At 42.8% G+C, this 203,406-nt stretch overlaps 1 protein-coding gene across 5 annotated transcripts; it reads right to left on the bottom strand.

Moving 5' to 3' along the window:
• Nucleotides 1-1,473: 1,473 nt before the first annotated feature.
• CHCHD6 (coiled-coil-helix-coiled-coil-helix domain containing 6) lies at nt 1,474-201,347 on the bottom strand. 5 transcript variants are annotated; one of them, XM_028719201.2, is made up of 9 exons: nt 201,132-201,344; nt 196,651-196,774; nt 194,553-194,622; nt 193,837-193,981; nt 140,843-140,863; nt 135,250-135,333; nt 95,345-95,415; nt 70,772-70,907; nt 1,901-2,053 (listed from the first exon to the last, which is right to left on the bottom strand). In XM_028719201.2, the coding sequence occupies exons 1-9, from the start codon at nt 201,219-201,221 to the stop codon at nt 2,030-2,032; spliced, it is 765 nt and encodes a 254-aa protein (XP_028575034.2). In that variant the 5' UTR covers nt 201,222-201,344; the 3' UTR covers nt 1,901-2,029. The 5 variants fall into 5 exon arrangements, with proteins under 5 accessions (XP_028575032.2, XP_028575033.2, XP_028575035.2 ...); XM_028719199.2 differs by lacking the exon at nt 70,772-70,907 and having other exon boundaries at nt 1,474-2,053; nt 201,132-201,347; XM_028719200.2 differs by lacking the exons at nt 70,772-70,907; nt 140,843-140,863 and having other exon boundaries at nt 1,474-2,053; nt 201,132-201,345.
• Nucleotides 201,348-203,406: the final 2,059 nt, after the last annotated feature.

Below are 203,406 nucleotides of genomic sequence, written 5' to 3'. Positions count from 1 at the left end.
CTCGGCTTAATTGAACATGGGCCACAAGGAGGGCTAAACGAGGGGAAAGGAAGTACCAGAAAGAGAGAGAGAGAAATAAAGAGAGACGGCATCTTTCTGTTTCCAGGGCAAGAGTGAGCAGTCGTCAGTGTGTGTGTGTGTGTGTGTGTGTGTGTGTGTGTGTGTGTGTGTGTGTGTATATATATATATATATATATATATATATATATATATATATATATGGGGTGGCTAGTATTCATAAGCAAGTCACGCCAAGAATGGAGGCAAGTTTATTTGCACCCACTGTGCCAGAATACCTGTTGCATTATTTTTAGTGCTTTAACAATGCAACCATATTCCTGTTTACTCTGGAGCATTTCCTACTTTGTTCCATAGGGATTGCTCTCTAGTCAGGGTGTTTGGGGTGCAGCCCTAGGATTCTACTGCACTTGTACGTCTCCTTCTGGTAACTGCTGCAGGCAAGCTAGTGCCAAACGTATTGCTCTGCTTTCCTTTGGGCCACATCAGCAAGGCTGGGCAGCCCAGAACCAGGGATGGAGGGAGGGGGGTGCGGTGGGTGCAGGCTGCCCTGGGTGCCACCACTGAGGGGTGTGTGTGACAAAATGCCGGGTGGCACTCAACGCAGGGCCTGCAGCGCACCCACGTAGTGGCTTGGGCATGCGCAGGCTCCGCGCTGCCCAAACAATCTGCCCGCTCCCCCACTCCCCAGCTGTAGGGTGGCTGAGTGGGAGGAGGCAGGCAGACTCTGGAGGCCCCACGGTGCGCCCTGCCCCGGGGCGCGCAGCCCCAGGCACCCGAGTGGCTTCCTCCACCACTGCCCAGGACCTCCATACACATTGCCCCAGGAAGGTCACTTTGGCTTGACTTCTCCCCTAGAGGTACACTCCACTGTTTCTCGAGACAGGCAAAATGCCAGCTGCTACCACCAATGTATTAGCTAGTTTAAAGCCACCAGAAACAGGTATTACAGGCTAGAAAAGGTGGTTACAAAGCAAACGCAGTGGCATTAGTAAGAGCTGTCTAGCTATGCCTGGTTGGATTAGAGATACTCACTGCCAAACTGTTGGGAATGTCTTGGTTCCTGCGAAGGAAAGTTGCTTTACTCCAGCGATTTCTGAACTTCTTACAGGCAGCATGGAGGGGAAAGGAAGCAGCACAGAGAAAGTTGCTGCAAGGGGTACAGAGTTCTGCTGCATTAAACAGGGTCGAGCCTTTCTGCTGTTTGACTTGCCACACCTAGCTCTCTCTTCCAGCCAGGACGTCTGCACTTCTCCAACTAATCCAGAGCTATCCATCCAGCTCCTGGCATGAAACAAATGAGATTTTTAATTTACCAACAGCGTCTGGAAGAGTTTCAGATCTCGACAATGACTGGAAGGCGGTCAAGTCTGACAGTTGGGGCAGCAGAAAGGAGGGAAGAGAAGGGGGTTACTCTCAAACTTTTGGATCAGAAAACAACTGTCAGCACACAGCGGCCATTAAACACATTTTTATTGTTCTTAGGAGGAAGCTTGAGAGGGGAAGGCAGGAATGTCTCTGTTAGTGTCAAACATACAATCACACCTGCTTGAGTCATTATTAACTCAATATACACAGGCTCTGGCATTTCCTTAGATTCCTTGTTCTGAAGGACAAAGGCAATGTCTTATGAAATACAGAGTAACAGTGAAACAAAAAACTTAACAGGCTTTTTTTAAATAAAAAAATGGAGGCTTATCACTCATGTCCCCCATCGGAAACGAGATCTATTCATGGGAATTCTTCTCTGAGTGGAAGAGAGATAATGATGGTGGCGACATACATTACGCAGAGCATAGCATTCCCTCCAAACGCAGGGTCCTTCCCCCTCAAGTCCAAATCCATCAATTAAGACTGATACATGCAGGCATCTGGATATGGATTCATGGTGATTTTGTGGACCACCATGGACAGAAGGCACTCATTTGCATCAGCATGACTCCAAAAGAATGCTGGGCTTCTAAGAGCTTCTGTGGTCCCCTGCTTTCTGCACTTTGCCAGCAGCTGGGCTTTAATCGAAGTGGACCAACAGTTCCTGAGAAAAGAGAAATGAAGAAGAGGAGGTGCATCATTACTTATTCAGCTGCTGAGTGAACCATGTAGCAAGAAATGACTTCCAAAAAGATTATGGAAGAGCAATCTCAAAATCTGTTGGTTTTCCTTTTAAGAAAACATGTTGTCCTTTAAATTTGTGACAACAATTGGGATTTTTGCATATTTAGAGATTTCAGGCAAAAAGAATATCAACTGGCACATCTCAAATAATTTTTTTCTGACTTAAAACTGCCTGTATAGATCTAGTGATGAGATATGTTGAAGTTTACATGCAATTCGGTGAAAAACAAACCACAACTCCATCACAGAATTATCAGACAACAAGTACCAGTCCCTAAAGATGAATGAAAACAAGGTCAACCCCTGGCTTCCTAATCTGTAGCTCATATCCCAAAAGGTTTCTGTGTACAAAAGCTTCAGTTCATGGCACTATCAATCAGTAGAAGCTGCTCCCGATGGAAGCTTGATAAAATTACTTCTAAGCACAACATGTTGTGGATGGAAGGAATAATTGCTACTTTCCCTCTCCCTAAAAATGCATGTTGAGCTCCTGAAGGTTATGAGACCGGCGCTGCTTGGAAGCTGAAATGCTTTCAGTTCAAGGCGTGTTACAAACTACAAGGTCTACTGAAGTGAGGTTGACTGCAGCTGCATGGCATGAAGACTTTGTCCAAACTTTTTGCCTTGATTTCACCAATCCTGAGAAGATTGGGTCAAGAATCCACCCTACAAACAACTCCTTTCCTTGATTTCAACAGCAATGAAGACCTCTTTCTTCAATAGTATAACAAAACCTACCAGGATTCCAAAGAGCTATGTTACACAATATTCCCAACCTGCTTTGCCCTGAAAGAGGCAACAATTCAGACATACATAATATTAAACCCCAGATTAGCATTACATGTGCAAGCATGTCCCCTTCCCCTTTTGTGGCACTTACTTTATAGTCCTTCCATGCCAGTCAAAAACCATTTTAAAAAATCCCAAGCTTTTTAGAAGCAAATTTAATTCTGCTGTTTTATGCTGCTTTTATGATTTTGTGGCTTTTAGCTTATATTATTTTTGTTTCTGTATTTTAATTTATAATCATTTTGTAAACTGCCCTGGGAATGTAATATAATAATAAAAACCAATCAAGAAAAATGCAGGCCATTTTTCCAGCAGCTTTATTGGAGAAGGTGTAATTTGCTTTTTTGCTATTTCTCCTGCGCATAACAGATGCAAATGGACACCTTGTCAAGCTGGCCATTGTGACAATTTCAACTGCTGTCCCTTGCTTGCTACTAAAATGCGTTAAGCAGCGAAGCCTCCATACAAATCCTTCAACTCAATGGAGTACTGCTGCTTTCAGAACAGTATTATGTAAAATCGTCCCAGGGTTAGGCACATTATACATGTAGAAGGGCATAATAAGATGACATGCCACTTGTCACAACACTGCCAAGTTCTCTGCTATTTCTCCAGCATTTGTGGACTATGTGATGCCCACCTTCACCCCCCACACTGTTCAGATGAGCATTAGCGATGCTGCTGTCAGGAGGGTAGCCTCATGGCACCATGGCCAAACATGCTAGTGGTTAAGGATTGCCCTTGGCAGAAGACTATTTCATGGCACAGCCGCATGAACTAGAGATGCTTGCCTACATTTTGATGAAAAACAGTAGCCACAAAATCCATGATTAAGACTGGCGAACAGCTACCTTAACAGTCAAGGGCTTAAGAGGCTCTGGCCATGGAGCCATCTTGCCTCTTAAGTGGGCAGGATTGATGCTACTTTTTAAAGAAGAATTTCCCTAGGCTATACTTGATCTGTAGAACAATTACTTTTCCTTCTCCAGTGCTGCTAACCTTTCTTCTCCAAGCCAACAGACACACTCGCAAGCAATTACAAATCCGCCCCCCTTGATAGCTGCTAATCGTAAGCTGAATAACCCCTGCTTTCTTCGGAGGGTATGTCCCCTGCAAAAAAGGAAATGCTATTTAATGAATTGGGGTGTGTGCATGTGAATTATAAGCTCATATTTGAATAGGAGGCAAGGGAGGGTTTTTTCCTTCTTCTTTTCAAGGAGGGAAGCTAGCCAGGGTTGGCACAACCTATCCTGCAGTATCCCCTGGAGAGTAGGCAGAGACTGGAGCATGGGGCTTTGGGGATAAGAAAGTCAAGACTGGCTTCCTGCGAGGAGGGATTAAAGGAGACAAAGCAGGAAAAGGGGAGGGGGGCCTACGGGACAGGAGGGGATACTAAAACAGGAGACTGGTATGCTAAACCAGTGTTTCCCAACCTTGGGCCTCCAGCTGTTTTTGGACTACAACTCCCATCATCCCTAGCTAGCAAGACCAGTGGTCAGGGATGATGGGAATTGTAGTTCAAAAACAGCTGGAGGCCCAAGGTTGGGAAACACTGTGCTAAACAACCAGAGGCATGATGATACAGAATTCCTGCCACAGGATTGATAGGGCAGTCATAGGGAGTAAAAGTGAGCACTGCGAGCCAATTCACACAGCCACCCTAAGTCCAGACTGCAAGGTGCCAGTGGGGATTTCTTAAGAGCTATCCTCAAGAGCTGAAACAACTGTTGGAAGGGGCACCTTTGTTCTTGCCAGAGCAAAATTAATGGCCAAAGAGAAGTGCATGCTTGCACTGGTGATTGCCAAATAGATCTGGGGCATAACCAGGCATTAGCACACACCCTGATCTTCTGCTCCTCCTAAACTACAAGGGTAAGTTTGTCTGTTAAAGAAGACAGCTGAGGTATGCCAAGGTGTGTGTGTCGCCGTCTTGTTTCCTACAGTCACCTGCAGAGCAAAGCCAAAGGAGTTAAGGGTCATGTGCAGGGTGCCCACCAGAGCAGACTCCTGATAACCCACTTCTATTCAAAGATACCAGCAGCATGAGACACCAGAGCAACACTATACAGCGGTAGCTTGGCCCAACTCTGATGGGCTGTGAGCACCATGTGTGGAGGTAGAAAGTGGAGCCAGCAGGAAAGTATTCCACCACTGCACCAAGTTTCTCCTTATGACCTCTGATCAACGGTATGGCTGTGGTCTTCTCTCTAGTATCAAGTTTCATATGTGCTGCGAAAGGTTTTCTATGGAGGGGTGCTCCATAGTCTATATCTCTAGCTGCAATCTGAAGTGGTCTGTAGTCTGGCTACATGTTTAATACCTCAAGTGAGGGCTAAACTATCCATAATGTGCAGTTCTGTGCAAAATTCCACTCACACATAAAAATAAATAAAATTAAAGCAGCCACAGGAAGAAGAATCTTGAACACTCTGTGAAACAGAGAGATCCTGATTATTTTCCTTCCCACTATTGCCCCTCAGCTGCTTTTCCCTCTACAAGGGAAAAATATACAGTTCTTCCTATCATTTTACCCCCAAAAGAAAAGCAGTTCTGGGGTGATTTTTAGCTAGAAAACACCCTTCCTCACCCTACTGGTCCTCTATTTAAGATTACAGGCTGCCTCAGCCAATTTTTACTTCTAAAAAAGCATGTAGAAATCTGTAAGGCAAGGCAGTTTGGGCCCAAGAACCAGCCCAGAGAGGCCTACAGTTAAAAAAAAACAAAAACCACTTGGATCACAGAACTGAATCCAAGCAGACATGCAATATGCAAAAGGTCTTGGCTTTGTCTTGTCAAGCATGGATTGCCCTAAATGCATGAATGTTGTTTTGCCTGAGGTTGTGGTGATTTGGACGCCTGGAGGCATTCTTAAGTGAAAGAATCAACATACCTTATAGCTGTTATTTCAGCACATGGCGTGCATGTTCACCACAGAATGATTTCCACCTCCCTCTCATCCCAGCGCAAAGATGCAATTCTATTGCTCTGAAGTCTGGGAGCTGACTTTCACTCTTACTGTAACTTCTCAGCACAAGGCAACCTCTAGTACATCAGGCCACAAATGGGAGCTCAAGCAAATTAGATGGAGAACGCCAGCCGGACTATTGGTTCTTTTGGTTCTTTGTGTTCCGAATGGCATAGAGGCCACCAGTTATAAGAGATGAGTCAGGATGCACTGTGACTTAACAAGGGGGGGGTGTCTCCCCATCCTACTGCTTTCACTTGCTCTGGGGCATAAAAAGACTAGAGCAATACCGTTTCCTTGTCACCTGTACTTTACAGAATAATTCACATCATCTGCTAATCTTTAGCTATTCTGAGCCTCACCTGTTTGTTCATGCATTATAACATATTGATTTACCTGGGACAATTGCTCTGATCACCGTTATCACCCAGAGTGAGCCTAAATCATTAGCCCATTCATAGGAAGTGTTTTTCACCAATTGCGAGCCTCCGCAATTCTGGAAAACTGTTAAAGAAAGACACCCAAGCCTGGACCCCAGTTCTCTCCCAAAGTGGCCTCTTCCAATGACTCATTGTAATGAACAAAACCTCTATTATGGACGCAAGCTGGAAAGCACTGGGGAAGAAAAGAATGAACATAATTCTGCAAAGGGTCACCACTGAGAAGATGACTGCTAATTAACATTGGCATCAATACTAAGGCTGTTTTTTGCTAAATTAATGTTAATTGCATTTAATCTTGCTTTCACCATTAAATGAAAGAACCAGGCTACAATAGCATGAAGATCTCACCTATGTCGAGCAGTGGATTTTATTATTATTATTTACAAAAAAATAAAATAGTGAAACTGTTTCTCTCACAAATCCATATTCCATATGTTCCCACTTTTAAAGAGCAGCAAGGGATTCTTTAGCATTTTCAATGTACAAACTACTTAGACAACCCTATGTGGTAGGACATCAATGTTTTTATTTTACAATTGTAATAAAAGCCCAAGGTCCACCCATGAGCCCAGAGCCAAACAAGAATAGGCACTGAAATCTCCTCCTCTTGTCCACACCAGTTGCAAAGAACTTTACTGGAAGAATTCAAGGGCACATTTTTCTCACTGATCTGTCAGCACAAGCATTTTTGCTTCCCGGGCAGAATTACCTCCTCTCTCCTCCTCCTGTTCACTGTTCTGGGGGTTATCTTGACCCTCCAGAGTGGATTTGGGGGAGGTTTGGGGGTCTGTGGGAGGAGGCGCAAAAAGCCTCATTGTGTTAGTGGGAGCCCTTGCACTGATTTCTGCTGGCGTGGCAGGTTAGTTGGTTTGTGCAATTAAAGTGGGTTACTGGGTTCAGCCTTGCTAGTATAACAAATTATTTATTTATTTATTTAATTTAATATTTCAATTTTATACTGCCCTTTAGCAAAAATCTCAGGGCGGGTGTACAACAATAGAATCACATTACAAAGCATTAATGATAAAAACATAGTAAAAAGCATACTTACAGGCAGCTCAATAGTAAAATAATCTTAATAATAACAGTCTTCTCTCCCCCCCCCCCACTTTATTCCTCTTTATCCGCCATAGGCATGGGTAAAGAGGAATGCTTTTGCCTGATGTCTAAAGACATGTAATCATGGTGCCAGGTAAGCACCACCCACTAGCATAGGAGCCACCACTGAAAAGGCCCATTCTCACTTCTGGGTTAGCGCGATCGGGTAATGGCGGATTCCCTCCGAGCTCCGGAGGGAATCGGCTCTACTGAAGACGGGTCCTGCCGCGGCAGCGACGCGGGGACCCTCAGAAACCGCAAGCGCGGAAGCCTGCGGACTTGGTGACTCGGTGGGCACCTTAAGCGCCCCCCGACCCACGAAGAGCCATTTTAAAGGCTTCGGAGAGGGTACGGAGAGTGGCGTGGTGCTGTGAGTAGACCGCTACTTCAGTGGAGTGAAGCCGTGAGCCATTGGCCGAAGAGCGCTGACTTTCTTCCTTGAACATTTGGACTGAAAAAGAAATAACCCGTGAGTAGTACGGAATTTGGACTTAAAAATTTCCTTTTCTTTGAATTCGGAACGATCGGGGGAGTGCTAAAAGGAAGTCCGCCCCCCCTTTCTGCAGACACTTAAAGCAAGAATTGGATAACTAAGGTGGAGAGACTATTTTTTCTCTGTGTGAGACAAAAGTTATTAATTTCACGATTGGCATTAGAAGTTTTGTGCTGGAGGATAAGAACTGAATTTCAGAAGCTGATGCGTAATATTGTAAAGATAAGAGATAAGAACTTGCTGAATTAACTATTGGAACTAGGATGCATGAAGGGGAGGTGCGGGGAAGTCAGAGAATGTGGTTATGAAAGTAAGAATTTGAAATTGTACATGTTTGTCTGTGTTTTTGTGTGTTTGTTATGTCTATATAAAATGTGAAAACTTAATAAAAATTTTATTAAAAAAAATAATAATAATGAAAAGGCCCATTCTCTTGTTGCCACCCTCTGGATCTCTCTGAGAGGGGAGACATAGAGAAGGGCGTCAGATGACAAGCACAGGGTCTGGGTCAGTTTCTATGGGGAGAGGCGGTCCTTAAGGTACTGAGGTTGTGAGCTGTGTAAGGCTTTATAGGTTAGCACCAGCACTTTGAACTGGGCCTGGAAACTAATCGGCAGCCAGTGCAGTTGTGCCAGGATTGGTGTTTAAGCTCAAACCGTTTTGTTCTAGTGAGCAATCTGGCCATTGCATTTTGCATCAAATGTACAGGATCGTTTCTGAACCATCTTCAGAGGCAGCCCCATGTATAATGCACAGCAGTAATCTAACCTAGAGATTACAGAAATTAGGCTATCGCTGTCCAGATAGGGGAGTAGCTAGACCACCAGCCGAAGCTGGCAGAAGGCACTCTGGGCCAACAAGGCCACCTGGGCCTCAAGTGACAGGAGTGTATCCAGGAGCACTCTCAAGCTACGTGATGTTGGTTTCTGCTTTCCTTCACTGTGCAGCGAAAGGGCTTGTCACGAGACAGGTGTTTACATTCCACAGTCTGTACTGTTGGAGTTTCTCACGGGAAAGGGAGACTGGATGTGACGTACACTGGTTTCCTGTTTTTCACTGTGTGATTCTCTCCAAGCTGTCGAGGAGAGAGGATGCATTATCTGCTCCTGCAGAGGCAAGATGTCTTTCTGTAATATATCGGCTTTGAACTGTAAATAAAGCAATATAGAGTATGTAGTACGTACTCCTCATCCTTCCGCTGGGCACGGAACTCTGCTTTACATCAACACGTGGTTATGGGCCCAGAAGTCGAATCGGAGTGCCGGCAAAGGATCGGAATGCAGAGGGACGGATCGGATCGGAATCTGCTCTGCGCGTAAACATGATTGATGAGGTATGTGCTACTGCTCCGGGCAGCCTGCCAGCTTCTAGTTAATGGCTTTATGGCTGGACTTTGAACTTTTAAAGCCGTTTTGCCGGGAATACGCAAAAGGCTCCCAGGCACAAGTTACTATGCTGGGGAAATCGAAAGTAACTTTTAAAAGCGCCTTTGGAATAAGGCAGCTGCAGCAGTGACGCAGCAAGATTTAAAGCAGCATATATAACGCTGAAGGCTAATGCCAGAGTCATGATGGCCCTTCAGGATGCTTGTGGGATTCCTAAGCTCAACAAGAAAAATTATGTGGACTGGGTTTTGTATGCAGAGGCAGTTCTGCGGAAAGAGGGTTTGTTTGAGGTGATTACAGAAACCCCCCCAGCTCCAGTTACAGATGCATGGAAAGCTAAGGATTCCAAAGCACGGGGAACACTTACATTGATAGTATCCCCAGAAGAGCTCTGTCTATTGCGTGATAAGACCTCAGCCAGAGAAATTTGGGAATCTTTGAGAGAGGCTCACTTAAGGACAGAAGCTGGATCTACTATGTTTTACTTTAACAAGCTGCATAATATGGCTCTTGCTGAAGGTGGAGATGTGCGTTTACATCTGATGGAGATGCAAAATCTGAGACATGAGCTGCAACAGAGAGGACTCAACTTTCCAGAGGCTGTGTATTCTTTCATGATACTACAATCTTTGGGTTCAGGTTGGGAGTCTGTTGCAACCCAGATTGCTGTGCAGCCAACAGCTCAGCTGACAGTGGACTTTGTTACTGCCGTGATTCAGAATGAAGCAGATCGCCGGGGTGCTAGCTGCATGGGCAAGGGGGAGTCTTCACAGACGTCATCCCATAGTGCAGTGGAACCACCAGATGGCGCCAAAGCTTTGAAGGCAGTGAAATGCTACTCGTGTGGACGTCTAGGCCATATGAAGAGGGAATGCAGATATCCCAAGGCCAAGACAGAGCAGCGCAGCGAAAGCTCATCGCGTGGAAAAGGCCGAGGCAAAGGCAAAGGTCCGGTGTCTAGGACAACGCAGCACAAGGCTATGGTTTCACGCTTCACTCCAAAGGTTGCAGAGATCCAGAAGAAGTCTAGATCTTTCTTCGTTGTTGATTCGGCGGCGACCCACCACATGTGCAATGATAAGAGACTGTTTGTGTCTTTTACACCGCAGGAAGGTGCGATTCACCAGGCGGATGACCACACTATTCCCAGTAAAGGCTACGGAACTGTTGTTCTTCACAGTTTGGACTTATCGATACAGAATGTCCTTTACGTGCCAGACGCCAAACATAATCTTCTCAGCGTTGGACAGCTGAATGAGCGGAACATTGACGTGTCCTTCAAGAACAAGAAGTGCATCATCACAAAGAAAAATGACTATGTATTGTATGCTGAATATGTTGATCGTTTGTTTGTTTTGTATTATGATGATGTTGTGCAGGATGACACTTGTTGTATTGCAGGTTCTAACAAAAGTTTGCATGCAGGATGTATTCATGATTATCATCGAAAATTTGGTCATTTGCATTTTGAGGCAGTATCTAAAATGCCTGCCTTGGTTGAAGGTATGACTATTAAACCCTGCAGGTACCACATGAAGTGCAAAGCATGCGCAGCAAACAAGGTGAAAATGGCTGCGAAAGGTAAGGTGTCTAGTAGGCAAGCTACGGAACCATACCAGGTTGTTCATGCTGATTTGGTTGGACCACTATCGCCCTCTTTGGGTGAAAATAGGTACTTCATGGTTCTCATTGATGCATTTTCTAGATATATTTTTGTGTACAATCTCAAGCAGAAATCAGAGGCTTTTCCTAGGTTCAAGGAATTCTGTGCTTGGTTGGAAAATGTGCATGGTAAGAAGGTAAAGACTCTTTTCAGTGATCGCGGGGGAGAATTCACTTCTCAGCAGTTTGAAGCTTTTCTGACTGAGAAAGGAATTCAACACGATTTGTCTAGTCCTCACTCGCCATGGCAGAATGGACTTGCGGAACGGGCAAATCAGACATTGCTTCAAGGGTTAAAAACCTTGCTGCATGATGCCAATCTTCCAGAGAGTTATTGGGCCGAATCTCTCTCGTGTTTTGTTTACAGTTACAATCGCAGGTTATCTTCAGCGATTGGTTGTACCCCCTATGAAAAGATGTTTGGCAAGAAGCCATACATCAAACACATGAAAATATTTGGTTCTGACATGTGGGTTCATTCACCACAAAACTCCAAGTTAGACAAGCGTGGATTGCATGGTATCTTTCTAGGTTATCAGAAAGGGTCTTACAGAATAATGATGACTGACTCTAAGACAATTAAGCTCACGAGAAGTGTTGAGTACAATGCAAAGTGGGGGGAGAATGTGGGAATTTTCCAATGTTATCCTGATGACAGTGATGAGACTGAGGATAGTCAAAAGCAACCACAACAACCCACACCCACTGATGAAGGTTCTGAGTCTGAATCTGAAACTGAATCGGGTGATTCAGAGGATTTCAAGAGTGCGAAAGCCTCTATGCGACCCTCTGAAAGCTCTGATCAAGAATTGGAGGAACCATTGTTCACAATAGGTCGTTTTTCTCCTAAGAAGGAAGAGGAGAGTGTTGAAGACTTAAGGCTAATTCGTAGGTCACAGAGAGCCACAAAAGGCAGACCTCCAAAGAGATTTGCTGATGAGTTTGCTACGATAGCAGTGACAGCTGTTAAAAGCTCCAAGAAGGTATTTGAACCTTCAAGTTTCCAAGAAATCCAGGGTTTGGATTCAAAGGAAGCTGAGCCATGGTTAAATGCCATGAAGGCTGAGCTTGATTCCTTAGAAAGGAACAAAACATGGGAGCTAGTTCCAGTAGTTCCAGGAATGAAACTGCTTGGAAGCAAATGGGTCTTCAAAGCGAAGACTGATCAAAATGGCAAGATAGTCAGACACAAAGCCAGATTGGTAGCCAGAGGTTTTGCACAGGTACCAGGTGAAGACTATCACGAGACCTACTCACCCACAGTGAGGTATGAAAGCATTAGGCTTATGCTCAAGCTAGCTGCAGAGGAAAATCTACACATTAGTCACCATGATATTAATACAGCTTTTCTGTACGGATCTCTGGATGAATCACTTTATATGCTTCCACCTGATGGCGTACAGGTAAAACAGGGATTTGTTTGTGCTCTGAAGAAATCCCTTTATGGTCTCAAACAAAGTGCACGGTGTTGGCACACAAAACTCACTGAAGTATTGTTTTCTCTAGGTTTTCAACAAGGGAAAGCTGATCCATGTGTATTTGTCAAAGAGGAGGGGCAAAAGAAACTGTACTGTTTGTTTTATGTTGATGATTTATTATTCTTTTGGAAAGATGTCGCAATGTACAATAACGCCCTAGCTCAACTGAAAGAGCACTTTGACATGAAAGATCTTGGTGAGGTAAGCAACTACCTATCTCTGGAAATAGAGAGAGATCAAGATGGTAACATTCTAGTACACCAGTCACGGAAAATTGCTGATGTGTTAAGCAAACTAAACCTGATGGATGCTAACCCTGTAGACACACCGATGACAACAGGTTATCAGGTAGATGACACTGAAGAAGCATTTTCTGACACTACACTGTACAGAAGTGTGATAGGCAAGCTAAACTTCATTGCCAGATGTTCAAGACCAGACATTGCTGTTAGCTGTAATTTGCTAAGCAGACAAGTCAACAATCCTAGTGTCAAGGATTGGAAAGCTCTGAAACGCATAGCGCGGTATTTGAAAGGCACTATGCATTACAGACTGAGATTTAACAATCAGAAGTCTGGTGGTCTTGAAATATTTGCAGATGCAAGTTTTGGAAGTGACACTACAGACAGGAAAAGTACGTCTGGAGTTTGCTACATGTACAATCAGGGTCTGTTTGATTGGTCATGCAAGAAGCAAACAACAGTTAGCTTAAGTACTTGTGAAGCTGAACTGAATGCACTGTCTTATTCACTTAAGGATTGTGAATGGTTGTTACAATTGTGCAAAGACATGAAAATTCCTGTCAAATGTCCAATCCAGGTTTACCAGGACAACAAAGCATGTTTGGCTTTGCTGAAGTCTGAAGGTTGTAAGCAAAGCACGAAGCACTTGCAATTAAAGTTGCAGCATGCTAGGGAATGTATTCAGAAGGGACTCGTAATGGTGTCCTATATGCCAGGTAATGAAATTCCTGCTGATGTATTGTCCAAGATTGTATCAAGGGATCAACACTGTACCTATGTGCAGAAGTTGGGTTTGTACTGATATTGTACGAACACGCTGCCCAGTGATGTTCACAGAAAGGGGGAGGATGTTGGTTTCTGCTTTCCTTCACTGTGCAGCGAAAGGGCTTGTCACGAGACAGGTGTTTACATTCCACAGTCTGTACTGTTGGAGTTTCTCACGGGAAAGGGAGACTGGATGTGACGTACACTGGTTTCCTGTTTTTCACTGGGTGATTCTCTCCAAGCTGTCGAGGAGAGAGGATGCAGAGGCAAGATGTCTTTCTGTAATATATCTGCTTTGAACTGTAAATAAAGCAATACTGAGTATGTAGTACGTACTCCTCATCCTTCCGCTGGGCACGGAACTCTGCTTTACACCAACACGTACCTGCTCCTTAAGAGGGTGTGTAACCCCATCGAGAGCAGGCAATCTTCCACCTATCCGGTCTAGGGAACCACCCACTAACAGTGCCTCATGTCTTATCTGGATGGAGCTTCAGTTTATTGGCTCTCATCCAATCCATTACCGAGGCAAGACACTGGTCCAGCTCATCCACTACTACTGCACTTAAAAAAAAAAGAATTTGGAATTTCTGTGGTTTGGAAAGGAAAGAGGAAACACAATGAAAACTGTAGGATGCATAAATGACATGTAAACACCCTGCAAGCAAATCAGGGTGCAGGATGAATGCTCACTGTCATATTAACGCTCTGCAAACAAATCAGAATCAATGTTCAATAATGGCAGGATCTAAGCTCTGTAAGCTTTGTGCAAGCAAATCAGGCTGAATTCTCAATAAATAAGTTGCCTGAACTATTCCGCATTCTTCTACAAATGCACAACATAAACACCACCACCACCTAGCTCACTGGAATAGAAATAGTTTATAAAGCAGAAGAGAAAACTTTGACTATACCTTCCTGGTGCAACTGGATTAACCTCTACTCTTTTGCGAGTCCTCCTGGACCCCAGGAGGGATAAAGGAATCCAGTTGGTACATGATGTTTTCTAAAGTGGAATAATGAAAACCTGCACAGATTCCACTCTAGTTTTAAGGGGATTAAAATGGGCTTTAGTAGTGTTTATGACTAAGAACTCTGCTAGCAGCAACAATGAAAGAATACCCTCCTTTCCAAAAGTGAAAACCAACAGAAATTCAACCAGCAGCACAACAGAACCCCATTTATACAAAATGTAACCTAAAATAAGTTACAGAGAAAAGGGCAAGCAGAAATAGTGGGTGTGCAAAATACTACACATGCCACCTCTCTCTGTGTCTGTTCACACAGGTGTTTGCAGCTTCAGAAAATGGAGACTGGAAGATGGTGGCCTTCCAAAGACCTAGAAGCATTCAAGTTGTCTGTCTGAAGTGGGGAGTGCTTCCTTAACCAATGAAGGGTAACAAAGCCAGTGCACTCATCCTCGCTGCCTACCTGGAATAGAATTTAGAGAATGATGGCCATAATGAATCCCTGTATTTGTCCTCTGGGGTGTGCGCCGATATCCAGAAGGTTCTGTTTGGAAGGGAAGGCAATGTGTGTCTCCATCTGAATGTTGTATATCAAGGGCCTTCTCCTGCTCATCTTCCTGAGTAGGAGCAGGGCTACAGTCTTGAACTGGCTTCCCCTTTTCTCCCATGCCCTCATTTACATGAAAGTGAGGGGGCCCATGTAAAAATAAATGGAAATGGGACCCCCACAAATTCTAGATCCCAAGTCCTGAATTCATTATATAGTAGCAACAGTGGAAGAAAATATTAGAATCACTTTAAATAGTCCCTTAAAAACTCCTTCCCTATTACATTTGAGTTACCCTGTTACATTTGCTAGTCTGCTCAGTTAGTCTCTGTGTAAACATATTTTAAAGTCTCATGTGTTTCGTTTCTTGGCTCTTGCTTCATTTAAATTTCTGAACCTTGAAGCAAGACCAGCCATTTTTGCTCTTCAAACTCATCTAGTGAATGCACTGGCTCTGGCAGCGGGGGTGGGGGGTGGGGAAGAGATAGTCTCGAAGAGGAATATCCTTGGAAGATGTTCCTAATTCTATTTCTGCTCCGTGATATAGTGAAATTTCACCCAGAAGTATTATGAGCTCGACTGCCTTTATTTGTTTAACAGTTCACATTTTCATTAAGCTGTTGCCATTCGGCAGCCAGTAATTTTATTTGTATGATAGCCGTATTCATCTCGTGCCTACAGGTGCTGATGTTGCTCTCTCTCTCCTCCTTGGCAGAAAGGGAGCGTGCCGGCAAATGTGGAAGCAATATGAATCTGAGAGAGAGCATCCATCTGTAGGTACCCAAGAAAGAGGACCGTCAATATGAGCAAGATGGCAGCCCCAGGCTCTGCCCTTTGGGTGAATTTACATATTGTATGAAGAAAACTAATTTTTACTGTGCAAGCGAAGCCACCAGAACAAATGTTTTCTCTAAGTGGACTTAAACTACATCAGGCCACTGTTGAAATCTTCATTCAGCTCCACAGGCCTAGCAATTGAACTGCTTAAGCACATTTCTCCCTCCCAATCTGACATACCCCAAACACAGAAGAACAGCATAAAAATAGAAAGGGAATGTGAGTCAAACGGCCCTGCCTCAACTTCCTGCCTGACGTGCCCTGAGAGAGGAGAGCCAGCCTAGGACAGGAGTGCAGCAGACTGATGCTGTCAGGATTACAATGTGAGCAAGATGACAAACTGGGTTAGTGCTAAGATTAAACACCCTCTCTTTATGAAGAAACGCACAAGCTACACTTCTGAAACAAATGTCTCTCAGTAAAGATTTTGACATGTAGAGTTTCTTTTTAAAGATACGGGTGCACTACGGCAAGTCACACCAAATGTCTGGAGATACGTGAGTTATGACATGGATACGTCTTTGAAAGAAGCCTTTTGAACTTTGAAGCTGTTCCTGGAGTTCTTTTACTGGCCTTCTCTCATCATCATCATCATCATCATCATCATCACATTTGCATGTACTTTTCAAATCAGGCATGATTGAAAAATGCCCAATATCTCTTAAAAGTAAGTAGGTACAGTTTTCACCTTCTGAATAAGGCAATTTATTCTACAGTGGTACCTCGGGTTACATATGCTTCAGGTTACATACGCTTCATGTTACGGACTCTGCTAACCCAGAAATAGTACCTGAGGTTAAGAACTTTGCTTCAGGATGAGAACAGAAATCGTGCTTCAGCGGCGCGGCAGCAGCAGGAAGCCCCATTAGCTAAAGTGGTGCTTCAGGTTAAGAACAGTTTCAGGTTAAGAACGGACCTCCGGAACGAATTAAGTACTTAACCCGAGGTACCACTGTAATGCCAAAGAGCAATGACAGACAAGGAGGAACCGACAGGTTTAAGTCAGAGCCAGGCCAGAGGCTCAGGAGGCCAGCCCCTGCATCTGACACCAAAGTGCAAAACGACAATTTTAATGGCTTACTATGAAGGACGAACAAGAAGGATTGTAAAGTACCTAACGCAAGAAGAGAACCATCTAAATGAAAATGAACAGTAAGCAGCCGCTTCTACAGTGCAGGAAGATGGGAAGAAACATATTCACAATCCACAATATAATCACACAGTCCTCTCACAAAGACCCTAGCCATTGCAGAGAACAACTAGTTTCCACTCCTCGATACAGGTGCAAATTTCTTTTCTGTGGTGAATAACGAACCACTTACGTGCAATCATATGCAATACAACTAAAAATAATAATGGAGACAGAAAGAGAAGGGGAGGCAGGGAGGCAGCCTTGAATAAAATGCTAAGCAAATGGGAGAGAATGCAGTGCCAAACCTACAGCAAGATAACCAGTTCTCTGTTTTCTCAAAACATACAAGGACCCCCAAGCTTCTTCCCAGCGCTAACACCTCTTATTCCACTTGCAGTTATTCCATCCTCTCATGCCCAGCCTAGACCTGGACACTGACTCCTTGAAGGATGAACTGGACCTTCCACTGACTGAAGACCTGGGGGGCAGGTAGAGTCCATGTCACCAGCCCAATCCAGGGAGGAAGAGTCTCCCCAGGGCTGCTTTAGGGGACCACTGGGATGGAGTTTGAGTCCAAGTGTAAGACAAAAAGCCCCTGGGGCAGTCAATGGATAGGTTAGGCCATCCCCTGGCTCTTCAGACCATACTGTGCATAGAGTGTTGCGTAGTGGTCAGAGTGTTGGGCTAGGAACTGGCAAACCAAGGTTCAAATCCTTACTTGGCCAAGAAACTCACTTGAGCGAAAGGCTCAAGCTTGGGTTGCTGGCCCACAACAAAGTATGGACCTAAGAGCCCAAAGTTGCCATGCAACTGAGCAAAAGACTCCTTATGAGGAAGGTCTCTCAGATCATCCTTAAACATCAGCAGCTGGGATTATGTGTGGCTTGGGATGACAGGCTATGTCAGTCCTTACTTTGAGCTTGCCAGTTGCTGCAACTACACAGCTCCCTTACTCACTTCACCTCCATTGCTAACCCCTAGATCCTCAGCTGCTACCCTTGGATCACGTTTTGGACTCCGACCAGATACTCATGCCTGACCCTGCACAAGAGAGGGTCTTCACTTCCTTGTGTGCGGTCTTCGCTTCCTTGGACCCTACCGTCTTGGGCAGACCCACTGAATACACCTGATGGAGCAGGAGACATCCCTAGTTTTGTAGCGTATTACCTTCCCCAACTGCTTGGATCAACCATGCAGGTAAGTAATCACTCATAGTCATCTCCTCTTTTCCTTGATTTCAAGCCACTAATTAGAGAAGCATGACTTGGTAGAAACTGTCAGCCATTAGTCTAGGAACAGTCTTTTAGAAACAAGACCGGAGGTTAGTTGCTTAGTTTGAACAGTTTAAAATACACAAAGAAAGACTTCTTTAAAAACAACAACCCACAGTTTTTATAAATGTGCTGCATTTGTATCTTCTGGACTTGGCTTGGAAAGATTTTTCTTCCTCCTTTTTTGACAAATGGTACTAGTTGCTTCTTGTAATTTCCTTCACTATGCAGCATATGTCTGTTTGTGATAGATACCAGCACAACTGCTTGGGTGTCCAGTTATCTGCCAGAAAAGTATTGTTTCTTTGGAACCAAGTCATACTGAAGCAAGAGCCCCAGAGGCAGAGAGAAGGAAGGGAGGCAAGGAAGTTGTCAGCTGGGAATATATCAATGCTACTGATTGAAAGTCTCTACCAAAAAACAGGCCCCACAGTCAGTTTTCGATTCATCCTTTCTGCATCCCTGCCATTCCTAAAGCACTGCTTACCTAGAATGCTTAATATTTCCTCACTCAGTTTTCTAGAAAGTATTTAACAACTTAAAACTACTGAAAAAGACCTTTCTCAGGCAGTATGGGAGCCATGTCCCAATGGTGCAATCCCATGTGGCTGTGGTGCACATTGGAACAATGCCTTAACAATGGGGGGAGGGGAAAGCTCATCTTCCTTCCCAGGTAAATTACAATTGGATGAGGAATGGCATTGTGACTGGGCCTGCTAATGAGTTTCTGGCACTCACACATGTAGTCTAGGGGGATCTAGGGGGTCTCTGTCACCGCTTGAATGCCATTTACTATTTTGAATCAAGATGGCTGACTGACTATAGCCAGTCAATGGAAATCTTGCTAATCTCCCTCAGCTGATTATTGGATTTGGTACAGTCTGGGATGTAGCTCTCATTGAACGTCTCTCACATCAAAGACAAGTAACTAGGGGAGAATCTAAATCAGATCATTTTTATGCTATTTGGTGTAAATTTTTGATATACGTCAATACAAGAGAAACGGAACGTAGGCCCCCAGTGGTTCAATTAAGCTTGTGGAAGGGATATATTTTAGAAGATTAGAATGAAGTGATTTCTCAATGCCTTGGATTGTGATTTATTTATTTAAAAAAGATGCATCACATGAATTAATGTAGGGTTTTATCTTCCCTCTCCTTCCCCTCCCTTCTATCCCTGGTAGTTTTCCTTTCCCCCCTTTTGTATCAGTATGTTTGATGTTGTTTGCATTTTGTCTTTATTTTAAAAATTAATAAAGTTTATTTTTTATGAAAAGAGAGATGGCTAACTAAAATGTGACTTTGGCATGGTTTCACTCAGTATTTTGCATAGATTTGAATGCCACTCAATATATTGTTGCCAAACTCAGCACAAGGGGTTTTTTTTGGGGGGGGGGGTTCGTCATTGATAACTGAATCAAGATAGCAGACTAAAGGTGACTTTGGTGTGATTTCACTTGATTTTTGGTGTGAGAGATCCAAACTCACAAATTACACTATCCGTGTGTAAGCAACCATATATCCTAAAAGGCATCACAGTCTCTGCTGTCCCTCATTCCAAGGAAACCAAACCCTGGGTAAGTGCCTGGAACCTTACAATGCTCAAAGATTGGGGTGGCGCACAACACATGGGGGGCAACAGCACTGGAAAGAGTGAACAGACCAATATCATATGCATAGGCAAACTTGCATTAAGCAAAACAGAATCAAATTCAACTTGTACAACTGGGCGAGTTCAGCAAGGCAGCATCAGCATCAACACCACATGAAAGCGATCAGCAGTGATCACATTTCATTTCCAAGTATACAGGAGTGCAACCTTCTCTTCTGGCCCCGCAGTTTCATCTTGAGCTGTGTTGTCTGCTGTTCATATCACAAGCTGACAAGATATGCCTGCTTCATTTCTGTCCTTGACTACATACTTGTGGGTGAAGACTTTTCTTTCAGCAAGATACAGGGACAATCAGAACAAGTGATAAGATTAAATGAGAACAAATGAAAAATGCAATCCACCCACCCACTCTGGAAAATGTCTCAGAAGTGAAATGCAAGCAAATTTAGACTGTTTAGGAGGAGCTGAAATTCCTCCTTTAGATCAAGTATTTTCCCAGCCCTGGGCAGGACAAGGAGAATCAGCACAAAAATGATGTTGATGTAGTTATTTTGTGGCCTTGCCCCTATTTTTAAATCTGTGTTTTAAAACACCTTTTAAAAATATGTAATTGTTTCAACCAGCTGATATTGACCTTGAACCACTGGAAAGAGGAAAGCAGACATTTAGATATTTTAATAACCTCACAAGTTCTGATGGATAAAATGAAGGCAGGATAATGAAGCCCAATGAGTCTCAGCCAAGGGCAGAAAGCACTGACTCCCCGCCCCCTCTCATCTAAATAATCTTCCACTCCTGTGCCTAAATACCTACATTAACTTATATAACTACTGCCTTCATCAAGGAGAATAGGCACCTGGAAATTCCTGCTTCTTTTTAAAAGACTAATGATAGTGCTAGTTACACTCCCAAACTTAAACAAGATGAGGCATTCAGAATCTTGTGTTTCTGTTCGCTGCTACTAAAAGTGGAATAGAGTGTCTGAATGGAAACTTCCACAGACGGTTTTCCATTCAGTCTTGTGACATGACATGGGGAATGTTAACTCCCACGCTGAAGAATAAAGCAAGCAAGCATGTGGCTTCAAAATACTTATTGTTTTGAAAGATCTAATTTTGTGTTAATTCAAGAGTACATTAATCATTAAATGAGGCAAAAATTACCCTTGTTAACTAATGCAACTCCCTCCCCCCCCCCCTTACTTCAAGTCAATTAGCTTCTATCGCTGGAAGTCTCAGCATTCTCCTGCATTCTTACCCAGTCTTTGGATCACACCACAATAGTAGTGTTGACAACTGATACTGAAATACCCTTCTGAAGTGTGTGCATGCATGTCACTTACGGACTCATTGTTAAAATCCGTGTTTATGGAAGACAATCTTACTCGGCTACAAGTGATCGCCAAAGAAGATGATCTATAGTTGCAAAGAGATCTCTTCCCGTCATTCCTCGTGTCGTTATGATAGGCGTTTTAGAGGAAAAGCTTGAGAAGAACCTAAAATGGATCCAAATCCAACGGAAAACTCGGCATTTGTGATTCAGCAAACTGCAACAGTGCTAGAATCAATCTAAGCTTTGCCTTGAACTCACTGGGAAATAAGTTACTTTGCCATAGCTTCTCATCTGTAAAATGGGAATAAAAAGGACACAGGGAGTGTCAGTGCTGCAGATAAATTCAGAATATTGAGTGAGTGAGTATTTACAACAGATCTCTATAAATGTACCAGAAATCACTGTGAGAAGGGAAGAGAAGAGAAGAGAAGAAGGATGTTACACTATTTGGCAAAGTCCGAAGCTCCGTTCCCACCACCTGCTTGTAAAGGCAAGTTCAAGGATGGCCTTGAATGGATCTCCTTGGTTTCCAAACCCACTATGCCAAGGGTGTTACTAACTGGGGGCTCTCAGCAGGAGGCCTTGAATTACAGCAATCAAGGCTGACGGCATTGGAATAAGCAAGTCTCTGCTTTTTCATTGGTCTGCAAAGAAAATAATCAGAACACTGCCACCCTCCCTGCAAAGCAACCTACCCAACACAAAGAGGACAAGGCAGCTATTTGATTCAGAAAGCCTTTTTCATTTGTCCCACTCCACTTACTGTGGCGTTGGTCCAGACAACTTGCTCCCCCTTTCATGTGCGCCGCGGTGGCCGTTTCTCTAGAGCTGCCCGTCATTTCCTTATCAAGCAGGAAGAATGAAGGATCACTAGAGACACGGCTCAGCCACACTGAGATTTCGCTCTCTCAGTGGGCTGTAAATGCCCCTATAATGTTGGCTTTTTAAATATTGTGCTATTATTACCCGCAGCTGCCATTCAGTCTGCAGAGAATAAAGCACAGGGGCTTTCAAGGCCCACACAATAACACTGTGCATTTGCCAGCAATTGGGCCACCGTGTATCAGCTATATTGGAAACCTTTATGTTGTGGGAGTCTGGCTGCGTATGTTCATGTGTGTGCGTGCAATACAGGCAGGTGAGTAATAGCGCCTATGAATGTGGGAGTTATTTTAGGAATGTGTGCCTAGGTATCTGGCTATGCGAATATGCGTTCTAATGAATACTTGCAAATACATCTCGGTGTGAACACATGCATGTGTGTACACCCACAGCTCTGGAACTTTTCAAAAGGGTATTCAGTGAAGTAGACGTCACTGAATCTACCTATCTAGTTGCTAGTATCATGGTGTACTCAACAGTGGTGCAGCTGTTACAGAGATCAGGTGCCCAGGAAGTGCCTTCCCTTAGTATGAATATTGGCAGGATGATGCTTGCTGCCTCTTTGGGCTCCAACCCAAGTGCAGATATCGGCAGCATATGTTTTGTAACCACAGACTTTGATTCAGATCGTGTTTTGCTCCAGCACCAGATTAAAGCACTCTAGTGGAGTACTCGGGAATCCCAGGGATAGAGGAAGGCGTTGAAAAGTCTATATGAGTAATCATGACTGGAGGCCAAATCATCACATGCGGTGCAGCATGGGAAAGATATATCCAGGGACTTCAGGTGTCTCTCAAGATTCATTTCTGCAGAAGAGAAAGATTTAATCTATGCTTGGTAGCTATCTGTGAGCTTGGTCAAGGAAGTGATTTTGGTGGGATACAGAGCCCAATGCCCTTCTGCCAGAGAATGTATGATGAAGTTAGGGTATGGCACAATCTTTCACAAGTGTGAAAGAGAAGGGAATGGGTAAGCTGCATTTATTTACAGCCATTGGCTAGTGTAGCACCACCTCAAGAGTCTTCCTACCATATATAATGAAAGAAACCAATGTCACCTTAGCTGGTTTCCCCATTACTATATTCACTCACTATGTCAAAGTCATCCTCTGCTCTGTAGTCTATCTCAGAGAAATGGATTCTTTAGCCCCAAGCAGCAGCAGCAGCAGCTGCACCTCCGTAGGAAAAGGTAAACAAAAATGCCACATTAGTTTTCCTGATGACTTAAATATATTCACAGAGCAATATACTCCTAATCCATCAAGCTTCCTAAGCGCTGACCATTTAAAAAGAACTCTTTAATTGCTTTTACAAAACATGAACAAACGTATCCTCTCAATCCTCTAGTGAGCTACTGGAGCTCAGATATAGCAACACATGCATAAGATGCCAAGCTAGAAATTAATGCACCACTTTAGAAATGGAAAAACGAAGTCAGAGGTGAACTAATTTTCCCAGGATCAAACAATAAATCAGAGACCTAGTAAATGCTTCAGCCAAGGTCTCCTGACATCTAGGTTTGTGCCTCAACCACAAAGACCATCTTCTCCTTTTCAATTGTTCTTCCTTCCTTGCCTGCATTTACACATTCCGGTTGCAAACTCCCTTCTGCTCCCAATACACATCAAATAGCACCTCTTCCTTTCTATAGTGTTCAAAGCTTTCACTGTGAAAGCTTCCACAGTGTCAATTAATTAACAAACAGATGTGACACTGTGCATCTACACCTCATTAGCAGCCACACTTTCTGGGCACCCTGAGACCTCTTTCTCTCACCAACCCACCAGTCTCCCTGGCCTGTCCATCAGTTTATTATGTGCCTTATGTCACCCTCTCCTTCCTCAGACAATGAAGCTACAGAGATTTTTAAGAAGTGAAAAGCAACTGTGAGGACCGCTCTTTACACAGCGCTGTTACTTAACATCAAAACATGGTCTTGGTCCGTCAGGCCATGAGGGCTGGTAATGCAAAACATTCAGCACATTTTCAGAGATAATACCAAAGAACTTTCAGATATTTATTAGAATTCTGTCTTTGCCTTCACATATGCAGTAGACTTGGTACATAGGAATATGTGGGATAATGGCTGCAATATACACAGTATACAAGTGCCTCTTGCACAGATGTGGAAGAATCACTCTGAACCCACGTTCACCAGGCTAATATTATGTTCAATCCCATTCGCTGTTAAAAAAAAATGTTTCAGTCACAGATCTACAATAAAGTACTCAACGTGATGCATGAAACAATAAAGAAACAATCTGGGGCATCACACAGTCCATAAAAACAGACAAACTAGCAGCAGGTCATTTTAAAACAAGACCATGCAGTAATATCAGCACTGTCCTACAAAAAGCCTGGGTAAATGGAAAAGGTTTGCAGATGGCAACAGAAGGCATATATGGTGTGGGGATACATGTGTCTCCCATACAGGGACGTTCAGGAGACAGAAGCTAGGGCTGGAAAAGGCCTACTCTGCATCTCTACAGACTTCACTGCTGGAAGGCAGAGCCGAGCCTAGTTAGTTTACCTAAATGAGCAGGAACGAAGGGAGACATGGAAGAAATCATCCCCTTAGGTAGCAGGTCCCAGGGAGAACAAGCACATCTAAATTCAGGTCCCAAACTAGGCTGATAGTGAGTGCAAATGAATCAAAATGAGGGTGAATACTCTTTTTTATTTGCATTTGCCAGCAGAAAGGTTGCTGTTTTCTCTGCAAGTTGAAACTTCTGAACCACTTTCAAGGTTATTTATTTATTATTTACATTTATATACCATCTTCCAAGGCTCTCAAGGCGGTGTGAATGGTTCTCCTCCTCCCGATTTCATTTCATCCTCACAACAACCCTGTGAGGTAGGCTAGGCTATGAGATGGTAACTGGCCCAAGGTCACCCAGTGAGCTTCATGACTGAGTGAAGATACTAACCTTGCTCTCCCAGGTCCCAGCCCAACACTCTGACCATTAGCTTCAAGGGCATTACATTATAAAGCCCTCTCTGTAACCTTCTAGCCATTTGACTGGGTTCCAACAACAACTCCCATCATTCCTAGCCATTGGCCATGCGTGTTAGGGCTGATGGAAGCTGTAGTACAGCAACATTTGGAGAACTGAAGGCTCTCAAATGCATGGATTATGGGAGCAAATAAGAGTCAAGGGGCAAAGGTTGACCCTTGTTTGCATTTAAGGGGAAAGCGGTGCAAATACCAATTCCCATGACACTTCCTACTGGGCTGTAGCAGCCACAAGTCCCTGCAATGTAATATTTTCATTTAGACGGATAAAGGCGGAAGGCAGAAGTTAAACAACTTGTTCAAGGTCACCAGGCAAGCATGTAGCAGAGTCAGAAATCTCTAAACAGCCAGATAACTCTCTCCCCTTGAAACACAGACACAGAAGTTTAAACTGCTTATCCAGGTGTGCAGAGCTGCTGAATTCCACACAGCTCCAGTGAGCAGCAATTATTCTCGCTGGTGGCTCATTTGTGCTAAAAGGTATAAAAACCAAAAGCCTTTCACAGTGCAAATGCTTTCAACGAGATGCAAATAGGAACAGGGATTTCACATCTGGGTTAAGTCGCCACCTTCCACACATCCCATTTTGTCTGTCGACTTCCAAATTACCCACGATCCATTGACAATTTTAGTCTCTTCCCCCAAGAGGCAGAGATTAAGTAGGAATCGCTATGCAGAAATGCTGTCTTGTCTGAGTATGCTTGCTCTCCAGCAAGAGGAGCTTCCAGACTGCCTCCCTCCCCCATCTCTTTAAGAACCAAGGTGGGTTTTGAAAGTGGCTTTTACTGAAAGCAAGGTGGGGGGGGGGAGAAGAGGATGAGCTGGGGAGGATGTGGCAAAGGAAGGAACAGGAGCGATGGAGAGAGAAAGCAGGAGCATGTCAAGCGTGTAGGTACTGCAAGGCAGGAAGCTTATCTAGAATGGCTTTCAAATCCATACCGCAAACCATGCTGTGTCTTTTATCAAACTAATTTTGTGCCTGGAGAATGGAGACTTGCACTTTGGGTCCATGCACTAATGCAAATGAGATTTGAAGGGAGGAGAAAAATACACGCACACAGACACACACCGAAGCTAGTATGTAAATATTAATTTAACAATCTACTTGACAATGCCTCAGCTGATTCTATAAATAGCTGCTTTATTAAAAAGGTGATGCTCAAGGCAGCTAAACCTGATTCCCGTTCCCACAATTCCCTGTGCCATCGTGTTCCCATTGTTCCTGGAGACACAGTCTCTCACTGCATGCTGTTTTCTCCCCCTCCCAGCACCTGCAGAGTCGAGAGCTCATACCTACAGTACAATGCATATTTATAGAGCCCCTTTGCAAAGCAAGAACCCTGAGGTGCTATGCAGACAATGGCTCACAGAACTCAATTACAGGAGTAAGACAACAATTGGGGTGGAGGAGAAGCAAGTCCACCACTTAATCTGGTTTAAACACAACTAGCAAGGGAGCTGGCTGGTCTGATGTCAATACAGGTTCGACAATTTGGGGAGCTACTCACTTCAAGGCTACATTTGCAAAGTGTGCCTTAGCAAGGTACAATGAGAAATCACCATCAAGGAAAACGGTTCCAAAAACATGGTGGGTGAAGTGAGGCAAAATAGCCAGAAGCTTGCTCACGGGATCATATTACAGACAACTCCCCATTTATGCAGGGATTACGTTCCAAGGCATCACACGTTTAAGTGAAATCACATATACTGAAAACACCACTGAAGCAGCCTGCAAATACCCTCTAAACCAGGGGTCAGCAAACTTTTTCAGCAGGGGGCTGGTACACTGTCCCTCAAACCTTGTGGGGGGGCTGGACTATATTTTAGGGGGGAAATGATGCAAGAGCACCACAAGCCCCAGTGGCTGCTTACCTGTGTCTTGCGAGCGGCAGGGGGTGGTGGCGGCGGGGGGATGATGAGCAGTGCACCAAAGGGCTCCGGAGAGGGGCTGTTTAAAATGCTGGCCGCTCAAGCGCTGCAGCTGCTGGCACCAACAAAGCCCAGCCCCCTTCCTCCTCTAGGCAGGGCGGGGAGAAGCCAGGAGGGAGGGAGGGAGGGAGGGAGGAGGCGCCACCAGCGCTGCCGTGTGAAGGAGAGGGAAAGAACGCATTCGCTAGCAAACCACGCGGCGATTCCCGGACCGTCCGCAGGCCGGATCCAGAAGGCAATTGGGCCTGATCCGGCCCACGGGCCTTAGTTTGTCTACCCATGCTCTAAACCTCTAGAAACCTTGGAAAACCCTTGCAAAAAAACCAAACTCCACCAAACTCCACCACTATCACTCCCTCCAAACCTCCTTGCTCAAACTCCAGCTCTCTACAGGCCTCAAAGGTCGGTGCAAAGGCTCCTGGGATTTGTAGACACTATTTTCATTTTCAGATACATTTTTGCCATTTTCACACTCTTTTAGGGCTGTTTTTGCCCCTTTTTGTGCCACTTCTGGGTCCGCGGCAATGCGGTTGAATACGCACAAATGGGGTGTACTAGTCTGGTACCAACGCTGTCAAAAATATCAGCATTCAATTAGTTGTCCAAAATGGAAGCTGCAGCTTCACATACTAGTTATTTTAACACGATGACAATACATTAAGTGTACTGGACAAAAATAAATACCTGAATGCTGACAACAGACAGAGTTTACCAGTGTCCCTAGCATGTGGAAATGAACATGGGATGACAGGCTCATCGTAGGGAAGGCCTGTAGCTCCATGGTAGAGCATTTGCTTTACTTGCAAAAGGTTCCAGGTTCAGTCCCCATTAGTTCCAAGCAGGGCTGGGGGAAAACTGCCTGTCTGAAACAATGGAGAGGTGTTACGCCTGGCTCAATATGAGGCAGCTTCTTGTGTTCCTGAACAGAGAAAGGTGGAGCCTGATGTGATTGCACAGTAGAAGAGGGTAATCTGTCCAACAGGTGAAGTAGGGCAAAACTTAATGAAAGCTTGGAATCGTCAGGGTGCATGAAAAACAAAGACTGCTGGAAAGTAATGTTGGGACTAAGGAAGGCAGATCCAACAGCAAAGTGAATTTTATAGGCAAAGCAGGAAACCAAGGTGCTAAAACGAGAAAATCGAAAAAGCCAGATCACAAGAATTTTACAGCTACCTATTGATTGGAAAAATAGAAAGAGCTGACACATAGAAACAATCTCCAGAGAAACAGGGATAGCTTTGCACAGGATAATTCCAAGACAGGTATCTATCCTTTGGGGTACTGTCCCATGAATATAACTGGTTAGAGTGTATGTGTAGCTTGGGTCATTTGAATACAGGCATCGTACACTTAAGATGTATCTAGTCCCAGAAATCTACCTTGTGCAGATGCATCCGTAATATGTGGCTGGGGTGAGCCAGAACCTAAAAACAATTGGGAGTGAAGAGAAGATGCCTCTGTTATGTTCTGGCTCCCATTTATCTTGGAGCCATGCTCACTCCAAAACTTGCCAATATATTTTTTAAAAATGAAAAAGTATTACTCATTATATTTCTAAACATCATGCATTATTTAGTTAATACAATAATTGATTCAGATATAGCCTTAACATTACGTGATTGTGATGCCTGTAACTACTTAACAAAAAATATCTTCAGTATTACTTGATGCATTAAGAATATGTAAAAAATATTTTATTTGGACAGGGAAGGGGGGGGATAGAAAGACTCTGCAATGATAAGCTATAGTGTAAACACAAATGTAACTATCTGTCCCAAAGAGTTTTGAGCTTTCAAAATTTAAAAGGTAAGAAGCAAGGGGGGGGGGGGATAACTTGCAATGCTGTATGTTGAAAGCCTAGAGAGCACAACAGATAGAATAAAAAATGGTTCAGAAAATGCCATTTATTATACCAGAGGAGACTGAAGGGTGGCAAGCTTTTAAGAAGAAGAAGAAGAAGAAGAAGAAGAAGAAGAAGAAGAAGAAGAAGAAGAAGAACAATAACAATAACAATAACAACAACAACAATAATAAATAATAATAAAAAATAATAATTTATTATTTGTACCCCACCCATCTGGCTGGGTTTCCCCAGCCACTCTAACTTAACAGAGTTCCTCATCAGGATTAAGCTCACAGGCACTGTCCAACTAGGATGATCAGACTCCAGCAAAATGGCTAGGAGGACTCCTAGTGACATTATAGGATGTGATGTAGTATGTAAATGGAAGCAAAAGCTGAGCAGTTGAGTAGGCAAATCAGTATCTGCAAATGACCTTGCTTGTGTTTTGCATTATTTATGCAATGGGAACTGGAGTTTTGCCAAGCAAGATAAAAACCAAAAGCTGCATAGTGAGAAATTCTCAGGACTTTAAGGGGCAAGGAAATCCTGCAGGCATCCGAGGCAGGTCTACAGTTTTTATCGCATTAAAGTAAAAGAGATCAATTATTCTCCATAGTCGACACGAACATAAACACGAAGTAATGCACTTCGCCGTTGCATTTGCTATGCTATTTATTCCAATAAAAGCCTCCATAAAGCGAACAGCAAAAGACTGTCGCCACAGCAAGGAAACCTCCATAGGAGCTCCGCAATTAAGGACAGCGCAGGTGATTGAACAAGCTGCCAAGAGAATGGCTTTCCCTAGGAAGACTCAAGAAATAAGTTAACAGAGCAACCCTATGCACTTTTACTAGGAAGTCAGCTAAATTGTTGGGATCATTCCCAGGTTTTTCATGCAAAGGACTGTAGTCTAATGCTCTTCCACAAATGGCACGATATTGGGGATAAGCCTGTGCAAATTTTAACCCTAACAATTTCAGAATGGTTCTTACCAATCATTACATGCAGCACTGCATATCATCCCTTCCTCCTCCCCTCCCCCCCTTTATAATACTGCTTATTCTGAACATGTTCATCCAACTATATATCCAGTAACTTTAAATTTGGACAGTAGCACAAAAAAGTCAGGAAAAAGCTTGCATCTTCCAAGTTCCCGGAATGTAGTCGGACCCAATTTTGCTTGCTGAGGCAGAATAAATCCTTTATCCTGCAGGTTTCTTTCTACCCGGACAGCCAGCCATCCTCGTGGCTTGCAGACTCCGCTGTGCTACACGGAACAAGTTCAAGAAAGGCCCACATCATATGGGAGCAGAGACAAGGCTGAAATCCTTCAGCTCAGGTATGGAAAGATCAAAGTACTGGATGGGCTTTCTTCCCTCAATGGATGCGCTGACTTTTTTTTTTTATCAATGGAAAAACCAATTAAAGTTGATAAAGACACATTCACTGCTGATTTTCCTTACTGCCCACTACTCTGTGCTAGAATAATGGATAGTATTCTGCCTATGGGTGTATTTTTCTAAGATCCGTCAGTTCTGACAGCATTTTGGCACCTGAATAACTCAAGATTTATGCCAAGGGTCTAGGAACACACCATTTCTCAGTAGATGATGGGTACATTTTTCAGCAGGGCTTCCCTAATTAAAGAAATAGAGAGAGATAGGGATCAGATTGATAGGTTTTGCAGTCAGATATTTCACGCTCAATTTGATGAAATATAAATCACTCACAGAACGTCTCTTAACATGCACAAGTGGAAGAAAAGCCGTACTGTGAGGGGAAGAGGGTGCCGGAATATAGCAATGGGGTCCAAACAATCTGTCACAGCAACTTGTTTCCAACTTTTATCTACAGAAAGCTCCGGGCAAGAGATGCTTGGGCAGCTTGTTTGTCACAACAGCGAAAAGGAAGGCAGCAACTAGAAATGTTGGGTTGCAGGTAGCCTGGCCCAAGCAGCTTACTTGGCTTGTTCAACACAGGCCAGGAAATGGCAAAAATGCTGAAAAGAGCAGAATACTGTTGCGTCTTAGAATTCTTTTGGCAGATTAAGGCGCATATTTAGGCAATATGGGATTGCACAACAGAACATGGGTGCTGTATTCAGAGCTATAAGCATTTTAGATTTTAGAAGGACTTAAACAGCTCAGGACCGCAAAACCTCAAGGACTGCCTCTCTCCACATGAACCTCCCCGGACCCTGAGTTCATCCTCTGAAGCCCTTTTTCATATGCCTCCTCAACGAGGAGTCTGGAGGGTAGCAAACCAGACGGGGCCTTTTCTGCAGTGGCTCCCCTTTTGTGGAATGCTCTCTCCAGGGAGGCTCGCCTGGTGTCTTCGTTATACACTTTTAGGCACCAGGCAAAACCGTTCCTCTTCAGACCTTAGGCTGATTAACAGCCTATACCCTTTTAAATGTGTTTGTGGGAGGGGGTGGACGAAAGGCGGGTTATTATAGAATCATAGAATCATAGAGTTTGAATAGACCACAAGGTCCAACTCCCTGCCAAGCAGGAAACACCATCAGAGCACTCCTGACATATGGTTGTCAAGCCTCTGCTTAAAGACCTCCAAAGAAGGAGACTCCACCACACTCCTTGGCAGCAAATTCCACTATCGAACAGCTCTTACTGTCAGGAAGTTCTTCCTAATGTTTAGGTGGAATCTTCTTTCTTGTAGTTTGGATTACATTGCTCCGTGTCCGCTTCTCTTGTTTTGGCCTTGTTCTCATTATGTATTCTGTGTTTTTATCTTGTATTTTTATGTTGTAAACCGCTCTCAAATCTACGGATGAAGGCTGGTATAGAAATAATAATAACGACAATAATAACAATAGCTCTTCATTTTGAATACAGTGGGACCTCAGGTTAAGTACGTAATTTGTTCCAGAGGTCCACACTTAACCTGAAACTGTTCTTAACCTGAAGCACCACTTTAGCTAATGGGGCCTCCTGCTGCTGCCGCGCCGCCAGAGCATGATTTCTGTTCTCATCCTGAAGCAAAGTTCTTAACCTGAGGTAATATTTCAGGGTTAGCGGAGTCTGTAACCTGAAGCGTATGTAACCTGAAGCATATGTAACCCGAGGTACCACTGTACAATGCTATACAGTATGCTCTTAACCTGTTGGCTTTGTCTGATATAGAACTGATATGAAGCCAGCTCCACCTTCCTCCATCCATTACATAGGGTAATACACAGAAGCATGGTGACCCATCTTTTCCGCAAGGCCAAGAAGGCTACCAGCATGTTCCTGAGCTTGAGATTTGGGACAGTGTGTCTGCGTTACCTGATAAGGCACCAGTCATTATGACTGGATCTGAAGTATCTCCCCCCCCCCCAACTCTGGCAGCAAGCCAGTATTGAGAAAAGGATGGCTATACTCTCTACCGATTGTTACGCAGCAGGGATTTCAAATTATTAGGGCCCTACACTGAAGTGTAATTAGCATAAAAGTTAATTCAACCCTGGGGTAGATGTATACATTAGTCGTTTTTGTCACTAATTAGCTACCTCTTTAATTGTGCAGGGAAGGTAGGTCAAGACCTGTCCTAAATGCTGACTGTTAGAATAAGTAGACAGTAATACAGGATGTGCTGCAAACTATGGCAAAGCTGAGTGCCAAAACCCCAAGTGCTGTTTAAATTCCTCAGAAAACACCTAAGCAGTATAGTCTATTTTTATTTATAGATGTGCAACATATACATATCCCGCTGGTCACGTATGTTACCAAGGAACTTGGCCAGACTGTCGTATTATGTATGCCCCTAGCACCTTGATTCTGAAACTTCCAGAATTTGGCCCAGGAAAATACTTAAACATACATGAAAAGAAATGTGCTAATTTGATTTATACTTTTGCACTCCCAAAAGTGCAAAAACTTAGATCCCAATTGTATGCAAACTTTAGGAAACTTAGGTCCCAATGAGTTTCATTCCTAGCCCAGATTGTTCCAATACTAGTCAGCTTCTCCTTTCCCAATCTTCATATTTGTCTTTCTACTTTTATACTCTGATTAGTAGGGCCTGAGAGGCGCAAAGGACATGTACCATCCATGATTGCATGAATAGTTCCCTGCAATATTATTTATTTATTGCATTTACATCCCACCTTTCTCTCCAAGGAGCTGAAGGTGGCGTCCATGATTCTCCCCCTCCTTATTTAATCTCCACAACAACCTTGCGAGGTAGGTTAGAATGAGAGATAGTGACATGCTGAGGGTCAACCAGTAAGCTTCACTGGATTTGAACTCTGGTCTCCATGATCCTAGTCCGACACTCTAACCACTGCATCACACTGGCTCTCCAAAGACAGATGTGGGTGACTGGCAAATGTTATCAGCATACATGCTTTTTCCCTTATATATGGAAGCAATGCAGGCAATTCCTCACTTGCATGGGAGTTGCATTCCTGGCACCTGCGAGTGTCAGTGGGACATGCATAAGTCTGCCCTGCCCCATTCCATTCCCGCTCTGCCCCCTTACAGTGCTGAAACAGGCACACCAATCGCATATGAGTGTGGAGTTGCTTGTATTCATGTAGGAAAATACCATATTTTTTGCTCCATAAGGCGCACCGGACCATAGGGCGCACCTAGTTTTTAGAGGGGGAAATCAAGAAAAAAAAATCTTATTTCCCCCCCAGCCCCAAAGAGCAGCAATCTCTCCCTGCCGGGGGGGGGCGGGGTTTGCACGCGACTATGGCACAAGCCAAGACAGCGAGCGGGATCCCTGCTGGAAGGGCTGCATGCGGCTATCCCTGAAGCCTTCGGAGCGCAGCTTGAGTTCCCACTGCGTTCTGGAGGCTTCAGGTTCCTTTTGCTGAAGCCAGGAGAGCAAGACTCTCCTGGCTTCAGCGAAAGGAACCTGAAGCCCCCAGAACGCAGTGGGAACTCAAGCTGCGCTCCGAAGGCTTCAGGCGGCTATCCCTGAAGCCTGGAGAGCGAGAGGGGTCGGTGCGCACCGATGCCTCTCGCTCTCCAGGTTTCAGCGAAAGCAACGCGAAGCCTCCGGAACTTCGGAGGCTTCGCGTTGCTATCGCTGAAGCCAAGGAGTCTGCATTCGCTCCATAGGACGCACACACATTTCCCCTTAATTTTTGGAGGGGGGGAAAGTGCGTCCTATATAGCGAAAAATACAGTAACTGTGAAATGGCAATCATAGAATCATAGAGTTGGAATAGACCACAAGGGCCATCGAGTCCAACCCCCTGCCAAGCAGGAAACACCATCAGAGCACTCCTGACATATGGTTGTCAAGCCTCTGCTTAAAGACCTCCAAAGACGGAGACTCCACCACACTCCTTGGCAGCAAATTCCACTGTCGAACAGCTCTTACTGTCAGGAAGTTCTTCCTAATGTTTAGGTGGAATCTTCTTTCTTGTAGTTTGGATCCATTGCTCCGTGTCCGCTTCTCTGGAGCAGCAGAAAACAACCTTTCTCCCTCCTCTATATGACATCCTTTTATATATCTTTTGCACCACAACTGGGGAAGGGCTGTATCTCAGTGGGAGAACATCTACATCACAAGCAAAAGGTGCCAGGTTCAATCCCTGTCATCTCCAGGTAGGGCTGGGAGAGATCCCGGTCCAAAATCCTGGATTGCTGCCGCCAGTCATTATGAACAATTCTAAGCTAGAATTCTGGCTCAGTAGACAGCAGATTCCTATGTTATGTTAACTGCAGGGGCAACTTCTGGTGGCAAGGGCTAGCCTTAATTTCTGTGCACACACACTCACCCCCTGTCCACAATTCATCAAGTGGATTTCACGTTTTAATTGATGGAATTATTTTTAAACTTGTTACCTGACCTAAAGATTTCAGATCCAGGAAAGCCAGGAACAGAAATAAATCTACAAATAAGTAAGTTAATATCTTTTAGGCCGAGGTCAGAATTACCAGCACCCCAGTCTGTGTTCAGACCACCCGATAATCTCAGAGGCAGAGAGAGAAATTCACAGCACAATTTGCTTGGGAAGAGGGATGGGGTAGGGTGGGGGGAAGCTAGCCTCAAGAGCTATAAAAATGAAATGGAACAATTACAATGCAGACCGATGGGGATGCAAAAAGCACCAAGCTTTCAGGCACGGAGAGGTTAAAACAATTATTTGAACAGCTGGGAAAATTAAAATGGTAAAATAATAGCTACCCTTCAAAAATGCTACAGATGCAAAGAGACTCTTCAATGAATAACTGATAAAGAGGAAAAAACATTTTACAGGAAAACCATTTCATGCATGAAGGTCGAACAAGTAACAGCTTCTCTGATGTACCTGGGTTTTCAGACTTTCTACATGATATGCAGGATCTGGAGGTGCTAATACCATCACCTTCAACCTCTCCAGGTCAATCGCAGGAGGTCTACAGTACACTAAAAACTAGATATTCCAGTAGGAGCTGGAAACCTTTACTTTTTATGAGGCAGATTCAACATGCATGCTCACTTTCCCACACCAACCCTTGCACACTAATCTGGATGCATGATAAGAGGCTGTTTAATTACTTTTAATGGAGCAAGGAGGGGCCCATTATTTAAACACACACACACACACACACTTCGCATGCAAGCAATGGAAACGGAATGGATACACTTCAAAGGGACAAATTCAATCTGATAAAATCTGGACAGCCAATACTATACATTTCTGTATGTGTGTGGGGTGAATCAAAAGAGGTTTCCATATACAATAGCAATAACATGCAACTTGCCTGCTATTTCAAGGGATCTGGGCCTGGGAGAACTAAAAAGGGCACTGACCACATGCCATTCTATTCATACAGAGAACGGCTCCTATTTCAAAACTGCTCGGTGAGGATGTTATTTTATTTATTTAAATCCACAACTGTACTAGAGAGGAACATGGGAAGCTGCTTTAAACCAAGCTATACCCCTTGTCCACCTATCTCAGTACTGTCTATGCTGACTGACAGTGGCTCTCCAGGGTTTCAGGCAAGAGGCTTTCCCCCTCCTTCCTGGAGACACCGGGGCTGAATATGGAGTTGTTTGCATGGATGGCATGTTGTAGCAGTGAGCTACAGCCCATCCTCTGTGGTGGCAGCAGAGACTGGCACAATATATTAGCAGCACTAACAGATGTTTATAGAAACTTCAGAGCGGTCAAAGCATCTCAACTACATCATCTCACTAATCAACCTTACAACTGCCTTGTAAGATGGGTCAATACTATCACCTCCATATGGATGCCATCCTTTGCCTCCTCTGACAGGAATAATTAAATCTTGGCTTGTCGGTGAGTTAATTCAGATTCCCACCCAAAAGGATACAAGCTGCCAGTTCCAGATTCAAAGCATGAAACTCCACCTCCATAGAATCATAGAGTTGGAAGGGACCCAAGGGTCATCTAGTCCAGTGTTTCCCAACCTTTTTTGGGCAAAGGCACACTTGTTTCATGAAAAAAATATCGAGGCACACCACCATGCCAGATGGGGAAAGGTCACTTTTTACTTATGTAAAAAAAAATAAAAAAATAGTAACAGCATAGAAGGTAATGGTTAGGCTAGCATCCCTCTTCCAAATATGCTAGGTTTTTATTTGCAGGGACTGTTCTACATGGGAAAGCATTCAGCACTGTCATTCTCCCATCTGCCATCTGAATTGGTACTATTCTGGGTCAACTTACTCTGCTGCATGTGTAGATGAAAATGGCACCAAGTGTGGGGGAGGGGGCAGAACAGGTTTCAGATACATAGACAGAAGCTGGCTCTAAGATCTGCCTGCCATTGCACTCTGAGGTGTGAATCCTATGGAACGAAGCAAATCCACTTATATTCTTACATACGGTCCTTTTAATGCACAAGGTAACAAAATATGTTAACTTGCTCCAGCAGTTTTATGTTGTAACATACTGAAAAGACTGTCGAAGTCTCGTGCTCCCCCAGCCTTCGCCAGCCCTGCGCCCTCCGGATGTTTCGGGCTACCAGCCACGCTCCCCTCAGTCTCAACCTAATATCCCCAAGTGTTTCATATTTACTAGGAAATAACTCCCGCTGGTACAACGGAACTTCCTCCCAGGCAAGTCCATCTCTCGGTTTACATCCACGAGCTCGGGGCTGCGGCATCCAGGAGGCGACAGCCCCGCCCAATGGCCCCGAGGGGACCCCGGAAGGGAGGCTTCGGCGCGGCGGCGGCCCCTGCGCGTTTCGCCTCAGGCTCCGCGGGGGTGGCAGCGACAGGCTGCGCGGCTCCTCCTCGGGCCGCTAGGCGGAGCCAGAGCAGCGCGGGAGGGCAGCGGAAAGGGCGGATCCGTCGCTATAGAGACGCCCGCTTGGGTGGCGCTCGAGGTGGCTCCGCCTGGCCCGCGAGTCCTGCGAAGCGCTCTTCCCCGGGGCCTGTGGCGCAGGCGCAGAGCGGCGCAGCAGAGGGCCGCTTCCCTCCCCCGCCCGGAGCGGCATTTAAAGGGGAAGTGGCCCCTTTCCCGCGGCCGGCCTCCTCCGTCGTCGGCGCCCGGCTCTCCTATGGCCTGGCCCAGGGCGCGGAGGGCGCGGAGAGTGGCAGTCGGGGCCGGGGGGCCATGGCTGCTCCCGGGGCGTTGCGCTTCCTCTACGAGCTGCCCGCCGCCCCGCCTCTCGCCGCCCGACTCGCCCGCCTCCCTCCAGGCAACATCTCGCGGCACACCAGGCAACGTCTCGCGGCACACTAGTGTGCCGCGGAACACCGGTTGGGAAACACTGATCTAGTCCAACCCCCTGCAATGCAGGAATCTCAACTATGGCCATACATCCTATGCATGAAATCCAAGAAGTTTCCCCTCAGACTCCAGAGCATTCAGCTAGTATAAACCTTGTGGGCTGCCAATTTTTTATTTCCAAAAGTTTTAGATCATTTTCTTTAATATTTCTCCTCTTGGGGTGGCTAACAAGAAGAAGAAGAAGAAGAAGAAGAAGAAGAAGAAGAAGAAGAAGAAGAAGAAGAAGAAGAAGAAGAAGTGGTGTTGCCGCCGCTGTTGTTATTACCCCCACCCATCTGGCTGAGTTTCCCCAGCCACTCTGGGCAGCAGTCATAGTTAAAATGACAGATTATAATATTAAAACTGTATACACACACATAGTAGAAACAGTCAAAGCTTAGCAGTGAAAGTATAGCTATACAGGATAGAAATTATTCAGAATTTCTTTTTCTTTTTAAAATATCTTTTCCAGGAGAACTAAAGAGGAAAGAACTCCAAAATGGCGCTCTCTCCAGTGGCCGCCCACCTCGCACCCCAAGTGACAAGGGCAGGTGGAAGGGTATCCAAAGATTAACTTAGTATATGAAAAGGTTTGTGTGGGGAAAAGTCATTCCTTCACCTACCTGGCTCCCAAACTGTATAGAGCTTTAAAGGCAAGACTTTGAATTGTGCCTGAAAACCCAACATCCCAGAGTTCATCTTTCCTTGTAATTTTATATCTACAAATTACAGAGCAGACTGAGAAAGCAAGTGAACTAGAGATTCCTTTGTATTTAGGCTATTTTTGTGGAACAATTTCTCTTTCTGCCTGCAAACTCTTATCTCTAATCAAAGCACCTTCTGCCCAAGTTTTGTTACAGTGTAAGGTTCTTAGGTAAGCTGGTGGAAAATAGGCCATATAGCTGTGGATTTTGCTCTAGTTTTGGAAAGAAACTGCTTAAAAAGGGCACCAGTGTGGAGTAAAGGCTAAAGTATTGGACTAGGACCTGGAAGATTGGGATTCAAATCCTCACTCTCCACAAAGCTCCCTGGGTGACCTTGGGCCAGTCACTATCTCTCAGCCTAACCTACCTCACAGGGTTGTTGTGAGGATAAAATGGGAAGAGGAGAACCATGCACACCACTTTGAGCTCCTTGGAAGAAATGGTGGTATATAATTGTAATAAATAATAATAACTAAGACTGTGAATATTATGTGTTGGTATGAAATCTGTGTCAAACAAACCCAAATTCTGTTAGCTGTCCTTTCTCCACCACTGAAGATTTCATCTAGCATTGTCTTGAAATCTGCTTAAAGACTGCATGTTAATAGTAATTCTGCACATTAATTCTGCAAATATACGTAATTTCTGTGCTTGCATGGTACTGTGATGGAATGCACATAGTCTTGCAAAAAGGTCTCGCAGCACGGTCTGAATGCAACTAACGTTGCAATGCAAAGCTGGTCTGGTCAGTGTCTGTATGGGAGACGGCCTGAGAACTCTATTCCATCAAGTTCCATGATGAAAGAAATGTGAGATATAAAGGGTTCTGTCAAATGTTAATCATACTCAAAGAAGACCCACTGAAATTCATGGACAGAAATGGCTTAAGTAAATTAATTTCAGTGATTCTACATCAAATATAACTTAGTTGGAAACAACTCAAAGGATTTAAAATAGAATATTACAGCAATATCTCTCTCTGATCAAAGAATGATAGCCTAATGAGAACAGATCACTGGGAATTTCATAGCAAGTTTCTCTAAGTCTGCTCTAAAAGCATGCAGAACAAGCATAGTATTTCTGCTGTCCCCAAATCCATAGAAGGCATCTCAAATGGTCTGAGTTAAGGCTTTGCCATATTTTGCAGGATTCAAAACATTGGAATCTTCCTAAATTACAATTTGTATATTTACATTCAGCCAAACTGAAACCTATTCTGCATGTTAATGCAATTTATTCATGACATTATATCCCACCTTTCCTCCAAAGAGCTCAAGCTGTACACAGTACTCCCCCTTCCCATTTAATACGCACAACAACCCTATGAGGTAGGTTAGGCTAATGCAGTAAGGATACTTTTCTTACGCGTTGTAAAATGTTGCACAGATCCATCATGCAGCACTGAACAAGGGCCCTGCCGCTGGGGAATAAACACATGGTTTCTGGAGTTGCCAACCCAGATTTGGTCATCTGATCAAACTGTATATGACAAATGGATGATTATTATTTAATCTTAGTTGCACGGTACACAATCAGCCCAATAACTAGGGAACACAACTGTGTTACTACTAGCCATCTTTAGTGCACACAGCCCTTTTCTTTGCATTAACTAGGAGGACAACAAAGGCGTAACAGGTGTTTTACTGCTTCCAACCATGGCACACATTTTAAAGTTTTACAATTTATTCACCAGGACTAGAAACTTAATGTCGAAAAGACTGATTTGCATCCAGTGTAGTGCTAAGAAACTGCCCCATCAGCACCAGGATTTACTCGTATGATGATGCTTCTCCCCCTCTTCAACCCTAAATTTGTTCTGGGGTTTTCCCAATTATCCAAAGCAGATCTGGGGAAGGCATGGCAGGGGGTCGTATCGCACAAACATTAATCCTTGCGCTAATGGGATGGTTACTTAGAGCTACGCTGGATACAAGCGATTATCTCCCCATCCAACATGCCCATAATTCCAATCATAATTTTTATGAACAGGGTGCACAGGAGAATGGAAGGCAACCTTAACACACAGGAATGCAAATAAAAACTTCTGCCGTTGTAAGCGACCCAGTGCCTCTGTTCTTATGGATTTCTTGATATAAAGATGGGCAATCTATTCACCCCGCGGATATTATATTTATGGGTATAAAGAGGATGAAGGCTCAATAAGGCAAGTGGCCAATTTGGTTACTGTGTTGCAAAACAGAACACTCTGAACAACAACAACAAGCAACACGTTGGCTAATGATATACTGACAATATTTTTATAACACTATACTGTATCAGAATTCATAAACAGAAGACATATAATATGTGCATGGAGTCACAAACTAATAAGAATCAGATAAATGTTCCATAACCAGGAATGGTGGGATTGGTAAATCACTGTCAAGGATCACTGAAATAGAGGCAGAATGCCTTTCCACAGTCAATATCCTATCCAAAATGTAGTTGGAAGTAAGTTGGAGCATGGTGGTGCTATGGGCACAACACTACAAATGTGAGATGATGGGTGCTCCAAACGTTGCAATAGGGTGCTTGGAGCACAGCAGCAGACAGAACAGTTCTTCCAGGATAATGAACTGTTTCAATGATAAACCAGCAAATTAATAGTCCCCAAAGGTACATCAAATGGCCATGGATCAGCCATCACTCAAAAGTGCAGTAAGCTGACTACACTTACTACACACCTCTGTTTATGAATTTTGATACAGTATAGTGTTATAAAAATATTGGCAGTATATTATTAGCCGACGTGTTGCTTGTTGTTCAGAGTGTTCATTTTTATATATATAATATTTTTATTGGTTTTTACACATATTTTCTAGCATAACATTTCATAAACATCAAATCAAATATTTGGCTATCACAACCTAAGACTTCCTTCAACCTCGTCTATTGGTTTTCTATAATCATTTCTAATTCTGCATTTTATTACTATAATTATTGCTATAAATCCAAATCCTAAATAAACTCCTACTTAATCCCTTTTGCCGTAATCTATATATGGTTGGATAGCGTCTTTGAGGTTACCAGCATGAGTTTGACCAAACTGCGGGAGGTAGTGGAGGACAGAGGTGCCTGGCGTGCTCTGGTCCATGGGGTCACGAAGAGTCGGACACGACTAAACGACTAAACAACAACAACAACAACATATAATTCTCCTCACAAAACTTCTTGTAACCCTACAAGTGATGTCAATTGATTACAATTGTCTTTCAGATACATCATGCACTTCTTCCAGTCCTTCAGGAAAGTCTGGTCCCACTGGTTCCGAATTTCCCCCGTTAATCTCGCCAACTCGGCATAGTCCATCAATTTTGTTTGCCACTCTTCTTTCATCGGTATTTCTTCCTGTTTCCATTGTTGGGCTAAAAGTATTATTGCTGCAGTGGTTGCATATAAAAACAGTTTTTTTATCATTCTTGGGAATTTCTGTAACCACGATGCCAAGTAGAAGAGTTTCTCGGGGGTTTTTGCAAATGTATATTTCAACATTTTTAAAATTTCATTATAAATCATTTCCCATAAGCCTTTTACTTTTTTACATTCCCACCACATGTGATAAAACATGTGCTCAATTTGGTTACTGAGCATGAGGATGAGGAAATCCTGCTGCAAAAAGGACTATAAAGAGCTACAGTGGCAATGGAGAAGGAGACCAGAACAAGGTGAAAGCTACCCATGGAAACATGCCTGGAGAAGGTGAGTTCTGCTCTCAGTCCTCACATATAAAAAGCCACTCTCTCTCAGCCTTAGTCCCTCCTGCCCAGAGTGGCTGGGACAACCCAGTCAGATGGGCATCATGTAAATATAATGATGACAACTACAGCTACTTAACACTACTACTACCACCACCGACTACTAATGCAACAACTACTACTAATTATTGTTAACAAGCATTGCTTCTTTTTGTGTGCTCGTTTACATAAGGCATAGGAGGGATGAAAAATTATACACGGTGTTCTCCTGATCCAGAGTTCAGAAATTTCTTTGCAGGGAGGTTCTCCTCAGCCCCTAAGGAAACAGAAGCCTCCTCCTCTTTCCAAACTGCCAGCGATGTGTCAGTTCTAATGTCAGCCTCCACACAGATATATCAACGAAAGGCAGAAAAGGAAAAAGGAGCAGAAAGGGCAGGAGAGGGAGAGAGGAGATATAGAAAGAGGAGGATGGCAGGTGAAATGCAAAGGACAGCAGAGGCGTAAACAAACAGAGGGGGAAACAGTGCACTGTGCTTGAAAATAAGTTGAAAAATCTGCAATGCAGAATGCAAATCAGTGACCCGGGGGGGGGGGGGGGAGTGGCCCATTTCAGTGCTCTGGCAAAATGCTGCAACATCAAGGTAGAGGGAAGTGATAGAATTATGATGCCTGGTATATCATTCTAGAGTTTTCAGCACATTTTTGATGTTTTATGGAGTCATGGTGTTCTCTATGCAACATACTAGGGTTGCAATCTCTAAGGGATGTATGGTGACCCCAATTACCATCCATCAATGTATTTTAAGGATACTGACTAAATGACTCTTCTTCACTGGAAAGGACAATTTGGGATATTTATACTGCTAGAGAATAAACCAAAATACTTTCCGTTCCATGTGTTCAGCTATCATCACAAGGATTTGGGTTTATGAATATTCTCCTCCTCCCTCTCTGCACACCCCCCGTCATGGATTGTCTCAGTTAAGACAACATGTCTCAACAACAAGCTACCAAGAAACTGACATTTAGCTGACAGCTAGCTGTGAATCGTGCTGATCAGCAGGAAAAGGTGCTCTGCCCTGCTACAATCAGCAACTACACTGGTTTTTGCTGGTTCCAAATGCATACATCACCCGAGCATGAAATAATGAGGCCGGACACCCTATGAAGGGCATAAGGAGCAACATCAAAGGCCGCTTTCAACCCATCAACATCTTTCCTCTTAACACAAGGAACACTGACAGGGTGGCTCATATTTAATTTAAAAAAAAAAGCTCCCAATGTCTGGTTTTGGAAAGATCAGCAACAGTTTACACCAGGCATCCCCAAAGTCGGCCCTCCAGATGTTTTGGGACTACAGTTCCCATCATCCCTGACCACTGGTCCTGTTAGCTAGGGATGATGGGAGTTGTAGTCCCAAAACATTTGGAGGGCCAAGTTTGGGGATGCCTGGTTTACACAGAAGGAAACGGCTGGTCATAAACAGTCATTAAAAACAAACAAACCAGGATCTGGAAAAGAAGAACAATGAATTGCCATATTTTTAAAAGAAGAGCGAGGCAAGAAGATGTTTGAGTCCTCTCTCCTCCCCTCTCCCATGCACACCAGGATCTATATTTTCTACAGCTCCATTGATCTTAGTTTATTTGGTGGGAACAAAGATTTATCTTGGTCAAAGCTACAACAGATGAGTAGAAAAAGTGGTAGTGATAACAGAGCAGAAACCCAGGCTTTTTGCTCTGCTATCACTACCTCTTTTTTCTATCCATCTATAGAAGTGACCAAATTGTCTGCTCATCCCAAATCTGGGAAAACCTCCAGTGATGATACTGTGACTTGCATGCCTTCAGATAAACTAGCATCTTTAGGTGGGAAGATCACCTGCTGGCCCACTCTATCTCCTTCCAACCCGTTCAGCCAGGGATTTACTGCCACGCAAAGGGAGAGCCAGCTAAAATTCTACAGGGAAATTACAGCTCTTCAAGCATCTAGTATAACCAAACTACCATAAAAACCAATCAGCACTAGAAGAATAAAATAATTGATCATAAATTCAGGTGAAATGCTGGGCATAAACTTGCAGTGTTATTATATCTATTATAGACAAATGGATAATTCATTTTTCTTGATATCCATGCCCTCTTCCACGTACCTGGATGAAGAGAATGTAGTGGCTATATTGAAACTTCAAAGAATCCCTACTGGATTCTATTCTTATGGCAACTTCAGAGATTAACTATTTCATTTCTGCAGCACGCACATATTTCCTTTTGAGATGAGAGTAAGCGACTCCTGCATGCTCCCACAAGGATAAAAAATATATTGTAACTATCACATACTCCCACGATTACCGGGGAACACAAAAGATGCTGCCTTTGAAAATTCAAAAGTGGCACCCAACCAATTATTATTTTTATATGTCTGGGAGAACACAAGCAGTCACTCCGAATCCTGGAACCACCTGCACCGGCTATTTAATGATTGCTTTGGGATGCTGGAAAAACACACACATTACCACTCAAAATTCAAGTAGTACGCCAATGCAGTTTAACAATAAACTACAACCGGTGGAAAGCAGATCCTAAACTGGTCGGGACATACCGTAAGTGGTATTAGTTATAGTAGTTCTGTTACACTTGTGCAGGCTGCTTAGAACTTTTTGCTGACTCAGGGACATCTGTGTGAGACTTTGGCATCTTGGAAAAAATCATAACATTAGAATAACAACAACATCGCAAAGGATGTGAAGTTATAGGTAGTGCTGGAATCAGGGGACCATCTAGGGAGGCTGAGGGGCCAAGCCCCTCCCCGTCCTCAAGGACGGGGCCAGTCCCCTCAATATTCCATGGCGGTGTGTTCCTTTGGCGATCTTTGCTCTGGTGTGTCCCTTTGATGGCAGTGAACAGATGCAAGGTGGCAGACAATAAGGGGGTGAAGGATGCTGAGCCGAGGTAGCCTGGGAGGTGGCACAAAAAAATGTGGGGCGCAACTTGGTTCCTCTGGCTGGAATGTTTCAAAGGAAGGGGTTAAAATGTGTTAGGGTGCACAAAACCTTAGTGAATAATTTCCAGATAAGCAGTTGTGACGCTTCCCCCCACCCCTGAGATATTACGGATATCCATGGTCTATATCTGACATAGGTTTGTCTATGTAAATAGTGAAATTGATTCAAAAGGTGGAATATTCAATGTAGCATAGCTAACTCTTCTTCACATGGATTCATCTGGCTGAAGGACACAGGATCCTGGCCAACAGCTCTTAGCTGATAAGCCATGAACTTTTTTCCAAAATGACAGGATGCCAGGACACTCAGAAGTTAGATCATGCTAGGGAACTCAGAAATGCTGTTTAGCAATTAGATGAGGATATGAAATAATAAACTGTTACTGACTGCTTTGTCAATGCAATCACTATGATATTCTTATGCCATTTTCAATCTATATTATTTCCTAGGTACTATATTACTATCTTACATTACTTTACCTTTCAGTATGTTGATTCAAGCTTCAGAATATCATTAGCTTTTGTATGAAGAGAATAATATGCCTTACTTTAAGTACTGTACACCTACAAACGGTCTGGTTTGTGTCTCTTACAGTCCTGAGTTTGTGGCCTTTCATCACTGGTTATGCTTTACTTCCAGTCTCATTGGGCTGCTAAATTAGGAAATCTGAACCCAGATTAGATGACTGAATTAACACCACAGAAGTACATATGTAAAGTATAGTGTGGAGGTGTATAACTAAGAGATCCAACAAATAGTTCCAGGCATAATAACAAAGTAAGGGCTTATTTTGTGGAATGCTCAACATGAGGGCTCCAACCCACTGAAAAACACACACACACACAAACACCGCAGGCCAAATTGATATGCAAGCTCTCTATGAGCCCCTTCTATGCAACTTGGCACTGTGGCTCTGTTTACACTAGAGCCGTGTTAACTACTGCTATGCCAGCCACAGAGCTGTTTATGGGACTTTTTAGTTTAGAGAAAAGGCAAATAAGAAGCAACACGATAGAAGTTTATAAAATTATGCATGACATGGCGTGGGCATCCAGTGAAGCTGAATGCTGGAAGATTCAAGGCAGACAAAAGAAAGTACTTCATGCTGCACATAGTCAAACTATGGAACTTGCTTCCCCATGAGGCAGTGACGGCCACCAACTGAGATGGCTTTAAAAGAGGATTAGACAAATTCATGGAGGGCTATCCATGGCTACTAGCCAGGATTGCTATGCTCTACCATCACAGTAAAGATAAAGGTAAAGGACCTCTGACGGTTAAGTCTAGTCGCAGACGACTCTGGGGTTGCGGCGCTCATCTTGCTTTACAGGCCGAGGGAGCCGGCGTTTGTTCACAGAGTTTTTCCGGGTCATGTGGCCAGCATGACTAAGCAGCGCACAGAAACACCATTTACCTTCCTGCCAGAGCGCTACCTATTAATCTACTTGCACTTTTGGGTGTGCTTTCGAACTGCTAGGCTGACAGGAGCTGGGACTGAGCAACGGGAGCTCACCCCGTTGTGGGGGTTTGAACCGCCGACATTCTGATTGGCAAGCCCAAGAGGCCCAGTGGTTTAGACCACAGTGCCACCAGCGTCCCGCCACCATCACAGTAGGAGGCAGTTGCTGGTATTCCAACAAGTACCAGTTGCTGGAAACCATGGGAGGGGAGAGGGCTCTTGTGCCACAGGCATCTGGTTCTCCACTTTGAGGACAGGAAGCTGAACTAGATGGGCCATTGGCCTGATCCAGCAGGCTATTCTTAAGTTCTTATGTTATTGCATGGTGCAAAATGGATGCAAGTGCCATCATTATGTTAGCTGTAAAATTAAAATTATTGTCCAAAGCTGAGACCATGAAACCCTTGTACCAATTCTCCTATGGCTGCTAAATGCCATTAAAAAGCACACTGGTTTTTTTTTATGTGAGCAGGTTTTAACCTACCTAGGTGATAGGTACTATCACAATGCTACTTACCCGCATTAAGGCCTGCTGATAAGTTCACTGTATTTTCAAAACTGGGTCAAAAAGTGGAACATGCTTCTGTAAGTGTGGGATGTGGCAATACCAGAGCCATACATCCCTATGTGAAATACAAAAGTTTGTTCTAGGGCAGCTGCATGTATCCCTAGCAGCCTGTGAAGTTGTAAAATGAGAGCAAATAAAATAAAGATGACACTGCCATGGGTAGGAAACAATGTGAAGGGAATTAAGCAGAATTAAAACACACCACCAGCGAGGCTATTTTGAATTAAGAAAGCACAGCATGTCAGAGGCAGTTAACATCTTGCTATTTTTGAACTTCAATTTTGTTCAGTTTGCTTATATTTTTCCACAGAGAACATTCAAATCCCTAGAAAGGGAAATGGGAGGCTCAGCAGGCTGCAAGGATGCAAGCATCTGAAGCCCATCAATTCACTGGAAGAAATCTGGCTGGAGATCATTTATTTTTTGACAGCTATGGACACGTTCTCAGAGAAGTTAATAGTAAACCCCAGCTTGGAAATCTGGTTGGAAGTGGCACATGGCATAATAACTGAATGGGCAATAGAGAAGAAATCTCCTATTTTCTAGAGTCAGTCAGTCCTCCAAGCCAAGTCAGTCCTCCAAGGACATGCTGTGCATTGTGGGGAGCAAAGGAAACTGAAAACCCAGCGATTGTGTTTTATACTCTAATGGATCACCTTCCATCAGAATTAAATTCAGTCTTTTAAGAGATGTGGCAGTCAAGTTCTTTTAATTAAAACAGTTGCAGGAACATCCACCGTAGATGAATGTTCTGAAAGATACTGAATCACCTGCTAGCTCAGAAAGTCTCCTCAGTAAGAAAAATAACAAAAACCTAAGAAAAACAAAAATCAATTTCTCTGTTTTGGTCAGGGTTTGCCCAGTATGGCCTTTTTGTCCTGGTTATGTGACCCAGTAGATGATCTGCTTGATGAACTAAACTGACTGGCTCCTTGGGGATGATGGAATGGACTGATAGTCTGAGTGGAAAAATTCAGAGCCAGATGGGTAGAAGGTAATTTTAGTGACAGAAAGATAAGCTTGGAGAGAAAAAGGAAAAGCTTAAAGGACAGAAGCAATGGAGCTGAGGTTTTATAGGGATAAACATGATGTTTAATTGAGGAAAATAGAAGGTAACAAAGTCTTCAATGCATAATTTTTAGCCATTGTCTAAGAAGCCACCCTGCATAGCATCTTGCTGGCAATTTGCTACACCACTCTCTTCAAATTAGTCTATGATCTTAAAAAGAACATCACTTTACATAGTGATTTGCACATTGCACAAATATAACACCTTATTTTAAAATATTTACTTTATTTACATTCCTTTGCACTCCAAATCAATCACCACACAGATAAACCAATCCTTTGCAAAGACGTCAATGCATATTACAGCATTACACCAGAAGTTTGGTTTCTTTTCTGAAAGGTATTAAGTTCACATCCTAGCATGTGGGCAGAATTGCAAGTAAAGTATCAGAACACTTTGCATTCATTATGGTTCTTTCACAGGTCCTAAAAGCACTCTAGAAAGTGCCCTGCTGAAGGTCACAGAAAGGCAACAGAGCCAACTCAAAGGTTGTACATACCAGCCCTTAGGAGCTTATCACCCGCCTCAAATCTTTGTATACCTGCATCTGAAGAATTTTAACATTAACTTAGAGGAATGTTACTTGAGGGTAGTCCAAGAGGATGCAGCTAAGAGTAACAGCATGAAGCTACTTAGGGAAATGTCAGAGGACTGTTAGAAAATACCTCCTAGACAGAAGTTCATTTGGGTGGTTCAACAGTGTCATAAAGTGCTGGAGGACTCCACTACAGAGATGCAGTCAGAGAAACACAGATGTGTATCTTCTAACTAGAGGAGGGAGAGCCACCAAGAGAACGTCATCACAGATTCTCCAGGAAAACACAAATGTTTGGGCTATGCTATGGTTTAAAGTGCCTGGGAGGAAAGGAGGGCTGACGAGCTGACATTGCCATACGGGAAACTTAGAACATGACTACCAGTCTCCCTGGATTTCCAATAGGCACCTGGTCATCCACTGTGAGAACAGGATGCTGGACTAGATGGGTCACTAGCCTGATCCTGCAGGCTTTTCTTACGTTCTTAAGACAGGCCACCCAATTGCTAGTGGGCTACCCCAATGGCTGGTCCTGGAGCAGAGTGTTGTTATCTGTTCCAGGGTGGTGCTCTCTAAGTGACTGAAGAATGCCCATGCTTAGTGAAATCAAGATCAACTCAGAAATGGATGTAGTTCTTCTGCAACAGTGAAGAAAAGTTACAATTAATACAATCTAATGGGATAATGATGGAAATGAACATTTTTGGAATGGCTTAAGAACAGCTAGCCATTTCCTAAACAGTACCCCAAAGAGAAATTGATATGAATCAATAACCAAAGAGTTTAAAGCCTTTTTCTAATCCCTTAACACAAGCTGGCCTATCTGCTTGGAAAGCTGAAGCTTTCAGATGTGAGAGAAAGGGGAAGACAGATATTCCAGCAAACAATTTTGCAGAGGCCTCTCAAGAGGTGAACTATGAATTCAGCATATTTCCAATTTCTATTTCTTGTGTTACAGGGACTTAAGAAGCTTGGATGCTGCTTTCTGGAGTTATAGCAGAATTTAGCTTCATTTTACAAGAGCAGTAATAACAATAGGCTGAACACTGCAGGGCTATGTTCAAATATCAAGGAAAGGTAATGCCATTTCGGCACTGAACTTGTGCTTCTAAAAGTATAGTTGATACCAGCAAAAAAAAAACCCGCCCTGGAATCTGGGGTTATTTAAAATATATAAAGACAACAAGAGGCCTGCAATGTTCAGGATGGACTAAAAGCTGTTTCTGGGGAGAAGCAGGAGAAACTGCCAGGTAACCACTACTATGACTTCTCCAATTCTGCCCTTAACTAACTGTGTAGGAGAATTGACATTTCTTCTGGTGGGTGGGTGGTGAAGCTGGGGGGGGGGGGGCAACAGGCATGTACAGCAGAGATGAATATTTGGGTTCTTCTTGCCATGAAAAGCACTGTAGCAATAAATACAACAAATAAAAAAAAGGCTCTGTGAGCAGGCAATCTATTGTTTCCTGCCTGTAGCAACATAATAAACTATCTGCTGAAGGCTGAACTTCATAGCAAAGGAATTGTGAACCTGTGGCCTGACTCCACATACTTAGGGATATGAATGGTTTCCAGATAGCTTTGGGATATTTTTTTAACTGATTGTCCTGTTGAAAAGCTTGCTGACTCCTGGAATAGGGAATCCAAGTGGTTGGAATCAACTGAATCTGAGGGCTGGCAGAAGCCTGGTAGGCTTGTACAGACTAAAGCCTGGTAGGGACTAAAGCCCCTGCTAGATACAAGAATTCCTGAGCTAGACCATCTCCAGATTAGACAAATTCTTGGAGGATAAGGCTATCAGTGGCTGCTACTCACAATGACTATGCTCTGATTCCATGGCTGGAGGCAGTATGCTGCTGAATACCAGTTTGCTGGAAACTAGGAGGGGGGAAGAGTGCTCTTGTGTATGGGTCCTGCTTGTGGGATTCCCCCAGGCATCTGGCTGCCCACTGTGAGAACAGGAGGCTGGACTAGATGGGCCGTTGGCCTGATCCAGCAGGCTCTTCTTATGTTTTTAATTGTTTCACTTGTTGAACTGCCCTTAATAAATTTCTCCTAAAGTTAAATCAAAATATACTCTTATGTAACTTAAAGCCCACTAGATCTAGTCCTGGGGACAGTTGAAAACAAGTCCTGCCCTTCTCTATACAAAAGCTCATCAGATACTGGAAATGTGCTGTCATGTTTTCCCTCGGTTTACTCTTCTCCAGGCTAAACATTCCTTTACCCATTTCTCATGGGAATGGTTTCCCATATCCCTGACCTGAGCTCCTAGGCATTCTTTCCCCTGTGGCTTCACAAGGGGTTGAGGGCAATGAGGCAGCAGGGATGACAACAGGGAAAGGAATGCAGATTTGCCTAAACTGGAACCAGGCTTGGATCTTGCAGCTGGTTAGGGTGGGGAGTGGGAGGCATGTTTCACTTCCTTTTGACTATCAGGAAAAAAAGGGAGAAAATTTTCCTTTTGAAGGCTGGCTGCAGGTGAGGGCAGGTCAACTAAACAGCCTGCCTCCAAACATGTTTCTTCCCCCGCCCCCATCACTTGCTCCAAGAAGCAGGCAGGAAGAGAGCCCTCACTTCCATCTCACTGGCGCTGCCCCAGTGGACTGGCAGGTGTGGACCGGAAGAACAGTCACAGCTCAAAGCAAGGCTCACAGGAGCAGAGTTAGCAGAGAGAATGGGGTGCTGGCAGGTCTTTCAAGGGCTCAAGCCAGTGGCGGAGCTTCATGCTCTGGCCCGGGGGGGGGGGCGGAGAGCAGGGGGTGTGTGGCGTGCCGCCTGTGGGGGCGTGGTGCCCAGCGTGGGGGGGGGGCATGAGCCACGATGGCACCCCACTGGGATCATGGTGCTGGGGGTGGTGCGCTCCCCCCGTCCGCCTCTTCCTCCACCAGTGGCTCAAACCCTCCCATCTGGAATGTGCCTGCAGCTATGACCTGAGTGGAGGTGCTGGAAACTCATGGTCAATCTGATCAGATATGGCTTAGGTTTATGCCACAGCAGAGAGCTCAGCAAAGAAATCTTACTTCTCTGCCACCATGGCATCTGCACAATATCATCATCCAGCTGATCTTTTTGCGGGTGGTCGAGATCAAGGGTCTCCCTCAGGGGAGTGACCCCAAGCAGTCTTTATGGCGGTCTTTGCTTGCAAAAACCAGCATAAGAAAATGAATTATCTGTGCTCCACATGGATTGTGCAATGCATTTGCAGAGCATTTGTTTGGACAGGTTAATAATATTGCTATGCTGGGTTATGGAAACACTAGGCCTCTGCAAAGCTTAGCAATAGAGAAGAAAATGAAGAACTCATGCCTCCAGCTTCATGAATGCAGCAGCCATTTCCATTTTAAGTAGGCCAGCATTTTACTCTTGGACATGCCTCATATATTAAGATGGCAGTTTATGTCCTTCCAGGCAGCTCCATATTTTTCGTTTATCCATCGATGAACATCAGGGCATATAAAAAGCTTTTGCGTATGGACTGATCGGAGATGCTTAGGACCTAGGAGTCTCTGCCTTCAAGAATTAAACACTAACCCATCCCCAGCTCTCCATCCTTTAGAATTAGAAGCACAATGTGGATTATTTTCACCTCTGCAAATAAACAGGCCAGGAGAACGCCTGGGTACAGTTAATCCAGTAATGCTCTCCTCAGTGTTTATGACTAAATAAACAGCAGCTGCTTGCTGCTTGCGGCCTCTTCACTCATTCCCTTGTGGGGGGGCCATTTATTGAGTCATAAACTCCTCCAATAGTGTTATCACCACAACGTTTGCCCAAATATAGGGCGGAAGGAGGAGAGGGGGGGAAACTCAACAACTTAAGAATCCACAGAAAGCTGATAGCAAAGTTCATCTAAATAATCATATTGCAGTACCTACCCAGAAGCAATAAGGTCAAACCTATGGGTAGATGATGACCCAAAACAAATTGCCCTAGGAAAGGAGGACCATTTTTTAATGTATCGTGTTTTGCTTACTTTTTTATATGATCCTCTTAACAAACACATGCAAACAGGGTATGCCAAAATTCATTATCTACAAGCAAACTTCCGAAAGCCAGCGTGTGAGGAGCAAATAGTATGCTGGAAACTTCCCAAAGTAACCTTTCCATACTGAAGGATCCAGGTTCAATTCCCAGCATCTCAAGGTAAAAGGACCCCAAATAGCAGATGATGTGAGACTCCCTCTGTCTGACGTGCCACTGCCAGTCAGAGGGCTAGAAGGACAAACAGCATGACTATGACCTGGCATAGCCAGCTCCCAGAGTTGATTTATAACCAACAGGCCAGACTTGCTGTTTCCTTATTGACCCAAAATCTTCTAAAAACCTTCCCAACTCATGAAACTTCTCAGATCCTTTATGGCAGAGCTGGGGAATCTGTGGCCCTCCAGAGGTTGTTTGCTTCTAATTGTGTCCCATCAGCCCAAGCCAGCATGGCCAATGGTTAGCGATGATAATAGTTGTCGTCCAACAACATCTGGAGGGCCACAGAACTTTAAGAGATCCACTGTGTTTTTGTTAGAGACCAGGTGCTTCAGCTGTGGTATTTTCTATGAGGAAACCACTCTAATTGTAAGAAAACTGAGCAAAGTATCACATTTGATGATGACACATGCATGTAGTCTATTTCAACGCACAGAATTACACAACGAAGCTTCACTGAAATATACCCTTCCAGAGCTTGTGTACAAAACACACATGCACTGAAAGAGACACACAAGCAATCAAACATCATGAGCTAAACTAGGTTATCATGCCTTTTCCTACCCTGTAATGTTTTCTCCATATAGCAAAATCTACAGTGCAATTAAAATCAAAAGTGCGATCAGTAGCCGAGATGAACTTAAAAATCTTATATGGCAGGCATCAAGAACAAGCAATAGCCAAGGTAAGAAATGTGCAAGATCTGAAGGAGAGTCAAAGTTGCCAGAGTGTGTTGACATTATACAGTAAGAAATGTCTGTGAGTTGTTCTACTGTACTAACCAGCTATTTAACAGTTGCTATTTTTGAGTTTTACTAGATTCGTCTTGAGGAATGTGATTTCAGAGCGAAAATTCATAACATTGGTTGGAATAGTCATTTCCTCAGAGAGTGAAATAGATGGTTGGGTGGTCAGGCTCTGATGTTGACAATTTAGTCCCTGTGACTCAGCCCAGACAGGTGGCTTTGGATTCCGATTATAAACTTATATAAATCTTATGTGGGGACAATAGTGATAGCAACTTGCTACTTCTATCTACTTGCTCATATCTCCTTATCTCGTTGGAGGAAAACGTGGCACATAAATATAACATATTAATAAATATTTTTTTCAGTGCTAACCAAGTAGTTGGCAGTTTCTATTTAGTGAGCATTGGGATTTTACTTGAGAGATGGCATGCACACAAGCATACTTTTGCATGGTTCTTGCTGTTACATTTGTTACAGTCAGAGAAAGGAGGAAGGGCGTTGGTGGAATGATGGTCTTTGATAGACAGCTTCAGGTCAAAGAGGTAGAGTAATGCTCTTATTTTAAACCACTTCCAGAGAGATTTATTCTGCAGAGTCTTCCTTAGTCTGACAGAACAGAAAGTCACAAAATTTTAAAACAAAACTGCAGCTGTGCAAATTATGCAAGCATACAAATTGCAACAAAATCTATTCAAGACTGCCCAATTTGCATAATTCAATAGAAAGCCTATTTGGGGCTTTGGTTACAGAATTTGCGATTTTCAGAGCAGAACTCCAAGAGCTTTTATCAACAATCTGGGCTTATTACTCTGAAATTAACTATCTTTTTTGCACAGTGTGGGTGTTTCTCATGTATGGCTTTAAAAAGGTTGTATTTAAATATTACATATTACAAGCACTAAATTAGCTATATGCATTCTGGTCAACACAGGGAGAAATCCAAACAAGATAAAAGTGACTGCCAATGAAGTCATATTACAAACCTTATTGACTCTTTCCTCGTTACAAAAGATGGAACACAGAGGGGTAGGGATTGAGCCCTTAAATGGATCCATATTTACATAGATGGACTTGGGACCATATGCTAAAGGAGTAGTATTCTAAACCACACACCTGCCCCATCCACACTTGTAAGGTACTACCCCAAATCCTGTGATAATACTGTATGATGTTCTACTCACAAGTGGTAGATTCAAGAGAAGGGGTGGCGGCTTTTCACTCCTGTTAAATAAAAGCTAGTGAGGTGTGCATCGTATCTCAGGAGAGGAAGAATGCACAGCATCCAAAAGGTATGAGCACTGAGGGTGTTGAAAATACAGACAAGAGAGTAACAGCAAGAGGGAACAGTGTTTGGAGAGGTGCTTTCTCTGTGTCATCTTATTTTAAGAGGACCTGCTTAACGCATGGCAACACTGGCAGAGGATGTTTCCAGGAGCCTCAGGGCACCAATAGAGACAAACAGAAAATTGTGAGCAGAATTTCCCAATGTGGTTTTCTTTACATTAAAAGCAGCTGTGGATGTCTGTGGCTCTCACCTGTGGCTCCTAGAAGCTATCAGCACGGAACAGCGGCCAAGCCAGGTGAGGGTAGCCACTGGGTCTCAAACCCTCAGTGAGTTATGGACTTCCCCTGCCTGCAAAGACAGGCTCCGACAAGATTGAGCGGACAAGAAGAAGTGGGTCAAATGGTTAAGAAGGTAGTTTGTGCATGTCCTGTAGAGGAAAGTGAGGGGCAGATGGGGCTCGTCACCCTAGGAAGGTAACCCATGTAGGAGAAGGAAAACTCTAATCCGGGCATAGGCAAACTCGGCCCTCCAAATATTTTGGGACTACAACTCCCATCATCCCTAGCTAACAGGACCAGTGGTCAGGGATGATGGGAGTTGTAGTCCCAAAACATCTGTAGTGCCAAGTTTGCCTATGCCTGCTCTAATCCCAAACCTCTCCTGCCTTGCAGTTATACTCATTCATGAGAAAGGCTTTGGGTGTAAAACCTGAGGAAAAATCTGTACCTGCTGGCTTATGGGACATCCTTGGGAGAAGAAAAGGCTAAGGAGTAAACCCTACACAAATCAAGAGTCCCTAAAATGGTTGGATTGCATCCTGTGCACCTCCTTTCAGCACCTCCGGCAGCCAAGCTGATGTCACATGTATTGCTCTGCTTTCCTTTGGTCCACATCAGAAAGGCTATCTTGTTCTCTGGGCAAGCCAGAGCGTCCATACACACTGCCCAGGCTTGCGCCCCAGGAAGGTCGCTTTGGTGCTGCTAACACAGCAAAAGCAATGCAGGAGGCAACAGCTAAACGTTACTCGTCTCTGCAGCCACAGCAGGCGCTGTGATTGTCCAGCAGTTTGACTTCATACCCGGAGGTGCACTCAGTTGTCTTCTGAGGCAGACGGATGCCAACAATGCTTGAGGGAGAAAGAGATACTTGGATCCACACTGGGAGTGGTAGATCTGCATCGTGCCTATGTGAGGAAATGCGTATTTTCCCTGTGAGGTAAACACACTGGCAACTTTAATGGACAAAAAGAGCTGATGAAGAAATTTCATCTGCAAAAATGCTAACATGAAGGCCCTAACAGCAACTTACTGGCAATGATCAAAAAGCTTGACCAAGTGATACATACTAGTATACCTTTGGCTGCTTGTGAAGACTTTTACGGCTTTGGCTATCCAGTTCTCTATTATTAAGAGTTTATTCACATGTTGGCTATTGAGAGCTCTACTTTTAATTACTTCAACTTTATAAACAAGAGGAAAGTTGTCTAAGAATAGGAACACAGATAAAAATCCTGTTCCTTTTAACATCAGGACAGGGAATGCAGGATGAGAGAAGAACAGTGGATGATGGGGTAAATGTGTATGAGTGTGTATATATAAAATCTTACACACCATATCTACTTTTTCTTAACATTTTAATATTTTAAATCCCCTTCCATGTGTCAATATTATTTTCTATTAGAATAATTTGTATTCACATCATTTGATGGGCTTCGATATATAATTGCAATTAATCCCAGCTAGCTGATTCTTTATTATGATTTATATCCCAACCTATACCAAGATTGAGGGGACGTACTAATTACAGCATCTTAAAAAGCAGAGACATCACCTTACCAACAAAGGTCCGTATAGTTACAGCCATGGTCTTCCTGGTAGTGATGTATGGAAGTGAGAGCTGGACCATAAAGAAGGCTGATCGCCGAAGAATTGATGCTTTTGAGTTATGGTGCTGGAGGAGACTCTTGAGAGTCCCATGGACTGCAAGAAGATCAAACCTATCCATTCTTAAGGAAATCAGCCCTGAGTGCTCACTGGAAGGACAAATCGTGAAGCTGAGGCTCCAATACTTTGGCCATCTCATGAGAAGAGAAGACTCCCTGGAAAAGACCCTGATGCTGGGAAAGATGGAGGGCACAAGGAGAAGGGGATGACAGAGGACGAGATGGTTGGACAGTGTTCTCGAAGCTACAAACATGAGTCTGACCAAACTGCGGGAGGCAGTGGAAGACAGGAGTGCCTGGCGTGCTCTGGTCCATGGGGTCACGAAGAGTCGGACACGACTAAACGACTAAACAACAACAACACTAATTGCTAGTTAAAGTGAGATGAATCTCTCGCCCCAAAATGTACACAATCTAAATTAGATGGGTATGTGGGGATTTATAAATTGTATGTAAAATCCATATTATTTTCCCTTATTCACTGGCTTCCAGTTGCCACATCTAGCTCACATCACTGTTTTGGGGATGGGGAGAGGAGGAAGTGTATACTTATTATTTATCTTAGACACACATATTTCCCTTTTTGGTATCCAAGGAACACATTAAGTGAAATTCTGATGCCCCCCGTTGGCAGGAAAGAAAATACTGGGGGGAAGATTGTAGCATCAACTTTCTATCCTAATTGCCGACAAGCTGTGGTACACTCCTGATAAATCTTGCAGTCAATAAACTACAGATAATTTGAAAAGCTACAAAAGAAGCAGCACCTCCTACAGCAGCACTATTATCCTAGCTTTTATTTAGACCTAAGAGCAGCAATTTTTGTGCTTGTGTTTGAAATCCGGCAGATATGAAACCAAACCCCAAAGACAACAAAGAAACCCCCCAAACAACAAAGAAACCCCAAACAAAAGAGTGAAGTTAGTAGAGATAGTTAGAGAATCATAGAATTGTAGAGTTGGAAGGGACTCCGAGGGCTATTTAGTCCAACCCCCTGCAATTGTATTCAGCAAGATAACTGCAAACTCATATTCTTGGCAATGTTCTTAGAAGTAGTAGTAGATGGAAATGGGCAATATGAGCCTGATTCACATGAACCTCCATGTACATTAAGGACCATCTTGCCTCCCATCTTGCCTCCAAGCCTACATCACATCCATGTCTCGAACTGTGATCATCTCCCAACATTGGATGGATGGATGAAGAAATGATAGACTCGTGGATAGGGTCTAGGGATGTGGCACTCCTTGCATCTAACCTCCATCCAATATTAAATCCAATGCATGTACACAAAGCCAGTCTGGAGGTAAGAAGTATATCCAGGGGTTGAGAAGGGGCACAAAACTTCTGCATTACATACAGAACCTACAACATGGATGGCAAAACTGCAGCACTCCAAATGTTCCTGAATTCCAACTCCTTTCATCCCTGACTGCTGGCCATGCTTGCTGGAATTGATGGGAGTGGGAATCCAACAATATTTGGAGGGTCAGATGTTTCCTATTCCCTACTCTATATACTTTGTTCTGCTTAAATAAAGTGGTTAGTTTTAAAGTTACTGGATTACCGGTAAATGGAACTTTGAATTTGACTCTCTACATGAAAGTAATTTGTCTGTCTTTGGGCAAGAGGCAATATTCACACTCACAAATTTGGATTCCTTAAGAAACAGCCAAATGAAACATAGACTTCAGATTTCATTACATATTTCTGTCCTATCTGATTTCATTACCACTCTCCACCCTAAGGTCAAACCAGCTTACTATGACATCTACAGGAACCATACATCACCCTGTCAAAACTGATACAGCAAGTCCTTTCAAACATAGTGTTGTAGTTGAGCCAGACTCTCCCACACTTATAATGCCAAACAGGATTTGTAAGAAACATCCTTGTCCCAAGACATAGACTCATGCATGTCCACCTATGGACACTGCCAGATCCTAAAGGCCCATGATTTGCAGCGAACAGTAGAGTAGTCGTGATGGACCGAAATGAATTTTGAGAATTCGAAGTCATTGCCATCTTTGCCTTCAAGGAAATAAATTCCTTAGTTGGGACACCACTACAGATAAGCCTCTACACAAAAAGATACACACATTGGTGGGACCACATGTATGACCCTCTGCTGATCTTATGGCTGAGGTTGGCTGGCATGGAGAGAGGTGCTTCATCAAATACTTAGGCCCTAAATTGTTTCAGATTGTGAGCATCCTGGACAATATACTTCAGGTAAGATCTAATCAAAGAGTAATACCATTACATATCATAATCTGGACAACATATTTCTGTTACTGTAATTTAGAATTGCCTTAGTTTCTCTCTCTCTCTCTCTCTCTCTCTCTCTCTCTCTCTCTCTTTTGCTGCCGACTCATGCTTAGCTTGTGATTTACAAAGCCTCTTTTTACATGTACTGTGATCATGTCAAGGGTCATTTAATATTTATTTGTGCATCTGATCCTTCCTAGACAAATGTAGAATTTTACAATTATCTCTGTTGAAATTCAGGTTGTTAGTTTTGATGCAGTTCTTTATCCAGGCAAGACAACCCTGGATAATTTTTCTGCCTAATGTGTTAGCTGCTCCACACACATTAGTGTCATTTGTAAATCTGTTGAGCATCCCTTCAAGCCCTTTGTCTAAGTCATTTATAGAGATGTTAAACATACAGGGCCCAGGACATTATCTAATAATAATAATAATAATAATAATAATAATAATAATAATAATAATAAATTTTATTTATACCCCGCCCTCCCCAGCCAAGATCGGGCTCAGGGCGGCTAACATCAGGTATAAAAACAATTGATTAACTTAAAATGCAGCTGCATTTCAGTGGAAGCCCAGGTGAAAAACGGTTTGGGGGGAGAAAACGTCAAATCTTCACCAAGGCCAAGTATCCAGACTGGTCCTATATGGGCCAGAAAAAAGCCAGGGAAGGCCCCAAATAGGGGTTCCATCACAGAAGGAAAAAGAAAGAGGAGGAGGGTATCAGGCTGATTCCAAGCCTAAGGCCAGGCAGTACAATTCTGTCTTACAGGCTGTGAAGAAAGAAATCAGATCCCGCAGGGCCCTGGTCTCATGAGAGAGCATTCCACCAGGCCGGAGCCAGTGTTGAAAAGGCCCTGGCCTGGTTGAGGCTAATCTGACTTCCTTAGGGCCCGGGACCTCTGTTGCTATTTATGGACCTTAAGGTCCTCCGCGGGGCATACCAGGAGAGACGGTCATATCTCTGTAATTTTCTGAAAAGCCTTGATTAGCACTGTTTGGGTACTGTCTACCTACCAGCTACAAATCCACCTAACAGTAGCATCATATTTTTAACAACTTGTCACAAAGAGTATCACTGGGGACCTTGTTGAAAGCTGTGCTAAAATCAAGATATACTATATCCAGAGCATTCCCCTGCTCTACTAGGCAATAAATCAATCAAAAAAGGAGTTAAAGTAATCTTGCATGAATTAAAAAAAACATTCTTTTTCATAAATTTACACAAATTGCTTAATGATCTGTTCTAGAAACTTTCCAAGTATCACTGTCAAACTGAACAGTTGGTGGTTGTCTGGATTTTGTTTTCCCCTTTTTGGAAATCAGGAACATTTGCTTCCCTCCAGCTGCATGGCATGTTGATGTAAAGCAGAGTTCCGTGCCCAGCGGAAGGATGAGGAGTACGTACTACATACTCTATATTGCTTTATTTACAGTTCAAAGCCGATATATTACAGAAAGACATCTTGCCTCTGCAGGAGCAGATAATGCATCCTCTCTCCTCGACAGCTTGGAGAGAATCACACAGTGAAAAACAGGAAACCAGTGTACGTCACATCCAGTCTCCCTTTCCCGTGAGAAACTCCAACAGTACAGACTGTGGAATGTAAACACCTGTCTCGTGACAAGCCCTTTCGCTGCACAGTGAAGGAAAGCAGAAACCAACATCCTCCCCCTTTCTGTGAACATCACTGGGCAGCGTGTTCGTACAATATCAGTACAAACCCAACTTCTGCACATAGGTACAGTGTTGATCCCTTGATACAATCTTGGACAATACATCAGCAGGAATTTCATTACCTGGCATATAGGACACCGTTACGAGTCCCTTCTGAATACATTCCCTAGCATGCTGCAACTTTAATTGCAAGTGCTTCGTGCTTTGCTTACAACCTTCAGACTTCAGCAAAGTCAAACATGCTTTGTTGTCCTGGTAAACCTGGATTGGACATTTGACAGGAATTTTCATATCTTTGCACAATTGTATCAACCATTCACAATCCTTAAGTGAATAAGACAGTGCATTCAGTTCGGCTTCACAAGTACTTAAGCTAACTGTTGTTTGCTTCTTGCATGACCAATCAAACAGACCCTGATTGTACATGTAGCAAACTCCAGACGTACTTTTCCTGTCTGTAGTGTCACTTCCAAAACTTGCATCTGCAAATATTTCAAGACCACCAGACTTCTGATTGTTAAATCTCAGTCTGTAATGCATAGTGCCTTTCAAATACCGCGCTATGCGTTTCAGAGCTTTCCAATCCTTGACACTAGGATTGTTGACTTGTCTGCTTAGCAAATTACAGCTAACAGCAATGTCTGGTCTTGAACATCTAGCAATGAAGTTTAGCTTGCCTAGCACACTTCTGTACAGTGTAGTGTCAGAAAATGCTTCTTCAGTGTCATCTACCTGATAACCTGTTGTCATCGGTGTGTCTACAGGGTTAGCATCTATCAGGTTTAGTTTGCTTAACACATCAGCAATTTTCCGTGACTGGTGTACTAGAATGTTACCATCTTGATCTCTCTCTATTTCCAGAGATAGGTAGTTGTTTACCTCACCAAGATCTTTCATGTCAAAGTGCTCTTTCAGTTGAGCTAGGGCGTTATTGTACATTGCGACATCTTTCCAAAAGAATAATAAATCATCAACATAAAACAAACAGTACAGTTTCTTTTGCCCCTCCTCTTTGACAAATACACATGGATCAGCTTTCCCTTGCTGAAAACCTAGAGAAAACAATACTTCAGTGAGTTTTGTGTGCCAACACCGTGCACTTTGTTTGAGACCATAAAGGGATTTCTTCAGAGCACAAACAAATCCCTGTTTTACCTGTACGCCATCAGGTGGAAGCATATAAAGTGATTCATCTAGAGATCCGTACAGAAAAGCTGTATTAATATCATGGTGACTAATGTGTAGATTTTCCTCTGCAGCTAGCTTGAGCATAAGCCTAATGCTTTCATACCTCACTGTGGGTGAGTAGGTCTCGTGATAGTCTTCACCTGGTACCTGTGCAAAACCTCTGGCTACCAATCTTGCTTTGTGTCTGACTATCTTGCCATTTTGATCTGTCTTCGCTTTGAAGACCCATTTGCTTCCAAGCAGTTTCATTCCTGGAACTACTGGAACAAGCTCCCATGTTTTGTTCCTTTCCAAGGAATCAAGCTCAGCCTTCATGGCATTTAACCATGGCTCAGCTTCCTTTGAATCCAAACCCTGGATGTCTTGGAAACTTGAAGGTTCAAATACCTTCTTGGAGCTTTTAACAGCTGTTACTGCTATCGTAGCAAACTCATCAGCAAATCTCTTTGGAGGTCTGCCTTTTGTGGCTCTCTGTGACCTACGAATTAGCCTTAAGTCTTCAACACTCTCCTCTTCCTTCTTGGGAGAAAAACGTCCTATTGTGAACAATGGTTCCTCCAATTCTTCTCGATCAGAGCTTTCAGAGGGTCGCATAGAGGCTTTCGCACTCTTGAAATCCTCTGAATCACCTGATTCAGTTTCAGATTCAGACTCAGAACCTTCATCAGTGGGTGTGGGTTGTTGTGGTTGCTTTTGACTATCCTCAGTCTCATCACCGTCATCAGGATAACATTGGAAAATTCCCACATTCTCCCCCCACTTTGCATTGTACTCAACACTTCTCGTGAGCTTAATTGTCTTAGAGTCAGTCATCATTATTCTGTAAGACCCTTTCTGATAACCTAGAAAGATACCATGCAATCCACGCTTGTCTAACTTGGAGTTTTGTGGTGAATGAATCCACATGTCAGAACCAAATATTTTCATGTGTTTGATGTATGGCTTCTTGCCAAACATCTTCTCATAGGGGGTACAACCAATCGCTGAAGATAACCTGCGATTGTAACTGTAAACAAAACACGAGAGAGATTCGGCCCAATAACTCTCTGGAAGATTGGCATCATGCAGCAAGGTTTTTAACCCTTGAAGCAATGTCTGATTTGCCCGTTCCGCAAGTCCATTCTGCCATGGCGAGCGAGGACTAGACAAATCGTGTTGAATTCCTTTCTCAGTCAGAAAAGCTTCAAACTGCTGAGAAGTGAATTCTCCCCCGCGATCACTGAAAAGAGTCTTTATCTTCTTACCATGCACATTTTCCAACCAAGCACAGAATTCCTTGAACCTAGGAAAAGCCTCTGATTTCTGCTTGAGATTGTACACAAAAATATATCTAGAAAATGCGTCAATGAGAACCATGAAGTACCTATTTCCACCCAAAGAGGGCGCTAGTGGACCAACCAAATCAGCATGAACAACCTGGTATGGTTCCGTAGCTTGCCTACTAGACACCTTACCTTTCGCAGCCATTTTCACCTTGTTTGCTGCGCATGCTTTGCACTTCATGTGGTACTTGCAGGGTTTAATAGTCATACCTTCAACCAAGGCAGGCATTTTAGATACTGCCTCAAAATGCAAATGTCCAAATTTTCGATGAAAATCATGAATACATCCTGCATGCAAACTTTTGTTAGAACCTGCAATGCAACAAGTGTCATCCTGCACAACATCATCATAATACAAAACAAACAAACGATCAACATATTCAGCATGCAATACATAGTCATTTTTCTTTGTGATGATGCACTTCTTGTTCTTGAAGGACACGTCAATGTTCCGCTCATTCAGCTGTCCAACGCTGAGAAGATTATGTTTGGCGTCTGGCACGTAAAGGACATTCTGTATCGATAAGTCCAAACTGTGAAGAACAACAGTTCCGTAGCCTTTACTGGGAATAGTGTGGCCATCCGCCTGGTGAATCGCACCTTCCTGCGGCGTAAAAGACACAAACAGTCTCTTATCATTGCACATGTGGTGGGTTGCCGCTGAATCAACAACGAAGAAAGATCTAGACGTCTTCTGGACCTCTGCAACCTTTGGAGTGAAGCGTGAAACCATAGCCTTGTGCTGCGTTGTCCTAGACACCGGACCTTTGCCTTTGCCTCGGCCTTTTCCACGCGATGAGCTTTCGCTGCGCTGCTCTGTCTTGGCCTTGGGATATCTGCATTCCCTCTTCATATGGCCTAGACGTCCACACGAGTAGCATTTCACTGCCTTCAAAGCTTTGGCGCCATCTGGTGGTTCCACTGCACTATGGGATGACGTCTGTGAAGACTCCCCCTTGCCCATGCAGCTAGCACCCCGGCGATCTGCTTCATTTAAAACCACGGCAGTAACAAAGTCCACTGTCAGCTGAGCTGTTGGCTGCACAGCAATCTGGGTTGCAACAGACTCCCAACCTGAACCCAAAGATTGTAGTATCATGAAAGAATACACAGCCTCTGGAAAGTTGAGTCCTCTCTGTTGCAGCTCATGTCTCAGATTTTGCATCTCCATCAGATGTAAACGCACATCTCCACCTTCAGCAAGAGCCATATCATGCAGCTTGTTAAAATAAAACATAGTAGATCCAGCTTCTGTCCTTAAGTGAGCCTCTCTCAAAGAGTCCCAAATTTCTCTGGCTGAGGTCTTATCACGCAATAGACAGAGCTCTTCTGGGGACACTATCAATGTAAGAGTTCCCCTTGCTTTAGAATCTTTAGCTTCCCATGCATCTGTAACTGGAACTGGGGGGGTGTCTGTAATCACTGTAAACAGACCCTCTTTCCGCAGAATTGCCTCTGCATACTGAACCCAGTCCGCATAGTTTTTCTTGTTGAGCTTAGGAATCCCACAAGCATCCTGAAGGGCCATCATGACTCTGGCATTTGCCTTCAGCGTCATATATGCTGCTCTAAATCTTGCTGCGTCACTGCTGCAGCTGCTTTATTCCAAAAGCGCACTTAAACGTTACTTTCGATTTCCCCAGCATAGTAACTTGAGCCTGGGAGCCTTTTGCCTATTCCCGGCAAAACGGCTTTAAAAGTTCAAAGTCCAGCCATAAAGCCATTAACTAGAAGCTGGCAGGCTGCCCGGAGCAGTAGCACATACCTCATCAATCATGTTTACGCGCAGAGCAGATTCCGATCCGATCCGTCCCTCTGCATTCCGATCCTTTGCCGGCACTCCGATTCGACTTCTGGGCCCATAACCACGTGTTGATGTAAAGCAGAGTTCCGTGCCCAGCGGAAGGATGAGGAGTACGTACTACATACTCTATATTGCTTTATTTACAGTTCAAAGCCGATATATTACAGAAAGACATCTTGCCTCTGCAGGAGCAGATAATGCATCCTCTCTCCTCGACAGCTTGGAGAGAATCACACAGTGAAAAACAGGAAACCAGTGTACGTCACATCCAGTCTCCCTTTCCCGTGAGAAACTCCAACAGTACAGACTGTGGAATGTAAACACCTGTCTCGTGACAAGCCCTTTCGCTGCACAGTGAAGGAAAGCAGAAACCAACATGGCACTCCACTGTCCTCAAATAATTTTCAAGAATTATAGACAAAGGCTCTGAGATTACAGATGCCAGTTCCTTTACATCCTAGAATACAATTTTTCAGGCCCTGAAGAATTAGGATTCATTTTGAGAGGACATGCACTCTTGTACCAACTCTGTCTGTCATCACTACAACTCCTTCCCTTCACCATCTGATTTATTTATTTTTGCCAGATTAAGAACAGTTTCCCTCATGAGAGAAAACTGAGACATAGTAGGAGCTCAATAGTTCTATCTTGTCATCACCCTGTAACATTTCTCCACCATCTCCTCTCCTGACCAGACTGTCACCTGGCCTATACATCTGGAACACTCCCAATGTGCTCAGATTCCTTTAGATCAGGGGTCAGCAAACTTTTTCAGCAAGGGGCCAGTCCACTGTCCCTCAGACTTAGTGGGGGGCCGGACTATATTTTTGGGGGGAAATGAACAAATTCCTATGCCCCACAAATAACCCAGAGATGCATTTTAAATAAAAGCACACATTCTACTCATGTAAAAACACATTGATTCCCGGACTGACCGCGGGCCGGATTTAGAAGGCGATTGGGCCAAATTCGGCCCCCGGGCCTTAGTTTGCCTACCCATGCTATAGATAAACTCACTTAAACCAGATTTACATTATCCAACATAGAACAGACAGACATTTCATTAACATATTCTATTTTTCCACCACTAATATGATATTCAAACAATATTATTTGAATCCACAACAGTAGGAGATGCCACAAAACACTCAGGATTTTTGAGCTCCATTTGAATTAAATCAAAACGAGGGAAAAATTGTCTTCTTGATGACACTGATTAAGTCTCCGTTCCTACTGAAATCCACCCACTCACAGCAGAGATTGCTAACGCCGGTTTAAAGGTGAGTGTGTGAAAGTGGGGAGGGAGAGGAACTAGAATAGGACTGTTGCCTTTACTTCTCCTTCCCTCTCCCTTCTGCCATCTTGACAGATTTTGCTTCCCACAAACCTATCATCGCAGATGGTAGGATGGCCCAGGAAACCTGCCACAAGTTTTTGAATAGTAGGAGAAAAGAAAGAATTCATGGCATATTTTTGGCTCCTTGAAATGGCAGGTTGTGTGTTCATCTCTGAATTTTGTGGTCTTTTGTGGCATCCCTGCAAAGAATGCATCGGATCTCACCCAGTTACCTGCTCAATAGTAGCCACTAAGGGAGGAAAAACAGAATCCAAAACAACAAAAGATTTTCCTGCCATCTTGCTGTCCCCCACAGTAAATCAGTATGAAATGCCCATCAATATAACATCCTTCTACTAGTTTTGTTGGAGGTGGGGTGGGGAGGGCTCCAGCAGGGTTTATGGTACATGAACTAGCCTAGCCTAGGAGTTGAAGTGTGTGTGTGTGTGTGTGTGTGTGTGTGTGTGTGTGTGTATCCCCTTCAAGTTAATAGGATATTTCAGTGCCCTCTGCTGTTACCAGTCACTCAGCTTCCAATTTACTCTATAATAATGTCAGGTTGGGGCTTCAGGCTGGCTGGCAGCTTCCCAGCCCCCTTTCTCAAATGGGTTGGAGCGGCAGCCTGCGAATATGCAGAAGTTTAATGCAATCTGTCTTCTTTGGTAATCACATTCCTCCTGTACTGTGTGCTATAAAGATGTATTGGTAAATGCATTTGCTAAAGATATACTTCCAAAAGGGAAAGTGGGGGGGGGGCGGGAGGCTACAAGCCTGATTTACAGGAGCGAAGGCTTGCATATCGGAGGTTTGGCAAGGGATGAGGCGAGTTCTGCTTGGGGGGAAAGGATTGTTCAACAGCAATGCAGAGCCTGCTTTACTTTAAAGTCATGGAAGAAAGAGAAAAGCACACGTTTGGGGAGCTGGGGACTTCAGAAGATACCAGAGAAAAGCCCTTTCCCTGGCAGCCTTAACCTTGCTGATTTGCAGACATACAAAGACCTTCTTTGTAAACAGGAAGGGGGGAAATCCACCAGGACTTGCAACAGCATTTGAGCTAATATATCCTGACAATTTCCCCATCTCCTTCTGTCGGGGCTTCTTCGGGGAGCTGGTTGGCAGTTTGCTTCATGTTATACTTAAATCAGGCATACAGCTCCCCCCACCTCTCACAAATTTAATGGAAAGGAAAAAGGTTCTCTTCAGACACCCTGAGCCTCTCTCCCTGTCACGTGACTGCCCCCACCCCAACGAAATCACCTGAACCTGCCTGCAAGTACATGTCTCTCCTTTGTAAAGCTGAAGTCCCATGATCCATGACAGGATCCAAGGAAATGCTTGGTCAGCCTGCCATCATACACCGAATCAGATTATGCTCTAAACCTTTCTTCTCCTGCACACTGGAAACTTCACAGAATATTTTAAATCCTTCACCAGCCTGAGATTATTGTAATGCTTATGGGAGATACATTCTGTGCTCCTGGTCTATGCAAGCCAAAGTGCCCCAAATAAGGTCGATTTCAGGCTAATCCATCCCAGGCTTTTACTATGACTATTTGATATGGGAATATGAATTAAGATTGCTTTGGCTGTGTCTCTGCACTGGAACTGAGACACTGAATCCTCCAGTCTAATTTTGAAACATCTACTCTCAGGATCACATCATATGCATTTTTTTTCTGACTGAGAAATTAATCTTTGCATTGGGAAAACACATGCACCTTTCAGTATGTGCATAGCACTGCAAGCATCTTTCAGCTGTGCTGGAGTGGAGGATATGAGATCAGGACACCTACCTCGTTGTTTGTGGATACAAAACCAAAAGACACTTATACCACCATGCATAGGAAACAAAGTTCATGTATCACCAGAATGCTAGCAAAGGCAATCAGTTTCCCAAAAGATAAGGAGTATATCTGAAAATAACTAAGCTTATTACCAAGGCTCCCAGAATTCTGGGACCCAATGCCCATCTTTGCATGTCATGTTAGTAACTGGGCCTCAATGAACTGAAGCACAAATTGGACTAGAATCGCCTCCCCTCTTCTCTTCCTGTACAGCTGGGAGGACTTCTGCCAAGTTTAGTTTTCACTTTTAAAGAATTTTGGCTTGGTGTTACATGTGAACCATGAACCTTAGTCCAGAACAAACTCTGGCTAGCTTAACAAAGCAGCTCTTTATAACAATAGCTTAAGCATACCTTATATCAGGAATGGCCAAACTCCAGCTGTTTTGGGACTACAATTCCCATCATCCCTGACCACTGGTCATGTTAGCTAGGGATGATGGGAGTTGTAGTCCCAAAACATCTGGAGGGCCAGGTTTGGCCATGCCTGCCATATATGATAAATAGTCCTCCTGTTCACAGTGTAATATCACAGTGTACCGTAATTGCTATGTTTCTCCACCCCGCTCCACATCATTTGATTATGGGAGCAGTGAAGCACACATCATCAGGGCAAACACAGGGTGATATTGTGCATGTGGGGAGCGAGGGGAGCTCATGACATGGGACATGGTGGTTAAAAATCAATAACTTAAAATTTTTAAATTATTCTTTTCTTTTAAATTTCAGCTTTCATATGTTTCTTTAAAATTAAATGGTTTAATATGAAATTCAAACTTAGGGCCAACATATAAGTCCCAGTTTTGTGTTTTAAAACTGTGGCTAATAAAAACTAGAAGCAAACTGTGATATGATATCCTGATTCTTTAATTAATGATTTATATTATAGCTTGATACTGCAAGTCAGAAGCTAGCAAGCCATAGCAGGTACTAGAATTGGTGTGATTCCTCCTTGTACCCATTGCATTCCAATTTTACATCCGAATACCAGAGATTCAGAAGGTGTTGAGTTCTGAAAAATTAATATTTGTGACTTACCAAACAGCATAGACATTCCACCTCATGGAAAAACACTATTTTGCTCAATATCCTTGCTTCTAGACCACAGGTAGATCTCAGTGTTGTGCATGTTTACTTGAAAGCAAGTTTCATTTTATTCAGCGAGATGTATTTTCAATAAGGGTGCATAGAATTGAAAGCATAGACTTCAAGTATGTGATCTCCTTGGAAGTGTACAATGCCTCATCTATAAACAGATACAATTTAGGCATGTGGCTTCATGGCTTTATGTTACTAGTTCCATTTGGTTGCCGTGTGTATTAATTGTTAAAAACCCCAGTTAAAAATGCATGAGTTTCAAAATGGGAAATTTGATTTAAACTGATAATTTAAATTGGTCTTTTTTCTTGGTAGTTTAAGCCATGATTTAAAGCTGGATTTAAAATCAATCCCCCATGACAATGGGCTGTTTTTTTCAGCGTAAGTCCATGCCTAATATAATGTCCAGTTCCCTCATAAAACCAGAAGGTTGTTGGCTCTGTGGGTAAAGTTGCATAAGAAGCGAACCATTTGGTGTTTATTAAAGGATATCCTATTATCTCAGCAACAGCAAAAAGACCCATTCCCTTTGGAGACACAGAGACAATTATGGAGTACCAAAGCTGATGCAGAAAACAATGCTGTGTTCTAATTAGATAGATAGATAGATAGATAGATAGATAGATAGATAGATAGGAAACTGTGTGTTTGGAAGATAAAGGGCATGTTGAAGAATGCACAAGTCCAAGCAAAACCCAATAGCAGCTGGTTTAATAATATCAAATGTTGGCCAATTTGCCAAAACCATTCAAAGTAGAAATTATCAAATGAACAGGTCATAACTTTAAGCAGCAAATGAAGTACTGATTTTGGTTCCAGGCCAAAATTAAAGACCAAATGTGAAGCTCACTGAGTAGCCTCGAGTAAGACTGTACCTTCTTGGCTTAATTTACTTCAAAGGGCTGCTGTAAGGATGGACAAAACATGACTTATTAAGTTTCAGAGTGGTACAGAAGCTATTAATAATACAAGCTTGCTATTCAGCAGCTTATTTCATGAATGAAAGCAGTTCTCTGTGACAGCCAATACTTTCAGTGCCTCAAGCTTTCATGTGATTGTCAAGACTACAGTGACCCAGTAGTCTGTATGAAACGCTTAAACTGGTTTATTTTAAACTATGGTTTAATGTGCACAAGTGCTTTGCTCCTCTCCTACTTCTGATTGCACCACACAAGGGAGGAAACGAGAGCAAAACAAACCACATACTAACCCGGGCTTGTGGTTTACTTCGTCCAAACAGAAGAAGTGACTCAGGGTTTACTACCCCACCCCCACCGGGCAAAGGCAGGAATAGGGGGAAAGCAAAGCACACCTGTATATTAAACAATAATTTATTCTAAATTATGGTTTAATTTGTATGTAACCATATCCAGTATGTAAATCAACCCTCCAATTATCAGTGCTTGGAGCTGCAGGAAGATTTGGCTCGGCGAAAGGCCTTCTGATTGATCCTGCCCACACCAGTAATGAGAAAAGAATATTCACCTGGAGTAAAAGTGAATCTGGCAGGGAAAATGTACTTACCTTTTGTGCTAGCCTAACACAACGCTGATACTCCTTGACCAACTCTGAACAGTTGAGGACTTGGTGTTTGTTTTCACCATAGCATGTCAGGATTGCTGCCTGAAGGTTTGCACATATAGGTTGTGTGTTTCTCCGCCTGTAGGAACAAAGAAAGAAAGAGAGCCTTGTGACTGTCCCAGCTCATCAGTGCAACCCAAAATATGGTGCTGGTGATGCAAGTGCCATTGGTTCAGCCTCACTCTGGACAATCCAGAGTTCCCTCTTTTTAACCTGCAGCAGGCTCACTGGCTGGGTCCTAGCTTCAGAACTGGAGATCCCTGCTTCAAGCTCTGGAGTGCCTATGTCCATAGCAGTGATGAGCAACATATCTCTTCCTCCTCCTCCATATACATACCAGGTTACCGAAAGGCCATAGCTCAGTGGCAGAGCACATACTTTGCAGCAGAGAAGGACCCAGGTTCAGTCCCTGACATCTCCAGTTTAAAAGAATTTTCTGGAACTGGGAAGGCTTCTGCCAGAGACCTTAGGCTAGAGAGAAGCAGCAGGCAGAACAGACCTGCTACCAAGCTAGAAAGGACCGGTAGTCCAACTCAGTATAAGGCAGCTTCATATGTTCACATACACTTACACTGCTAATCCCTTCCCCTTGATAAATAAGAAAGTCCCCTAAAAAAGATTCTGTCATACAAATGGGTGTCAGATTCTTGAGTGGACATGCTACTGTCCCAATGCGACATCATAAGCAGCAGAGAGAACTCAAAGCTGAAATTGTTGATCTAACAAAAACAGGCAACTTGTCCCTCAGGTAAGCCTCCATACCTGAGGCCTAGATGGTAGCCAATGTTTTTTTTAAAAGGGATCGGAGGGGCAGGGTGGGGATTCGGGAAATTGCAGGTCAGTTAGTTTAATGCCTGTCCCAGGAAAAACTAGTGGAAAGATTGGTCAAATATAAAACAAACACGCATACAGAAGAACAAGTCTTACTGTTCCTATTTTATCTGTAAGCTGACTTGAGTCCCTGTCAGGGAAAAAGGTGGGGTATAAATAACTATATAATAATATATTTTTAAAAAAACAAAACAAAGCAGAGCCAGCAAGGCTTTTGCAATGGCAAGTCCTGTCTCGTTGACATATTACAGCTCTTTTGAGACCGTAAACAAGCATATAGATGGAGGTGATCGAGTTGATATTAGTGTACAGTGGTACCTTGGATTACAAACGCTTCAGGTTACAGACTCCACTAACCCAGAAGTAGTACCTCCGGTTAAGAACTTTACTTCAGGATGAGAAGAGAAATCATGTGGCGGTGGTGCAACGGCAGCAGGAGGCCCCATTAGCTAAAGTAGTACCTCAGGTTAAGAACAGTTTCAGGTTAAGAACGGACCTCTGGAACGAATTAAGTTCTTAACCAGACGTACCACTGTATCTCAAATGGAGGGATAAAAGGTGGACCCACCCAAGCATCAATATTAGGACATGTGCTTTTAAACCTATTCACAAACTATCTAGAGTTAGGGGTGAGCAGTAAAGTAGCCAAGATTGCAGTAGACACCAGATTATTCAGGGTTGTTAACACAGAAAGAGATTGCAAAGAGCTCCAAAGGACCTTTCCAAACTGGTGGCTCGTCCACACTTCACTTGTCCCGCACCTAGAAAGCATGGATCCTGCCACATTCCCTGGGAAAACCCACTCTTTAATGCTGAATGTTTGCTCTGATTCAGTGGTAGAAAGCAGGTTTTCCTTGGGGGAAGCAGCAGGACAAGCTGAGGTGTAGACGTACCCTGAATGAATGGGCAGCAAAATGGTAAATGTAATTCAGTGGAAACAAGTGTAAAGCGAGACATGGTGGCGCAAAACAAATCTTAATTTTACATATACGCTCATGGGGTCTGAGCTGGTGGTGACTGACCAGGAATGAAACCTTGGGATTACAGTAGATAGCTTGATGAATACGTCAACCCAGAGTGTGGCAGCTGCGAAAAATGTGAATTCCATTGTAGGAATCATTAGGAAAGGAACAGTAACAAACTTATAACTGTAAGGTGGGTGGGAGGTCACCCCTAAGCAGCAGCCCCCCAAAACTGGAGGGAGCTCATCTTTTTCCACAGGGATAAAATACTATGAAATACCTTCCAGAACCTTGGAACAGGAAAGAACTTAACAAGGAGCTTCAGAAACTCATAAGGTTGGCATTTTGTTCTGTCGCTGAAATTTTAATATCGTTCTAATCATCCGAATGAGCCCCCTGGAAACAATACCAAACAGAACTAGGTCAGGAAATACCACAAAATCCCTCAATTCATTGGGAAAGTTAAGACTCTTAAAATTAGGTTTTTAACTCAGAAAGTTTGTTTTAAAAATCTAGCAGAACATTTTATAACTTCAATAGAAGCTGGGAATGTGATGTTTAATGTCAAGGTCAATGATACTGCCCCTATTCTATAACCATCTGATTTGTGATCTAGCCTGATAATCTGTAAGACGCAAATGGTTCTTTTTTTGCTCTTAGCCTGGACTTCACCCACCTGTTATCCAAGAGAGATAAGCTTCAACTAGAAGTAAATTTCTCTCTCCTACCCTCCCTCTCTCCTTCTGAGAGCTCTTTCACCCAAAGTATTCAGTCCTCTGACATTTTGTGCTTGGAAACTTAAGACCAGGAGTCAGCAAACTTGTTCAGCACGGGGCTGGTCCACCATCCCTCAGACCATGTGGTGAGCCGGACTATTTTTTTTGGGGGGGGGGGTGTGAACGAATTCCTATGTCCCACAAGTAACCCAGAGATGCATTTTAAATACAGGACACATTCTACTCATGTAAAAACACGCTGGTTCCCGGACTGTCCACGGGCCGGATTTAGAAGGCGTTTGGGCCAGATCCAGCCCCTAGTTTGCCTACCCATGCTTAAGACAGTAGTTAAAAGCTGGAATGTCTTCTTTAAAGCTTACCTAGCTTACTATGACTTTTGTGTGGCAGAGACTTTGGATTGTATCCAACACTACATGCGCTGAGTTCCATTTGTGCAACAGGATTTCTCCCTTCTCTTCCAAGGCACCCTCAACATCTATTCCAGAGTGTCCTCCAAACTTCTGGAGGAGATTTTGAGGGTGTGCAGGGGGTTGCAGGGAGAGGAGAGGGCTTTCAGCTGCGCTAGCAGAAGTTGCAGTGGAAGAAGGGCAGCACTGGAATGCAAGCTCTTGCTTCAGTCATCATGTGCTTCTGCAGCCTTAAGGGTTACTACTGCAACATGCAGCAGTGGGACATCTATGGGGAAGTTATATTTTATCTGTAATGCTGATAACTTTACATCTGTTGCAGTCACGAAGGGAGTTTCTGCTTTGCAAGTTTCTAGTTTGTCCTTTCTGGTCTCCTGTAGAGTCTTGCGGACTCCGTATAGAACATGGCAGTTAAGGTTGTTGAGAGAGACTCCTAGTCTTCCTACATTCAACGTATTACAACATCTAAGCCACTTCACAGTAATAAGGGCAGTGATGGCAAAAGGATGAAGGACTGTTCCAGTTCCTGAGCTTGACATCTCCCTGCTGTAGTGCCTCCACCTTCTGATCGCAACTCATCAGAGAATCAAGCAAACATTCACCTGGAAGACATATGTAAACTCGTGGCTTCATTCTGTCCTCCGTAGGCATGGAAGCTACTAACCCATTTTTCTTTTGGTTGCAAACAGGCCTTGTCATTGTTATGTAGTAATGAAGGACCATGAGCTCCTTTTGACTAAAGTATTGTGTGGTTTTAATAAAATCAGAGTTGGGAGGTGCCCAGTGAACCACCTAATCCAATATCCTGCCCAACGAGCCACCTAATCTATTCTGATGCTAGTTGTGCAGATGTGCTATACTGCTTTGTGCCTTAACAGGAGCCGGTAAAACACCTGCCAAGGTTGAGTTATACACATCCTTTCATTTTGTATAACTCAGATCTGTCAACAGACCACTCTTTCTCAAGCTCCCATCTTGCCTGGTTGGAGGCCATCTTGGCAGCAGCATCCATGTGTTGGTCATAAGTGATGCTGACATCCTAAACATCAGTTTTGGATGGAATACCTTTTTGCCCCCCACACCATGGCTCTCAAGGGAAAGGGCTTTTGGCAGGATTTTCCTTCCACCCAGTGACTGACCACCCATTTAGCATTTCCTCATGAAAAAGTAAAACATCCATGTCAGACCAGGCACATTCTGTTCATCCCAATCCTCGTTACAAAGCTTCAGAAGTAGAAGTGCAGGTCACCTGAGTTTCTGCTGGTGATGCTTTTGTTTCTTCTCTGCTATCAAGCAGAAAGGAAGATTGAGATCCTAAATGGTAAAATCTTCCCTTCCTCCTGTTACCAAGTCAGCTAAATCAGGATTTTGCTTTTATTTTATTCAATGCTATTCTATAAACAGATATTAAGTCTTCATTTAGTAATTGCTTTATATTGCCCTTAAGGAATATAGGATCATGAGCCACTGTGGCCACTCAGAATGGCTTGGGCAACCCAGTCAGATGGATGGGGTATAAGTAAAGAACAACAACAATGTAGATTTAGAGCTACATAGTTCAAATCCCTATTTAGCAATGAAGTTCACTGTGGGACCTGAGGTAAATCACTTTTTCTCTGCTTAATCTGGCTCTTTCGGCTGTTGCAAGAATAAAAAAGTGGCAACCACATGCATGCTACATTGATATCCTTGGCAGAAGAGCAGGATGCAAAGGTGACAAAATATAAGGAAGAGGTTGTGCCTTCATGGATCTACAGGTTTCTTACTGTCAGCCACCCCTTGAGATAAGCACAGAGCAAAAAAGTGGTCTCACTGCATTTTGATACACCGAGTTACCAAATCCTGAAATCCTCCCTCCCTCTCTCCACGCATTCCCTTTATTTAATAAACGAAATCTCATCAACTTATCCTTCTTCTATTATCACTGCTGACATCAATCTGATAATATTGGCTTGGCGTGGAATCATGCTATTATATGTCCTCCTGATATTTAATTTAAGAGAAACGTCTGCAGTGGGGTGAATATGTGAAGCAAGCTTTTTATTACTGGCAGCAGTAAGGACGGTGGGAGTGAATTAGACATTCATCTTAGTCAGGGCCAATGTAGTTTTTTTCTCTTTTTTAACCCTCTCCTGAATGCTTAGTGGGGACAGGTAATGGCGAGTCTAGCAAAGGGCTGCATTCATTTTTCTCAGATGATTTGTCTTGCTGCATAGATTTAAAATGCGGGGAGGTAGCACAAAGCACCTTGGAAGTGAAAGCAAGAATCTTCACAATCAATTCCCAACTACTGCATATTTGGAAGTGCTAGTCAGATGGTTCTATCAATCAAGAACATGTCGCTTCATCCCAACATACACAGAGGCAGCCTGTATTTGCAATTTCTGGCTAAAACTAATTTGTGGCAACCACGTTTTACAAGAAGAGGAGCCAAGATGCAGCCACAAGACAGAGCAACAGTTGCTTGCCAGAAATTCTGCCAATTGTGCTTGGCTGGTTGCCTGCTATGGAAAAGAAATCTTGGATTTGGGCATAGGAGACAGGGTGGGGAGGGGGAGGAGAGAAGTGCCAGCTCCAGGAGGAATAAAAGCCCAAGGGTGTTCAGCACAAAGGAGGGCTAGACTGAAAGAACACTTAGCAAGGGTTTTTTTTTAATTTAGAGTTGTAGAGGACAGCCTACAGAAGTGCTGTTAATTGTGGCTGAAGGATGCAGCGTTTTGACACATCTCCAAGGAAGGGAACTCCTGTGATGAGCACAAGCCATGGGGTGGCAAACATTATGGGTGGGATTGCTCATCACTGGGAGGTTATGCTCTGTGGTATGCAAAAGGGAGTCTTACACAGGCAGGGATTTAATAATGCCTTAGTGCATGCCCTTGTTGTACATACTCTTGCCACACAGTCAGAGCTCTCCCTTCTGTAAACTGCAATAACTGTATACCTGATAAATGGAGCTCAATCTCCATTGACCTGAATACCATAACTTGCACTCGTAAGAAAAGAGGCTGGAAACTTGGTTTTCATATGTAGTGTCACATACTTTTTTTCTACTTGCAGCATTTGTTGTTGTTGTTGTTGTTGCTGTTTAGTCGTTTAGTCATGTCCGACTCTCTGTGACCCCATAGACCAGAGCATGCCAGGCACTCCTGTCTTCCACTGCTTCCCGCAGTTTGGTCAGACTCATGTTTGTAGCTTCGAGAACACTGTCCAACCATCTCGTCCTCTGTCATCCCCTTCTCCTTGTGCCCTCCATCTTTCCCAACATCAGGGTCTTTTCCAGGGAGTCTTCTCATGAGGTGGCCAAAGTATTGGAGCCTCAGCTTCAGGATCTGCCCTTCCAGTGAGCACTCAGGGCTGATTTCCTTAAGAATGGATAGGTTTGATCTTCTTGCAGTCCATGGGACTCTCAAGAGTCTCCTCCAGCACCATAACTCAAAAGCATCAATTCTTCGGGGATCAGCCTTCTTTATGGTCCAGCTCTCACTTCCATACATCACTACTGGGAAAACAATGGCTTTAACTATACGGACCTTTGTTGGCAAGGTGATGTCTCTGCTTTTTAAGATGCTGTCTAGGTTTGCCATTGCCTTTCTCCCAAGGAGCAGATGTCTTTTAATTTCGTGACTGCTGTCACCATCTGCAGTGATCACGGAGCCCAAGAAAGTAAAACCTCTCACTGCCTCCATTTCTTCCCCTTCTATTTGCCAGGAGGTGATGGGATCAGTGATGGGACTTGCAGCATAACTAATCATAAATTAGAACTGCATGTGCTGCAGTTAAGCAGGGCTCTGAAAGGAAAGCATTGTACCCATGACAAAAGCACCCACATCTCTCAGTCTTTCAGCACAGCAGGAACTGCATCAAGTGTTGTTCATACATATGGGTGAGGAGAGAAGTAGCCAATTACAAACGATCAATAAATCAGTGCCTGTTTTCTGAACTGTTTCCAAAGCCAATATTTTTCCAAAGGCATTTTTGTTGTTCAGAAAAGATGTCAGAAGTTCTGTATGAATTTCAAAATATGTAGGTGCCAGCTCTAGAATGTAGGTCTAGATGTCCCTTGGGAGACACTGGGCTTTGAAACTGGACAAGGGCTTCACGGTGTTCTTCAAGTAAAGCAAAATAATCAACTGAGGGACCTAAAGGTTAATGGATTTTCAGGGGCCCAGTCATTCAATTCCTTGATTCTATACTAAGATATAAACACTCAGAGTGAAGGACAACTAAGGACATCATATGCAGGAACAAGGAAACCCCATGAACGAAAAACCAGGTTCTGGTTAACAAATTATGTATTAAGTAACGAGATCGTGCACAAGATAGGGGTGATGCCTTTGGAAGTCTGTGGGAACAATCAACTGAGAAAAGTCTCCTTCACCATTTGAGTGCATTTAGATGGAAGCTTTCTGGTATTTCCAACTAGGCAATGTTGGGGAAGGGGGCAACCTTCTCTCCATCCCCATCCCTTTGTTCAATCACTGGTCCCCTGCTGGTCCATAGCGTTTCTTACACAATACCTTTTTGAGGTAGGAAAAAAAGTGTCAACTGTCAATGCATGACAAATGCCAATGAGTCTAGTTTGTCATTTGGTGAAACTAGTGTGATTATTGGTCAAATTCTGCCACACACACGTGACAAAATAGACAGATGCATTTGTTGCATACTACAAGTGAAGCTGGCAAACTGTTTCCCAGCACATGGCAGAAGTGTTATCAGTGTGATGCTGCCTTAAGTGGTAAAAAAAGATGAGGGGGCTTTCTTTCATTATGACTACATAAGTGTTCTAGGGCTGAGTCTAATACTTAAATCAGGTTGCAGGTGAAGCCCAATAAACAAGGCTCATAAAATATTTAGCTGGATGCAAGACAAGATAGAAGACAATCCAAACTGTTTCCATGAACTGCTAATCACTGGCAATTCTGACAGCAAAACAGTGAATGCTCCGTGCTAGTGTTTTTCAACTTGGGTCCCCACATGTTATTGAACCACAACTCCCATCATTCCTGACCATTGGCTAAGCTAACTTACATGGTGGGCTTGTAGTCCAAAAACATTGGGGGACCCAAGGTTGACGAACACTGCATAGTATATAGCATCTCAGAGTCACTTTGATGTTCCATGGTAGAGATAACTCTGCAGGTAAACTCTGTTTAGAAATGTGCTCTTTTCATATCTTCCCAAGAGACTGCATCACCTGGAAACTAAGTGTAAATGGGGATGTAAAAAATTCAGCAGCTGTTGCAAAAAGAAAGCCTCAAAGAGAAACTTGATTCACAGCTCTTCTTGATTCAGCACTAATTTAATGTAGAGACTGCAATGGACCTTGTCATAATACTTGACAAAGGCTATAGAGCAGACGAACCTTTTGTTCCTCATTATGCAAAGTTAAAGATAGAAGCGTGTCAGCACCCTTCTTCCCAAGAGTCTCCCAACTGGGCAAAAAGAGTCCATTAGCAATCACTGTTGGTATAAAAGCAAAGCTGAATGCTACAAGGAAGTCTTTATTTTCATTCTGACACAGAATTAAAATTCCTATCTGTAGACATTCACGCAGCAGTTCAAAACTGGCAGGGTTCCTACATTCTTATATTCTTAAGAGGAAAAGAAAACTGAAGCTTATTTATTTCTATGCCATAACAGCATTAACAGAATCTCTCTACAGGTCTACAAGCATCACATATTATTAAAGCCAAAAACAGTAAGTTCCTAAGGCTGACTAGCAAAGATGAGAGACCTAAAGTTAGCAACAATATGGACTCAAACTACGTTGGAAGTCAAATAGGAATGAGTCAGAAACTTGTTGTTTGAGAGAACAGTCTGAATCACAGAAGGAAGTTGGCTAAAATTCCACAAAGCAGAGAAGAAAAACAATATAGCAAGCAAGGAGACAAATGGCAGAGACATCCTGAAGACTAACTGTTTGGTTGAGGCTTAAGCTTTCATTGCCAATAGCCTACTTTGGCACATGTGTCTGGGAAGGCACACATGACAGAGGCTGAGGTACACTGGATGATGCATCAAGTTAACACGCCACAAACTAAAGGGAACAACACCACATCTTTTGGACAAAGTACTAAATAGGAACATGATGCACATGTTTGTAAGGAGGAATGGAGTGAGCAGTCACATCAGTGCTATTATTCTAGAAAAAAGATGCTCATCATGTTCTCTTATAATGGCAATGGCGCCCACCTGAGAGGTGGCAGAATTGAGTACCAGTGAGTTGTGGCTGAAAAAAAGCCCTGCAGTCACTGTGGATGAAACTGAACATTAGTCCTATAAATGCCATTGGCAAAGCATAGACCACCTCCTCACCTCAGCAAGATACATTAAACAATTAAAAATGCATACTTAAGGGTGGATGCTCTCTTCACTGCATGGTTTTCATGTGTATCTGGATACTCATCTCCAGAAGAGGGATGGTCACTGGGATATACATGCAACACCATGTTGGTGGTCTGCATCTGTAGGTGATGCACATTTCAATGTGGATCCTGTTTAAGCTGTGGTTCCTGATCTGGTAAATTAAAGTTATATAGAAGCTTGCTTCTGTGAAATGAACTAGCCCTTAGCTGAACTAGCATGCTTGTATTGTTGCACTGCGCTGGTCGTTTCATTTCCTACCAGCAAAGCATGATAAAACAAGAGCATCTGCTGCGCTGCCTTGGAAGGGGACCTATGCATTTGTGGGCAACTTACACCCATCAGGAGAGACGCCTTCCACATGTGCTGCGTCAGGAAGATTCTGGACATCACATGACAGGACAGAGACTCAAACAAAGATGTGCTCTCCCAAGCCCACTTTCCCAGCAAGTTCACACTTCTATCTCAGCGACGTCTACTCTGGCTTGGTCATGTACACAGAATGGAAGATGGGAGGATCCCCAAGGATGTGCTTTATGGGGAGCTTAAGGCACCGGGCCTGTTGGCGTACCAACTCTGTGTTACAAAGATGCCTGCAAACTTGGCGTGAAGGCTGGCAACATTGATCCCTGCTTCATGGGAATCCCTGGCAGACGACCGCAGCATCTGGAGACAAGACAGACAAGACACATGCACAGCCGTGACCAGAGGAAGAATGACCACGGAAAGAAGAAACCTCATGGTGCACCTGTAGCAGCTAAGCCCCAGACGTAACTAAAATATGCCTCTTGCGTATTGGTTTTTACAGCCACCCCAGGTGGTGTATTTCTCCAATGGTTTGACTTTACCCCCCGAAGGCACACTCTTCCATTGTTTCTGGAGACAGACAGATGCCAGTTGGTTTGTTGTTGTTTAGTCGTTTAGTCGTGTCCGACTCTTCGTGACCCCATGGACCAGAGCACGCCAGGCACCTCTGTCCTCCACTACTTCCCGCAGTTTGGTCAAACTCATGCTGGTAACCTCGAAAACACTATCCAACCATCTCGTCCTCTGTCGCCCCCTTCTCCCTGTGCCCTCCATCTTTCCCAGCATCAGTGTCTTCTCCAGGGAGTCTTCTCTTCTCATGAGGTGGCCAAAGTACTGGAGCCTCAGCTTCACGATCTGTCCTTCCAGTGAGCACTCAGGGCTGATTTCCTTAAGAATGGATGCGTTTGATCTTCTTGCAGTCCATGGGACTCTCAAGAGTCTTTTTAGCTTCTCCTCAGAAACCCCTATTCCCCCCCCAAAAAAAAAACTTTACTCCTGACCATTCAGCAAAGTTCTAGGGAAGAGGTATCATGGTGGCAAAACTGTATTTTGGGATTGCAGGCTGCTAGTACTGCGGGCTGTGTACTTGTTTCTATTTAGCCTCCTCCAACACTCTCCTCTCAAAAGGAAGCTGGCATTGAAAAAGGGCCATCGGTTTGGGAAGGAGAGGAATGAAAACATATTCAAAAAGAGAAAATATACATTTAAAAACAGACTTAGAATGTAATTGTTTAATTTAACAAACGGTACCTGCACCCAGGTAAGTCCAAGGATTTTTCTCCTGTTGTCACTGACTTTGGCAACCAGACCCAGCCCATACAGGAAGATAACTCTTTCAACGGGAAAAGAAACTATGTAATATCACAGTGGGTTACACTTCTGGACTTTTAGAAATGCCTCTCACGTTTCAGTTTTGCCAGTCTAGACCAGGATCTAGAGCACGAGTATTCTCCACAAAATAAATAGCATTTTCACAAGTCAGCACAGGGCTCAAGAGATGAACACAGAAGACTAATCCAAATGCAAGTCTTGGCATGCTGAGATCAGACTGAAGATTACCATTTGGGGTGGGGAATCAAGAGCTTTCAAAAACTATACTCACACATTATTTTACCTAGCAGCAGGCAGCCAGAATCCCAGATCTTACTTGCCAACACTCCTAGAAGCTTACTAATGACATTTAGATATATTTTTTTGTGGCGGGGGTGAGGCAGTGGCAAATAGCAGTGCTAAATCTGAGCTGGATCCCCCAAAATGAATAATTGGTACTTCTGATTATATACTTCTTGGCTAGCCTGAAAGGCTTTATTTGTTGACCGAAAGAAATAGTCGATCACAGAACCAAGATACTATTTTCCTCGAGAAGAAATGATAGGTTCTAATTCAGCCAATTACACAGCACCTGCACAGTTCCATAGGGATAGCTACTCAAGAAAGTCATGTCATCTTGACAAGGAAATCTTCAGGGATACTGTACAGGAAGTCATAATTTTTCTAGCAAAATTTCTCTGTTAAAAGCCTCATGACTTACCTTTGATCTTCCATCCGCTTTAACCCTACCCCTTGTGGGGGGGAAAAATCACCCTCTGTAACAGAAGCTGTACCCATGCAAACAGAGGGTATAATTGAAAAGCATAAATACCATTACTGTTCAAAACAGCAAACAATGCCCTTGAAACCAGTTATTGCTGAATTAATGACCAAATTGTTAAGAATGTTACCTCAGCTTTGCCTTGGGCTGCTAATTAACCAACAGTCCATTAATTCCCTGGTAACAAGAGGTTTCTCAGGCCTTATTGCTTTTGACATCTTTAATTTTGCCATTCCTTTTGGAAAGCATTCCCACGATGATTCCAGCTTCAACATCAACCTTCAGCATCGCCACAACTACACCCCATCTGTAAAATACATCCACTGGGGGACGAAAGCTGTGCAGGAAAGCGAAGGGCTAGCATACAAGGGTGGTTTTAAAACACAGCTTACTAAACAGTCCTGAAAGGAAGAATTCCCAACATAAACTACTTTTCTGCTGCATAACTTCCAATCCTGTACATTCTACAGGGACCAGGGCGGGGTCTGATTTTTTTTTTTAGTTTACATGAGCCACAGTAAACTTCCACTTCTCCTTAGTGGTTTTCACAATTTTCGATGCCTTTTTTCAGTGCAAAATATATTTACTTTACACAGTGTCTATCTCTAACTCAGAAGGTCTACCAAGCCATGTTCACGGTGGCTTCATCAGGCGCCGTAAGAGTGACCTGTTTGTACAATGCACCCTCTTTGTCACTTGTAATCTACAGCAGCAACCTTCAACTCAAATCACACCAATGGTATAAACACAGGGTGCAGGCGTTATTTGATAAACTGGGATGGTATTCAGAATAGTAGCAGGTGTTAGGGCATGTAGCACAGGCAGAAATTGCAGCAGTTTAGCAGGAGCATGCTTTCTAGAAATACTTCACTGGGGCAATACCTGTGTATGGATGGAGAAGCATTCCCCAGAAGAGTGACTGGGTTATGTTTAGGCACTTGCACGCCTAAAAATGTGCAGATTCCAAAGCTCTCACTCATGCATTTGTATCCCAACATGCAACGTTAGGGGAGAGACTTATTCCTATTGCGGCACGGGCTGGGTGTTTGAGAAGCACTTTAGTTCTGCAAGGCTCAAGGGACGCTGAAGCCAAATATAGAGACTGCAGGGCTTGAAGTGCTGCACAACTGCATACTTTGTTTTAATATGGCTTGCAATGTTTTGAGGACTGAGGCTGAAAATAGGTAAGCAATAAAACATGTAAATCATCCAATTGCTTTGCTGCCTTGGGGACTGGTTCAATGTAGTCCATCTGTGACTGGAAAACACCACGCTAGTCCACCTCACTATCCCCAAAATTGTTATCTATCACATCTAAGGTGCAAAAATACTCTTTGTTTTTGAGCATTTCAAACAGAAATATGTTCTTGGTGGTGCAATAGTAGCCCCCCTTTTCAGTGTTTTGTTTCCTGTTGTGGCCTTCTATAATAACCCTTGGTTGGGTTGGACCAGGAAGAGCTACTTCATTCCTAAATGGCCATTAAAGGTAAAGGTAAAGGTACCCCTGCCCGTACGGGCCAGTCTTGCCAGACTCTGGGGTTGTGCGCCCATCTCACTCAAGAGGCCGGGGGCCAGCGCTGTCCAAAGACACTTCCGGGTCACGTGGCCAGCGCGACATCGCTGCTCTGGCGAGCCAGAGCCGCACACGGAAACGCTGTTTACCTTCCCGCTAGAAAGCGGTCCCTATTTATCTACTTGCACCCGGGGGTGCTTTCGAACTGCTAGGTTGGCAGGCGCTGGGACTGAGCAATGGGAGCGCACCCCGCCGCGGGGATTCGAACCGCCGACCTTTCGATCGGCAAGTCCTAGGCGCTGAGGCTTTTACCCACAGCGCCACCTGCGTCCCAAATGGCCATTACTTAAGTATAAAAGTAAAGCTCAAAATGCACAGGCAGATATTTTTCTCTTTGTGAACTGAAGTCTTATTTCCCTATCAGACATTTCCCAGATATTTCACTCCCCTTACAGTCTTGTTGGATACATGATGTACATCCAGCCTAGTATTTAAGAACTCACCTGGCAGTCACAGGCAAGAAGGAACTGCCTGCAGGTAAGTAAGCAGGTTGGCAGAGGAGGGGCAGAATATTTGATTTCCCCCCCCCCCCGCCGCTCTGCCCAGCACAGAGAGCAAGGAGGCTGGCAGAGGAGGGAGGAAGCCCCTTTGTCTGCACCCAACACAGAAATGCAGTAAGCTCCACTCCTCCCAGAAGACAAGGGTTTTGCCTTTTGGGCAGGAGAGTAAGTTATGTAGGCTTATTAACAAGACACTTTCCCAAGACACACTTTGGTTAATGCTACTGAGGTGTTGTTGTTGTTTTTTCTTTTTTCTTTTAAGACTCTTAGGCTTCTCTACTTCTTGAGGCTCCTTTTCAGTTGTGACATTCCAGCTGCAGGATGGTGGCAACCATCAAATGAATTCCCATAGAACAATTTTTTGTTTGATTGTTTAAGATCATTTTTATATAGATCACTAATACATAAAGTTTCAGAGTTGTAAACAACGTAATAGAAAAGGATATAACGTAACAGAAATAAAACCTACAAATGTCTCTACGAAATCAAATAAAAAGGCAGCATTGATATTCCTAGGTTTGTCTGAATAAAAACATGCAATGGAAAAAGCCAATTTGCTGGCACATGTCAAACATCAATGTCCAGTTCATGTTACTTAAAAAAAATATCAATCCACTAGTTAGTCTAAAAATATGATTTTATCAACTACCTGCTCTACCTCCTCCTGCCAGTGCCATGTATTGTGTATCAGAATACTGCTCACCTCCTCAAAATACACTATGAGAAGAATCCATTTTACATTTCTTGTAAGTAACCTCCAGTAGGAGCTATTTTCCTGGAGCAATGAAGGCCATAATATTTGAGGCTTCATGAGACAGATGGAAAAGAAATCTCTTTTTACATACATCCAAGCAATTTTTTCATAAGTGACATTTTTGGATACTCTCAGATCCCAAAGAACAAAATTCTTCTTTTACTCTCTCTCTCTTTCAACCATCCACGGCAGGGTTAGTAGTACACAAGGGTACTTTTTTCAGTAGTAGAAATCAGCCATAATTCACTTTTTCAGCTTCATAACCTATCAAGGAGCCTTTTACCTTATGCCTGTGTGTTAAAAGTCTGTGCAATTTTCCTTTCTGTAAAAAGCCCATGGGGATACATACCACATGCCAGTTTCTCCAACATAATAATTTTAAATACTCACGCCTATTAAGTTTAAGGATCCTACAATCATTAAATGGAACTCAGAGATATGGGGTCCCATATGGAGTAAATCTCTCTGGCAGCCTATTCACTGGAACGCTGCCTTGGATTCAAGGCTGATCTCTAGTGGGACAATAAGATAAAGGGCATTCTTTAAATGAACATTGATAAAAAGTGCACAGAGTAAGTAACACCCTCAGCCAGGCGTGCAAACAACAGAGCTCTTGGTAAACAGCTTCAGAAGCTCATAAAAAGGAGTCAGGTCTCCCAGGAAAGTTATCTTTTAACAACTTTCTAATCCTCCAAACACCATCATGCTTGTGTAGCTTTACGCTTTAGAGAAAGTGTCATATCCCAACACCACACTCATTCTTGGTGCTTCCATTAATAATAATGATGATGATGATGACAATAGTGTCAAATTTCACAAAAGAAAGTTTAAAACCAGCCTTTAGAGGATACATCAGGAACACCTGCACTAAGCCTCAGCATCTTCACTGATTTTCCCTTCACTCCCGCCCTGCCACCCCTTAACAGATTCAGAGACTGTAAAAACATTTAATCCTCAGACACTAATCTAAATGTAACACTCAAAAGAAGACAAAGACGATGCAGAAGGAGGAAAAAATTGGCCACTGCCTTTTGGGAGTCTCGCTTTATCCCAGGAGCGAGCGCATTAATAGAGCTTGGAATGAAATGCCATTTTATTCCCTGTAGCGGGGAGGGGATTAACAAGTTGTCTTCTCTAAACCTAGTCTGCGTCATGGCTCTCTGAGCAGCGAGAAAAGGACAGGGAGTGAAGTAAAAGGTGGGGAGCACTGGCCTTTTATTTACACGCATCTCCTTTTGTGGATGATCACTGATGTGAAGAGTTTGCTAAACAGTGGAATGTGTGCAAGCGTGCGGTGTGCGTCTAGATCTAAGTCCCCAGCCTTTAATTCCACTGGCTGACACGTACACATACAAAATAACGCAGCCTTTGTAATAAAATAAAGCAGGCAATGCATTTTGTGGCGGTACTCCAAGCCAACACAACATGCGCAGAACGAGGGCACAACAAGGAAGGTGGCAAAAGAGCTGCTAGTTTTCCGAGCTCTGATCAGTAAGGCTCCTGTTGCTAGGCGGCTCTTTGCTGGGAAAGACAGAGGGCTGGGTAATATCCAGCACAGAATGAAAGAGGAAATGTAGCAGGGAGGATATTTCTTAATGTGCTGCCGGCAGTTCAGATGTGAGAACGAACAGTCAAGTCACAGTGGATTGACCACCTCTGGGTCAATACTGATACCCTCCCTCCAGGTGAGGCCACAGGATGAAACACCTACCACTGCTTTGCTATGTCGCTTGGCACAAACCAGTTCATCCCCTTTCCTGTACAGATTTCCTCTCTTCTGAGAGAAAAAGAGCCAGACTTGTCCACTAACCTCAAAGGAACATTTTTTTATTGTGTGGCCTTGTTAGTGAAGTTCCGCACAACACTCTGAAATGTTGAAGTGCTGTCATAAATACCAGTTAGCATTATTCATTCAGAGGAAATAAAAAGCCCTTTAATGCACTAGGCCACTTGTGCCAGAGCTGCAGATGGTCGAGAGGACGAGAAAATGAATGGAAAGGGATGCAACAGAAGCTTAGCAATGCCAAGGAAACAGCCTCCATAATTCGTGCTTCTTCTACTCATGCTGCCATTTGGTTTCTGAAAAGCAGGAGCTGCTGCTCACAGCAGAGAAAATTCTGTGTCTCCGGCTTATCCAAATACAGCAAATGACACGCATAAAAGATGGTGTCTGGCAGAAGGTGACAAAAACCGGAAACACCTTCAATGTATATATGTAAGGGAAGGAATGAGGGTCTCGTTCTAGTAATTCACCATGAGTAATGGCAAGTGGGTGGTAACACTAGAACTGGAGAGAGAGGAAATCAATTTCCTATCACACTTTTTGTAAAAACAGCTGTGTTTATGTGAACTGAGCATAAGGCTGAGAGATAGCTCCAACTTTTCCACGGAACAAGAGACACACAGAGGGCAATTCGTTGAGCCCTTTACACTAGTACAATCTTGGAAAAACCAGTGGGATACACTATTTTAATGAGTCAACTATAGACCTCTAAGAGCCGGGTTACACTATGAGTTATCCTGAGACAGCAGCTCCTGAACGGCACTTGCTGTTTACACTTTGAAGAAGTGACTCATAAGCTGAAGAAAATTTAAAGACAGAGTCAACAAGACCAGAGGGTTTTGACTCAAATCAAGTTAATCAAAGTGTAAAGTGATGATGTAAACAGCAGCCAAGTTACGATCTGTGGTAGGTGCAGGGTGGAGTTCTCTATGACCCATCAGCAACTCTACGCAGTTAGTAAAAGCACCCAGGAACTCCTTGGCTACCAAAGAAGAGCACATAACAGAATTAATCAAGCCTGACATTTGCTATTCTCAGTCTGAATAAGTCAGACAATGGTGAAGCAATACTTAAGCATGGCCACTTCCGTAAAGTGCTCTCCAGTCCAAACAGTATTATCAGATGGTTAAGACAGGGTTTAATATTGTGCCTTGTGCCAGATTACTACTTTCCATATTTGAAGGTGTGTGTCAAAAGGTAAGAAAATGTGCATGCTGACAGCGCTTCACAAGTAATGAGCAATAACAAGATGTGCCTGTTAAGTCCTACGGATTTGCATCTCAATAATTCACTTAAGGATGGGGAGGAGAAAGCTGCTTGCTCACTTGACCCTGCCTAAATTGTGCACAGAAGTCAGGATACACTCAAGGATGCCAAACTAGGATTCCCAACCCTGGCATTGTTTAACGACAATAAGCATTGATACGGCTCTTTTTGAATGTTCAAAGTACTTTACAAACATATGCTTTATTAATCTTTACAACAAATCTGCAAGGTAGACCAGTATTACCACTGCTGTATTCACACGGGGAGTGGAGGCAAAAGAGAGTGACTTGCCTAAGGGCAACCACCTACCGAGTCCATAGCAGAGCATGAGACTTTTAATCACAGGGTTGTGGGTTCGACCTCCACATTGGTCAAAAATTCCTGCATTGAAGGGGGTTGGACTAGATCACCCTTGGGGTCCTTTCCAACTCTGTGAGTCAATTCTGTGAATTCCTGACTCATGGGTCTCTCAGAGCTCATACTCTTGGTCACCACTCCATCTTAAATTAGAATTTCCCTCTCCCTCAAATGTAAAACTCACCTGTTCATAACAATGAAAAAACCATTCCGCATAGAATATAAAAAGAGCCTGCTGGAACAGATGTCTGTGGGAAACCCACAACCAGGACCCAATCACAAGAGGCTTCTCTCCTCCTATGGCTCCTAGTCACTGGTCTTCAGAAGCGCTACTGCCCCTGACCGTGGAGGCAGAGCACAGCAATCATGGCCAGTAGCCACTGATAGCCATAGCCCTCCATGGATTTGTCTAATCTTCTTTTGAAGTCATCCAAGTTGATGGCCATCACTGAGCGAGTGCCACACTTTAACTATATGGTGTGTGAAGAAGTCCTTTCTTTTATCCGTTCCAAATCTTCCAACATTCAGCTTCATTGGGTTGTCCACAAATTTTAGTGTTATGGGAGAAGGAGGAAAACATTCCTCTCTCCACCTTTTCCATGGCATGCATAATTTTATATAAACATACTTCTATCTTAGCACCTCTTATTCACCTTTTATCTAAACTCCACTCCCCGTATCATTTTGGTTGCCCTTTTCTGAAACTTCTCCAACTCTACCATATCTTTTTCGAGGTGAGATAACCAGAACTGAGGACAGTATTTTAAATGTGGTCACAATACAGATTTGTATAACCGCATTATGAACGATCCACCTGCTGCTGCACACTGGGTCACCGTCTTCGTCAAGCTATCCACTATGACCCCGAGGTCTCATTTCTGATCAGTCACCCCCAGTTCAGGCCCTTTAGGAGTATATGTGTAATTAAGTGGAGGAGGGGACCTCTTTGGCACCAAATCTCTTTCACCTGCAGCTTCTTTCTTTGTAGGAGAAAGATGTGCAAAGTAACAGCTATCTTCGGTAAGTCAACTGCCAAAACCCCACACAAAGGCCTCAGTGGGGCACCATCTGGAAATATAATGATGGAATTAAAGAATGAGTTGGCAGTGCAAAACAATGAAGTGAGAATAATTACAATGTGGTATTAAGTGAAATGGAAAGCATTGTTCAGGGGCACGTAGTAGAGAAGGAGCATGTAACAACTTCAGCCAAAAACAAATAGAGCAGGGTGCAGCGGAGGATGCTTCCTAAAACCTTGCTTGAAATATTCTGGCTAAAACAACCAGGATGGAATTAACAACAGTCTTGACTTTTTGAAGAATGCCTCATAATACAAGAGGCGAATGTGTGCCGCTGGTCCCTATCCAGTAAAAAATTGTGGAGGGATAGGATGAAACCCCAAAAGGAATGCACTGAAGATAAAGGAAATATTGGCACAACTAAAAACAAGAAATATAGGACACAACCACTGATCTTAATCTCTTCCTGCAGGAAATCCCAAAGAACCTGCATATTTCTAATTATTGCTTTCTTGCCAACTAGAAACATAGTTCTGGAAACATATTTGGCTTTGATATCATCTTCCTGTGTTCTAAGACAGTGTTTCCCAACCGGTGTTCCGCGGCACACTAGTGTGCCGCCGGACGTTGCCTAGTGTGCCGTGGGAGTAGTGGCGTAGCGTGGGGGGTGCCAGGGGTGCCAGTCGCACCGGGCGCAACATCTGCGGGGGGCGCGAGTCCAGAGGGAAGGGACAAGTTCCTTCCTCCGCCGGGCTCCCCACCGCCACCGCCAGCCTTGCGCCCTAGCGCGCGCGCCCCCCGCCGCCGCTGCGGCTGCGCTCCACTCACTGCTCGCAGGAGGAGCAGCCACTGCAGCAGCGCTGACACCGCCACCGACGCCTGGCCGGGCACGGGCAGCCTCCGCACCCCGACGCCGACGCCATCCCCTTCCCCCTTTTTTTCCAGAGCTGGGGGAGGGGGAGGTTTTAAAAGGGGGTCTTGCATTGGCGATCCTGCAGCACTTTGGGCCGCACGACGCGAGCGCGCAGCACGGATCAGCCACGACCCCACCCCGTGCATTTCCCGGGGAAAAGTGCTCCACGTGGGAGGCGCGTTTCCCCTTCATTCCCTCTCGTGCAAATCCTCCTTGGGTTCCCTCCCCCGTCTTTCCTCTCCCTACCTCACAAAAGCCTCACCTCGTCGCCTCCTCGCTGCCTCTCGCCTCCGCAGGAGCGTTTCCCTCCGCGGAAGAAGGAGCAGGGCGCTTTTGCAACTTTGCCTTCCCCGCCCCACCACGGAGCACATTTTCCTCGCCCCCCCAACCCCCGCATGTAGAATAGAAGCCCTCCAGCCTCCACGGTGCACAAACTCTCCCCTCTGCAACGAAGCGCTTTGTTGCATATCTTTGGTGAGGTTTTTAGGCAGTCTTGGTGCACCTTAAATCAGCGCTAATTGCGCCTGGACGCAGTATTTACTTCTGAGTAGGCCTCCTTCTCCCCCCCCCCCCCCCGTAGCACCTGACGTTGCTATTCGTATCATCAGGTTTGTTTGTTGATAATTTAATTGTTTTAAAAGCATCATGCTAGCTAAAGAGCTCTCTCCCACCCCCAGACCCTTGGGCAAAACAGAAACACACACATACACAAACACAGAGATTGAGCCCTGCAGGTTTTATGAAATGAATGGATTCTGAATGCCTGTTTCAGTGGCTTGTCCGCCTTAGGCTGCTGGGCCAGACACCTGTTACACGGTGCAGTCCGTAAGCTGTGAGCGCTGCTACCTGCCGCCAAGATCACGTAACGACAGTCTTGAAAGACCTACATTGGCTCCCAGTACCTTTCCGAGCACAATTCAAAGTGTTGGTGCTGACCTTTAAAGCCCTAAGCGGTTTCGGTCCAGTATACCTGAAGTAGCGTCTCCGCCACCATCGTTCAGCCCAGACACTGAGATCCAGTGCCAAGGGCCTTCTGGCAATTCCCTCACTGTGAAAAGTGAGGTTACAGGGAACCAGGCAGAGGGCCTTCTCGGTAGTGGCGCCCGCCCTGTGGAATGCCCTCCCATCAGACATCAAAGAGATAACCATTACCTTCTATGCTGTTACTATTTTTTTATTTTTTTTTACATAAGTAAAAAGTGACTTTTCCCCATCTGGCATGGTGGTGTGCCTCGAGATTTTTTTCATGAAACAAGTGTGCCTTTGCCCAAAAAAGGTTGGGAAACACTGTTCTAAGACAACTGAAGAAAAGGCTGTCATAACTTAATTACTGCTTTCCAACTTTTGAAATATTTATTCCAACAGCAACTTATTTTTAAGAGAATGTACTCTACAAATATATGCAGCATGTTGGCAACTCTGTTTTTGTTGTTGTTTGCTTGGTTTGGTTTGGTGTTATTTTTTTTAATGGAACAGCAACATGCCCATGCCTGTTGACAGTTGTTGCAGCAAACTCAAAAGTGAGACTTTTAAGAAGTCAGCACCAATAAGCAGCAAATGCAGTACAAGTAGTAGACATATACCACGCTGCAACCATCCACATTATTGTTTGTCTGTATGGGAAACCTGTCCATCTCTGCTTTATGAGACATATTGCCCAAAGTGTCCCAGGTTCCATATATATATATATATGGGATAGCTCCGCCAGTAGACTTGTAATCTCATGGTCATGGGTTCGGGCCTCATGTTGGGCAAAAAAATTCCAGCGTGATTGAGGGTTAGGCAAGGTGACCCTCAGAGTCCCTTCCAATTCTACCATTCTATGATTCTAAATGTATAAAACAAAGCATGCCATTACGCCATATAAGAATAGAGTGCTCCGTTATAGATCCCATTTAGTTATCCAGCATCGAGATCCAATGCATTCCGAGAAGAACAGATCAATAACAAAATGTTCTGCCTTCTACTTATTGTTCCAAATAAAAGTGTACTGCAGTGGCATTAGCATACCAGTGTCTTTCTTATCAGCAAAAGAACAAAATCATGTCATACTGCATAAAAATAATCAATTTGTGACTGGCCTCTAAGAATTCAAAACTGATGTGTTACCTTTTCCATTACTACAACATAGCATAGCTTTCCCCCTACCAATTACCCATTTTTAAGGCAGGCATGTTTCCAATGCTGGGATGTGGTGAGCCATGCTGCCACAAGCACAAACTAAACTACCTCTTGGGGGGAGAATCTGAGTTTACATCGGAAAACAAAGAGAACAACCGTAATATTGGACCCACTGCTGCTATGTGCTTTGTAATGTTACAAAGCACATAGCAGCAGTGCTTCTCTTTTAGGAAGTCTTTCCAAAACCCTTCTACCACTGGGTAGAAGTTGCCAATATGTTCCTTTTGACCTGTCAACTCTCCAACTATCTGCTGATCCCTTCCCCATCATTCTTGCTGGTTGAACCAGAATGTATCATCACTTTTGTAGTATTTTTTTTTTAAGTTATCACTTGTATGAGCAGATAATGCCCCCCCCCAAAAAAAGGGGCTCTTGTGTATCATTTCGCCTATATCTGTCTTTTCCATGGATTTGATATTTCTTAATCTGATCATAGTAACATCTATCTAGAGGTAGTTTATTTTTGAGACCATGCCATTGAAGCTTTTCTTAACAGCCAGGTAAACCTTTCAAATGGTATTACTGTCCTGGTGGCCTGCTTTTTAGTAAGATGCCTTTGGGATTTATAGAGGTATTTAATAGATGTTTTTGTGATAAAATGTCAAGCATCATGCAGTTCTAGCCAATCTGCTGGTGTATCTTGTAATTTGTGCCTCATTTTGTCTTCTGACAGGGGTCTTCCTTACAAAATAATAATAATCTCCTAATCAATATAGTTCCTGCACCTTCCATCTTGCAAAGCATTTTTCTTTTTATCTTAGCTACATTCCCAAATAAATTCCAACTTAGAACGGATAAACAGCTAACTCCTAAACTACAGAGGTCAACTCATCTTTGTTAATTGGTCTTCAGCGCCCATTATTTTCTGATCTTTCCTGGGAGGAAATCATCAAAGCCCTCTCAATGCAAGGAGCTGAGAAGGCAGCTCCCTAAGCATCATCTCTTACACCTTGGAGATTCAAAGTCTTCTCTAGACTGCTCTGCAACACCCATACTCACATGTAACCTGTGGAAAACCCAGCAGAAGCCTTCTGTGCCAAATTTTAAATGCCTGCTGAAAACTATCTGACTTTTGTCATCACTCCCCCTGGGTATCCCATCGTAGTATTCGGTTGCTTATTAGTGTGGATTATTATATCTGCTCTAGCATTGTCAACAAAAAAGAATCCTCGAAAGGAAGAATTCATTTGTTTATTAAAACATGGGGAATACTATGCTAGACATCTCCATCCTATAAATGGATTTAGAATATGAAACATGTATTAAAGTGACAAAAAGGAGGCATAAAATATCATATACATATTGGCTTCAAGATAAAAATACTATTTTAAGAAATGTAGCACATGCTCCGTTAATTAACACCTAACGTCTAATTTGTCATCATTTATTTGCCTGTTGCACAAAAAAGCAACTCTTAATCATCTAATTGATATATTTGCTTCAAGGGCCATTGCACACAATATGGCCCAATTATACATATTTTCTAATGCAGGTACATTTTGCAGGTTGCCTCAGCCAACTGGGAGCGCCTCGCAACGTGTCAGAAGCATGTTAAAATGCACGTTTCTTTCAAGCACTATATATTATTGACTTTTGTGTATATGCTAAACATGTACAATGTACTGCAATTCTTATGCATTGTCCTTTAAATTTCACGGAATGTATTAACTTAACCCTTCCGTTTACGAAAGAAGAAGAAGAGGAGGAGTTTGGATTTGATATCCCGCCTTTCACTCCCTTTAAGGAGTCTCAAAGCGGCTAACATTCTCCTTCCTCCCCCACAACAAACACTCTGTGAGGTGAGTGGGGCTGAGAGACTTCAAAGAAGTGTGACTGGCCCAAGGTCACCCAGCAGCTGCATGTGGAGGAGCGGAGACGCGAACGGGAGCTCACCCCATCGCGGGGATTCGAACCGCCGGCCTTCTGATCAGCAAGCCCTAGGCTCTGTGGTTTAACCCACAGCGCCACCCGCGTCCCATACACACACACACACACACACACACACACACACACACACCAATAGCTATTTGGCTTATAGTGAAAATGTAGATTTCAATGCTTCAGGGCTTCCTATAGCTCAGGTCATGTTCATATACTCCTCCTTAACTCTAAGAGAAATGCCTCCCTGACTGAAGCAACATACTTTCCCCATATGGCAACCACAAAAATATTTGTATTTCCGGTCTGTCAGACTTGGCTCCTATCAGGTTTGGGACAGGGTAGAAAGCAAAGTTGAGGAAGGAGCTAAAGCCAGGCAATGGACAGAGCTGCACAATCCTGGCCTAAGATGGAGCAGAACCCCTTTCCTTCTACTCTGCTCTTCTTGGCTGGTTTCCATGTAATTCCCTGCTTTGGCCAAAACTGGGTGGAAGAATGCAAAGTGAATCCCCCTCAGGACCACATTGAGCCAGCTCCTTCTGGAAAAATAATATTGTTTTTAATCTGTCAATGGGATAACAATTGCATTCTTACCTGATCTGATCTTCTGCATTGGTAACTGCCTCATTGTATTGATCCAAGGTCATCTTGTAGATTTCAGAATTCTGAAAGTTTAAAAAGGCATCACCCAGCATTACAAATTAATGTTTGTTAAGCAGCATAGTCCAGTACAAAGGCTCTTAAACTGATAAAGGCAAGTGGGACATATGCTATACATTAAAGCACCAAAAGGGAGGGGTAACAGGGATGAAAATGCTTGCAAAAATAAAGGATTCTGAAGCTCATCATCATCACTTATACCCTACAGATAAAATAATAGCTAAAAACAACCCAGTGAGCTTCACCATGTATCATTTCATACATGAGTGAGAATATTGCACTGAGTGAGAATGAGCAAATTAGCAGCACACCTCCAATCCAAAGAAAATATACTCAAGAATTGGGCTTTCAGGTATATGGGAAAAGTTCTCCTAGCAACTGCTGGTGCCTTTCTGAGAGATAAGCTTCAAGCTTGGAGATCCACAGGTCTGGCAAGGGCAACATCAACCAGTCATTATTGTAAAGGTATAAATAACAATATCAGAAACAGAAAAGGCAGGTTAATTGAAAAGCAAGTATCCAAACTTTAGCCTTTTTATAAGTCAGGGTTGGGGAAAAGGATCCAGTCCATAGGATGGATTGATGGGTGGAGCTGCCCATTAATTGCCTGACATCACAATAGTATCAGGTGACCCAAAGTAAAAATGTTCCTGTGTGGTACAGCTCAAATTTAATCAGACAACACAAAGAAATATTTGCACTTACATCAAGCCATACTCTGAGGGTTTGCCGGGAGTGAAACATACCTGCTCTGGACAGCAATCACACCAGAACTTGCTGTCAATGTCGATCAGCTGATCAGCGTTGACAGCAAGCCTCACTCACAAAAAATAGTTGGGATCACACTTTAAGGTTCCCAATTGTTCCTTTGGAGCAGGAGGGTGTGGTTTGTGAAAACAGCCTCATGGGCCAAATTTGACCCAAAAGCCAAAGATTTTACACCCCTGTTATAAACAATCTCTTGACAGCATCCTACATTTACTTTGATTAAACTCCACCTGAACTCAGACACCACAGCAACTTTTCAAATATAGTAACTTCACTTCGTGAAGTAAAGCAATGTATGAAATTTTATCCAATTCAGGAGAAAGCTGATCTTCCCTAGCCTTCATAAATAAGTCTTAAGACTGCAAATAATGCACAAGATATTCATTGCTTTATACTTCAGTTGTAAACTGGGACTAAAGTTGTATGCTCCAGGCACTATGCAACCTAAACAACTTTGAACAATTATTTCATTCCACCAACCCACTGGGGAAAGGAATTATTTCCCAACTATATTGTCTACCCTTCCCCTTATTTCTTTAATACTAAAATGGGGGGGGGGGAGAGATTTTGGAGAAGAACTAGAGGAACAACTTTGGAATTGTTTTTTGGAAGAGACTACTGTTTGGATCTATCTCAAATAGGAATTGAGAAAATGCTCTAAACATACACCGCTGGTATATGTGCCCAACAAGATTGAATAAAATTAACAGCAATACATCCAAACTCCGCTGGTGGGAATGCACTTTGAGGTGTTTTTGAGGAGACCCAAGGGCATTTTATGCTGTCTAGTGAGGAGCAATGAGTGTAAAATAAATTCTCTCACCTGGTGGCAGTGAGAGGTTTAACAGGAAGGAAGAGCAGACAGTACACTCTTGGCTGGAACTCCCTTCCTCACCGCATCGTAAGATGCAGAGAAGATGGGGTGCCATAACACCATCATACTCAATGGGCTGGTAATGTTCTTTACAAGGCTCTTGTGAGGAGAAAAATGGAAAGAAAACAAATCATGTACACCACCCTAGCTTCTTGAAGGAAAGGTGCAAGACAAATGTGAGAATGAAGTCCTATTAAAGAACAGTTCCACACATACAGCAAATTGTGCTTGTTATGGATTATCTGCAGCAAATATACAGTGTACATGACAGGCGCACATCCCAAAATATCCAGATATAAACACTGATGAACCTTGGCCCAAACATGATTGTCACATAAAGCATGGAACGATTCCTAGCCCTTTCATCTATGCAACATAAGCAAATGGCATATGGACACATTTCCTCTGTAAACTTGCTGATTAACAGTGAGAGGCTAAATAGATAAACACAAATCTAAATAATCAATTCAAATAAAACAGTGTGTGACAGAAATTTTTTACTGTATAATTCCCTTTCTGGAGGATCCTTGCCTTTTTCAGATTGTATAATGATTCTCTCTGGTGTTATTTTCCTTCCATTTCCTCAGGACAGCAGCTGAAACAAAGTTTTATTCCTGCATTTACTTTTATCCTCCAGCAATGTCTAGCCACAAAGCTTAGGGAAAATGGAACTTAAACAGAAAAAAGACCACTCGTTATGCTTACAATCTTGCCCCTTCTCAGATAGATTTGTATTTCTGTGCACTTCCCTACCACTTTCCTTGCAGAGTTCATAAATTAACAGGTTCATATAAGCATGCTTTGATATTCCTTTCAAATTTGCTATATGAAAGCATCATTGTTAGATGTATCTTTATGCATGACACAAAGAAGCCCAGCAGGGAATTGTTTTCACAGGTTTGCAATAAAAAAAACTCTTTCAGGAACTGACAAGTTGCAGATGAGGCTTCACCTCAAAATGTACTTTGGCAGCAAAAGCTATCTGTCAGTCTGTCTGTCTATCAATGTGTGTTACATAATGGTTAATTTTATTTCACTTTAGAACTTTAAAACACTCTGTCCTCGCCCTCTCTCAGGTCACCAGCCTGGAATGCAGATTTTAATAGCACCTTCCCTCCCACCTGCACTGCACAGCCCTGCAACTCCCTGCTGTTCCTCACTTGCCTCTGAAAAACCCAAAGACCCGTGCCTCCATTAATTAAAATTGCCATTAAAAATTAAATATTGTGAATAAGTAGGTGTGAGCATTATCTCCGTGGGTTTCATAAATCTCACTGTTTCTCCAATTACTTCTCAAGCAATTTTCATATTTCATACTGTCTGATTTCTCACAGGACCTGGATTTGCAAGATCAAAACGATGACAAAAAGTAGAAAAAAAGCAAGCAAGAGCGGAAGGTAGCAAAATGAAACATTTTGCAGGCAACAGGAAGGAGCCCCATCAAATTCTATTAGCCAGCAGTGATCTGCAACGAAGGAGCAGCAGGAATGGAAAATAGGAACAAATATGTTGTACATAAGGCTCAGCATGAAGCTGGGATTTAACCCTAACCCTAAGACTGAAAACATAAAAAGAAATTGATTATCAGGGATGTTTTCCAGGTGTAAGTGTTTTATAAAATGATTACAGAAGAATCTTTGGCTATAGTAAACACATCAACAAGAGGGCAGTACTTTAGTGACAAGTTTGTAAAAAACACACCATGCACACAAGGCTATCACCATGTATTTATCCTGCACAAGTCTCAGTTAACGTTCCATCAGCTACTCAAAGCAACATGATAAAATCAAAGTTCACTATCAAAACCCCAATACAATGCAATACAGTAAAAAGCTACAACTTAAAAGTCAGAAGTAATTAAACTTCTGACTTTCAGCAATAAAAAGAAATACAGGCTAGAGTGACTTACAAAAACTGATTAGAGTCTAGTGGAACAAAAGTAGTTGTAATGGCTGGCAAGTCTGTTTTGGGAGTGTGTTTCCACTCCCTACCAAGAATGTCCTACTCTATGGCATTAGCAGATTGTGCCCTCCCTTCAAGTAACTTGAAGAGAATGTTTTCATCCTTGGTTCTAAGAACACAGGATACAATTTCTCCACGAAGACCTTCTTTGTGCACTTTCCTGTTGCTCCTCAAAGCTGTGGAACAGCTTTGCCCTCTCTAAACACCAAGCCAGGCTTCTCTGTCAAACAGCTCCACTTCTACAAAACTTCTACTTGAAGAAGGAAACTGAACTTCACCTTTCCTTCACCATTACCAGTTAAGCTTTTTTTTTTTATATAATAATATTTTATTAGAGTTTTCCAGAAAATTAACATCAACAAAAATCAACAAAAATCACAAAAAACAAACAACAAACATCAAAAATCCGAACAGAAAAACAGAAAAAAGAGAAATACAAAGGAAAAAATTTAGCATAAAAAAGAACGCTCTTTCATATTATAACTTTCAAAACCTTATTCTCTTTGCTTCCACCCGCCTTCCCTTCTTGTATTCTACTTTAAAAATTAGTTCAGCAAGATCGTTCGTTATTCATTTTAAACCATTGTCCCTCCCTTTATAATCTTATTTATCTTAATCGCTAGAACCCCTTCATTTCATTTTCAGAGCCTTCAACATTCATAAATTTTACAATATTTTTGTAGATAAACTTTAAACTTCTTCCAGTCCTCTTCCATCTGCTCCTCTCCTTGATCTCGGATTCTACCAGTCATTTCTGCCAGTTCCATATAGTCTATTACTTGCATCTGCCATTCTTCCAAGGTGGGTAGATCTTGCGTCTTCCAATGCTTTGCAATAAGTATTCTTGCTGCTGCTGTAGCATACATGAAAAAAGTTCTATCCTTCTTTGGCACCAATTGGCCGACTATGCCCAGGAGGAAGGCCTCTGGTTTCTTCATAAAAGTATACTTAAATACCTTTTTCAGTTCATTATAGATCATTTCCCAGAATGCCTTAATCCTTGGGCACGTCCACCAAAGGTGAAAGAATGTTCCTTCAGTTTGTTTACATTTCCAACACTTGTTATCAGGCAAATGATAAATCTTTGCAAGCTTGACTGGTGTCATGTACCACCTATAAATCATTTTCATAATATTTTCTCTTAAGGCATTACATGCCGTAAATTTCATACCGTTCCCAGTCAGCAAACATAATATTATGACCAATGTCTTGTGCCCATTTTATCATAGCCGATTTAACCGTTTCATCCTCAGTATTCCATTTCAACAGCAAATCATACATTCTCGACAATATCTTAGCATTGGGTTCTAACAATTCTGTTTCCAACTTTGATTTTTCCACCTGGAAACCATTTTTCCTGTCCAAATTGTAGGCCTCTCTTACTTGAAAGTAATGTAACCAATCCTGCACCTCAGTTAAGCTTCCCTTTAAGACCAGGAGCTTCCTAGACACCATACTGGCCACAGTAGTCCTTCCTCGAAACTTGTAGTCCATCAGAGGAACCAGTTAGGAAGAGGATGCCTCAGTAAGTCTTTAGTTGGATTTTAATCATTTATCTTAAGTGTGTCTATGCAATTTCCCTTCAGACTTGGGACTACAGATTTCAAGCATGGTTAGCTGCTCGTCAACTTTGCTAATAACTTCCAGCAGATAAGTCTGAAATAAACTGAGAGATCTAAGGACCAGCCAGTTGATTACAAGTGTCAGATATTGAATACAAGGCCTGAAATCTGAGATTATAGGCATGTGCCTAATTTTATGTTTTTTTCTAAGCAAACTCTTATTAGCATAAATTTACAGGAGCAGAAGGAAAAGGATTTGATGTCCAGGATTTTATAGCAATTCATATGCTGCCATTTTAATGAACGCTGGAGCGGCTCCGAAGTCTGAATACACAGCAAAAATGCAATGTGTGAAGTAGCAATGCAGTGATTGCACCTACTGAGAGACACGAATGCTGTATTCTTCCTGTAGGCAGCTGCTGGAGCAAATTTTCCATCTGCAAAAAAGCTGCACTTAACATCAGGCACTTTTAAAAAGTGTTATGAAAATAGTGAGTAACTGCAGCGTTTCATATAAGGTGGGAAAGCTGTGACTATTCCTGCATTATGCTGTGCAGATATGTGCCCCCCCCCAAAGAAATATACCGTATTTTTCGCTCCATTGGACGCACCGGACCATAGGACGCACCAGACCATAGGAGGGGGAGAACAGGGAAAAAAAAATTTTCTTGTTCTTCCCCTCTAAAACAAGGTGCGTTCAAGGTACATTCACCAGAGCTTGTGGGGCTGGCGGTGGGGGGAAGCGCTGCTTTCCCCCACCGCCAGCCTCAAAGATCTCTGAAGCCTTTGGAGCGCAGCGCCCCGCTGCCCTGCAGAGGTTTGCGCGCAGCCGTCCCCAAGCTAGAGCAGTGAGACGGAGCCCTCCGTTTAGCTGTTCTGGCTTGGGAACAGCCTTGCTAGCTTCTGCAGGACAGCGGGGTGAAGGCACCCCGCTGTCCTGCAGAGGTTTGTGCGCAGCCGTCCCCAAGCTAGAGCAGCGAGACGGAGCCCTCCGTCTCGCTGTTCTGGCTTGGGAACAGCCTTGCTAGCCTCTGCAGGACAGCGGGGTGCCTTCACCCCGCTGCCATGCAGAGGTTTGCGCGCAGCCGTCCCCAAGCTAGAGCAGCGAGACGGAGCCCTCCGTCTCGCTGTTCTGGCTTGGGAACAGCCTTGCTAGCCTCTGCAGGACAGCGGGGTGAAGGCACCCCGCTGTCCTGCAGAGGTTTGTGCGCAGCCGTCCCCAAGCTAGAGCAGCGAGACGGAGCCCTCCGTCTCGCTGTTCTGGCTTGGGAACAGCCTTGCTAGCCTCTGCAGGACAGCGGGGTGAAGGCACCCCGCTGTCCTGCAGAGGTTTGTGCGCAGCCGTCCCCAAGCTAGAGCAGCGAGACGGAGCCCTCCGTCTCGCTGTTCTGGCTTGGGAACAGCCTTGCTAGCCTCTGCAGGACAGCGGGGTGCCTTCACCCCGCTGCCCTGGAGAGGTTTGCGCGCAGCCGTCCCCAAGCTAGAGCAGCGAGACGGAGCCCTCCGTCTCGCTGTTCTGGCTTGGGAACAGCCTTGCTAGCCTCTGCAGGACAGCGGGGTGAAGGCACCCCGCTGTCCTGCAGAGGTTTGTGCGCAGCCGTCCCCAAGCTAGAGCAGCGAGACGGAGCCCTCCGTCTCGCTGTTCTGGCTTGGGAACAGCCTTGCTAGCCTCTGCAGGACAGCGGGGTGAAGGCACCCCGCTGTCCTGCAGAGGTTTGTGCGCAGCCGTCCCCAAGCTAGAGCAGCGAGACGGAGCCCTCCGTCTCGCTGTTCTGGCTTGGGAACAGCCTTGCTAGCCTCTGCAGGACAGCGGGGTGAAGGCACCCCGCTGTCCTGCAGAGGTTTGTGCGCAGCCGTCCCCAAGCTAGAGCAGCGAGACGGAGCCCTCCGTCTCGCTGTTCTGGCTTGGGAACAGCCTTGCTAGCCTCTGCAGGACAGCGGGGTGCCTTCACCCCGCTGCCCTGGAGAGGTTTGCGCGCAGCCGTCCCCAAGCTAGAGCAGCGAGACGGAGCCCTCTGTCTCGCTGTTCTGGCTTGGGAACAGCCTTGCTAGCCTCTGCAGGACAGCGGGGTGAAGGCACCCCGCTGCCCTGGAGAGGTTTGCGCGCAGCCGTCCCCAAGCTAGAGCAGCGAGACGGAGCCCTCCATCTCGCTGTTCTGGCTTGGGAACAGCCTTGCTAGCCTCTGCAGGACAGCGGGGTGAAGGCACCCCGCTGCCCTGGAGAGGTTTGCGCGCAGCCGTCCCCAAGCTAGAGCAGCGAGACGGAGCCCTCCGCAGTGCTCCGTCTTCCTGTTCTGCCTTTGGGCTTAGCGGCGCAGCCTGCATTCGCTCTATAGGACGCACACACATTTCCCCTTAATTTTTGGAGGGGAAAATGTGCGTCCTATAGAACGAAAAATACGGTAACTGATATTTTTGATGGGGAATGCCAAAAATACACAAGCTATGTAGGACATGTGCCTGTTCAGTTCTGTAACATGCATGAATTATAGGAGAAACTGTATAGGGGGTGGGTGGGGGGCTGGATTAAATCCTCAAACCCCACCTCCAGCTCTCCTCAGCTTTAGGCAAAGTATGCAATTCAAGGATCATTTAATCATCATTGCAGGGGGCTGGACTTTAGGTACCTTACAATTTTGTAGAATCTGTGATTCTATGGAACAGGAGATATGTGGAACTGCTTTTCCAGCTCATCACAAAGGCTGCTTCATTTCACTTGCCTAAACTACACATTGGTCTAGGTGAGATATAAGACACCTGACTGAAAAACACGGAAGAGAAAGACAAAAACCAGAAATTAGTCATTTTTGGAAAGGTCCTTTCCCGGTGTTAAAACAGCAGCAAGGGGGGTGGAGGTGAAAATACCTCAACAACCATATTAGGCTGAGAACTGGGTCAATGGATCAAAAGCTGCTTTCTTGTTTGTTTTTTAAAGGAAAAACAGAACAATCACAAGTTATATTGAGGTATGTTGACATGGCGGTACCTAGAACCTTGTCAGTGGTCATAGCGCTGAAAGATACAAAGAGGATTAATGGCTGTTGAAACATTGCCAGCCTAGGTGAATGCTAGCGATCCCCGTGATGAAACAGAGCAGACCAACAGAGGAGGCCTTGACAAATGCTGCAGATGACAGCTGCAGGATTACATGGTGCAATCTGCCTAGCACCTGACAGGAGCATCACTTAGAATCCCTCCTCCCTTGTTGCTGCGAGTTCTCTCTTGCGTTCAGAACGGGAGCCCATCTCCTGCTGGAAGGAATGTGCATCCCACAATGCATGTAAAAAGGCAATAACACCACATTTTTCACACCATGCGACAAAACAAAAGGGAAAAGGCAGCAAAAGGAAAGGGAATTGAGCACCGGCTACCTCTGTTGCAAGACTCTCCTGTAAGGGTTTTTTGGGCCGCCCGGTACTAACCAGGGCTATTTAAATTGGAAATTAAGAGCCCTTATGACCTTGTACAGCTGTCGCTCTCTTCCACTTTGACACGAAAAACTAGTGGGATAAATACAGCAGTATTTCAGGAAACACAAATATCATTCATTGAAAAACAAAGCTAGGACAAAGCCGCAGCAGCAACAAATGCAGAATGCAGCTGCCATTATCCTTTTGGGGTGCCTACTGCAAGGAGGATTTGTGTTCAAATTCCAGAGGACTAACTAGGCTTACCCATTTGTTATTTCAATGTGCTGTTTGCCTCTTGCAGTCATATAAAGTTTATTTAAAAAAAATTAAAAAAACACCCACAGCAACATGGGAACCTGCGTATGCATCCTAAACCTCCTTGACGATTTTCAGTTAATCGGTTAAGATGTGCAAGATGACGAACCTCTACAATGTAGCTTTCTGGACAAATTACATGTTGGAATCACTCTCCGCGTTCACTAATGTTTTAGAACACAATCCCGTGCCTTGAGTATCCTGAACACAAGGGAGTTTCTACCCATTTATAATACATTGATGATTCTGTTGATTTTATATCAAAAGTGTGTGTAAATAAACATTTCAAAGCTGTGAAATAAGGCTCTCAAGGCAGTTATTATTGGTATTAAATGTAATTTATACCAAGTCTCTCAATGTAGCTATTATTAACAACAGTAATTCATCTAGAATTGTTAAAATGCAGTATGCTTTACAATCGCTAACTCCCATAAGAATCTGGGGTGTGTGTTATTACTACTCACTTGCAGCTGAGGAACTTGGCCAAGATCATGACTTGACCAAGAAGGCTTGGTTCAACATTCAAGCACAGGCCTGACAAACTTGACCTCTGAAGCCAAGCATGGCCCAGCAGCTGTAGGTGCTTAACAGCTTCCCTCTCCACTTTTTCAGGCTCACAGATGCAAAGTCAGGAGGTTTATCAAGCCCTTCATGGGCCCCCACACCAAGCTGGCTGGGCTGAGATCAGCTTGATGGGTCATAAGTTGTGCAAGCCTGCAATCTGTGCTTCTACAACCGTGGTTCCCAACATGGGGCACATGCCCCACAGGGGGGCAATTTCATTTTTAAGGGGGGCAATTTGAGAATGAGTTATTAACAGTGAATTTTTCTGCATTTCTTATAGTTCTAGGGGCCTCATATATAGTATATAAATATATATTGTGACATACACATTTTTAAAGTTAAAATCAGCTTGTTTAGACCAAGTTAATGGCCTTTTAGGCTTCTTCCATGTGAATAGGAGTTCACTTTTTGAATAATAAGAATTATATGTCACGGGGGGGGGGGGAGACACACCAGGATTTTAGAGATGCCAAAAAAAGGATGTTCAGGGATGGGCTTACCCATCCCCTCACTCCTTCAATGCATGCAGTGAAGCCAAGTGTGGAATGTGACCATTCTGCTCATTCCCTCATCAATAAACTGCAAAACCATAAATGCTGAATTAGAATTCACTTCAGGATCAGAGAAGAGAGAGATAGCTGCAATGCTAGGGAAAAAATGTGAAAAATCTTTTCACATTTCCTGGTTCATGAAAGGGGACAGCAGCAGAATAAGAGCCCCTTCAATCAGAATTGGCATTTGGTACTAGCAGGAGGATAAGAACAATATCCACAATGGATGAGTAGCAAAAGTAGTAAAAGGCAAAGGGACCCCTGACCATTATGTCCAGTCGTGACCGACTCTGGGGTTGCACGCTCATCTTGCTCTATAGGCCGAGGGAGCCAGCGTTTGTCCGCAAACAACTTCCGGGTCATGTGGCCAGCATGACTAAGCCGCTTCTGGTGAACCAAAGCAGCACACGGAAATGTGGTTTACCTTCCCGCCGGAGCGGTACCTATTTATCTTTGCACTTTGATGTGCTTTCAAACTGCTAGGTTGGCAGGAGCAGGGACCGAACAAAGGGAGCTCACCCCGTCGCGGGGATTGGGTGCATGGTGGTGGTGAATACTCATCAGGAGCAGAGAAAACCAAGGTCTACATTACAGGCATCCAGATAAGCGAAAAAACCTGTGACCAACTGCTTTCCATGATGGGCTGTGAGCAGAAGTAGAATACAAAAGTTCCCAGACTGTGGCATGCCCCTTCCTGCTGTAGAATCCAGGGAAATCCAACCTCTTTCCAGCACCCCACGCAATTCTCCAGCAGATATACTGAATAAACTACTGACCTTTCTGACTGCACAGGTGGACAGCAGAAAAGTGTTTACCATTTTACTGTCAGCTGTGCAAGCCACCAACACCATCAAAAGTGAAATTACATCCAGTTGCTCCAAATATAACCGGTTATAATTGACTTCTTGATCTGAGAATGTTGTAACTGGAATTTTTTCATTCCTGTCTAGCAAAAATGAACCCAATAATGATATCTAACATATTGACAGCAGCAAAATTGATTGTTGCTAAAAACCTGAGGGGGCGGGGTTTGAAATAAAAGTACACAGAAGTGCACAGCCCAATGATAAAAATTAATAATGTCATGAGGTTGAGAGACAGTATACCAGGATCCAAAATTTGTGAAAGAGTCCTTTTACTAAATATTAGAGAATAGATTAATAGGTATTCATGCTTTAGTATTCTTAATAATTTAACTACTTTAGCTTTAATAATTCTGAATATACTATATATGAAGTTCTGATGTGAAATATATAGAATATTTACTATCCTGCTGATCTTGTATTTAAACAACATCCATATTCCTGCTCCTTCCTCACTTTGTACAAATGCGGCTTAAAACCTTTAGGGGGTGAGGAACTTGAAACATTACTGTTGCAATAAGAATTGTTTTACAACTGTCCGTTAATTTTTTTGTACATTTTAAATGCAGCTTTTAAAACATTTAGACTTATTTATTTTTATGAACATGGTGCCTTCAAGGACACAGAAACACAAAGCTGTACAATATACAATAGTTGACAGAGGATCGACACTTGAAATGTTAAAAATCCAGCTCCACCCCCAACATGCCTACAAAAGCCAGCAATGTTTTGTGAACAATGGCAATTCATGATGGATCAAGGAAGAAAAGGAGCTGTATGTCATTCTATTAATTATTCTGAAGTCAGGCACACACCGTTTGTCAATGCCTGCATTAAAGAAGGGTAGGTAACATCTCAAACAGGGGTGGGGAATCTGTGGTCCTCCATATGTTGTTGAACTTATATCTCCCATCCCCATTGACTATGCTATCTAAGGCTGGTGGGAGTTGGACAGCAAGAACATCTAGACTAGAGCTTTTCAAACTGTGTGTCGCAGTATGTAGGTGTGTTGCGTGAACGCTCTCCATGCTGGAAAGGGGTTAGTTTAACGTCCAGTTTGCTAGCAAAACTGAATTACTGTGTCGCGAAATGATGTATGTCTAAAAAGTGTGTCACCAACATGGACAATTTGGAAAGCTCTGATCTAGAGAGCCATGGTTTCCCCCATCCTTGATCTTAGAAAGTGGAAACAAAGGGAATGAAAGATAACTCAAATGTGTGAGGAATACACGAAGAGACAGCTGAGCACAAGGCCAGCTAACATTAGGAAAGAGAATAAGAAGGAAACTATTTAAAGTGATTGTTAAAAAGTAAACCATGGCTCAAAGTGCCATCCACCCCGCTTCATTTTTATTATCCAGACGACTGCAAATTACTCAGTTGTGCAGCACCCAGCCAGTCAAGCTTTGCTAAATAACCCTGGTAAGGGCAGGGCTGACTGAGAAACAGCCAAACAAACAATTATGAGATGTCCCAGACAAGATCAAGGGAAATGTGGCAAACCTCCCAGGTTATACATGCAGCCTGTTACAGTTTCCCCTCAGCACACCGGCAAAGCGGCAAGCACTGCTTCTAAAACTTCTGATATTCAAAGGCTCATTTGGTTGACAGGAAGCCTGTGGATTTGTGGACAGATTGTCACACAAACTGTCAAGTTTTTAGAGAAATGATCAGACCTTCTTTTGCCTGCGTTACGGAGCACATCAAAGGCACATAAGACAAACCAGACGCAGACTGCATGGATCTAACTGGGAGGTGGGTGTACATATTCAGAACAGGGTGGTGTGCAACGGAGGAGGAGTAAGACAAAGAGTTTTGAGGGGGCTCTATAGAAACATGAGTAATAAGGGCTGAAAGTTCCAGAAACTTGACAGATTCAGGCAGCCACTTCCATATCTCTCTCTCTCTCTCTCTCTCTCTCTCTCTCTCTCTCTTACACACACACACCAAGGGCAAAGAAAAGAAAATTATAAATGAAGCAATTTATTTTTTTCACTACTTCTTGATTCCTTTCAACTATGTGGGAAGATAACTTCTCTGTCAAGAAAAAGTGTTCCCCCCCCCTCTCTCTCTCTCTCTCTCACACACACACACACACACAAAACCTGCAGGTGCTTTTTTCCCATTCACTCTGCTGTGGGGGGGAAACATGGCCTAGAACAGTGATTTCACTGGCGAGCTCAGCTTGGATGTTGGGTCAACAGAACATGAGGTGTTCAAAAGAGTCTCATTAGAAGGATGGGCGGAATTGAAATCCTGCCTCGGATCAGGAAGTATTCTGTCAGCTGGACTCCTTACTCAAATACTTGGGGATGGCTAGATAACTGGTCACTTCTAGGATGCGAGAGCCAAAATTCATGGGATGCTCCCCATACGCACTGGAGCATTGGCTATTATACATAAAACAGCTGCTATGCAGAAGCCATTTTAAAATGGCCTGCTGTGAAAATTGCTGTGATCCAGCCAAGCCATTCATGTGCAGCAGACGGCCATGCGACTGGGCAATTTTCTTTACATTACTGCAAAGCTGTAAGAGATTGGAGGGGTGGGGATAGGGAGCTGCAACACAGAGAGAGAAAGAAAGCTTGCTGCATAGGAGGGAGCTGCCATAGGGGGCAATTTAAAATTAGCCTCCATGGGGCATTACATTGTATGTGCTATGTGAGCGGAGAAATCATTTGGAACCAGTGGGTTCCAAAACTCCCTGGCATACTTTGGGATAAATGCTAGGAGGAATTTGGGCTCTGCCTCCTGGCCCTTGGAAATTCTAACCAGGCAAAATGGAAATCCAGCATTCCCTTGAACAAAACTCCTGTCTCAAACAGAAAGGTACTTCATCCACAGAAGCAAGGGACTCATTTAAACAAAAGAAATATAGCAACACCTTCATATTGACCACTCTCAGTAAATTTCTGGTTTCTGCAACAAGTTGGAAGGATGGAGGAACAAATACTGCCTATTTCTAATGTAAAGGGATAAATAAATAAATACTGCCCTTAATTGTGCACTATTAAAGACTATGCAGTGGGATATCAAAGCTGTGAGAATGGACTATATTTATTTTAAGACATTTATATGTTGTCTCTCTGAGTAATACCCACCAAGGCAGATTACATATTTAAAAAGAAAATCAAAAATACATTATCAACAATACAGTGGTACCTTGGTTCTCAAACGCCTTGGTTCCCAAATGCTGAAAACCCGGAAGTAAGTTTTCAAACGTTTTTCGGAAACCAAACGTCTGGTGCGCCTGTTGGCTACTGTTTCCAGGGCACCTGCACCAATCAGAAGCTGCGCCTTGGATTCTGAACATTTCGGAAGTCAAACGGACTTTCGGAACAGATTAAGTTTGGCACTTCTGTTTTTGCTATTTATTTTGCATTTTTGTTTTTGAGATTTTTTAGGTTAATTTATTTTTGTGACTGTGTGGAACCCAGTTCAGCTACTGATTGATTGATTGATTGTGTGACTGTGGAAATGGATAAAAGCCCACATTCAAACAATGACTATCATCAGTGTGGGTAAGAAAAAAAAGTAATTTTAATTTTTATCATCTACAATACTGTCTTCTTTATTTTATAGTACGGTACATTGATAATTGCATTCATTCTATGGATCCATCAGATAGTAAAATTCCTGTTAAACTGCTGTTTCAGGGATTGTTTTTAAAAGTCTGGAACGGATTAATCTGTTTTGCATTACTTTCTATGGGAAAGCACACCCTGGTTTTGGAACACTTTGGTTTTGGAACGGACTTCCAGAACTGTAAAAAACTCCCTGAAAAAACTCCCATAGACAGTAATCATAACATATTCGATTTATAATGTATGTATTCTTTTTGTAAACTGCTTTGAGGTTTTATAACCATCAAGAAGTATATAAATGTTGTAAAATAAATATTGCAAAACCATAATTCCACAGAAGCAGCTATTTACAGTGGTGCCTCGCAAGACGAAATTAATTCGTTCTGCGAGTTTTGTCGTCTTGCGATATTTTTCGTCTTGCAAAGTCGGGAAAGTTTTGGAAAAGCTTCAAAAATCACCAAAGTCTTTAAAAACCTCAAAAAAGGCTACCAGACCGCGTTCTATGAGTTGCTCCTCGAAGTCAAGTCGCAACTGTATTAACGGTGTTAAGAAAAAGGAAACAAACTTGCAAGACGTTTCTGTCTTGCGAAGCAAGCCCATAGGGAAAATCGTCTTGCGAAGCAGCTCAAAAAACAAAAAACCCTTTCGTCTTGCGAGTTTTTTGTCTTGCGAGGCATTCGTCTTGCGAGGTCCCACTGTATAAAAAAAAGAGGTGGAAAAAGTTCTCAAAAGTAAAGTTGGCTACCTGAAATAAACAATTATTTGGGGCTACGAGGGGGGGGGGGACCGGGTGCCGTAGATTTCAGAAAGTTAACTGGTAGAATGTTCCAGGGGCCCCCTCCCATGTGCCTGCCAATTTTCCAGTCTAAACGGCTGGCAAGTGAGGAGGGCTTCCATTGTTGATCTTAAGAGTGTGGGCAGGTTGTCCTTCAAGTCCTTGGGCCCAAGTTTAGCCATTTAAGGGTTTAAACCACCACTTTAAATAGGCCTTGGAAACTCTCTGGGGCCCAGAACAGTAAGAATTGTGCTGCATTGGTCTTTTAGGAGTTCTATGAAGAAGGTCACAGAGCTGCTACAAACATTCCATCTTAAGGAGCAGGTGGGTGGTTTGTGAATGAGGGAGTAGGAACAGCAGAGGTCTGACAAAGCAAACTGCTCTGCCTGGTAAATACCAGAGGTGTCCCTGGGTGCTTGAAGTACTTTGGGTACAGGGCTGTGAGACAAATTTGCATATGCAAACATATGTAGAGATCCCCCAGGGGAAATTAAGATAGTGGGTGGCTTGAGGTCTTGTCAGCACCTACACTTTGCAGTGCACCCAGCCAATTTATAAATGCCCTTCCCCCTCAAGGATGCTCACTCCAGATTACAATGTCAGGAAGGTGGGGAGGGGAGCAGGAAGACCGGCCTGTTTCTTCACAGGGGTCCCTCCTCCCTGCCATGCAACTTAAGAGCTACCAGACAGGCGTGTCTGTTGGCTGCCAACCACATGCTTTCCCAGACATATTGTGTAATGAGACATAAAAAAGGTAAAGGTACCCCTGCCCGTACGGGCCAGTCTTGCCAGACTCTAGGGTTGTGCACTCATCTCACTCTATAGGCCGGGAGCCAGCGCTGTCCGCAGACACTTCCGGGTCACGTGGCCAGCGTGACAAGCTGCATCTGGCGAGCCAGCGCAGCACACGGAACGCCGTTTACGTTCCTGCTAGTAAGCGGTCCCTATTTATCTACTTGCACCCAAGGGTGCTTTCAAACTGCTAGGTTGGCAGGCGCTGGGACCGAGCAACGGGAGCGCACCCCGCCGCGGGGATTCGAACCGCCGACCATGCGATCGGCAAGTCCTAGGCGCTGAGGTTTTACCCACAGCGCCACCCGCGTCCCATAGTGAGACATATAGAAACTCAATATTAATTGAAGCCAGGATGGGAATTTGCTTTTTGTTTGTGGGTGAAATTCAACATAGCACTAAGTGGGGTGTGCGTGTGAGTGCAGGGAACAAGGACTCTTTGAATAACAATACTTTTCTCCCCTCTCCTTCTCCTGCACGCCTCCTAAACCCATTCTGGAGGTTCCCAAGGATGTGTGTATAATGTTGTGTGAGTGGACCTTGTTCCATGCATTCAACTGAATCCTGCCCACTGCATCAAGGAGGCAGAAATCACAATCTTTAGCCCATATAAATTTTCTCCTGAAAGTTTTGCTCTCAGACTTTGAATGCCAAACTCTGTGAATGCACCAAAAGCCTTCTCCTGGATTGGCTCGTACAATAATTTCCCAGACCCTTAAAACTGAGATGTAAAATAAAATAAATGTGAAGAATATTTTTACATTGACAAATTAACAAAGCCTCAAATTCTGATACTGGCTATTAGACAAACAAAACAGTCATTCTTGAACAGCAGGCACCATTCCATTTATTGATTCTACTATGCATTTTGTTTCGACTGAAGTATGTGAAAAGCAAATTGACAAGAAACTAGTTAAAAGAAAATTGCATGCAAGCTAGCTCTTTTTAGAACTTTACCCCCATCCTCTCTCAGTCATTCCTCCAACATGGCAATTATGAATACACTTGGATTCAAAATAATTAGCGCTTTCTAAGCTCTGGGGTTCAGCACTGAATTAGGCAAAAATATCCCAATATCCTCTTCCACTACCTGAAAGGCATGTCTTCAGCTGTAACAATACCATATGACTTCTCAATTCTGTTTCATGCTGCTGTACTTGCATTCCTTATAGTGCACTTACAGTGGTACCTCAGTTTACGAACTTAATCCGTTCCGGTAGTCCGTTCTTAAACTGAAACCTTTCTTAAACTGAGGTGTGCTTTCCGTAATGAGGCCTCCCGCCACCGGTGCCCTTCCACCGTTCGGATTCCGTTCTTAGACTGAGGTAAAGTTTGCAAACCAGGACACTATTTCTGGTTTTGAGGAGTTCTTAAACCGAATCGTTTGTAAACAGGACTGTTCTTAAACCGAGGTACCACTGTACTTGGCATCATCTGCTTTTGCAATGCCTCTTTATCTAACACATATTAGCTTTCTTCTTGTGTCATTACCTGCTAGGTTACCTCAAGACAGCACTGTTGATCCTTAGAATGTGTACATGAGGTTTTCATGTTCATTCCCCTTTTGATAATCTTTTTAAATTGAGTAAGTTTCATTGAACTCAATGGGATTTACTTACAAGGATTTACTTACACATAAGGTTGTGCTGAACTAAATATTTTCCTACTGAAGTGACAAAATAACATGATATGCGTGTGTATTATCCCCATCTTGCTGGGGTGGGTAAAGGAATTCAAACCAGGCAAGGAAAGAGTTGGGCAAAAGAGGCATGAGGAGACAATGAGCTCTGGCCACATGATGCAACAAACCCATCTATGGACAGAGTTATAGGGTTCACAGAAGAATGGGATCCATATTGTGCTGCCACCTGATTCCTTTTCATCCTGGGATAGTTAGCATTGGGATTTGAGAAAGTGCTGAAGATTAGCTGCATGTTGAAAATTCATATAAAAAATTAGGTTGACATGAAGGCAAAAATCCAGACAAAGCCTGTAGGATGCATTCTTTTGGGGACAGAACTTGTCTTGTGAATCTAACATTGCAGAAAAAATGAAAGTGTGATCAGGGCAACCCCATTATAATAAATGTGTTATAAATAATGGCAAAAGGTGAACTATTTTATATTTTTATCTGACAGCTATTTTTGGAAAGTTAAGTGGAAACAGAACCATCAGAATTAAATGATTTAAAATAGTATTTTCTGTGTCTGACCACCAAATCTTTCTCTGTATCACAGGTATTCCCTCTTCTTTGATTCAATGTTTAGATTCTAACTAACTTACTCTAATAGCAATGAGACAAAGAGATTTTTTGCTGCTAGCACAAGCATGAAAATTTCCATTCAAAAAGCCAAGAGCACAGAAATTACAGCAGCCTATCAGATCAAGGAGAAACACACACATGCATATATATACACACACAAGGAATAGTGTTATTGAGATGTAACCACAGAGTGATTATGCAAATCAGACACCCACAGCTGGAGTTCAGACAATTGCATAACTGAGGAGGAAATCCGCAATCATGCAGTCAAGCTGAGACAGTTCCATCACTGAACATTGTTATTGCAATCTCATTGCAAAAGAATATTGTTATTGCAGGACATCATCAGTGGTCATGGATCCTTTTGATTCACCACATATTCTGTTTTACACAGAGAAAAAATGCAGAGCAAACTGAAAAAGTCTTCTAAGGAGACTAAATGCAAATAGTTTAACTGTACTTTATATTTTAATACATTTAAACAGAAAATTCCTATAGAATTTAAAAACAAACAAACAAACTCATTTCCCAAGGACATCCTAAGAGCATGAACAGAAGACGACAGCAAGACAAACAGTCATAGCAGAGACACAAATTCAAGCTAAACACACCACCCTATGAAGAATGTAATTCTCCCTCTACACTCAGAAGTCTCATCTCCCATAGCAAAGGATACTTTATACAGGAAGCGGCTGAACTCAGCCCTAGGGTGAAACAAGGAAGGTGTGAAGCTATTAAAAGCACTTACTATTGTTGCTTTAAAAAATATACGTACACGAAGCTTCAGATGATAAATAATTTGAAAAGGAAGGCAATGCATTTTTTGTGTTTTTAAATCTAATAGTGCAAAGCAAATGGTGTCAACCTGCCAAGGTTCTTAAACATGAAACTGTCCATGCATAGAAGAGGAAGGAAGTGCAGCCTTGACAAACCCTTGCCCATTGTTCCATTGGTCCCTTGGACACCTTCCTTTCCTGCTTGAGCTGGGGTGAGAAGGATTCTATTTTGGCCCTGCAACAGGTGATGCAGCACCCACTTGCAACCTGTCACTGTGCCCCAGAACAATTCAAAGGTACAGTGGTGCCCCGCAAGACGAATGCCTCGCAAGACGGAAAACCCGCTAGACGAAAATGTCTTGTGAGTTCCTGCAGGTTTTTTTCCCTCCCCCCCACTTTTCCCAAGCCGCTAAGCCGCTTATCAGCTGATCCGCTAAGCCGCTAAACAGCTGATCCGCTAAGCCGCTTATCAGCTGATCCGCTAAGCCGCTTATCAGCTGATCCGCTAAGCCCGCTAATCCGCTAATGGGCTTGCTTCGCAAGACGAAAAAACCGCAAGACGAAGAGACTCGCGGAACGGATTCTTTTCGTCTTGCGAGGCACCACTGTATAGCCACTGCCTCCATTAGAAGGGCACATATGAAGGTATTCCTGAGCACTGTTCTAAAGTTTGGAAACCCCTCCGTTTAGAAACTAACCAAAGCTTAAACATGTAAGCACTTGCCCATTGACATTGGCTTTTGATGGTAAGAGGATGGTGCTAGTATGATGTGGAGAGGAGGGGGTAGTTGCTGGAGTTCATAATCTTACACATTTTATTTATTTCACAAAATTTATATACTGCTTTATCGTAAAAAACAACCCAACAACCTCTAAGCATTTACAAAAATATAAAATATTAAAATGATCAGCTAAAACAATTGCAAGCAGGTACTTAAAAATGTTCAAAGATGTTTAAAATCAAGAGTAGCTAAAAATAAATTTTACGTCCTGCAGAATCTGACTTTAGCCTTCAGGCTTTTTATTTCATATATTTACAGAATTTTTCTCTCACCTCTTCTCACTTCCAACAGCAATGAAGGCTAAACTTCCGAGTTCACTTATCCCCCTGATAAGCTTATAAAACTGTCATTGACCCCGGCCCAAATTCTTAGGAATGTAAATGAAATAAAGTCAGTAACTATCAATATATAATCAACATTTATTAAACATGGATCACCATCACTAAAAATAATAAAATGTGAAAAGGAAGTAAAATAAGTGAGAATAATAATAATACCATGTGACCTGACTTGGAAATGGGCATGGTTTGGGGGAAATTGCTTTGTGGGCCAAGACTTGCCTATGGCCCCTGGTCTTGCTGGAAGGATAGATTGTATGTCATAGGAGCCCTGCTGGATGAGGACAAAGGCCCAACTAGTCTAGCATCTTGTCCCCACAGTGGCCAACCAGATGGATATGGGAAGCCTACAAGTGGGACCTGTCTTCTTCTATTTCCACATTCCTCTTTAATGGCTCTCAGTCCATTCTCTTTGTTGGGAAACTACCAAGTACTCAATGCTCAGCTGTATTTTGGTATACCTGTATCTACCCAGTGAACCATATTATTTCCTCTGCAAGTACATATATGTGTGCTCACACATCTAGAATGACTGGGGTCTGTTTGTTTCACACTATCCCTGCTATGATTAGAGCAGCCAGTATGTTCTGCACACAAGGCAAGTGATTGATATTCAAAGTTTCCCAATAGCAGGACACATGGTGGTGGTTCTGCCATCTGAAAATCTTGTTCTATACAACTGAAGACTTTTAGATGTAGGACAAGCGGGGCCAGAGGGGAGAGGCAAGCAATTAATCTGTCCCCATTTTTTAAAATTCACATGCCAGTTTGTCTTGTTCAGAAGCGGTTTCACAGAATCTCATCCCTTCTGCTTCTTTCACAAAATTATGGGAAAACCTCGAAATCCCAGATATCAACTGGAAGTCAGCCAACCTACACTGCAGAAATGCAACCTGAAAGAGAGGCGAAGAGTACTGCGGCTTCAATAATGCTCCAATTTTGTACCCTGTTATTTGCTGTGGTAAAGCCCAGTTTTCATAGCAGACTTTGTCAAGCCATAATGTACAAATGGAAAGAAAGTTGGGAGATTATTTTTCAAGCAGCATATTTCTTTAGGTTTTTCTATAGTACAATACATATCAAACTATTGGACTGACAGCCAAAAACAGTGTGAGATTCCAAGAAACAAGGTGGCACTAATGCTGTCACATTAGAGCCTGAAGCTGTTGATACTCATGTTGAAGAAGTGATGATGATATATATAATCACTTTCATACAACATATTTAGCACTTCTTCTCAGTGTGGCTTACAGCCAAATAACCTTCTGGTATACAAATTTCAAGACAGTTCAACAAACAACCTTTTCAAAATGCTAAGAGCCCATCTTCTGCGAGTTTCAGGAGTGTTGCTTTTTGAAATTAGGTCCTCGTTCTAAATTGAAAATACTTTGATGGCATGTTTTATTCTTACTTTTGTATTTCTAGTATGTTACAGTACTCTAGCCTGGGGGCAGGTGATCCCTCAGATAACTTGGATCTGAATTGTTTAGGGTTTTAAAGGTCAAAATTTACACTTCTAATTTAGTCCAGAAACAAGCATGTAGACAATGCAATTGGCACACGATATGTACAAAATGATTGAAACACATGAGCATCTGGTTGCATTCTGCACTGGCTGAAGTTTCTAGACTGTTTTTAAAGGCTGCCCCGTTATAGCATTATAGTAGTTTGGATGTAACTAGGGTGTGTATAACCAAATCATGGTTCACTTTCTCCAGAGGGTTGGAGCTGGTGAATCAGTCAAGGATAAAGAAATTACTGAATGCAGCCCTGTTCAAAACCAGTTGCAAGCCTTGATCTAGATCAGCAATCTTCCCAGTCACTAGTACTTCCATTTTATCTGGTGTAAGTTTCAGCCTCCAGACAGTGATACAGAATCTCCACCACATTCCTATGATTAGTAAATAGAGATGAGAGGTAGAGCTGTCTGTCAACCACATGTTGATGACTTCAGACCAATCCTTCTGGATGCTAAAGATCATGGGGGATAATGCCAATTGGAGTGGAGAAATTCCCCATGAAGACCTTTTGAGACCTGATCCTCCATGAAGCATTAGAGATATCGCAACCCTGTGCCTTCAAGCCCCACTTCAGAAATGGGCTTAGAGGAATGCCATCGTTGATGAAACGAAAAGCCTGCTTTCCTTTTGGGTGAAGACAGAGGATAAGCAGGTGTTGAGCAGTTCCACCATCTCTCTGTCACCCAATAGCATTTCTCCATCTTCTCCATGTAGAGAACCTACTACTTGCTTGTTCTTCCTCTTGCTCCGAGCATAGCCAAATAAACCTTTATTATTATTTTAAACCTCTCTTGCAAGCTCAAGCTCATTCTGAGCTTTGGCCTGCCTGACCTTCTCCTTGCAACTGTTGGCTACTGGTGTATACTTTTCCTTTATGATTTCACATTTCTTCCATTTCTTATACATGTGCTTCTTACATCTCAGCTCATCTGTCAGTTCCTTATGCAGCCACACTGGTTTCTTTAGATGTCTCCCACTTTTCTTTCTTGTTAGAATTGGCTGAATTTCACCGAATTTCAATACTTCACTTTTAAGAAACTCCCATTCATCTTGGACTCCTTCTCTTTGAGTATTTCCAACCATGGAATCTCACCCAGTAGTTCCTTTAGCTTTCTGAAATCAGCCTTCTTAAAGTGTGAATCAGATTACAGTGGTACCTCGGGTTAAGTATTTAATTTGTTCCGGAGGTCTGTTCTTAACCTGAAACTGTTCTTAACCTGAAGCACCACTTTAGCTAATGGGGCCTCCTGCTGATTCTGCACTGCCACTGCACGATTTCTGTTCTCATCCTGAAGCAAAGTTCTTAACCCGAGGTAATATTTCTGGGTTAGCGGAGTCTGTAAACTGAAGCGTATGTAACCTGAAGCGTATGTAACCCGAGGTACCACTGTATACTCCACTTTCCCTTGCCTCTGTATAACAAAACTCAAGAGCATAATCACTTCATCCCAAGGTACCCAGTACTTCCACTTTGTTGATCAACTCCTCCCGGTTGGTGAGGAACAGGTCCAACAGAGATGATCCTCTTGTTGCTTTTTCCACCTTCTGACAAATGAAATTGTCAGCAAGGCAACTAAGGAATTTGTTGGACCTTAACATTTTTGGAAGTTTGCATTCCAACAAATATTGGGGTAGTTGAAATCTCCCATGACTCCCATTTCTGAAGGTTTGGTAATCTGCTCTAGGAAGGCATCATCCATGTCTTCAGTCTGGCTTGAAGGTCTATAGCAGACACAGTAAGGTCATTGTTGTTTCCCTCTCCTACAATCCCCCCCCCCAATACTCTCAATCTGCCTTCCATGGCCAAGTCATTGATCTCTTCACAAGTGTACACATTCTTCACATATAATGCTACTCTTCTGCCTTTCCTGTCTGGAGAAAAGCAAGCATGAAGTCAGGCTGGATCTGCTTATTTTCCAGCTGAAAATGTCAAGATTAAAATACTTCACTCACTCCTCCAGGAATTATTTGCCTCCGTAAAACTGCCACTCCAACAAAGACTGGATATCAAGGGAGAACAACAAAGACACAGCTCATACTAGGATATCCAAGAAGGCTCATTTACATGAAAGACAAGGGGCTAACAATTAAAGGCTGAAGGAGGCAAAACCCCAAAGTGATTCTGGAGAATTCAGAGACAGGAGAGGAGATTAGAAAGCATAAAAACAAAGTAAATCATGGGACATCAGAGTGAAGAATTAAAAGGCCACCATCCTTCAAACCTTTGTAGCAAAGGAGCTACAACATACAATCCTACCCAAAGAGATAAACAAATAATATTGTAAGCCATGAAAGTTATATCCCTTACTTCTTCCCCACCTTGTTAAAAACTGGCCAGCTGTAAATAGCTCAATTTGCCTAATCAAAGACCACACATACTGTATAAAAGCCCATTAGTTGACAACCACACAAGACACCTTCTGTGAAGGCAACAGGGCCACCTTTTTTCAGATCTGAAGCACCTTTGGCATGATGACATGATGTTCTACTAAGTCTTTTTAATCATTAGAATTGTAACTAATTAGGAAATATCTGATCCAAAATGTTAAGTTTCATTCATTTTGTGGTTGTCAGAACAATCTGTACCAGTTGCAAAAGGACAGGGAAGTTATGGCATTCCCCTTTGCAGCACCTGGGCAGCCCTGTAAAGAGAAGAATTTGGAAGGGCCACATAGCAATGCCCATGATGATGGAACAAGGGTAACCCTATGCTCCCAAAAGTCATATATAGAGGTGTAGATAGGATAAACTCTTATCCCTTACTCCATGATTGGAACTTAACATGGGAATACAGATGAAGGACCCATCTCATTTAGGTCCTGATTGTTTCCATTTCCTCAATAAAGAGTCAAGGACATGGCCTGTAGGCTACTAAGTGGCATGTCCAAACAGACAGACCTTTAGACAAGAGTAGGAGCATACAGAGAAGATGAAAACGCTGTGCCATGTTAAACCTGTCGTTTTCTTACAGCACTAAGCAAGAGAATGGGGAGAATGTACGGGGGAACAGAGGACAAGGGAAGTCCCCAGCTGAGTTAAAAGCATCACCTGACAACTGATGAGGCAAGGTTCACCATTTAGCAGACCATGAGCTTCATTTTGATGATCCAAGGTAAAAAGAGAGCAAACACTGACACTCATCTGGAGGCCACAGCTAATTACAAGAGACAGGAGCTTTGTGAGGAGTTTATACAAGACTGTACAAATCATCCAGCGTGGGGAGCCCGTACAAATCTTACTTGTTTTTAGATTTGATTCTTCCCACAACTAATACTGTAGAATTAAGCTATTTGTAGCACTATCATTTGGAACAGGAACAACAACAATGTTCAGATGCCACTGGGTCTGACTTTGTGTGGTGACAGGCATGCTTGCAGGAAGTAAGTGCTTGGCTGGTTAGCTGCCCAAGTTGCAGCTATCATACTGCAGACTTGTCGCCACTGATGTGCCTCCTGTTGCTTTCACAGGCTTTATTTATAGAAAACCGGAGGGAAAAGGGGGGGGGTGGAAGTGTTGAGGACTATAGCCCTTACAGATGTTCAAACAGGGCTCAATGAATGCATGTGGGTGGGTGGGTGGAGGACAACCTGCCATTGCAATGCTGCTCCCTGCTCCCACACTTTCATTGAGTACTGTTTGAACATCTGAAAGGCATTCCAGAATCTCAAACCACACATCCCGGAAAGGAATGTGGAGGGAGGATGGAATGTGGGAGTTGCATTGCTCATGCCACTAAACTCCAAGGCACCTGCACCTAATCCATCCACACAGGTAAAATGGAAAGCAGCTGAGTTCATGGCTCAAATGAGTTGTAAGCAAAGCAGAGATCGGCCTGTCCATTTTGTTGCTACATGAATAATGGTCCTAAACAATCAAGTCATGGGTTGCCCTGCTTTGATGAAACATGTTTAGAGTGACATTTGTGGCTCTTTCTGTTTGAATTGGGGGGAGGGGAAATTGCATGCTTTTGCCTCCCATCCCACTCCTCCGATTATCCAGCTCTAACCTATAGGTTACATTGCTGTTGCTTACTGTCCTTTGCCTGCTGCCAGCCTTGCACAGATTTTGTGTGACTACCAGGGTAGTGAGCTTCACTGCCAATTCTGCTTTCAGGTTCCATACACGGGCCTAAACCATTTTACTAGACGCCAATGCTTTATTCCGGATGCAGTATCACCTCCTCAAAAAGGTGATGAAAGTGGGAGAGCATCCTTACGTCAAGTTAACAATAGCATTCTGTGTGTGAATTTCTCCTTCCCTCATCACGTTTAGAAGCTGTAATATTATCTGCTGTTGTGCTCTCAAACCAGTGTTGTCAGATACATCTTGCTCCTTAGCCACTACTGTCATTTCTCTACTTCTTGTGGAGTAGTGGTGTGTCATCATGTCTATTTATATAAACTGAGGTTTGCTCTATACAGTTTACTTCAATAGCTGTCATTATAATGTTATGTGGGAAATACCATGACATACTCAATTGGAAGTGGTAAAACACAGTAAATTCTGGAATCATCTGCAGTTTTAAACAATCTGAAGCTCTGCTTAACACCATCTATATATTGCTAGGGGAAAAGAGGGAGCAAGAATTCTTCAGCTTGGCTTACTTGTAAAGGCCAAGGATCATGATCAGCTGTGGCCCAATTCGCTGAGCTGGTAACACCATAGTTTTATATCACCTGTTTTACAGATATAACAGACGTCCTAGTTGACCTTCTTTAATTTCTTTAATGTGATGGAGTAACTCTCCCTAATCTTCTCATGTGAATAAAGACACAAGTGATGTTGCCAAAGTTCTTAGTTACCTGGTTCAACATATGACTTGGCCTTGCCATAATGCTCAGCTGTACGGCTTGCTTCCCTTGCCCTTGCACGGAAGAACACCCTTTTCCAGCGGCCAGTTACCTGGGATTGCAAAGCCAAAGAGATGCACACTCAGGCCTCTTCCACCAACTTGGTGACCTATATCCACTTGGAGGCTGCATCCCTGCCTCCCAGGAAGAAGATAGTGTGAAGGGAGAGGCACGTGACCCCACCAATCACTGGAACAGCTCCTCCAGTGATAGTTCTCTTCTTCCCTCCCCATTCCTTTTCCTTTCTTTATTATGCATGTCAGATTGTGGGCCTGGTAAGCAGGAGTGGGAAGAGAAAGGGGACTTATTCCCTTTTCCTTCCACCCTGGGTTTCCAAACAGCAAGAAGGAAGAAGTGTGTCGCTGTCATGTTCTTCAATACTTTTTATTAGAGGTTGTCAGGCTCCAGCATGTTGAGCAACCTCTGTAAAAAAAAAAACCACGCTGAAAGCAACAGGGACCTAATCCTTTCATCCCACCTTTGAGCAACCTGGTTGGTCTTCCCCCATATCAGGTGATGCAAATCAATACAATGTCTTTCCTTTTTAAAAAGGAAAAAAGGGGGAGAGGGGGCACACTGCGTCAGGAGTCCTATATGGGGCACAGCATTCTAGGAAACAAAGATTGTTAAGTGTTTGCAACTTTCCTTCACACCCACCCTGTTGAAAAGAACAAAAAGGAAAGTCATTGTGGGTGAATGTAACTGACAAGGGTGTTTGATGGAGTGGGGGCCTGCCCCATTTCTTCAGTGGCACCTCTGTAAACACCCAAGCACGGAGCTACCACACCACACCACTTTGCAACAATGCTAAGTTCATTCCACAAACAAATCTACGATTATTTCATTCATGAGAGACACACTCCAAGTACTATTCCTGCTTTGCACTAAGGTGTCTAAACCAGGAGAATGAATATGCTATGAAACTCAGGCAATTTTCCCTTCAGTATATAAGCACCAAATGCTTCTTCGCACTAATCACGCAGACCAAAAGGGAAGCAAACACTTTAGTTGCTGTTTGCATAGAAGCTGTTTGTAATTTGATGTAATACACTGTACATCAGTCAACACAGTACTTAATACTGAGCATACACACACAGGCAACAAGAGGCAGGCAGCAATGACATCTAGCGCATTTTATTTACCCTAATATAAATGTTCTTTGAGTTCATCAAATTACCAATCAATTTCACTCATCTTTGAAAGCAGGTGCAGTGAGGTATATTAACAACGAAACTTTACAAGCTTTTAGTGAAACAGCCATTAATGGGGAAATCAAGCAGAGAGCTTTGAAAGCCACAGCAAAAGCCAAGCCAATGTTAGAACACAGCAGTCTTTCCCAGCAGACATGGTGACTAAGTGGAGGGGGCAGGGGGAGAACTAAAATTGCTTAATACAGCTGCTCCTGGACACTGACACAACTTTTGAAACTAACGCAAGAGAGATTGTCATGCATGGCAATAGAAAAATATTGGCAAAAGCAAAGCCGAGAAAGCAATATTGAGCTGTGGGAGCAACTCTACAATTAAGATGTGTCACATACTGTTAAAAACATGAAAATTCTATCCCTTATCGATTGGTCCTATACTATCATTTTTAAAAAACGGAGGATAAATGGCCAAGTGATACCAGCTTAAAAACTGCAGGCAGTATTTCTTATTTGTTCTTTACCCAATGGTTACGGAAGCAGACCACCACCAGCACGGCCAATCCTTTGCCCCCCAAGACCCTCTCTATAAAGAGTTGGAGGGCCTTAACAGCATGGAGTAATTTCTCAAAATTGAGCTGAGTTACCTTGAACAAGCTTTTGTAACCTGAAAAATATAGCTGCCAGTGCTCTGGCTGTAACTCACTGACTAAGACCATCTGCAGGAGTGTCCTTGGTCATTCCCTGAGCTGGCGAGGCTCACTGGGCAACAACAAGAAACCAAGCCCATAATGTCATTGGCAAGTACCATGGAAGATTCTGCTGATAAGAGAGTCAGCAGGCACCATCTTTTTCAACACCCAAGGAAAACTTTTGTTCCTTCAAGCTTATTCAGGTATCTATCTATTTATTTAAATTTTTATATGACCCTTCATCCAACGATCACAGGGTGGTCAACAACATAATAATACAAAATGAAAAACACAAAATACATAATGAAACAAAAGCAAAAGTGAAACAAACCAATAACCCACCCCCCAACATATTTAAAAGGCCATAGAATGTTACTCAGCCAATGCCTGGTTGACAAGAAATGTATGTAATGAAGGTGAGCCTCTTGGGGAGAGCATCCCACAAATGGGGAGCCACTGCAAAAAAGGCCCATTCTCAGGTTGCCACCTTCTGGACCTCTCACGGAGGAGGCACACAAAGAAGGGCCCTCAGATGATGGTCTCAGGGTCTGTTCATATGGGGGAGGCAGTCCTAGAGGTATTGTGGTCCTGAGCCATTTAAGGCTTTTATAGGTCAAAGCCAGCACTTTTAATAGGGCCCAGAAACTATTCAGCGGTCAGGCCAGGATTGGTGTAATATGTTCAAACCTATTGTCCTAGTGAGAAAGCATCCTTCCATAATATAGTTAGTTGTCTTCAGATTTTAACTTTTCATATGGTTTGTGTGTGCTTGTAAGTATAGTAGTAGTAATAACAAAATTTATTACCCACCCTTCACCCTAAGGTCCCAGGCAGGTTACAAGATTAAAACACAAAGTTACAAAACAATATTAAAACAATTCAAAATTTTAGAAATAAGGTGGGTCCTAAAAATATACATCTCAAGGGTCAAAACCAAGGGCAAATCACCGTTATTTTATGGTATAGAAATATATATTTTTTAAAATGAATAAATAAACCTGTCCTGATGTGCAATGAGTACACTGAAATTTACCGTAGAACAGGGATTGCGGTTCTGCTAGAAAATGTTTTAAACCAAAATAGGTCTTTCATCCAAAAAGAACAAGCAATCATTTTATACACCATACCTCATTGATGGACTCAAGATATCATAGCCTATTTTATGGAGACAAGTAATCAGAAGCTCTACTATTGTGCATAAAAATAAGAAAAAGCTGAATTGAAAATCTCAAGTATATGATCACAGACCTTAGTAAAGATAGAATCCTGCAGAACTCCCAAAGTCCATGGCACTAAACAGCACTCCCCCAACTCTACCTCCTAGGACCTACTTTCTTAAGACTGGCACCACCAGGGATCAATTTAATCAGTATCAGCAAAAAAAGCAGAGAACCTACAAATAGCGAACAGTGGATGCTTACCATGTACCAGATGAACCTGTGACTGGTCTGGGAACTCCACAGCCCAGGGAAGTTCTAATTGTTCATTGAAATACATGTTCATTGACAATAAGGTTTTGATCAATGATACAATATAGAAAGATTTTTTTTTTCCATTGCTCCTCTTGTACTCATCTTAGAATTACCAAGAACTTCCTCTTTTTCAAGACAAAATGTCCCCTTTCGCCAAAAGAAGAATGCTCAGACCATCTTTCCTAGGAACTTCTTGTGATTAAATGTTTCACTTTTTTTACCACCTCTAAGGTGCTAATTTAGTTTTGCTTTCCAGATAAATTTCCCTTCTGCTCCTTTATACTGCAAAGCATGACTCTGCAAGGATTTCACAGGTAGAACCAGAATGACATCTCACAAGTAGGGTAGGACCCTGTGTGAGTATATTATGAAATGAAAGAGCCCATAAGCTACTGACTAATTAAGATTGAAATTCAGCAGTCTCATTAAACTGGATAGAACTTACATTTGAGCTTACATGCATAGGACTGAGCTTTTAGCAACCAGCACATCCCCTGTAGCCATATCTGGTACATCCACAAATTATACTGTACAATACCTAAAAAACTTTTCTCAGTGCATTGAAACAGTGTTGTTGGTAAATGGTATTAACTGCACTCTAATTCTTAGTAGCCTTAAGCCTTGGGGGTCCTCTCTCAGCATAAATGATCTGCTGTTTCATCTGTGCAGCATGCTCAAATTTGAAAAATATTTTGAATGGAAGTCTTTGTGCATTACAAGGCTGATACAGCAGATGGTCTCAATATTTTCCTACAACAAGTATCAGCATCTGCTTACCTTCAGGCCCAACCTCCATCTTTCATTCTAGGAGAAGTGAGAAAGGGGTTACCCAATTTCAGGAGATGAATTTGTGTTCAAAAGTCAAAATGGGCGCAGTCAGGCACCAAGAATTACATGGCCTGACATCTGGGGATTCCTTGCAAGCTTCCCTAGACCTCAAGCATCCTGAATCCCTTGTGAACTATTTATTTTGTACCGCTCTTAAGGCATAACTACCTCCCATGGCAGTTTATGAACACTTTAAAACAAACAAGAAATAAATCCATACACAATAAAATCAAACCATTAATCACTCCTTTGGGCCTACCATAGATTTGATTGTTTTATATTCTGTCTCCTCCACAGTCAAGTGGAATTTGTATGATGAGTAAGCCACCAAAACTCAGACAAATTTGCCCTAAATACTCTTTTTCTACCTTAGTGGGCCCCAACCAAGGAAGATTGTCAGGTTGAACATGGGACACTTCAAGGCCATATTTCATTTGCTTAGGTGGCTATTAGAAGGAAAACAGGAAAGTAATATATCCCTTGGTGCCCAGCTGCTAACAGGGCTGCCAACCCCTCTCCTGCCCTGTCTCCACATTAGAGTCCCTATACATGACAGGCAGGAAAGCAGCAGCTGAAGGTTTCCCCCTCATCAATACATGTCCATAGTGGGCAAATGTTCAGCTACTGAACTTCTTCCTATTATGCTGCAGCTAAAGAGACAAGCACCCTGACAGAAATAAAGAGAGTTAGCAATCCTAGTCACCATAAATTAATTGCATCACTAAATCAAGCTATAGGTACAGGCAGCACAAATAGCCAGATGGTTCTGTGCCTAAAGAGGGGCTCAGCATTCCCATTAAAAAGCCCTTTTAATTATTTTCTGCCTACTACCCAGATTCTAGAAAGACAGTAGGCATTTTACAATACAAAGAGAAATATGAACCTTCATCACTGAAAGTCCCTTCTTGCGATGAAATATTATAAGCTTTTTTAAACAACAACATTGTGTAAGAAAGGTAAAACTGCAAAGAGTGTTTTTTGGAACTGCTCTGCTTGCCTTGCTTGCCCAGAATGGTCTATACCTGCTTGTCTAGACCCTATAAAATCGGCAGCCACTCCAGTATTTGTTCTGAAAAAAAGAAAATCTGTGTATTTTTTAAAAGAAACATCTAAGTGCAGATTTGCCTTCATAAATTACAGTATTTGTAAATAAGAGAGTAAGTTTGAAGCATTGTTGTTTTTTATTTTAAAAATACACATATCTAGAGGGAGTCAACAGCTGCAGGCCTTAATTTACATCTATATTCAGATTCAGAACCTTTCCCCCAACACATTAAAATAGATGAAGTATCTATATTGAAAACTGCCTCTGAGCATGTGCCAAGTACCCTTCCCTCGTTATTAAATAATTACAGCTTGCTCCAACACATGCAGCATTAAGGAGCAGTGTGCACTGCATAGCTTCCTGGGATACCTTAGCCCTGGGGCTCATCTTTTTCTTCAGAAATGAAGCACCGTCACCAAGTAGCTAGCAGTATGATTCAGAAGCATTTGCAACCACAAAATCATTCACAAAAGATCATTCTACCCACAGAATAGGTAGAAGAATCAAATGTTTTCCTAAGGAAGCGAAAGCATTTCCCAAGTGCTATCAGTTAGATCAGACATGCACAAATTTGCCCAAATTTAGTGGGGGGGGGATCCCCCAGAAAATTAGAGCCCCTTTAGGTAGTGTTTACTAGATTTGTTTGAACAAGCCTTAATACAGAAGCATTAATTTTCAAGGGAATGCTAAACCCCTAAATGCACTCAACTCTACTTGCTATGCTATCTCTGCAGATTATCTAACTCCTCAAGAGATACTGCTTTTAACCTATAAACTGTGTGATTTTTCCCTCTCCGCAGATTAATTAGTTGCTTTTAATGTATATCCTTTTTTCATCTCAACATGAAAAATGTACCTGCTTTTAGGCAATATACTTTTATTATGTGATGATTAGGGTTTCCTGGTCCTAATTAGCATGTTAACAATGTCACCTTGGCATTTGCTAATTCAATTTAGGTTTACCTAATATCCCACCCTTCAGCACTTTCACATTAGCAACTTTTGGTCTTGACAGCTCCAAAACAAGAGCAAAGGAATAGCACTGGTAACTCTCCCTCTCCAATCGCACTCAAATATACACACTTCCAGAGAAATAAATCAGGGAGTACAGAACGCCGTCTGACACATAATAGGAACGTTACTCCATAAGTATATTCGTTTTTATCTTATTTAAAGCTTTTTTTATGCTGCCCTTCATAAATATATGTCCCAGGAAGATTAAGTACACCAACCAGTGGCAATAATAGGCAGCTGTTATTCCACCTCCATCCTTTACAGGAATTAATTCCAGGGATGGTATATATTCCAGTGGTAATTGTTTATATGTGTGTGTTGCTTTATGTAGCAAGATTCATAGGTTGTTTAATTTTTTTAAAAAAAATCTGAGGTTTATGTAAAATGGTATAAAAATATTCTTTAAAATAATGATTAAAACACACTTTTAGAACAGGAGACATACAAGTTACCAAAATATCTATGAAATCAACCATAACAATATATACATAGTAACATTAAATGTTTTTTTCTAAATAAGTATATATGGTGCTATTTCTTTAACCACCAGTGAGAAGTCAGCGTCCTTTTTAGTTATGGCAACACCTTTACAGATATGGAAAGTCCAGCTATGACTACTACAGCCAATCACTTACTGCAGTGCATGATTGGGAATATACTTTACTTCCAAGAGAAATGAATACTGGCCATGTGCCACCAGAGTTAATGCCACTGTCAAAAGCAACATAACAGGAGGCCTTTGGATGGTACCAAACAGCAAGGTTAACTGGAGTGTGTAACCAATTGGAAGAGATTTTTGATCTATTGAAAATACACCACAGGACCCTCTTGTAACATTAAGAAGCAACTGATACAACAACAAAGTATTTTTTAATCCACCAACTTTGGAAATGCAAGCTTACTTTCTGTGAACAACTGAAAAGAGGTTCTCTCCATGGGCATGCAACTGTTCAGTTATTTGTAGCAGGCTATGCCTCCAAATAAATATTTCCACTGACAAAATGAGACAAGATCAGCCTCTCTGCAATACATCTTTTCTTTTGGCACACTGTGACCAGGGTAGATAACTAAATGGTATAGCCGTATCTTAAAACTCTGATGACATAAGGACTGTTTGGGACCTCCAGAAAAGATACCGTACCTCTGCTAGCAACCAATGTTCTCATCCCTGACACAGAGGCAGGTGGATCACATAAATGAGGCATTATAGGCTCAAACTGTGATCCAAGTCCACTGAAGAAGAAATTCCAAGAAGCAAACATCCCACTGACCAATCAACATTATGGGTAAGCTAAATAAACAAGGACCACATGCACAGTGACTGAGCAGGACAGCAGACTGCATTGTAGGCCAATCATGAGACATAAAGCTAGACTGGAATAGTAAAGGTAAAGGGCCCCTGGATGGTTAAGTCCAGTCATATTTGTCTATGTGATGTGGCACTCACTTCCGCTTTCAGACCGAGGGAGCAGGCGTTTGTCCACAGACAGCTTCCCGGGTCATGTGGCCAGCATGACTAAACCGCTTCTGGCGCAAAGAGACACCGTGACGGAAACCAGAGCACACAGAAACGCCATTCACCTTCCCACCACAGCAGTACCTATTTATCTACTTGCACTGGCATGCTTTCGAACTGCTAGGTTGGCAGGAGCTGGGACAGAGCAACAGGAGCTCAAACCATCATGTGGAATCAAACCGCAAACCTTCCGATCAGCAAGCCCAAGAGGCTCAGTGGTTTAGACCAGGAATAGTAGGTAGGGAGGAAATGGTACTTCACCTCTCCTCTATCTTACACTTTGAGAACTGTGGCACTAGGTGCACCCACTGGGATGATTTCTGAATGGCATTTTCTAAATGGACCTATGAAACCAATGTCCTCTGGCCAGGAGAACACAAGAACCCCCCTTTTGGATCAAGCCCAAGGCCCATTTGGTCCAGCACTCTCTTCTCACTGTGACCAACAAGATGACCACGGGAAGCCAGCAAGCAGTGATCTCAATGTCCTAATGGCCTCCTGAAAAAACAGCTAAGTCTTTATCGGTAAACAGGCAACAGGCATCATGTGTGTATTAAGAGAGTTAAGAAAGTTGGGAGGGGGTGTAGTTGAGGCCTCAGTCTCATAGGCAGCAATTTATGTGAAAACAACATCCTCTGAAACGAATAAGCTTGCATATTATAACTGGAGGACAACCTTGATAATCCACGTGGACAGGGTCAGAGCCAAATCAGTGCCTTAGAAACAGCACAAATGGGGTAAGGGGAAGACTGTTCTTGCAGAGGTTGATCTGGGCCTCTCATTTTCACATTGAATCACCACCTTGCTTTTCGCCCCCCATCCAACTTTCCCCAAACGCCCTGAAGAGTCTAACTTTGTAATTCCAGAACATCCATCCGTGACAATCCAGCCAAACAACAGCTGTGCAGAAGTTTCCCCCTCAACTTGTCTCCCACTAAATCTCATTTAAAAAAAAAAAGATTTTAAAAGTTCTAAAGCAATGACTACAGAAGGGAAAAAAGTCAAGGTCTGTGTGTATTCAAGAAATGAAAGCAGAATTATATAAAAGCAGCAGCTAATATAAAAGATTGTTCGGTGCTGCGTTTTCCATCTTTCCAACCATTATAGGAATAAAATTATCCATGGAGAAGATCGAAAATCTTTTTCAAAACTAATACAATTAAGCTTTATTACACTGTTTCAAGTACATTTCTCTCCTCTGCCAGCCCCCTCCATCTCCGACTCTAATCTAAGCTCATTCTACGACAGTTGGAAGCATTCTTCTATTTTATTACCAGCAAAATGTTGGTGTTTAAGGGTCAGAAAACTATCTAGTGCCATAAAATGAGGAAACAAAACCTGCCCTTAATATTGACTTCCTATCGTGCACAGGCGACTGGGAGAAAGGGAGAAAATATCTTTCAACAACATGCAATGGAGCTGAGGGTTTAAAATACCAGCTCCTGCAGCTAGAACATCCATTAATCTTGTTTTAAAAGCCTAATTACAGCCCAATTCCAGGTATGTTTCCTTAGAAATAAGCCACACCGAATTCAGTGGGATTTACTCTCAAATTAAACGTGTGTAAGGATTGCAGCTTTCGATTTGCAGAGAAAACACAACTGGGAAGGGGGAAAGTAAGATATTTAAAAATAAACAAGCAACAATTCTGTATACATTCTCTCTGTAGCCAATAAACAACGGATACATACATAAATATTACCAGTCATTTCCACTTTAAGAAATACAAATCTAGAGAGAGAAGCACATTTAGAGGAGGAGAAATTTTATATATATATATATATATATATATATATATATATATATATATATATCCCTTGCTTGTGAACATATGGACAACTGCGATAATTAGAGTGGATGACTGGTGGATTGTTTGAGATTTCATTGCACAATCCCCATGAAACATAAATGGAATTTAAACGCAAGCAGCAGCGTTGGGCAGTAGCTTAAATCGTTCTTTTTTAAAATTAATTACACAGATTAGATGTAGCTAAGTGTGCAAAGGCAACTTGCTATGAATATGTTTTGCCGAAAAGAAAATGGAAATGGTGGCACTGGGAAAGAGGTCTGCCTTTTTTCTACAGACTAAAATTGCATGGTACTCTGAGCTATTGCCAACCAGATTTATTTCTCCATCTAGCCCAGGATTGTCTATGCTGACTGGTAGTGGCTCTACTGGGTCCTTGGCAGAGGTCTTTCCTATCACAGACTACTTGAGATCTTTCTTATTGGAGATGCGAAGGGCTAAATCTGTGATCATCATCTGCACAACATTCAAAATGTGCTCTATGGTCCTTCTGCTAACGCTATGGTTGTCAAAGTAACACAACATACCAATGCACAAAACCCACTGTTCTTGGGACATTTCAGAAGCATGTAGCACATGTAATGAACGTCTGCGGCACTCCTGAGTCTCTAACACTATCCTGCTGTATAATCACTGTAAACTGAAATTTAAACCAGAACAAAGCAGGAGGGGGAGGCCTCTGGTAGTAGAGCAACATTGTTTTATACTTTGGACAGAGTAGCTAGGGAAACCCAGACAGATGGGTGGGGTATAAATAATAAAATTGCTATTATTAGTAGTAGCATCCGCCCTTGCCAAAAAAAGTCCACCTACCACTGACTCCAGCCCATCATCAAACTGACTAAATCAATCTGGGACTGGGGCTAAGAAAGCCATACAACTAAAACACTTGGTGGAAGTTATTAAGTATGACAGCATTTGCAAGTTAAAAGACCATGTTGCACAAGTACAGTGGTACCTTGGTTTATGAACTTCATCCGTTCCGGAAGTCTGTTCTTAAACCAAAGTGTTCTTAAACCAAAGTGTGCTTTCCCATAGCAGCAGGGGACTCAATTTACAAATGGAACACACTCAACAGGAAGCGAAACATGTTCTGCTTCCAAGGCAAAGTTCACAAACCAAAACACCTACTTCTGGGTTGGCAGGGTTCTTAATCCAAGTTGTTCATCAACTAAGCTGTTCTTAAACCAAGGTACCACTGTATTGAATTGAAATAATCATGAGTTGTGAATTACCTGTAACAACAAACCTCACAGATCTTGCAACCATATCACACTCTACTCAAGCAGGCTATGCACATTATCACATTTCACAGCTGTTTGAGTAAGGCAGACAAAAAGGTTACATGAATGAAGCACATGGTTGGTGTGATTCTTTGTCACTGCATCAACAACAGAGATGATGCCTTCCCCTTCTCTTGGTAAAAGCAGTGGCTGCCCCTACCAGTTCTGAGGCTGCCTTTCTTGAAGTCCCAGGTAAACTGGCTATATGTCTAGATCATGGATTCTCAAACTTTCTACCCCCACCCCCAGGGCGCAGTTGAGATTGCTGAAAATTGCTGAGGCCCACCAGTCACAAATCTGTGGTGCAGGGGCAGAACCAGTCACAAAATGTGCCTTGGCTAAACCCCATGTTTTAGCAGAACAGTGTAACTTGTTGCTAGTTTCTTAACCACAGTCTGGTCTTCTTTTTGAGCTTCTTGGGCTCCTCCCTCCTCTTTTTCATTTATGCCTGTGTCATAAACATATGACATTTTGGATTCAGAACACAACCAGAGTTGTATGCCATACTTTGTGGGTTTGGATACTGCCTCATTTGACAACTTCCTCTGGATGGCAATAACAGTTCATCAGTTGAAACCTTCTCATATGGCACAAAGCATTGTGGGACAGTCTTGGTAAGCATATCCTAAAGGTCATGTACAGAGGCAGGCTTGTCTCCAGCACTAGTGGTTCAGGATGGAAGCAGATCATCAAGTCTGAGGGCTTTATTAATTCTTCTGAAAGTGGCCAGTGACATTGGCACTGTGCTCTGGAAAGTGTTGAGGGCAACCCTCAACAAGACATTATGTGAAGCTCTTTCCATGAACAGAGGAAAGTGGTCAACTAAAACATCTTTGCCTGAGAGTAGTTATTAAGTCTGGCCACTTGCTGGGGTAAGAGTGCAGGTTGCTTGCAAGCATTTGCAGATGCAATTGGGCTCACAGTGACCACAAAAGCTGAATTAGTCAGCTTTCTGCAAAATGCTAGCTATGGTGGAAAAAAGTTCCAATTCAATTTTTCTGGTTCTAACTGGAAAAAAAGTTTGAGAAATCAGGTTTGTAAAGGTGTTTTGTATACCTATGGAGGTACCATTGACCTCTAATGCAGTTTGCAGTGATATTAAAGAAAGTGTAATTTGTCTATTATGAAAATAGACATAATATTGTTTTTCACCCTCTACTCTCCTTTTCTCACAATAAATGGAAAGAACAGACTGGCTAAGCTTCTGCAGACATGATGAGAAACAAATAAATTTAAACATTGTGGCTGGGGAAACTCAGCCAGATGGGCGGGGTATAAATAATAAATTATTATTATTATTATTATTATTATTACTATTAACAGCATTCGCTAGGCTGAGGACACTTCTCTTAGCACCTTGTGTACCTGGTTTCTGAGTTGTGTCAGTCAGTTTAATAGGGGTAGAATAGAACTGAAAAGCCATTCAGAATAAAAACATCAAAATGTCATTAAATTAAGAAAGGGTGCCTCTAAACCACCACACAGCAAATCACACCTCGCCATACTGAGAACTACCTGGAGCGTAGGGTTGCGGAAGACTGATATCAATATTTTATTTTAAAAAATCAGTGTTGTTTGGGTACATTTCACCCCACCTTTATAAACATTAAGTATCCACTTTCAAAAAACAGAAACAACACCACCACCACCCCAAATTCAGAGGTACCAAGCCTGTCAAGAGATTTAATTGCTTTAAAATTATGGAATATTATTCTTCACACATTTTTTAAGCTATTGTGAGCATTGCTTCATTTAGCTAGGAATTGAAAAGAACACATTAGTTCCTAAGGAATAATGTGGTTGCTCCAATTCTTATGCCATCAATTTTTAAAACTCATCCTGGTAAACAATTAAACAGAAATGCAAACCACACATTCAGGGGAGAGATTCAAATCCCTAAATGGATTTCCAAAGGTCATTTTAGGCTGAAAAGATGCTTGATGGTATCTCTTTAAATCATGTTCATTTCAAAGGCTTATCTAGCAAAGGAGCAGACAACATTTTGCAGCAACACACTTTGATCTGTTGGTTTCCCAAGAGATAAATTAATAATAACAACTTTAATTCATATGTATGGAATGATCTGAGGTTATTTTCACAGGGGTTTTTTTTAAAATCCACAGATTTTTGTTAACAAAGGGAATTTTTAAAAGGTGACATAGCTTTCAACCAAACCCATAGTATGGTGTCGGGGTGGGGGACTATGAATTATAAACGAGGTGGCTTTTTTTAATAATAATAATAAAAAAGAAAACCATCCAGTTAAAAACCAATTATCCTTTAAAATGTGAGTTGCTTAAAAGGTTCAGCTTGTGAAGCAGTTTAACTGTGTGTGATGAGGAGGAGGCCCCAGCAGATACATAATAGGGGCTGGCAGTCCCAGGTTTCAGCACAATGGTTCTCATTTCTCTTCTCTGCTGATCCACTCAGATAGATGTCTGATCTTGTTAGCATTCAGCCACTGCAAATAAAAGACAACACTGCCTCACCTTCTTCTCAATGTGGGCCAACTGCTCCTTATAGAAGGTGCCTCTCCTCTTCAGTTCTTCATCCTTCCACTGCAGTTCCTGGGACTGCAAGGAAATACAAAACAAGGTGTTCACAAAAGAGAAGGAAGGAAGGAAGGAAGGAAGGAAGGAAGGAAGGAAGGAAGGAGATAGCCATGGTTGGGAGAAGGCTTGGGATAGGGCAGGGGTCTGCAACCTTTAAGACAAAAAGAGCCACTTGGACCCGTTTCCGAAGGAAAAAAACCCGGGAGCCGCAAAACTCGTCATTATAAAAATAACTTTTTTGTCACTTTTTTTTATTATTTCTTTGTTTGACCCCTCAGAATTACTCCTCCTCATAGAAATAAACCTTAAATTAACAAGTTACCTTTTTTGTGTGTGTGTGTTCTTCACTCCCCTTCAAAACAGTGACCAGCGTACATGCCCCTTACAATGTAGCGGGCGGGCGGGCGGGAAGGTGACGTCGGGATGGTGCGTGACTAACACACGCACCGCCCCCATGCAACGTCACAGCCAGTACAGCGCCCGCCACAGTGGGGAGTGTTGGGGCGCACAATGCGCCTCCTCCCCTCGCTAGTATCCGCCCCGGAGCCGCGGCAAAGGTGTAAAAGAGCCAAATGCGGCTCCAGAGCCGCGGGTTGCAGACCCCTGGGATAGGGTATAGATTGAAAGCAATTCCAATATGCCACACCACACCAGAATGCTTGCAAGGCAAATGCCGTTTATCTCAGAATGAATTATTTCAGCTTGACATACTATTTAATGCTTTCATTTTCTGTGCCTCATAATGAAAAGGTTGCCAAGATAAATGGAGGTCTTTAAGCAGAGGTTTGACAACCATATGTCAGGAGTGCTCTGATGGTGTTTCCTGCTTGGCAGGGGGTTGGACTCGATGGCCCTTGTGGTCTATTCCAACTCTATGATTCTATGAAAAATACTCTTGAGGTACTTCAACCTGGAGTGACCAGATGTCTCTACCATGCTTACAGCAAGTAGAACTGCTAGAGCACAATGAAGTTTTAGAGTCTTGGACTAGTACAGGGTATGTACCATCTCAGACTGCAGGTTGGAGGCTTCCATGTCTGAATGCTTTCTACATTTTAAGAAAGAAACCAGGACCTAGATAGGTGATGAGATGCATACCCACTTAGCTTCAAACCCTAGATCACTGGGGGCTCCCAAATCATTGTCAGGAACCAAAGATGCACCGATGAGCTTCCAACTAAGAATCCTGCAGGTGCCAGATATCACTTTGAACTTCACAGGGCACCTTCTAGGCTTTCCTCCTGTTCACCACCCCACGATTCCTTAGCTGCATAATAATCAGGAGGTTCAGAGCGAAATTGAGAATAGTGATAAGGGCCCCAGAACTCAGATTGCACTGTCACAACAGGACACATGAATCATTGCCTAAAGCATGTAGGCCAACGATAAGGGAGGGGGCTATGACAGATGTAACATAAAATGAATTGCTATCCCTCCCCCTCTCCAGAACTGGCTCTGATTAAGCAGCCCCGTCAGAAGTGTTCCCTGTGGGCTCAGAGCTGTCATTTTATGGCCAGCTGCCATCCCAAGGAAAAGAAATAACAGAGAATAATAGAAATCTGAAAATGCAAGTTGTCAGTCTTTTCCTTCTCCATTTTTCTCTGGTGGAAGACAAACCATGGGGTCACAGAGAGTTGGCATTTGACCAGTCAACAATTTTGCCTAGCCAAATCCCTATAAACAGAGAGGATGTTGAACATGCTAAGAGAAGGATGCTTCACAGGTAAGTAAATCCTGTTCTTATCAACACCAGAACCCAGCAACCTCACTTCAATTGCCATGCACACATGATGCCATCAAGGATACAGCTAGCAGTTAATTCAAATAAAGCACCAGGCACATGTATAGCTTTAGAGCACAGGTAGGTCGCATGGAGCCCCTAGCCCAATTTAATGTGAGTGGAAAGGAGGAGAAAACAAAGGAAAAGGTGGTAGCAGAAATGAGTAATAAAGGATGGCAGAAAAGGAACACTGGAGAGATAGAAAGTGGGGTAACCCATCTGTCTTTGGCTCTGTCTTTGCCCACTTCTGACCCCGGTCCCACTGGCATGCTGCCCCTGGCAGATATCCCCTGAGGCAATGGGGCCCTACATAGTAAGAAGGTTGTCTACCCCTACTTTAGACCATGTTTGTTTGACTAACATGTCCAATGAGGCTTTTCAAAACCAATTAAAATTAGGCTGGCAAATTCTTCTTTCTACTTCCCACTTCCTCCCAGATCAGGAGAATTAAAAGGTACATCCCCAGGCCGTAGCAAATAGGGAAAGCAGAAACTTTTTTTTTTTATATAAAAAAATTTTATTGCATTTTTTAGGAAAAGAAAATCACCAAACATATAACAAATAACGAAAGTATACAGAAATAGAAATAGAAAATCACGGCCTTTCATACATTTTTTCATAGCCCTCTGGACTTCCTCACGTCTCCCTTTCCTGCGTTCTCCGGACAAAAGTTATATTCCGCAATTTATTACCTTATTTCAAATCTTATGTTCTAGTTCTAATGTGTTATGCCTATAATTTTAAATGTTTCCATCAAATATTAAGCTACTTAGTTTAGGCATAACATTACTTCAAATCTCATTCCTATAGTTCAACTTATTCTCATACATTTCTCATCTAAGCTACTGATGCCAAGTTCCTTCCTTTCAAGCACCTTCTTAACATTCAAACAATTTATAAAGTCTTTGTAGGTAGTCTTTAAACTTCTTCCAGTCCTCTTCCACCTCCTCTTTTCCCAGGTCTCGAATTCTGCCAGTCATCTCGGCCAGCTCCATGTAGTCTATCAGTTGCGTTTGCCATTCTTCCAGTGTGGGCAGATCTTGTGTCTTCCAATGCTTTGCGATAAGAATTCTTGCTGCTGTTGTTGCATACATAAAAAAGGTTCTATCCTTCTTTAGCACCTTCTGGTCGACAATACCCAGAAGAAAGGCCTCTGGTTTCTTGGGAAAGGTATACTTAAATACCTTTTTTAGCTCATTATAGATCATTTCCCAGAAGGCCTTCACTCTCGGGCAGGTCCACCACAGGTGAAAGAATGTTCCTTCAGGGGAAAGCAGAAGCTTTCTGCTTCTGATTCCCATCCTGAGCAACATACTTTGATTCTTCCAGCTACTATGGGAGAGACAGAAGTACATCCTCACATGCCTTCCTTTGGTGTGAGAAAGAGTTGCTATGAAAGATGAATATCCTTAACTTTAATACATACTAATCACAGCTTTTCCTCAGGATTTAATGAAGCAACAAGAGACTAACATCGTATGCAAAGCTTCCATTCCTGACCGATGAAGATCTAAAACAGAGAACCTGAAATGGTTGGAGTATTGACAAAGCAATGCCAGAATATTGCTGCTCAGTCTTCCCACTAGCCCAATAGTATGACTTCCATTATAGATTAGAGGTGGTAGAGGGAGGGAGGGAAAAGTTCTTGCAACTTTAAGACTTGTTCTCAATAACATGTTCATTTCAAAATGATACTCATGAGAGAGCTAAGGCAGAAAGGAAAATGAACCTCAAAACATTCTGCTCAGCTTAAAAAGATGCTTTTGGTTTTTAACTTCACCTCCAGCTGTTATTACTGCGAACTGAAATACGCATTGTTGTTATGCTTGAAATATGTATTGGTAAACCCAGAGAGGGTGTCATTTGAAATATCACCATATCAAACATTACAAAACTGGGTTAGGCAATCAGGGACATTTTGTATGAATACAGGGTATTTATTAAGAGCTCACTTTATCCTGCTACTTATTCCCCACCTGAAGTCAGAAGCCCTGTGATGTCCCAAAGCAAGCTGGCTTCTGTGAAAATTACAATTTCAGAGAGTATGGACACCACAGGTAGCCAACAAAGTTTCAGACACTGTGAGTAAAATGCTTATACCAGCAGAAAAAAATGAGAATGTGATAGGGAAATGTTACATACCAATTCTAATTAGAAAGTTTCCAGTCTCCTTCTACAGCTTCCTGTGTACTCCCCACCCTTTCCAAAAAGAGCTGAATCCTGCCCCTAACAGGGCTGGCCCACCCATGAGGCAAGGTGAGGTGATTGCTTCAGGGGGGTGTATGGGGGTGGCAGATCCATTGTTCCTGATGTAGATCTTCACATACCCCTTCTTCTCTGACAGGGAGGAGGGTGCCATTTTGTGGTTCGCCTCAGGTGCCAAAATGCCTCGGGCTGGCCTTAGGTCCTGGACAATATGGGGTAGGCTGTGGGTATGTGTGTAAGAGAAAGGAGCGGATTGGAAACTTCTGTGAATTTCCTTAAGTTATCTACCTCTAGGACTCAATTCTGATTTGGGGTAATTTCCCCTTATCCCAGCACCCTCCTACACTCCATCCCATATTCTTCAGGAACAGGCTCTGAACCCTCCAGAGAAGGTTGGTTGGTTTGTTTGTTTGTTTGTTTGTTTGTTTGTTTTTTTGAAGGGGGGGCACAAGTAGCTGCAGGAGGAAAGAGGTGATGGAAAATATTCCTGCTGTTAAGTTATCTTAAGATCCAAGTCAACAGAGCTTGTTGGATGATCAAAGACAAAGCCACCAGTATATTATAGAATGGGATTTGCTCACAGGGTAAATCAATTAAATTACGATGAAACTATAGTCTTGATTTATTTATTTATTTATTTATTTTTATACTGAGCATGTACAGAATATCTCTTCATCACTACTGAGTACTCACAACAGACAGCACCCATTTGATTAGTTCCATCTGTTCTTCTATTTCTTAAATCTTCCCTTGGCAATAATGCTTGTCAGTAGTATATTGTGCTACGTCTGGCCCATTTAGAAAATAATGACTAGCTAGCAGTACAAAACTAGACCCAGTCTGTAGACCAGTCTGCTGGGTTACCAGACTGTCCTCTGCATCAGGAGAGCTAGAAATCTGTCTTTTAAAAAGGATGCTAAATAAATTCCAAACTTGCAAGGTACACAAAGTGAATATGGTTCTTGGCACACAAAGCTGAAAGAAGGCAGAGGACTACAAATAAGGATTACACTCCATTAGTTTGCTTTCTGCCCTTCAGAAGTATTTGATAGACTTCTCACTTATTACACCAGGCTTCTCAGGCCTGCCAAGTCTTTCTAAAGTTCTTTGTCTTCTCTATTTCCCATCAGCATAATTCATTTAGGTCTCCAAACCATTTTGAAAGAAAGAAGAAAAAGGAAGATTTTACTACAGGGTAAGGGAGCACCAAATGAGTTCCGAACAACCAGCCACCAAGACAACTTTATATTCCATCCATTCAGTTACCTGAAGGTTTGGCTGGTCAACCCATCCTATCAAGTTTGGTACCAGCAGCTGCAAGTATCACTATACCCCTCAAAACCTACAAAAAATATTTTATGAATAAAATGTGATTTTCTGGCTTAACATCTTTTTAAATTGTAATGACAAAAAATAAAGCCCTGCATCAGCAATGACAATTGTATATGTGTAGTAACGACGTGATACTCTGTTATTTCTTTACTTTATCTCGCAGCTAATTCAAAGGGGAAGATTATATGCATGCAGGGGAGAACAGGAGCTTACCCAGGCATCCAAATCCACAGGCTGAGTGACAAAGTGAAGGAAGAGAGAACAAGTCAGTGATTTATGGAGAACACCTATTGCTATACAATAAAGCTCTTAATAGGACCCCCCACACGAGAGGAAAGTGTATTTTTAAAATGACAAGCATTTTAAACAATGATGTCAAGTCTCCCTGTTGCTACTGTCCTGTAAGTGAATGCCAAAAAAATACGACTGAGATGGGTGGGTGGGAATGCAATCTCAAGGAATGATTCTTCATATCCCAGTAGAGCACACTCTAAGCAAAGATAGGTACCTTGGAGTCATGCAAGGCACTGCACACTCTTACAGAGACCAACAATGGCATCTGAAACTGGGGGTCATGATATGTATACTAAAAGAAAATAGGCACAGCATGGGGGGCAGGGGGGAGAGAGTACCAGGGTGATTTCCCTGGGTGCAAAAAAAATTAGGGGGACGTCTCTGCAGCTGCCTCCCCGACCAGAGGTGCTTCCCATCCCACCCACCCGCCTCACTTGAGCAGCATACCGAGGAGCTGGGAGAGTCGAGTCCCTTGCATCCCTTAGCTGCGTGGCGTCCCTTGGCCGGACAGCAAGTCTTAGGGGGATGGCAGTGCCCCAGCCTGAGGAGGCATGCACATATGTCCTGCTGCTCTGCAGCTCTGTACGGCAGCAGCAGCAGCAGTGCCACATAGAGGCACCAGTAAGGGGACACAATACTTGCCTTACCCTGGGTGCTGGCAACCTATGCTACACCACTGGCCAGAAGGTGTGATGCTTCCAATTTCCCCAAGACAACTTGTTTTTCCCCTGCCCAAGGATGGCTTTACAATGATAATTGAAATATATGAGGAGGGCGAGGTGGAAGAGGAGGAAGGTAAAAGGACAAACCTAAAGCTGGAAGGAACCCTGAAATTGTCCCCTCCAGCTACTTGCAATTCCAGGACACCCTGGGCTTGTAAGCCTCCTCAGAAAGAAGTGATTGTCTACTAGGAAGGAGAGTCCATAGCCTCTTTTGACTACCCTGCTCAACTAACTTCTGCAGGTAGAAAAACATTTCTGGATAATCCATCTAAGGGTACAATCCTATGCACACTTACCTGGAAGAAAGTCCCATTGAACCCAATGGTGCTTGCTTCTGAGCAGACATGTATTACACTACTGTATAAGTATGTATAGCTGCAAATTGAAGCCATCAGTCCTTGCTCTGTCCTCGTAAGCAGCTGCTTTCCTACTTCTCTACCACAGCCTTTTGCTGAAAATGGGACATGTCTGCCCATTCATTCTCTGCAAAAAAAACCTTCTCCCTAAAAGGCCAGTTCACACTAGCAAACTCTTCCACAAGACTGTGCAATTACACCAGCACACAGTGTAAGGTTGGTGTAAACCAAGCACACGGTTTCCAGCAAATGCGATCATGGAAATGGCAGCCAGCTCCCCACAGTTCACAGCAGCCTTTCTCCACACAGCTAGTCAAGGAGGAGTGTGTGTGTGTGTGTGTGTGTGTGTGTGTGTGTGTGTGTGTGTGAAGTAGCTTCAAGGTGAAGACCCAGTTGTTTCACTAGTATGATTCCTTCTGGAGGTGTGCTGGAGGTTTTTTTTTACTTAATAGGGTGATCCTTGTTCTAGCTAGACGTATATTATACAGCCAGACCAATGCCAAGCTGTTTTCCTCTCCCCCTTTTCTTAGCAAGCAGATTATTTGAGGACTTCACAGTGAAGCCACACAGACTGCAGGGAGCTCAGTCTGCTCACAAAAATAAACTGCAACACACACACACACACACACACACACACACACACACACACTTTTTATTATTATTATTTTGACTTAAGCAATAACCCAGCAGCAGCAGAGTAAGTACAAGACAATAAACATCTCTCATACCCATAAACTTCCTGGCTTCAGACTGAGGTGTTTATGAGGAAGCCAGCGCACTCATTTGTTGTCAAGGGCCGCTGAGTCTCCCATACTTCTTGGGGCTACACTGGCTTGGCAGCCTATTCTTTAAGTGGTAACTTCTTCTGAGGTCTGGCCTTTATTATCGTGATTATTTATCTGAAGGGGGTCCGGTGAGGTGGGACGAATGTTCTTGTTGGCCACAGTTCAGAGCTGAAGCTGACAGAGAGACAGAAAACGGCTCCCCATTTATATGAGTTGCTGTCATTTTAAACAGCACAGATAAGTTACCCAAGGAGGTGGAAGGATTATGTGAAATTGGCTGCACATTGCCTGCCTAACCTCCTGCCCCCCTCTTGCCACTGCCCTGGATGGAATTAAATGTCTACAGGTCAGGCAGGTGAGCCAATTTCCTCCCTCCTCTAGGAGAACAAGGATAAGACTGTCATTAGCCCCCAACAGCACACCACACATGCAGCATGTTCGCTGGCAATCAATAACTTGATCATGACAACAGTCTGGTTCAAGCAATGCTTTCTCTCTGCAGTAGACTGCAAATACAGGTAGAGAGAGAAAGCATTGTTTGAACCAGACACACACTATATATACCTTAAATGCACTATATTTATTCACAGCCAAAATGTGTGTGTGTGTGTGTGTGTGTGTTTGTGTACAGTCAGATGTCAGCATGACAGGCGATAAAGTCAGAAAGTACTATGGATGGCATATTTACAAAGGAAATGCTCTCTCTCCAGTGCATCATCGATCTCAGGCTAGGATGACTATAGGCAACACTTTACCAAATGGTAATCTACTAGTGTTCATATATTGGCCTTTCGGCAAGCTGGTTCTACCGAACAATGAGGAAAATTCTACCAGACTTTCCTGCAGCTGTTCAGAAATCCAGGGGAGTGGTAATACTCTCCACAGCATTGGGAAAGGTGTTATATTAAAATGGCTTACTGTGTAGTAGCAGATGGCTGGCATCTGTCTGTCTCAGGGACAATGGAGTGTGCCTTTGTGGGTGAAGTCAAACCATTGGGGAATAGTAAGTAACTACTTGGGAAGTGGTAACTATATTCACCCTTAGCCTGCCACATACAGTGGTACCTCAGGTTACATACGCTTCAGGTTACAGACTCCGCTAACCCAGAAATAGTGCTTCAGGTTAAGAACTTTGCTTCAGGATAAGAACAGAAATCGTGCTGTGGCGGCGCGGCAGCAGGAGGCCCCATTAGCTAAAGTGGTGCTTCAGGTTAACAGTTTCAGGTTAAGAACGGACCTCCGGAACGAATTAAGTACTTAACCTGAGGTACCACTGTACAGCTGTTATTATGCTTGAACTACACCACCCGTTCTTCCATCCACACAAATTTGTTTTGTGTAAATACTGATTCTTTAAATCACAGTGCTCATAGCTGGCTCAGAAAATGGGACATTTGAACTCTTTTTTAAAAAGAAGAAGAATGGGATCTCTCTAGATTATTCATAAAACGAAACAGTTCATGATTCTTCATTTGTTATAGTTATTACATAAATACTAAAGCCTCATTTTCTAAAGCTATAGGTTCACACCTTCCACAGAGAATAAAATTAGAGGGCAATAAAAATGGAAGAACCTTATTAAAGAGATTAGGTGTAAAAGAACACAATATATTGCTAGAAAAAGCCAAAGGATACTGATTAAAGGACAATATAAGGAGGCAAACATTACAGAGGGGTTTCATTGCCATTATCATTCAGAAGGCACAATGTCCAAGCTGCATTAACTAATATTGACTGATAACACATTCAGAGAAGCAAGTGTTGGTTTTCAAGCTTAAGTTGCTTGGGTAAGAGTAAAACACCATTTTCTTTTTTTATTCTCTGCCCAAACAGGCATGGCTTTCAACTCTGCCAGTACTTGAGCCATATAATAACTCCTGGCCAAACAGTGCTAAAGCAAATAGTACAAAATCAACTTTTCAACAAGCATTGTAGGGAGACATTACAGCAAACCATACTAAGGGAGACTTATTCCTGCATGGTCTGTGGAAGGGAGGGGGGCAGCAACCCAAGAACAGCTTGATTTTAGCTGCAAAAGGTCACTAATACCATAATATTTTTTGAAATTGGGTGTGACTTTAAAAATGATTTTGAAGGGCTGTAACTCAGTGGTAGAGCACATGTTTGGTATGCCAAACTGCCCAGGTTCAATCACCAGCATCTCCAAATAGGGCTAGGAGAGACCCCTGCCTGACATCTTGGAAGGTCACTGCCAGTCAGTGTAGACAATATTGAGCTAGATTGACCAGTGGTCCAACTCTATATAAGGCAGCTTCCTGTGTCTCTTTATAGTTAACAATCATTTCCCAAAGGATAAAATGATGGAACAAATGCCTTATACTTCAATGTCCACTTGAAGCAAACTCTTAACACATGTGGGATGCGGTCAGAAATGTGTGCACATGGCAGCTTCCTAGTCCTGAGCCTGAGGGTTATTTTCAGCATTATGCAGAGGTAAACTCAAGTTTGCCACTAAGTGTGTACTAAATGGAGTGGCAGCCAATCACACATTCCTGTCAAGCATACCGGTATAATATATGAGTTTTGCAAGCACATTTATCACAGTTACTCTTCCCACTTTTTCAGAGGTACACTTAAAAGTATCTTCAGTTTACCAACCAAAAAAAGGAGATGTCACCATTGATAGACCAAAGAAACGAAGGGAGAGCAGCAGGAGGAGAACAAGAAGAAACAACAACTCTAGGTGAATTTTGGAGTCACTATAAAGTAACTTGTATTAGACAATTGCTGCTAGAGGAGTGTCCCAAAGGAAGAATTTCTGCCAAAACTGTGCTGGGTCTGGCATAAACCATCTTTCTAGCACCTAGACATTTTTCTTCTTTATTTGTCTGATCTGTAGGTTCCCACATTAAAAAATGTGATGCATGAAGTCACATGTGAAAAGGCAGAATAGATGTTTAACAAAATTCTATTGGTAAACTGACATTTTTGCATTAGGTTGGCATTGTTATCCCAAGCAATAGTATCTCCATTCCTCCCAATATGGAAGCTGTTCAATAATCCTAATAAATTTTGCTTAACTATCCCAAGTTCAATTGCAATGTATCAGAGATGGGATGATCAAATATTGCACAGAATCCGTCTGATCCAGTATAGGGATATGAGAGTGTTTTACACATAAAATGTTAGCGTGCCTGCCTTCAGGTTGAACAGGAGCTGGTCATGATGGCTGGGGCTCGTAGGAAGGGAGAACTTCATTTTCACAAATGAAATTTAAGCTAGTTTAGTCATGCAGGACTTTTGAAACCATCTACAACATTTTCCTCTTCACAGCACACACCAGTGACCTGATCTATACTATACGCTAATCCCTTTGGCAGAAGTGATGAAGTGCTCCTACCCCTTACTGAGAAGCAGTACCCCCAGGGTGAGCAGGGGGTCAGTGATTAGTGCTTCTCTCACCCCCATTTCAGCTTGATGGCAGCAGCTGGTAGGGGACCTGAAATGTGCTATATGATTACCTTTATTCAGACAGCAGCTTCCGCTTCTTGTTCCAGCCAGGCTTGTGTGCTGGAGAACAGAACCTTACCATAGAGGGGCTAATCCCACAGCCAAGGAAACACACAGACCACAGCTCCATGGGACACAGGGCGGTGCTCTCTTCCACACAGAGAAAGGGTCAGCAGAAGACAACACACTGAAGGCTGGCATAGTACAAATTTAGAAGAATGGAGGGGAAGTTCACAGTATCCCTGAGTAGCTCCCAAAACTTCTAAGCGAAAGCATCAGAAGTATCTGTGTCACACCAGACTACCTGTGGGTCAGACCTCATTTCCTAGATAAGGGAAGATTGGGGTGTTTTCTTTTCTTCATTAAAAATTTACATAGCCCAAGGTGTTTCTATGGTGATGTGTATTAGAGAACTTCAAAGCTGCAACTAGGTCCTTATTTCCTAGGTCTCTTTCCTTTTCCCCTTCACTGTCAAACACTTTTTCTGTAATGGGAGACTGAAGCCAGCATCAGTATTAAATGTAACAGGAGGCAGAGATGCAGCCACTTCAGCTGACAAGAGGAAGAAGCAGGGAGAGAAGGAGCCGACAGCAGTAGGATCAATTTTGGAGAACGGCTCTGGTGAAAATTGCCCATTCCAATGTATCCCCAATGTATACATTTTTATAAACACTGTAGATGAAAAGCTGCAGTAAAGATCTGTTCTCCTTTGTGATTCAAGGGCAACAACACTCCTAATACTTCTGTAGTGCCTGCAAATAGGCTTGCTTTGCCCAAAGCTGATACTGTTACTTTTGTGGTGAATGAAGTGAAATGCCTTACAAAACACCAGAATAAACCTCATGGTTTTCTTTAAACATTTAACCCCCATTAAAGGGGTCTCCCTTTCCCTTCTTCCAACCCTTGAAAACAAACGCCTGTCAACAAGAGAAATACTAAAGGCCTTAAAAGAGAGAGAGAGAGAGGGAGAGAGAGGGAGAGAGAGAGAGAGAGAGACCAAGCAATGCAGAATATTGCCTAAGGCCTTCAGGTGCCAACAGCTGCTACACTGAAAAATTCAGGCAAGTCACTCTCATTCCAGAATTTTGTACTTTTCCTATACATACTGTTCCTATTACAGTCAGTTCCACAGACCCATGAGGTTGCCTTCCACTTTAAAACAAAGGCCCTCTGAAAATATATATTCCCACCCCACACAGAAACGTGCCCCAGATTGTACCTATGAATTGAGCATGGAAGCCCAAGTTCATATACACAGTCCTTTCCTGGCCTTCCAAGCTGTATGGCCAAACCAGGAGATACCCATGATTAATTGCTGGACTTCCCTGACCATGAGAGATAAATCACTTGCTCGATCAGGAAAAATCTCCATAGGATTTCTCCATTCAATAATTAAATATCTCCCTACAATAAGTGGAAGAGAAAAGTGAACAAATGAGCATGAGGCCTATTCTTTGTTTTTTGTTTTGTTTTTCTTCCTGGTGATGAGATCTTTTGAACAGGGATCATCTTGTTACTGTTAATATTAATCATTACTACTAGCAGTCATGGGGAAAGTTGGTGAAAACTTCCAACTAGTTGAAGTTAAAAGTTAGCAGTCCTTTAACTTTGTTGTTGTTGTTTAGTTGTGTCCAACTCTTCGTGACCCCATGGACCAGAACTTAGCTCAAGTTAATTTTAAAGTTAAATATATCCCGTCTCAAGTAGTTTAAAACTCAAGATAACAAAAGGGTGGCTAGATAAAAGCTGATTTGTGAAAACAGTGTAAAACACAGTGAGTTGCCTAGTAGGATCATTATTCATTTCCAAATGGAGTGAGTAGGTTTCTTTGCCATATGCCCACAGAAGCACAATAACCTACTTGAACTTGCCTGGTTCACCTGAAAACATTATACGTGCACAAAGAAAGTTAGCATGTCAGAGAGATGGGTTCTGCTCCTATTTCTCCCTACACCACATTAATAAATTGTTGTTGTTGTTATTGTTGTTATCATTTATACCCCGCCCATCTAGCTGGGTTTCCCCAGCCACTCCGGGTGGTTTCCAACAAAATACTAAAATACAATAGTCTGTTAAACATTAAAAGCTTCCCTAAACAGGGCTGCCTTCAGATGTCTTCTAAAAGTCTGGTAGTTGTTTTTCTCTTTGACATCTGGTGGGAGAGCGTTCCACGGGGCAGGTGCCACTACCGAGAAGGCCCTCTGCCTGGTTCCCTGTAACATGATAGAACTCTCCTACATGGAAGCACAATTTACTCTTACACTTCTTAAAATATTGAGTTTAGGTACAGCATAATAATTAGTAAAATAGAAAGCTGCTTTATACCATCCAACTCTAACTTGCCTACACTAACTGGCAGTAGCTCTCCGGGATTCAGGCAAGGGTCTTTCCCAGCCCTAGATGAAGATGCTGGGGACTAAACCTGGGACCTTCTCCATGCACTCTATTGCAGAGCTAAGGCCTCTCCTCTAGTTATTATATTAATGGTGCAAACACTATTAAAATGGTATATTATGACTATACTGGCACAATAGGAAGAATGAATCTCAATCTCTCTCCCTCTCCCTCACCCTCTCCCTCTCTGACACCCCTCCTTCCAATGCAACATTATATACGTAATTGCTGTTTTCCTGTTCTGATACTTCAGGTACTAGCAATTCCCAAGCCCAAGACTCTAGAGAAGGAAGCCCGGTGGTATAATCCACTACAACAAATCCTCGGTTTCTGCCAAACTAGCTATCATAAGATTAGAAATCTAATTTCTCTTCATTTATGAGGCTTCTCACAAGCACTCTTGGGGTCTGAAGAGAACGCACTCAGCTTTGGGGCTACAGTTTAATAAAGGGCAATATGGTTTTATTATCTGCAGTGCCTGGGTAAGGAAATCCTATGAAATCTTCAGAGATCATGGCTCTGCATTACTTCTTGTTCTCTGGAGTTGTAGTTATCTCCTCTCCTGCTGCAAGGTCACACTGCAGACTGAAACCTGTCCTTTAAACAATCACCACCACCACCACACATACAAATCTGAGCTCTACTGCCTATTGCCTCAAGGAATCCTATTGTTTTACTACTGGTTTTCTGAATGCCTTTAACTGCATGGATATAGACACAACCATTATTGTCTAGAAGTCAGAATTCTGAAATTCAGTTATTGGCACTTCTAGTCTGCCAATCCTTTCCAGCTGGCCTTCAGAGAGTGTCTACTTTCTCCCTCCATGACCTCCACATCATTTTCTGCTGCTCACTGTGGCTTTTGACACCTCAGCCCTGCCCTGACTGCTACGCTCTGTTACAATACTGCGTACATACCTGTACTGCGCTTAGATGTTCCTGAGAAGCCTGATTCAGCTGCAACTCTGCACGTGCCCTGAAACTATGTGTCTGTTTAGCTGCGCTTTGAGCAAAAGTGTGATTCAATTACAATCTAACAGAAAAAGCAACACTGGTTTAAGTAGAATACTCTATGGTAGAAGCAGTTATGGTATGGGACAGAATGTAAGTGCCAACCTAATTAGTCCCCAGAACCTTTGCAGTGTCCTGTGAAAGAATACACTCCTATTAACTCTCAAGGGCTTCCACGGGCAAACATCCTCCACCAGTAATTGGATTAAGTCTACATTTGCATTTCCTTGGAAACCCCCTCACAATGGACAACTGAGTTTTGATTAGCCAGAGACCCCCTGTGACCTCCTGGCCACTCTGTAATGGAAGACTTCTATTAATGTCTGGTAACAATTCAGTATCTGAATTACTTAGCGTTCAGTGACCCTTTTCATCTAGTCCCATAATCCTTGTATAGAATACCACTCTTCAGGAAGTATCTTTCCTGTAACTGGACATTGTGTTAATACCCAAACTGTTGAGCATTTTCAAATTCTCTAGAAGTCTGTGCCATACCTCTCTTTTCTTCAAGCCTACTCTAACTCGGTGGATGCCTGCAGCAGCAAGCCTTTTCTCAGCAGTGTTTGTTATTCTCTTCAGGATTTGTCAGGAACCTTGCAGAAAGCCTGTGTTAACCCAAAAGGAAAGCCTTTTCTATTTTGGGACTCTAGTAGAAGGGTTCTAAGGAACCCAGGATGAGCACTGTGCTTTGGCTCAAAAGCCACCTTATCGCTCATACTGCCCTGCCCTGATCCTGTCAGGTACATTTTGAGTAAGCAGAGGTAGATAGCTGTATCTGCAAACTGTAAGGGACCCACCACTCACTCACTGAAAAGCTGCCAGGAACTCTAAGCTCACTGCCAGTATGCGGCAGCTAGACTGGTGACTGGGAGTGGCCGCTGGGACCACATAACACCAGTTCTGAGAGATCTGCATTGGCTCCCAGTACGTTTCCGAGCACAATTCAAAGTGTTGGTGCTGACCTTTAAAGCCCTAAACGGCCTCGGTCCTGTATACCTGAAGGAGCGTCTCCACCCCATCGTTTAGCCCGGAGCGCCGAGGGCCTTCTGGCGGTTCCCTCATTGCGAGAAGTAAGGTTACAGGGAACCAGGCAGAGGGCCTTCTCGGTAGTGGCGCCTGCCCTATGGAACGCCCTCCCAGCAGATGTCAAAGCAATAAACAACTATTTTACTTTTAAAAGAAAACTGAAGGCAGCCCTCTTTAGGGAAGTTTTTAATGTTTGATGCTGTATTGTTTTTAATATTCAGTTGGAAGCCGCCCAGAGTGGCTGGGGAAACCCAGCCAGATGGGCGAGGTATGTATAAATAAATAAATAAATAAATAAATAAATAAATAAATAAATAAATAAATACTACTAATGATGGGCCATCACAGGTCACTCAGGAAAGTGCTTCTCTTACTCTAACTTCCTTGGACAGGTAATTATTAGCATCTTGCTTCACCCTCCTACTTTTAGTTTCCTATTTCCCTAATCTCACTTTCTTTCAACCCGCCCATTATTCAAACCTCAGGTAATTTGCATTACTGCTTTTCCCCCTGACGGGTTTAGGCTGGTGTGACAACTCTGCTGGTTCCCTGGTTCCCACTCCATTTAAAGCCACTCCTGAGTTTGGATAGCCTGTGTAAATTGTGGCTACTAACCATTTTCTTATTTTATATTTCTGTACTGTGGCTTCAAGCAGCAAAGCCATTTTACTCAGTGTACACACCATGTTATGTAAACAAACACTATATATTCATTGACATTAACCGTTGTTGGTTCTTGCTAATTCTCCCAAGGAAGCAAGACAGTACTGGCATTTCTAGGTTCAAAATGGGCCCCTTTGATAACAGGGGCAAGACGCATGTTTACATTTACAGTGGTGCCCCGCAAGACGAATGCCTCGCAAGACGAAAAACTCGCTAGACGAAAGGGTTTTCCGTTTTTTGAGTCGTTCCGCAAGACGAATTTCCCTATGGGCTTGCTTCGCAAGACGAAATGTCTTGCGAGTTCTTGCGAGTTTGTTTCCTTTTTCTTAAAGCCGCTAAGCCGTTAATAGCCGCTAAGCCGCTAATAGCTGCTAAGAGCCGTGCTTCGCAAGACGAAAAAACCGCAAGACGAAGAGACTCGTGGAACGGATTAATTTCGTCTTGCGAGGCACCACTGTACATGAGAACAAAGTCCCAAGGAGATCTCTTAGCACAGATTAAAATGCAGAAGGTACAACTGCGTTGACATTTACCTTGCTTAAAACTGGTGAAAGTGTTGCTTCACATGGCCTAGACTGCAGCTCTATTTGGTCCTCTTTTCCTGTTTCTAATGTGCATTATCTTCTCAGAATGTTCACACAACTTTTGAGCCCCTTAATACTTCATTTAATAATAATAATAATAATAATAATAATAATAATAATATCACTCAAAATGCATCAGTGAAGGGGCTGTTCCTTTTCTGCCCTCTTAAGACCAAGTGTTTCTGGTTCTGTTACTGTGCACTTGTTCAAATAAACAAAGAATGTAAGAAGAGAGAGACAGAAAACTGGCCACTGGGGTCCTACACAATCCACTCTACCCACAGGTAACATTATTTCCAGCCACACACATTTCTGTAATATAATAAATATGCCACTCTTCAAATACTAACAGCCTGAAGACTACACATTGCATTTCTTTTCACTGCAGAGCTTCAAATCTACTCAGCCGCACCGTGAACACTTCAGGGAAGGTCTGTGACTTCACTGCTAATGCCATTTACCTCTTGTATGGTCGAGCTGAGCCCAAACATGCAATTTGGCAACCTTTATTTCTACATTTGCTCCCCAGTCCTGACTTTTAGCATTTCAAAATAGTCCTTAGTGTTTGCTACCAACACAGTGTGGTTCTTACAGGGACTGTTCACTAGGGACTTGGATTCTTGCACCTGGGGTCTTGCTTCCAACTGTGCATTTTCAGACAGCCAGTGCCTTAGTTCTTGGCTGAGTGCATTATCAACTCCCCGCTAACCTCTGATCATAAGGAAATGCTGCAAGGAAACATCTTTTAATGAAGCTAAATGTATCCTAATGAAGTCACAATGAGTGTAGATTCAGCAAGGAGCGGATTGCAGGCAGCTGTAGAGCCACAATCTTATTTTTACAATGTGTTCTCCAGGGCATGCTTGTATCAAGTGAAACTTGCAAATCTATGTCACTGCCAGCAAAATTTTGATTTCCATTTGATAGCACAATTTGCAAACAGCAGTTTTCCATGTTATGCGAGTGCTTAACATTTTTAACAGCTACAAGAATTCGATGCCAATTTATGTTTGCTGGGAGATGTACAATTTCTCTTGTACACAGTAGCACAGATTAGGGTCTGAGGAAAGTGGTTTGGGATGACTGCAAAGCAGAACTGTTCCAAGATCACCGTCAACTATGGCAACACATAATTAAACAGCAGCAGCAGCCGCAAAAAAAACCCAAAAAACAAAACCTCACCCCATCCAATTCTTAGCTTGGTTAAGAAGAAACGTTACTACAGTAGTTAGCTTCAAATCACTCGGTGGGTTAACTCCACAAGTCCACGGAAAAACCCTAAAGAGCAAAAAAAGCACACCAAAAAACAAAACCTCACCCCATCCAATTCTTAGCTTCAAGTAGTTAGCTTCAAATCACTCAGTGGGTTAACTCCACAAGTCCACGCAAAAACCCTAAAGAGTAAAAAATATATACAGATCCTTAACATGGGTCAATGATAAACACACCTGGGATGAAAAAAATTATTTGAAAACATAAATAGGGTATTTCTTTTAAAATCTGATAGAGGAAGGCCTCTTGATTGCAGCTTTTCTTTTTCAGTGAATATATCTGGATCTAAACATGGCATGAAAGCTCAAATTAAACCCCTACATTTATTATAGTGGGCACTATTTATAACATAGCTACATAATTTCCCTCTAATTACGGTTGGGGCTCATAGGTATACACTCACTGCACACAGACACAGTTCTCTTCCCATGAGCTGCTTTTGTTCCTTGCAACTCTCACACAGTCAGTAACAGCCACTGCAGGTACGTTCCAATTGATGTATTGTTGAAAGACGTTTACCGAAGGGACAAATACAAGGATCCTGCCTACATACGTGTTCCTTTGGGTTCCTGTTTGTAAGAGGTACAAGGAAGTCCTTATGCCGTGATCGGCATAACCTGCTAACTCTGATATAAGGCAGCATTCTTGACCACGGGGGGGGGGATTCTAAGTGTGTTCAGTTGAGCACACTTAGAATTCCCCTTCAGACCTTTCCTCTCAATGTAAGAAGGTCTGAAGTGGGTGTATCCTCCACACTTTTTGGCCTACATGAATTCAGGAGAACAGCTGAAATATGGCAAGCATAATGCCTAAATCTGAATTAAGCTCCAGCGTGATCATCCAGGAAGTGTTGGTGCTGACCTTTAAAGCCCTAACTGGCCTCAACTCAGTATACCTGAAGGAGCGTCTCCACCCCCATCGTTCAGCCCGGACACTGAGGTCCAGCTCCGGGGGCAACCCAGTAAGATGGGCTGGGTACAAATAATAAAATTAAAATTATTATTATCTAGGTCTATGGTTTAAAAAGGCAGCAAAAGAAACAAAACATTTGATGGAATTTGGGAGTGAATTGAAGCAAGGGGGGACGGGACCCTGAGGTGGCACAGGATGTGTAACATTAGCAAAACAGTCTCTCTTATTTTTGGCTTCAACCATTTCATAAATTACACTCATCTACTAAATAAGCAATTCAAAAGAGGGGCTCCTCTATGAAAGGTGCCCACCTTTTCCTGAAAAGAGTGAGGACAACAACAGAACCTGCAGAGAGTAGGCCTAGACATTAACAGATTCAGTGGAAGGAAGTTTTAAAAAATCATGAGTTGAGATGATGTTATAAGCAAAAGAACTTTAAAGGACTGAAGTAGCACAAGAATTAAGAGAATAACAAATACATCAAAATAAAGCTATCACGTCTCAGAAAATGCACTAAGTTGTTCAGTGGTCAGTGTACAATACTTATTATTGAGGGCAAGAGAAAGACTTCCTCATAGATACAAATGACAATAGTACACTGGTCACAATAACTCCACAAACCTTCTTTCAGTCACCCTGAGTGTGACATTACATTTGTCTCAAAATGACAGCATCATGAGAAAATACATGAAAGACTAATTAGTTAGTTTAGCCTCAGGTCATTAGTGACTGAATTGTTGCCATATGATAAATGTTGTGTGGCCTGTTCAAAGTAAGTAGGAAGATGTATTTCCTTTTGTTATGAACAGGTGCCCACATCAAAACAACCATTACCACATCAGAAATCTTCGCTAAAAGCCCTGTGGAACTCACACTCGCTGGAAAAATTGTTTCAACTCAACTTTCAACTAATGAAAGACCACAGTTCTGCTCTCAAAAGCGGAGGGCAGCCTGCCCTTGGTCACTGAGCCATACAGCCCATACAGTTTGGGTACATGCTGTATCATCCAACCACAAACTGTTAAAAGTTTAGTTTAAGAAAGGCTTTTAAATACACGGACAACCTCAGTTTGCGAGCTTTTGTGGTATGTTTAGTTCGCCAAGAGATCACACTGACCTTTCTAATGGAAAAGAATGAAAAGACTCTACTAACCTAGTTTCTGGACAGGTAGCTCCTAGAACTATTAATCATTGCTCTTCTGCTGTATGTTTGCAAGTAGAATTGTAATTGTCTTTGCACACAAACGGGGATAGTGCCCTTTTTCTGTATGTTCATCCCACCAGTTGGTGTGACATTAGCTGGAAAGATCCAACTCAGCTCAGCACACACATTCAAGATAAGCTTTACACTGAGCACCATTGCTCTGCTTAAGGCCTTACTACTCACTTCTTATTCTGTTTAATTTTTAAGATCAATTTTTTATTTAGTGCTAAAATGCTTTCCTGGCTGTAATATTTTCAAGATGCTAAAAATATTACTTAAATACAACTTAGGTTAAAAGAATGCTGTGGTTCTAAAGTTCTAATTAAAGGGGGAATTAAAACGGTGCCTACTGCAACCATTATAGCAAATTTGGACCAAGCTACAATACATTCATCCACCTGATACATTGCCTGCCTCTGTCACACCCTTGTAAAAGGATTAAATAGTAGCACTAAGGGCATCTATGCCTGAGACGACTGTGCTACCCATCTGGAAAAAGGCAAGACTTGCTGTGAGCTGAGAAAAGATGGAAGGCAGGGCAGGAAAACAATGTTCTGATAATAATGCCAAGTGGGTGCCTCACAAAGAGTGAATGAATGAACCAGAGCAATTCCACACTTTGTTTGGTATGGTAGCACCCTGAGGAGGGGCAAGAAATGCTGGATTTAAAACTCCCTTAAAAAAAAACGCCAGTACTACCCTTACCTCTGAACAGTTTGTTCATCTGAATTTTACTAGGGTAGTGTGTATTCTCACCAAAAAGAGCAATTTAGAGGTTATTTATGGAGGTGTGCCTCATTTCTGTTCACACCTTCTTTATGTACATTTCCTACTTCCCTCACAATGATTAGTAAAGTGTTTCCCACTTTCAAGAGAGACAAAATACAAGAATGAGCAGACGTTCTTTCCTTTTTTAAAAGCTTTTTTTTTTTTTAGTTTCTGCATACGAAAACAAACAAACAGAAACAATATTCAAGACGACGAGTCAGGGTAATTTACATTATCATTGTGCAAGCTTGATGCAGAGAAGAGTAGGGCTACAGCAGCCATGACTGGCAGACAGAGATGATCATAAGCAGACATGGAGATGGAGTATGCCCTCTTTTGGCAATGTTCCCATGAGCAGACGTACACATCAACACATTTGCTTCTCTCCACTTAACCTTTCTCTTCATAAGAATAGTACAGGAGTCTTCTAAAGCGTGTTAAAAGTTTGTTAAATTGAAACAGCTATTAAAACGAGTGTGGTCAGAGACAACGAGAGAATGAAGTTCGCAGCGCTAATACTGCTAACTCTATAGGAGCATTATTGTTGTTTAGTCGTTTAGTTGTGTCCGACTCTTTGTGACCCCATGGACCAGAGCACGCCAGGCACTCCTGTCTTCCACTGCCTCCCAGAGTTTCGTCAAATTCATGTTGGTAGCTTCTATAACACTGTCCAACCATCTCATCCTCTGTCGTCCCCTTCTCCTTGTGCCCTCAATCTTACCTAACATCAGGGTCTTTTCCAGGGAGTCTTCTCTTCTCATGAGGTGGCCAAAGTATTGGAGCCTCAGCTTCAGGATCTGTCCTTCCAGTGAGCACTTAGGGCTCTGATTTCCTTCAGAATGGATAGGTTTGATCTTTTTGCAGTCAATGGGACTCTCCAGAGTCTCCTCCAGAACCACAATTGAAAAGAATCAATTCTCTGGCGATCAGCTTTCTCTGTGGTCCAGCTCTCACTTCCATACATCACTACTGGGAAGACCACAGCTTTAACTATACGGATCTTTGTTGACAAGGTAATGTCTCTGCTTTTTGAGATGCTGTCTAGGTTTGTCATTGCTTTTCTCCCAAGAAGCAGGCGTCTTTTAATTTTGTGACTGCTGTCACCATCTGCTGTGATCATGGAGCCCTCTAAGAAGATAAAATCTGTCGCTGCTTCCATTTCTTCCCCTTCTGTTTGCTAGGAGGTGATGGGACCAATGGCCATGATTTTAGTTTCATTGATGTTGAGCTTCAGACCATATTTTGTGCTCTCCTCTTTCACCCTCATTAAGAGGTTCTTTAATTCCTCCTCCCTATAGGAGCAAACATACAGCTAAACTGGAATGTATAAAAGCATGCATGCATGTTGCTAAACTGGAAACAAGAACATGGGAAACTGTCTTATACAGAGACAGACCACTGTCTATCTGACCCATCGTTGCTAACACATACTAGCAACAGTTTTCCAGGTCTCCATGCCCTATCTAGAGATGCCAAGGATTGATCCTGGGATGTTCTGGGTGTAAAGTATGTGTGCTATCACTGAGCCACAGTCCTTCCCTGTACTGGATAGTGGTCCTTTCATGGGTGGGGGTACGAAGTCTGCGTCAGAACAACAAAGATAATAGATATAAGGAGGTGAAGGCGGGGGACGGGACCTGTGTGGTTGTACACAATAAATGTGGAGCATGAAAGACTGCTTTTGAAGACTAACATTCACAGTTTGCTAATTAATAAAGAGCCATATTTTACTACACAGCTCCTCCGAGACTCTGATGAGAGAATGCCTGACATATCAAAACTACCTTAAAATTAAAAGGCTTTGAAGGCTCACCTTCTTCACTCTCTAAATATACATGATCAAAAGCAGACCCACTTAAAGAATTAACACTCTTTATTTTCCATTTTCTGCTAGTGCTGGAACATCCTCCCCACATAAACAACTTAACTCTTTGTCTTGAGATATTAAAGCTTTGCCTTATCTTTACCAACCACCTCATGTTGCCCTGATCTGTGGCTGTATCAGCCTTCTGCCCCAATACGTTCTTTTGAATCAATCTCCCCAGGCAACTTCTGGCACAGCTCTAAGCTCTCTCCCTTCCCATCTCGCTCTTCTTTCCCTCACTAATTTTGTGTGTTCAGAACTGTGAAGCACAAAATTAGACATTTCAAATTAAGAGGTGGGGGTGGCAGAAGGAGAAAGGAAAAAGAAAGTGAGGGAACCTTATTAAATCAACATTAGCACCAATAGAAAGCCTTCAATAGTGAAACTTAAATTGCAAAATATTACTTGCTTCTGCAATGCCCTTTTCATGCTGGCACAAAGGAAAGGAAACAAACCCAAGCAATGATTATTAGCAAGAGCCTTTCCCATTACAGCAAAGCTTGTCTTGAACCTAGAAAATTAGGAATTGCTAGGTCTGCTCCAAACTGGTTTGTTGTCCTTTTAGCAAGTCTCTTTCTTCAGTGTAATGGAACTTTTATTTCTGAAGGGCTTACTAAAGGTAGCTTAAAGGTTCTCTAGATTTTTTAAAAAAGGTTCTAGATATAGCTCCTGCGACTGCAAAAAACACACACCATGAGGATGCTATGATAACTGCTCAGAATTCTATCACCATTCTTTGCCTTTATATGATGCTACATAGAAAATATCAGTGGATATCTATTGTATCTGTCATTATATGCATATGTGAATGGATGCAATTAAGAGAAATTATAATTTCTAATCTTTGAAGTGATTCGCCATGCGATTTCTGTTCTCATCCTTAAGCAAAGTTCTTAACCCAAGGTACTATTTCTGGGTTAGCGGACTCTGTAACCTGAAGCGTCTGCAACCTGAAGCGCCTGTAACCCAAGGTACCACTGTATAGGGAAATGCAAGGAAGAATTAGGGGAATGAGGGTACACTCAGCACACATCTACTACCATTTTAAGCAGTTTAGACAAGTATTTTAAAAAGGCTTTCTTCTGACTTGCTTCCTGTATTATCATTCTGGGGGGGAAGTTGTCATTCTTCCCCAACATAGAAGCCCTGTTCCTTCAGGCAAATGGTGCACCTAAGACGACATCCCGTTTGCAACAGTGACCAGTCAGATGCCTCCAAGAAACCCAGAAGAAGGGCACAAAGACAGAAGCCCTCCTTTGTCTCCTGTGATTGGTACTCAGAACTATACTGCCTCTGGGCCATGGAAGTTCCACTTAGTTGTTATGGCTAATAGCCACTGACAGACCTGTTCTCATTGAATTTGTCTACTGCAGTTAATGGCCCTCACCACACTGGGTGGCAGGGAATTCCACAGCGTGACTCAATCCGACTGTCAAAAATGTTACCTTGAAAGTGCTCTCACATGTAAAGATGAGGTAAAAAATGAAAAGACGCAGGTTCTATTACTGACAAAAAGAGCGCCATTACGCTTCATCAACAGTAATTAAAGCACAAAAACTCTTTAATTAAGCTCTACCAGAAAGAAAGAACAGCGTATTTTGATGGGGGGCGGGGAATGTTACAGCAAGCCTCCTTGAATACAGCAGCTAAACTAAAAAGCATCATGCAAGAAAACCTTGTGTTCCTCCCCAAAAATTTCATTCTTACAGTGGATGGTGGCTTAACTTGGTCAGGGCAGCTAGACTGTTGCCCTCCAAATCTTACTAAACTCCACCTCCCACCCTCTCTGACCACTGGACATGTTGGGTTGGGGTTGGTGGACGTTGAGGTCTTGCATATCACTCAGCTTAGGAAGCTCTGCTTTGAAGAATGAGGATCCAAATGTCTTGACATTTTGCCACCCATCTGCCAGAGGAAAGCAGACATATCAGGGTCTAGGGAATGAGATCCCACAAACATGTTGAATTACAGGATCTGGATACAACAAAACATCAGGCATTTCCCTATTTTGCTATTAAAATGGATGCTCCCTTGGCACATGTGCTTTGGTGTATGAAGGAATGGCAATATTACTGCCAAATCCTCTGTCTACTCACCTCAGAATGCCAAAGTCTGGTAGGGTCCTGACTGCATTAAAGTCTTGATCAAAGGTCAAAATCTGTTATCAAATTAAAGGCCACTTCTGCACCTGCCCAGCAAACAAACAGGCAATCTTGCCTCTAACCTAGGGTTTGAGCTCAGGTCATCTTAAAATGCCTGCTGTTAGCTTGATTTACACACTGCACAGTCATGTAAATCATTTTGCCTGATCCGGAGCATACAAATTTGCCAACAGTAGCATGAAGAACATCCAGTGATGCCTTTTAAATGCATTGAACTGGTTTAATTAAATACAGAGTGTTGAGTCTATAGAATGGTGCGTGGGTGAGAGACAGAGTGAATAAGCCACATTCTCTGTGTGAAAAAAACTCTGGTGACTTTTCACAGGTTTCCACTTGTGTTGAGCTTATTTGCCAAGCTCCTGCATTCAGACAACTCAATACTCATGATAAACAGGCACTAAGCTTATGTAAACAGCCTTACCTAGAAATGGCCAGTGCGCCTCTGAATGTCTGACATAGTACTGAATGCAAGGGTTTGGAGTAGGAACAATTTGTCATTGAGCTAATAAGGCTGAAATGTCAGGCAGACAAAAGAACTGGACTGTTCACCTAATAAAGAACTACATTTTCAGCCTTAATGCAGCCCTCAGACCTCTTTTAAACCAAGTCAGAAGGTCTGAAACCATAATTAATTTAGAAGTCATAAAATGGACTACGTATCAGTGTTCCTTGAGAACATCAATCTAAACTAAAAACTAAACTTGTCGTCTTCTCTCATTCAGCAAACACTGCCTTCATTTAGATCCAAAAGTTCCCTTCGGGCTGGAAGATTAAAATGTTTTCCTGATATTTGCTAACTTCACATCACATTCAGTTGTTCTAAAGGGGGAATCACTAACAAAGAAGAGTAACTAGTATTTACCAATGTAATTATCACTTTCTTGTGGATGAGTAGGACACACAATAATAGATTTAGTTTCCACAGTAACTGAGACAACACACATTTTGGGAGGGTATTTCAGTATAGATTGACTTTTTTGGTTAACCCAATCTAAACGGATAAGGAGCCATATCAGGTGGCCAAAGCACCAGCCCTCCTGCCAGTATCTTTATGTAATTTTCATGTACGATCATCCATAACGGTACTGGCAAACTGAATGCATGGGAAACCTTTGCAGGTGACCTGTCAATGTGGCCTAATTCAACTGTACTGGGGAGGGAACCTAAAAACCATCCCACATATACACAAAGGCTGTGTGAATTAGTCCACATACTCTCCTGTCCTGTTTCTGAAAACTCTCTGAATCCTCAATAGTGCATGAATCACACATAGACTTGTTGGCACAAGCCAAATGGACATGTGAATGAAACCCCCCCCTAACCCAGCATGCTGGTTACATAGGAAACACATACTTCATGGACATGACACAGGCATAATTCTAAAGCTTTCCTGGCTGAAGCTGATGGGAGTTGTAGTCCAACAACCTCTGGACGACTCTAGCTTGGCAAAGGCAGGCCTGGAGAGATTAAACTGTCAAGGAAAGGGTTAACTACTTGCTGTTGAAGATGTTAATAAGCTACAAAATGTCCCTCAACTTTCCAGAACACCTGTTTAAAAGTTTCCAGAAGTGGTAGCTACACAACTCAACAATTCACCAGGCTAAGTACTTCCAGAGAGCTGTCAATGTTTCCTGTGATAACCAGTATTCACAAAGCGCTGACCATATATACAAACTGAATTGATTCATTCTTAAGAAAGGAGGAGCACAAGACTTTCTGCAACCAATTCATAAGGTTGTATTGTATATTGTATATTTCCGTGTCTGAGTAAGCTGGAGAACAAAAGTTTTACAAAGCTGAGTAAGCTGGAGAAAAATAGTTTGACAAAACAAAGTTTCATTAACTCTAGAAATATTTTGCAATGGGGGGGGGGGGAGAGAAGAAGGCAGTTTATCAATCTATGCCCTAGCAGGTGTTAGACAAAGTCACCACCACAAAAATAAAATGAAGTGCACCACTGAGTTTGCTGCAAAAACTAGAAATCGCTTTTCTTTTCAAACATCACCCAGTCCTGCTTTTTGCATGCCATCTGCCAGTTCCTTACAATTGTTGTCCTTCCATAATGTGCCTGGCTTCATTCTCATATATACATCTGCCCAAGGGATGAAGGGATTAAGCAGCCATAGAAGAGAACATACCACAATGCAGCCTTGAAAAATACACATATCATTTATTTCTAAAGCCATCCATATTTGATCTACATGAAAGCATTTTTAAAAATATTGAATAGTTGAGGGGGAGATATAACAATATTAGAAAAGTTCGTACATTACACACCCTATTTTTTGTACTTTATACTATGAGACAGCATTGCCATTGCTGATTTAAACAGACTATAGCCCAATCAAAGAAAGAAATAACCCCCACACCCCAACTTCAATACTAAAATCCATGGCTCAGGAGGTCTATGATCCAACTGCTCAAATCACAAAGCCAAAATTTAACACCAACCTTTTAAACAATCACAATAAATCAATTATTCATATGCTACACTCAGCTATACTAGGATGCAACTGCTGATTGCAATGGGAGTTCTAAAATGATGGGTGCATCATCTTAAATTTCATAGCCCTACCCTTTATGCCAGGAGTGGGTAGCCTTTCTTTTGCTGTTGAGGGCCTCATTCTTCCAAGGGTAATCTCTTAGGGGACACATATTAGCAGCAGGCAGGACTACCCCAAAATTAGTTGGCGTCACACCTTTTTCTTTCTTTCTGCCTTCCTTCCCGTTTTTCAAATTTCTCTTTCCTTGCCACCCGCATGAAAACAGTCTGTCTTATATTATGCTAATATATTAAGCCCTTCATAAGCGGTAAGGCTAGAAAAAGGGAAGATGATGCTCCACGGTATTTTAGAAGGACCATGGCTATCAGGAGATGCATTTCAATAAATATCTAAGAGATTAGACAATAAAGCCAGAAATCATAAGAAGGAGGTGGGATTCTTTTAAGGTAGCAGGTGTTGTAAACAGGGAAAGCTATCCACTCTTTTAGGCAGCTTTTCAGATTTTGGCAGCAGAGTCCATGAAGAAACTTTAAGTTGGGGGAGGAAAAAAGGGCTCTTGAGAAGGATACATATAACATAAAGAAGACTATATATCTATATATCTATATATCTATATCATCTATCTATCTATCTATCTATATTTTAAGAGTGGGTAGCTAGTTTGAGAAGAATTCAATTCATCATGCTAAGGCTTTATTTCATTTTGCTGGTATCCCTGAAGTGGGGCAAGCCCAGCAGTCTAACAGCCCCTCATTCTGTTTAGTTCTTCAGGCAGCAAATCGGGAATTAATGTTCACGAGTTCTGATGAGTGACATAATTGCAATTTAAAAAGGGCAATTAATCATCAGCCATGCTGCTGGCTGCCTTGTCAGGCTGTGATATTCTCTCATTCTGTGAACGTCCACACACACATGCAAACACACACACACACACACACACACACACACACACACACACACGGAGCAAACAAAAGACCTGCTTTCTCTCTGTGTCTGCACAGTACGGTCCCCTTGCCACAATTTAGAACTTTCTACAAAAAGGCAAAGCGTGCCTGCCTGCCTGCCTTTTCCTCCATCTGCTGCCCTTGGCCCTCTAAAGTGCAAACCATTAGCACTGGTGAATGAGTGGCAGAGAATTCACAGAAGTTACTGGCTCACACAAATATTTTACTAGCCTGCTACTGCACACATATGTGTTAGCCATTTGTGAAACAGTGATAGCTCCCCACTGCACCCCCAGCCAAATCTTGTAATTTATAAAAAGGCTTTCCTGTTTGGATGCCTACAATAAATTCTTACTCCACTAGGGTGACCAGGAAGGTGGCTATCTACAAGCTAGGACTAACATGTTGTATGGGATCAATTCCAATCTGTTACCTCCGAGGATGTGGACAGGGTGCTGGGACGAGTGAAACCGACCACTTGCCTCCTGGCCCATCCTGGCTTATAAAAGTGAGCCAGGAAGGGCTGGGCAATGGGCTCCGCGGGGTGGCGAATTCTCATCATTTCACTCAATACACTTCACAACATCCCTTCCCCTGAAACTACTTTCTCCTGATGCTCTAGATATGCCTATCCCTACTTTGGATTATAGCATTTTTGGGAAACTACTACTTTTTGGCCCCTCACTACTACTTACAAGCCTGCACACAACAAGTATCCCCCCCCCCAAGGTCCCCACAGTGGCAAAAAGTATACTGAGGCTACCCACCCAACACATCAACTTATTTTCTCCATGAACTATTTATTATTATTATTATTATTATTATTAGTTTACAAAGCTATGCACAATGTCTCTTTTTTCAAGTTACATTTTCGACAGGTGAGTTTCATTTGTTGGGACATTAGGGTTACATTAGGAAGACTATGCAAAAGCCTTTGACTGTGTCGACCACAGCAAACTATGGCAAGTTCTTAAAGAAATGGGATTTCTATGGTTTTCCCAGTAGTGATGTATGGAAGCGAGAGCTGGACCATAAAGAAGGCTGATCGCCGAAGAATTTATGCTTTTGAATTATGGTGCTGGAGGAGACTCTTGAGAGTCCCATGGACTGCAAGAAGAACAAACCGATCCATTCTTAAGGAAATCAGCCCTGAGTGCTCACTGGAAGGACAGATCCTGAAGCTGAGGCTCCAATACTTTGGCCACCTCATGAGAAGAGAAGACTCCCTGAAGAAGACCCTGATGTTGGGAAAGATGGAGGGCACAAGGAGAAGGGGACGACAGAGGACAAGATGGTTGGATAGTGTCTTCGAAGCTACAAACATGAGTCTGACCAAACTGTGGGAGGCAGTGGAAGACAGAAGTGCCTGGCGTGCCTCTGGTCCATGGAGTCACGAAGAGTCGGACACGACTAAACGACTAAACAACAACAACAGGAAGAAAAGAGGTGGAGGGGGCCATGGTGGGTGGGGGTGGGGTCGGGAGGCGATGTTTCTATTTTACTTAATGCATGTGTGGGGTTTTATGTCAGCGTCACCTGTGCGGGTTCTCTTTACTATTCGCTTGTGTTCCTTTGGTGGTGAGAGGTTGCGGTTGGCCTAGGGTGTGGTTGTTTGTTTGTGAATGGCTGTGGTGAACTTTGTTTTCGTGTGTGAGTGGGGTGGGTGGGTGTTTTGGATCAGGTTAGCCATATTGATTCGTATGCTGCTGGTGGATTCTTGTCGTTGTCTTGTTGGGCTGTGTATGTGATAAAGGGGAGCCATATTGGGGTGAAGGCATCTTCTTCTATTTGTCCCCATGTCAGTTTCAGTTTATTGGTTAATTTTTCTAGTAGGGCTGTTTCCCATACTATTGCTATTCTTAAGCAGCAGCAAAAAGTTACCAGGAGGAAACAAAGAGAAAGGCTCGTTCTGCTACAGTAGCAGATGTTGCCATGTATCTTCTTTGTGGACATTCAATTTTTAAAAATGTCTGAAGCCACAAGTGCAGAGTATTTGTGGAGGGAATCACAAGGAACACCTTACCATTAAGTAGCCTGTCATTTTAATGATAGTTCTGTACTGCATTAACCTGGTATTTTTTATGTCTTTGTATTTTTACACCACCCTGATACCTTATGAGGAGTTTCTTTGCTCAAGCCAATAACTTCTTAACAAACAGGACAGACAGAGGAAGGAGATGAGGTGTTTGTGTTGCCGGGAAGGGAACGGGAGGCACACACAAATCAGACAGAATAAGCTATGCACATTTTTCCACCCAAACTCTCTGGCTGTCCTTTGGAGGCTTCTACTTCCTCTCAGATGATATACTGGTCTGAGGTTGTGGTCTAAAGCATGGAAAGGAAACCTGTGGTCTTCCAGTTGTTGCTAAACCACAACTCCCACCATCCCTGACTATTGGGCATGTTGATTGGGGCTAATGGGAGCAGGAGTTCAACAACATCTGGAGGGTCACAGGTTTCCCATCCATGATCTAAAAGCACATGAGACTACCACTTTACTGAAGCTAAGCAGATCTGGGTCTGCTTCCCTGGTAAGTGTACATATGTGGTGCCAGAGGTCAGATTGTACACTCTGGTGAATACTTAGGAGTGCAGCATGCCCCCATTTTGTGAAAATATGTACATAAAAGGAGATAAAAGATTAGCAGAGGGAAGCTCATCATAGTATTCTTTAAGTTCTATCCCACAAAGATTTGGAAACTAGTCTCCATCGTGAGCCTCCTGGGTTTTCGAAGCAATCACAGAGATGCTGCACCCAGATGGAGTGACTCAAGCCGACAGCTGTGCTAAATGTCAAGGTTAGCTGTTGGCCAACCAGTCTGGGAGCTTTTAAAGAACAAAAAAAATATGCCTCCCATTCCTCCAAAATAAGAAAAGAAGTGGCAGCAACAGATTCATACCTGACGGGCACTCTTCACATTCATTCTCTTCAACAATTGTGGTAGAACAGGGAGGTAAAGAGGCTTTATCTGTACTCCTCAGCTTTCTATAAACACTTAGAAATATATAATCACTTCCATTTGTCAATCTAAATCTGCTTTATAACAGATTAAAGGAGTCGGAAGCTCCTGAAGCTTCCCTGTTCTACAGACAGATACACACAAAATCAGAATGAACTGTGTCTCTTAAGCTATAACCATATCCAGAGGGAAAAGGGGGGGAAACCATGGTTATTGAGTCTGTGTTAATACAGGAAGTACAAGACTTTCTTCTATGATTCCTCCCTAGATTAAGACATTCACAAAAATTAAACTTCTTCATTCTCTACTCTTTAGATTCACTACAGCAGAGACCACAACATTTCCTCTTAACCTGAACATTTCATTAGCCTGAACAAAAAAATTACTTAATGGAACCTTGTAGGGTTTGTTTCAAAACAACTCTTTATTGCAACTCTGTGCAGATGGTTAGATGAAGGAGCTTATCAACACATGGAAGGGGATTATGCCTACTAGTTCCAACCCTGACCTCCGTATGTTAATTCTGTACAGAGCCTTTTGATGTATAGGATGTATTCACTCGTATGGTGTGAACTATATGGTGCCCCTTTCCTCATATAGTTCAAGGTGGCTTATAAGAATAGGAAAAACACACAAACATAATAAAAACTGCAATATATAAAAGAAACAACCGCAATAAGAGCTTGCAATAAAACAGTCTAAAAGCAACAGCACTCAAAATCATAAAAACATAATAAAAACCATAGCAAAAACAAACAAACAAAGAAGGCTTAAATATAATTACGGTGGGCAGCAGCTGGGAAGGGTAGAAGCCAATAAGGTTTTTTAAAAAACCAAACATTTTCAGATGGGGAGTTGCAAAGAATCCCCTGACCCAACCAAATATGGGTTTGGGACAATAGCAGATTACCCTTATAAGCAGGCAGGGTCGTACAGGAGAAGGCAGTTAGTCAGGCACCATGGTGCCAAACTGGAAACCAACAGAGAGCCAGTGCCATCATTTCAGCACTGTGGTGAGCTGGCTGTATTTGCACAAGTTCTCTTTATACAATCTCCATTTTTCAGAGTACTGATGACACATGTACAGTTTGCATATGGTCTATATTGCATAGCTGATCATTACATAATTGTCAGGATTCAGGCCTGTAGATGCGATCCTACTCACCCTTCTTGTGCATTTAGTCACCTGCAGTCAAAGGTTTTCTGGGGGACAAAGGATAAGGAGGCTGCCTGCAGAGTCCTTTCAGAAACAAAAACATTCTGATCCTCTTTTTTCCTAAAAAGCATCTGGCCCTTCCTTTTAAAAATGCACATTTGTCCTACCCCGTATCATTCTAGATTACAGGAATCGTCTGAACATCTTCTTATACAAGCTGACGCCTCTTTCTCCAGTACTCTTACCTGTGTAATTATCACCAGCTAAGGGTCTCATCAGAAACATCTGAATATAAGCCCTCCAGTGGGATTTGTAAAGGAATATTTAGGGTGCATGTATGGTATCAACTGTTTGCAGTCAGGTATAAAATAACACCAAAATCCTCCAATTAAGTCTTGGATTTGCACCAGTTCATAAGGCTGGGCTGCATCCCCAAAGACTCCACTATGATCCATCAGCAACAGTACCAACAGAATTTTTATTTAATTTGCATCCCGCCTTTCAGTTCCAAAGATCCCCCCAAGGTGACAAACGCTGTAAAACCAAAACAATTTAAAAACATCAAAACATCAATAAGAGCAGAGAGCAAGAGCTAAAATCCAGAACAATAAAACAGCATCCAATTCTCCAGCAGAAGCCTTACAAAAAAAGAAATGTTTTCCTTGCAGCTTGCCTATCATGAACATTACATTTTCAAGCATTTCTCTGGATTAGACAAATAGGATGGAAAACCATTTTACAGCATTGTTATGCTTCTACAGCCTCCCGATTTCTGCAATTTCAGTCTCTTTTTCTAATGGCACTCCTCTGCCACTCTCTAACTGTTCTCTGCAGCATTGTTCGATAAATGTTTTCCCTTGCCCTTTCCTAATCCTTCTTCATTCTACACTGCACTAGTAGCATTTAACATGAGACCCTCCCCATTGCCTGTGTACATCAATCAGCAACTGACTAGGAACTGGGGTAAAGCCCAAAGTGTGGCAATGTTATTGCATGCTTATCTCTGCCGAACCATCCTGCACAAGAGACAAACCTTCCTCAGGGGGCTGTGCTACTGTGTGATAATTAAAGCAAGACGACTGTCGTGGCTGTAGATAATTATGCAGTAGTGAAATTACTTAATGGAATAATAGAAATTAAATCAAACATTTTATCTTAGAAAGAGGATTTAGCACTTATATACTAAGGTGCCAGGTGGACAACCCTGAACATTCCAGTGCTCCGCTGATAGAACTACCCAGGTTGAACAAACTCCTTCTACGCCACAAAATCTAGAATGAGTAAGGGATGCAGCTTGTGACAAAAAGGTTCCAATCTAGTAACTGTTTTAAGATCCGAGTCTCCATGACAAGATGAAGGCCTAATCTGTATGGAACATTTTTTCAACTGAAAGATTTAGTAAGATTTTAAATACAAGATTTTAAAAAGACAAAGAAAGGTATACAGCAAATCATTCTAACTCACACTCACAAATAAACACACAGGAGATGGTGTAACTGACTAAACTGACGTTTAGGTCCCTTGCTTCTGGTGTAAAGATCCACTGCCCCCCCACATTATGCTACTGGTTAGAATTCCCTTGGCTAATCAGGGTGATCTCTATCCAGCGCTATATAGACTCATCAAAGATATACACAATTAACTTCTCCATATTGATACTTGCTCAACAAAGCACTTGCAGAGAACATGCATGACAAGCCTTGTAGTCATGCCTGTAGTCTTCTCAACTCTCCAAATTGCACACACATAATACAAGGAATTAAAAATAAGGATGAGGACTCTGGGTTCTACTTTGAGTGCGCTATGTGACATGCTAAGAAGACATGGTGAGTTGACCACATGGCAAACACAGACTGCTTCCAGTATAGCCAGGCTCTTATCTATTACCACTTAAACAACTATTTTGATTCCATGTATATAGTGACAGAGTGGGTCCTTTTATCATTCAGATCCAAGAATGTCTGCAGGCTTGAAAGCTGAATGCCTTCATGGCCTGCAAGATTAAATGCAATGTTCAATATGCCTGTAGCTCATTTTTGATAAAATAAAAAGTGGATGCATAACCCTTAGAAGCAACATGGATGAACATTCCTGCATGATAGATAGATAGAGATAGATAGATAGATAGATAGATAGATGATGTTGAAATGCTTCTAACCAATAAAGCCCTAAATTATCTTGAGAAACTAGTGGAGTGGTTCACATTGTTTCAGGGCTCTGGACCTGCATTGAGTCTGGGGAGGGAGCAGCCAGGCTGACTGGAAATGATGGGAGTTGTTATATAGTTGGGTGCATAATAATGATTTGTTTTAAAGTTTTGTGTATTTTACCGTTTGATAACAACCTTGGGTGCCCCGTTTGGGATGAAAGGCAAGCTAAAAACAAACAGTGGATAATACGCAGGTGGCTTAAAGCCTTCTCTTCCATCAAATCCGTTTTATTCTTCTCTTTTCCAAAATAATCACACCTGAACTTGCCCCTTTCCCTTTTGCTCTCATCAAGATCAGCTCTCAACAGGGTTTGCCGGCTTGTTAAAAAGGAGGACTCTCAAGGTCAGTCAGAATTTATAAGGCAGCCATTTCATCTTTCCTGCCTCTCTGGCTAGTTTCCTCCATAAAAGCTTCTGAATGCTGGAGATTCTGCTGGGCTTGAAAGGCCTGCCAACACTAAGGCCAATTAAGAGTTTTTAGGACGCTGCACATTAGGGTTATTATAGGCGACAGTTATGCAGCCAGAATTAATCTTAGCTAAACCTTTCAAGTGCTTTCCCTAACTCTGCTTTCCCTTTCCAGCAGAAGAGATACCGTAAGACAGTAAGAAGATAGACCTTCTCCCCAAAGTAGCCCAGAGCCAGTCACACAAAACAGCCACATCTCCCCCAGCTTTAAGGGAGCATAAAGTTTACAGCAGCTACAACACAAAAGACTCTTGGGTGTATATGCACAATGATTACCTGAAGCTCCCTTATACTTTTAAAAATATACAGTCGTACCTTGGTTGTCAAATGGAATCCGTTCCGGAAGTCCCTTCGGCTTCTGAAAACGTTCGAAAACCAAAGCGCGGCTTCCAATTGGCTGCAGGAGCTTCCTGCACTCAATCAGAAGCTGCAGAAGCCGCATCGGATGTTCGGCTTCCAAAGAACGTTTGCAAACAGGAACATTCACTTCCAGGTTTGCGGCGTTCAGGAGCCAAAATGGACAAGTACCAAGGCATTTGACAACCAAAGTACGACTGTACGGTAATTCCATGACAATCAAGGGCAGGGGTCAGCAACCTAAGGCCCATGGGCCACAAGTGGCCCACGGAGGTCATTTAACCAGCCCACGAGCCACCCCCGAACCAAGCCTCCCGCTTGGTGAGTCCCCGCGTGCTGCACTAAACCGGCGCAGCGCAGGGACTCGCTTCTGCGGTGCCAGAAATCGCATCTGTGCAGACACAGATGCCGGAAAACACGGGCACACACGCGATCCGGCCCACGGAGAGATCTCTGCTGGAGTGAACCGGCCCAGGTGAGGTAAACCTTGCCGACCCCTGATCTAGGGCATCTCAGAATTCATGTTGCATCACTCAATGGCCAATCATGAATTCATAAGGCAGATTCCTTGTCCAACCACCACCAGCCTCCTGTATCAACACGAAAGAAGATTATGTTGCAGTGTATAACCACCATAAGGATAACAGGCATGGAGCTTTAAACACGGTCCATAAGGGGTAGAGATTTACTATGCCAAAACTGTGTACATAAAATGAATTAATCCATGCTTTCTTCAACTCATCACCCTTCTGCCATCTTCCTTCTCTTTAGTTTATTCAGGATACTATACTCTGGCATTCTGGACTGTAGCATTGCCATATTTCCAGCTCTCTTTCAAGAGAGCCATGGTTCAGCACTCAGCATCCCAAGCTGTGACCCCCATCACCTCCAGTTAAAAGGAATGCAGAAGACAGGTTCAAGAAAGACTTCTGCCTGAGGGCCCCATAGAACTGCCAGTCAGAGTAGACAATGGAACAATGATCCAACTTAGGATGCAGTAGCTTCAAATGTTCAGTCCAGCTGAAGAGCAATCCATACACTGCCTGATAGGCACAGGGTCACATGGTGACTCGCCTACACATCTGGCTGTAACAAAAACTACAGCTACATGGATCTTACTGTGTGGAATGTTTTGACAGCACAAAAGGAATGTCCAATACTGGAACGGAAATTCAGGCAGAAGGATGTATGAAGCAAGCTGCACTTGGTTGGCATCTGTCTTTCTCAGGTGTCAATGGAAGAGCGAGCCATTGCGGGTGAAGTCAAACTGTTGAAAGGTTACAGAGCCTGCTGTGGTGGGAAAGACATGTTTTGTTGCAGCTGGGGCAGATGAAGGCATCTGGTTGTGTCGCTGCAGATGCACCATGGCATTTCAGATCTCAGTGCTCCTCCCAGCAGTCATTCCTCCTCTGGTCACTGTTATGGATGCACAACCTGATTGTCTGCCTCCAGGCCCTATCCCCACATGGCAGGGTTGATGTTGCTACCCTTCATGTCATGTTTGCAGACATCTTTGTAACGCAGAGTTCATCTGCCAATTGGCCTGGTACCCAAAGTTACCCATGGAGCACATCCTTGGGAATCCTGCCATGTTCCATTCTATGGACAAGCCAATGTAGACATCACTGAGACAGGAATGTGAACATGCTAGGAATGTGTGCTTGGGAGCGCACATCTTTTGTTTGAGACTCTGTCTTGCCACATGGTGCCCAAAATCTTCCTGATGCAGCACATGTGGAAGGCATTGAGGCATTGCTCCGAGTGGTTGTAAGTTGCCCATGACTCACTTCCATAAAGCAGCATGCTCAACACACAGGCCTGGCAGACATTCATACTGGTATTAGACATCACATTCTCCCATACCTTTTTGGAGAGATGAGCCATTGCTGAAACTGCCTGTCCAGCTCAGCATCAATGGAGAGGTTATGGTGGAACTTAGGTAGAAAAATGGTCTACCACCTCAAGTGTGTGGTCACCAATGCTGATGTATAGAGTGCTGGCGATGTCCTGACCCAGAATGTTGGTCTTCATCAGGCTGATAAGGCTGAACGCAATGCAGGCTTGGATAAAATGGCTGATGAGTCTCTGTAGAGCTTCCTCAGCCAAGTCTCCCCAGCTGTCAAGGCTGCATCATCTGCAGACAACATCTCTCGGATAAGAACCCACCACACTTTTGTCTTGGCGCAAAGATGTGCCAGGTTGAACAGACTCCCATTGCTCCTTGAATGGATCTCTACATCGTCTTCAGTCGAGCTGAAGGCATATGAGAGCAAAAGGGAGAAGAATATGCCAAAGAAAGTTGGGGAGAGAACACAGTCCTATATCACACTGCTATTTATAGGGAAGGCATCTGAGGATGAGCCATCATAATGGATGGTACCGCACATGTTCTCATGGAAGGACTAAAAAACTTACAGTAGAGTTAAAGTATTCCCTAAGAAGCAACTTTACTCCTGGATAAATTAATATGTAGACAGGCTCTGTATTTATTCTTTTATTTCTCTTCTCACCTTTTCCATTCAAGCTTGATTTTTCTCCCCTTTGTTCTCTTTCCTCACTCACAACTTTAAATCCAATTTCTTCCACAAAGCCTTTTCTGCACCACTGTCAACTACAGCTCCTACAAGCTGGTCCTCAACCAGCCCATCCTCACTACTCCTTTATTAAGCTGCTCCTCTTCCTTTCTGATGGTCTTACCTGCAATATATACATAAAAAATTATAAAATGTAACCTGAGTACTTTTATTGCCCAAGGCTGCAAGGCTGATCAGGATGCTGGAAATTCTCTCAACATGCATAGCAATTAAGGCATTAAAAAAAAAATCAAAAGAAAATGGTCAGACCAGAAGCTGAAGCCAGGGTCAAAGGTAGTGTTACAGTGACCAAGAACCATGGGCAAAGCACAATACAGGAGAGGAGGCCTGGAAAAGTCACAGACAAGAAAAGCATTGAAATCAGGTCTCCAGAAGATGCGTGTTTGGCAATGAGGGCACCCTGCATCCATCTCAAACCATCTCCTAAAGAAGTACAGGCAGCTGTCCAAGGGGGAGTGGGGAGTCAAACTTTTCCATGATCTTTCCAACCTTCAAAGTATGGCTCTGATAGGCTCAGAAGGCAGAGTGCAAATCCCGAATCCATTACAGTGGTACCTTGGGTTACATACGCTTCAGGTTACATACACTTCAGGTTACAGACTCTGCTAATCCAGAAATAGTGCTTCAGGTTAAGAACTTTGCTTCAGGATGAGAACAGAAATCGTGCTCCGGCGGCGCGGCAGCAGCAGGAGGGCCCATTAGCTAAAGTGGTGCTTCAGGTTAAGAACAGTTTCAGGTTAAGAACGGACCTCCGGAATGAATTAAGTACTTAACCTGAGGTACCACTGTACTGCTATGAGTTTCACTTCTTACACTGATTGTCAACAGTGGCAATATCTCCTTTTAACTTCCCAATAATATTTCCTATTCTACCCTTAGTGATGTATGGAAGTGAGAGCTGGACCATAAAGAAGGCTGATTGCTGAAGAATTGATGCTTTTGAATTATGGTGCTGGAGGAGACTCTTGAGAGTCCCATGGACTGCAAGAAGATCAAACCTATCCATTCTGAATGCTCACTAGAAGGACAGATCCTGAAGCTGAGGCTCCAATACTTTGGCCACCTCATGAGAAGAGAAGACTCCCTGGAAAAGACCCTGATGTTGGGAAAGATGGAGGGCACAAGGAGAAGGGGATGACAGAGGGCGAGATGGATGGACAGTGTTATAGAAGCTACCAGCATGAGTTTGACCAAACTGCAGGAGGCAGTGGAAGACAGGAGTGCCTGGCGTGCTCTGGTCCATGGAGTCACGAAGAGTTGGACATGACTAAATGACAAAACAACAACAACAGCATTCTACCCTGCCCCCCTCCCATTTTTAATGTATTTGCTCCGGAGTCAGAAGACAAGCGAAATGTCTATTTTGGCTGAGTTACATCCAGGAATATTTTAATAATATCTATTAAAGTTTATTTAGCACCAGCTAGATTTCAAGAGGGAGAGTGCTCCAGAGCCAGGGAACCATCACTGAGTAAGCCCATTCACAAGCTACAGAGGTACAAACATCACTTGAAGATGAATTAACAAGCAGGGCATTCCAAACAGGTCTCAAGGCCTGGATAGAATGATACTGAGAGCAGTGCTCCTTCATTTTGGGCTCTTGTAAACCTGTGTTAGAACCCTGAGTGGGGCTCAGTAGCACACTGGAAGCCAGTTCAGACTCTTCAGAACTGGTTTAATTTGACCGCAACTGTCAATATTCTTGCCACAGCATTCTGCACCATCCACAAATTCCAACCATTTCCAAAGGCAGTCTCACACAGAACACATTAGACTAATCTGACCTAATCACATCCGGAGGTTACTAGAGCATGGATCACTGTGGCCAGGCTATCTCTGGCCAATTTGTTAGTTTCTTCTCAACTAAGACAGAGTCATAAGGACTAGGAGAAGTCCTAACTGATCATAAAGTTTATGTTTTGATAGCGCCTCCAGATCTCCTACTCCCTCGATATGCTGCCATCCTATTTCATACCAAAAATGCAAGCTGAATGTAAGACACATATGCATCAAATTTCAGTTTGGCATTTCCCCCTGCTGTCCATGAGCATATAACACATTTCAAGATGGCTGTGCTGAAAATGGAAACGGGGAGCCAACACTAGAACTGAAATGAAAGGGGAGACATGGGACAGGCCAACACCACAATGTTTTCTCTCTCTCTCTCTCTCTCTCTCTCTCTCTCTCTCTCTCTCTCTCACCCCAATTTTACAGGATCTTTAAGGACACAGGTTGGAAAAACGTGGTTGTACAGGGAAGTATATAAAACAACATAAAGATAGGAGCTCCCAGGCAGCCTAAAATAATATTTATAAAAGCCATTGGCCAATTAGAAAGTTGATGCCAAACTTGCCCAATCAACCATCAAAGTTTGTTCACACATCAGCTCACTGCTCCTGGTGATGGAATGACAACAGAATTATGGATGCCTAGAATGCAGTCTTGATCCCCAATAAGGACACCAACAACTGTATACTAATCTCTACCAGAAGCAATTATTGTATTGGAGCACGGCTAAATGACTGCATCCTTTAAAAATATCATATAAGCAGCTAACCCTAAAACACAACCACAGCACCCACACTTAATAAAACCGGCAATACTGATGTGCATCAGGGAAGAAATCAAATGGATAGTAGGCAACACCATACATTTTTTTATTTCTATTCTGGATCCACAACTCCGCAAGAGAGGGATGGATTGCCAGCACTGTTAAGAAAGCCTGCATTTGGATTTAAAATATGACATATACTGCAACACCCCAAGCCCCAGAGAACCCAGCAGTACTAGACAAGCCTTTGAGGTGGTTCATTGGTATGCAAGAGGATTTGAGATGCAATTCAGATACTTCAGCTAGAAAGCAAAATTCCACATTGTTGTTCTACTGCCACCCAGTGGAATGTACCTCAGCTTGAGCAAAGAATAATGTTCAGAAGACATCAGAAAACAGATCGGCAAAGGAAGGGACACATCCATCACTAATGAAGGATTTGTCAAATCCTTCAGCCTGGAAACAAAACAAACAAAACACAAAAAAGTGACACAGTCAGGAAGAACTGCATTTCAGTTACAGCCTGAAGCTTCCACAGGAGCCATACAGAGAAGACTGAAGTTGTGCAGCACTGATCAAAAAGGGAGAGAGAGAGATTCTGTATATTCCAGACACCGCAGGTCAGGTAAACACAATCAGTCACCTGGGATTCACTGTAGCGTTTAGGGATCACCTCCTGGGAAAGACGGACAGTACAAGCACCTGTTATTTTGATCCTGCTTGTATAGCTTCAGCTGCAACACCTAATTTTTCCTGCAGTTATCTTATTGGGAAAGAAAACAAAGCTTCCTAATCTCAGATGTGCCACAGAAAATCTCTTCACTGGAGGCCTAAACCAAACTTGAGGCTGCCTTAGGAGAGGCATCATGTATGATCATTTGCCTTGTCACCACTGGCCCGAAGACTACCTCCAGCAATGGCATATATAAGCGGTCACTTGTGAAGGGTCGCCCGAGTGATTTCCCCCAACCCTCTCCACAAGCACACAGGACAAGAAGCTGTTGAGCACATCAGCTGACTTGTCTGCTGGCAGCAAAATAAGCCACTTGCACCACCCCTTAGAAATTACTATACAAATGTTTTCCCCTACACACAAAGTTGGGTGAGCATGTTAAGTTGCCCCAAAGCAGCAGCGGTTTATTTCATTAATGCAAGAATCTGAAGACACACAAAATAAAGCTGTATGTTTGCAAAGCAAGTGCCATCAACTCAGCCTATACAGGTAGGTGTTGACGGCTGGCCTTAGATTCTAGCCTAAGCTTGCAGCCTTGAGTTAGCCAAAGGAAATACAGTGGCTGGGTTTCCTTTGTCAGATCATTGCAGCTCAAGGGCAACACCTGCAGGACAATTTAGAGAATTAACATTACTGGGAGTTCAGTTGCCAGGTACTGAAAATTCTGTTTTTATGTGATCAGAAAGTTTAAACTGCAGCATATAGGATGCCCTGGTGCAAAGGAGGGCAGGGCCCCTTTGCTATCAACTGCTGTGCAGAAGAGGGAAATTCCAGCAGGTCATAAAGGGAGAAGAAATGCTACACCTGGTGAAACATGCATTTTTCTACAAACTATAAAAACGGATAGAAACCTTGTTTACCTTGCGTGAGGTTGTCCCACCTGCAGCATAAATGTATCTTGGGAACATTTCAGCGCTGGACGCCACATGCATCATTTCTATATGGGTTTATCATACATTCATCTATGATTGTAAGCATTTACCACACTAATTCTGGATCAATCAGGAATTCACCTGGAGCATGATCTCTGGGGAAGTTAAAGGATCTCAGACAGCAGAGCTTGGAAAGCCACCTTCTAGGGCAGGGGTAGGCAACCTAAGGCCCGGGGACCAGATGGGGCCCAATCGCCTTCTCAATCCGGCCCAGCAGCATGTTTTTACCTGAGTAGAATGTGTTCTGTTATTTAAAATGCATCTCTGGATTATTTGTGGGGCATACAAAATTCATTCATATTTTTTTTCAAAATATAGTCCAGCCCACCACATGGTCTGAGGGATGGTGGACCAGCCCACGGCTGAAAAAGGTTGCTGACCCCTGTTCTAGAGTCACTGCCTATCAATATTTGGCTAGATTAACTTGATATGAGGCAGTTTCATGTGTTCTTCCTCTTCCCCCCCCCCCAACCAATCTTTACCTGAATTTTCCCAGCTGTACCCCACCCCTTACAACTGCTTTTGGAAGGTACCCCAGGCCATCCTGCAGCACTGAAGCATACACCAACTAACCTTACCCAGGCTCCAAACAAAGGAAGCCAAGAATATTAAGGCTTCCTTCCCTCGAGGCACCTTAACAGATTTCTCATTAACACCAGAAAAGAACCTGTAATGACAAACTTCTTTTATTATTGCAGCAGGGATATGGCTAATGGTGTTGCTTTAATTGGGACATGGAAGAAGTTACTTTTTTTTTTGCTGGAATCATTACCATGAAAATTAAACATTCAACTTCAAATTTTCTGGACTTTGCCTCAGATGTGTAAAGCATGGCTGCCCACGCAAATTACTTATAAATCTCTTTTGGAGGAAAATAATGGGGCAGGATAGCTCAGGTGCTTGCAAATCGGATAAAGAGCTCTGCAGCTCCAGAGGAAGGCCAGAGGAACCGAAAGTCGCTTTGCACAATCAACTTGGTACATTTTGCTCAAGCAGAATTAGTGGGCTCCCTTCCCCACTAGTTATGAGCAGACAGGGCCTACCCCACATACCTGCCAAGATGATCTGGATTCAGAGTTAAACCATGGAAGCAGCTTCTTGCTTGCTAGCTGTAATGAGGGAAAAATTGTGGGACAAAAATCCTTGACTGTCAGACTTCTGCTGGCCTGAATCATGTTAAAAATGCTTTCCAACTACACCTCTTCTTACAAAAACCTACAGTGGGGATATTTAAAAATGAGCTTTGGTTGCACCTAATGACACTCTGAAGGAGGACCTGTTGAAGTTGTGTTCAGGGCAAATGGGATTAGTTTGTGGCCAATATGGAGAAGTACACATTGGCTGGTGTCAGTTAGGTGGAGCCAGGTACACCCGGGGGTGTGGTCTTTATGATAGGGACTGGCCACCTGTGGTCATTTGTTTTTTCAAAAGTAATACTTCCAGCTGTAAGAACATTGAGGTTTTTTAAATGGGAAATGAATTGTTGAATTGTTGCCAACACAGATTTGCAAGTAGAGAGCAAGGCAAGGCTTCTTACATAGACCCATATCTGCATTTTTCTACATCGCTCAGCTTTTGCAGTGTCATTTGACTAACCATTCATTCCTGAGCCACAAAACACCTTGCATTATAGAAGAACAGGTGCTCCCTGACACTCTATAGTAATTCTAAATATTTAAAAGGCAAATCCGGCCATTTTCAACTTTGCAAAGTGCTTTTAAAAGATGAGGAGCAGTTACAGAAATCACTAATGGGTCATATTATAAGCCATCCTGTCTTGATAACTGCCAAATTACACCTTTGAAATATATTACCACTGATCTATGAAAATGTGTGCAGCACCCCACCCAAATAAAGGATCTGTCTGAAGTCAATGCAAAACACATTTATGTCCCCCCTCCACTTTTTTTTTTATCAAATTCACAAAAGAGACCCAAGGACAGGGCAGACTGAATTCTAGCCTCCAACAGAAGAAAGGTTCTAAATTACAAATACGGCTAGAACACCATGCTATCTCCTCTCCTAATTACAGACCATTTCTTAAAAAACAGACACACTCGGCAAGGAGTATTCACAGGGGTGGTGGGGTGTGCGAAATCTGCAGCAGAATATCACACGAGGAAGGCTTGCAGCTCACACAGCATTTCATGATCTGCCACTGTGCAGCTCTCCATGTCTGGATTTTCTTTCATCACACTAGAGAGATAGATTTTATCTTGTGCTATCCTTCTTCCTGGCCACCGTCCCAATCTTTTGTTATTATCAGACAGTTTAAAAAAAAATTTTTTTTTTTAATCTACTAGCAGATGAGTGAACTGGCATAGTTCAAGGAAACAGTAAAAAAGAGGAACCATAGATGACCTAGAAATAGTTAGCTACTATTGTATGATGGAATTTTTTAAAAAATTATTATTATTATTATTATTATTTAGAAAAGAAACGGTTAGCTATGACTACCAGTACAGCACAGAACAGAATTGAAATAAAAGGAAATAAAAATGCTTAATCTGGATACCCAAAGTAGCACCCATGTCTCAAGATAATGCAGCGATGTTATTTGCACAAGACCTCTGGAATGCTTTTCAAAGTTTAACCATACATGGATCTTTTACTGGAAGTAGACCAGTGTATAATGTAACATGGCCACCCTATATGTTGCACTAGTGTCTAGACTCAATTAATTTCCTGTCAGCTATATCGGCCATGTGTTCCCTAACACATAACTAGCCCTATCCAGGAATTTATACAAATCATTCTGACAGCTACTTATATAGTGGTATAGAGATTCCTTGAACTCCAGAACACAGACATAGTATACGTAAGCGGGCAAGTGCAATTAATCAGAAACTAAGCTAAGATTATATATATATATATATGTGGGTGTGGGTGCGCACGCACACGCGTCACCCAGCCATGAGAGAGTTAACATTCATTTCTCATCAAAAACCTCTTCCAAGGAGGTTAAGCACACAATAGACTATCTAAAGCAACAGCTAGAGAGGCTGCTTGAAATTCCACACATGTGCCTCAGCAATGTATTTCTATTAATGTCCAGTGTGTGTCAGCATGAAGATAAGGCACCAACATCATGTCCAACCAGCCTGCTAGAGAATGGGACGCCGTGTAAAACATTGTCTGATACTTAGAATCCCAGAGAACGGTGCCGCTCACAATCTCGCCCTCCCTGCACGCACCCCCCCTCCCGCCACGGCTGATAACACCGCCAGTGAGGGTGGGGTGGATCAGCACAAGGAAACTATTCTACAGCTTTGGGGGGAAACAGAAATGGAGAGGAAGGGAGCAAGAAGCTAATAAGAAAGAAAAACTTGATCAGCAAACAAGGGCAGGTATCTGGCACCAGCTTTGGCAGCTGTGCCAGAATGATAGTCTGTGCTTAAAATTAACTGTGAGAAAACCTAAAGTGGAATTTTCTCTTCAAATCAACTTACTTTAATCCTACCAAAAAAAAAAAAAAAAAAGTATTTTCCTTTCATTCCACATGCAGCCTGATCTCTCCTGCAGGCCTGCCACATATTCTTCATATCCTTGATTTGACAGAGGGAAGTTATTCCCATCTCAAGCATGGAATAATTGCTATCATCCATTGCAGATACTCCACAACTTGAAGGCAGAGTGTGCTGGAAGGGCTGGGCTTTATCCCCTTCAGAGATGGAAGAACTTTGCTGCAAATTAGATTATATCTAAAGCCTATAAAGAAGCAAACACATAGATTATAGCACTAGTGTGTTAAAAGACTTATAGTATGTATATGTATATGCATTTGCTTTTTGTAGCGCACACATAACTTCACTTGTAAGAAGAGCTTGGAGAAGCATCTGCAGAGATAAAACCATGTTTTTAAAAGCAGTACACTTCAACTTTTCCTTCTCTTCAGTCTTGAAAGCACTGCCCCCTGAGTACTTAACTCCCTCTTTTATAAAGTTAGGGTTGGGCTTTTTTAAAAAGCTCCAGGTACAGTGGAACTGTTCAACGGAACAAGGCAGGCAACTGAGAACAAATAATAAATGGCCTCTTTGCAAAGTGTGGTTTTATTTTTTAGGTGTACCCTGAAATATACACTAAAAACATAGAGCGTGAAAACAAGAAACTCAAGTTTATTGACATGCTTTCATAAAGATAGGCTCATCAGGGGGCTGCGATTGGCTGTGCTGCCATGTAGTGTATGGAAGGGGCCCAAAGGAATCCATTAATCAGGGAAAGGGCAGGAAATCAGAATGAAACAATGAAGTGTTTAGGAACACCTCCCAAGCTAGGCTTGAGCAGCTTTATGGCTTTCATGCAGTATTCATCAGAAGCAGAAATCACACTGTAAAAGTAAACTAGACAACAATGGAAAGGAAGCACAGGAGGCAAGAAAAATATTAAAGGCTCCTTTATACATCTGTACTTCCAGGCCATGGGGTTTCATCCAACAGCATCCATATGCAAGAGCAACAAACTTCCACTCATGTGATGGGACTTCCCATTCCTCTCCTTGTGTGCCCCTAACATTGGCTTGGGAAGATTGGGGGCACCTCCAGAGCAGATTATGGGGGAGTGCAGGGGGGAAACAGAGGAAAGGGATGCCCCGTTACATGATGAAAGTTCACTCACAGGACACTGCAGTGCTGTGAAGCAATAGTCTCTAGGCTTATTGAGGAAGCTTATTCAGAACTCCCTGGCTCTGAATCAGCAAAAGAAGAAAACATTAATATTTTTAGATGTGCGGGTGGATCAATCCACAATGAAATGCTTAGTTTAAAGAAGCCAGGTTTACACAATGACAATTGGCTGCCCCCTTGAGGAATCCTTAACAAGCCTCACTCTAATCCTTAAAGTAGCTTTTCTTTTAACAAAAGGTTGTGGTGGTTGTAACAATGACAAAATGGAACAGCAGCTAAAATGCACATACATTGGTGCAGCACTTCTAAAACTGTAAAGACTTCCATTGACCAAAGACCAAGAGACAAGCAAGACTGGCACATAAGCCACTGTTCAATTTTCAGGTATGCCCAGAGGAAGCCAGGTTCAGAGAGACATATCAAAGGTGCCAATGAAAGCTGCTAAGAACAGTCCTGTGTGTGTGCATGTCTCTCTGTGTGTAAATGTTCACTAGTGTCATGCAATGGAGAGAACAGAGCAACCTTCCTCAGCTGATGCCACAATTCCAATCCTCCTTACATGTCCCCCTCAGCTGTTATTTTGAGACTAAAAGAACAAGCAACTTGCATGCACTGAACATCACATCTGTTTTTCATTGCTGAGGGAAGCCATACATAATTGCATCCATCCATCAGGTTGTGGGTCTATTGCACAGAAGAGTTTTCCACAATACCCCAGAATATGGGACCCCTTTTCTGCATACCTGCAGATGAAACCCCATGCACATAAAACTATTTTTGGTAGGCTATGAGTTGAATCATATTAGTATAGGAATTTCCCAAAGGAAAGCTGTGTTGAACTGAGGACTGCATTGTCCCTTTTACACTAAAAATCAGGTTGGTTACAACTCTTAAGACATCTTCAATTTCTTGATTAACTTATGTTATTAGATTCTTGTATTTCACAGGGCTTGAATTGTGGAGTTTATTGCAAGTTGACATTGTGAATAATTTAACACTGCTGATTATTATGTATTGCTCATTATGTACTATTATGCATTATCTAATATTATCTGTCTTTAAGAATTCCTTACTATGAATTATATGTATGTAACTGTTCTGTTGTTGTTTTTTTACATTGTATGGATATTATGTTATCTATTTACATTATGTTTTTATGCTACTGTGTTGCAAATTGCCTTGTGGTCTTATGATGAAGGGCAGTTTATAAATTTCTAAAATAAAAATAAAATAAAGTAGCTGGAAACCATGGTGTGAAATGTTACAGAATTCTACTCTGGGATGCAATAATGCTCCCTTATCAGGCATGGGTAAAGTAAATTGCAGCCCTCAAAAGCAGAGCACACATTTCACTCATTAAGAAGGCCCTGTAAAATTCTAAGTTGACAGCAGATTTCAGAAATTAGTGAAAACTGCAATCAAAGACATATGCAGAGGAGGCCAACTTAAAGTAAAGGAGAGAGCTCCAGAAGCAGTTTGTTTCAGTTCTATGATTTTTTTAGAAGGGGGGGGGGTGGCAAGGCCCAGAGATAGCATCCTCCAGCTCAGGCAGCTATAAAAATTGGAAGCTCACGAGACCATCAGCTGCTGAAATCTGCACAAACCCTCCAAACACAAATTAACCTTCAGAGTCAGGAGATAAAAGGAGATGAGAGCAGCAGAACTCCGAAGGTTTTTTTTTTTCCAAGGCAAAGAAGAAAGATTGCTACGGATGTCTGACAAATCACACTCTTTGTAGCTGGGAAAATTAAAAGCACAGAGGCAGTTGGAGTGGCAGCCTCTTATCCTCAGCCAGATAATGCCTTTGCTTTCCCCTAGGGCAAGAGGGGGAAATATGCTGAGTTTTTAATTTTTCAGGTTCGTTGTGGCACATTAGGGCCGTGTTTTAAGCTCAGCCCCCCACCCCCACGTATTTCCCCTTCCCCAGCAGCTCTTCCTTTGACAATCAAGCTGTTTTCATGGATCTGAAGTTGTTCACTACCATCCTTTGCTGGAGCCCTCTAATAATGAGGGCCGACAGCACTGCGCTTGCACTAAAGCGAAGGCTGCCGTAGCATGCTCGTTTAACACCGCCTGAGCACTTTTCATCCTAATAGATCCCTTAAATGTTTAAGAGGCTGCATACAAAGAACACTGAAGTGTGCCCAACTCCCATGACAGAAAGGGCCAACTGCAAGGATAGCTCATTAGCAGGGGAATGGAAGGAAACGGTCTCTCCATAATTGTCACACAATTAGCCCGACTCCTCTCCCTCCTCCGCTCAGCAAAATTAACATGCTTCCCGCTCCTTCCAATGCGCTACAATCACTGTGCATTGTTTCGGGATTTAAATCTTCTCACCTGGCGCACCAGAATTGCTTCCAACAAAAACCATCATGGAAACTTCGGTGGAAACAATTCAGTCTTACTGGCTCGACGTGTCAAATATAACTAACTTTGGTATGTATGAACAGGTGGGATAGCACCTGCTCAGATTTACTTGCAGGACTGCGTTATTGCATCCAAGGCCACAATTCTATTATACAGTGGTACCTCGGAAGTCGAACAGAATCCGTTCCGGAAGTCCGTTCGACTTCCAAAATGTTCAGAAATCAAGGCGCGGCTTCCAATTGGTTGCAGGAAGCTACTGAGGCCAATTGGAAGCCGCGTCGGACGTTTGGGTTCCAAAGAACATTCGCAAACCGGAACACTCACTTCCATGTTTGCAGCGTTTGGGAGCCAAAATGTTGGAAGTTGCAAGGCGTTCGTCAACCAAGGTACAACTGTACTTTGAATGACTCTTAGTAGCAGTAACCAGAGTTGCACATGACACAGTCCTGAATCTCATATAGATCTTTTCGGGAGAATTCTTTGTGTGGCTCATCTTATAGTCATGTATTGTTAAAAAATTTAAATGTTCCAAACCCATGGGGATTCTCTCATGTACAGGTATAAAAAGAAAAGGTTCCTGTATTTATTACTGGAGGAAACATCACCTGTGCCTAGCACTATTTAATCCTCTCTCCCTCTCATGACCACTCCACGCGAACCAACCCTACACATTTTGGATACGAGCTGCTGACTTGGTTAAGCTAACAGGCAGTTTTGACCTGCTGAAAATAACTGAGCTGTGTGAAAGTAAATTTTGCCTTTCAGAATGGCACCTGGTCAAAAAAAAAATGATTTAGTGAATCAATTAGCTTCCAAATTAGAGCTGCCAGGGTGAAGAAATGCCCAGCAATCGCCCAAGGGGACTCTCTTCTCATTAGCTGGCATAACATAGAGGGGAGAATGTCACAACCAGCCAGTGTACCATAGGCCAGCGCAAGAGGCCTGGAAGTCCTCATTCAGAGCCTGTAATTACAGTAGGCAAGAGTTCACTTTACCTAGCTTCATTCTTAGATAGCCTAAGGCTGGCAGCTTCTTCAGGTCCTCCATACCGCCCTTCAAATAATATATGAGCCATTAATCAGGAAAGATGCTGCCGTCACCCGTTTGCCCAACAACCTCAGCAGTTCATAAGAAACTGGGGCCTGCATCAGCAACTAAAACAAGGCGACATTCTCATTAGTTATTCAGATCTCCCCACAAAAGAATGCCAATTAATAGAGAAGCATCTCGCTAAATGGATGTGCCAGCTATATTTCTCATGTGAAGGAGGTAAAATTCACATCCTTCATTAATATTATCCACAAATAGTTCAGTTTTATGCCCACATCAACAACCTTTTCTTTAGTGCATACTAATACTAATAAATGGGTCAATACCAATAAAATTGTGTAACTACTTGTTGCACCTGGTTTTCAATCTGATATTCTGGATTTGGTTTTTAATCCGCTGCTGTCTTGAATGGTGTATTGCCACATTTTTTTCCTTGTTCTAATAAGGTTATTATTTTTACATTTTGAAAGCCACTTTGTGCAGGATAAAAATAATAAATCATCCCAATCTTTGAGCTGCAAATGTCATGGTCAGAAGCAGGAAGATGCTCATTTTGCTGTTCAAGATAGGTAGAGAGGATCAAGAGTCACCTCCCAGTGATGGCTCAGTACAGATGCAGGCCTTTTGGGGGGGCTACCTAGAGACCCTGAATGGGCTATGGAGAAGGAGCATACCACAAATCCATCACATAAAAACTAAAATATTCATTTTTGCCACCCAGTGTGCTTCTACTCACAGCAAACACAATTAGTCATTTTGCCATTCTCCTAGTTGAATAATTCTATGCAGTTCAAAAACTTAGGTGTTTCCTAACCAACTGAAGCCAAATGAATGAGAGGTAGCACATATTCCATGCAATTACTTCCCAAAGCAATAGGAAGGAAGCTTTAGCTTTCGACAAAGAAAAACACACCAATATGATTGCTCCTGAAACGCCGCCAAACAAACTTAACCACCCATAACATGGCCATGGCCTAATTCTAATTCCTCGTGAGAAAGACTAGGGACAACATTTCAGCAGCCACAGGAAAGATTTCTGTTCAACAAAAAACCAATCAGCAAGCACACATATTAACTCCCTGGTGACACCACTACTCTGCTTCAGTCTAATTGCTTTCCACAGGTGACCCAATACCTTCCTTCCCTTAGGATAGTTATGAAACTTTCCCAGCACCCAAATTACTTTTTTGGAAAGACAAAAAAATGGGGGAAGGGGGAATTAGAGGGCTTTCTTGGTCAATACATCTGACAAAGCTATTATCCTAGGGGATTAAATGAGATAAGAACTTCAGAGCTTTGAGCAAATCACAATAGACCAATTCCTAAATCCGGGTAATGCTTCTTTTCAGGGTATTAATTTCATTTATTCTATTTGCTCTCCCTCTATCCCAATAACACCGTCATGCACACACCCCTCTCTAAATGATATCCTCCTATTTTCTAGGCTATAATCCTTCTTTTCTAGAGCCGTAATGAGATGCCTTTGCTTAATCGCGTTTATTTCTCCTCCCTCCCACTTCTCTCACTGATTTGTTTCAAAGGTTTTGCTTAAACCCATTAGGCCTTAAAAGCTGCTGCTACTGACACACGAGCTCACCCATGCTCATATCTGCAACACAATGGAAGGCGGGATACAAAAAAAGAAGGTGTCCAAGAACCTTGGAAGGCAAACAGAGATTCTCACGAAACAAGAAAGCATTGGATTGGACAGGAGTTGGAACTATCTGCAGTTATCAGAAAATATGAAAAGCAGCAGTTGCATGCCTCCCAAATTAAGCAGAGCCCTGCTGGACCAGACCAAAGATCCATCTAGCCATGTATCCTGTTTCAAACAGGGGTCAACCGGATGCCTATGGGAAGCCCTCAAGTAGCATTTTTCCTACTTGGGAACAGTAGGCAACCAGTATTCAGAGGCATACTGCCTCCGACTAAACTGCAAGCTTCACAGTATTAAATATTGTACACCAAGTCCTAGCTATTTGGAGGAATACACAATTAAGTGAGAATCTCTGCTTCCCACCTCATTTTTATCTAGTTTTTACAGCAAAACATTTTAAAATAGACCCCTGAAAATGCTGTTAAAGCTTCAGGAGGCAAAACAAAAAAGAAACAAAATTAATGCGGTAACACTACTGATAATGTTTTGGTATGCTCAGATGAAGACACAAACAATTAGAAAAAGTGGCCTCAGGATTTTCATGTAAAGATAAAACTTCCAGAACATGTTTGGTCACTATTTACCACCTGAAGTCAAACCACTTTCAGCACAAGTATTCTTTAGTAGCAGATAGAAGTGCTAACAGCATCTAGACTTTAACGTGACTTTCACCCTAAAAAATAGACAGTCAAATAAGCAGATGCAGCAGAAAGGCTAACACTGTGATCCTGTGAGTGTTTTCACAAAAGTACACCACACTGTGTTCAATGGAATGGGAACTGAGCACAGGATTGTAGGCCAAGGTTGGAACTACACACCAGCTGCATTTGGACATCACTGCTAAACTTCCATTCCTGCTTTTGCTTAACTGCAGGTCGTGGTGTGGTCTGGATCGACAAACTATGGTCCACATTAACTATGGATAGTTTCAGACAAGCCAACTTCAAACTGTGGTTTCTTAAGCAATTTATTTAAACCAGTTACTGTTAACCACAGCTCCGGGTCCAGACAACTCAGCAAGTTCTGATTAACCCAAAGCAAGTTTCTAAATTTGTCCTTGCAGGTGGACACCAGGCTTCTTCATGTTTAGCTCACCTCAGTGTCAGACAATGCATCTGTGGAGTCTGAGAGAGCTATCCCCTGACAGAGATGGGGAAGCAGGGAAAGGAAAGTGACCTATGACTGAGTAGCATATTATGTAAAGTCCCTGAGGCGTCATAATCCAGGACACATTCAACCTTCAACCAGCATTCTGGGGAGGCTTTAAATACCCTTTCTTTATGAGCAACGGTAAGAGGCACTGAGCCTTTGTTTCCCTTTTTATTTGTCCACTTTTTCAGCAACAGCTTTTCCTATTTTTCTCTTCCCATTTGCCATTTTCCTCTTCCCTCCCTCCCCCTTTCCATTGCTTTTCTGCTGTCCTTTCCCCAATTTCTTTTCCTTCTGATTCCCCCCTCCTTCTAACAGTTTAGACAACTAGCTATAAACGGCAAGAACCCATCACTTATTTTAAACCTTCCCTATGAGTGTGTGGACACAGGCGGTGAGGAATTGTGGGCTTCTCCAGATTTGGCGAGAGGCTACCCACAGCAGAAACCCCATACATTTGCTGCAAAATGGACCCAATATTCCTGCTCCAAGCAAGAGCAGCATCTAGGTGCAAGTCCATCGCTAGTCAGAGCTGGCAATCCAGGGGCTGAAGTGAAGTACTGTATGTGGCCTGCCCACTGAAAGCTCCTGTGATGTCTTCATGGCTCATGGAGGGTGGGCAGGTTTGCCTTGAGCCCTGAACCCAACATAGGAGCTAGGGGTCCTTGCTGCAGGGGGTGGACATGGCTTGCCACTTTTATGCTGAGCCCCCAAATCCTTTTTGTTCACAGGAAAACATAGGGCAAAAGTGGGGAACTTGCGGCCAGCCATATGTTGTCGGACTAAAATTTCCATCATCCCTAAAAATTGGCTGTGCTAGCTGAGGCTGATGGGAGTTGACATCAAACAACACCTGGAGGGCCACAGATTCTCCATCTCTGGCACAGGGCAAAATCAAACCACTTTGTCACACTTGGAACCAACCCATTAGACTTTAAGTCCATTATTTCAATCTTTTTTATGCTGGTACATCTCTCTGTAAGAGGGGTGGGAGGGAGATAACCTAGTTAGTTCACTATTGTGAGTGCTCTTATAAGGGAAACAGAATTGTATCACTTTGTCTTTCTTTCTTACGATCGCTTTTAGAGCTAGCGTTTCTGCTTCTTTGCCATCATCATATTTGGTTTTGGAATGCCTTTGATTGTTTTTATTATTTTTCTGATTTCTTCTTCTGTAATCTACCTTGGAATCCTATTTCGGGGGAAATATGGAACATACACGTAGTTGTTTAGAATATATCACTGCTCATTTGAAAATCTTTTAGATTTGTTTTTAGTCAATTTCACAGTGGTGAGTTGCCGGCCTGTGAAATGTTTGAGACTGCTGTTTCAAATTATTGCTTTTTATTGAAATATGATACTGGATTCTACTGTTGCTCTTACATAAGCTGCCTTGTGAGGGCCTTGCCCTAAAAAAGAAAAAAAAAACAGCCGAAGAAACAAATAAATTAAATTAAATCAGGTTCCTGGATGTCCTCGGGGTGAAAAGGAGCGAAAGCATGCTCAACTACCTCCCTTCAGTTCTAAACCTATTGTGAGTCTGGGCTTTTTGGTTTTGACAGGAAAGGAAACAGAAATGTGTGAAAGTTCATGAGCCAGCCTCTCCTATGGCTACTCTCCCCCGAAACCCCTATGGGACAATCAACCATCCCTTTTGACTTCCCTGCTATTGCTAAATAAGTTTACAAATCTATTCAAGCACCATGGAAACAAAGTTATCCAAAGAAAAATATAAGCCAATGATGTGCTTCATTTGCAATGTTGATTCTGAGGCACAGAGCTGGACCCTTTCAGAATTGGCAGAGAGGAAGGTCAGGAATGAACATAGGCAAGCCTGACTAAACCTATAGTGCATTTGCAGAGCACTATTTGTATTTGGCACAAAAAGAGTATCCTGTATGGTTAATGCTGTGAAAGAGAACCCTGAAGTATCCACTTTTCTGGTTTTACCCCAAATCAGGAACATAATCTGAAACACAGAGAGTGCCTTAATAAAGTCTCACTGCTTCTATGGCTTCCAAGCTAGCTTCCTTCTCCGCCTGTTTTCAAGCAAAGGGCCTCTTTTATGAAATAAGTAATTAATTATGCCCAGAAGTCTGGTGGCTTTCAGTTTGCAGCCTATTCTACGATCCCAGGGAAGCACACAGGGCAGTAAGACTGAGCCATCGCTTTGCACAGATACTAATAATAATAAAAGTCAGTGGATGAAAACCGTAAAGAACACAGATTAAACACCAAATGGCTTTCAATGCAATCAAAGCAAAATCGTTTAAAATATACAGCCATTGTATTCAGATTTATGGCCCGAGAGTGGCAAAGTGAAGAAGGAATATTGCTGCTCTAACCGAGGTGCCTGTTCGAGGCGAGAGTATTAATGACTGAATTACTGTTACAGCAAGGGCACAGGGTGTCTCCAGGTGACCTTTCCAATGATACATGGTATGACCTTCAACTCCCAATAGTTCAGAAGAAGCCATAGGCTGACCACTGACATATCATTCTTTCCCAGTGCACCACTATGCACAGGGCACCTAAATGCCTGCTGCTTCTGGCTTTCACGTTAAATTTGTTTGTTTGTTTGTTTTAATTATATCCTGCCTTACAGTATACCCAGCTGCCCTCCACCCCCTCTGCACAGGCCTGCTGTAGGCTTTGATCACACAGCAAAGCAGAAACGTGAGAACTGGTAATGAATACTTTCTTACCAGAACTCCAGGATAATTTAAGACTTTTGAAGGTGGAGAGTAGATTGGACAAATTTTCATCTTAGAAAAACAGAAGGGCATTAACTCACTGGGAATGTCATTAAAACGGACAGCAGTAACAGACAAGCACAAGACGTGAATTGTGCCTTAATCAGCAGTTTTACAGATTATCATTTTGGAGGAACAACTTCCCTCTTGTCAGAATTGTAGATAGAGGAAATATGACTAGTTTACTAGTCCTGACCCAGCATTGTGTAACTGTAATAGGTGCATGCAGTCTTGCTATGGGGGAAAAGACTGAGTAATACATTCTGTACTAGAGAGCCTGACATAATTAAAATTTAAATGATGTACACTGAAGTTCTGATCATCCTTCTGGGGGTTTCTTTCAGCTTCTACAGATTGCAACCTGAGTTGCTGTAAAAATCTGTGAAACCCACTTGACCAAACACTATGGTAGTAAAGCACGGATATGGATACAGACACACAAACACACACACAAAACCTGACAGCTCTATAATACTTCTTCCAAATGACTGAAAAGCCCAGCCAAAGTCATCAGCTTAATGAATGACTGCAGGGTATTTGAAAGAGGTTTGAGCAACACCAACATTAGCTTGTCTGAATAATGTATGCATCCAATTTTCATTAATTTCAGCGTCATCTTACCAACAGTGTCTCAATACAAAGAAGCATTCATGGACACTGTTCAATAAGGACGAAAAATGCTTTTTACCCAGTGTTGAGTTAAAATCCATTTGATTTGCATTAGGAATTCTCACAGCAGAGAATTTTTAAATCCATGTTAGTCGGTCTGTATTTCACTTAAGGCCGTGGTTAATATAAATTAGGTTAACATACTTTCCAACATTCCAAGCAAATGACTTTTCACTTTATAGCCTCCACCTCCCTGAATCAATGTGAACATTTAGACTGTTTGGGATGCCTGAGAGAGGAATGAGCTGATTAAGCACTTCTGAAATTCAAGATTCGTACCCTGAAATTATTTATCTATATACTTATATAGCATCATCATCCACGTACAGAGCACTTTATAAAGAATGAAAGGATATTCTAACATGCAACGTCAAACTATACCTGCTTTATTACACATTGTACTATCTGGTTCCTATGCCTACTGGCTGCTGATTGTGTCAAACTTCAATGTCCTACAAGAGTTTAAGTGTAAACTCTTATCACCTTGCTTTAAAACTGCAAGAACATAGTAAGACATTGTGTGTGAAGCCTTTACAATACTCAAAAATGCTATATAAAAGCACCAGCTAAAATAATTATTACAATATGCTAGAAAGACTTGAACCCTGAAATTCTTAAAAAGTGTTCCTATTTGGAATGATACAGATACCCTTGTCTGTAAAAAAACCTTTGTATTCTGCCTTAGAACAACATATTTTGACATGAAATTTCAAAATTATTTGGGACAGCATGCTACTAGCCACCAAAGTTCTTATGTCGGCTTGTTGATTTTTCTACTGCCAACACAAGTTCATATACTCGCATCTAGGCTCCTCCACCAGGTGTTCAAGGATACACCGAAAGTCAAAGCTTTCTTTATTCCTGATTCTTTTCAAGGCATCTCTTTGGTCTAAAAAAGATGACTTCATTTTCTGACTCTGCTGCCTGAATTACACTTACACAGCTCAGAATGACAGTGACAGCAGGTGCTGAAACTCTCCAATGATTTGACTTCAGCCCCAAAATTATACTCTTCCATTGCCTCCTGAGACAGCTGGATACAAACAATGCAGGACTGCATATGTTTGCCACTCCTCCAAGCCCCTCAAACAATGTAACATGGCAGGGTTTAGAAGCCTGCCAGCCTCCAAGAAAACTGTGGGTACTACCGAGAAACTTGAAATGGCTCATCAGTGGGACCCTTAATTTTCTTAGAGGCAGGTGTCTCCTCTTCTTGAACTTTCTTCTCATTACTTAAGAGAATTTCCACAGGCTAGAGGCAAGCAAGAGCACTCCACATAACTGTGGAGCCAACTCTCTGAGACATGATTGCTCTGAATTTGGAAATAATTCACTGATTCCCCCCCCCCTTACAATAGCCTGATAATTACATTTCACACAAAAAGGAATTATCACCTCTCCAGAGCTGTAACAGCACTAACACTGCAGCTGCCAGGCATGATGTCTCACCCACCTTTCACCTGCCTCAGACATTCACTCCCTTCTTTTATTTAACTCCTTGTCAAAACTGCTCCTTTCAGATTAGACAGGAAATATGCCATAAAAGAGGCGGGGAAACCAGATGTTGGGTTTCAACTCCCTGCAGCCATAGTCCACGTGGCCAATGGCCATCCCTATTTAGTGTATCTTCTTCCTGCCTTAAAGACTTCTTACGAGTTATACAACTCAAGGAGGGGCTACGAAAAAGATTTTAACATTTAACTGACCAATTAAATAAAAACCTGTTTATAGACTAAACTGTTTATTACACAAGTTATACCACTTAGTATCATAAGAAATCTCTAAACAGTTTGCAAAGAATAAAAACACATCAATAAAATTTCATAAAAGCATGTAAAAAAAAAACCTGAACAAAACAATGTATCACAAATAAAACTGAGCTGTAAAGAAAATAGGAAATAAAAAATTAATGTCAGAGTCCAAGAAAGTATGGCTAAACACTTTAAGAAGTGCTTATTAGGGTCTTTCCCTCATGAATTACTTGAGGAATGGTATTCCAGGGGGTGGGTGCTACCTCCCAAAAAAGCTTTTGTGATACTCACCAGCTGGGCTGCTTTCAGCTTCTCTTCATTGGTGGTATTCCTCTCCCGCTGGAGGCTCACATTCAGACTCTCGTTGGCTGCCTCCCGCTCTCTTTTGGCCAGTCGCAGTAGCTCCTCTTGGACCATTGCCTGCTCCTGCTCATACCTGTTGGGAGAAGGAAGGGCTCAGCAAATCCCTTTGGACTCCCAAATTAAGATGCAGCTCTCGTGGCCGGAACCATAGTGAGAAGAGTTATGCTCTACATGGCACAATCACCAGCTCATGGGACCAGGTCACCATTTTAATTTCTGGAGCACAATGGGCTATAAATGTAATTGAGCAAAGAGCAATCCAATCAGAAGGTGATGCACACACAATTGGCTCCTACCCAGTCATTCCAGCATTCAACTATTCAGTGACACCACCACTACACCACCTCACCCCCACCCAGGGAAGAGAATAGATTTTAATATACTATCTTATAGATCATACATGCCCAAGTACTCTGATACGCAGTAATACCAGGAGTGAGAAAATTCTTCATTGCCTTAAGGTTGGGTGGAGAACTTGTGGTTCTCCAGATGTTGCAGGACAACCATCCCATCAACCCTGAGCATTGTCCAAGCTGCTTAGGTCTGATGGACCAACCACAAAACAGTAGCACTGCACAATGTAAATGGCCTCAAAAGAACACGAGGAATCTGGATGATGATCTTATGATGCAAACATATCTCACCTCTTGTACAGATCCTCCTCTGCTTCAGAGGGTTTTCGGCCCAAGTTGTCAGCTGTTGGTGGACGGATCTCTGGAGAAAAGAAAAGAAGAATACAACTAATGTGGAACAAAAAGTTGCCTCTCTCCTTGATTAACTAAAATATATGATGTATAAATAGGCAGAGGTGTAACATTCCAGCAAGTCACTGAGTTAAATTAGCAATGGTCTACGATTGAGTGAGAAAATCTTTGTTAAATCATGAAGACTGAATAAATTGTTCCTGTAACTATGACACGGAACAAGGCAGGTGGGAGTAGTGTGGAGTTCATCTTTAAAGCAGAGGGGCTCTTACAATTATTATTTTTTTACCCACAACTAGACATTGTGGGGGAAAGCTAATCAGCTCATTTTCAACCAGTAAAGAACTGATTCAGTAGCTCACAAATCATTCCAGATCCCTCAAAACAACAAGATTAAGGCTCCTGAAGGGACAACTGACAGATGAGCCAAGAATGCTTGTTTAGGGACTACAGAGGAAATCAAGAACCAGCTGACTTAGGTAAGCAAACAACTCATGAGAGACCATTCTTTGAAACAAGCCATTAAGCAGAGAATGAAACAGCTGAGCTCCATCAGAATTCCTCCACTTCTTTCTCACTGGTAACATCTGGAATAGGTTCGCGAACCTCTGAACACGCATAACTACACTACATGCTTATGGTACAATCCCTAAGCACCAAATATAATCAATCAAATATAACAGTCATATTATGGTTGCTTTCCCCTACATTTTACTCTACTGTATTTATTAGTACATTTATATCCCACCTTTCTGCCAAGGAAACCATGGGAAAGGAAATCCCCCCCCCCTATTATCTTCATGACAACCCTATGAGCTAGATTAAGATTAGAGTTGGTGACTAGCCCAAGAGCACCCAGTGGACCTTATGGTCCAGCAAGGATTTGAATCCTAGCCTCTTCAGTCCTAGGTCAATACTAAACCACACGGGCTCTCAATGCTGTAGAGTAACAAAACATTTTAGAATTGTAGAGTTTGAAGGAACCCCAAGAGTCATCTAGTCTAACCCACTGCAATGCAGGAATCTCAACTAAAGCATCCATGACAGATGGCCCTCCAACCTCAGCTTAAAAACCTCCAATGAAGAAGAGCACACCACCTTCCAAGAGAGTCAGTTCCACTGTTGAACAGCTCTTACTGTCAGAAAGTTCTTCCTGATACTTGGTCTGAATCTCCTTTTTTGTAACTTGAAGCCATTGGTTTGGGTCCTGCTGTCCGGAGCAGGAGAAAACAAGTTTGCTCCATCTTTCATGTGATAGATATATGAAGATGGCTATAATATCTCCTCTCAGTCCTTTACCCAGGTTAAACATACTCAACTCCTCAACCATTCCTCATAAGGTCTGATTTCCAGACCCTTTATTATATTCGTTGCCCCCCCTCTACACATGTTCCAGCTTGTCAATACTCTCCTTAAATTGTGGTACACCCAGAACTGGATACAGTACTCCTGGTATGGTCTGACCAAGGCAGAATACAGCAATACCCTTACTTCCCTTGATCAGGACACTATATGCAGTTTAGAACAGCAATAGTTTTTTTTTTTGCTGCTGCATCACACTGTTGGCTCATTTTAAGCTTGTGATCCACTAAGACCGCTGGATTCTTTTCACATGTACTATCGGTAAGCCAGATGTCCCCCCACATTTTATATTTGTGCAGCTGGTTCTTTCCTACCTAACTGTAGAACCTTATAGTTTTCTCTAATGAAATTCATTTTGTTACTTTGGACCCAGTTCTCCAATCTGTTAAGGTCACATTGAATCCTGATTCTGTCTTCTGCGGCACTGATTACCCCGCCCAGTTTGGTGTCATCTGCAAGTTGGATGAGCATCCCCTCCACTCCTTCATTCAAGTCATTTATAAAGATGTTGAACAACAATGGACCCAGAACATGAGCCCAGCTAAATGGAAATAGAATATACTAAGTCACTGTTACCTTAAAAATGCTGATGCATTGATGAAACACAAGTGTGCTGTGAAAAAGGAAGACAGCCATCTGTCACCCATATGAGTACTGTAAAAATTGAGCACTGTACCTGTAGACGTCTTACATTTCCCTTCTGTAGATCGTGACAAAGGAGGCGAAGACAAGGATGGTGATCGCTGATCCCTTTTAGGTTGGAAAGGTTCCTTCATTCGTTTCACCACATCTTCAGAAAGCTAACACAATTTTAAAAGCAGAGAGGGAAAAGAAGAGAGAGACTATAGCAGGCACGTCCAACAGGTAGATCGTGATCTACCAGTAGATCACTGAACGTCTGTGGTAGATCACTGGTAGATTTGTGGCTTCTCCCAAAGAAGCTCAACAACTTTGACCTGAACCCCCAAAAAGGGGGTAGATCACTGCCAGTTTTTAACTCTGTGAGTAGATTGCAGTCTTTTGGGAGTTGGCCATCCCTGTATTAGAATTTGGATGAATCCCCAAACTAAGTGTTGGAGATCAAGAAATCATAATTCATGTACTGCTGCCTTCATCTCTCTATCTCATGTCTGGAAATTATCAGAGATGCAACACCTTACCCTTAATAACAAAAGAATGACAAGTATGCTAGAGGAAAATAATTATTCACTAGTCAAAATTTTAGTTTGCTGCCTGCTGCTAATGGGCTGTTATGATGTGTAGGGTATATAGTGATTTAAAAACAGTCCTAATAAGACAGATTATTTTGTTGTATTATTTTTCTGTAAGCTACCGTAAGTATACAGTACATTCCCCCAAAATACATTTAGGCATGAATAGGAAAGGGATTGCCTAGCAGGTATTAATTTGTCATTTAGACACTCCTAAGGCAATGCTGTAAGTGTAAAGTTACCATATTTGAGAATGTCCCAAAAAAGGAACTAAATATGCTAGAAAATGATTTTCTAAAAATGATTTTTAGAATATATTTGGAATTCTAGCCCATCCTATTCCTAAGGGTCTACGCACATAAGGATAAAAATAGCAAGAGACAAGAATATCAAATAAACATACCGTGATTACAGATATTACAAATTATGTAATTTAATTTCATACAGATAGTATGAAATTAAAAAGAAAAACCTAATCCTTTTGCTGTAGATTACTTAGGCTTCTCTAATAGAAAGCAAGAACAGGATTATCAAATCGTCCTTCCCCAAATAAGGACTCTGCTGGATCAAGCCAATGACCCAGAAAGTCCAGCATCCTGTTCTCACAGTGGCCAACCAGATGCAGATGTCTGTGAGAAGCCTGCCAGTAGGACCTTTAGCTGTGGATGTGAGCATAGTCAGTATTTCTTTTAGGGGGCAGGCTTTACGTGGGGGGGGGGGGGTAAAACTGAGTTATCTGCCATGCAATTCATCAGTTAGTTGAATATTTTATTTATTTACCTGATTGAGGGGCAGTTGCCTGGCTATGCCCATGGCTGTGGAGCCCGAGCACAGCCATCATGGCTAGTAGCTATGTCTAGCCTTATTCTCCATTAATTTGTTTACTCCTCTTTTAAAGGCATTCAAGTTGGTGGCAATCATCCCTTCTATAGGAGTGAATTCCATAATTTAATGATGTGTTGCATGAAAAAGTACTTTTTTTGTTGGTCCTGAATCTTCCAACATTCTTCTTTTGTTGAGCTTTTGTTTCTTCTCTCTCTCTTTCCTCAGCTGTTTTCAATCCTTATCTGATCTCTGTTTTATACTCTTTAATCTACCACTTTGATTAGTCTTCATGACAGAACTGCTTGCAACAACCAAAGCTAAATCAATGCACCTTCTACAAGTTGCATACTGCCAAAAAGCTTTTTATATATATTTTTAAAGTTGCTTACTGTACTTGGGAAGCTGACGAGGCTTTAAAAAAAAATCCCTTAGCTAGTAACTTTGTGATGGAGAGCAGATACTAATCCATTACAACTAATACAAATAATATTGCTTGAAACCGATCCAGTGTTTTATGAACACTTCCACACTTGAATTTGTAAACTTGCAATGTTTAATGACTTGCGGTTTGGTTCTTGTCATTCTGCACTCACAAGCAACAGAGTACATGGGGCCTTGTAAAATGAAAATATGTTTACGGTTACAGAGAAATTACCTTGATATTAAGAACTTAGGATCGCCTCAATTATTCAAAACATACACACAGATACAGTGGTACCTTGGTTTTCGAACGTCTCAGAAGTCAAACGTTTCGGTTTTCGAATGTTGAAAACCCCAAAGTAAATGCTGCCATTTTTGAACGCGCCTTGGAAGTCGAGCAGCTTCTGGTGAGTTTTTTTTCAATTTTCTCTACTGAATTTGCAGACAGCCCTTTGCACCTCGGTTTTCAAACGTTTCATAACTCGAACGATCTTCCGGAATGGATTACAGTGGTACCTTGGGTTAAGAACTTAATTTGTTCTGGAGGTCCGTTCTTAACCTGAAGCACCACTTTAGCTAATGGGGCCTCCCACTGCTGCCGCGCCGCCACTGCGTGATTTCTGTTCTCATCCTGAAGCAAAGTTCTTAATCCAAGGTACTATTTCTGGGTTAGCGGAGTCTGTAACCTGAAGCGTCTGTAACCCGAGGTACCACTGTATGTTCAAAAACTGAGGTACCACTGTACCACAATGTTAATTTTATACCAATTTGTTTTGCATAGTCCAGATGTCATACTCTGAGACTACACTTCTGTTGGCCATACTGCCATTCTCTAAGTTTGGATGCACATTAATAATAATAATATCAAATGAGCTTTCTATACAGAAGCTATTGAAGACTGTACTGTAACATGTCACAACCCTTTTCTCCCACATACACGATTTAATTGAATTGACAGCTGTATGCATGCACCTGCAGTGCTGTTAAATGGCAAAGCTGTCCCTAGGTAAAGGTAAAGGTACCCCTGCCCATACGGGCCAGTCGTGTCCGACTCTAGGGTTGTGCGCCCATCTCACTTAAGAGGCCGGGGGCCAGCGCTGTCCGGAGACACTTCTGGGTCACGTGGCCAGCGTGACAAAGCTGCATCTGGCGAGCCAGCGCAGCACACGGAAACGCCGTTTACCTTCCCGCCAGTAAGCGGTCCCTATTTATCTACTTGCACCCAAGGGTGCTTTCAAACTGCTAGGTTGGCAGGCGCTGGGACCGAGCAACGGGAGCGCACCCCGCCGCGGGGATTCGAACCGCCGACCTTTCGATCGGCAAGTCCTAGGCACTGAGGCTTTAACCCACAGTGCCACCCGCGTCCCCTTAAAGCTGTCCCTACTTGCCTACAATTCCATATTGCTTTTATGAGCAGGAGTAGCATGCTCTTTTTCCTCAGCTGCCTCCTACATTCAACAAATTATACTGGGTTTGGACCTGGGTTCAAATCCCTTTTCACTCACTAACATGACAAGTAGCGGTCAACAAAATCATTCTCAAATTAAACGCGACATGTATAAAATGGGATTTTTTTTTAAAAAAACATACCTCACTGCTGCAAAGTTAAGTAAGAATTGGAAAGAAATTTGAGCACTTAAAACAACACTAGAAATCTTTATTAATAAAAAGGCTACTAGGGCATCTGCCTTCCCAAGCCACAAGATGATCTTCTATTAAGAGTATTGTGATAATTGAAAGACTAGCAATTTTAAGAATGTAAGAACAGCCCTACTGGATCAGATGAACATAAGGACCCAGGTGTCAAAAAAGGTTATTTATGTATGTAACTACGGTGGCCTGTGTTTTGTTAGCCCAAAAATTGAAAACAAGTGAGGTCCCAACCAAAGAAGAATGGCAACTTAAACTGATGGAACATGCACAGCTTGTGGATCTAACTTATAGAATAAGAGAAGAAGAACATTCGTTTAAAGAAGACTGGAAAATGTTTATTGAATATGGGGGGGGGGGAATTGTGTACACTTGAAAACACTGGCAGCTTTACGATAATTTGAACAGTATAAATAAGTTTTAATGGAAGTAATAATAGAATACTGAACGGTCTAGTTTATATAAAATATGCGGAGATTTATGCTATGCAAAATGAACCATGGTAAGAGAAAATATAAATGACTTCCCTTCTTAAGGTTTAAATGTATATTCTAAATTGTAAAACAGAATATATATATATATATATATGGCAGATATAAGGAAAGCCATGCTGGGTCAGACCAGAGGCCCACCCCATCCAGGATCCTGTTCTCAGAGTGGCCAGCCAAAAACTTATGGGAAGCCCACATGCACACTCTCTTCGCTTGGGTTCCCCAGCAACTGATATTCATGGGCCTATTAAACGTGTCACATTAAATGAGTCGTGGGCTTTAAGAAGAAATGTAGGTGGACACCTTCAGGGAAGCGGGAGTATGTTTTCCCTACCAAACACACTTTATAACCTTGGGAACCATTAGCACTCAATCCAGAGTAACCCATGACCCCTAGATCCCGTGTCCCTGCTCCCCAGAGACATCCTCTCAGTACCCCCATGCCCCCCTCCACCACCCCCTGGACTTGCCTAGTCCCCCCGCCCCGTCCCCCTCCTCCTCCTCCCCCCAGCCCTTTACCAGGCAGGCGCCCGCCACCCCGCGCTCGCTCTCCTACTCACCCGGATGCCCTGCAGGACTCGCACTCGCTCCTGCTCATCCATCTCGAAGGAGACCTTCCTATTGCCATGGCTACTCCCGCCACCCCCCATAGCAACAGCAGGAATAACCACCGCGGGCGGGAAAACCAATTCCCTCGGCTTCCTCCCTACCCGGGATGGGGCAGAAAAGAGCAAGATGTACACACAGACGGAACACACCGCTCTACCAACCTACAAGCCCGCGTCTGGTTGGCGGCTGTCGGCAAAGGAGCCAATGGCAAGGCGCGGTGTTAGAGGCCGGCCGCAAAGCACGCTGGGAATTGTGGTCTTCCTTATCCAAATACTGCCGGCTGAGGATGCTGCTTACCAGCCGAAGGTGGGATGCAATGGGTCGGGAAGGCAGGAGGTGTTTTTTTTTGCGTCCTGCGACAGCACGCGATGGCCTCAGCTGTTGGGCCAAGACCTCACCTGGGACCTTGGGCCTCTTTTAGCTAATAGGCGCCACTTTCACTACAGAGATGCAGTTTAGTCCATTCATTTTAGAAGCCCCTTAAACACAGGGTTGTGTTGGGGTTTTTTTTTAGGATGGTGGCAGCCTTGCTGCTAATCAAGATTGATCCATTGCCCTTGCCACTTCTGTATTCTTACTTGCCCATGGCATTTTGCACGCGGTTTCTACTGTGATGAATGATAGGTTTTGGGATGCGCAGAATTTTAATTTTCCGAGCGTCGATTCCTAACAAGGAGCATAGTTGACAGCTTCTGTCTGGAACTACAACTCTGGAATATGCACATTTGCTTGGTTGGTGGACTGAGTAAGCCCACTAAACACAAGGGTTACTTATGTAAACGTGCTTAGGATCAAGCTGCCCTAGAACATTGTATGAAGTTAGTTGCTGACTAGATTTTATTGCTATTTATTTATTGCTATTTTGGATTGTGAGAATTCACAAATAGCAGACCAGACTACTTTTCAAACTTCAAGTACAGCGCAATGGTTTAAGTTTTGTTTTTAATATTTCTTTTAGGAGTTATAATAATAATACCAGGACTAAATTATTTTCTAATTCCCTCTTGTGGTATGATCCCTAATCATTAAGCCAGAAGCAAAATTAGGGCTATATAAGCCTTAAAATCATCTGGTTTAGATGTGGCCAAGTAAGTGTGGTTTTTCACAACCTAACTGAAGCTAGTTCCACTGAAATATTTGGGACAGCTCCGTAAGTCTGTTTTTAAAGCTGAGAGTTCCATTAAAAAGAAAAAAGGGGTGGAAGGAATGGGAGTAAGATCTGGAGAGAAGAAAGAAGGGGAGCTGCTATCGAGCACACAATATTAAATTCAGTGTAGCAAAGTACTTACAGGGGGAAAATATCAAAATCCTGTGAGATTTATAGTGGCTGCATTTATGAATGAAAAAATGACTGGTGAGTAAAGTAATGGGGGGGTGGAACTCTTACTAAAAATTGCAATCTCATTCAAAGGTGATTTTCTTTTTCAAAAAGCAGGTTGGGTCAGGGCTTTGTTCCATGCAACGCAGCCTCAACTGTCTTGGAACTGGATACAACTGCACAGAACATCAGTGTTTCTAGCACTGAACATATGAAGCACAAATGCACATCTCTAAAGTGATTCCCCAGCAGAATTCAGCAGCTGGGCTGCTTTCACCTAAATGTATGTTCCTAATAACAGGTATTATTGTTTCTGTAAGTACATCAGCCTGCAGCCAACCAAACAATTGACTGCAATAACTTGATATGTCTGCTTTGGCCTAATGTGGGCTGGTATTTTATTATTTTCTGTAAGTAGATTTTAATCTAATTTTAATGTATTTTTGTACACCCCCTCGCTATATTTACGTGAAAGGCATTTATTTTAATAAATAAGAATTTTCTCATTGATTTTTATTTTGTCAGAGTAGATCCACTGAAGTTAATAAACCTAAATTACTTGTGTCCATTAATTTGCATGTGTTTACTCCGATTAGGGCTAGCAGTGCAATATGTGAGTCATTTTGGTAAGTGAGCAAAGGGGACTTATTGGGAGCAAGAATAGGCTTCTGCTTAAATGCATAATTTTTGTTGGGGGAAAAACCTGAGGTTATTCTTATAATTGTTGAGCTTCCCAGACATTTAATAATTTATGCCAAAAAGGGGACTGCCAGACTTTCTTTTGTTTTTGGGTGGGACACAATCACATAGTGAAATCAGCTTGCATGATTAAAATGAATTTGGCACATAACAATGCAGTGGAAAGTGTGGGATAATATTTCCCTGACACAGTGTCATCTAGCCTCCCT

Source organism: Podarcis muralis, chromosome 2, assembly GCF_964188315.1.
Source record: "Podarcis muralis chromosome 2, rPodMur119.hap1.1, whole genome shotgun sequence".
NCBI classification, from domain to species: Eukaryota; Metazoa; Chordata; class Lepidosauria; order Squamata; family Lacertidae; genus Podarcis; species Podarcis muralis.
This window is presented reverse-complemented; position numbering and strand designations above follow the sequence as displayed.

Coding starts and splice junctions, on each gene's coding strand:
- CHCHD6 (XM_028719199.2), bottom strand. CDS start 201,221: ATGGGGGGTGGCGGGAGTAGCCATGGCAATAGGAAGGTCTCCTTCGAG. Junction 196,775..201,131: donor GAGTCCTGCAGGGCATCCGG/GTGAGTAGGAGA, acceptor AAATTGTGTTAG/CTTTCTGAAGATGTGGTGAA. Junction 140,864..193,836: donor AGCTGAAAGCAGCCCAGCTG/GTGAGTATCACA, acceptor TTTGTCACTCAG/CCTGTGGATTTGGATGCCTG.